At 43.4% G+C, this 258,098-nt stretch overlaps 6 protein-coding genes and 1 long non-coding RNA gene across 8 annotated transcripts; 4 read left to right on the forward strand and 3 right to left on the reverse strand.

Moving 5' to 3' along the window:
* Positions 1–1,232: 1,232 nt before the first annotated feature.
* SLC37A1 (solute carrier family 37 member 1) lies at positions 1,233–35,799 on the reverse strand. Its single transcript, XM_066314123.1, has 20 exons — positions 35,708–35,799; positions 32,081–32,356; positions 30,319–30,400; positions 29,370–29,490; positions 27,489–27,567; positions 26,532–26,667; positions 24,963–25,039; positions 22,999–23,165; positions 21,967–22,004; positions 17,388–17,471; positions 13,433–13,555; positions 11,790–11,880; positions 10,804–10,866; positions 9,879–9,964; positions 9,229–9,277; positions 8,317–8,390; positions 7,407–7,485; positions 6,113–6,210; positions 4,213–4,265; positions 1,233–3,589 (listed from the first exon to the last, which is right to left on the reverse strand). Exons 2-20 carry the CDS (start codon positions 32,134–32,136, stop codon positions 3,574–3,576), a joined length of 1,572 nt encoding a protein of 523 aa, XP_066170220.1. The 5' UTR covers positions 32,137–32,356; positions 35,708–35,799; the 3' UTR covers positions 1,233–3,573.
* Positions 35,800–46,572: 10,773 nt separating this feature from the next.
* RSPH1 (radial spoke head component 1) lies at positions 46,573–51,358 on the forward strand (the record flags this gene model as incomplete). Its single annotated transcript, XM_066338282.1, has 8 exons — positions 46,573–46,632; positions 46,969–47,106; positions 47,224–47,329; positions 48,324–48,414; positions 48,655–48,790; positions 49,097–49,168; positions 50,674–50,843; positions 51,199–51,358. Coding segments are annotated over exons 1-8 (933 nt in total), but the record flags the coding sequence as incomplete, so codon positions are not given.
* Positions 51,359–56,527: 5,169 nt separating this feature from the next.
* On the reverse strand, positions 56,528–81,343 carry UBASH3A (ubiquitin associated and SH3 domain containing A). The gene is made up of 14 exons (XM_066314118.1): positions 81,106–81,343; positions 77,339–77,392; positions 75,663–75,849; positions 73,446–73,644; positions 72,593–72,762; positions 70,905–71,113; positions 69,976–70,093; positions 67,786–67,885; positions 66,158–66,280; positions 64,742–64,834; positions 63,602–63,746; positions 61,545–61,651; positions 60,937–61,043; positions 56,528–60,250 (listed from the first exon to the last, which is right to left on the reverse strand). The coding sequence occupies exons 1-14, from the start codon at positions 81,210–81,212 to the stop codon at positions 60,113–60,115; spliced, it is 1,857 nt and encodes a 618-aa protein (XP_066170215.1). The 5' UTR covers positions 81,213–81,343; the 3' UTR covers positions 56,528–60,112.
* A 2,343-nt stretch (positions 81,344–83,686) lies between these two features.
* TMPRSS3 (transmembrane serine protease 3) lies at positions 83,687–105,506 on the forward strand. Of its 2 annotated transcripts, XM_066340139.1 has the most exons (13): positions 83,687–83,704; positions 85,096–85,240; positions 86,795–86,905; positions 87,802–87,918; positions 89,326–89,449; positions 90,435–90,560; positions 91,250–91,293; positions 92,975–93,140; positions 96,921–97,090; positions 98,410–98,505; positions 99,644–99,786; positions 100,942–101,094; positions 103,859–105,506. In XM_066340139.1, the coding sequence occupies exons 1-13, from the start codon at positions 83,687–83,689 to the stop codon at positions 103,877–103,879; spliced, it is 1,434 nt and encodes a 477-aa protein (XP_066196236.1). In that variant the 3' UTR covers positions 103,880–105,506. The 2 variants fall into 2 exon arrangements, with proteins under 2 accessions (XP_066196236.1, XP_066196229.1); XM_066340132.1 differs by lacking the exon at positions 103,859–105,506 and having other exon boundaries at positions 100,942–101,195.
* A 7,648-nt stretch (positions 105,507–113,154) lies between these two features.
* Positions 113,155–114,517, forward strand: LOC136374751 (uncharacterized). The gene is made up of 2 exons (XR_010745969.1): positions 113,155–113,235; positions 113,949–114,517. It is a non-coding gene; the product is annotated as an uncharacterized lncRNA (long non-coding RNA).
* A 15,437-nt stretch (positions 114,518–129,954) lies between these two features.
* On the forward strand, positions 129,955–133,717 carry LOC136358186 (trefoil factor 1-like). Its single transcript, XM_066314119.1, has 4 exons — positions 129,955–130,073; positions 131,008–131,154; positions 132,490–132,639; positions 133,464–133,717. The coding sequence occupies exons 1-4, from the start codon at positions 129,992–129,994 to the stop codon at positions 133,469–133,471; spliced, it is 387 nt and encodes a 128-aa protein (XP_066170216.1). The 5' UTR covers positions 129,955–129,991; the 3' UTR covers positions 133,472–133,717.
* Positions 133,718–144,625: 10,908 nt separating this feature from the next.
* ABCG1 (ATP binding cassette subfamily G member 1) lies at positions 144,626–197,683 on the reverse strand. Its single transcript, XM_066314120.1, has 15 exons — positions 197,599–197,683; positions 194,476–194,719; positions 162,720–162,837; positions 161,845–161,977; positions 160,402–160,452; positions 158,210–158,355; positions 156,846–156,969; positions 155,623–155,737; positions 154,714–154,862; positions 154,442–154,543; positions 153,176–153,344; positions 152,343–152,443; positions 151,747–151,905; positions 150,346–150,464; positions 144,626–148,951 (listed from the first exon to the last, which is right to left on the reverse strand). The coding sequence occupies exons 1-15, from the start codon at positions 197,638–197,640 to the stop codon at positions 148,723–148,725; spliced, it is 2,001 nt and encodes a 666-aa protein (XP_066170217.1). The 5' UTR covers positions 197,641–197,683; the 3' UTR covers positions 144,626–148,722.
* Between the last annotated feature and the right edge of the window lie 60,415 nt (positions 197,684–258,098).

A 258,098-nucleotide genomic window follows, 5' to 3' on the forward strand; every position in this document is an offset into this window, starting at 1 on the left:
CAGCAGCTCCAAACACCCTCTGATTTAATTTACACCATCTTACACCTGCCTCATCCTGAGCACAGACAACCCCAGGCCTCATCACTGCAGAAACATCCCAGCATCAACCAAAGAACTCTGGGCCTAAACATGACGAGTTCAGCCAGAGTCTGAGGCAGCACAGCTTTGGCACAAACACATGTGGAGGATTCCCACTGTTATTCTAAGGATGTTATGCCAGAAGCACATGCAACGATCTCCTTAAAGGAATGGCAGAATCCCTTCTGGAATCTCCCCTACTAGCAAAACACACAGGATTAAGTCTTGGTGCACGGAGTGGGTTCACAGAACTTACAGGCAGGAGGAGTCTCAAAGCAGCTTGGGGACACCACACTGCTGTCCCTGCTACTTATTTACCTTCTTCCCATCTTATAAATCCTTCCCACACAGAGACAAACCCCCCCCTGCAGCCTGTCCAGCAACAGCAGCAAATTCACAAAGATTTTCTCAAGGGAAGCTCCTTCTCCCCATCAGGCAAAACAGAAACTGGGTTTTGAGACCCTCTTCTTTTATAAGACAGCCCAGCAATTATTTGCCTGTTCCTAGGAGGCACCTTGGGCACAATTTGCTCAGAAATTCTGTAACCAGAAGTTGTTTTCCTTTCCAATCAGTTTTTCTCCAGACCATCTGCGGTTTGGACATTGTCAGGAAGAGGCACAAAAACCCCCTCAAACATTTTTAGTGAATTAAGTCAGTAAATGTTGGAGATGATCAGAGCTAGAGAGAAAGGATGAAGCTTTTCTATGCCAATTATATATATACACTGAAGAGCAAGCAAAGCAGACAACAAAAATGTCACCTTGAAAGTCACCATAGGAGCCACACTCAGCCCCTGACTCAGGCAAATGTCCCAGCAGGAATGTGTGTCCTTCCAACCAATAAATGGAGCATTTCTTCATGGAGATGTAAGAGAGAAAGTACTCAACACTGCTCTGTTTAGAACAGAATCTATTTTTATTCAGCACAAGATGGTGAATGGATAAAGTTCACAATAATCAGCATTAAAAAAACCAACAAACCAACCCTGCAGTTGCATAAAATTTGGCTGTACCTACTGGTCACTCACATTTTTACATACAAAATCTTGTCAGCCTTGCCCATTTCCAGATTAATGGATACAGACACCTGATACTAACAAAACACACAGTTTATTCACTATTTGGGGGACCTTCAGGGTTGTTTTTTTTTTAAAAAAAGGAAACCAAATCTTTATCTTTTTGTCCACCAAATTTGTAGCTTGGAGGGACTGAAATGTAATCTGTCATTACCCCAAGTCACTGCAGTGCAAAAGCTATTCAAATAAATAAATAAATAACAGCAGCAGCCCCAACGAGTAAAACCCAAAACACATTTAAATATCTTCAGAAATACAACCAAAAGCTTTTAAACCTCAGACTTCAGCCCACAGGGAACAGCTTCTCAAAATCTGAGTGCAGCAGAGTTTGAACTGTTTCAGTAAACTGGTATAAAGCTCTACACATATTTTTGGGGAAAGGGATTGGAACACCCAGCTCAAGTGGTTCTCCATCCACCTCTCCCTCCTCACACAGGCACTGAAGTTGTGCCAGGACAGCTGTTTTGGGGTTGCCATGTTATTTTTGCCCCATCAGAGGCTGTTGCAGCAGTGCCCCAGGTTCAGCCTGGTTGAGCTAGGAGCAGTCTGACATTCCAGGAGCAGCTTCCCATCCCAGGAGGATGGAAGTCCCTTCAAGTAACACAGTTACTGCACAGTGCTGTCACATTGTTGAGTTCACATGTTGAGTATCCCCCCTGGTTTACTCAAAATGTGTGAGGTCAACCTTCCATCCAAGTAAGTGCAGGGACAGGACCCTCCTAGAGCTCCCTGCAAGGACCTGGCACCTTCCCTAAGTCCCTGTGGGTCTGAGGTCATTCCTGCACCTCTGCCCAGCAAAACAATAAAAATGAGCCCATTCTGACACTGTTCAGGTCAAGCATGAAGCACTTTCACTCCAAAAGTGCTGGATCAAACCACTGAAGCAACTCAAAGACTGAGCAGGTACAAAACAGCCCTGGAAACTAAGTGTTACCAGTAGCTGATGAGACATTCCTGAATATTTTTTGCAGGGCTTTTAAATTGTTTTGCTAATCAAGTGGAAAAGCCTCTTGCACTGTCTCACAAACCTTAAGAGCATAGAGCAAGACAAAGGCCTAGAGCTTTAATAAATACAGTTAAAGACAACACACAGTTTAAATTACCAAATCTTTGTGAGATAAGTATAAACATCCCGTACAAAAAAAAAGATTGCTTTTCACAAAATGATTTCATACCCCAAAAAAATATAAAAAAAAAAAATCACAGAAACATTCTGTTTGCAAAGCAGACAGCTGTACAAAGAAATAATATGTACTGAAGACATTAAACCATCTATTTTCTGGGTAGCACTAGCTACTCAAATGTTCTGTTATCTTACAAACTACCACCCACACAGGTAATTTTTCTTTTCTGGTGTTTTGGCTCCAAATCTGAAACCTGGAGCCACTTGAGAGAGAGTTCTGGATATTAAGGCCCAGATGTGACAGTGACTTCCATGTGCACACACCAGCACTGAAAGCCAACAGACAGCCCTGTGCCAGTGGGCACCAAAGCAGCTCCACTGCTCAGTCCTATGCTGCTGAAGCACAGGGCAGTTCACAGCTCTCTGCCACCCCAAAGAAACCTCTCTCCTCTCAGCCCAGCAGAGCAGCACAATTCTGTGACGTTTGCACAACCAGTTTATAATGCCCTGAAAAATCATTAGAGCCCTCACTGGAAATTTCTGACTCATAAACTGCTTTTTGTTGCTTAGGACTCCTGGTTTTTTGCATAACCCTAATGGAGGACTAACATCCATCCAGAGGATCTGTGAAAACTGCTAACTGCAGTACGCAGCCAAGAGTAAATTCTATTTTGTAACTTACCAAAAAGCTGGATGCTGTCCTTGGGAAGTAGTACTGTAGCTAAAAACTAATAATACAGCAGGGTGGTTATTGTCTGAGCAGCTTCAAACACTAATAGCAGCACATCTTAATAACCAGCTGATATTGTCCTCTATAAAGTGATGCTCTCAGTGTACACAAGATGACATAAGAGACACATACTTTGCTCACTGACATTGGCACAGTCACTCAGAGACTGTTAAAATTTCGACTTCCTCCTGTGCTCTAGCTTTGCCTTGATTTTTGGCAAATACACAGTCCATAGTTTCAATTAAAAACATCCTATCAAAAGAAATAAAAAAGGCACTTGGTACTTCTCTTTGGCTCAGTTGAGGCCTGCTGCTGAAACCTTCCCAAAGTCCCCATCTCTTCATCTGATGAACAGTTGCCATCCTGAGGTACTTATTCATGTGCAAAAATCAGAGCTTCAGGGATTTTCCAGCTGCTCCCACAAAACCTGCAAGGCTCTTCACTACACAGAGACTCTTCAAACACAGAATAAAGTGCCCCTCTTGAAATACAGAATAAGGTGTTTGGTTTTTCAGGGAAGAGCTCCATCCACTGGCACACTGCTTATCCCAGCTCCGGTCTCGTAGCTCAGTGCTCTTTGAACCTGGGGAAGAACAGGCAGCAAAAGCTGAGGTGTGAGGCAGAACAGACACCAGAAGGCAGCATCCAGCTCCTGCTGTGCAGTTTTCTATTCTCTCCATTTTACTTCTCCAAAATTCTTCGATCACAGGGCTCCATTTAGATTTTGTGTATTAATTCAGTGGATTTTTTTTTTTCCTTTTCTCAATGCAAAACACTGTAAATTCAGACTCACCCTTTTCTTTAAGGAGAACTTTTGCAGAAAGTTACATTTCAAACTATTATTAAACACAGGGCAAGCAATTCCCCACCAGCACAATGAAACCCATGGAGGATTAAACATTTGGATTAAAAATCCCACAGACAAAAAGCTGTGACAGAGTTCTCAGATATTTTTTAAAAGAAGATGTTCTAAAGGAGAACATTTATGATTTGAAAACATCAAACTGAGGTTACTCTTTGGAAGCAGAATTAAAACAGACAGAAATGGATTTAAAATCTTAACATGTCCAGTCTACTTTTAGGTATTATGGGACAAAGGTTGGAGTTCTCTTCCAACCTCAATGATAATTTATGACCACGTATGGAAGACTTAGAAATGTGCTTTCAAAGTGTTATTAAATAGCAGCAGCCCTATAAAACACTTACAGGGTGTGATCTGCATGACACTGAAGTTCCTTCTGGATAAGACGGAGTAAGAGCTGCAAAAACAATCACAAAATTTCCTTTAGTATCATCCAGATAAACAAGAAGCAGAATTATTCATTGTTATTTGGAGAGCTTCTCACTTGAAACATTACCCTGTAATGCTGAACTTTTTTTAAAAAAAATATTTACACATACTCAGTAATGTTTGGAAGAGGAGTTTCACAATAAGCAGGCAAGAGGAAAACAATTTCCTTTTTGTGTCTGAGAGGAACAAATTCTTCACAAAAACCACAATGGTTTTCTGGTTACTTTACCAGCAAATGGGTAAAGAAACCAGCAGAGGGACCCCGAGGCCTCAAGAAAACGTGTCAGAAAGAAATTTTGGCGCATGGAAGTATTCTAGCTGCTATTCCCAAAAACAACTCTGTGTGTGAAAAGCTTTAATCCCACAATAAGTCAGGGTGGGTACAGATAGTCACATTTGCTTGTCAGTGCAGCATCAGGGCTTTCAAGTGCACTTTAAAAGGATTGTTGAGATAATAGTAGCAGCAAAGTGATTTTACAAATACAATTTGGAGCTTCTCATGTACATTAAAGACAGAATTGGAGCTTTCAGGGTTCCTCACTATTTCACTGAGGTTATGCTATCCTCTGAATCTTACTATTATAAATTTGCTCACTGTTGTAAATATGAGTGTTTTAAGAAGTTAAACATTTTCAGAGGCACAGAATTGGCCAAGAATGACAGAACTGAATGTCACATAAGAGGCTAAATGTCCCTCCAGGTATCCTTGGAGAAATAACATTTGAACACAGGTATCCATATGGTGCACTGCAAACACCAGGAAAAGCAGAACAGTTATGCAAAAAAGGATTTATTACAACTGCAGAGTCAAACCTCTCAAAACCAGAGCTTTACAAAGGCATTTTAATTGATTCTGCAAAAAAAATGTGGCATTTTTTTTATTTTAATCAATAACTGTAAGAGAAAAACCAATGAGAACTTTATCTAGGGAAAATATGACAACCTCCCAAGCCTCACTCTGCAGCATGAAATACCAAATACTAAAACCAGCACAAACCAGGATTTGCTGCTGTGGATAAAGCTGCTGACTATCAGTAGCAACACACTTCAGCTATTAGCTTATCCAATTTATTGATTTAATTTCCAGAGAATTACTCCTGAACATGAAAAAAATTTACTTTTAAAGTTGGGGTTTAATTTGAATTTTGGGAAAAAAAAAAAGCCTCAGTTGTAACTCAAAGGCTTTCTGATTTTCTTGTGTCAGGAAGGGAATGTTCTGACACTCTCAGCTCCTCAGCAGGAGCCCAGAGCTTTGGACCAAGCCACCACCCCTGTGTTCTTTTTTTCCCCAAACATCTGCTCCTGGTTACTGTGAAAAGCCAGGATTGCCAGTTCTTCTTCTCCTCACTTAGTACAGCTGTTTCAGGGCCCATCTGGAATATGTGATGTATTAACATTCAACAGCTTCATTATCAGGGTGATTTGGGTGATACAGCAATGTAGGAAAACAATTTTTATGGCTTTGATAAATTTGCTTTAAAGAACACAGAAATGATTCTTCCATGAGTGGAATTGAGGCAACTTCTAGGTTTAAATATGAAGGTTTACTTGCAATTATGCCTGCTCTAAGCTGCTCAGCCAGCAATTAACAGCTGGGTATTTGCTCAGGAATTGAAGTGCATCAGAACTGATCTGCACTTTTCATTAAAATTAGATGAGAATTTCAAAACGAGCAAATTTGCCGTTAGACTGAAAATCTCCTACACCCCTGGAAGTCTAATACACCACAGAATATTGAAATGGCAAAAGGAAAATTTGCATTTTGAGGTAGTTTAGCACAAAAGAAATACACATAATGTGAATTTTTAGACTTACTAGCAAGGCACATGCATCTGCCACCATGAGCATGTAAAACACGTTGTTCCAACCAGAAGGGGAAATAAGGCCAGCCAGGAGAGGCCCCAAAGCTGCACCTAAAATAAAATATTGTCATTATATTTTGGTATTTTATATTAAATACTGACAGAACTGTGCAATATAAGATTTATTGTACTGAAATGCAGTTATTCTCAATTAGAGTATTCATTTTTCCACCTAGCTAACACACTATTACCTGATGTATTAAAAAGTCCCAGGAAGTGCAAAACATTACTGGTACAGATGGGAAGCTGGAAGACTTAGATGTGTGATAAACATCTGCCTTTGGCTCAACAAAATGCTCATCCAGTACTGAGCTGAATTTTACTGTTTCCCCTTCCTCGTGGCGGGCAAAAATAAAATATCCCTGATCCCAGGACAGCCCAGGGCCATCTCCTTTTTCTGTCTGTGTCCAGTACCAGTGACACGTCCCCTTCCTCACACCCTGAGGTGTGGCACCACTGGAGGTTTCAGGTAAAGTTTGTGCTACTCCCCACTGTCTTGGGCTACAATGCAGGATGTAACCAAAAGTGTGTATTCTATTGCCAGCTGTTAAAACCAGCTGGGGCAGTGTTCTTTGTCTCTTCCAGGACCTATCCTCCCTCAGGGGATATCTCCTGTTAATGGGCCATCCAGGCTCACTGCAGGGCTGATACAATTCCATCATCCCATTGGGAGAGGCTCCACCCAGGGGGAGGAGCCAAACATTCCTACCTGGATAAATCCTGAGATTCAGAACACCAGGACAGCCTGTTTGCACTGGATTCCCAGAGGAAAACTAGACTCATCTCACCACCACTTCAGAGAAAGCTACACCCTTCTACAGGATCATCTCTGCTCCAACAGAACCACATCTGTCACTGCAGGAGGACTTGATTGGACTGCTGCCAACATCCTGACCAACAGGGTGTCAGGTTGTGTTCTGACTCTGTCAGGAGTTTCCTTTTTGTTTGTTTCCTCTTTTTGTACTACTACATTTTTTTTTAATAATTCCTAGTAAAGAATTGTTATTCCTATTCCTTTGCCTGAGAGCCCCTTAATTTCAAAATTATAATAATTTAGAGGGAGGGGGTTTACATCCTCCATTCCAAGGGAAACTCCAGCTTTCTCTGGCAGACACCTGTCCTTCCAAACTAAGACACCCATTCTCAAAACTGCCCTGAGTCCTGGCAAAATGTGACCTGAAGAGCCCAGTTTCTCAAAAATGCTTTGTTTTAACCTGTCCCAGCTGGGGCAGGTGGTCCTGACTTACCCACAGATCCTGTCCCGTCGATGATCGCTGTCACAGTGGACAAGGCTCTTGCATTCCCTTTCAGGCTTTTGTGGGTACCCTGGAGGGACAGAGATGGCTTGGACCCATCCTAAGCTGAGCTCTGAGAAAGCCCTGGTTAACACCATCCATCTCCCACCCCTCCACACGGCATCGGCATCGGTGCTATGGAGTTGCCTCAAGCACCTTGCAGTGTCAGCCCCCAGGCCAAGGCTAGAATGCTTGGAGATTTCTGCCCTGCTCCTTTTGCTGTATTTAAAACATTCCTGCATTTCAGACAATAAGAGGACTTTTGCCTCTTGCTTGGTGCCCTGAAGAACCAACACATTACAAAACAAACTTCCAAAGTCTCCCTACAATGTTTAGGTTAAGTCTCCCTGAGCAATGTTAAGGTTTTCACATGGCATTTGGGACTTGGCTGACCTGATGCTGCTCCAAGTGCTGGCAGCTTAAGTACCCTGGACTTCTTATTTTCGTACCTTTACTTCTGTAAAGGTCTGTGCCAGATATAGCTTTCTGATGGGAAATAAATCACCAGCTCATGTCTCACACAGGTACAGCTCCTCCAATCATTTAAAAATGCAAAATACAAAAGGGTACAAGGCACCTGTACAGAGAGGCCGGGCTTTGCAGGCAACCTTCAGGTTCAATGTGGGCGGTCACCCACAGTCTTGTGAGTGGTCAGGAATAATTTAGAGGCCTTTCACAAGCATGGCACTCATTTATACTAAAGCACAAACTAAAACAGATCTCAGTGGCTGAGTTCAGCACTGTCTTTCCTTCTGACTCCCTTGCTTTGGGACAATGGTGGCATTGTCCCTTCCCTGGTGACCCTGCAGAAGTCAAAGGACTTTCACTGGAGGCCAAATATCACAGGAGAAGCTAAACTCACCAAGTCAGCAGAGACAGCAGTGGTGATCAGGGCATAAGGGCCATTCACCAGGGCACCACTGATAAGCAGCATCACTGTTCCCCAGGTAAAAACAAAACAAAACAAAACAACAAACAAACAAACAAAAAAGAAAATGTGAGTTGCATGAAAAACTGTTCACCACAACAACAGGAGCCATCACAGCCTATGGTTTAATCCTTCCTTGGCTCCCCTGACCCAAAACAGCATTGGGAAAGGAGGAAGACCAACATCCATTCCTCTATGTCTTCAACGCTTACTCTACAATGTAAATTCTCAAACATATCAAAAGATGAGGCTGAGACAAAAAAGCACTTCCCAGGGCGCTTTTTCATCTTTACTGATCCTGGGAGGTCACAGAAAGGGGAATATTTGACCAAACTGACCATGAGGGCAGTGGCTGCACACAGGATACACCCACAAGTCCCTTCTCTCCTTGTACAGCACCTCTGGCCTTTAGGTGAGACACCACTGCCAGCACTTGGGCTTTCATTTCTGGTTTGAGGTAACAGATAGAAAGGCCAGAGGTGAATTCAGCCTATTAAGAAAAGTTACTGCTGTTGTCAAAAGTACTACAGGCAATATTTAAACATCTCTGACATTTGGCACAAGGGATATAAAAAAGCCTGTGCTGACACAACAACAAGCTCCAGAAAGACTAATGATATCAACTAAATCTGTTCTCTAGCCACCCCTTATTCATTCCCTACCTTCCCAGTTCAACCTGTAAAAAGCCCGCAAGACCAAATCTAAGGAATTTTATCCCATACCTCCTGCCCTAAGGAAAAAATAAAATAGATAACATAGATAAAATAAAGACAAAAGGAAAGAGAATCAAAGGTCACAAATGCAAGGTTCACAGAAAACTAGGCAGAATAATTTAAGAATACTCACCTACAGTAGCCTCAAGGCCCATTTTACTGACTGCAGAGAACATGTATAGCTGGAAAGACAATGAGTAAGCACTCAGAATACCAACATATGGACTAATCCTGGGTTCCCCAGTTGCCCCATGTTAACTACAAGATATCTTAGTTGGCATTACATGAAAGTTCCAGGTTTTACTAAACCCTTTTAGGCCACAGCAGAATGATTGTTTGACTGGACACAGAAGGGAGATAAGGGGTAGGATTCTCTATGTCCTTTCAGAAGGAAGGGCTGTGCTATGAAACCACTCAATTTTGAATTCTCCAAATGCAGCTTCAGCATAGCACAGAATAGAATAATGAAAAATCAAATAAAAATGTCTCTCATGTCCATCTGCTGGTTTTCCAACAGTTACAGCTCAGAAATTTTAGCCTTTGAGCAGGTAAAATGAACATCAAACTTTACAAGAGAGTGAAACTTCCCATATATTCTGTAACAAAAAAAAAAAAAATACATCAGACTAGTTTGCTTGTTAACTTGTTTAGCCCAAATATCTATACAGTTTTTAATCTGGTCTGGACTCTTTACATCCAGGCTGGGAGGTGCTGCCTGCAGAAATGTCCAGGGCACAGTGTCACAGCCTCAAGCACAGCTGTGAGAGAGGGGCAGGCTCTTACTGTGGGTGCTGCAAGCAGTAACATCATCCCGCAGGTGGACGCCCTCTTCTCCAGCCTGTCTGAAATCAGACCTGCCAAAATCCCACCTAAAAGAACACACAGGGTGTGAGGAAAACATTCAGAGAGTTGTCACAAAAGACAGCAGTTTAATGCAACAGAACCCAGTGGCTTTTACTGCATAGTTACACAATTCACACAGCTACATCCTCATTAACCAAACAAGTTTGAGTTGAAGAGAGCAGAAACAGACACTTGTTCCTCATTATTCCAAATATCCAAGGCAAAAAGCCTTTTACCAGGTGCCACATGGACCTACTGCTGGAGTTCTGGTATTCCACTCACTGATCTCTTAATTCCTCACATGCAATAGCCAACCTGCTTCTCTGTCCAAGTCCCACTGCAACCAGGGAAAGGAATTAAACTGTCTTGCACTGGGGCATTAGAATTTATTCAGTGGTCACCTTGAAAATTATAAAGGAATAGCCTAGTCTTTATTATTATGATGATCTCTCAATTTTATCACATACTGTTATGTAAGGCATCAAAAAAAAACCCAAAACCAAACCAGAACACCTGTGGCCATTAAACTTTGTGGCCACAAAATCCACACCACTGAGCAAACAGGGACAGCTCTCTTAAGTCAGACTGACAAAAGGAAGTATTTTGATGGGTAGTGACCAAGACTCATGGGCCAGAGCAACCAGAGAGAAAAGATTCCATAATTTGACTATTCCAATCTGTACTGGACAGCATCACTGGCTGTGAAAGAATTTTACTAGATTTTTCACTTTTCAACATGACTCACAGCTACTGCTACTCTTCTTCAGGAGAAATAATGCATATGAACTATAAAATATGTAAGCTGTGTATTCCAGAGCCTTTCCTAAACTGGTGTGATCAAGAGTGAAGCAACATTAAAACTTACCAAAGATCCCACCCACATCAAACAGTGTAGAAAGGTCTCCAGCTCTTTTGGCATCAAGATGCTCTAGTGAGAGAAGCAAAGCATTTGTCTCATTCCTGGGCTATAAAACATGGAAATCTCAGCAGTCTTGTAAAGCCAGGGCAAAGGCATCTTACAGCAAAAAATTTTTTTTTCAGAATAAGCCACAAGAAGTTGATGTTGTGTAAAAGAAGTAAGAACAAAATAGGTATTCAGCAATACAGACTTTTGAATGCAATTACTGGAAGAGGCATTTTGCCACTTTTATCATCACAGAATTACAGGATGGTCTGGGTTGAAAGGGATCTTTAAAGGTCACTCAATCCAACCTCTCTGTCATGAGCAGGGACATCTTCAATTAGATCAGGCTGCTCAGAGCCCCATCCAGCCTGAGCTTGAATGTTGCCAGGGATGGGGCATCCACAGGTTCTATGGGCAGCCTTCTGCAGCATTTCACCACCCTCACTGCAAAAAAATTCTTCTTTATATCAAGTCTAAACCTACCCTCTTTCAGTCTAAAATCATTACCCCCTTCTCCTATCACAACAGACCTTGCTAAAAAGTTACACGTGGTCCACCTTACACTCTAAAAGTATAAAAACATCAGAACATCAATACTTAACAGATACAGAAATTAATTTGCATTATTTTGTATACGTTTTAATAGGACACTTCAATAATGAAAAATATTGATAGAAAGCAAAACTTTTTGATTTGTTTGCAAGAGCCAAAGACACAGCATTTATGCCTGGAATTACTGAAGATAAGCCAGCTACTTTTGTTTGCTTTGAAAATGCCCTCTCATACACTGAATTCATAAACCTACTTGGTGACTTACAGCTCCCCTGCTACTGCAGCAGAGAAAGCCTCATTCAGAGGCAGTAACATTTATTTTCTTATTTATTCCAAGCTCATATCTGCAGAGACTTTGTAGTTGTAATTCTGTACCCTTTTCCTGTAATACTCACCTACATTTGTGATGTAGAGGGGAAGCCAGAAGAGGAATGTGTAGCTCACCAGCTTTGCAAACAGGAGACAAAGGGAGAACTCCACAACTCCCTGAGAGAATAATGAAAATAGGAAGTTAATATCTTGACAGAGCTATTTGCTTTCACAGACCATTATGAAAATGGTTTCTAGGAAGCATTTAGGCTTTTCTTTTTCTCTCATGAATTCCCAAGAAGCATTCTTCCCCTGAGAGCACAAAGCTTGCACTCTGAGCAGATTGTGGTATTTTACTTAGATGTTTCAATTGTACTGAACTGCCTGAAGAGAGAACACTAAAATGATACTGAATAATCTGAGCAGAGAACACAGAAATGAATGTGAAAGATTTTATACTGTTTGGAACACTTGCACCCCTTATTTCCCTTAAATAAAGTTGTTATACAGCATTATAGCAGGTTTGGAGTGAGCAGGTTTCCAGAGAAACTGGCATCTTTTTGTGCTCTTCTAACTCTTTCCTTCAGATGGGTTCAAGATTTCTTCCTAATTGTTCAGCTCTCTAAAAAGCCAGTAAAGCAGTCTGACACAGTTCAGATCACAGACTGAGCAGTGACCTGCTTAAAGCTCTAACTTGCTCACTCTTTCCTGCTGAGCACATAAAAGTGCATTTACTGCACAGAGCTGCACCAAACTGCCAAATTATCCCATCTTCGTTCCCTTCACCATCTGATAGCTTCTTGTTTGAAACCAGATTTCTTAAATCCCTGGTATGGAGGGCTGTAGTTATCCTGAGGAGCAGCACACACACTCCACATGCAGCTGTGACCCTTCCCACCAACAGGCAGGACAAATATCACAGGGTTTCAGAGATTCCAGGTGGCAGCAGCAATTTTTTCACCCACTAATTCCACTTTGCCACAGGAAAAACAGTTAAGGACTAGACAGAACACGAAAAAAATATGCAGGAATACAGAGGTTGGGTGCAGGATTTTTTCTATACTCTACATGTGGTCCAAATCAATCTGCAAATAATCCCACTTCTGCATTCAGGCTTCAGGTTGAGAGGACAATCAAAAATGACAGGTTCTGACCTGGAGGAAGCTTCCTTTCCTTTACCAGCACTCCAAATGTTTGGGCTGCCTGAAACTTCTCAGGAAAGAGGTGTTAAGACTGAAGCTTTTTAAAACAATGTAAAAAGGGGAGTCATAGGAGGAAGTTCTGACACACAGAAGTCCTTATGGACTCAGTTTGCTATTCCACCCTTAACAACTATGTGTCATTAGGTTCAGCCAACTTTGAGAACAGACTTTAGGACAGAATAAACTATTTCAGCCAGAAGGGACCGACAGCAACCACCCTGTCCAGCTGCTGAACTCCTTCAGGGCTGACACAAGCTGAAGCATCTTGATAAAGCCATTATCCAAATGCCTCGATCATCAGACAGAGATCAGCAGCTCTTTCTCCACCTTCCCTCCCCAGGAAGCTGCAGGGAGCAATGAGGTCCCCCCTCAGCCTCCTTTCCTCCAAATGAATCAAGCCCAAAGTCCCCCACATTTCAAGACTCTGATGCAGAGTTAATATCCACTTCCACTCCATCCAGAACTTCACAGAAATATGAATTCTGAGGCAAAACTTCATTCTTAAGAGGAGCAGCACAGGCACTCACAGGTATCTTCAGGGCCCCAAGGAAGCTGATGGCTGATGTCCCATGCCTTCCTTCCCCAGTGCTGGAGCTCAGTGACACGCTGCAGTTCTCACTGTCAGTGAGTAAATGCTGCATCTCTGCATCCTGCAATGTCCCCCAGCAACAGATGAGAGAGAGAGAGAAAAACAAAGAAACAAAGTATGCATCAAGAAACCAAACAGTTCCAAAGTAATTTTTAAAAACAAGCACCTACTTTATCACAGACAGTTACAGCTTCTAAAAACGTCTTGGTGTGGATACCCAGAGTATACAGAGAGAGCAGAGGCTATATTCAGAATATCAGGTGATATCTGGTTGCTTCTGTCTGAGAGTATACAGTCCATAATAGAATCAAGTTTCTGTTCTACTGAAGAACAGCTTCAAGTTTCAAAACCCCTACATATTAAGAGTATGTTCATACGTGGGATAAAAGAGTTTCCAATCTTTCCTCACCCCATTACATAAATGTGGTCAAATTAAAGCTGACAAGCTACTGAGTCCTACAACATTGTGTACAAGAAATTTCTACAAGGATACATTTCTGTATAAAACCATCTATTATCTTTTTTTCTGGACCAATATTGGTCCTGTTTTTCAGACTCTGTAACATCATCTCACTGACTGATCCAAGTACAGGCCATCTTCCCACATTAATTATGGACAGTGAGTGCTTTCATGTTAAGCAATCACGTTTTTTTCGAATCTGTTCCATTTGAGCATTACAACCCCCAAATTATAAAAGCCTGGAGATCACCAGTACTGCCTAAGTTGTGAATTCTGAGTTCTTTTCTAGTACTAGGAAGGATTTTATTCCAAGAATTCCATTGGATGCTAAGAATACTTGTGGAGCAAGTTACCACTCTGCAAGAACAAGCCATCCCAGTGTAGCCAGGAGGGTTTATGTTATTTTTAATCCTCTACCAGACTGAAGTGAACTCTCAGAATAGAACTGGAAATTTACATCTTACAGCTGTACACAGAAAAAAAAATCAGGTATAAATAGACATCAATATTTCTTTTCCAGCTTAGAAAAAGAATGGGATGTAGCTATCCTCACTTTCACCTGCTTGCTGACAGGCTTTACCAAGCTGTGTACTTTTCCTAGTTATGTATTCTACACACTGTCTTCTTTCTCCTAATTCTTCAGCATCTGAACAAAGCCTCAGTGAAGAATTAAGCCTCCAATATATATTTGACTGTAGGCTAGAAAGGCTATAGCAGCAGACTGTTCCATTTGCAGTGCTTATTGCAAAGATGAAAACTTTGATTAATATTTGCTAAGCTGATGGAAAAAAGGAAAAAAAGTAAGTGCTGGAAAAATTCAATTCTGCTATTTTACACTCAATGATTCTAAATAAATTCCATTTTTAAAGAACATCATTTAGGAGAGAGCACCAGGGAACCATCTGGACACCTGAAGTCAGACATTCAGCACAGCTGAATGCCGTGCAGCATCTGAAATTCTAGATGTGAGTGTTAGATGGGGATGCAGACTTACAGAAGGCCAGTGTCTGGGCTCAGGTGATAAAGCGTTAACCAGAAGACAGAAAAAAGACCTAGGGACCTTTGGCCCTGTAAACCTGTGTCATGGCCCAGGAATACCTCCATCATCAAAAAAAACTATTTGTCTTCTGAATTACTGGAGCATCTTCAAAATTTAACAGCACCAATTCCAACCATAAGCTATTAAAATTTTTTAAAAAATGAGAGAGAGAGAGAGGGGAAAAAGAGGGAAAAAGAGGGAAAAAGGGAGGATTTAAGCAGTAAAGCTCCCCACTGGATTCTAGATGGTGCTGACTATCTCGTGCACAATCAGCACAGCTAACTCATCCAGGACTGTCTGAGGCAACACTGCTCATTTCTCAGACAAGCAGCCCTAAAACTGTTCTAGGAGAGTGGGTAAATATTGCACTAGAGGTGACCCAAGTCCAAATAACTTATTTAAACTCATGCTGGAAACTTTTGTCAATGATTTGGGGGGGTTTGATGCCGCACACAGCTAAAGGATAAATAAACCCAGCAGCTTGTGCTTGGCAGAGGTGATATTGTACAGCCTTGCCAGCTTGTCTCAGAGCATGATTAGGCATATGGCACACTCTTGATCTCTGGGGAAGGATTTATTTATCCCACAATTTTATGTCACTTTTAAGAGGCCAACCTAACATAAGCAACAATGAAGGCACAGAGGTATTCAGGTCACGCAGCCAAAACCACGTTCTGCTTTCAATCACTGCAGATCCTGAGTATTTGCTTCCTTTTTACAGTAATTGCAGAGGTCAATGAAAACCCAGTAAAAGCTGCCATCCCAGTGTGCTTGGAGACCAACCCATAAATGCAAAACATCTGCTGTTTGTACAGGCTCAAAAGCTGACTGTGAAAATCAGCTCCAAATAACTGCAACACAACCGCTGTAAAAACGGGGAGATGTTCAGCTTGGCTCTAAGAGGAAAAAAGATGTTCTTCTATCAGTGGCAGAAAATCAGGAAGCCCCAAAGAGTGACAAAGAAAGGATTTTAATGATTTTATTAGTTTCTTTTTAAACCTTGTTAAGACTCTGTATTACAAACACACCCCAGCTGGCGGGGTGGGATATTCCCAGGATTGCCAACAATTCCCCCAGGATCATTGTCCCTGTTGTCCCTGTGTCCTGCTCCCAAGAGACACCAGTCAGTGGGACAGGGGGACATTTTCCTCACTCTTTTCTAGGGAGACCCTTCACAGGGTGGCAGCAGAGGCAGCAGCAGAGTTAATCAGGAAATCTCTGCCTGCTGATTTGGTGATTTACGTGTGGTTTTTTAGCTTTGTCATGATGATTTAGAATCACAGATTGGTTGGGGTTGGAAGGGAGTTGAAGATCATCCAATTCCAACCCCTTTCCACTATCCCAGATTGCTCCAAACCTTATCTAGCCTGGCCTTGGACACTTCCAGGGATGGGACAGCCACAGCTTCTCTGGGCCACTTGTTCAAGTGCCTCACCACCCTTTCTTCTATAAATTTAAAAGTGTTTCTTCCATAAATTCCATCTTATCTAAAGGCACCTGCTGATATTCTTACATCTCCCATTACCTTCCAGCTGGTTGTGAAATACCACTGACAAATGGTTTCTGGGCTGGAGATTGTTGTTGGGCAGCTCAAAACAAAAATAATAAACTCAGAACAGAGGGGGTTTAAGCTATATTAAAGTGTTTCCCTAGGAAAAATTTCAAAACTTCTTTACCAACACTGATTATTCCACTCTGTGAATGCTCATTATTATTCTATGAGCAAAGGATAAAGAGAACAGGAAGTTTCTATTTTCCTGGAAAAGTCTGAAAGAAGTTGAAAAAAAAAAAAAAGTTATCCTCTCAGGATACAACATGCCAAGTGTACTGAATACAAACACAAAATCTCAAATGGAAAATTTCAGCTCATGTCCATCACAAGATAAAATGGTTTTCTGCCCACAAAATGGGCAAGTCCAGAATTCATTTTCTAGTGAGAAATAGCAACCCTTATGGTTACAAGTTTTTAAGCAAGATTTCTGCAAATAATTGAGTATATTTAGAACTCTCCATCTCCACATACAATCTTGTAAGTACAGAGAGCTTTTGAAAGGAAAAGGGAGAGAAGTGAGACTGCAAGGACAGGACACAATATACATAATTTAAATATTTCAAGTGGGCTGTCTTTAAAGTATTTTGCAGTGCATTACTTTTGATGGAATTGTGTCAAGATCACCAAAAAATAAAAAAGATCAATTGAGCAAGCACTGCCATCTCCTATAGCTCAGTTTGAATTATTTATGGCAGGTAATGCTTTGTTCCCCCATCTGAAGTTACATTTGTGTGTGAAGATGAAGCAGATTTCTGCATCATAAAAAGAGGAGCAATCTTTGCAAACAGAAATGGTTTCATGTGAGCCATAAGAATGTTTTACAGCAGCATTTCATATTTTACCTGAGGTTTGCCATTTTCCTTAGCATTTAAGGTCGGCATCTGGATTCTGCACCGAGAGGCGCCATTCAGGAAGGTTTTAGAACTCTAAAAAAAGGAAAACAAATAAACTTTATATTTTTGCTGCCTTTTTTTTTTTTTTTTTCCTTAAGGATGACATTAGTGTCAATCATCTCTCTGGCAAAATTTTTTTGTGCACTGTAACATAAAGATAACCCCAACTGGAGCATCTTTAATTTGGTGACCGTGCGGTTTGAGATTTTCAAGTTCTTACACAGACCTGTGGCAATGGACATAACATGCACTCACAAACTGATCTGAAGGTTTATTTCACACTGGTTTTTATACAGAAGAAGCTGAATTCAGAGCATACTCATGCCCCTCTCAACATCTTTAGCAGCTTTTTTCTCTACTGAACTTACTGACATTGCAAACTAATTTTTCTCTTAAGCAGATGATTGCAGCAGCAACTACAGAAGTTGATTTGTTTCATGAAAACCTTGATTTTTTTCACTTTCCTAATGCCTTTAAGAGAAAAGTTCATCCCTTTAGTTTATGTTCTGTAACACTATATTCTTTTAGCCCATAAATGCACTGTGTTCTTGTGGTCAGGAGTACTGATGAGCAGTCTGAGCACCTCCAACGAGTTCCAGAAGAAAAAATGAGACAAAAAGCTCCATTTTAGAGACCAGGTGGACTTGCTTTTTATCCTTATTTATTAACAAGTACATTCCTGTGTCAGCTCACACCAAACTGCATTCACTGGAAAACACCATTCTGAGATCTTTAGTCTAAAAAGATTTACCAGGGACATTCAGATTTGTCTGCTGCACTGAATATACAGCCCTAAAGGAGGTTTGCAGTCAGGTGTGGAAATCCTATTGCTAAGTCCAAAAGAAGCACTGTGTATTCCTCAGGGATGAGATGCTGAAGTGTCTAATCACACAGTGGATGTCATATTGAAAAAAACCCAACAAGACAGAACAATAAACTCCCCACAAACTGCCCCAAATAACCCCCTCCTCAAGCTCACCACCACAAATAAAAAAAGAACGTGAATCCTCACTGAACAATCCAGCTCAAAATCAATCACAGGGTAATTCTTCCCCCCTTCAAAAAATCCAGAGTATGTATTTCAACATCTTTTAGACAAACTGCCCTTCATCAATCAAATCCTTCTAAGAAAAAAAAAAAATACTTTTGAGGATGAACTGTGGTATTTCTGCAGATCAGTATAGAGATGAGGCAAAAGCAGTCTTGGACACGCATTCCTCAAAATAAACCAACAACACTTGAGCCCCCAGGGTCTGATAAAACAGATTTTTAAGTTTTATCTTACAGAAAATCTGTCTCTTGTCAAAAATGTGATTTACAAGAATCCAGGGGGAAGAAAAGCCATCACCTAGAGACAAGTCATCTACATTTTTCAGCAGCAGCTCAGCAGAGAAAAAAATGAATGATTTTTTCATTTGACTGCCAAAAAATAAGGTCTACTGTAGTAAGGAGAAAATGTATAGGGAAAAGGACTAGACTGAGAGGCTGCACATTTAATACTTAAGACTTCTTCCTCCTTTGCAGGAGATAAAAATTGTAGCATGGTAATTTTTAAATGCACAAGCACTTTGGAAGCAGAGTTTAAGGGAGGGAAGTTTTCTGGGAATGCAAAGACAAAGGAAGTTCCTAGAGTACAAAGGCAGGTTTGTATGAACATGATTTAACCATGGGGAAAAAAAAGACAGAGGGAGAAAAGATGAGAAGTAATAAAACCAGTTCTAAATCACATTTCCCAAAGAGGGGGGAAAAAAAATTTAAATCCTCTTTTTAACTTTCATAAAGAAAGTGCAGCAATTCTGAATAAAGCCCATTGACTTCTCACTTCCATTTGTCATAAGTACAGCCCTTCAAAAAGTCAAGATTAAGCCTCCAATGCCAGCATTTAAAAGCACTTTATTGTCCTCAAGTATTTATTTGAAAACAAATTTCAGACGGGTAAATCAGAGCCAAGATGAATTCAGGCAAATGAAGCAGAGCCCAGGAAACCAGAGAATAAAGAGAAAGAACCACACGCTCAAGGCTCTGTGCCTGACTCTCCATCTGTGGTTTTGGAGAACTCAATGAAATCAGATTACTCACCACTGCAAACTCTGTGGAAATATTGGGCTCACGACCATGCTGCAAATAAACAGTAGACTAAATTCATCCAAGACAGTGACATCACACAGAGAGGACCCTGATCTCTGAATCTTAATATAAACCTTAAGTCCTTCCCTCGTGCTGAGCATTTATTTTAGTGGTGCTTAAATTTAACTGGCCTCATTCTTGCACAATGAGATTTAGTTTTTAGCAGCAGCCAGCAGAGCTGCCTGCACCTACCCAGGACATCTGGCCAAAATTACCTGCCATAGCCTTATGAGAAAAGCAAGGGTGTACTTTAAATGCTGCAATAAAAAAGATTTCTAACTATCTGCAAGAGCACACAAGGTTGTTCAGGTTGTTACCGGAATGACTGAATGAAAAAAAAAAAGGATGGAAAGTATTTTACAGGCGCCAAATTCTATCCCTTGTATGAAATATCCACAGACAAAATATTTGGTCTTATTTTACTACACAAACCTCTCTTCAATTCCACTCACTTTTCTTTACAGACAGAAACTGTCATCACCATACCTACACCTGGACATCTTGAACTCTTACCTAATGAATTTCTCTAATTTCTAAGGCCACATTTCTGTGGTGAACAGAAGCAGTGAGCCCCTTCCACAAGGGCTTAGAACCCTCACAGACCACTCAGGACTGAAGTACCTGAGCAATTCCAATGACATAAAGCTCTTCCCAGGACAAGGCAAATCTCAGCCTGAGAAGGGTCCAAGGCAAGTGGGGAAGCTCTGTCAGAAACTCCTCCCAGATTTCCAGATGTGAAATGGGAATAGGGAAGGAAGAAATTATGTCTTTTGCTCTTCAGAGAGAGGTTTCCAGGGAAACAGAAGATGAAATGCATCTCACACAGAGAGAGTGAGCCTGAAGCAGTGACCCTGCTGCTGTACTAGTGAAGACTGAGTCAAATGCTCCTCCTTTTCTGCAACCGGGGGAAATAGCTCCTAAAATACTAAATTTTTGTTAAAAAATATCATGGTAAATTGATATTCCATGTCAGAATTCTCCACACCAGCTTACTGAGAGATATGAGCAACATACTGTGCAGAGCCCTTTAGTTATGCTTTCCAGTTAAAGTGTACTTGAAACAAATAAATATTTATTTCCATAAGGTTAACTGGATATTCTGTAAAAACAACACTCTGAACTGCATAAAAGCTAAGGAAAATGGGACTCTTAAGAGCAGGCAATGAGAGTCACTTAAAACCCTCTCACACTTTTACAGAAGTTACTTCTAAGAAATGAAAGAGAAATAAATGAAGAATACAGAGCACAGTGTGAGCCCACCTTTGTCTCACAGGAATAAACTAAGAATAGCAGTTTCACAGACCATCAGAAGCATTCAGAAGCTTTATCAGAAGTGCTTCATATGAAGACAAAAAAAACCATTAAAGTAAAGAAGAGAGGACAGAGACTAGAAAAGTTGCCTTCAGTACCTATTCAACAGCATTTAAAATGTAAAACTCCACCAATCTGAAAATATTAGGTGGTAAAAAAGAGCAACCAACCCTGTACAATCTACCTTTGAGACTGGCAAAGAAAATGCACGTGTACAGACAATTTCCACATGGGATTCCCTTGGGAACTGTCACCAACAGCTCTGATTTGCCCTCAGACATGAGAAACCTCATGGCCTGCTCTGGCAATCCCCTCTACTATTCCAAAAAAATACTTGGAAATGTGGCAGACCTGATTGCCCAAGAGCTCCTGGGAGCCTGGAGCAAGAACTGCCCCAGATTTTGGCTGCTGTAGAGACAAACACAGAGCAGAGTCTCAGGGAACATGAAACAAGATCAACCTGTGACCACAATCCTGAACAAAACTGGGCCAGGAATGACATTCTGTTATGAGAAGTTAAACACAGCTGGTCTTCTTAATGCTCTCTTTGTTGTCTTTCCTTGCTTTTTACTTTTCTCCAATTCCATTTGGATTGCCTTCCTCTTCTTGGGTTCACAGCTTCACAAGGCAGAAAATCTCACACAGTAACTCGGGATTTCCTAGGGAAATCTTTCCATCACTGACACAACTTTCCAAAATACTTAATTCTGAGCAAACAAAACACTCTACAAAGATACTGAGGAAGACTGATGAAAAGTAAAAAAACTCAAGAAAAAAAAAAACACAACCAAAAACAAACAAACAGAAAAAGAAGAGATGAACAGTTTCTACTTGGTTTACTGTAAGATCAACTGTTCCAAAACTTTAGTTAGAACAAATTAATTCACCTCCCTCTTGATTCATTAGCTTTGAGAGAAAATAAGCTTCTGGTTTACCAGTGAAGCACAGAAGACCAACCATTGCCTCAAGCACAGGAAGAGATACAACAGCCTGGCACAAAGAGCCACACAGACAATCTGATTTACAGAACCATCTTAATAAATGGGTTTATTAGGAGGCAAAAATAAAAAAAAAAAATGCATTTACTTACAGTGGATGGTGTGCAGGAGCAACTGACATCTTTAGGATCTGAAATAAAATACCACACACAGCTAATAGTGAAAACAAGCCTTAGAAAGATCTCTTAAAACACTTTTAAATAGTGTAACCTACTGAGAATAAAGAATAAACTGACAGTACAGATAAAAAGTGCTAGTCTGGCAGTCCAGCTAGTTACAGAATAATGGTTCTGTCAAAATTTACTTCCTAAAACAGGACAGTTCCAGTAAAACAAGCATTTGCATCTCTGAGTCTGTAGAGGGACAGGATGGGGCATTCCTCTTTAATTTCTAATCTAAAATGTCAAAACCTGCTCCATCAGCTGCCTCCTGTAATTCACAGCACAGAGGATGGATGGCAGCACAGAATATGCCCTGCAGCCAGGTGGGTCCTTCTGCTAAGGTACACTTAAACCATTTATCAACACAGGGAGCTAAGGACAGGACAGTGAGCTAAATTCTGAAGTGTCACTCTGTCAGGGGAGCTGGGGAGGGGTCTGGGGCACAAACCAGATGAGGAACAGCTGAGGGGGCTCAGCCTGGAGAAAAGGAGGGTCAGGAGTGTTTTACTTCTCTCTATAATTCCCTGAACAGGAGAGGACAGCCAGGGGGGTCGGGCTCTGCTCCCAAGGCACAGGGACAGGAGGAGAGGGAACAGCCTCAAGCTGGGCCAGGGGAGGCTCAGCTTGGCCAGCAGCAGGAATTTCTCCACTGAAAGGATTGTTAAATACTAGAAGAGGCTACCCCAGGGATGTGGTGGAGTGCCCATCCCTGGAGGTGTCCAAGGAAGGCCTGGAGATGGCACTCAGAGCTCTGGGCTGGGGACAAGGTGGGTGTCAGCCAAAGTTGGACTTTATGACCTTGGAGGGCTTTTCCAACATCCAAGAGTCTGTGACTCTGACTGGAAAAGCTCTCTGAAGGCACACAGGCTCCTTCCACCAAAGGAAAGTAAAACAAAATTCTAAGTACAGGCACAGCTTGAGGAACAGGAGCCCTCCATGGCTGTATCCCACTGAAACACTCACGTTCAATGAGGAACAGGAAACAAACAACCCCCATGAGAGCCACGATGACCCCAGGCACCACAAAGGAGAGACCCCAGCACGTGGACACCCAGTAAGCAGCAATCAAGGATCCCAAGATATTCCCCACGGAAGTGTGTGAATTCCAGACTCCCATGATCAAACCTCTCCTGCATTAATAAAAAACAAAACACACAAACGTTCAGTGTGAGCATTAATTTGATACACTTTTGTATCAAAATGGCTGTGCATCTGTGGTGTCAGTGAAAGCTATCTTCTGGTTCTTTATCTGATCTTTTTTTCATGTTACAATCTCCATTTGGTAATTTTAAGGCACCTAAATATTAATAAATGTTGTGAATACCCTGTGCATGACAGAATTTATCCTGCACTTACTGGCATTTAAGAACACCACTAGGGCTGGCATATTTCTGGATATTTTCTTTGATTAAAACAAATATGATGATGCTGTGCAGCTTGTGGACACCGAGTTTGATGCTTTTGGGAATAAAAATCCTCCTGCAAAGACACTGCACTGATAATCTAAAGCTTGCAGGATGGGGCATTCCTCTTTCATTTTTAATCTAAAATGTCAAAACCTGCTCCATCAGCTCCATCAGACTTGTCATGCAGAAGGAAACTGTACAGGATATGTGGAGCAAAATCAGTATTTTCTGATGCCATTCTGGACTTGCTGGGCTCTGGTAGAAGATGACACCTGCACAAGCTTGGCTAAAACACACATCAGGGTCCTGCCTGCCTGGAAATCCCAGATTAGAGCTCCTGCACATCAGCTCCATCTGAGCTAAGGTAAAGCACAAAAATCCCACTGAAGTCATGACAGCAGGGATTTTTTTTTCCCGTTTTAAGTTATGGGAAAACTGCCTTGCCCTCAGCAGGACTTCACCTGGAGCAGCCTAACCTGAACAAACCTGAATCTTTTCCACAGCCTGAAGACAAGATCTAAGTCTGCTCATGCTCCATGGAATTACAGCAGAATGAAAACAAGTCATTGACATTTAAACCAGAGCCCTACTCACCACCCCACTGTGTGGCATCCTAAAAGTAAAGGATGCTCCTTTTGCACAAAGCAAAGCCTGAATAAATGTATTTATTTTTGTGCAGACTCCTCAGTCTTGTTCAGTAATATATGACAGCTACCATTCTCTGCGTTTCCTAATGGAAAACTAATTTGAGGCTAGACATTTTTAACTATGCTGTGGTTTATATAGAAATCAAATACTGAATTCTTCTCTGGAACTGATTAACAATAATGCTCTACAGATACAAAGCATGATACCACAGTAGCATTATTATATGCTACATGCATCAACCATTATCAGAGCCAGAGCTTTAGCATGCAGCTCTTGCAAAATGTATGGAAAATTACTGTATGTGACAAAATAAACGTCATGAGTAATCTCTGTGCAGGATTAAGATTTAAAAAAAAGAAAATCAAGCAGATGATTTAAGGAAGGTGATAAAAGGTTAAATCAGTTGCCATACGTATCTTAGCTTCTAAATTTTCAAGTTTATGCAAGTGTGTTAGAAAAAAAGACATTAAACAAATGCATTTTTTACAGTTCTGCCCTGACAACTGTTTTGAAACACAAATGAAAACACAGGAAAATTCACATTCAAATGGCATAATAACAGCCTTTACTAAGAGCAGTTTTAGACTGTTTATATTTGCAAGAATTATTCTAATACAATTCTGAAATAATTCATCTGAAAAAGAGCTACCACAGAACACTGTTTTGACATGAGGGAGACAGTTTCAAACCCATATATGAATTAAGCAGCATAAGAAAGGAAGCTCCTCTCAAAATTCTAACTGCTTTGTTTCCTCTCATAAAAACCCCAACAAACCCACAGAAGCCTAAGAAAGAAATTTAAATAAACTATAATATCACAGCCCAGAATGTATTGATCTGTACTTCCAAACCTTTGGGTTATGTATCATTTACCTTCCTTTTCCAAACCAGTTGCCAATACATGTCACGACACTTGGCCAGCCAGTGGTCTGCACCAACCCATTAGCTATCTGAAAATAAATAACAAAATAATAAATAAACATGTCCTGTCATTAACCAGGCTCCTGCACAATTCCTGCACTGGGAAAAGGAAGTCTACACAAATGCTTTGAATTCAGAAAATTCGTTTGGGGGGGTTTTGAAAGCATTTTTTCCCCCCAGGAATAAACAAGGTACAAAGTTTTTTGTAGAGATTCTTCCCTCTACCTACATCTCTATAATTAATTTCTGATTTAAGTCACAGAATAGTGTCATTCAGTCACATGTTTACCAAAAATCACATTGCTCTGAGCTGAACAGAGAAGTGAATTCCTCACACTCAAGCAGCAGCATAACACTTATCTCAACTTGAGCATATGGCAAAGCATGTTTGCAATCAAATAAAGCAGAAAAAAAAGACAACTTTAGAGGGGATTGGATAACTTTAAAATGCTTAACAGACATCTGTAAATAAATTGAGAGGAGGAATTTATTATATTCAGGGTGAAGTAAGAAGTATTTCAGCCTCCACATTGCACAGAACTTTAACTCATCTCAACTCCTAAGAAGCTCCCCCTCTCCAATTGCACCATAACACAAATATCACAATACAAAATCTCACCTGTACAACGAGCATTTGAACATGCAACAAAAACCAACCTCACTCCACCCAACAAAAACCAGTGGGGCTGGTGGTGTGAGACCATCCTTGGAGTTACAGGGCTCACTGACCACATCCCACAGGACAGATCACCCCTGAAGGAGGTATTTCTGTCCTGGGAAACACCTGATCCCAGAGGGCTGGGGCAGTGACAGACTGGTGACAGGGTGACAGAAGTGCTGTGCCCAGGTTAGTACCTCTGCATGTCACCTTGCTCACTGCCATGCAGAGGTACCAGAGGTGACAGTGTTATTGCAACAACACAAAAAGCAGCAGCACAAGGTGCAAACCCATCCAAAATGGCCCCAGTGCCAACCCCTACCCTGGTCCTGACCTAAATTCCATTTCAGGCCAACGGTAAAAATTCTTGTGACACCTGATCAGAGCTCTGAAAAATCCCCCACTGTGAATCTTGTTACATAAGCTGCCTGTTCCCAGCCACACCAGTGTGGGAGATTGTTCATCATTAGCAGTGTAAATGGAATTTTCCTGCAGAGAAAGCCAGGATGTGTCACTCAGGTCTTGGCAGACTGACAGAAGTAAACACATTTGTTTTAAAACTCACTCAACATTTAAGCTTGCAAAGATTTGATTACTGATTTGACACAGAGTGAAACACATTAATCTGCTTTCAAAGAGTTCTTCCACTAAAAAAAAAAAAAACAAAACACCATTTTCCAAAAATAAAGCCTGAGGTTATCCACTCTATCACTTCTGCCTGTCATCAAAAAGATATTCCAGCATTAACATCCTCCCACCCAACCACTCATCACTGTGTGCAAGTGAGCAAGTGAAAAACCCTCAGTATTACCCTAAACAGCACCATGGGAGGAACTCTGTGTCTGAATTAACACTGTGCCTACCTGGGCCATTATGTAAAACCACAGATTATGCACATTATAGAAATAACCCAATCCAAACATTGCAGTGAAGAGTCCACTGGCCAGCATCCCCCCTGTCAGATAGTACCGGATGGGCAGCCGCTCTCCGATGAGTCCACTTGGAACAGGGGAGCAAAAAAAGAGAAAAGCCATCATTAAAAATGAGATCACACCCCCAAAAAGCCTGCACAAATGAAGAAGATTTTCTGTTGTTTAATTCTGGTTGAGGAGAAACTCTACTGGTAACTGCTGGCTGCCTTGGCAGCGGCAAAAGAGCAATTTTTAGCACTTGACAAGGGAAAAAAAAAACCCAACACAAAAACACTTCAAGTTCATTAATTGCTAAATTCTGACATCTGCACAACCATCTTTCAGGGAGATACTCATCTGGAGCACATTCAAAGTCATTTACTTACAGAGTCATTTTCTAAATTATGTGTCTCCAGCCATTTGAAGTGAGACTTGTCTCCGTTGCTAACAATTCAAGTGATGAAGGTTCTGACTTTAGTCAATAAAAAGAATCATCTCCCAACAGCAGCTAAGACTGCACACTTTAAAATGGGTTTGGGATTATTTTTAGGAGGTGTCCGCTCCCATTCTTTGACTAAAGAAAGCCACAACAATCATTTTAACCCAATCAGTACAATTTGGAAACTGGAGATTGATTGATTGATTTACATTCTAGATGAAAAAAAAGACAGGCTAGACATTAATCTGGAAAATATTCCTGCACAAGGCAGTCAAGACTGGTGCAGGTAAAAAGCTTTCTATGTATCAGAGATTGACACCACTGGGGCTCAGAATCATGCTGGGTTTTGTTTTTTTTTCCTCTCAGCAATCAATTTCTCACTCTCCATCAGAAACTCTGCAGTAGGAAAGCACAATATTACAGCAGTCACACAGCCTTATAAATAAACAGTAAAGAGAGTTGAGTTTTACCTTAAATACATTCCAACTGCATATGCACACAAAAATGAGTAATCCAGCGCTCCCAGTAGCTGTTTGTAGTTGCTCTTATCTAAGAATAATTTTCAAAACAAATGATCACTTTAAATGTACTAATTACTTCCCAATCCTTTTTACATATAACAAGTAAAAATGTCAGTGAATGTGAACTGACATTCAATTTTCAATAGGCACATTTAAACTTCAGTAAACATTTTGCCAATGTTTCATTTAACAAAAAAAATACCCTTCTGCCTCTAACATACTAGGAAAATACTGGCAGGCTCACCCTAAACTCTACCTTATTTAAAGCAGCATTTTGGAAGAGAAGAAACATCAGTTGTTAGCAAGGTGCCCTTTTCTTATAAGGCCTTAGGCAAAAGAAAATCCAAAATCCAATTAAACAGACTTGATTCAAAGTGGAGAGATGAGTTGCAAAAGCACAAGGTCCTAACAGTCAAAATGGCTAAAAAACAAAAAAATCCATCATGTTTAAAAGAGAGGCTTTTAAACAAACAGCTTATTTTTTTTTTAATGGGTAAAGCCTTTTGCATTTCATTTGACAAAGCACAGAGGAATTCTTAAAAAAACCCCACAGTTCTGCCCTGAAGAGCAAACAACCATAATCACACAAAAATGGGAACTGCAGACAGGATGGAGGGAGCAAAGGAGCTCCACCCTGATGGAATCAACCGGCTCTCAAGGGACCTGAGCTCATTCCCAGACAATTCATGTATTTATTTGCAATAAATTGCCACAACTGCTATTGACTTTGAGCACAAAGTCACAGACAAAAAAGCAAATTCCTTCCTTCAGGGTTACTCCCAGCTTTGCCAGAAAAACACCTGAAAGAACAAGTCCAGAGTGCCTTTCCAAAGGGGCAGCTTGGCAATAATGTCCATGGAAAAAGGATGACATTTGGGCTGAAAAGCCTCCATTAAAAAAGTCAATCAATATTTCAGACAAACCAACTCAATCCCCCCTTGCTCAAGGGACAAGAAACACTCTCCAGGTTTAAGTGCATCCCACAAGAGGGATTGAATTTTTTTCAGCAGACCCTGCAGCAGGAGTTAATACACTGGATTTTGTCCACAGAAACCCCAGAGCTCAGATCTTTAATTATCTTTGAAGAGAGCAGGACTTTTTTTTTTTTTAATTGCTAATTAAAGACTAATTAGAATGTATGGCTTCACAGACTGGGGTGGACTGGCACATTGACAGAATGGACTAATCTGTTTCACTGATGTTTCTGGTAGCAATAAAAGTGGCATGGAATGATTCAAAGTCTCATTTAAAGTCAAATACGATTAAATTAAGATTTAATTGTTCAGTAGGCAAATATTTTTTCTTATTCAAGTGAAAGGCCAGGTTCATAAACTATCCAGTAAGTTGTCAAGTCTCTCCTGCAATAAAGTCTCCCCTTTTTCTTCATTAAAATGGAGAGAAAAATATTCCTTCAGGCAGACAAGGACTCTGAAAAGTTCCAATTTAGATAAGCACCAAGTAATTTCACTTAAAAGATTGCTTGAATTAAACAAGCAGAAAATGATAATGACTGATTCTATCCTTCATCCTTTTTTCCTAAATAGACATGCTAAAGAAAAAACCCATTTTTCACTGAAAACTGACCTACTGAAACCATCTCTTAGCTATAACAAGGAAAATAATATCATTTGTTTAAGTGATTTTAGTAGCAAAAAATTGTAAGGTAAGTCACAACTTCACTTTCTGTGGAGAAATCAGTGAGGACATGGAAAACAAACTCCTTCCATGCACATGTGAAGAAATAGCTAGAAGCAAATAATCTATTCATTAATATCAGCTCACTACTAGGAAAGAAAAATACAAAACCAAAAAAAAAACCCTGAGCCTTACCAAATGGCTCCCATCCACACTGAGAGGCATTAAATGGCTTTTTGACAGGCTGGATCTGGGCAGCATATTCTTTGTAGGAGTCAAGCTCAACTTGACTTGCACAATGCTTATGCAGCTCTCCCTGAAACAGAAATAAAAATGAAAAAAAAAAAAAAGACGTTTGAAAATGGAAAATTCACTTGCAAGCTGGGGACTGATAACTCTGCTACAACAAGAAATTTAACAATTCCAGATTTATATGTACCTCTGTGAAACCTACCCAAATCAGTAAAACTGCTGGCCCTTATTAAGAGCTTGGCATTTTGCTGGGTGAAGACATCATTACATGAGAGAGTAATGACATGGTTAGAAAAAACATTCTCCAGTGAACTGGTGTTTCTCACAGTGAAAATCTTTGAAATTCTGCAGTAGCCCAGTGTTACTCATCAGTTTTATACAATGCAGCACTGGGGGATTTGGTTTGTGTTTGGCAAGTTATGAACACTAAAGATTAAAGTAACAAACCCAGAATCAGAGAATTTGTGTCATCAGCTTCACTTGAACAGCTACAAGGGTACAGACAACAATGACTATGATGCTCAACAGTACTGGAAACACTCTTGGAAATGCCAGTGGAATGCTCAACTCATCACTCGTGAGCAACTTTTCTCAACCATTAGAATATATACCTCTCAAATATCTCAAATTAAATTAGTTCACATGAATTAAGTGTAGGCACAGCTGTTTCCAGCCCAAACCCCACACTTACATGCAGTATTCTAGGTGTGGTCTCACTACAGTTTATCCAGCAAATATCACTGTGTGCCAGCTTTATCAGTCTTTCATCTTGAAGGCATTTCAAGTTAAAATTTAACCCTGACTTTCACAACAGGATACACTGAAAATGACGATGATGTCCGTGTCTGACACGAGCAGGAGGATGTTTAAACAAGGACACCACCTCTCTTACCTTCACTATACTGATAGGTTTCCTTGATAGATGGAAGCTGGCATACAGCAGGAAAGTGAGAGAGAAAATAAAAGCTCTGTACCTATGATATAAAAGAAAAAAAAAACCCTGAAAATTATTTCATTTTGATTTTCTTTGAGCGCCAAGTTACACAGAATCATTACACAAATCATTGATAATACTGGAATAGTGGAAGAGAATTTTTTTGTGTTGTCCAGCAGCCTGGAGAACCACCCTCCCTGTCACACTGTTTCCCATCTGCTCTGATGGGGCCTTGGGAGGGAGCCTGGTGGCAAATGGGACAAGCAGGAAAATGTGGAAGTGCCCTGAGCCCCAGAGCCGAGCTGCCTGGTGTGCAACCCTCCTTTGGGGGCTATTAAACATCAGCTCAAAATTATTAAACATCAGCTGAACAAACGGATAGTCAGATTCCACATCTCCCTGTCTCATTGGGTTTTGTGGTATTGCTAGGATGTGAGTGATGGCTCTTTTAGTTGTTTGGATAATTCCTTCTTCTCTTACTGTTTTTAGGATTTTACTTTACTTTTGCCCTCCTCTAACAACAGAAATCAGTCATTTCCAGAGATGGACAATGGGACTGACACTGGAACACATGGACAGAATTGAGCAGCTTTGGGATTGGGAAGGAATTCTCCTTTGTGCTTCACTGGGATCCTTGGGTCTTTCTCCTACAGTTCAGCTGAATTTAAAGGGCATCTTTATTACACTGTCACTCCAAGCATTAAATAAAGATAGTAATCTGATCTATCTAGTCTCTAGCTGTAGTTTCAGTTGTTTAAGGAGAGCATTTTGTGGATTTGTGCTTTCCAAAGTACCCAAAGTGTATCTATCTACTGGCTCCTTTTAGCCTTGATCTTAAAATTAACATCTGTAAATCTAAGTATATACATACATACAAATATCATATATACATACAAATATCTGATATCACACTGCCTACTACAGGCCCTGATTTTTAATTAGCCTTTTTCAATAATTTTTTGCCTGATGAACTTTTACATGACCAGGGTCTTGTTTTGTAATTCTGGCATATTCACAGGAAGGAGTCATCCCACAAGCAGCTATTCACCCTCATGACTGAAAACACCCTCACAAGGGATAAAACTGAAATTACTTTGCTTCTGCTGCTCAACTAGCAAAAATGTCATAAAATGGCTCAGATGGAAAGTGCTTGGTCTTTCATTTGTTATTTTTCTATTATTCACAAACAACTGACTCAGTATTTTATCTCAGGAAGCACAGGAACTGATGCCATAAAACTTCCAGGATTAGTTTTCCTAAAGCGAGGAAGATTTGATTTTTGTTTGGTTTTGCTGAGGGGCTTTGCTGGGTTTTATTTTTTTTAATACTGCAGTTGCAAGAACTAAACCCGTAATTGTACAAGTCTGTATCAACCATCAAATTATTGGGGAGAAAATACACTTCTGGCTAAGAAAAGAAAGCTAATCTCGAGCACTCCTCCCACCTAGGATCTTAAAAATGCAATTCATTCTTTTAAATACATACAGAAAAGGACAAAAGCCTTTATTCTCTAGCACACCTGATTAGCAAGTGTTTGTCTGGGTTTCACAGAAAAACATCTCCCTTTTTAAATGTCAGCAATATTTATTTATTATACCACTGGATATATGTTCTTCCTGTATACATTAAGCAATGAAAAAACCAAAAATTCTGAGCAAGGCAACAGACACAAACTCACACTGGCCACAGGAAAGACCACCACCAACCCCTCCAAACTTACCACTGATCTCGTGAGAATGAAGTGATGAAACGAATCCCAGGAGGAAGCTGAGCCATCTACACCACAGCTGGTCCCAGATTTCAGGTGACACAATTCTGTACGTGTGACAGCGTTATTTGTTCTTCTGGAAGTTGGAACAAAGATCCCCCAAACTTTTGGATTCCACAAATGTGGAGTATCTGCTGCTGGGTTGATCTCCTTGCAGGTCTGTTTGGTTTTTTTTCTTCTACCTTCAGTCACTACGTGGCAAATTCTTCCCTCTGCCTTTGTTTACTGCTGGTTTTCAAATAAGAGAAGCTGGTAAGTAAATAGTCTGGTCGAGCTATTGGGATATTTTCTAAACATAACATTTGAATCAGCAATTATCCATTTCAGAGGCAAGTAATTAACATCCCTAATCTTAACATGAAAAACGCAACGGAGATTTTTAAGCCTATATAAATTGCAGCCTTCTCTGATTTTTATAATTCATAATTTATTTTGAGAGCTCGGCATGGTACAAAGCAGTGGAGACACAAAGGAAAGATGCACTCAGAACTTGACCCAAAGCCAGCTTACATCAAAACACTCTGCTTTTGTCTCAGAATGATTACAAATAGGCAACTCCCCAGCTCACAAAGATCTGTTTGAGCACATCAGAAACATTCATGAGCTTGCAATTTGTTCAAAAACGGCTTTAGTGTTTCCAGCCTGGAATGAGAGACTCCTCCAGCTTGAGAGTGGGTGCTGTTAAACAATGCTGCCGGCAAGGCTTGCGACCAGCACTCCCTCTTCCACCCCATTTCCCTGACCCAGTATCAGCACTGCACAAAGCTCCACATGGTCAGAAAGCCTCGGGAAAGGAAAAACCAAGCTTTTTCACCACTGGAGCTCCCTGCAGCAGCACAAGGGAGAAGGCAGGATCACACGCGTGCACAGGGAAGAGGGAGCCTGTGGCAGTTTGGTTTAAACTTGTCACAAAGCCCCTCCTGTTTGTTCCAACATGGGCTGAAGCCCCTTGTCAGTAAAAACCCCCACAATTTATTCCAGGTACTGGAACAGGAACTGGCTGCACTCTTACCTGGCAGCAGCTCAGGCAGCTGCCAAGTCAGGCAAAAGGAGCTTGTAGGCACAAGGTGTGACCACAACCCGTGTGTGCAAACCCAGCCACCCCAGCAGGATGGCAGGGGACACTCCAGGGTCTCCCTCCTGGCAGTCCTGTTCAGTGTCAGCACAAGCTGCTGCCACGCTCCTGACGGGAAGCTGGTAGGATTCAGCATGAGCTCTCCTGGTAAACAACAGGAGGTGAGCCAAAGCAAGAAAGCACAGCTGCCAAATGCACAGCTGGTGTGCACTTGAGAATTTTAGGGGCTGTCACTGGGCAGGCAAAGGTGTGAGACTCTCTCCTCTTGTCTTAACTGCCCCATTTTTCTAACAGAAATCAAAGCTGCTCATCCTCAGCCAGGTAAGTGACCACAAACAGGATCTGCTGTGTCCAAACTGGCAACTTGAAAGCTTCACCACCTGCACAGGCCTTCTCCTGAGGAATAGAGGAACACTACTCCCACTATACATAACTGAGTATCTCACCAAAAGATCAAGGCTCTGCTCCTTTACCCTAACACATTTTTGTCATACCTCTATTTTTTCTACAGTGTCCTGGTGCAGCTTGCCACCTCCCTACCCTAAAAGTGAATTGACTTGCTAATCTCGTTTGGCACGTTCCACCCCCTCCTTGGCCCTGAATCAGATTGTGCAATTAAAAAACCCCATAATCATTCCCACCCAACACGAGTTTCCTACCTCCTCTCTGAGGTTGCAAAGGTTAAAGAAAGTGCAACCCTACCTCCTTCCTCCCCTCTCCCAACTCCAGATAAAGATCCCTGCCTCTCTTGTGTCAGACTCTGTAGCCCTGCAGCCATGGTTCAGCCTGATCCATCAGAAATCCTGCCCTGAAATACAGCTGATCCAACAGAGAATATTAACTCATTCCACGGACACAAAATTGCCACGCAGGATGAATCCATGGCAAGGAGGAGCATAAACACAAGGACTAAAAGCTGGGATTGCCCCTTACAGCCACAGCTGGCTAATAAGGTCAGATATCAAAATCCCAATTTCAAAACAACTATTTCTCATCAGTAATTTGTCTTTGGTTGAAATGAGCTGCAGACAGTTTCAAGTGGGAGAATAAAGGTAAAAACAAAAAGAGGTTGGCACAAGTAGCTCACAGCAGGAGTGAATTTTTCCTCTAGCAGTAATAGACTCATTTCAGGGTTATCCCAAACCCCATTTCCCCTCTCTCCAAACATCAACATTATTTCACCAACCACACCAAATGAGCTGTCACAAATACCTATTGGGAAAAAAAAAGTGAGAAGCCAGCAAAGAACAAACACCTGAGATCAAACACCTCCTTAAACAGCTCTCTTAAAATACAATAGGACAGGGCAATTATCATTATGGCAAAGCAATTGTTTAGCAGGTTACTATTTAACAGCTGGAGTGCAAACAGGAAAGGACTTCACACACCTGACAAAAGGTTTCAGTGGTTAATGGTCACACTAAGTTGCACATTGTGCACCTGCTGCCCAGATCATACTCACACCACCTCCCAGCAGTGTATCCTTAGGATAAATCTCATCACAAGGATCCCAGTCATTTCTCAGCAAAGATTACTGGACTATCAGCAGCACAGACAGAACTGCAGCCTAACTCGACGTGACAGGGGTTGATTTCATGTTATGTACTGCAGGCAGAAACACCTGAGTTCTCATTTACTTGTCAACAACTTGTTTCTGTCTCCACATAATCTCTAAATTCTTCTGATGTTCATACACATTTTATTAACATAAAAATATCCTCTGAATGATGCCTTAAGTTTCAGCTTTCATATTTTCCAGATTCTGTACTTCTTTAGTGTGTAACTCTGAACTTCATACAAAATGTTAGCAAGTTCTCCTCACAGTTTAGTCACACAAAACAATCCTTTTCCAGCCTGAGAACCAAGGATGCCATTGCAGCTTCAGGCCCAAAAAGTCTGATCAGTGAATTGAGGAGAGCAATCTGGGAGGATGGAACTTCATAACCTGAAGCCTTAATCGGACAATTAACCCCAATCTGTAAATTGACCAAAATTTATAAAAGTGTGAAAACTCATGACCCATCATGCATCCTGGGTGTAACCTTGACCAAGCTCTTGTACTGCCCAAGGTGTGTCCTTTGAAGGCCTTTTTAATAAATACCTACTTTATTCCTTTAACTCTGTCTAGCCTCTGTTCTAGGTGGCCTCTCAGGGCATCACACCTAAGCAAAGAAATTTGTGGCAACAAAACTTGCGATAACAGGTTGTAAAGATCACATTTTATTGTACATTAAAGCACATTTTAAATACCAACCTATACTTCAGAAATCACACTAATAGGCTACAACACATAACCAACACTTTACCCATACAATTTTTTTATATTTCAGTTTTACTGATGAAGCCCAAGGACAGCGCCCCATTCAATCACTCAAACCTGTTTTATGTTCTTTCATTTCCAGCAACTATTTCTGCCAAGAGCGAAACCAACCCTCCACTTCCTCCTCCTCCTACAGCAACGTGCAAAGCCACGTTCCCGCATTTACTTTGAAACCGTATTTTACCTTTCAAACTTGGTATTGCTCCTTCGCTGCAGCGGCTGAAGCATTCCTCCCTCCCTATTTCAGGAGAAGAGTCGCTGGTGAGCGGCTTTTTCCCCTGCAAACACGGCAAAGCCTGGCTCAGCTGTGCTGGAGAGGGAAGGTCCCGCCCGGCCTCAGCGCTGCTCCCCCGGGGCTGACATTAATTCCGTGTCTGCAGACACCGGGGAACCAAACCAAACCAAACCCTGCCCGGGGCGTCCTGAAGGGCTCAAAACGCCCTCGCACACACGCGGATCAAATACACATTGTGCTTAACACCCCGGCAGCTCTGCACCTGAGCCACAACCTGCCAAATTCATCATCACTCCGGGGCCTTAAATAGCCGCGTTCCTTCTGTTTAATACAGCGGGGGAAAGGGTTCACCGTGGCTTAGGCACAGAGGAGCACAGCCCCTGTGAGTGAGCTGGTGCCCCGGGACGGGCGGGACCGAGCAGGGCGGCTCCGGCCATCCCAAAGGTCAAGGGCAGCGGGAGCCGAGCCGGGGGAAGGGCAGGCACCGCATTCCCGTAGGACCCACAGGCAGGGCAGGTGTCGGGCTGGGCTCTGTCTCGGATCCCCCCGGGACACCAACCTGCGGTGTCACCCCCGAAACCGAGGAGCGCCTCCCAAACCAGCAGGATGGAGGGGCTCCTGGCAGCGCCCGCCCGTGGAAAAAATAAACGGGAGAAAAGCAGACAAAAGGCGGCGGAGCGGCGGCAGGGTGACAGACCGCCCGGCCGCTCCCCGGCAGCCCCGGCCCCGCCGCTCCCGAGCGGCCCCGCGCCTCAGGGGCCGCCCCCGCTCCGCCCCCGCCGCGGCTCGGCAGGTGCGCGGCCCCGCTCGCACAGCCTACCCTGGGCTGCTGCTCGCCGTGCTGCCGCTGCCTCCTGCCTCCTTCTTCTCCCCTTCCTGCCTGCCAGCCCGCCGAGCCCAGCGGAGCCGAGCCGAGCGGAGCCGAGCGGCCGGGCGCGGCTGCCGATCGCCGCCCGCCGCCGGAGCTGCGCGGCGGGACCCGGCGGCCTCGGCCCCTCCCCGCCGCGGAGGAGGAGCCTGCCAGGGAACCCTTGGCTTCAGGGACGGCAGCGCCGGCAGGTCGGGGAGGTGGGCCCGCTCCTCTGGGGTGCTGTGTGCAGGTCCGGGCTCCTCAGGGCCAGGGGGATGTGGAGCTCCTGGAGCGGGTCTGGTGGAGGCTACGAAGATAAAGGGACTTTCCTCTGTGATGACGAAAGGCTGTGGGAAGGGACTGAAGCATCTCTGTGATGAGGAGAGGCTGTGGGAGCTGAGGCTGTTCAGCCTCGAGAGGAGACAGCTGAGAGGGGACTTCATTAATGTGTATAAATATCTAAAGAAGTGTGCCAAGAGGATGGATCCAGCCTCTGTTTCATTGATGCTCAGCAACAGGATAAGTGGAATGGACAAGAACTGATGCCTAGGAAGTCACCTGAGCAGTGACGGAGCACTAGGACAAACTGTCCAAGAGGGTATGGAGTCGCCCTTAGTGGAGATATTCCTGAACCGTCTGGACACAATCCTGTGCCACATCCACCAGGGAGGTTGGACCTGTGACTCACTGTGGTCCCTTCCAGCCTGACCATTCTGTGACTGTGAACTGCTGCCCCTGGCCTCTGGCAGGACCCCAGCTCACCCCTGTCCTGCGAGAGAGAGAAGGGATGCTCCCTTGTACCTGCTGTCCCCATCTGTCACCCCAGGAGCCTCTCCCACTCCAGGTGCTCCAGAGTGGTGGCTCTGGCTCTGCTCTGCCCAGCATTGCCAGAGGGATCCCCAGGCAGGCAGCCCCAGCCCGGGCAAGTGTGCATAGGTGCTCCCCTGCAGCACTGTCAGGCATACCTGAAGGTATTTCTGGTGCTAAACGTTCACAGATCACACAGCAGATCATCTGAAAGCCCAGGGCTTCATTAAAGAAGAAAGAATGAATTTATTTTAGTTGTCTCCTGGTTTCCTAATCCTGCAGTGTTTCAGAAACCATATATCAAAGGCCAGTTTATTTATGTAAATGCACACTTCATACTGCAGGTTTATTTCTTCATCATGACCACCTCACCAGAGCAAAAATCCCTGTGCTATTTCCTTCATTCAAGACCGAATAGCTGCTAAAATTGCCTGATGGAGATTTATCTGTGTAAGTCTGTGCCTTGTAGAGCACCATGTGCCTGAGAAGCAACTCTCTTAAGGCACTCACTGAAATGTCTAATGTTGTTCTCTTTTCCCTCTTACCTTGCACTGCCTGTGCTGGGAATATCAGTAAAAGAAACTCTGACTCCCAGTGTGATGTTCCTACAGCCCCACATGTCAAACACTTAGACACATGCTCAGCTTTGCTTCATGATCCCAGGGCATCTTTCCTTCACTTTCTCCCAGTCAGTAAAGGAACACTTCACCCTTATTATCACATTTGCAGAATCAGGGTCTCAGAGTTCCATCTGAACCATTGCAAATGCAGGTGGGTGCCGTAAAATCTGCTGCTTTAAAGCTTGTTGGTGGCAGATGTTGGCTCCATCTTTCTTGCTGAGATTTGTAAGTAGTGGATCAGAGATTTTTTAAAAAATAATTTCTCCAAATGCTACAGATGTCCTACTTGGCAAGTTAATGCACTGCTGCTGATTGTCACTCATCTTACCTTCTGAGGAGATGCATGAATTATGTGGCTGCACTTCTGCACCAGCATCAGAAGGAACCTAGGCACTGTCTGTTCAGGCTGGTGCACAGACACACACACAAGAAGAAGATTTGTCTTTTTACAGCAGAAAAGGTCAGACCCATCACAGTGCATCTGTATACATGGTTTGCCGCCCCAAATTATTACAACAACCATTCATCATCATGTAAAATCCTCATTTTAAAAAAAACCTGCTGTTGCCTTGGCCCTTTAAAAATTCCTTAAAGAATTTAACCTTGCTTGAGTATCTTCCTATTCTGTTACAAGCAGCTTGCAAAAAGCACGAGCCAAACAGCCCCAGGAAAACCCCTGATATTTTTCGTGCTTAAAGCATAAACAGCATCTCCCATTCAAATGACTGTCTCCTGTAATCCATTCCCCTGGCATCACTGAAACCTGCTGGCTGCCACACTTGGCACAGCTGCTGTCTCTGCTATGCCAGTGTGGGTCACCAGCAGCTACAATTGCCAGAAGCCATAAAATAAGTAGGAATACAGGGAGAAGCAGCAGCAGGAGCTGGTGCTGCTGGTTGCACAAGAGCCTGCTGGTGTGGAGCATCACAGAGGGGCCAGAGGTCGGGCAGAGATAAAAGGAGATCTGCATGGTTAGAAAAACAGAACACACACATACACAAGGCTTAAAACAACATGTGTAATCTAGAGCCTCACAGGAAAACAAACAGAAAACACGCTTTGCCAGTTGCTTTCCAGAAGGAAACACAAATTAAGGGTTTGGTCCAGGAAATTGTTGTGCTGGGTAAAAAAAAAAAAAAAGCGGTTTGGCTTTTTGAGCCCCTGGCAATGTTCATACCAGAGGAAATAGAAAAGGATGAGTTCTTGTCTGCAAAAGCAAACAGAAGTAAAGATGTATGAGTTGGCAGGTGCTTTCATGTGCATGTGATGGTGCTTCTCTCAGAAGAGATAATCTAATTTCCTGGTTAACAGTGAAATTTTACTTTCACAAGTGGTGCTCTTAACTGCTCAAGTCCAGACAAAGCAAAACACTGAAGTCAGTGGATGTCAGTGTTGTCTTTCCTTCACTGAATAGGTGATGCTGGCTGAGCAGAGGTTGGGATGCCAATTATTGCATCCCTTATCTGATTAAAATATTTATTTTCTTTCCAGCAAATTGCATAAAAATATGTATTTTGTGATTCCTAATTGCACAGATGGAAAAGACCAATATGTTTGGCCAAGGAGTGATCACTTTGTTTTAGGGGAATAAGAAAATTAATAACTTATTTACATAATAATGGGCTATAAAATAGCGTTTGACTATCTAAAAACTAATATTTACTTAGACTTTATTCCCGACAAGTAACAGGATTCTGAGGACTGATGTAATAATTGATTTTGGTTGCCTTTATTCGTTTTACATGTTTTGTTTTCCCAACAGAGCAGCTGGAATATTGTATAAACAATTGACATCAGCACTGGGTGCAATCCAAATACAACCTGCCATTGAGCTTTGGCAGACAAAACCAAAAATATCCAAAGGAGCCAAAAAAAAAAGAGGCTTTGAAGGCTGTGCCTGTATGTTTGGGAGTAGATGGGCACTTGCAGGGGCTGGAGTTAGCACATTATTGAGCTGAGTTAACACATTATGTCCTGCCTGTTCGGAAATTTTAGGGCTGGCTCAGTGCCACACTAACATGACCACAGAATTTCCACACTGGTACTTTCATTGCATGTATCTTGCCAGAAATACAGTGGGAATCACCAGCTTTAGGAAAAGACACCAGCAGACAAGACCACTGGGCCAGCACAGGCTTTTCCTCAGGCAGTACCTGAGTACTAAAGATGACTTATGAAGAAAACACCCTGTAACATGTGGAACATGGACAGGGAGGGGCAGTGACACTGTATAAAGATGCCTACATAAAGATAGATATTGGTCAGACTGGAGGGGACAATTAGAAGTTCCAGCATTTATTTGAAACCTGTGAGTTGTCTATTGGGCTCTGCCTGCTCTGACTCTTCCCAAGGCTTTCCAGGGCGCTGGAGAGTGAGATGGTTAAACCACCTCCTGCTGTCTAAGGAAGGATCTGGTTAAAAAGTGGCTGTAGCAGCAGTGGTGCTTTTTGGGGATCTGCTGAAGGGAGCCCTGGGCAGAGCTGCTGGCCTGTTGCTCTGGGATCAGTGGCTCCTGAAGCAGGGATGGAGCTTCCCTGGAGCAGCTCTCACACCTTCAGCCACCCGCTCACAGCAAAAATGAACAAGAATGTTCTGAGAAAGCAGAATTGAAAAAAAAAACAACCGAAGCCAAAAAGCAACCAAAGCCAAAATACAACCAAGCTGTATTATTATAGATGGAATCTGTGAAACATCATGTAGACCATCATCCGTTACAAAATGCGAATCTATTTTGAGGAACTTATCTTGAAGAATTGAATTCTGCTTCCTGCAGGAAATGGGATAGTTTTTCTTGTTACTTTGCCCTTATTTCTACTCTTAAATTTCCTGGAGAACTGTGTGGAAGTGCAAGATATGGCTACAGAAACAATTGCTGAGGAGTAAACAGAGTGAATTGGGCAGGTATGCTGCTGGCAGATTTCCTTTCTCCTTGCTTGCAGACTTGATCACTGAAGGGTAGTTGTATGAGAAGGGAGCACTGAGGCATATTGTAGCAGAAATCAAATACCATGGTAAAATAGCAGACCAGACAGAGCTTACACTAAAGCAATTGCCTTGAAGTCATGAATAAGAAGAGGAAGTATAAAGCTGACAGGAATGAGGAGATTAAATTAGTCCCATCTACCTCAATCATTTCATTATTGTCTATTGAATTAATTCTGAATTACCTGATTAGGACTTCAGGGGGTATAGACAAAAGGATTGGGATGCCTGAGCTTTATGTCATTACAAGCTCTGCCTGAATAAAGAAGCTTAAGCTTGGGCTTTTATTTAATGAAGAAATCCCCCCCAAAAAAACCAAAAACACCTCCAGAGAAAAATAAAGAAATTTGGAATATTGGTGCTGCTTTATTCCCATATATTCTTATATATACGTAAGATTTTTAAATTTTTTTTTTTTTTTTATCTCATGAATGCCTACTGCTTCCTTGGTATCACCAGTAACATTGACTGTCACCAAAGTATTGAGAAAAGACATTAACAACGATTTCCTAAAAGGAGCCAAAGGGACCTCTGTATGTCCCCACTGCACTTTAGTGGAAAGGGAGATCCCCTTAGGTAAAAGAAAAAACCTGACAATTTTCCCAGATGTCTGAAGAATGGAATGCAATCTGTACTTCAAACTGAGCAGTGAGGTCAGACAAATGGGAGCCAGGATATAAATACAGCAGAACACTTTCCCTTGGATAATCTGCAGGAGGGAAATGAAAGGTCATATTTAGCCGAGAGACAAAAAAAAAAAAAAAAAAAAAAGCATTATCTGTATTTCAAGAATGGCTTTCACACAAACTTAAGTTTTTGAATCGTCCTGCCTTCAGGATATGCAATGTTAATTGTATTTGGAGGAGGCAGTTGTAAACTGAGTGGCTAGAAAGGTCATTTGCTTGTTCCTTTGACTTAGTTATGAGCACAAAAAGAGGCCATCTTTACTTGGCATACACACAGAGTAAGCAGATTTTATTTTGTCAGTAAAGAGCTTAAAAAGAGCTGGGTGGAAAGAAGTTCCCATTTTGCAAAGGATTTTGACATTTCAGAATCTTGCTTAACTCTCAATTGGATGAAAAAAACCCAGTATATGGAAGTTGGTGACAGTAAATTCCATTCGTCCACTCTTTGTTCCCATGATCTCAGAAAATATTGAAAGTGTGCCTGAAGATATTGCAGAATATTAAAAAGACCTGAAATGTATATTCCCGAACAAGAACTCCCCTTAGGATAATATTTCAATTCCCTAATCCCACATTTTTTCCTCCAAAAAGGCTGTTGAAAACAATCTGGTTTATATTTAAGTGTCAAGAGGAACAGATCCGATTTCATTAAGTTTTTCCTGGCAGCTCCTGTTTACACTTTGCTAATATCTGTTACCAGCCATGCATTACACTTTTATAAGGAAAAAAGGTGGAAATTACAGTCTTCTAAGAGAGGAAAAAAAATTTCCTTGCAGATTTCTAGGTGGTTTAAAGGTGTTCTTTAAAGTCTTGTCAAAAGACATAATCTCGCCCAGGTCTGACCTAGCAAAAGCAATGTAGGATCACCTGCATCTCTAATTGAGCCTGGAGCAAAATTCAGACTGACTTGAGTGCCAAGGGCTGGCCCTCCCAGAGTCACCAGCTCTGTCAGGAATGATTGAGTGATGTGCGAAGTGAGGAAACCAACCTGTGAGTCAGGCAAATCATCTCCCCTCGTCCTGGTAATTGTGACGGCAGGAGATGAGAAGGCAGCTCCCTGCTGGCAGAGTGGAGAACCGCTGGCTCTCCAAGGCACTGCCCCTGGAAGAAGGATGCGTGGTAGGACAGGGGCAGAGATCAGTGAGCTCCTGGAGGGCAGGAATTCCAAAGGGCACTGAGTGGGAATTAAGCAGCACTCTGCCTTTACCTCATCAAGAGGCTGTGTGTGCACCCTGCTGGATTTTTATCACCCCTTTGAAGCAAGGCACTGATCGAAATGTAGAGGTCAACAAATAGTCCTGCAGTTGCTAATGTTCATTGTGCAATGTGTGTTTTTAGAACTTGGTCAGGGCTGGAGGGAAGAGTTCAGGTTGTTTCACAGGCCTGGCACAGCAGTATTGGGGTTCCCAACACTTCTGAGGGTCCAGCTTTTGCAGAGAAATGGCTTAAACCAATTAGCGAGACAGCATGATCAGATATGTCTTGAAAAATCAAAAGGGTTTTAATAAAGAAAGAAAATAATACAAACACAAAGAGTAAAGCCAAGCACAGTATAGGGGCAGGTCCCATGCACTTGCTACAACACCCTGAAAATGTGTCAAGCTTCTTTGTTCTCTCTCTGCTTAATAGTTCAAAACTTAATAGTTCAGGTGGACTATTTGGCCCCTGGCCCACTGAACAGGCTTTGAGTTACACTTTCCAAGCCCAATCAATGTCTCTGTGCTGGCACTGACCCAATTACTGTCAGGACAGCAAAGTTTCTGGGTCCTTTACCTTATAGGAAATGCAAGGGGTGAGTCTTAAACTTTTCCCTATATGGAAAATACTTGCTGGGGGGTGTGGGGTGTGTGCCAACACAGCAGCATTTCCCCTGCAAAATCCCTGAACTGCTAAAGTCTCCCCCTCCTAAGAGAGAGTAAAGTCCAAGGAGAAACAGGAGCATAACTGGCCTTGAAAGTGCTTTTTGGCTGTTTTTCTTGCTGCAGAGGATGTGAAAACCAAAGGAGGAGCTGAAAATCAAAGTGAGGACCTGCAAGGTAGGATAAAGGGGATGTCCAGGGCTGTCCTCTCTTCCACAGGAGGCACCTTCTGGCATCTTGGTCCCAGCAGTCTTTTCCATCCCTGTGTTGTTGCCTTTCTCTGTTTTAAGCACCTCTGGCAGACTTTGGGTTTTAGTGGAGCTCTGGCTCCCTATGGGGCTTCTGTCAAACTCAAACCAGCAGCTTCCTCAGGGCCACTCACTGCTGTGACAGCTTCTGCTGTCCCTGCCAGGGTGACTGGCAGTCAGTGCTGGCAGCTGCCAGCTCAGCAGCAAGGGCAGAGCAGGTAATCAGCACAATTTCTCTCAGGAATTTGGACAAATGAAATTTGTATACAAGATCAGCAGGACCTTAAGAATATTGGTGCTTTGACAGAAAAGAGAAAAGAACAGGAAAATAAGGATGATAGCAGACCTCCGTTCAACAGTGACATACCCGAAGCTTAACTTTAATCTGACATTGAAATACATCCAAAATCAGCTGGAGGACAAGAAACTAGAAAATAAATTCTTCATGTCCTTGATTATACATAAGCTGTAGCTGTCCTCACAAGACAGTTTCTAGGCATGGAAAACTTTAAATTATGCCTCCCTGGTTTACATAAAATGATCCTGTGGTAAAGGGATCACATAGATCCAGATTTATTCTATCTGCCACTTCTGGGTGCTGAGCAGTTTAACTTTTATAAAGAAAGAGTTCTTAGCTGCTTCTCAAGAAAACTGAGCTGCTTCAGACCCTTTTCCTTCAGAACTCAGAAACGAGCAAGAGCAGTTAATGATCATTATTAGTGGTCATCCAGGGGAGTGACTGATGTGTTGTCACTGCTTCCTGTTTGTGTCACAGCTGTTCCCTGAGCCACGTCACCTTCCAGGCCAAAAGACACGTCTGGTTATTTTTGTCATCGAATTTAACAGGGAGCACCTCCCTATGCATTCCAAACATTAATTCCCTTTTCACTGAGCCTCAGTGTCTGCTTAGAACAACTTTGCCACACACAGACTAAGTGAGCACTTTTATAATTAGGAACATTATCATAGATAAAAGAATTTAGCCAGTCTTAGGTGCAAAGGAGAAACATAGACATCATCAAGAGCAAGAAGGAAGGAACTGCACAGACTGTGCTTCAGATAATGTGCACTCATGTCAGCTCTGCAGGATGTGAACAGAGCAGTAGTTTGCATATTCTGCAATTGCTTATTAACAGTGCATTATGCAAATTAGGCTTCCCTAGTCAAATGCAGGGAGTGTGCAGGAAAGAGAAATAACCATACAGTTTGGAGTCAATAAATGTATAGCTTCTTAACGTTTTGCCAGGTAACAAAATTTAATTTCAGCATTCTTAACTGCTTCAAAGGCAAAGTGCTCTCAAATGAGCAACTGGACATTAACTCAGAAGCTAGAAGGGTTCCTATGAACATGGAGGTATTTAGCAATAATCTCTTCTATCCTTACCCAACTGAAGACAAAAAGAGACTTGCCACAGAAACAACACCTTATTACTATTCATGCATTATTTAAATACTGGCTGTTTAGATTCCTACCTATGAAAAGGAAGAAACTCACCTGAATATGGTATATCTTTGTGTAGTGATGACCCTGTTTTTCTTCTGGTTTGGGCAGTGAAGCTTTGATTTAGGGCATAAGGTGACCTCCACCACATTTTCCAGCCACTTGCCAATCCTGTCTACCTCAGAAGCTGGAGGCCACCTGCTCTGCCCAGTGCTTGTCTTGCTCACTACTTCTCACCAAGCATATCCTTGCCTGGCTCCTCTTGTGAATCCTTGGCCATTAAATTACTGTGCAAAGTGCTGGTGAGGTGATTTGCCTTACTCCTGTATGAGAGAAAACAAAAAGCGGACTGGTATTTCTGAACATCGATAAACCTGCCAAAAATGAAAGAATCTCGGTGGAGGAATGGGTTTAAAATCTAAAATGTTATTTTCAGGTCAGACCAGCTGAATTACTGGGAACTCTCAGAAGGCTGAAGGGGTCTGAGGTCCCATCCCAGATGTCACCAGTTAAAACACACAAGAGGCACTGGCTGGGAAAAGCAGAGGCAGAGGGTTGGAGAGACCCAGAGCAGTGACACAGAACACATCCAGGTGGGTCTGAATGTCTCCAGAGAGGGAGCTGTTTCTGAACATAAAGAAATTCTTCCCCATGTTGAGGTGGAACTCCTTGTGTTTTATTTCATGGCTTTTGCTCCTGGGCACCACTGAAGAGCTGGGCACTGTTTTAAAAGGAGCCTGTGCAGCAGTGGGGGGAAATGTTGATAAAAGCTCTAATCTGTGAAATAGTTAATAGAAAAAATAGTTAACTGTTAATAATAGTTAACAGTTGACAGGCAAACTCTGGGTGATGTCCCTGTGTTAGAAAAACCAATTAAGAGTTTAGGGCTCAACATACTTTAGTGCCCTCAGACCCAGAGAAGGAAGTCAGCAGAGCCTGGGAAGGAAATTTATTGTTTATAGATTTTATAAACCACATTACAGAAAGCAGAGATGGGAAAAAGATAATAAAAAAGGCTGGAAAAGGTGGACTAATTAGCATGAGAAGCGAGAAATCATTAACGAATAGAAGACAGAATACTAATTATTGAGGAGAACTATGTGAATTGTGAGGCGATGAACACTAACCTCTTTGCCGAAATCCATCAATAGGTAAGAGATTGATGTTGTGGGGAGCCACCCCCACGTTCCTTCAACGCGGAATCATTAATGCCGCCTTTCTAACGCAGAGATTGGTGAATTTATTTCCATTTCCCCGTGTCCGGGTTCCCGCTGAGGGGCCGGGCTCGCTCCGTTGTCACAGCGACGGCGACGCCGCGGCCATGTCGGAGCTGGGCTCTGAGGAGGGCTCCGAGGGCGGGGAGGCTGCCAAAGGCATCGGGGTCCGCGGGAAGGGAACGGGGAATAAAGCGGGGAATAAAACGGGGAATAAAACGGGGAAGGGAACGGGAACATCCCCGGGATGAGGCGCTCAGTGCCCGACCGGCGAGATCTCCCCAGGGGCAGGCCGGACACAGTTCCCCAAGGGCGGCCCCCGGGCACGGCGGGTTCGGGAGTGCGGCTGTGTCATTCCAGCTTTGACCGTGGGTTTGAAACAGCTCATCCACGCTGTTTTCACCTCGGGGTGCCAGGGTGTGACTGAAGCCGAGCTGCAGCAGCTTTCCTCGAAGACCCCTTTCCCTGTGATGAGGTTGGCTGCTGCAGGCCCGGTCCTTTAACCATTTTCCCTCCGCGTTTGTCAGGAGTATGAAGGCGATCGCAATTCCGAAGGGCAGCGGCATGGATTTGGGAAGGCACTGCTCCCCAACGGCGACACTTACGAAGGGGAATACGAGTGTGGTTTGAGGAATGGACCTGTAAGACACCGGCCCTGGTTGTGGTTCTGCTTCTGCAGTTGTAGTATTTGGGCTCTGTATTGAAACAAGGGTGAGAACTCACGGGTATTTATTTCATCTGTACCAAATGTGTTTCAGGGGACCTACAGGTTTAAAAGCGGTGCTCTCTACACTGGGAACTACCTTCAAAACAAAAAGCATGGCAAAGGTGTATTTTTTTATCCAGATGGATCAAAATATGCAGGTAAAGCACTGAACGCAGTTGCAAGGATTTCTGTAGCCAAAAGGACACATTCCCTCCTCATTCCTCCTCCTCCCACAAATGAAAAGAGAGTGAATTTGAAAATGCCTGATTCTAAGAAGATACATTTGCTACAAGATATTTTCCTCTTAATCCCTTTTTAGTAATGGTTCTGAGAAGCTTGGGGGTTTATTTATGGGAATTTATGTTAGGGCCTTTATTATGTCTATCATTAAAAAATAGGCTGCTTGTTAGAGCCCTTATTTAGGGATTGGGACACCTGAAGTTTGAAGTTGAAATTCAGAGTTCCCCTGCTTGCTGGTGTGTATCTGAAACAAGCAGAATCTATCAGTTGTGTTTCAAAGGACAGTATCATTCCCCCTATCATTTCTAAGCTAGGGAAAAAGATGTTCACATTGTCAGGGCTAAAAGCTGAGAGCAAAAAGATCATTCCAATCTTGGCTTACAGGAACATTTGCACTGAGTTGGTCTTTTTTAAAAACGTATTTTAAGTGTGATGAGAAGAATAATTAAGATACAAACCATCTAGCATTCTTCTGAATATATGTGCCCCAATACTGACAGGACAACTTCAGCAAATGAGTCAAATTAAAGTAGCTCCTCTTTAAATTTGTGTGGAAATGTCACATTATCTAACGCAACTGTAGTACATTACTCAATTTTAAGATAGGACTGGGTTGTTATGTGCTCATAATGGTAATAGAGAGGGATAATGGAGACAGGTAATTATGGAAAAATGGAAAGAGAGGTCAGGCAGCAGCATAAATACACATGGAAAGGAACAGACTGATGAAAAAATAGCAAGGGGCTCTACTTTAGAGTAAAGAGGGGTGTAAGCAACAGTGAGAAATCCCAGCAGTGCAATAGCTTTCTTTTCCTTCTCTAATACTTGTATGATAATGTTACAAACTGGCCACTGTATCACACAATGAAATAAACCAGGTCTCACGCTGCTTTTCTCCTTTTATCCTTGAAGGAGACTGGGTGCATGACCAGAGACAGGGCTATGGAGAATATCTGTATGCAAATGGAGACTCCTATACTGGAGAATGGGCTAACAACAAGAGGTTTGTTTCATTCTCACAGGGATGTTTCGAGTCACCCAATGGCATTAAAATGCAAACATTGTTTTCAGAGCATGTCTAACTGCAGCAAATGAAGTCCAGGGGTGACCTTGGCAATTTAGTCCAGCTTGAGTAGTTTCAGCTGCTTAATTAATACCTACAGTTTTAATACCTTAATTATAACAACAGCCTAAATTCTTAATATTCACTGATATAAAACAAAAGTATTTTTTTTCTCCCTAGGCATGGACAAGGCACATATGTCTATAAAGAGACAGGATCTAAGTATGTTGGTTGTTGGGTAAATGGAATCCAGGATGGACCAGCTGAACTTATCCACCGAAACTACAGATTTAAGGGCAGGTTTCTCAATGGAAAGGTAAGTGTGCAGGAACACTTGCTATTCATGTGAACAGTTAGCATGGAATTGCCTTAATATGACCCATTTCCACTTAAAATAAGGAGCTGGGTTTCTGATCTTTCTTGGTATTTCCTGTACCATAAGTGTAACACATGAAACTGAATTATTCTCCGGGACACGGTGCCAAGTTTCTTTGCAACGTTGCTTTCAAGCTGTAGTGTTACTGACTATTGTATTGAACTTGTAGTAAAGGATCTTTTACATTTCTGTGCCTGGAATGGATTCACTGTGCAGTTCTCCTGATGTTTTTGTGGTTTTATGCAGCCTTTAGGTCGTGGCAAATTCATCTTTGATATTGGATGTGAGCAGCATGGTGAATACATACAACCAGTGCAGGTAAAAGAAATAATGCAAGTTGCAGTGAGTATCAGAGGACTCAGTAATCAGATCTATTGCTGAGGAATATATAAAATGCCTTACAGGCAGTGATGTTAAAGTAGATCTTAATGAATCAAAAAGGATAGAAACTCATGCATTCTTAAGAACTAAATGAGGTTTCATTTTTCTTTTCTTTTTTTATGTTCTCGGCTGTGTAAGCTTTGAAAAGTACAAGGTGTGATTTTTGCACTGCTTGCAGACATGAATCCTTTCTTCTTAAAAAGAACCAGGACCTTCCCAAAACATTTGAAAATGTTCTTCGCAGAACATTTCAAATCACAGAGGAATATAGATACATTTGTATGCACATTTAGCCTCTATTGCATTTTTTTCCGAACACCAGAAAACAATGAGCAATATTTTTTTGTATTTCTGAACTGCTTGGTGCTATGCATGTAAATGGTAATTTCCAGCTGAGTCATGTTTGGGAAATATATCCTATTGTTCTGGTCATGTTAGGAGCTTAATATCCACGGCTTCTAATAATTGTGGGGAGTGGCTGGGATCAAAGTCTGTTTTCCCTTCTCTGTGCATGAATGTTTTGTAACATTTCTGATTGATATGGTGCAAAAATAGCTACAGAAGTAAGAAATATATTTTAATATTACTGTTTGATTACAAGAAAAATTGCCACATTTTAGCTTTGAGTTTGCTACCTCTGTTGTCTGACACATTGGTTCCCGTTACACACTCTTTGAAAACTCTGTGATGCAGCAGTCATTACTAAAGGATAAAGTAATAATCATCAAAATCCTGTCAATTGTGATAGAGATTTGCAAAGATTGGAGATTGTTTTGCTTTTTTCCAGCTATTAGCAAGAGATCCTCAAATTAAGTATCCGTTTCATAGGAGTATCTAGAGTAATATGTTTTTCCTTAGTCCATTTGGGAATTCTTAAATAAGTTTTTAAAGCAAGGAACAATGCTTTCACTAAAGTAAGATTAAATTTTGCCCTTTTGCTTTAGTTGAAATAATTACAGAACAAAGCCCATTTTAAAAAAGAGAAGAAATTAGCTAATAATACAGACAATTATTTAATTATTGACTCCTTTGTATTTGTAGAAAAAAACTTTTTTTTTTAATTTAAAAAATATTTTCACATTTCAAAACCATAAGGTCTGTGCACAACCTTACTGCTTCCTAGATCCTTTCAAATGTCCTCTCTAGGCAAAGACTGAGGCAGAAACAACTGTTTTTTCAGTCTATTTCTGTATCAGACACACAGTGCAGCATCTACCAGACAGAGCATCATGTGTCAACCATCAGTAATACCCAACTGACTTGATCAGGGTTCAAAATGTAGTTCTTGTCCAAGATTTGCAGCAGTTGAAGTTTCTCCACGTGTAAATACTTTTAAGGTCATTGCCATTTTGATCCCAGATAAGGAGGTTTCAGTAGACTAACCCATCATCTTAGTTATTGTCTGTAGGATGAGATACTGGATTTCATGAGTTCTCTTCTAGGAAAAAGAGGAGGAAGACGAGGAGGAACCACCACTTCCTCTTGAACCAATCTGGAAAGCATCAGAAATTACCAAATTAACACCCTGGTCTCCCCATTATGAGGATCTACTGGCCTCCAAAGAAGCAGCAGAAGCAGCAGAGGCAGCAGATGCAGTCGCTGAAGAGGAGAAAAATGGTGACCATTATTTTATGGGTTTAATATCAAGTGAAGTGAGAGGGGTTTTGTGTTTTGTTTTTCCTATGATTTTCCATGTATTGATTGTTTGGAACTTCCAAGGACATTCATAAACTGCACAATATGCATGTATCTGTTTTATTTCCCACAGCACGAGATGCAATTGTCTTGGGAAGCCTGTGAGTTAATTTACTCTATATCACAGCTTATTATACAAACCTGATTTGTAAACAGGGAAGATTTTGTGGGATTTCTCATGTGAACAACAACTGCAGCCTTCAGTAGGAGTTAGGAGCTATTACATGAAGGCCAAATGCAAATTTGTAAAGTTGGTTTTCTTTGGTATTTCTGATTTCTTGTATTTCAGTCGCTGAGGAGGGTGGGGGTCATGAGCCCTCCAGTGAAGTTCTGAACCCAGAAAGCGAAGCAGGAGGGGAAGGTGAGGAAAGAAGGGAGGAAGAAGTAAACCAAGGTCAGGAGGAAGAAGTAAACCAAGGTCAGGAGGAAGAAGTAAATCAAGGTCAGGAGGAAGAAGTAAACCAAGGTCAGGAGCATAAAGGTGAGAAATGGAGCATGTGAGAAATGGCTCATTCTTTAATTAGCAGTCAGGGTTTGGAGTTAGGGATGTCAATCAGCTGCAGCCATGCTGCTGCTGGGAGACCATGAGAATTTCTACCTTTCATAAGGAGGGCAGTCCTCTGGAGAGGTAAACTATGAGAAGTTAAATTCATATACTGCAACAGAACAAATTAGAAGTGACACTTCTGTGCGTATACACATGACAGCACTCACAGGGGTGAATTTATAAGAGATTACATTTCCAAAGTGTTTTGGTTTTTTTTAACAAAAATATGAGAAAATATGTCAGATCCTGAGAAGTTCAGGGAGTTTTGAGCCCTTCACTTTTCTCTCGTGAAAGCAACTGTGTATTCTTAATTCTATCAATTGTAGTTCAAAAGCAGGCAAAACAAATATGAAGAAACAAATTTTAGGTGTTGTTATGCATTCTGGTTTGATAGTCTATGGTTGGTTTGTTTCTCCTACAAACCAAGGAGATTTGAAATTTAGGTGCTCAGGTTTTTTCCAGGCAGTTCAGGAGTCTGTTTTAAATACACAATTAAAAGAAGCAACAAGGATGGATCTATGCTTGCTCATATTTATTTTAAAAACCTCCCACCAATTGTGTTAATTGTATTTATTCTTAAAATTTACAAGCTTACCTATCTGATATGAAAATATCAGATAAATTTATCCATTTGTAATCAGTCCATTTTACAATAAATCCAAGCCAACCACCATCTTTAGGGATTAGAAAATCTCTTAAACCATATGAAAATGCCTGGAGGCATACATGAAACATTTAGGTCAGCTCTTGTAGTTTTCACTTTATTTGCTTCTAATTTTCACTTCTAAAGGTGCTCTCCAGTTCCAGGGCAGAACAAGCAGCTGGCTGTCCTGGTGTGTAGGACTGATATCTTACAGGATCCCTGGGCTTGGGTCAAATCCAGCAGAAATCTCAGCAGATTATAGCTCTGCTTTGGATTTGGCAAAAGTGCATTGAGCCTGGTTTGTCTCAAAGACCCTTGGACTCAAATAATCCTTTGGACTGAATATGATTCTAATAAATTCTCTGTTCCACCACAACAAAGCAGTTCTGGTTTTCCCAGTGGCTTTTCTGGGGTGTTTTTGAGAACAAATGAGCCCGAGTATCTGTCAGATATGGCACAGAGGCAGATGCCAATGGCTGGAAACACAGCAAAGTGATAGATCTTCTCAAAGTTCTCTCCAACTCTTTATTGCCAGAATCAAGGAGTTGGATGATTTTAAACATTTTTCAGCATAGGTCTCCATCCGTAATTAATGAGGCAAAATATTGTTCCCCTTGTCTTTATGTTTAGCAAGGTTAAGTTATAGGAAGAGGGAATGATTTGAAGAAAATATGCATCCTGTGAAGAGCAGATATAACAAAATCTGTTTTCTTTGCAGCCTGGTATTCCCTGCCCCTTTACCATCATTCTTTTTTCCACACAGAAATTCCTTCTTTTTGTTCTGCATTCCTTATGGTACCATCTAACCAGGAGACATTTTTTGGCTGTTCAGAGTTACACATAGGCTGGCTGGCAGTCCGTGTGGGTGTACTGAGTCTGTCTGCCAGCTGGCAAACAATGTAAAAAACTTCAATACAAGTATTGGCACTGAAAGGCAGTGGGTGGGGAGGACTGAGGTGGACAGCAGAGTTCTAGAGTTATGTTTTAGATTACTGAGATTACTTTCTAGTGTTTTATAATAAAATGCATCTCTGTGCTCTGTCTTTCCTACTACTTCACAGAAATTACTGAGCCAGGAGAATGAACCAGAGGAAACAGAGGAATTGGGTACAACTAAAGGAAAAAGCCCCAAAAAATGAAATTTCAAAGTAGATGATTTAGTGCGGTAAGCCTGCAAAAATTTTATTTGTAAAAGAGTGTGTTAAGATGCTTTGAATAAACATTTCTGTCAGTGTTCTGTCTGATATGTTTATCTTTGGACCTTTTATAATCTGAGAGTCTCACAGCAACTTCCTTTATTCCATGTAGCAGGTAACGAGGTGTTGAATTCAGTGCAGAATTATTCTGGGTTCATGAAGCCATGTGAAGCCTGTGATTCTGCTTCATTTGTTTGTCCTTCAGTCCTTCCCCAGGGGCTCTCTGGTGCTATCACCAACAGCAGCTCTGGCCATTCCTGCACCTCCAGTACATCCAAAGCTCTCAGCAGTGTCCTGAACACAGCCCTGCACACTGACACACTGTGCCCTTAGGTTTGTGCAGGGACAAATCATGAACTTCAGCAACTTCCCTCAAGGATGTCCTCCTCCACTGCTCCACCCAGCACAACCCCTGACATCCCTCCACCTCAGGCTCTCACCTCTGTGGAGTTGATATTGCATTTTCCCTCCTCTTCCTGCAATTCCTTGGACATGGCACCTGGGGCTTGGACAGGAGCATTCTTTGCTGGGTTAGGAACTGGCTGCATGGCTGGGCCCAGAGAGTGGTGGGGAACGGTGCTGCATCCAGCTGGGGACAGTCCCAGGGTGTCCCCCAGGGGTCTGTGCTGGGGCAGCTCTGTTCAATATTCCCATTGAATACATGGATGATGGTATTGAGCCTTTCATTAGCAAATTTGCAGACACTAAGCTGGGAGTGTGTGTTGATCTGTTGGAAGGTAGGAGGGCTCTGCAGAGAGACCTGGAACGGTTGGATGGGTGGGCAGAGTCTAACAAGATGAAGTTTAATAAAGTCCAAGTGTCAAGTCCTGCACTTTGGCCACAATAACCCCCTGCAGTGTTATAGGCTGTGGACAGTGTGGCTGGACAGTGCCCAGGAGGAAAGGGACTTGGGGGTTCTGGTCAGCAGCCGGCTGAACATGAGGCAGCAGTGTGCCCAGGTGGCCAAGAGGGCCAATGGCATCCTGGCCTGGATCAGGAATGGTGTGGCCAGCAGGAGCAGGGAGGTCATTGTTCCCCTGTACTGGGCACTGGTGAGGCCACACCTCGAGTGTTGTGTCCAGCTCTGGGCCCTCAGATTAGGAAGGATGTTGAGATGCTTGAACACGTCCAGAGGAGGCAACAAAGCTGGTGAAGGGCTTGGAAAACAAACCATATGGAGAACAGCTGAGGGAGCTGGGGTTGTTCAGCCTGGAGAAAAGGAGACTCAGAGGTGACCTTATCACTATCTATAACTTCCTAAAAGGTGGTTGTATCAGGTGGGGTTGGTCTCTTTCTCCAGGCAGCAACTGACAGAACGAGAGGATACAGTCTCAGGCTGAGTCAAGGGAAATACAGGTTGGATATTAGGAAGAAGTTTTTCATGGAAAGAGTGATTAAATACTGGAACAGTCTGCTTGGGAAGGTGGTGGAGTCACCATCCCTGGACATGTTTGAAAAAAGACTGGATGTGGCATTCGGTGCCATGATCTAGTTGAGGTGTTAGGGCTGGGTTGGACTCGATGATTTTGAAGGTCTCTTCTAACCTACACATTCTGTGATTCTGTGATTCCACCTTGTGTGACACCACACACCTTCCCCAGGGAAGGAGCCCATTGCTCACAGCCCTGTGAAAGGCTCGGACACAACATCCTCCTGCCCAAATCCTGTCTAGGCTGTCACCAGTGTGGTGCCAAGGGGAATTTCTCCAGGGTGCTGGAGATCAAGCCCAGTGGTCCATCAGCCTTGGTGTAGCACAGTTGCCACTGCTTGGAGGAAAGTTTCTGCCATTGCCCAGCCCCCACACAAACTATTAAAAGCCCTGCTTGCTCTGCTCCAAACCTCCCAGTGAAAGAAGCATCCTTAGAGACCAGACAATCCCAGTCCAGTGGTCTCTATCAGCAGGAAGATAATTACTTAACATGCAGCTAGTCTGAAATCAAAAACTTGTCAATCAGGAAGTGGCTGGCGGGACACAGCAGCTGCAGAACCGTCCTAGAAGCTTCCAGAATCAAATGGAAAGACCTAAATAGTAAATTAAAAGTACAGAGCATGGCAGAGCTGAGCAACGTGTTGATACAAGCACTAAATACCACTGACAGATCATTTTCTCTCTTTCTGCAGGTGAAAAAAACTGCTCTGAAATATTTTTCCCTGATAATTTGTAAGCAATACCTTAATTATCACATGTATCTGTCTGGGTTCAATTTGCTCTCTCATGCTGTGGGAATTTTGGTATGAATATTAATTGGCCTGGAGCCTGAGACAGAGAGTTGCCAGCCAGTAGCAGTTTGCTTTTGAAGTAAAACAACCAGGTTGGGCCCAATTGGGATGAGCTATTGTACTGACATTGCTGAAACAGGACTTACATTTCCTAGTTCTTCCCCTCAGAGCAAGAAATGAATCTTAAATTTTTAGATTAGCAGGAAGAGGAAAAACATTTTAACAATTTTCATTTCTCTTCAACTCTGAATTCCAGCAAAAATGTATCTGAAAATTCCAAAGTTAGTGATAAAAATGGATTAAGAGAAAGTGGAGATAGGGAAACCAATCATATGAAATAAATAGAGTTTATTACTTCTTCCTTGCAATTTTTTTAATTGTCAGAAATATAACAGTGAGAAAATTCCCATGCAATATTTCCTCTCCTATCTTATATTTTGTTTGGATTTTCTTGTCACACTGATGTTACCTCAGTGAGCATTTTTAGATAAATCCTCTTTTCCTATTTTTGCTTTTTGGATGAAGAGCTGTGCTCTTTAATAAGCTGTGCTCTAATAAGTTCCATTATTACTGGAGCTAGAGCAAAGCTAACTTGTCTGCTAATGTTGGGGGTGGGAGGGTTTAGTATTTTTATAAGAAAATTAAGATAATTACTTTACTTGCTACTTTTCTTATAGTCTATTGTAAATTTGAGGAATATCTGCACAACATAATTCCAAACTCGCTTCCATTTTATGTCATCTTCAAGTCAAGCTGAGTTCATTGTTGGATAGTTTAAATTATTTTGTTCCCCTGCAGCACTGTATGTTAGTACATGAGTGACCTCCAGTGGTATCTCTCTCAAAAAAAAAATTAAATAAGAAGCATCCAGCCTGGAATACAATCAAGGAAAGCTGAAAACATCTGGAAATCTCTAATGTGTTACAGGTTGCTTCTGACAACAGGACTTGCTCCTTTTGGAGACCCCCAGTGTTTTTGTTGGACAAGTAAAAAAATCCGCTCAGTTGTTTTATTCCTCACCTGTGACTTAAAATTGTGCAAAGAATAGAAATATATACTTCTCTGAGTCAGCAGAACTATGCATATTCCTTGCACCAGTATTAATGCTGGCACTAGGAAAAAGCTTTAGAAAAATCAGGATCAGAACTTTTATAGCATATTTTATCTCACTTTTCAGAAGAATTTGTCTCAAGTGTTTTTCCAAGCTCCTCTGCCTAAAAGCAGTCCCAAACACTATAATTTTTGATGTTAATATCCTTTCAAAGGGTGTGGAAGAAGCATTATTCTTAAAAAAATTGCTGGTCTTCCTCTTCATCCCTCAACCACACCAGACCTTACTTAGCCATATAAATCTGAGGTTGTTTTCCCACAAGGGGTCACCATAGATTAGCTTCACTGCCAGTCTTCATCAAAAGAATTTATGTTCTCACATTTTAAGCTACAAAGAAAACATTCAGGTTGTCAGGACAGTACTAAAAGCATCTCTTGAAGTATATAACTTTATAATGAAATGGATACAGTTAAATAAAACTACAGTGGAATAAAGCAACAACTAATTTTAGAAGTTGCATTAAAAAACAAAACAAACAAACCCAACCAAAAACCAAACCAACAAAAATCCCAAATATACACCAAGAACCAAGAAAGAATCTCTTATTTCTTTTGCTTACCACAAAAATAACTTGGAAGATTCCAAGGACATTTTCTTCATTTCACCTGTGATTAGTTTCATGCTGTGAACACACCACATTAGGAATTCTCTCTCTCCCCAAACCATCAGATTGCACAGCCAAGAAACTTTGTATGTTAAAGACATAATTTCAGCTCTGATCTTAAAAAGTGTTGAGATTTGAATCTGTGCTCATGGGGTTCCAGGAAAGCCAAAAGCAGCGTCCTTGGAATAGAAAGAAGCACTTCTCCTTGCCCTCCCATTATTAAGACTGAGATAGTTGCAATGGGTTCCTGACTGTGCTGCCTGTTCCTTCTATTCATGTTCTTTCTGTCCAATTGACTCAAACAGCAGACATGGAGAAGTCTTTGTAACTTTAATAAAATATTTTGTGACTAAGCATTTGTCCTCACCTACTTCCCACTGCGGTGTCTGGATTAGAAACCACCATAAAAGAAAACTAAAGTTCCCAAACCCTCTTTTCACCATGCTCTGAAGTTTAATTCATTGCTTTCACTGAACTAAAATTCAATGGTGTGCATATGTATTGAGAAGAAAAGCACAGCACGGTGGGATTTTGGTTTGAGTGTTTTAGGAATCTGCCTGTTAAGTATATTGAGCATGTCAGTAGTGTTGTCCATGCACTGTGGGCATCTGATTAGATGCCAAGATTGGGTGGAGCAGTAAAATCCATCCTCTGTAAGAGACAGACAGACAAACACTTCCTCCAGCCATGTCCTTCTCCCCTCCTGTCACCTGCCTCTAGGGAGCTGCACACACTCATTAAGGATAGGAGCTGGATGGAAAATAACAGGATTAGAATGCCATAAACTGGCTTTCAGCAACATTATTTCTCCAGACCAGAAGGACTGAAAAGCAGAAAGAAATATTTCGTAGTTATGTTATACACAGTGGCAACAGCAAAAGAAAGGTGTTAAAGAAAGGACATGATTCTGTTCTTACAGGTTATTTTTCACAACAGACCCACCCTGACAATACATCTAATGCCATTGGGTGAAGGGAGAGATCTGACTTGGTATTTTATTTTGGTATTTTAAAGGAAGACACAGATTCTTAAACCAAACTGGTGTTTGCAGCCCAATCTAGGATTAATGTATAAAAGCATTATGGAAAAAAACTCCCATGTTATCTCTAGAAAGGTAGAAGAAAATTTGTAATGAAATTTAATGTAACTAATACATTAAAAATAACCAGTTTTTTAAGTGGCTTTGTTGATTTTCTTTTATCATGCAGCCCTTTCTCAGCCAGACCTGTGAGTCACTGTCCTCCCTGCTGACCACAGAGGAACCTGGCCATCATCTTCAGAGCTGAGCAAAATCATCTCTCATCATACCTGCCTCTCTTGGCTGAGAGCAAGTGTGTGCTGGGCTGAGATGTGGAGAAGTAGCCAAGCCACAGTCTTCTCAGCACTTCAGTGGCATCCTGCTTCCCCTGATTAAGAAAAGGTTGTGGTGACATTTGGTGTTTTTTATCTTTTTCTGGCACTGCAGCTGTTGCCACCCATCTCCTGAGCTCAAATCCTGTGCCCTTGCTCATTCAAGAGCTTCTGTCTTGGCCCTGGGACATTTGACTTCCACTGTAAAATTGCAGCACTGTCAGAAAACTGAGAGCTCAAGCGACTGCACCAGAGCTGGAAAGTCAGAATGAATCATTGCAGCTGCACAGCTGAGATAACAAAATCTCTACACCCACAGATAAAGGTGCCTGTCAGACACTTCTGAGCCCCCAAGGTGGAATGTTGGATGGGCTCCTCTGCATGCCCCAATGGCTAATGGCAGGCAGGGAGATGTCACATAGGAGCAGGTAGTAAGGAGTGAAAATGAAAACATTTTTAGTCATGCTCTGAGAGAAACATTTCCATTTTTTCCTTTCATTGAAAGAAACATTGTACTTTGCTGGAGGCAGTTATCTGATTACCAGAAGGGAAAAGCAGGAGAAAAACAGGCAGTGGAAAGACACGTTCCTGTTTGTGCACAAAATTTCAGGCTACATTCCCTTAGTTAAACACATCACCTAGAGAAGAGCTGCAGAAACCTTTCAGGTGACCCACTGGGAAGGTGGGTGGCCATTAATAAATTCAGCACAAACCAGCACAAAGCAAAGCTGTTGTGCTGCAAGTGCCACATTGGGAAGGGTTCAGAGCTAAAGTTGCTCATGTCACAGTTTTGTCACCAGTACAGTAACACGGGGCATCTTTCTTTGTCCCAGAAACAGTAAAGCAATCAGTTCATTTCCCTTCAAAAAGGGATAATTTAGACCCTTTTGCAATATGCTTTGCTTGAGAATTACTGAATGAGGAGCTGGTGTGAGAGAAAATGGACTCCCTTTGTAGAAGAGGTAAATAAAGAGTCAGTGTGGTATTTGCTCTCACAGAACCGATGGAGTGAACAGGAAATACAGTGGCTTTAGCTAGAGATGGTCCCCTCTTTGGGTAGGAGTTGGCTTTTTTCAGTCCCAGTTTTTCTGTTGTCTGAAAATATCCAAGTGACTGAAGAAGGGAAAAAAATGGAATTCTTGCTGGACATAGTTCAGTCTTAACAACACGACATTGTTTACCTCAGTGCCTCTTGGAGTGGAATTTATAATCAGGTAGTTATATCCCTATTTATTAAACATTTGGATGCTCAGCAAAGGTTAAAAAGTACTTTCCTCTTAGCCACCAGAAATGTTATTTCTCACTTGACTGCTGCTTCATAAGTTCATTCTTCTCAGTCACCAAAATAAAAACAAAATCCAGGCATCAAACTCAGAAGTGTTTTTCTGTGCTTTGACAGTTCAGGGAGGGCATTTCCCACCCTCTGTGTGTCTTCTGGATGAGTCACTGGACTGTGATGAGCCATAACCCTGCCTTTGGCTCCTTTTTGACAACTGCAAAGGCAGAGGTGACCATTTACTCTTCCAGGATAGTATTCCTCCAGTCAAATGCTGCGTTTGCTCCATGAGTTAATGTCTTCACTGGTGGGTTGACCATCTGCCATTTGTTCTCCTCTTTCTGTTCTTCGCAGAAACACATTCCCAGGGAAGGGATCTGGGAAGGAAATTACCAGCAGGGTCATTGCTTTGACATGAAGGGAGGCTTTGCTACAGAAAAGAGCAGGCCCTGACATTCTGTCTCTCCTGAAATGAACTAAAACCAGGCTGGAAGCCTGAGGGGTGAAAGCTGAACTTGTGTCACTACTTCACATTCATACCTGGGCAACCTTTTCCCTGCCTCACCCTCTCCCACAGTAAAGAATTTCTTCCTAGTATCCAGTCTAAACCTACTCCCTCTCAGTTTGAAGCCATTGCCCCTCGTCTTATAACTCCAGGCTGTCTCCATCTTTAACTCAGTTTCTCTCCATCTTTCTTGTAGGCTCCCTTCAGGTACTGGAAGGCTATAATTAGCTGACCCCAAAACTTTTTTTGTCCACTTTGAAAGGAAGGAGACTAGCTCCAAGTGGAGAGGTTTCCAGATGTGCCTCATCTGTAGGTGTTACATGGCATTGATTTTCCAGATGAAAATCTTCTCCAAAGACTTAGCTGCCAGTCACATACAAATCCCCCAGAACAAAATTCTTCTCTTTACCTCCAGTGCTTTCCTAAAACTGTGTGAGATTCCCTTTGGAATGAGAGAGCTGATGTCATTGGTGCTACACAAGTCTTGCTGCACAGTCTCCTTATTAAAAACATAATGAAACAACCCAAAAGCTTCCTGATGGAATGAAATCCTCTTACCTTCCTCACCATCTGGGCAAAGTCTCCACTGTCTCTGCTGGGGAGCCCTGCCAGTGCCCGGGTGAGAGATGGCAAGGAGGAGCCATGGCCCACGATGAGGATGACACCTGGCACACCAGGAAAAGCAAAGAGGGGTGGTAAGGGAGCTGCAGCACTGCCACATTCCTCATCAGCACATGGGGATGAGGTGGCTTTGGGGCTGTTCATCTTTGCAGACCTTTTAGATAATGTGGCAGAGCACCAGAAAATATCTGCTGTGCTGAGCATGCCAGCTATTGAGAGAAGGCATTTGCAAGGGAAAAAGAAAAAAGCTTTCCGGGAAAGTGTATTACCTTTTGCTGAGCCTACATCCTGATGTAGAAAGACCAAGAAAAACATATACTTTTTCAATTTTGTACTTCAGTGTCTCAGTTTTATTTTCCTTTTTTCATTTCTATCCCACAAATTGCTTGTATGTTACTTCAGTGCAGCCCAGGACGAGCACTGAGTCTACCTTGGCTCTGTGCAGTGCCAACAGCTCACATTAAATGTGCTTCTGTTGGCAAATCTCTGCCAGTTCCTGTTCCTGCAAGCATCTGACAGAATATACAAAGGCCTGAAACCTTTACCTTTGCTGGGGCAGGCACTGGTGATCTGTTTTATAACTGCAGAGCTTCTGCTGACATAGTCTTCATAACTTTCTGATGGCACCAGAGAGGAGAGTGGGAAGTGGGCCCTGACAATAAAAACACAAATGTATGTTAATCTGGATGAATGCTGGAACACCACTGAATGACTACACCAAAAAAAGGCACTGAGATAAAAGGTTTATCTACTGACTTGGCTGACACCAAGTTACCTCTGCTTTTCTGAAGCATTAGCTTCTCCCTGAGTAATTTCCATTAAATCTCATGGCTAAATCTCATAGCTCATAAAGCATAAATTGCAGGGAAAACCAGTCTTCAATAAAACTTGTAGTTTACAGTGGAGATTATTTAAAGTGGAATTTATGCCTAAGAAAAGCTTTGAGCAATTCTGCCAGCAAGAACCACTGCCCAGACATGAGCTGTAGAGCTGCCTGGGTCTTCCAATCCTGGCTGACTTCAAACAAAGGAGAGACACTAATGATGTGGATGCTTGCAAGATTTGGTACCTCAGCATTAATCTCCTCAATAAACCAAGTCAATAAAAATCTACAATGAACGAGGCTTATCTGTATTGCTGGTCAAATGGTTAGTAAAGACTTCCACTGCTAGAGTTAAAAAAAAAAAAAAAAGTGTTTCCAGGGACCACAGTCACAATGCTTCACTCCAAATTATCTAAGTTCTTATGCTGGGACCAGGGATTCTTCTTTATTTTCTATACCAGGGCTTTTCAGGCACCCCAAAAAAACCCTAAGAGCCAGACCTTCACACTGCTGTGAATCAAGGCAGCCTCAGAGGCCTGGTGGGGTTGTGTGATGGACAACATTTGCAGAGGTTAAATATGGTAAAACCAGACCCTGCTGTCCAATGTAGTAGAGTGAACCTTGCCAGTGAATTTTGTTCTGCTGATGCTTAGTATTATATCTGGTTTTTACTGATGCTCTTTGCTGCTGATTCTTTAAGTGATCTCAAACATTCATTCATTGCACCTGGAAAATCAAAGATTTTTTTAACCCCGCATGTGATGGGAAGAAACTTGCTTTCTATATGCAAGTTCATAGTTCATAGACCCTGTTTTTGCCTGACTTGAGTGAGCTGTGAGGGGCCCAAACACTGTAGTGAACATTGCCCTAGAGATTCCCCTCTGAATCTCCCACTGCTGTGCATTTGCACAGTTTCTTTTAAGACAAGTGATTTTGTCCCAAAAAAACCCTACAGAATAGGGCCTGTTAGTGAAAAACACAGCAGAAAGACCTGTGCTCCAAGAAAAGAAGGATTTTGGAGACTTTATGCAGTCTCAAATAAACATCCATCCTTGGCTGTGAGGAATGTATGAAGACCTGAGATGTTTCCTTTCCCCCTTTCTTGAATATGGGGGAAATCCCAGAGACAGCTGAGTAATTTCCTGGATCTGGCTGTGCACTGCAAACACTGAGCAGTTTGTGAACAAGATGAGGAGCTAGATTGAATTGGAGGTTTATCATTTCCTGCCGGGCTGTGGTTTGCAAGTGCTCAGAAAAGGCATCGACCCTCATCCCACCAAGTTATGAGGGCTCCAAAAAGTCCTTGCTGAGCACAGTATTAATCTCTGAGCAACTCAGAAAGATGCCACAAGCATCAACTCAAGTGAAATGCTCTTATCTTGCCTATCCCCAAAACCTCTTGCTGCTGCCCTGCAGACCTTGAGCCAAGGGCTGACTGACCTTCTATAACGTCACGTTTCTTTGTCACTGAAAATTAGGTTATTCTTCACATTTCTGAAGTGTTTTTCACATGAACCAAAGGTAAAAGTAAAGCTCCTGGCACCTGACATGAATGCCCATAACGTCAAGGCAACACCAGAGGAGGGCTGGTCCCACACACAAGATATTTGCACCCGTGTGCTGGTCACAGCGTATCTTATTTTTATATCCTATTTTGATCTGAATTTGATCATAATCATCCCCTCTTTGCAGTGTTTGTAATGATTTATGACACATAAAAGGACAAGATATCTCAGGGAAAAACCCCACAGCTTTATCAGCCAGACACAGAGCAATTACCTGTAGCTTGTATCTATGTTGTAAGATGCCTCCAGTAGTTCTGCCACAGTCATGAAGTTTGGGATTGCTCTGCTTGCTTCCCACTTGGTCCATTCAAACAGTCCTGGCTCCACCCTGATTCTGACTTTTTGATTTAATTTAAGCCCTGCAAGAACAAGAAATAGATCTTAGGAGAAAGGTACACTCAAAGTGCTACATTCAGACCATACATTCTGCCTTGTTTGCTGCTGTACTTTCACTAATGAAAATTAATTACTTATTGTCAAACAATAGGTTAAATGAAGCCACTGTTATATTCTTGTCTGACTAATGTTAAGAGACTGCAAATTATTATCATCATTATTGTCATAATCATAATTTTTGAAGCTATCCTGTGGTGCTTTTCTAGAAGAAAAAGCCTCAGTAATGTTGCAATCTGAATAAATTTCAGACAGAAAATATTTTTACTATTTTTATATAGCATTTTTCTGTGTCCTCAGTGGGGCAGTAAGTTGTGAAAATCATCCAGTATTAGAAATGGAATTCATCTGTCAAAAGAAACATTATTTTTTGGAGTATTCTCAAGAGAGGTTATCTACTGGCAGTGAATGCATTCTGAAGTAAACACGGTAATGAACTGTGAACCTGCTGAAAGGAACAGGAGATGAAAAAAGAAGAGAGGGAGAGGAAAGGAACAGAAAAATGTTCTGCAGTATGAAGGATTAAAACACACGGGTTTGGCTTGCAAAAGAAAGAGTGGGAGCAGCCTTCCCTGATTCACATTCAGATTCTTCAGAGCTCTGGAAATATTTGGGTCAAAATATTTTCTGGAAGAGACAGCAGTGGTGATTTGATGAACGGCTAATGCTGAATTCGAACAGATATGAAACACCCCTGTTTCATATAACATTAGGTTCCATTTTAACCATCAGGGACTAGTGTTTATGTGCTCACATCCCACAGACTGTACACACAACATCAGGTTTGTTGCTGCCTGCATTACCAGCTAGTCAAAACCACCTCGCCTTCCCTGCCTAAAGAAAACCACAAACAACCACAGAGTCGTACGTCTTCCTAATTGCTCATGTCAGAGGCTTCACACGAGTTTGGTGAAGACGTTTCCAGCGTGGCAGAAGCACCTGGCAGGTTTTGCTGCCTTACCCTGCAGTACGTGCTGAGCTGTCTGCACGCAGCGCAGGGCAGGGGATGAGTACACGTAGCTGACTGTCACCTCCTGGTCCAGCAGAGCTTCCCCTGGATGGCAACAGCAAAGTGTGACAGATGAGAAACGACTACAAAACACTTTCTGAAAAAAACCCCACCAGCTCAGAGCTTTGCAATTTCATCAACATGGGATATACTGACAGTCCCTTTCTGTTCATTTTTCCCCCCCACTGTCTTGCTGATTGAGCTCATTAGAAGGCTCATTCTGGTGGAAACATCAATTCTAAAATGAGTGTTGGAAAGATAATTACAGAAGAGCCACCCCAAACCCTCAAACAAGCAGTCAGGCATTTGGCTGTCTCCATACATCTGAACCATCAGAGACAAGCATTTGCAGCAGACCAGCACTGTCACAGCCATGTATCTTGCTCAAGGAGCACAAACAACTTCAGCTGGTGTGTGTCAGGCTTGCACAAGGGAGACAGGACCACCAAGAGAGGTTTAAAGCATTATTTATTGCCTCAGTCTCATGAAGGAGTGAGAACATCTTCACCACATAAGTTAGAGGCCAGGTGTCCGTGGTCAGTGGTCACAAGATCACAGCTTAAAAGGTCTTTTAAAGGTTAATAAGCCAATGAACTACTGCTACAAAAAGCATTTCCACTTTCACATCTATCCCAAATCAATTTGTATCACACATCTTGCCACGGTGTGGACTTTCTTAACCAATCATATAATGACACACAAACTACTTGCTATACCTCAAAACTTTTTACTGTTTTTGTAACTAGTTCTGTATTTACACTTTTAACCTTAAAAGTTTCCACTACCGAGCTTAATATGTTTCTATCTAAACTGCAAACCTGCATTCTTACTTATGATCTTAAAATTTAGAAGCCTTTTCCAAGGTCTCAAGTTGAACCTTGTATTCATTTACTGTGTTTGGACCTGCATGCACAAAATTTTAAGAATTTTCTGTGCCTGGAATTCCCACGCTGGTGAGTGAATTGAGTCAGCCTAACCCACACCACCCATCCTCCTGCAGGGAGATGACCACACTCTGCTGACCGTGGAGCAGCTTCCTCTGGCCCTTCACTCCTCACTGCCCACTCAGGGACAGCTGCATATGACATTCATCCCTTGAGACAAGCAGCAGGGCACAGAAGTTCTGGCTTCTTCCTTTTGGCTTTCTCTGCCAGGAACTGGCAGAGGGCGTCTCAAAGACAAGTGACCAGCTGTGTTCTCTATTTTATTATTTAAGAAGATCTTGCAGTGGTTGCCCACAGAGAATTATGGCCACAGCAAGTGCTGGTAGGAAATTTTTTCTGCTGCAAAGCCAGCATGAGCTTTGGCAGATGATGACAGCCTGCTTCCCAAACCCTTACATTTGCAGGAGGATAATATCCAGCTTACCTATAAGCCTCGACTGGAAAATACCACAGCAAGATAAAGGAGGATCACATTCAAACAGCTTCATGCTGTCTTTCTGCCTCGGCAGGGAGGAGGGGAAGTTCAGATCTGCTCTGTAGTATTTCCCTGAAACAAGGCAGGACATTTTGCTGTGGAACAAGGGAGGCAGCAGCTGTGTCATGTTTGTTTTACGGAGTCAGTGTCTCAGTGATGAAAAACAGCCAGTGTTATTACCTCAAAGGGGTCACGTTTTAAGGTCACAGCACTGGCTTGGGAAATCATCTGTCCTAGCAGAATAGCCCCTCTTCTTCAAGCTCAGGAGGAGCAAATGGGAAGGGGGAGAGAAAGAACAGGACATCAGGAGAATTTGGCTTTGTGGGACTCAAGAGAAACAGAAATTGACTCCCTATCTACATTCTTTTACAATTGCCAACATGACTAAAACTCCCCCATTTCCACTGAATGAAAATGAAGCCAATGCATTGAGTATGAAGCTATAAGGTACCACTCTCTTTATCTGGTGTGAATTCCATACACTAAACATGGGGTATCTCCAGCATAGCAAGGCAGACTTTCAGCATAAAGCTCTCACTTGTGAACTCCCAACTTCCTGTTCCCCTCCTTCCTCCTGACACAGGTTTGCCTGTTTTGGGTCAGTTTTCTTCACCTGAAAACACATCTTTCTATGTATTTTTTTTTTCTTTGAGAGAGAGAGAGAGGAAATTCAGATTTCAATTTAGGTCAGTGCTGACATTTCATTTTCACCACCGATTGCTCAGGTTGGACTGGTGACACAGTGTGACTGATCAACAGCCCATGGTTCTGACTCAGGCACAGAAAGGTGGAGGGGTCTGACAACCACACCTCATGAAATGAGAGGTGATGAGTGTGCTCCTGTGATTTGTTCATGTACCAGTGAGACACACTTCCATCAGCAGCACAAGAGCTTTGTTTATCTGCAGAATTTAGTGAGCATAGACATGAAGGACTTTAGGACGTTGTGACCTGGTTATGTGCAGGTGGAAGTGATGCCTTAAGTTTTAGCTTTCGTGTTTTTCAGGTTCTATGCTGCCCAAGTGTGTAGGTCTGAGCCTCATTTTAAGTGCTAGTGAGCTCTCTTCACAGAGTAGGGAGACAAAACAAATCCTTTTCCTGCTGAAGACCAAGGACAATGAGTACTACTTTCAGGCCCAAAAGCACAAACAGTGGTGGACTGAAGAGAGGAAACAAGAAGGATGGGAGTTCATAATCTGAAGCTGTAATTGGGCAATTAAACCCCAATATGCAAATGGACCAAAACTTATAAAAATGTAAGACTTTGTGACCAGTCAGCCATTTTGTCACCATTTTGGCTCCACCTTGGGTGTAGCCTTGGCCAGGCTCTTGTCCTGCCCAAGGTGTATCCTAAAGGCCTTTCAATAAATGTCTGCTTTATTCTCTAGTTCTGTCCAGTCTCTGTTCCAGGTCAGCCCTCCCAAGGTATCAGAAGCAGACCTGCGCCTGACTTGCACTGTCATCACTCCTTTGTGCCAGTGTTGACATTTACACAAAGACTGAAACTCTTCTACCCATTACTGGGGTTAGTTTGGTTTGGTCCTGGTTTTTGAAGATCCTCCCGTTACCTTACTCACCATCTGCAGTCAGGCATTGCTGAAGCCAAGATTTGCCAAAGACCTGATCCACTCTTTCCCCATGTCGCATCACCAGCACCGCTCTCCGCAGGGCTGCGCTCTGAGACAGATGGGAACAGGGGTTTTCACAAGGATGTTATCTATAACCTGCAGGAAAAGTCTGGATTCCTGGAGAAGAGACACTATAATAGATGCCTGTCCTTAGGACAGTGATAACCCTGACTGGTTCTCCACTAAAGGCAAATGAATCATAAAATCATTAAGGTTGGAAAAGACCTTTGGGATTATTGAGTCCAACCTTTGGCTGATCAGCACGTTGTCAACTCAACCATAGCACTGAGTGCCACATCCAGTTGTTTCTTGTACACTTCTAGGTTTGGTGACTTGACACCGCCCTGGGAAGTCTGTTCAATGGTTGACCATCCTTTCAGTGGAAAAACTCTTCCTAATACCCAGCCTGAACCTGCCCTGGTGTGGCTTAAGGCCACTTCCTCTTGTCCTGTCAAAGGTCACATCCCTGACCCTCATGGGTTGCAGGTTCCTAATTCTGTGTTTGCTCTAGTGGAAGCCAGTACTGGTAACAGATCTTTTAACCTCAGTGTGGGAAGGAATCATAAGTTTAATTTATATCATATGGCTGATGTAAACAAAACCCAGAAAATTAGCTAAGATCTGCCCTTTTCTACACCAGGACTAACATCAAGCTTCTCCTTTTTTTTCCTTATGAAAATACTACTTCTACATTTTCATAACTGTATGGCCAAATCAACAGTGAACCCAGATCTTGGCTGCAAGGCCATTTTTTTACTTAGATTGCATGGAATTACAAATAAGTCTGAAGTTGTTTGGGGTTAGTATACAATGCACATTATATACAAACGAGAAGAAGGTAAGGAGAAACAGGTCAAAGGTTTTAAAACTTTAAAGCAGCATTACTGCTGCAGCACTGAGTTAAGTTCTCTGCATCTTCAGAAACAGAGAAAGGGACTCTTAAGAAGTGGTTTCAGGCTGATATCCATTATCTGTGTTAAATACTTGCACTTCTGCCATGAAACACCCATCAACTTCTACAAGATCATAGTATAAACCCAAGGTTTTGTGGTTTTTCTTTTTCTGCATGCTAGGAACCCAGAGGCCAGGGAAACTCCAGACTGGAGATGTCCCCATCTGCAAAACACATTTCTCAGGCCAAGCCTTGGCTCTGCCACAGATCTGATGTGGATAAGAGAGGCCAAGAGACAGAGGAAGGACGTGTGACTTGTTCAGAAAGTTCTTACAGTCATGGTGCCCTGGAGGCCCCAGGATAGAAGTTCCCTCAAGGTGCCTTCAGTTCCCTGATATCAGCACAAACCAGCCCAGGGTTATTCCTGCCCAGCACAGCAGGAGCAGAGGCTGTGGGCAAGCAAGGTAAGGGGGTTGCTGATGCACATCTGTACTGAAAATGAATTTTGGCATCTCTGACAGAGCCAAAAAGGCAATTCAGGTGCAAATGTGCTGTAGGAAAAAAAGAATCAGAGTCCTTATTTGTTTTGTTCTTCCTACTAGAAGACCAGTGGACACAGGAAAAATTGATACCTGTTGATTTTGAGCAAAAAATGTGATCCTACCAGTGCTGTTAACCACCCCATCTACCTGTTCTGTGTGGTTACCTGCACTAGCTACATATCTAAAAATAAAGAAAACTGAACTTTTAAATGTGATCTGGGGACATAGAAACCTCTAGGATGACATCCATTGAATCTAGACATAAGAGCAGCCATGAACAGTGAGCCTAATTTTGATTTAGTGAGCCTAATTCTGCTTTAGTTACTCTGCCTGGAGCCATGTAGAAGTCAGGGGAGGTTGTGTCAGACTTGTCTCCATACCCACTGAGGCTGTGCTCAGAGAAACCTGAGCAGAGAACTCATGTGTTGTGCTATTATCACAGGAATAGGGAGAGATTTATGATAGACAAGTGTGATATACAGCATATACATTACAAAACCCCCTGTATTATACAATACAGTATGAGTGTGTATGTATATATAAATGTACAACATAAAAAATAAAATGGTGCGTGTAAATGTACAACAAAACATGAAAATATGAGGGAGGGAAAGGAAAAATACTACTAAATTTACTAAATGCCATTAATTAATAACATATCTGTTAAAGCATGTGGCAAAGATAATAAATGGAAAAAACAATTACCTGAAGAGAAAGAACATTGGTGACACTCCTTGACATACTGAGATTATGGGCTTCCCCATTCAGCTTTACATTGGGTTCCTTGGGGAAGGATCTTGAAGCTGTGTCAAAAACATATTCCCTGTAGAAAAAGCAAAAGCAACACGCACACAAACAGAGAGACACACACACAAACAGAGAGACACACACACAAACAAATAGAAGAGACTTTTGAGTCATGATGTTTGCAGGATCAGCAAGTCAGGATTCATGTTCTATTCAATACTTTTTCCACACTTGCAATCCACCTCATCACTTTGCTGTTCATTTAGAATACACCCCCGTAAAAATGAGGTTAAAATATTAGGAACTGATGGTGTATATTTGGTGTAACCCTGCTAAAATGGGACCTTCAAGCAGGAAATACTACCTGGTGGCCTCCTCCCTTTCTCTGAGACATCAACAAGTGCACCAAAACTTCCCAGCTTAGAAAAATCAGCTCTAATCTACAAGTAGCATCAGCTGCGCTGCAGAATGTCAGCTGCAGAATGAAGTGCAGGAAGCCAGACAGGTGCCTTCTGATGCAGGGCACATCAACAAGATAAAGGGTGGTGCCAAGGTGGTGGAGCAACCTTGGTGTGGTTTCATTTCAAGCTAACTTTACATGCCCTTGAAATAAAATAAAAAAAAAGAGAAGAGAGCAGAGAGCCAGGCTGAAGGCTGAGCCTGCCTTGGCAGAATGTGCTCTTTCAAAATTCATCAGGGCGTTCAGGTTCTTCAAGAGCAAACAGGGGTCATCCCTCCAGCAGCTGAACTTATGAACCCTGGGTGTCTGCAGGCATGTCTCTTCTCTCAGTAGACACCCCAGCAACACACCCAGACCCCCAAATTCCCTCTGAAGCAAGGAGGAGCTTCTTAGCGGGACAAGAAACAGCCATGGAAGGCCAAGGTACCTGTGCTTGACCCAGGTGTCAGCCTCGTGGGCCCTCTCGGTGTAGTTCTCGGGGAGGAAGCCGCGGCAGCCGGTGCGGTGCGAGGTGCCGATCACCCAGCCCTCGCTCACGTCGCGCTGCTGCGCCGGGTCCACGTAGATCAGATCCCCAGCATTGATCAGCAGCTCGTCAATGTTCTGGGGCTTGTACTGGAAAAGAGCCCTCAGCCTCTGGGGGGGACACACAGCAGGGTCAGGATGGTCCCCGTGCTGCGGCTGCTCAGGGGGTGGCTGTTTGTTGGGGCGCTGAGAATTTCAGGCTTTCTGTGCTGACAGGCACTGACCCCCAAGAAAACACTGCATTGACCTGAGGCCATGGAAAAGGCTCCCAAAATTGAGTGACAGCACTGGGATAATGGGTGCATAGTTTGAATAGAAGTGTGTAACATCACATGGTGGAAAGCTTAGAGTTTAAGGTTTTAGAACATAATTTTATATATATATATATATTTTATATATATTATATATAAAATTATATATATATATATATATATATATATATAAGTAACAAGATGGAGGATTTAGGACATAGGTTAAGCTCTTCCTTTTCACCTTCTTCTTCATGGGTCTGGGTGGTATTTTGTAATTGGGAAGAAAAATCTGCATTGCAGGCCACGAGTGTTTGGTTATTGGGTTAAAAGTAAAAATAATTGAGGTGTCATTTCATAATTGGACAGTTTGTGCTTAAAAGACTTGTAGAGATAGAGATGGAGCCACTTTTCACTTTGTTAGCCAGAACTCACAACTTGTGAGACTGTAACAGAGATAAGAATTAATAAACACCTGAGTCCAAACATGAAATCCGTCTCTTGTGCAATTAATCCCATCTCTAACAAGAAAAAAAAGATAAAATGCCACAGTTGTTCATGTCTCCTGGACACAGAAGTAGTTCTGTTTTCCACTCTACAATCTGCTCCTTAGTGGCACTTTGGCAGAGGAAAAGGAGGACACTACCACACTTACAGTATGCGTAAAAACAGGCACTTGGTTTTCACAAAAAATACTTTCTCCCCCTCTGCAGTTGTTACAGATTTATTTGAAAGCAAACATAGATCTGACCTATTTTTGTGATTGCTTGCAGCTCTCCTGAGTGTGACTAAAATCCAGTAAGGGACTTGTGACTAAGTGATTTACTGATCTGACAGAAAGCTGTTGAACAATCCATAATTTAAATTTGGAAATGAGAACTGGAAAAAAGTTTACTAGTATCAACTAAGACTCTGTTAAGCAGAAAATCATCAGCAAGAACTGACCCCTGCTCACTGCTGCAGTTTTCATCATGGCTGGAACAATCAAGAAAACTAATTTTGCTGATGGGAAGTTTGGCTGCTGCAAAACTGTAAACTGACAAATCCTAGAAAATAGTAAAGGATCATGATTTCCTGTCTCTTATTTTCTCATGTCATGGTAAGGTTATTTGGGGTTGGAATTAGATTTTGAGAGATGCAGGTCAAGCAACCTACCAAAATATGGATATTATCTACTGATTCCGGAGCCCAGTTTTTCAGCCCAAAATGGCACTGGAAACAAGCATGCTCTTTGAAACACTGTACTGAGCAGGCAGAAATTTTCTTAAGTATGGAAAAGGCAAGATGACTGTAGCAAAGAAAATTAAAGGGTCAGGAAATGAAATCAATCTGATTCCAGTACCTGGTAATACACAAAACGCATGTCCCGTGAATAGAGAGCAGCCACCCACTGGCAGGGCTCCCCTGGGTTAATGCATTTGGCCAATTCTTCCAAAGTCTTCTGATGGTGAGGATAAAACCTGTGAGCCAAGGTGAGGTGGAACTGCTTCAAGGAAGGCTTCACGTGGCAGTCTAGGGATGAAACAATCACATCACAAGATAGAAACAAAGGTCGTGTAAAGCTCCTCTTGTTTTATCCTGCACAATTTGCATGATGCAGGAAATATCATAGTAACTAGTGGTAGAGTAGATCTACTGAATAATGGTTTTGAAGGGTGTCATGGTTTTAATCACGCCAAAATCATTCACAAATGTGGACTGGATTTTCTTCCTGGCTTTTTCTGTGAAGAAAAGAAATGATCATGGTTTGATTTTCACTTCAGCCTGAGATGTGTTGAACTCTTTTCTCCCAGACAAATCAGTGGTGGAGCTGTGCCCCTTCTGTCTTCACTGGTGATGCAGTTTCCCTTGGAAAAGGTATTAGGCCCTGTTCCTAGGGATGAACCCAGGCTGGGCCCCAGCACCGTGAGGGTGGAGATCTGGGAAGTGTTTTGTCCCTGCCCATCTTGGATATCCTGCTTAATCACCCACCAATCACCCACCCATCATTTTAGCTTCTAGGCAGAAGTGCTGTGTCTTCAAAGACTAAAACATGCTCCTCTGGCTACTCTGCTTGCAAATCTCTAGGAGAAAATCCTGTTTGCTGTCAGGAAAACATCATCTAAGCCCCCCTGAGGACACAGGGAATGTTTTCAGTACTGTGGTTGTACATTTGTGCTACAACCCACCAATTTTCCCTCTGCTGTTGGTCCTACCTGCCAGGGCTGAAGCCTCTGATGAGAATGCTGCAGCAAACCTTTTGAGGACATTTGCCTGGCTGTCATCAATGAAGAAGCCAAGGTAGCTGGGAGATGCATGTAGTGTTAAGGAAATGGATGGTGGAAAGCTCTGGGAAAAGCTGTCACCAACTCGCTTTAGGACATCATATAGTAATTCCACTTTCTGGTCTTCACACTGAAAGAAAACAGAGGAGGAGCAGGCTTTACTCACCAGCTCACAGCCAGTGTTGTAGTCTCTGTCATACAGCACTGCCACAAAACTGTGCCAGAAAACTTCCTGAGAAACACAAAACACCTAGGATTATGCCTGAAATTCCTGGCATTAAACCCAGCAGTATTTGGCAGTTGGATCAGCACAGTACCCTGGTTCTATAACAGGAGATGTTACAGAATATCAGTCCAAGGTGTATCTAGCCTGGGTAGGGAAAAGCCAAAATATTTTACCATCTGTCAGGTGTGCAGTAATCAGTCTGAAATTAGACAGGGATCATGATTTCCGTCTTCAATTCCGAGTAGGAATTTGTGTTATTGTTATCCTACAGTCCTTTACTGAGATGTGCAAGGTGAGAGTTGCAATACCATTATCTTTTCCAGGCAGGCCTTTAAACTTGATGCCTCCCAAGATCATGGCATTCATTTTTAATTAATGATTTTTGTTCTGTATAATTGTGTTTAATGGTCACCATTCAGTATTTTGCAACAAAGTACTCTTGTTTTCACTGTCTCTGCTTTTTGGCTTGGCTGTAGTGACCCACCCTTAGGGGAAAGGAAGCATGGTTTAACACAGAATTATGATGAACAAAGTAATTTTTGTCCATCTGCTCTAGTCCAGGTGTGTTTCAGCACATCTCAGATACAGCTGATGTTCATGTGTTGCGCCATTAATGTCCTAAAACTGGATTCCAGGAGGCTCCAGAGTTTTTCCACACCAGTGCAGTGCTGGACTTCACAAAAGATTTCACTAAATCTTCAGCTTAAATAAAAAGAGTAAACTCCAGGACATGCCACTGTAGCAGTGACCTGTTGATGGGGCTCTCTAGGAAAAGCAGTGCTTTTCCTGAGATTCCCAGAGCTTGTACCAAAGCTGTCTGTATGCTGTGATAACACTGTCCCTGCTGCACAGCTGGCTGAGGGCACCACTGCTGCCCTGGCTGGGAAGGTTTACCCTAAACCCATGCAGCAATGGACACGTGGAAACCTGACAGCAGCTGGACTGCACAGGGCTGCTCTAGATGGATCAGCTACCTTGAAACATCCCACTCAAACATTGACTGTCACTCAGACATTAAACTTCACTCAGGCATTAAGCATTGCTGGTTGAGACTGTCTTGGGTTGCAATGCAGGATTGCAGTGCAGCTTGGAACCAGGGGTGTGCATTCTGTTAGCATCTGCTAAAACCTGGTGGGGAGGTGTTACTGGGCCAGCTGTTAAACCAGGTGGGGCAGTGTTCTTTGTCTCTTCCAGGACCCATCCTTCCTCAGGGGTATCTGCTGTTAATGGGCCATCGAGGCTCACTGCAGGGCTGATACAATTACATCATCCCACTGGGAGATGCTCCACCCAGGGGGAGGAGTCCAGCATTCCTACCTGGATGAAATCTGAGATTCAGAACAGCAGGACAGCCTTTTTGCAATGGATTCCCAGAGGAAAACTGGACCCATCTCACCACTGGACCCTTCTACGGAATCATCTCTGCTCCAACAGAACCACATCTGTCAATCCAGGAGGACTTATTTGGACTGCTCCCAACACCCTGACCAACAGGGCGTCAGGCTGTATTCTGACTCTGTCAGTTGGTTTTTTTTTGTTTGATTGTTTGTTTTTGGTTTTTTTGTACTACTACATTTATATATTTAATATTTCTAGTAAAGAACTGTTATTCCTATTCCCATATCTTTGCCTGAAGGCCCTTAATTACAAAATTATAATAATTTGGAGGGAGGGGGGTTTGCATTCTCCATCCCAAGGGAAGCTGCAGCTTTCCCTTGGCAGACACCTGTCTTTCCAAACCAAGGCACAGACTTTAAGCATCACTCAGACTTTAAGCATCACTCAGCCATTAAGCAACATGCCTGGACCTGGGTCATGTCGTTTGATCACCAACAAGTTCTGGTGCCAGACAACAGCAGGGGGCCCAGTGTCACCAAATATCACCCAGCTGAAATCCAGCCCTTGCACTCCCCTGGCCTCACCGTGAAGAAGTCGCAGAGGGTGATGTGTGGGAAAACCTCGTGGGCTCTGTTCTTCCCACACTGGCGTTTGCTCTCCTTCCAGAAGTCCTGCAGGCGGCTGTGCAGGCGGCCCGTGGGGCACAGGTAAAGGGCATATTCCTGTGGGATTGGGTCATCCAAAGAGGGGTCATTGCAGTGGGAATGCAACCTGGAATCAAGAGCAGAACACCGAGAGTGAGTGTGTTTCCTGTGAAGAGGAGATCAGAAAAAAATGCACCAAAATTGCAAAAAAATGCAATTTTATTATTTTCTTAAGAATGAAAAGCTGAAATAAAAATCTTCTTTTTTCTCTCTGAAGCACTAAATGATGGAGAAATTATTTTTCTGCTTGTGTTTTGAGTACTTTACATTTTATTATGTGCTTTCACTTCTATCAGTATCTGAAAATGAGAGAGAAAAAAAACCTTTTTAGGGTGTGTTGGGGTTTTTTGGGGGGTTTTTGTGTGGGGGGATTTTTTTTGTTCGTTTGTTTGGGATTTTTTTGATCAGGTTTTTTTTTGTTTGGTTTTGATTTTGTTGTGGGTTTTTTTGGTTTTGTTTTTTTACTTTGTTTTTCTATTTTGTTTCCCCCCATTTTCCATAACTGGAAACAAAGAACTGGAGGAAGAAAAAGGCAATGGGTGGAACTTGCTGGAGAACGACAAAATTAAAACTAGCTGAAGATTAAAAAAACACTCAGAAAGAGCTTTTTTTATTCAGCCCTAGGAAAAGCAAGACAAGTCAGAAATGCACAAGGAAAGGTCAGAAGCTCATGTGCCATGTGATGATATCGTTCACCATGTCTTTCACATGCTGCATATTTGTCTTTGCAGTGGTTGGGTTGGGAATGGTTGTTGAGAGGTGTGGCAGCATCCCTGAAAAAAAATTGTTTGGAAAGAACATGCCATTCTCAAATGCCTCCTCTGGCTTTTCACAAAAGAAATGAAGATAGAAGAAAAAAAAAAAAAAAGAAAAAACTCCAACTGAACCAAGGGGAAAAAAAAAAAAAAACAACAAAAAAAGAAAGTGCAAGGAAAGATTGTATTTAGTGTGAAGGTGAATTGAAACAACAACAAAAAAAATCAGTTGTCAGTACATGAATGACATATAAATACTCTGTGAGAGTCTTGGTAGAAAGGAAAAACTTTGTGGTGTTCAAAACTGAGAAGTGTTTTTAATTGTAATGATAACCCTCTGACCATCACCTTTTCAGCTTACTTGGTGGTGGGCCATCATATTCCCCTTCAGCTGTTGTTTCTGCACGTATTAGTAGGTGCAGTCATAGGTTTACAAAATTTTTCCCTGTTTCCTTGTTCCTTTCTCTCAGGAGACTTAAAGCTGAGGAGGATTTTCTGACCAGACCAGCTGGTCCCATGAATTGACTCATCAGTGAAAGTAAAAGTAACTGTGTTTTTAAAATTTGCCTGGACCTCCTGCAAGTAACCTCGTGTCCCAAAATAAGTACAAATACAAATATTTCCCTTTCTGAGTGAAATAAATGAAAAAAAAAAAAAAAAAGGGTAAATCTCAAATTCAGTATTTTTTTTTTTTTTTTTAATAGCAGCTAACTTCAAATTCAGTGACAGGATGAGCACATTAACAAGGATTTTTAGGCAGGTTTAATGTGAAGGCACACCTTAGAAATCACAGGTACTTACCATTTTACTGCATCTTCTATTGTCTTTTGTCCAGTTGCAACCAAGGCTTTTTGCCTAGAAAAGGCACAAAATTAGTTCCTCGGAATACCAGAAAGAAAACTTTTATAAAGTAAAGGCATTAAGTGACTATGGTAATCAAATCTATTTTCCAGCACAGGCAGGACATTTAGCAAGGTTTTTCCTAGCGGATGTTATTGTTCTTGAAGCCTTCCAGATAGCTTTTTTCTCCCTACAAGTCCTTAATTCCTTGAAGACTGGTAATCTGTCCTCCCCATAAGATGCCTTCCTTTGTGTTCTGGAGGTGTTTCTTTAGCAGCCATAGTGACTGCATGAATTTCCTTTGGGTTAGATAAACCATCTCTCCAAGCACTGTAAGAACAGGGTTTTCTTGGTTCATAGCAAAAAAGCGTCTGATTCACAGCACCAAGGCCAAGCCCATCCATTAAAACTAAGCAAAACATGCTTATATTTGGGCTTGAAATCTGGGTTGAGGATCCCCCACAGCCAGCAGAGAGCCAGATCTAAGGCATCAGCTCAGTCCAAGATGAGGGACAAAATCTCTAGTTTCTCTCTGTTAACACGACTTCAGTTCTCTGGGGTGGGATTTGATTCACATTTTCTTTTCTGACTAGAACTTTCAGAAAGCCAGCTATGTGTTTCACACAAGCAAATCTTTGTGCCTAAATACTGGGTGATAGGTGAAGGATTCCAGTGTTCAAGCAGCAGCTGCACTGATGAGCCCCATTTCCGCCCCTGAAATGCGCCTACAAACTTCTCAGAAGGAACACGAAGGGGAAGAAGAGACAGAGGACACTGGAAAAAAGCTACTGAATTTCTTGGCATCTGCTGATGTCTTTCCTTGTCTTTTGACCCTTTCTAGCCACTGGCTCCTGAGGGCATTGAGTTGTGTTGTCTCCTCCCAGTTTTGTTCTTCAACCATCCCCATGATGCCTGACCACGCATCAGCCGTGTGTGCATTGAGCTGCAGGACTCAGGCTCATCCTTATGTTCCCTCCCAGCCTTCTGTCTTCTCTTCAGAGTAAAAACTACATTTGGGCTTGTTAATAATGTTTATATGCAACCATTGCTGGCTCTTTACTGGGGCTCAGCAGAGATAAGGACAAACGTGAGACTTTCCACTCAAAATTTACCTTCTTCCTCTCTCTACAAAGTAAATCAACTCCTGTGGCCAAGTCAATGCACGACCATGAGGTCTAAAGCCCTCTGGGACTGAAAACTGCACATTTCCTTTCTGTGCCTGTGCTGAGCCCTCCTTCTCCACCACACCAAGCACAAACAGCCACGTTTCTGTCCCTCTCCCCACGCAGCCTTTCCTGCTGTGCCTTGTGGAAGTGTCAGCGGCAACCATGCCAGGGTTCATCCTTCTCTCTATCTGAGAGAAATCGGTACACGCAGAACTTATTGTATTATTTTTCAGTTTTCACTTGGAATGGAATAAAATGGAATAAAAGCCTTTAAGTGCACCCCCAAGTCTTTAATTTCACCTCCAAGTGAGTGTTTTAGCACCTCATGCCGTGCTGCTCCTCCCACCTGGGACAAGCTCTGCACAAACAGCTCTGAAGCTTGGCTTCACCTCTTCTTTACCATGGGGCCTTCAAAATTAAATGCAATAAGAGTGAGATCTGAGGCCAGGAACTGCCATCCTGCTCAGTCCCATCTCGTTGCTCTCTTGTGCTCCTCTCCATACCTGTCCCCACCTTTTGTCTCATCACATATGCTGGCTGTAGGATGATTTCCAGCGAGGTTTATGGACCCCTTAGCACTAGGGGTGCAATTAGGTTGTGACTAATCCTACACTTCCAAGATGAGAAGTGGAAATTTAAAAATAATGCAATAAGCTCTGCATGTACCAATTTCTCTCAGATAGAGAGAAGGATAAAACATTGAGAATCTATAATGAAAGTAGATTAAAAATAAATCTACAGCGAGAATAAGTGGGCTCTTCCCTAAAACAGAAACTGCTGGCACAGTTTCTTGTGGAAATCTTTTGATCTTAGGCTAGACTTGACCCTCAAATATTTGAATTTTGTTCATTGGGGAAATGCTGCTTTGGCCTGTTGGTTCTATGTAATGGAAGAATTTGTAATACTTCCACCCCACCTCGTATTTCTCAGGCCAGGATATGTCAAAAGAAACTTTTCAGTACTTTCATTCATGGTTTGTTTAAGGGACAATAGAGACAGCTAAAGAGTTTTTTTTAAAAACACAATCTAAATTTTGAAAGTCTTAGGGTCTATAATAGGAAATAAAGTTTTTTAAAATTGCTTTTTGATATTTTGTTATCTTACATCAATTTGCGCAGTATTCCTGCTGCTGCTTCTTGATTTTGAACTGGGAAGCACAAAATCATCTCAGCACTTACATAGCACTTAGAAATGGAACCTCCTCCACTGGCTTAATTTTCAGTCAAAAGGTAGTGACATATTGCTCTTATTTTTTAAAATATTTTTAATGAGAGAATTTTTGATATTTAAATAATGAGATTTATATTTTTAACAGTTTGAACCTAAATGTCCCTACTTGCCATCCAGAAATTGGAAAACCTTCTCCAAGACTTGCCTGTCCAAGAGGAGAGATGTCTGGGGGAGGAGTGGCTGGCACTTTTCTTTTGCATTAACTTGTTTACCTGCCACCAGTTACTCTCTGATCCATTGGAGTGGCCAAGAATAATGCCTAATTGTTTACTGTGATATTTTCTAGGCAGGACATGATTTTTGGAACAAGATCCTGATTCAAGACAGGAAGAAAAATTGACAGACTTAGGGAGCCTCTTAAAGAATAAAAAAGTTTCCAGTGACACCATCCAGCAGGAGATTTTCTCCAGGCCTGTAAAAAGCTTTGTCTAGAAATAACATCTATGTTTAATTCCTTTATAATAAGAGCAATAAGCAGAAAAAAAAATGAAAGAAGATGTATCCCAAGAACAAACTATGGTCAAATTCTCAACTCATTGAGAAGCCTCTCAAAAGTCAGGATGAGGAAGGGTGTGTGTCTTTAGATTTACACAGTATTTTAAAATATTGGATATTGAGTAGGTTGGTTTTGCTATGTTCTAGGAAACAGATTTGTAGAGAATTCTCAAAGCCTGACAGAAGGCTCACATGGTCTTGTGCATCTGTATGCAAACTCAGAGATAAGATATGCTGACTTAGAAATGCCATGGAATAGGACAGACATTGCTGAGAGAGAAATGGAACTAAAAGCAAGTTTCAAATGATGGCCTTGCAAATAGACTAGATGTTTTGGAGAAATAGAACGATGAAAAATGTATTGTACCAAACCCTCGTGGGGTATTTTAATAGATGACTGGCTTAGAAGCATTAGCACCATTGTGGCAAAAGCTGATAGGCCAAAAAACACTTAAAATGCATTGTAATTAAGAAATAGTTTGGCTTCTGATTGTGATGGTGTGAATTGTAACATCTGTACTGTCTCACATTTCAGATGAGACTGAAAATGGAATTAAAGTCTTTAAAACACCTCTCAGGAGCCCCATCTCTGGGTCAGAAAAAGGCTTTTTCCAACACCATGTGAGCAATACACACTGCTCTGTATGAAATTCAGAGCAAGACAAGTCTGATCCCTGCATGGGAATGTCACCCCCGGGAGCAACACAATCTCTTGATCAAAGAAAAAAAATGCCCCAAAAAACGAGACTACCTTTATGGGGATTTTATGGCAAACACCTCATATCTTAAATATCTGAAATAAATCTCAGTGCAAAGGCAGCTGAGCACAGTACTCACGCGATATGAGCTGGGAATCCTTTGGCCAGGAGAGGCTCCAGGAGGGCAGAGGTGCTCCTGGCCCGGTGCTTGTTGGACACCTTTGCATACAGCTGTGCCTCTGCCATCTCCTCCGTGTCCTGCCCTCCCTGTGTGCTCAGCACTGACAGAAAACAGGGGGTGGGAGGAGGCTCTGAAGGAGTGAGGGAGTCAAAAAATGAAACAGAGGGAGGGAAAGAGGCAGATAAAATAAAAAAAAACAAAAAACAAAAAACAACCCAAACCAAACCTCACATCCCTTGTGATCTTCTTCTGACAAAAGCTGACATCCTGTTTTCATAGAATCTGCGCCTCTGAATTTTTTGTCGTAGGGTGGCTGAAAGAGCAAAAGCTCTTCCTATCCACCCTGGCAGAACATGATGAGGAGCCTTAAGGAAACCACCACAGCCAGAGTGGTCTTGCTGAAGGGCCTGAGGTAGAATCTTTAGGCTTTTCACCTTAAACTGTCTCCTGGAAGCCAAGAAATCCACCTGAGCTGCAACTGCACCAGGGGGAACAAGTGGGACTGTCCTGCAGTGTGTAGGGAGTTAGTCTGGAGGCCAAAACTTTCCTTTTGGGTTCAGTTTTCAAGTCCTCCTGCCCATATCATGTGTGGCTCCTGCTTTGATTTTCTCAGCCAAAGGCAATGAGCAACCAAACTGTGGGAGATCAAACCCAATGTCCCATCTAGACTTCATACCCTGAGGCTGAGCTTGGAGCAGCTCAGGGTGGAAGCAGGGAGAAGAACTTTTCCTTGCCAGTGGGAGGCTTTGCAGAGCTGCCCTGGCTGGTCCCCAGCCTTTCCAGCATGGCCAGAGTGGGTGAATTGGTTGGAGAAAGTTTTTTCTGTCCTTATTGCAGGTATCAGTGTTCCCTCTGCAGGACAGGACACCTCACCCCGTGGACTGAAAGGATCACCTGAGCTGCTGGTCATCTGAAATGAGCCCTCATGTTTCCACACTTTGGCTGAAGCTCCCCTGGGGACACCTGGCCGGCTTGAGCTGGTTCTTCAGCCATTTGGAGAACCATCAGAACAATCTGAAGCCTGGTGGGGAGAGTGTCCCCATTTCCAGGCAAAGCTGCTGAAAGAGTGACACAGGAGATGATGAAGGATTCTTGATGTCATTCATGGCTTAACAGGATCATGATGTGGTGTCTTCTCCTCAGGAAATGCCAGTCTCTATCCTGCACAGAAATGGGGCTGAAGAGCTTCTCTCATCTCAGCCATATTCCAGACACAAGGGTTTTATAATGGAAAGGGTTTTATAATGGAAAATCTTCATTTCCTCCCTGTCTTCTCAGAAGCCTTGTTCCCCTTACACTCCTGTGACTTTTTGCATCACCTTTCCTTCTCCTTCTTCGCTCCACCTTTCCCTCTGTCAGGAACCTCTCTTCTAAATGAAAACAACTACCCAAATTATTACTACTCTTGAGCATTTCTTGCAGCTGAATGTACATTTCCATTTCCTAAATCCCAGAGTACATCTGAGTTGATCCTTCAGCAGCATCTCATGCTGCTTTTTCAAAAACCCTGTGCAAGGACACGGTGAAGGTCAAACCAAGCAAAGGAGGAGCAAGGTGAGTCTGTGAGCTCTGTGTGCTGAAGAGATGGAGCCCTGGGGCTGCTGCTCTCTGCCACCCACAGCTCCTGGTGTTCAGAGCCCTTGGTTTTGATAGAGGATGGGTAAGTGCTCACTTGGCCTTTGTGGGGTGCTGCTTTTATCTTCTTTTTGCCAGAGCTGGGATTAAATGCACCAGATGGTATTTCTTGTTCAGACTCAGATGTTTATTAATTCTTAAATACATTACAGTCTCACAACTATGAGTTCTACAGCACTTCTAGCTGACAAACTAAAAATGTCCCCCTATCTCTCTCTCTCTACAAGGTCTTTTAAGGATAAACTGTCCAATTGAGAAATGACACCTAAATTATTTTTACTTTTAACCCAATAACCAAACACTCATGGCCTGCAATGTGAACTTTTCTATCCAATCACAAAATACCACCCAGACCCATGATGAAGGTGAAAAAGGACTTAGCCAAAAACGCCCTAAAACCTCCATCTTGTTTTATATATATATATATATATATTACTATATTCTAAAACATTAAGCTCCAATTTTTCCACCATGTGATATTACACACTTCTATTCAAACTTCACACCCACAATCCCAGTGCTGTCACTCAATTTTGGAAGCCTTTTCCAAGGGCTCAGGTCAAATGAAGTGTTTTCTTGGGGGGGGTCAGCACAGAGAGTCTAAAATCCTCAGTGACCAAGGTTGCAACAGTGGGGCTCCTTTGCTAGAGGGGTTACCGGAAGGTTTTACAAATCCCACAGTGTTGCCTGGTTCTTCTTAGGCTAATTAAAGAGCGTGGTGAATTTTTATCTCCCCCTCTCTGTAGCCATGCCATCCGAGGCCACCCGATACCCGTGTCCAGGTTGGGTTACAACGGGCGGCTGGAAACGGCCACAACGGCCCCGAGCAGAGGGCTCAGCAAACTCCGGGATTCCTCTGGGCTGCTGTTGATGATGAAGAGGGAAAACAGTTTTGCTTTTAGCTATGACTTCTCAGGAAGAGGTGAGTGAAGGTTTGGGAGAGTGTGATAGCGCCCTGAATGAGCGAAATGTGTTCGGTGTTTGGCTTGCATGTAATTTAGTTCACAACGTTGTTTTGTTCCATGATGGGGGAATTATGCATCAGCTGGAAGGCTTTGTGGTTTTTAATATTTAACAATCGTGCTGGCAGATTCTCTACAAAGTTTAATTCATGTTCATTGAAAGGCAAGTGAAATTTTACCAAATGAAAGAGCATAAGCCTTGTGGTTATAAGGGAAACCTTATAACCATATTCCATAACCATATTCCATTCCACCTATAACTATTCCGCCTTATGGAAAGGTGATAAAATACTCCAGGGTATATTCCCTTATAGATAGAATAAGGTAAAACACAGGTAAAACATGCATTCTTTGCCTAAAATGTGTCACTGTAAGCATTTTCTGGGACTGAGTCTGCAAACATGCTGCTTTTACAGCTTAGCAGCTCCACTGTCTTTAACAAACCTGGACCTATTTCACCCCACTCTGAGTTCAAAAATCTGATTCCTTTTGCCATTGTGCAGAACCAGAATCAGAAATTAGCATTTCAAATCTATTTTCCCCAAATTCTAGTGTAGCTAACTTTAGTTTTTTTTTCCCTGTAGTAAGTCATCAAAAGTTTACTGGAGTAAAATTCCCCTGAATGAGGATCCTGTCAGGTGCTGTGCTGCTGTCCTGTGCCTTTTAGTCTTTCTCTTCTTTCCTATTGCAATTATAGAGCAAGGGATGGATTCACACTCCCAGTGCGAGTTATTAAAAGTAGCTCTGGTGCTTAGACAAATCTGAACAAAAATTAACCTCAGTAGTTTGCTGGTAAATTAATTATAAGTGCTTCTCTCATGAAAATTAAGTACGTAACAATGTACTGTGTCCAGCTCTGAGGTGCCCAGGACAGGAAGGACATGGAGCTCGCTGGAGTGAACCCAGAGGAGGCCAAAAAGATGCTCAGAGGGCTGGAGCACCTCTGCTGTGAGGAAAGGCTGAGAGGGTTGGTGTTGTTCATCCTGGAGAAGGCTCCAAAGAGACCTTGTTGCGGCCTGCTAGTACCCACAGGGGGCTACAAGAATGTTTAGATGAGATGTTCGGAAGAAATTCTTCACTGTGAGAGTGTGAGGCTCTGACACAGGGTGCCCAGAGAAGATGTGGATGCCCCTGGATCCCTGGCAGTGTCTAAGGCCAGGTTGGACTCTGGGGCTTGGAGCAGCTTGGGGTGCAGGTGTCCCTGCCAGTGGCAGGGGGTGGAACAGGATGATCTTTAGGATCCCTTCCAACCCAAACCATTCTGTGACTCTAGGACAACATTCTAATGATTATTTTCTTTCTTTTCTTCTTTTTTTTTTTTTTTTTCAATTTTCCTCTGCTGTTGAGTCAGGTTCAAGAGACAAATCCCACGACTGGAAGTCTTGAAATCATCTCCGTCACAGAAGATGAACCGCCAGTACCACAAATTCAGTTTACCTTCAAAAGGTTTTTCTTCATACCACAAGCAAGGGTGGACCCGAGTGCAGATGGATCTGGTAGGGACAACCCACAGCCCTTTGAATTTTGCAATCCCAGTGGCCACTGTGGGCCAGACTGTGCTTGCCCACCCAAAGCAAGCAATCCCAGGCAGGAGGAGGAAACACGACCTCCCTGCCCCAGGTGTGAGCTTTGTCAGCTCAGGGATGTGATGACATCTTGTGTCGACTTGCACGCTCGAGCATTTTTCACAGTCAGATTATTCACACACAAGCAAATGTTTCCCTCACACACACTTTTCAGACACATTTTTGAATGGTTTGTTTGAAATTTTGCCAGCCTGGAAATTGGTCCATTAAAAAACCTGAACAGACAATGCAGCAGCCTTGGAGGATTAGCGTGCCTGTTTGCTGCTTCCCACAGGTTTCAAAATAACCACGGGTTCCAACAGAGACAAGGCTGAGCTTCCAGAGTGAAAATAGAGCAATTTAATTTTCTAGTCCATTAGCTGCTGCAGCTATCTAAGATTTTTTGGCATACCACACACCATCTCCATTGCCAAAACCAGTTATTCAGCTGCTTCTGAGAGTCTGAGGAAGCTGGGATTTACTAGGGAGTTTATAAACCCTTGAAGACACTCCTTATTATCCTTGACTAATTGTATCTGCCAATCTCAATCATAAAGCCTGAGCAATGGGGAAGTGAAGAGCTGTATGAACTAAAATGAAAGACAAGGTCCTGCCAGTTCCTGTGTGCAGCTGTGACCCAGCTGTGTTTGCTATTTCCCCACAGCTTGCCTTTTGTATATCAGAATACATTTGAGACAAGTGAACCACTCATTATTTTCAGCAGGATCTCTTGTTGTTTTCCAGACTGGCAATACCACTAAGCAGAGGTCAGCTCTGGAGTTCAGTGGTTGGTAAACAAGTCCAGCTCATGAAATTTATTTAGCAATAACTGCTAATGTATATTTTCACTTTAGATGCATCTTTTTGTACTTGAAATCTCAAGACTCAGCCTCTAGCTATCGCTCAGTTCTCTTCTCGCCTTTATAGCAAAACTTTGAACAGATTTCTTTTTCATAGCTTTTGAGACTCATTAGAGGATCCTGCTTTTTTTTGCAAATTTAACTTTCAATAATTTTCAGTTAACCTTGATTCCAAGTCCAAAGGGACCAGTGACTTTCCTCCTTCTTGTCTTGAACTTCTATTTATGAGCTGCACACAGGTTTAATTGCACAGACAGAACAGGTCTGAAGTTCATTTTTATCCCAGGACTCAAGTTTTCAGTGGAGGTACTCATATGCTTGAGAAGCTCCTAGTGTGACGTAGCCCATGGAAATGAAAATTTGGAGCTGACATTGCTCTGAAGGGGCACAATTCAGATCCCCCCAAGGCAAATGCTCAAGGAATTTGTCTGAGAGCATCAGCAGCCCCAAAGCACTTGGAACTTTCTCATTCCCTGAAAGAGCAAACCCAAATCCCTTCAGGTGAGGTCAGCCCATAAAGTATATCCAGGAGTTATTGATGACATCTAGTTAAATATTAGATAAATATTTTTCATTGCTAACTCAGCTGGTTTAACCTCACAGAAGCTTTCTCTCTGTTTTCCAGGAGATATTGAACCACCTTCAATGTGCCATGCTCTTGCCTCCCTGAAATACTTCCCATATATCTGTGGTTTATTCCTTGCAGTAATCCTAGCAGTTGCCATTGGCCTGGGTGGTGAGTACCCTTAGTTATTCATTAAGTTCTCACTTAACCATTCAAATCCTTAATTTTTCATGAGCCTTTTACTGAGAATGGAATTGAACTGCTACCGTGGCTTGTTTGGGGTAGTAAAAAATCTTGTTGATGTGATGGCTTTACATTTTATTTACATGTAGGGATGAAATAGGTCTGGCACTCCTGGGAGGACTGGTGTAATATTTACAACAATGGGGAACTTGCAGCTTCAGGGAACCTTTCTCTGGTAAAATTTTGTCAACTCCCCTCAAGCAATGATCTGAGTTTAGAAACTGGAGGCAAAAACAAAACCCCTGTGGGCTGCCCACACCATATTTTTGTCTTGTAATTCAATTCTCTAAGTTTGCTTTCAAAGAATTAAAGAACTTTCGCCTATCAAAAACAACTTCTATGAAGGAAAAAGAAATGCAGAATGAGTTTAGTTGTGGCTGGGAAGTGTGACCTGCCTGGGTCCAGGAGTCAAATATGTTGATGTGTCTCCACACTTGGAATAGGGATCAGCTTGTGGGAGGTTGAGAAATCCCCTTGGGAAGAGGAAGCACTGGATGTGTTTTCCAGGGGTCTCCCTAATTTGCTGCTCGGGGTCTGAGGGACCAGGCAGGAACTCACTCTGGAGTGAAACTTAAACTGTGTAGAGGGAGCAGGGAAGGAGTCAGCACACACAGCAAGGCTGACTCCTCCCACGAGTCATTACTAATAAATGACTTTTGGCAGCACCATGTAGCACCCTCCAGGCTGTATTTCAAAGGTTCCTGGAGGACAAGAGGTGTCTTTTCCTCGGCAAGACTGAAATCTGGACAGATAATGGAATGCAGAAGTGTTAAATTGAAATCCAAGTGTGTCTTCATTGCCCTATGTTCTTTCATTCCTTCTAGTTCAGTACAACTGCATTGGGAAGTTTCGCTGCCGATCATCCTTTAAGTGTATCCAGAAATCAGCCAGGTGCAATGGTGTCTTCAACTGTAAAGAAGGGGAAGATGAGTACAGATGTGGTAATTTAATTTTGGTTATAAATCTCTCCTGCCCTCTCCTGTAGAATTGGCAAGTTATCAAGGAGTGCTTGTTGTAAAGAGTTTGGGTGAGACAGGAAAGGCAGAGACCAATGGAATATCTAAATCACCACTTCAGAGGAACGATCTCTCTGAGGTACTGATTTACAGTTTATGAAATATCCAACTGCTTTTTAGGTAATTGTGATGATTGCTGAATTTTGTTACTGCCATTTTTGATAATATTTTCCATTAGAAGCCCAGATGCTTTTTAACTGCTCACATTTCCTCTGCCTGCAAGGTGTAACCCCACTGCCTTATGGTGTGTAAATAAGAGCTCTGTATTCACTGGCACACTGTTGTGTTGTGTCAGTTTTGAAGACTGCAAAAGCTTGGTATTATCTTAGGAGAATAAGGATTGCAAAGGATGTGGGAATGAGAGAAATCAGCCTTTTGTTCATTCAGTGCTGCAGTTTGCTGCTTCATGTGTGAAATATATAACTTCTTCCTGAATTTCTCTCTGTGGTAGTTTTTGGGAATCACAAGGATGTTTTAAATGGTGCTCCCCTGTCCTGTGCTCTGGAAGGTGGTGTTCACAGCCACTGGAGGGAAAAGATTTTAGTATTAATAAACAGAATAACTGGGTTTCAGCTCAGTGCACGTGCAATCCTGGCTCCTGTACCTACAGGTAAGGAGGCAGCACAGCTTTCCGTCTGTGCAATAGGAGGAATGACAAGAGCCACGAGCTTTTGGCCCCAGCAAACCCTGCACAACTTGGAGAGTTCAGCATTTGGAGAGTTTTCCCCAGGGAGGCTTGAGGCCTCTGTGGAGCCAGTGGCAGTACCTCTGCTTTTCCTGTCTTCCTTTGCAATTCCATAAAGCTGGACTTGGGGGAAAGCCCTGTTCAGCAGTGACCACGTGCATGGCCTCTCTTCTCTCTGGAAACACCACACAGATGTGCTCTTTCTCAGGTCCAGGAGAGCAGGGCACAAGTGCATCCACCTCTCTGACACAGGAGGTGCCCACCACCTTCCATCCCTTCCCCTGGCCACGGCTTTCCTCAGGGCAAAGCATCTGCAGCTCCAACTCACTGCCATCAGCAAGATTTGCCTAAAGCTCACTGAAGGGCCAGGCAGCCTCCACCAGCTGTATTACAGCTGACATTCCCATGAGCAAAGATTTTTTTTTTTTGTCCTAGCTCAGAGTACCTTAGTCCACTTCTTCAATGGGAAGGAGAAAAAAATTATAAAGCACAGAAAAATTCCGTCAAAGAATCCAAAAGATGAAAAAGACAAAAAAGTCAGTGAGCCAGAAAACACAGACACCACAGGGGTGCCCAGGTGTGCCTGTTGTGTGCCTGATGTTCATCCTCACAGCTCACTGAGGCTTTTCTTGTCCTCAATCTCAAAGTCAGGCTGAGTGGGAAGAGGGCAGTGCTGCAAGTGTTCACCTTTGGGTCCTGGAGAACAGTCTGCTCCGACGACTGGAGGGCAGAGTATGGGAACACAACCTGCAAACACCTGGGCTTCTCAAGGTATGGACACCAACTGCCAGCAACTTCTTCATTTGCTGTTTTGAACAAACTCTGAGGCTTTCAGTCTTGCTAATGAAACCTTGTGTTAGTTTGTGCCTTAAAAATGACTTAACGATCCACGTTTGTGAGGGATATGATTAAGGAGATTTGAGATGATTACTTGTACATGGAAAATACCTTTATTACTGCTATAAATCCTGCATGATGGCTAAATATAAGGGCTTGGATAAATCTTCTCTGTATTATGCAGGTGCCCAAATCCTATTTGTTGCACTAAAAACATATGAGCATTTTCCACTTCTTTTACTTCCCCTATAGATAAATTGTATACACAATTGATGTCATGAAATCTGATAGGATTTAAGGCCCACCTCATAATTAGAGAAGAACATGCCTAGGAAATTCTTGCTGGATTGATCCCATTCCTGGAAAAGCACTATTTCCTTCACAAACTTTCACAAAATTGAGAAAGATTTGAAGTTGTGATTTGGCATGATGCTCTGTTATTTCTAACCATGACATCATTCTGATTTCTGTTATAGTTAGCAGTAAAAAGCTTCTTTGAATAAATTCTTGTTGCCTTTAGGATAAAATACGTCTCAATTTTTCAACAAAGAAGAGAAGAAAAAAAATAAAAAATTATTCATCCTCCCTGCTGTAAAACGTAACTCTAGAAAAAGGAGACAATGAGCTTATTAGTGTCTCAGGAAATGTGCCAACTGCTTACAATGAAAAGCTTCATTGTAATATTACAATTAAATTTTACTTTCTCTGCCAGTTAAATGCATCCCAGCATGTGTGGCTTCCACACATAATTATGTAAAAAAATACATGCACGTGGCAAGGAGCATAGGGGAAGGATAGAATTACTTTTATCGAATGCCAGAATCTGATTATTGTGGTTCTCATGAGCAGATCTGGTGAATTATTTAAGCAAACTGCTGCAGTGCTGTCTGAGGAAGCTGTGTTTATGATTTATTTGCAGTTACGTCAGTTCGGGTTACCTGCCCGTGGCTGCAGTCGAAAAACAGTTCCAAAGACATTTCGTGTCCCTCAGCCACTGGTTCTCAGCTGATCAAGTGACATCCCTGCACAATGCCACCAACCTCAGGTACGCCTCAGCTGCTTCAGAAAGAGAGCAATCAATAGGAGGGGAATTATTGATAGTTTGGGATTCTTGCTGTTTTCTCAGGCATGTAGTACTTTGTGTTTGGTGTTACATGTGCTAGACTGAGGTTCAGCAGCAGTCTTGCTGGAATATGAACTAAGAGTCTGTTCCAAGACCCATTAAAATCAACAAAGGCTTTCAAATGACCTGTTTGAAATGACTGTTTGTCCCATGATGCCATTTTTGCAAATGGATAGGCACCAGGCACTTCTGTTTTTCCATTATGAAGCAGTTTGTTTCAGTTTGCAGATCCTTACACATTTCCCAGTGGGTTTATGAACCCTTTATGGTCCATTTATTCCTCCTTGACGAATGCTGGTTTTTCTTAGTTACTTTCCAATGAGAAGGGAGCAATGGATCCAAGGAGACTTCAGACCTGCTGATGAGCCTTCCCTCATGGAAGACTGAATCCCTCTTCAGCAGGGCAGCAGATGGTCTGCAGCCTCCTGATGGTGGCCAAGCTCCTGGCTTCCGTGTCTCACTGATTAGATTGGATGAGTTCATTCCTTTGTACCTCTTTCAATATATGAGTTACTTATATTTATGTGCACAGGGAAATGATATAATATTGAAAAAAAAAACCCAAGGCATTTGTGAATTGGGACTAATGCTGCACTGTCTTCTCATCTCAGGGAGGAGTGCACGTCTGGCAATGTGATCATCTTAAAGTGTTTGGGTAAGAATCAGACAAAGTGAAAACAAAACAGAAACTATCCTTCTTTATCCACTGCATGGCAAGAGTTGGGAGCAATGGTGAACTCGGGTCATATTATATTATCAGTTTATCACACCAGAGACAAATTAAGTTTTTTAGGAAAAATTTGAGAGTATTTCAGAAAGTGAAAATAGGCTGAGGGCAGATTGGGAGCATCAGATAGCAGGAGCATTTCAGTGAGAATCCCAGTAGGAAGTGTATATTTAAGGACCACGTGTTGAGTCCATGGACTCACACTGTAATTCCAAGTCCTTGGCATCTTGGCAGGAAAAGGGAAATTCTGCCTTAATTGAATTTTCATCTGACACCTCTCCATGCCACCTGGTTTTCAGACTGGGATATGAAAAATCAAAATACAAAAGCAAAATCCCCACAAGGAGAAAGGAGATGCTGGAGGCTGCCTGTGTGGGACCCTGAGGATGAAGGAGGGAAGAGCAGGGGGATTTTACAGCTCAGCTGAGCGCTGCACCTGCAGGGAAGGGAGAGACACAGACCCCACAGCCCCCAGGCCATGAGTGACCTGCAGGGATGGGAAGGAGGAGGAGAAACCTCTGGGATGTGGCCATGGGGGTGGGGTGGGGATGCTCCAGCTGCAGAGACCTCCCGCCTTCAGCAAGGCTGGGAGAAGAGGGGCTGAATGTGATCCAAACCAGGAGTGTGTTTCCTCTCCAGAAACACACCCCAATTGTGTCCATGATCCATATGCAGCTTGGGAAAAGCTGCCAATGGGAGGCACTTCACAAAAGCAGGTTCCTGGGTGGCTGGTTTTTTGTGAGAATTAAAACCCACAAGAAAACTGTTCTGTGTTGTCAGCGGGAAAATTCCATGGCAGACTAAAAGACATCTCTTGTTGTATTTCTCTGGGGAATGGTTTTTTCCCCAGAGCCCCTGGAGCTTGCAACCCTGTAGTTTGACCCTTCCTTCCTTTCTGGACCTAATTGGCTGAGTTCCAGCCATCCCCCTTGGCAGGAGCCTTGATAAGGTCCTGCTCTTCCTCTTCTCGCTCTCTTACTTCCTGGGGTCCCCTCTTGCCTCCTGGGTCCCCTCTTGCCTCCTGGGGCCCTGCCTCCTACCCTCTGGGCCCTTGCCTCTTGGCCCTCCTGCCTTCGCCTCCCCGCATGGAATAAACGTCTTGGATCAACCCTGGGGGTAAGAGCCTCTTTTGGAATCTTTTGCCCTGGTCCCCTCGAAGCATTTCCCCCAAAGCCTCCCAAGAAACAGAGCTAGCCCCGGGGGGCTGCGGGGGAGTGCTTCAATTTCTCTCTCTAAACGAACTGATGAAAAACTATTTTATGGGGGGTAAACTGACTGAGAATTCCAGGATTTTGTCTCTTTATGTTGTTAGTGAGAAAACAAACAGTTTGTGGGGAGGGAGAAGTGTTTTGAAGGTTTCCTTTTGATTTTCATGCTCTTCTTTTAGTGTTTGTTAATAAACAAATTATCGTTATAGATTTTAAGTTTGAGCCTGCTTTGCTTTTCTCCTAATCCTATCGCGCAGCGGGAAAAAATGAGTTAGGCAATTCTAGGAGACGCTCAAACCACTGCACTCAAACTGGGAGGCAGGAATTGGCAGATGGGAAAGCGCTACATGAACTGGTTACAACTAAAACCATCACAAACTGTAACCTTTTCTTCCCGGCAGCGTGTGGGACCCGGGCCAGCTACAGGCCGCGGATCGTGGGCGGCAACGCGTCGTCACCCCAGCAGTGGCCCTGGCAGGTCAGCCTGCAGTTCCAGGGACACCACCTGTGTGGGGGATCCGTCATCACCCCCAGCTGGATCCTCACGGCAGCCCACTGCGTCTACGAGTGAGTGCCCAAATCCCCCCGTGGTTTTTAGGAGTGGAGCTGGGGGCTAGATCCCAATAGACCTCTCCGGTGGGAACGCAGCTTGGGGAAACTTCTCGGGTTTTGTTTCCTCACCCAAGGTGGTTTAGAGTCTTTTACCCTCTGAAGGCCCTGAGCCAGACGTGGGAATGAAACTGAGTCTTCGAGGTCTTGTTTTTTCTTGGTTTCTCATATTGTTTATTAATTCTTATCTTACAATGTTCTCTGTGCCTGGCTGAGTTCTGTTCTGCTGCTCAGACACAGGACGACTCCCCTCTTAATGAGAGGTCCCAGCCTCTTTATACAGATAATTAAGTGTATGTTATTTACAGTTATGTGCCAATGCCTATCACCTGTACTAACAGAGTGTTGTGGTTTGACATTTGTCAAATTTTGTTTATCAGCTGGGAGATAGGATTTTGGGAGAAAAAGGTAAAACAGGCATAACTTAAAAGTAAGAAGAGATAGATTTTATTAATATACATTAAAGAAAAAGAGAGGAGAAAAAAATATTGAGATATTCAAATACTTCTACCCCCCCACTCTTCTTAATTGTTTATTTTTTTATATACTACAGAGAAAAAATGATGATTTTTAGTTAGTTGCCACCATTTAAACACGATTTTACAGTACCTTATTTGTCAGCCAACCTGTCAATCATAATCTATTTAAAACCACTGCACAGGGTCATCTCTACTCTGACCCAATCCCCTTAAACTACTTTGTGCCACCATCACATCAGGAGATGGAGGTCGGGGGAGAAGAAGAAGAAGCCAGGGCACCACCCTAAATCCTCCATCTTGTTGCCCATTCACCTCCACACTAAGAACCCTAAAACTACACAATTTTTCACCCTGTGATACACTGCACTACTGCCTTCACACCTTTGTGACTTGTAATTCTTCTCTCAGTGTTAGAAGCTTTTTTCACAGACTGAGATCAAAGACTCTGTCCTCCTGGGCTCCATGCCAGGCAACCCGCCTTGGACTGGCTCCAGACACCCCTGGCCAGGATTCAAACCCTCTTGCTCGGGTCCCAGTCCTCTTTGCTGAGGTCTGTGACCTTCCATGGTGCCCAGAGGAATGCCCTGGACTCCAACAAAACTCAGGCAGAGCAGTCAAGCTCACACATCCACACACACCATGTGGCTACCTCAGCTAGGAGAGACAGAAGGCCTTGGCACCAGATCAGTTCCAACCAGGTTTATTTCCAGGAGCCAAAGGGAAATCCAGAGCAAAAAGGGATGAACATGTGCCAGTCTGTTGCTGTAGGACATGAAAGAAAGTTGAAAGACTCCAAATATTTCAGAAGGCAAAGAGCATAACAAAAAGGCTTTTATTGTCTAATTTTTATTTACAAATTTTCATTTACTAATTTTATTGTCTCATTTTTTGTTGTACTAATTTTTATTGTACTTAATTTTTATTGTACTAATTTTTACTTCTAATTGTCTAATTTTTACTTTTATGAGGTGTTCCAATACAGACTTAACATGATTGATGAATAGGAACAACACCTCTCTAATCCCATTGGTTAAACTAGAGAAACAGCAAAACATCACCTGGAGAAGGATTTTTTGAGAAAGGATGGTTGTTTGCCAGGATTGTTTTGAGAAGCAGCTTTCTTGAGAAATTTTTCCTCAGAAAAAAAGTTAGCAGCTGCTAGCAGGCTAAAATCTCTCAGATCCAGAAATATCAGGCCCACACCACTCTCAGGCTTAAATATGAGGTTCAGCAGGCAATGACCTTGAGGTGTGGGGGCAGAACAAAGGGCAGGAAAGGTCAGTGTCCCATAGGGAAAACAGGGCTGGTCACTGGGTTCCACAACCAGTGGAGACACAGAAGAAAGAGAAACCAAAGGGCCAGGGGCATTAGGAAGGGGAGAAACAGGGACAAACCGTGTGTACAGAGCATCACTGGGAAGTTCTCTCTCTCAGGCTGGGCAGGTGACCCTATGGTGTGTCCTGCCAGGGCCAGCCCCTGGGTGTTATGTCAAGGGGCTGCAGGACTCCACACACCCACTCTTAGCAATGCCCTGCAGGGCATGCTGCCTTGGCCAAGACTGGAGCCCTGGGGTCTCAGCTTTTACTTTATTTCATAGATTTGTAATCCCACAATTCTTTTGTGTATAGCTCTAAACTCCATACTCCGTTCCCATTTCGGTCAGACAACACAATTCCTCACCAGGCTTAGGAATCAAGGACACCTCACTGTCCCAGCCCTTGAGAAATGAAAACAAAAGTAAGTTGGGGAGGAGCAAACATGAGGTAAATGACTTCATTACCTGAAACTGTAATTGGAAGATTAACCTCCAATATGCAAATGCACCAAACTTATAAAAGTATGAAAATCCGTGACCCATTGTCCATTTTGGGTGTAGCCCCTGGGGAGCTTCGTCTGCCTGAAATATATCTGAAGGCCCTTCAATAAATATCACTGCTTTTTATTGCCTTTAATTTTGTCTGGCCTCTGTTTTTAGGTAGTCCACAAAAGGCATGATAACATTTAAGCCATTCCTCTCTCTTTCTGCATGAGTCTTTATTGAAAAAAGCTTCCCCAAGAAGTGGCCCAAACCTAGGGCCCCAGTTTCCAGATCTTTTGGCCACTCCCAGCTCCCTGGGAAAACATCTTATAACAAAATTTAAGTGCTAGATTTTAGGTATCGCAACCTGCAATTCCTGCAAATTGCATGTACAGAATTTGTATTTGGCTTCTCTGATCCACTGGAGCTCCAAAATAAATTACAGGGTTCTTTTCAAATTGACAGGATCATCAGTGATTGTTAGTCACTTGTACTGTGCTTTGTGCCCTTTGCCATTTACTCAGTGCTGCTTTTTATGCAGTTGAAGAGGTCTTTGAGCTGTAAATAAATGCTAAATAGTTATTTTATCTCTTCTCCTTTGTGTAATTACAAACAAATTCATAATAATGAGCCGTATGGTTTTGCAGTCTTGTTTGATGCTAGTAGTGCACAAGCACTTCTTGCTCTTACGAACTCCATACCACTTTCACCAAAGACATTTAGACAGCTAAAATTGGACTTGTCTGACCACTTTTAAGCACCTTCAACCTTCTTCTGAGTAAGTTCTTGTAGGATGCTTTTTATACCCAGTAGAGAGAAGAGATGGGACAGACAAACCTCAGTCTTATTTAGAGCCCTGTGTTGCCATAAAAATAATAATTTAGGAATTCAGCAATTAGAACCTTTGTCCTTGACTTTGTCCCCTCCAACCCAGGTGGTTGTGGTATGTTTGAAGGGTGATGGGGATGAGAGCTGGCAACACAACCCACATCCCTGGAGCCTTTTCCCAGAGGAATGAGGCAAAAAGGAGCTGCTTTTGTGCCAGCTCATGAACTGGGGCAGAAACACTTCCCAGAAGGGAAGCTTCTTGGTGAAGATGTCTTGCCACAAGTGCTGCTGGGGCCTGGCTGGGTGCAGGTGTGCCAGGCAGCAGCTGTGGGATCTCACAGGAGCACAGACACATGGGCTGATGAAAAACCCTCACACATTTGTTGTAAGATAGGTATAGTTACACTGAAAATGTACCAGTGACCCAGCGTCTTACTAAGATTAGTCACCTCTTTTACATTTTTAAAAAGCAGATGCAAAACATAGCCATTATTAACAGAGAAGTGACCCAGTGCAGCAGACTGGAGTTATTTGCCTGCAGAGCTTTTGGAGGTCCAGAAGCTCGGGGGACAATTGGAAAAACCTGAGGGTTTTCCTGGAGGTTTGACCCTCTCTTCTACCTCTTTGTTCCAGCCTGTACTTGCCAAGCTCATGGAGTGTTCAGGTCGGTTTTGTGACTAAGCAGGACACCCAAGTTCACCCTCACTCCGTGGAAAAAATCATTTACCATCGGAATTACAAACCCAAGACCATGGGGAATGACATAGCACTGATGAAACTGGCAGCACCTCTTGCTCTCAATGGTAATTTATCTCTGTGAGCTTTCACTTGACTTTCTCACCTTCCCAGCTGGAACACCCCTGTGCACACAACATCAGCAGAAACCCCCCAGCCTCAGTGTGAGCACCTCTTCTGTATTCCATATCCAGGCATGGACAGCAACAACGTGCTGCAAAATGTTCCCAGTTCCACTCTGGTATTGATTTACTGCAGGCCTTTATTAATAGGCAAACATTAACTTTATTCTTTCTAAATATTCTTCCTATCTAAAATAAACACCCTGCCTCATTCTGCTTGGAGGTCACAGAGATTTTTATCATGTCCTTTCTGTGAGTAATGGGGGATCCAGAAGTGTCCAAAGCTGAAAATCAACTTGAATTTCAAAGAGAAGAGAAGGGAATTTCAATATAATGATGATTTAAATTAAAACTGCATTTATTTTCTGGGTAGGATGTTACCTGCAATTGATACAATGAGTGGAAATAATATGTAATAATATTGTATGAATTGAAATGCTCACCTGCCAATACCTCTAATCACAGTGAGCCAACTGCAAAGAGGAGCTGGTGCTCTTTGACATATCTAGGCAGTCATTTCTAAATCAGTTGCCTTGTAATGGTTTAACACTTCACTTTTAATGAAAATTGAGCTTGATTTTATTCTGGTCTTGTCTCTTAACTACTATTGATTTCTTCTGCTCATGAATAGCTTTGGGAAGCTATAAGGAACAGCAGTGGCTCTGCACCTGAGCACAATCCCACTGTGCTCCATGCTGGGGGCTTGATGCCTTGAGCTGGGATCACTGCACTGTGGAGGACAGAACCAGTGGGAAATGCCCAGTTATATTTTGTATTTTCCCTCCCTTTTCTCAGCACCTATTTGTCCCTGCAAGCATCAAGCTCGGATTTAATCCCATGAAATCCCATGTCCCAGAGCACAGAGGCACTGAAACTCTGTGAGCTGATGGGAGGGAAGCAAAGAACCCTCCAAGAATCTTTTTGCTCTCTCAGTGATGTGCACACCCAGCTCCTTGTCTCACCCCAGCAGCCCTGGGGCCTCCGATCTGCCCTTCAGCTGCATGTCTTGTTTCATTCTTGAATTTATTGACCTGCTGACACCTCCTTGTGTTGCTTCATACCCAAAACTCATTGGGGCTGCCGTGGGTGTTGTCTCAAAACCCTCAGTGTTTCCCACAAGACAAAAATCCTGCAGAAAACTGCCAGGCTATTTATGTGGGGAGTGGGTGGTGTTCATCACAAGTTCACTGCAAGGCAAATCTTCAAGTTTTTCTGAGGCATATGAACTTTTTTTGCTAAAATTTGATTTATTTTTTTTTTAATAGGTCACATTGAACCAATCTGTCTGCCCAATTTTGGCGAACATTTCCCAGCAGGGAAAATGTGTTGGGTATCAGGATGGGGAGCAACTGTGGAAGGAGGTATTTAAAATTGCCTGCTGATGATTTCACTACATGCACACATTTTACATACAGTAAATACAGGATTTGGTCAGGGCACTGTTTAAATTTTCTGGATTATCTGGAAGGGTAAAAAAGACATATTACTAAATTTTATGCCCAAACTGAACTGCGAAAGCGCTGTGCAAACTCTTATCACAAGGAATGGATGTGTATATTCCAAAACAATTGAAAATTTACACATACAAAATGTCCCCAGTGTTGTACTCAGCCTCAGGAAACAGGCTGTGCCTTTTAGAAGCCCAAGCATAGGAAGCACAGGATGAATGCAAGGATTAACCATCCAGATTTTTTAGACAAAGCATATGTGTATTTTAAGGCAGGTTGTGTGATGTAGAAATTGGATAAAACAACATCAAAGAGAAAAGGGAGTTTCTTCTTTTTTTACCATGACTCATGGCTGATGTTAATCAATAATATAAACTGAACCACCTTCACATGAAAATGGGTGAATTGTCAGGCAATTGTTATTTATCACTCTTCATTCATGTCCCTGAATGTGCTCCTGTTGTTCAGAGAACAAGAACAGAACGTTACCTGACCCACAGATAACAGCCGAAGGTGGGGAGAAAATGAAAGCAAGGTTTGCCACATTAAAAAAAAAAAAAAAAAAAAAAAGAAAGCAACCCTAAACTGACAATAGGCAGTGTGCAAATACTCTCTTTTGTAGAAAGGATCCATTCAGGCTCTGAATGAAATAAAATAAATATTTATAAAGTAAATCAGATGATTTGTTGACTAACAGAGCAAGCGATAAGTTCAGAACAGGTTTTGGCACTAGTATTGAACACAATGTTCAACAAGATTTTTAGTTCATTAGTGTCATTAATTGCCTAGTTTGAAGTGGAAACACACAATGTCCAGATTTTATTGTTATTTTAAACACTGTGATAATCCACATCTCTACAGAGTGGACAACTGCTCTGTTCTGAAAGTGATGAGACCCCAAGTTGCCTTACTTTTATCTCATCATTGAACCTCATTTCTTTCATTCTTCCTTGCCAATTCTTTATACATAAAATATTCTCTGTTTATAAATGAGTTTATTTTCAAGAACAGGCAGGTTTTTTTCTGGTTTTTTTTTCTGTTTTTTCAACAGGTGACACATCTGAAACCATGAATTATGCAGGTGTCCCTCTGATTTCCAATGCCATTTGCAATCACAGGGATGTCTACGGTGGGATCATAACTTCTTCAATGCTTTGTGCTGGTTTCCTAAAGGGAGGGGTGGACACCTGCCAGGTATGGAAGTTTCCAAGCTGCAACTGTGCTCATTGGAAATGGAAAAACATGAGTGATAAGTTATCAGAAGGCACTCCCAGGCTTTTCTTGGGCAAACACTTGGGTTTGTGCCATTTATTCTGCTTACCACGATTATCAACCACTGACCATGTGCGTTCACACGTTACAATTTCCTTTTTATACTTCTTCTCTGGACCTTATCTGATCCTTCTGAAGCCAAAATTGCTGAAGACATATTTTACTGCGCGTGCTGCAGCACAGTGCCATCTTTTCTCTGCCTTGGCTGTGATCTCTGCACTGCACTGAACTGCACTTCCTTGCACTGTGAGCAGCTCCAGAGCCCTGCAAGGTGCACAAAGCCCATGCTGAAAAGCAGCAGGGGAGGAATTCCTAGGGGCAGGTGTGTCCTTGTTCCAAACAGGGGGCTTGGATCTACAGGGACTTCAATGTCCCTTCTAACCCAAACCTCCCTATGATTCTGTGAACTTCACGTCTCCAGATTTGCTCCATCCCAACCACACCTGAGACAAAAAGAAGCAAAGGCAGTGGGTGCCTAGATCTGCATTTCATCCGCTTTTTGCACACAACACCCCCCAAAAAGGACCTTGGCATCAGCTCTGCCTTGGAGACCTGCCCAAAGGCAGTGTGCTCAGCACAGCTCCACGTGACAAGAGGTGACCTGCTCACCAGTGGGACAGGCTTGCTCCAAATTCCCTTTTTTCCAGCTGTTGTGATGGCTCTGATTCTTGTAGGGCAGATAATTGCCCCAGCAAAAAAGAACTGGGGAGGTTTCAGTACTTAGATGTGAGTCTATTGAGTTGAATCTGCATAGCAAAGTGTCTGGGAAAGGCTGGAAAAGCAGGCAGGAGCAGGCAGGAGCAGGCAGGGAGGAAGGTCAGATGTGAGCTTGGTGTTGCAACCTTAGGCTCAGCTCAGCTCAATAGCCAGGAGCCAGGGAAAGAAAAATATGGTCTCATTCCATGTCTCAAAAGTCTCCAAGTCCTGCTGCAATGTGCTTTTCCCAGGACCAAAACATGGCAGAAACAAGAGATTTTGAATTACTGCACTATGTCTCTTCCCCTGCCTCCCCAAACAGACATTTCTCTCCATTTCTGGGGCACTGACATTTGTTTTAATTCTTTTTTTTTCCCTCAGGGAGATAGTGGGGGGCCTTTAGCATGTGAAGATATGAGCATCTGGAAACTGGTGGGAACCACCAGCTTTGGAGTGGGCTGTGCAGAGAAGAACAAGCCGGGTGTCTACAGCCGAACCACTTCCTTCCTGGACTGGATCCACGAGCAGATGGAGGTCTGGGTTTGCCCTGTTCCTGCACCTCTGGTTGTCCCTTTGCTCCTCCTGGTTTAGCCCATATTTGTCAGAGCTGAGCTGTGTTGTCTGGACACGTGAAATTCCAGGGGGTGTTTGGAGATTGGGGCTGGCCCCTGGGAAGAGAAAGGTGCAGGGGTTTAGTGAAGGATTTAGTGAGGGGTTTAGTGAGGGGTTTAGTGAGGGGTTTGGGGCACCCCACAGGGGCAGAGAGGAGAGAACAGCACATCCATAGGGGTGGGAATCACAGGAGAGGGGGCTTGGAGCAGGACAGGCAGCAGGGAGGTGAGGAAGGGCTGAGTCAGGGGATGGGGATCAAGGAAAGAGATCCTGTGTCCAGGTCTGGTGCCCCCAACACAGGAAGGACATGGGAGTGTTGGAGCAAGTCCAGAGAAGGGACACAGAGCTGACAAGGAGGACTGGAGCACCTCCCCTTTGAAGAAAGGCTGGGAAAGTTGTGGCTGTTCAGGCTGAAGGAGAGAAAGTTGTGTGGAGAGCTCAGAGCACCTTCCAGTGTCTGAAGGGGCTACAGGGAAGATGGAGAAGGGCTCTATCAGGAACTGTACTGACAGGACAAGGAGTGCTGGGTACAAACTGAAAGAGGGGGAATTTAGGTTAGACAGGAAGAAATTCTTCATTGTGAGAGTGGTGAGACCCTGGCACAGGCTGTCCAAGAAGATTGTGGACACCCCATCCCTGGCAGGGCTCAAAGCAAGGCTGGATAAGCCTGGAGCAGTCTGGGATGTCCCTGCCCATGGCAGGAGAGGTTGGGATGAGTTGATCTTAGAGCTGCCTTCCAGCCCTTAACATTCTGTGATTCTGTGACTTGATTTGGAGCCTGGGGCTGCTACAGAGAAGCCTGGGGAGGGGAAACTGAGCAGGCCAATGAAACTGCAGAGGGAACACGGTGTTGGCTGGAAAGAGAGGAGAGGTGAGCAGAGACAGGGAAGTGAGGGGACCCTGCAGACACCTTCACCTGACCCAAGGGTGGCCCATCACAGGAGACCTCTCCAGTGCTGGCACTGAGGTGTGACTGCCACTGCCACCCAGAGAGGTGCTGGGTTCAGCCAGCTGAGCACAGACAGGCACTCTGCTCCAGCTGGGACTCCCAGCTGGGCTCCACTGCCTAAGCAGGGTCACCCAGAGCCATTTCAGAGATCTCAGGTTGTCCTGCCTGGCTCACAGGTGTTCCTGCACAAGGCAAGGATCTGCAGCTCGCCCTGCCTTGCATCCCCCATCCATCCCCAGGGGATGGCTCAGATACCCGGCAAAGGCTCAGGTGGGGACAAGTGCACTAAGACACCTCAAGTGGCACTAGAAAGGGCAAGTGCAAGGCATGAGAACCTTCCTGCACTGCCCTTGGAGAATTCTGGATGTGCAGACACAGGTAGAGAGCTGTGCACAGGCTTTTAATTGTGATTTTTTTGTCTCTGTGGCAAGGCCAATCTAAGCCCTGCTCTGCTCCAGCCTTGCCCTCTCAGACAGAGCTGCTGTTCCAACACCCAACTTGCTGGAATGAGAAAATGCATGGATTGAAATGCTGCCATTTCAGCACCAGCCATGCAGCCATTTCAGCACGTGCTGAAACCACCCCTGTCACCATCTCACTTATGAAATATGTGAGACTTCCTCCTCAAACCAAACCGCCAATATCAAACACTCACAGACTAGCAAATGCCCAAAATAAGGTGATGTGTGCAATTTCAGCTCAGCCCACGTCTGGATGCTGGATGACACACACTGTTTTCACAACTTATATTGCACATGAAGATTTAAGCTATAACAAGCCTATCTGTCACCCAAAGAAAACAGGATATTTCTGAAACTTCAAGACCTGTAATATTACTTGATTTCAAGTAATGTGACTTGATTTTCTCCCCCCTGAATATATAATTGTGATTTATTTGCATATACAAACATTTCAGATGAAGAGCTCGTATCACATGAGATCACAGGTATCCATTATAAAGTGATCAAGGGACAAAAAAAGCACAGCAAAATCTTTGTTGAGCCAAATGTTAAAATACTGGAATTTTTCAGAGGGAAATCCTTCAGATGTAAACATTAATTCCTCACTTTATCCCCTTAGAAAGGATTTTCAGGTGCAGCATGAAAAAATGAACACTTTTTAATGGGCTCTGAAGCAAACCTGAAGAAAGTAGAACTAGTGTGCCTTTGGAAGTGGGGCCAAGGGAATGGCATGTACCTGGCAGAGCTGTACTGGGACACAGCCCACACCAAACTGGAGCAGAGAAGCTTTGGGGTGACCTAATTGCAGCTTTCCAGTGCCTGAGGGAACCTGCAGGGAAGATGGAGAGAATCAATTGACAAGGGTCTGGAGTGACAGGACGAGGGGGAATGGCTTCAAACCAACAGAAAGGAGATTTAAATCAGATGTTAGGAAGAAATTCTTCCCTGTGAGAGTGGTGAGGCCCTGGAATAGAATTCCCAGATTTGCTGTGGCTGCCCCTGGATCCCTGGCAGTGCCCAAGGCCAGGCTGGACACTGGGGTTGGAGCAGCCTGGGACAGTGGGAGGTTTCCCTGCCCACAGCACGAATGAGATGATCCTTGAGGTCTTTTCCAACCCAAGCCATTCCAGCAGCCCCTCAGTTCCCTTGGTGACCTGAGGGCAGTGGGAAAACCATTTCAGAGTGCAGCAGATGCATAAATGTGTTGGGTGTTTTTTTGTTTGTTTTCTTTTTTTTTTTTTTTTTTTTTTTTTTTATTTTTTTTTTTTTTCCCCAGAGAGAAGAACTGCAGACCTGAGGAGACTGGCCTTGCTCCGGGCTCCTGAAAACCCACATCACACTCCAGCCCTGCAGAAGGACCCAGCCCATTCTTCTGGTCGCTGCTCTGAGCTCTGGACCTTCACAGAATACCTTTTACTGTTTCCTTTTGCTACTGGCAACTGCACTTGCTGCAAACTGTTGCACATTCAGCCTGTTTTGGGTGGAAGAAGCAGATGGGTGATGGATGATCACCATGTGTGTTTACTGTCAGCTACAAATTCTACATGGAGAACAAAAGCTAACACTGGTAACCCTGAATGCTGTCACCATGAAGTTTTGCAGAAAAAGACTAGGACAACTTGAGATCAGGTTGCTCACTGTTATTTTAGTACTTACCTTCCAAGAACCAGGCTACAAAAATACCTTTTTTTCCTGAAAGTATTCATATAGGTCCACAAGAGATCCATGGTCTGTTGCATAGGCAGCAGCTTACTTTGAATCCAAAAGCAAGCAGGAAACAGAAGGTTGGCACTTTTGACAAGAATGTTCAACTCTTGGAAAAAAATAATCTCTGAGTTCAAATATATTATCATGTCACTGTGAACAAGGTTCCTAAAAATCCAATTCTTCGGTGTTTTCCTGCAGTAGATTTCTCTGCAATGAGCAACAGGTTGTAACTTGGCTGGAAAATTCTGAGATTACTGAACTTAAATGGAAGAGGAGCTTCTTTACGCCCTGCTTTCCCTCCTTTTCTCTGCTAATGGGACAATACAAATCCCACATTCTTTGTGCCTCTTGGTGACATCAGTGTGTGGATGGACTGATGCCAGCCAGACAAAGGACAAAATATCTGAAATGCTGCTGTGGTTTCCTGATTTCCATTTTACTACGACAGTCTCAGCTGTTTTTAGGCTGAAAAATGCCTGATTGTTTAACACTTGGCCTCTGTAAAAACCCCGAGGTGAAAGTTGTCAGTTTTAGAATTGATTTCTGGGGATGGCGTGGGCTGAATGATGGATAATATTGTCAGAGCTTTCCAATATCAGCCAAAATTGATCCTGTCATCTGATCAGGTGCTGGTGATCTGCTTGAGATGTGGTTTTGGATGCAGTCTGTGTGCTTCTTAATCAGTATTTGCATCACCACTGCTGCAAGAAAGCGCCGGCAGAATCAGAACTTAATTTTTACTGCAACTTACCAGGGCAAATTCGAGAGAAAACAGCAAACCCACATGAACTGTCAACCTCCACTTTCTTCTGTGGATACAAACCTTGATATCACAGGACAGTGCACCAAAACTTTTCACCCTGACTAAAGAAACTGCAGTGCAATAGAAACAGCACTTCCCAAACCTGGATGTTGTTAAAAAGAAGAGGAAATCATTATTGTAAACTGGAATTAATTTCAACTGACAGAAGCATGACAGAAGTACAACAAAGTATGTTGAACCCTTGGGTAGCTGAGACATTTTCAGAAGAGTTTTAATGTTCACTGCTTGTTATCATGACATTTTCACAGCCCAACATGGCTGATATTTTGTATTATCAGCAGTCTGGAGACAAGGGTGCTGCTCCTGGAGCTGACAGTGTTGTTATTTCACATTTCTGAAAGGACTCCTGAAAATTCCTTTTGAACTCCTCTGTTTCTGTAAAAAGACTGTATGATAAGTATCCACTGTGGTCTGCTTTTGTATTAAAGAGAAATCCAGTGTAAAATGTGGGAAGCCACTGAGATCTTCCCAACCAAAAGCCACAATGATCCCCAGATCAATGACAGTCACTTATGGGTAGACCCAGCCCAGTGAACCTGCAAATCTTCCTTCAATCTTCCTTCTGATTTCTGTTAGACCCTTTGCTGTGCTGTCTTAATAGTGCACAGGCAGGATATAGAATCACAGAACCATGGAGTGGTTTGGTTTGTAAGGGACCTTATATCATCCAGCTGCAACCCCCTTGCCTCATAAAAGAGCCACTCTCTACAGCTGGATTTTCCTCCCCCAGAACATCCCATTAACATTCATGCCAGAGGCTTTAAAATAAAAATAATCACAATATTAACATATTTCTTTATATTAAGCCAAGTGAGTATAGCTGGGGGTTTAGGACATTTGCTGTGGGAGGTGTTTTGTACAGATGTGGGCAGAGTGTTTTATTCAGAGATGTGGGACTGATGGACTGGTCATCACTATTACAGCTGGAACGAGCTGGTGCACAGAAGAGCAACTTTTCAAAGCGTTTTTAAGGCAGGTTACAAAACCTTTCCATTTCCTTGAGATTTCTTCTCTTTATTAAAAAAGAAATAATAATTTTCAACACCCCCTGTGCAGGTACAGAGGGCTGCCAAAGCAGGTGGGGCTGAAGGCAGCTCTGGTTTAACTAATCCTGATTAGGGGTTTCATGGCAAACACCTTGGGAGTGTTTAAGACCTTTATATTAGGGGAGTGTATATTTGCCACGTTATTAAAGAGGCTGATGAAAAAAGCCTCTGGTTTGTGAACTCAGATCACTGGTGTGACACAGGGTTAAATTACAACCACAGTTTCCCTTAGAAACACAACCTGCCTTGCACAGCAACATGTCAGGAATTAATCCAACGTTCTTCACACGCTGGACTTTGCAAGAAACGTCCAGCACGTGAAGAAAAACTCCTTTGCCATTCATCATCTGTTCCTGTGGCCCTGACAGTTCAGTCAGGAAACTGAGACAAAGCTGGTAAGTTTGGATGAACCACGAGTGATTTTATTCAATATTCAGTAGTTTCCCCAGACATTCTAAGAAATAGCACATGGATGAACTCCCCTTTGGCCAATCCAAAACAATTTTTTTCCACCTGTGATGTACAAATAAGCAGGAAATTTCTCTAAAGAGGCAGAGATAAGCATAAAACAGGAACCTAAGATTGGTGTCTGAGGAAGCCAAAGTGCCTTCTAAGAGTTGACATGCATTTAACTTGCTTTTGACACGCTTTTAGCACATCCTGCACCAGGTACATCCCAGCACTGAGGTGGGGAACTGCCCAGCTCTGCTCTTAGGACAGGATTCCAGTAAGTCTGTAAATGCAAATTTAAGACCTGTACATTAGGCTTAAAAAAAAAAAAAAAAATTAGAACTGGTTCTTCACTTTTTAGAGTGTCTCCAATATCCAAACAAAACAGGTTGCAAGCTTGCATTCTAAGTGCTGCACCGTGCATCCTGCTGGTTCTGGTCCCAGCCTGGTTTGATCCATGAAAGGTGCACACACCCCAGCATCTCTGTGAGTGTAGCACTGCTGTAAGATCTGCGGGCCAAATTTATTTCCTCCAAAAAAAAAAAAAAAAAACCAAACACCAAAAAAAACCAAAAACAAAAAAAAACCAAACCAAAAAAAACAAAAAAACAAACAAAAAAAAAAAAAAAAAAAAAAAAACAACCCAAAAAAACAAACCTGTGAGAAGCAGTATCAGAGCTGTGGGCACCGAGAGCCCCAGATTACATAAAGCACAGTAAGAAAGGAGCTTACCTGGTGTGTTTGACTTTAGGGAGGGTACAAGGAAGTGTTCCTTATCTGGACTGAAAGAGCACACTCGATCATTGCCCCTAATCTCTCTTTTGATGTGTTTAACACGAGCAGAGGCTTCCAAGTTTGTTTTGTTGCTTTTGTCACACGTGTTCTTGCTGGTGGAGCTCCAGCCCCAGTAGAGGACAGCAGGTTGTGGCCTCAGTATTGACACCGGGTATATGAGTAAGTTTTTGAACAGTTTGCATCATTTTTGCCAAGAGAGAGGTAAAAAAAAAAAAAAAAAAAAAAAAAGCCTCAATCTTATGGGTTGTCAAAATACAACCAGACCAGTTTTTTACTGATCAAAGAAAAACTGACCCCCATCACCAATTTATTTCCCTGAAGAGAGCTTTGATAGCTGCCAGTCTGAGCAATGCAACTGTAAAATGCAACGAGCAAGAGGGAAAAAGATTATAGATTTCCCCAGCTCCCGCTGCTGGGGTGTATTTACCCAAGGGAAATGCAGGCACAGGGCTGGCAGCTGAGACAGGAGCCTGCCCTTGCCTCAGGCACACACGTCAGAGCTCTGCCCTGAGGCTGCCAGCCATAAATGTGGTTCCCCTGGAGCTCTCAGGTGGGAGAGGGAAGGCAGGGAGGGAAAAATGGGAATGGGAGAGAAAAGAACAAGAATGCATCGAAGCACCACAGCATGAAGCATTTAGGGGAAATGATTTGCCCTTAAAATCACCAGTAAATCATAATTCCTTCCTACTGGTTTCCCCCTTTTTGAAGGACATTTTGCATAGAGAGTCAAGTGGTAGTTTTAGATCTTTCTCATACACGTGTCATTTATTTAGTCACCTTTATGCAGCATTATCTCTGTCAGAAACAAATTTGAGATGCTCATCATCACGTGAAGCCCACAGCAGATGGCAGCATACAGCAAAATTTTGCCTCCATCCTCTGATAAAAAATGAATAAATCAACAAACACTGAACAGTTCGTGCCTCAGCCACCAGCAGTGGATAATGCAAATGCAGTTACAGCACTTGTCACATTCTGTTTGAGGAGAGGTTACTGAGGAGATGCAGATGCCCCAGCAGAGGAGGGGACTCTCAGGCACCTGGGAGTGTGGTCAGAGCATCCACACACTTCTCCAAGTCTCCTCTGGTGGGTGCTGGCCCCAGCTCCCAAAATTTTGGGACTGTTGTGTGCTACTGCTGCTGGCTTCTCACACTGTGGGGCGCCCTGGACGTTACAGCCTCAGGGTTTCTCGTGCTTTAATATATTTTTATTTTCAAAATATTAAAAAGGTTACAGTGGTATAGCAGTAAGATGTCACTGCAGAGCTGGCTTTGATCCAGAGAGATCTGTTGAGAAGTTTATTATCCACATCTCCAAATACCTGCCTATTCCCACTGGAGGCTGAATTTATAATTGGACATTAACAGTGAAAAAGAACCTTTTCCTTAGAAATTATTTTGTCACTCACCGATGACAGAAAGAAAAAAGTTTATTTAGAGGTTGAGCAACCTTCCTTTTTATTAGCATTTTTACTAGGACTAGGATGGGATCACAACTTACAGGCCTCAGGCCAAAATTAAGAGCATCACATAAAAATATTTCTGCACAGGTACCCAGTGCTAGACACTTACAGCCATGCACAGATAACTGAATTTTAGGAAACCTTTAAAGCTGGTAGGGAAGTGGAAGCTAAACTTCTCCAGAAAAAAAATACTTCACTGCACCATGGCTGCAATGAAGAGGGAAGAGAAAGGTGACACCTATTCAAGGTTTCCTTCACCTCCTCCTCCTGCTTTTCCCTGCAGAAGGAGGAAAACGTGTCCATGGCAGCTGGAGAGCTCTGTGTCCCTGCCCCTCCATGGCTCTGCATCCGCACATCCACCCACCCCACAATAATCCCTGATTTCTATAGTTCCTCCTCTGCAATGCCCCAGATCCTCTCTGCCTCTCAGAGACCTTCTTGCCTCACAAGTCCTCTGCTTTCTGCACAGCTCTGTGTCCCTAAATGCCACCCCTCCCTCTGCTGGCTGTCCCTCATGTGCCCTGCCCCTGGAATTGGCTGGGCAGGAGGCAGGGCAGGCACCAGACCATCAGCCCAGCAGCTGATGCCATATCCTGCAATAATCCTGATTATCCCTCAGTGGGAACAGTCACAAGTTTGCACAAAACCTGTCAGATGTTGGTGTCACTGGTTCAGTAGTTTCTCCTGCAGTTTCTCTCTCAAGTTCTGCCCAACAGGTTCAGGAGTGTTGAGTGACTCCAGTCCCACGCAGCTGCTTCATTCCCTCCCTGCCACAGTGGGGAGGTGAATCAGAAAGGAAAGGTGAACCTTGGGGGTTGAGATAAGAACAATTTAAGAGCTGAAAATAATAATATTAACAACAACAACAACAATGAAAAGGAGAGAGGGAGAGAAATAAAACCAAGAGAAACAAGTGATGCCCAGTGCTCACTGACCATTGCCCAGCCCCTCACAGAAAACTGACCCCAGTTTATACATTGAGTATGAGGTTCCACAGCATGGAATATCCCTTTGGCTACTTCAGATCACCTGTCCTGTCCCTCGTGGACTCTTGTGCAGCTCCTCACTGGCAGAGCATGGCAGACTGAGAAAGTCCTCGGTTTAAGGTGATCATTACTTAGCAACAGCCCAAACATCCGTGTGTTATCAACATTATTCCCCTGCTAAATCCAAAACACAGCACTGTACCAGCTCCTGAGCAGAGAATTAACTCTATCCCAGCCAAAAGCAGGGAATGGAGTGACTGGGGGAAGCCCAGAAGGAGGAGGGCAGGTGTGCTCCTCTCTTGCAAGAAACAGGCAGAACCCCAAGGTATAAGATAACTTCCAGCCTTTATTCCCTTCCAAAGGCACCCTCTTCTCCTTCTCAACTCCTCACCCCTCTGGGGTGGAGCCTCTTGTCACACTGCCCTGTGCCCCTGTCACAGCCCCAGTCAGTCCTGGAGCAGCCTGGCCATTGTCCTGCTGTCCCTGCACAGGGGTCACTGGCAGCAGGTCCTGGTCCCCTGCTCCAGGGATGTCTGGGCACCAAGCACTGCTCCTTGCCAAGGGAACCACAGCCCCAGTGGCCACCTCATCCTTCATTCTTGTGGAGCTGAGCCTCCTGGCTGTTTGCAGAGAAGGGAGGAAGGCAGAGAAAGGAATGAAGCCTCAAACTGCAGACAGGCTTGATAGGAAACATAAGCCAGAGAACCAAAACCAGAAAAAATGCCTTGGAAAAGTTAAAGAACTTTACGTTTGTGGTGTGCATCCAGGACCTTCTGCTCCACCCTTTCACAGCCCAGGAGCACCCAAAAGGGTGTGTGTTTGGTGGAGATTGGGCTCCAGAGAGAAACTGAAGGCCAGGTGAGGGGCTGCAGAGGCAGAGCACACCTCACTGCCTTGGGGGGCTGTGAGGACTCAGAGCTCTTGCCCTCCCTGCCAGCAGCAGATGGAGCAAACCGGGAGCATCCCACTTTATTTTAAATTCCAGCTCTTTCCCCCTGCCAGCCCTGCCTGCTGTGCTGTGCCAGATGTGCTGCACTGAGGTCAGCCATTCCCAGCTTTCTCAGCCCAGGAGCCACAGTCATTTTAAACAAAGTCAGGATCATCTTGGACCATTCAGCCAAATGATTTTTTATTTATAAGTAGAGATGTTTCTTTATTTATGTGACTTCCCTTTTCCTGTTCACCCACTTATATGCTTGGGCATGTGTTCATACTTATAGGGTTCTTTTATTTTTGTTTTTGGCAGCTGCTGTGCTGACCAGCAACAGCTCTGGTCACTGACAAATTGGGACTGGAAATTCAGAAATGCTGTTTCAGGTAATTAATTAATTCCTTTCCCATTGCAAATGCTGATTCTGGGACCCAAAAATCCTGGTCCTTGCCTGAGATACGGATTTGCTGGAGAGGACGGTGATGACTGCTGTTCCTGACAGCCCTCTGAGTGTCACTGAGAGTGTCACTGAGAGACCCATCCTCACAGGGACCTGCATGGCACAGGGGGATTTGTCACTCATGAGAATCACACAAATATCACACACAACTCAAGTGTGAGAATTGCAAAGGGGCAGGGGCAGGGGCAGAGCCATCCCAGGGATAGGGGAGATTCTGGGGAGACCTCCCAGCCCACAGGGCATCCTTACCCCAGGAAGGACTGCTGCAGTCTTGCAAGGGCTGCTCTTTCTTAAGGGCTGTGTGTTCCCCAAAGCTGCCTTTTCCCAAAAGCTGCCTGTTCCCAAGGGCTGCCTGTTCCCAAGGGCTGCCTGCACCCAGCTGGTGCCTGCCTGGGGTAACCCCTCCACCCCAAATCTTGGCAGGCAGCAGTGTCACCTTTTGTGCCCCACTGACGTCACCAGCTCTGCAATGTTGACTGAGCCCTAATCAGTCCTTATGGATAGTAATTACTGCAATGAGTGTGACATTTAATGACCTCTCTTTAGGCCCTGTGGAAGTTCCTGGGAAGCAGCAGAAACCAGCACACACGTTGAATGAGGCTTCTTCCAGACTTTTTTGGCAATGATGGGTTTTCAGCAGGAAGAGCTGCAGTTCCACCAGACCCATAATCCCAATTTCCCCAGTGCTGTGACCTCTGCACATTATCCAGCAAGGCAGGGAGAGCCTGGAGTGGAAGGACTGCAGCACTGCTCTGCCTTTTACCTGAAAGCACAGGTACCAACTCCGGTAAAAGAGAGGAGGAACTGGAAATTCAGCCTGAGAAGGTGGAGGAAGGACCTCCTGACAAGCAGTGAATCCCCTGCAATTCCTGTGTTTTACAAAATATAAAAGGTCAACATGTCCTGCTGTTACAGCCCTGTTTGGAGAGAAGGAAACCAAGGAAAAGGCCCAGTTATTAAAATTAAGGTTGTGTCAGACCCACTGGAGAACTTCTGTGTAATTATGTGAAGGACAGACACCGTTTAATGTTCTCCAGGCACTGACTTCCATGACCATTATTTACCCAAAAGGACAGAAGAAACTGTTCTGATGCATTACTGCAAGGCTTGCACATCATCTAGCTGCTCTGGGGCACAAACCACAACTTAATTTTAACTCATTCATTAAACAACAGCTCAGGATACCCTGGAAAGCCCAGTACTTAAAATAGAGTGAATAATCTGTGCCTATGTATGTTTATGTCTTTAACACAGAAAATCCCCTGCTGCCTCCTATTCTGAACTTAAAAAAACCCCTTTATCAAATCTGGTAAAAAGATGAGGAATAGTAACAACCCCCTCTGAAAATCCTATCTCATTTGGGTCTGCACATATTTGCCTCACTAAAGAAAAACAAGTTTCTTCCTTTTTTCCCCCATCACTTGCAGCCCTTGTTCATTTTGTCCCTTGGACTGAGCACTGCCTGAAGGGTCCCCATCACTTGCACAATTTAAGAAGCCAATAGAGAATATTGCTGCACACGCATATAAAAGCATTGATCTGGTGATTCACCTATTGCAGATAACTCATTTAGCAACTGGCAGAACACACATCCAGTGATAAACGAGAGCCAGCCTGGTGAGAATGCCCAACTTGATGGTTGAACTTCTCTTTGCCCAGGATCAGCCACTAGCCTGCTTTAAATGCTAAAAACATGTGAATCAAAAGCGACTAAAGGATTTAAAACAATAAAAAACTCCACAATTAAAATGAGTGTGTTTGTGTAAACACAACCAATGTGAAATGAAAGCCTCAAAAGGAATTGTTTCCTTGGGATACACATCCTGCCTAAAACATGCAGATGGACGTTATCCTGAATCCCAACTTCCTCCCTGGCTGTGGTGCAGCGGTGACCCAAAGCTCAGGAGTTTTGGGTCTCGATGCTCTATCAGCATCCAGGAACTGTAAAATTGACACCTTAAATTAGCCTGGGCTACTACATAACACTTCATAGGTGTTGGGGAGGATGAATCAGGGAAACCTTATAAATATGACTGCTTAGCAAGAGATTCTGAACATATGAAACCTATAATCGGGATAGAAATGAAAGCTGACTTTGAGTTGTAGGATACTAAGTTTTAGTTACTATATAACCTGAAAACAATGGTCTAGCTAGCTGAAGGAGAATCCCTTCTGATTCAGCAGAACCCTTTCTGCTGGCTAAGGGATCCAAAGGTCAATGTAGCAAAACAGAAGTTTAAAGAGTAGTTTTTAGAGTTTAAAATATAACACAGTATGGTAATGTAGTAGTTCTTATAGGCTGTATGTAGATTCTATAGGATTTTGTGTCTTGTGTTGGTTGGTCACTGAAAATTAGAATATTCATCACAAAAGGAGATATGATGTATTGTAACAAGGACCTCACTCTCTTACCTCTTCCTCCTCTCCTTCCCACTGCTCTTAGCTCGCTCTTACCCCTCCTCTTCCCCCTACTCTTGCTCTCTCTTGCTCTCTTCCCCATGCCACTTTGCTCTCTTGCTCCCTTCTCACTTAGCCCATATCCTCCTGCTCTTTCTCCCTCTCTCTTTGGGACTTCCCTTCAGCTGAGGCTGGTGGCTGAAGGCAAGTCCCTTTTACCCACGACCCTTGCAATAAACCCACGTGTTCTAGAATAAACAGGTTGGCAGAATTCTTTGTCCCAGCCATCCACGGACTCGCCTACAATAGGGAGCTTCCTTCACTATCAAGAGATACTAAACATTAAGTGAATACTCTGCTCATAGCTGTTAAGTTATGTGCAGAGGTAAAGTGTAGCTCAGTATAGGATCATGATGGATACAGCAAAGGAAGACAATTTGAGCACAGTTCCTCAGAAAAGAAGGGAGGGTAAAAGCTGGGATACCAATGATTTGTGTTCCTCTGAGCTGTGGTAGCACAGTTACACGCAGATCTGCTTTCCCAGCAGTGCTGCTTCTTGAACAGATCAAAAATAACATTTGTCTGAATCAGATCAGGAATTATTGCAGCCTCTTTCTTTCTTGAGTTGGTGAAAAGCTGGTTTAATTTTGGACTGAAACCATTTAGCAGCTCAAAGGGAGCAGCTCTATTTTACCAGCAGAGCATCAGGGAGTGAAGCTGTGTTGCTGCTTTCAAATTCTGTATGAGTGCCTCTCACTCTGTTGTGTATGTGACATCAGGAAAAAATAAAGTGGCATTGAGAACACACCTCAAGGACTGGGCTACAAAAGATCTAATTAATTTTCATTCTCCAAGATAAATGAACTCAAAAAAAATAAGCCAATATTCAGAAGGGAAAAGAGATTTTCTAAATGTTTAGTTGATCTGCTAATAGTGTCAGATTTATTTAAATAAGTTTCTGTGGCATCACCCTGTATAATCTGTGCTGTACACAGCTCAGAAAGGTTCCTTGTGGAGGTACCTTAAAATGCCCTGGAAAAGGAGGAGCAGGAGAGGCACAGGGTCAGCCAGAGTCTCTCAGGTGTTGTTTGAGCAATACTCTGTGAAATAAGATAAAAAGATTTGTGGGAGGAGCTGTGATGGCTCTCAGAGCTTCTGGCTGGACCTCTGGCCCCTGGGGCACCCTTGGGGAGGTGGCTTGTTACAGTTCTGGGTTCTTTTCCTCTGCCAAGGTCAGGAGTAACACACAGGAACACAGATGTCAAGGTCGGACTTGGACGTTTATTAATTCTTATCTATATTACAATCTCACAAACTGTGAGTTCTGCAGTACCTCTAGTTAACAAGGTGCAAAATGGGGCATTTAAGGCATTGTCTAAGACCTTCATCCTTCTTCTTCCCCTTTTTCTTCCTTCTTCTTCATGGGTTTGGGTGGTTTTCTGTAATCAGGTGAAAAAGATCCACATTGCAGGCCTTGGGTGGTCATTATTGGGTCAGAAATATAAATAATATAGGTGTCACCTCGTTATTGGGTAATTAGCACTTAACCTTGGAAAGAGTCAGAGGTACTCCATTTTACCCCATTTCTCTAACTTGCTAGATTAAGCCCATGGCTTGTGAGCGTGTAAATAGATAAGAAATAATAAACATCCAAGTCCGAGCTCAACATCTACGTTTCCCATGTGTTAATCCTGACCTTGGCAGAGAAAAAGAAACCAGAACTGCAGCAGTGGCTGTAGCAGAGCATTCCCAAGGGATGGAGGGAAAAGGCTGGTTCTGCCTCAGAGCAGGCCAAAAGCAGCCACCTGCTGACCAAACCCATCCTCAGTGACACTCTGGAGCTGAGGGGGTTTGCTGGAGCCTTTTGCTTGTCTCATGGAGCATCCTTTGTCACATGGGCCATCCTTTGCCACATGGACCATCTTTTGTCACATGAGCCATCCTTTGTCACATGGGCCATCTTTTGTCACATGGACCATATTTTGTCACATGGGCCATCTTCCTTTGTCACATGGGGCCATCTTTTGTCACAGAGACTGTCCCTGGCACTGTCCAGAGTCTCATGCCATCACTCTCATACCACACTGTAGCAATATGGGATTTAGGTGGTAGATACCTAATTCCCAATAAACATCTCTTTTGGAAAGGCCTCTTGGGTGAGCACCCAGGAAAAGCACTCAAGCCCACACACACCACAGCCAGCTCAGCCAAGAGAGGCAAGAAGGGCCTTTTGTGTGATAAATTCCAACGAAAGTTTGCTGGAAAGTTTAAATTCCAACACGCTGATGAGAATCAGGGACAAAAGACCAGGGCCATGTGGTGCTCAGTGGTTAAGTGTGGGGTCAGCAAGCAATGGTCTGAGGGCACAGGGGCTCTACAAAGGGTAGTGCCCTACAGAGGACATGGGACAGGCCACCAGGAATACCACAACTGATGGGGAAACAGGGAGAGGAGAAACCACGATGTTATGAGTAAAATTGATGTTCAAACTGCATACGAATTCACCCCTTTTTATGTGCTTACCCGTTCTTGTTCCAACTGCGTTACCTGTGCTTGTTCCAACCCCAGCTCAAACTCCTAGTTAATGTACTTACCCTTTTCAACTCTAAGAATTCACTGTTAAAAAATTCTCACCTGTTTTATGTGTTTCATTACCTTACCTTTAGTAGTTTGTACCCCTCATCCCCTTTTAACTCGTTGGGTAACCCAGCCGCTGCTCCCCAGAATGGACTTCTGCATTTCCCATGAGGCCTTGAGCACACACGCATATTAAATCATATTGCTGCCTGAAAATAAAACAACCCTAGATGACGAGCCACTTTAAAAAGACACAAGAAACCCCACACTATGAAATAGCAAAAAACCTAATGAAGCTAAATACACTGACTTCAGCCCAACAAGTGAGTCACCACAACTTGAACAGCACCCAAGCACGAAGACCCCTCCGAATTTCTAAGCCAAAGGAGAGTCTCTGGATGATCTTTGCTAGGGTAGAGGCTCCAGTCCTGCTGGTGATGACAGGCCTGCGTGAGCCCTCCTCCTGGACGTCGACCATCGGGAGCAGCAGCGGTGGTGTGCACTCCGAGCCCCCACCTCTAGGCCCTTCTCTAATAAAGGCATAACCAAGGAGCAGAAGGTCTCCTGGCCCTTTCTTTTTTTACGAGAATTAGGGACATATGGGGAGAGCAAAACTGGGGTGGATCACATAATGTTACAAGGCACACCATAGGGGAGGTCTTTTCCTTCAGCCTAGGGGGAGACTTTATGGTATATTCTTCCAGGGCAAGGCCCTGGGGATTCTCCGGAGGGGTCCAAAGGCTTCCACACCACACCAAAGCCATCCCCTGAGTTTACACCTTTGAACAGCTGATATTTCCAGCTTCCAGCACTGCCTGTTTCCACTGGGAAAGCCAGTGACAGCCCCTCAGAAGTTCCTCAGGGTGGTGTTCAGGGGCACACCAGCCTGCACAGGAATATTTTGACTGTAGGCATATAGAGGAACTGGTATAAAAAAAAAAAAAAAATAAAAAAAAAAAAAATTAAAGAAGCCACATTAAAGTGTGAAAATAGACATGTTCTGCTTCTGACAGCTGCCCAGGACCATCACATACTTCTCTAAGCAGCCCTTTGCTTAGAGGATTGACCTGTGGGAAGCCTATTTATAGTGGAAGCCCTGAGGCAGGCAGCCCTGAGCTTTCTGTGGCACCAAGGGCAGCTGTGGCCCTGACATGAGTAGAGGGACCAAGGAGAAGCTGACACATGACACCTGACACAGGACCCTGGGACACAGCAGGAGGTTGGAACCAGCTGATCTTTAAGGTCCTTTCCAACCCAAACCAGTCTATGAGTCTGTGATATGCAGCTTTTAGGTGCTGCGTGTGATGTGGTGTCTGTTCCTCCAGGGCTGTGACATGGGAGGAGGCACTTGGGGATACTGGGGGGGCAAATGGCACTGTGTGCTGGTAGCAGAGATCTCCTGAGCATGACTGGGGACCAGGAACAAGGGCTAGGAGGAGCTCAGGGCAATCATGGTGCTGCCCCGAGCCAAAGCAAAACAACTCTATCTCGAGGTCATTAAGTACACAAATTAACCAGAAAGAAAATCGATTCTTTTCTCCTGCAGCAGGCTCAGGCAAGGATGTGCTCAGATGCTGGTAGAGGAAGGGGAAAGGGGAAACACAACCCTTCATAACCCCTGGATTAGGGGAATCTTTTAAACAAGCAGCATCAGCCCATCTGTGCACAGGAACCACGACAGGGAAGAGGCTGAGGGATGGATTGGGATGCTCCCAGTGGTGTGTTGGGTGCCCCACAGCAAATTCCCCAGGTCCTGTGTGGTGCTGCCCAGCTCCCAGGAGTGCTGCAGATGCCATGGGGCTATTGAAGCTGGCACTAAGAGTGCAGACAACCAAACAGAGGGACTTGGGCATACCCAAACGTGCTCAATTTGTAGAGAAAAAATAAAGACCTCTATCTCTGGTAATTAGTCCCTTCATATTTTCGGTCTCAATATTGCTGAGGAAGAGACAAGCTGGAGGAAAAGATGGAGTTTGCAATTATCAGCCCTCAGGACTGGCTGCAGAGGTGCAGCTCCTTCAGGACAGGGATATCCCCAGAGCCAGGGACAGGCAGGGTCCAGCCATGGCTGGTGCAGCTCCTGCCCTCCCTGTGGCCCAGCTAAAGCTGAACTCCTGCTGTTTTACCCCTGGACACTTGTGGTTGCAAGAAAAATTGGGCAAAAAGTGCTGGGCTGTGACTTCATCCCTCCCCACCTCCTGCAGGGATCTTGCATTTCAGATGGGTTTTACTCCAGTGACTTCATCTCTGAATAATTAACCACACCCCACAGCACTTGGAAGAGAGTTTTTTGGACTTCGTGATCTCAGAGGTCTCTTCCAGCCTAATTAATTTGTGATTTCAAAACCAGTTTTGCTAACTTGTAGGTCCAGGATGTTTGTTATGGAGGATTGGAGAGGAAAGACACCATCTAAGTTTAGCTGGATGGCAAGAGGGTGAAGCAGAGAACCTGCTGAAATCTGCTTTCATCCTGCTGCTTTCTTGAGGAGAGGGATTGATGGCTGTCCTGTGAATAAAACAAGGTAGGCAAGACCTTGAAGCAAAAGGCTGGCTCCCAAAACCTGGAAAAGAGGCTGATCCAGCAATTGCAGCCTTGTTCCTGCAGGAGCAAACACTGACCCAGCTCAAGTGGAGGGGTTCAGAGAACCCTGCTGCCTCCCAGGGCGTGGAGGCAGGAGAGAAAGGGACTGGCCACCTCAGTCCAGGCTTGGTGCAGCATTGTCCTGGAATCAGGCTGAAATCCACCAGCCCAAGCTGGAACATTGGGACCCATGAGATGATAATAGTGGGCTGTTTCCCCTGGTGACCATGAACAGTCACATCAAGCCATCTGAAGCCATCAGTGCCCCACACTGAGCTTCAGGTGACTTGTAGTCAGAGGGGTAACCTGCAGTGCAAGCAGGAGCCCTGAAGATGTTAAAGCAAGTATTCACTATGGAATGAGGGGTTTCTTTTAATTTTAAGATGACTAAAAAGGTGAAAAGATGCTAAGAGAGAATTATTTCCTTCTCCTAAATCTCACCCTCCTTAGAGCTGTGTCGTGAGAGAGGGATGAGTTCAAGACAGGAAAGGCCCAAACTTTTGTGAAGCACAGGATTTAAGGCACATCTGCTTTGTAGAGGTCTCTATGCACAAAGCCTGTTTGATTTAACCCACTGAAAAGAGGAAGAAAGGGATTATTTAAGGCTTCATTTTCTCTCCATCAGTCCCACGGACAGATGAGTCACATCTCTTTATATCCTAGAGGAACATAAAGATGACAGATGAGTACACAAAGCCACTTGTCCCCATCCTGTCCCCATTCACCCATTTTGCTGTGACCATGGCACAGGAGCTGGTCTCTCCAAAGATACAAGTAAACTTGTTTTCTTCCTTTCTTTCTAGTAAAAGGTGAATAGAATGAGGTCAGGACAGTCCCAGAAAGTCCTGTTGGCACTAGGATGACCCACCTAATGTGAATGTTCATGCCAGGCTGAAGCCTTGACCCTGGTAACATCTAAAGCAAATTAATTTCACCTTCTCACAAAAAAAAGGGAGAAAGCCTCTTTAAATAACTATTTAAAATCCGTTAAATAACTGCCCAGCTGTCCTCTCACCTAAAATCTGTCTGGGAGCTATTTTTCAGGAGCATTTCAGCTGAGAGAATCTCATCATTTCACAACCTCTGCAGGTCTGTGTTTCTCAGAGGCCAGGAATAGGGATCACTTGCTTTGAACATTGCAAATCTCTGAGAGCAATGTAACACAAAAAAATTCACCAAATTAGGCCTTGCAGTAGCAATCATTTTATTACATCATGCAGTTACAATGGCCAAGTTTAGTTCTAGCATGGGGAGAAAACCTCTGACTAAAAATTCCAGACCAGTGTGTTCACTCCCATAACTGGTAGAGAACGTTCTAATCAAAGTTTGTATAAAACTACTCTTAGGAATAGCAAACAAAGCATTTACTAAATAACAATTACTCTGAATAGATCCCAGCACAAACAGCAGGGCTTGTAGAGGTGGCAACAAATAATTTAAATTATTGGCAGGACATTTTCCTTACTCCTAATGCAATTTCATCAAGTTAAAAGTATCTTAAAGGGGTGAAGGGATTGAGCCAGGGATTTACCTCCAGTCCAGGCTAGAGGGAAAAAGCCCCAATCCTGAAACCCTCAGGTGAGAGCAACTGGCTGGGGCTCCCAATTTTCAAGGCTTCCTTCTGACTCACATAATTCCCCCCTCAGCTTCTCCCCTTGCATGCAGGTGGCTTTTCTTAATGCAAACAATTAAATGGGCATTAGGTGAAAGTGGCTGCTGCTGTTGCTGAGTGAGGGGGACATTTGGCAGCCAGGGAAGGGCTCCTGGGTTCTTCAGAAACCAGTCCCCCTTTTTCACAGGGGCCTCATGTTCTCCACATTTCTAAACTTCTCCTTTGTTATCGAGGAGGTGAGTAAAGAGGTTTTGAAGCACTCCAAACAAAGTCCAGCCAGGCTGGGTCTAAAACCCAGAAAGAGCATTTGCAGAACAGAAGAACAGTGGGTTCCAACAACCAGAAACTCCCAGTTCAGTTTATAAGCAATTAAACCCCACTGGCCTCCTGTCAGCAGTGGGTGCTGCCACTGCAAAGCCCTTCACAGGGTGGGTTAGGCTGGGAGGGATCCTCCTCCCTTCCTAAGCAGAAGCATCCCAGAGCATAGAATTGTGTCCAGATGGTTCTGGGATAACTCCAGTGAGAGACCTTTGGCTGCAAAGTGTGTGTCCCCATGCTCTGCACAGCTCAGAATTTATCACAGTGGCTCTCTCAAGCTGCAGGAGGGGGACATTTGCCACCAGTTAAGCATTTTCAGTGGGGCAGGGCTGCTGAAAGAGCTGGGCTGCTTTCCTTTATTTACCTGCCTGGCACGAACGTGCCTGTAATGCTGGGCAAGAGCCTGTTCCAGCTTTGGGCAAACTGGTTTTACCTGGGGAGAAAAGCAGTGTTTGTTCTGTGGCTGGTGGAATGAGAAATGCTGTGAACTCCCCCTGAATCCATCAGGTTTGCATGAAGTTCATCAGTGGCAAAGGCTGCTCTCAGCACGTGTGTTTTCCCTCCAAGATGCTGGTGCTCTTGCCCTTCCAGAAGCTTCAGTGGCTTCTACCACAGTCACTGGATCTCACCAGCACGTTTTTAGGGCTGACACCAGCTTGTCCCTTCCCCAGCCTCCCTGCACACCACCACAGCTGCCTGAAACAATTCCCAGCCTGCTGCCCAGTTCTTTTTTCCCCTCCCAGTTCCTTCTCCTCTCCATTCTCACTCGCAGTCCCTTCACCATTAGCTCCCACAGGACTATCAGTGGCATATCTGTCTGACACAGGCACTTTCACTGCTATAAATTCTCCACAGCCCATTGAATAGAGACCTTTTAATTAGGTTTTAAGAATTTTCCCATTAGCAGAGACACATTGAGAATTCAGGTCTCATTAACGAGAAGCAAAATGTGTTACAGAGGGAAGCTGCTTGGTTTACTGCAGTATTAGCATTTCTCCCCCCGTATTTATGGCATGGATTAATTGCTGTTTTGCTACTGTGGGCAGAAATATGTTTGACAATTCCTTTTATTGTGCTACAAATGACAGATTTAAACCAGTGATCCAGCGTGAGAGCCCTCTTGGGCCACTGCATTGTCTGTGTGACATAGAGAGGAAATGTGAACAAAATCTTTCATCATCAAAATTTGATTGCTCTGCTATTTGCACCAACCTAGCTTTGTGTTCTCACTGACAAAGGGGTTATCTGAAGATCTGAGACAGGTCTTCATATGAGAGTGGGGAAGATTGTGCCAGTGCCATGTCCTTGGCAAGTGTGGAAGGGCAAAGCTCTGCTGCCTTGGGCCCTGGACACACTTGGCCACAACAAGAGGGCAAATGTCTTCTTCACATGTCCTCCTAGCTGCTGGGTATTCCACACACAGGGAATTCACAAACCAGTTGTGATGTTTTTGGCGTTTTTAAAAGCCCAGGTGGATTTTCCCTTCCAGGAACTGTTTCAAATGGCTTTTTGTTGAGGTGACAAGGACCCCTCTTGCTTGCTGCCTGCCCTATCCCAAAACACCTTCAGATCAGAAGAGCTGTCACAGCGCTGTTTTGCCTTCAAGGCATCAAGTTTCTGCTTCAATCTACTCATCCTGGCCAAACTTGATGTTGGAGAGATCCCAGGCAGCTCCAAGAGCTGTGTTTTGATCCTGCTGGGTGCATTTGATCCAGGTCTTGCCCCTCAGCTATAGATCAGTGAGTGGTTGCATCACTTTCCGTGGGTCACTCCAGGTAAGCAGGACACAGCAAGGGCAGCCTCAGGTGCCATTTCCTCTGCCCTGGCATCCTTCATCCCAGCTGGAAACCTCCAGTGTGCTCCTCTAGGCTGAGCTCTGGCTTCTGCAGTGCTCTCACCTCCAGTAACTTTTGATAAAAAAAAAAAAACATGGTAAAAATAAGACGTTCTTGTTAAGGTTTCCCATCCTGAGAGAATTCTTTTTCTTTTCTGATTCTTGCCAGAACTTTACAGTACACTTTGTATGCCCAATCTCTTTAAAATTTTTAAAGTGAAGATTTCAAAGGAATTTCATAGCTAGCCTCTTTTTTTTTTTTTCTGTTGAAATTTCTACTTCCTTTCTTTCTACTTTTTTTTCCTATCATTATTTCATTAAATCCCTTGAAGAATTGAACTGAATCGAGACACAGTTTTCCCCTGAAGTAGCTCTCCCAGTAATCATCATAAATCAACTCTTGCTAACATTGGACCTTAATATTTCTCCCTCTATTTTTAACCACATTTAATTGGGGCAGAAGAAACACTTCCTGGCCAATATTTCCTCCCTTCACAGCCATCAATGAAAAGAGCAATATGTGAAACTTGCTAAAAACAGCAATAATCTTGACTCCACTCTGCCAGCTCTGTAGGTAATTTTTGCTGTCAGCTCAGCTGAGCCAGCCCAGGTCACTTTCTAACCTCAATTCTTTCACAGACCCTGTCACACTGTACATCCCTCTGAGCCTTCTCAGTCCTCACCATCAGCTGGAGACAGCAGTTTAGGCACTGTATTTTCATTCCCAATTTTAAAACCACTAAGGCAAAACTCCTCTGAAATGACCTTTTCCTCCCACACGGGGTCTTAGGCTCACTTATTATTTCCCAGGTCTCCTGCTTCTCCTATTTCAGGCATTTCTCATTTGTATTTATCTCTTTAGCTATTTGTGTCAGAAATAACCTTGCAGCCCTTTGCCTGCCTTGCCTGGTTTTCTAAGTTTTGATCACTGTTCCCATAGTAGCTAATGAGAGCCATGGATTTCTTTAATTTTTTTTTTTTTTGTATTATTATCTCATGTGTCCCAAATAATATTCAGTCCTTGACATGTGAGGTGAAACCCAGAGCTCTCAATCTGCCCTAAGAAACTGCCAGAAAACTGAAGGGGTGACATTTCCCTTATTTCCTTTTAGCTTGTGGAGTGAATGGCTCCTGGCCCCTGCCTGCTCCTATTTACACTGCTAATTGCTCTGACATTAATGAATGAATTATGCCCAAGTGATGCAATATGGGCAATATATATCAGCTGTTCCATGCCATTGCCCTGAGAACATCAGTGTTTGGAGCTGTTGGGTGATCTCAGTGACTCTCTGTCCCTGTGTGCAGGTGAGAGGTGTTGCCTTGTGCCCCTTGCAGGTGATGCTCTTTCACTGCACCTGCATGAATCCCTCCCTCCCACCAGTCACTGTGGAAGGGAACACACCCAAAAACCTTCTCCACGTCACTAGAGGTGCTGGATTTGGGTATTTCTCCTGGCAATCACAACCATTCCAACAGGAGTGGGTTTGCTTCAGGTTTTGGTGAGTTTTGGAGGGCTCTGGGAAGCTCCACCCATCACAGTGTTTTCCATTCTCCAAACGGGGACATTTTCATCACATTCCATATTAAACGCACACTGGATTATCTTGGTTTTGAGCTTGAAGCTTTCTCTGGACGATTTTAAAAGACGTCCCTGAGAAATGATGAAAATCAAAAGATGCAATGATAAAATCATGGGATGGGCCAGAATAAATTAATCCCTCCCTAGCCCAGTTCCCTGAGCCAGTTACAGGTCCTCATAGGAAAACTTCACAAGGAGCAAAGATAATCCAGCCCTACATCACATTATTCTCATTTCCCACTCCTGCTCCATCATTTTATTGAATGCTTTCTGGTTGCTTTATTCTGAGAAATGATGAAAAACATTTGCTCAAGTCCAGCCTGCCACAAGCACTGATCCTTTCACAAAAATACCCTTCCAACCTCCAAGGATCTGCAGCTTAGACATTTCCTGAGACAGATGTGCAGTCTGAGGATTCAATAGCCCCAAGCAGTTTTTCTTCAACGAGTTCATCCAGTTGCTTTTCAGACTTGTGGGAAGTTTTAGCATCCACAGCTGAATTGCATCATATCCCTGTGCTAGGTGGTGAACCATCTTTCTTCATGTGCTTCTAACTCACCGCTGAGATTTTCATGTTAGATGAGACCATGAGCTACATGAGCTGTGCCTTATGTGATCTTTATGGATCTGGAGAGACGTGGTGTACCTAAATATTCCTGGTGTGGATGGTGTCCCACACCTCCATCCCCACCACGGGACCTTTAACAGGCTGGGGGTTGGGAACACAGCACGAAAAAGTAAACACAGAGTGGGTTTATAAAACAGAAAAACTTGGTAAATCTGTGATTCTCTATTCCTTGCCTAAGAATTGTGAATCTGTCATTTGCTTTCCCCAGGGTTGCTAAGCACTGGGCTGGTGTTTTCACAAAGCTGTTTTCCTGCAGATGCTCCTGTCATCCTCACGCTGCACTGGCAGTAACCTGAGTGATCACAGTCAGCTCAGGGCCCTTTGTTGTAACTGAGAAGGTGGGATTGCTCCTCTCCCAGGTGTGCATCACTCCACATTTCCAGACGTGCTGCCTCCCATGCCATCCAATCGTGCAGCCAGTCATTCCATCTTGCACAATTCCTCGGAGCAACTGCCTCGGAAATTCCGTGTCACTGACAGATTCCACCCTCTCACCTCCTCTTTCAGATGGTTTGTGAGCCTGCTAAGCTGCAAAGGTGCCAGCACAACTCTCTGCAGGAGCCCTCTCATGACCTCTCCCCACAGTGAAAACCATCCTGACCTCTGCTTGTTGCCCTGTTTTTATCCAGGAGAAAATTTCCCCATCAGTCCTGTGACAACTTGGTTTCTGAGATCCCTACACTCTTCAAAACATTTTTCCATAGCTCATTGCTCTCATGAGCCAGAGGGCTTTTCTCAGCATCTCTTCTAATTACAGTGTCACCTTTTTAACTCAGGGCAACCAGAATGTCCCAAAGGGACTGGGACAGTACCAGAATTATGTTTTCTCCTTTCTACTCCTTTCCTAATAACTGTGGAAAGCAATTTGCCTTTTTGTCACTTGGAATATTCAGCTGGCACATCCACAGTGATGGGAAGCTGTGTGAGTGACAGTAGCTAATTTGCAGCCCATCTTGGTGATTATATACTTAGGTTGCTCTTCCTCTTTACTTTTGATTTCATTTACCATTTATCACCCAGTCAGTCTTGTAAGATATTTCCACCACTGTTCAGCTAGCTGCACTTTTTAAAAAATATGAAAGATAATTCTGAATCATCAGCATATTCATCACTTCATTATTCACCAAGCTTTCCTTATAATTTACGAGTATGTTGAGCAAAAATCCTCTCTTCTCCCCTGTGATTGCTTGACCTTTGTCTCCTATCTGAAAAGAAGTTATTTGTTTACCTCTTTGTGAATTTACTTTCCTGCAGTATTTTTTTCTCTATTTTCTTTATCTTATTTTGAAAAAAAAAAGGTGGGTTTTTTTTTTGTTTGTTTTTGTTTTTTGTTTTTGTTTTTGTTTCCTAGTAGCTTTCTTTACTCTCTCATTCAATAATTCTGGGTCTTTGTGTGTGCCTGAGGACATCTTTTTCATATCTTTTGTTCAGTGGTAAATATTTACTGAGTTTTTCATATTGTGTCTTTCAATAGCACCCTGCTGTTTGCCAACACTTCACACGTTTTACTCTTCCTTTAAGCTCAATTTAATAAGTCTTCTTGATTTATTTTTCCCTTTTTAGACTGTAATAGTCAGGATTTGGACTCTCTCATCGCCTGTGGCGTGGTAAACTGGAATGCATCACAACCATTATCATAACAAGATCTTTCAGTGGCCACATTTTGAATCAGATCTGCATTTCTCAGGAGTTTCTTCCCTTCTCTGGGTCACTACAAATCTGCTGGGGTCTAGAAAAGAGTCAAAATGCATATTATTTCTCTGCTTTTCTGGCTCCAGCCTGTGTGTCCTCTTCTCCACAGGCTGGTCCCCACCTCATTTCAGGAATGATAAGGTTTTTCTGGGGTTATTTCGGTGCTCACAAAAAATGATGGCAATGCTAAGATCATGGGCTGCTTGGAGATCCCAGAAGCATTAAGGAAAATTACTGGCTCAGATGTGTATTTCTAAACTGGGCTTTGCAGTCACAATCAAACCTTTTTGTAGTGTATTGGATGCTGAAATTCAGTCTTTTAGATCTGACTCAGCTCTGAGTTACACATTTGATTAAGTTCAGTAATTAAATCTTTCTTTTCACCTTGGGCAAGGATGTTTGCCACAGAAATGCGACAGAAGTCCTCTTCCAGCACTGTCTGTGGTTTGTAGAAATGACATATTCTTCCATAAATTTCCCCTGAAGGAGTTTGAACTCACAAAGTTGAGGCTGATTTTGAAAACTGCATTAATACATCTGTGGTGGAGATCTTTATCAAAGCCATGGATATTTGATATTTCGAACTTTGATATTTTTAACTTCTCATTTTCAAAATTAAGATGTAGGCTTTTCTGTATTTGTTTTTTGACCCCCTCAGTGTTATCTGGCAGACAGATAGATATCGTTCTGGTTTGAGGCATTTCATGTGCCAACTCATACTTTTCTGTGCCTCTCACAGCTGGAAGGAGCAAATTGCAGACACCCCACTCCTTTGCCACTGATTTTTTTTTTCTCTCTTATGATGATTTATTTTAGAGAACACTTAAAACTTGGGATTTACTTTGTGGACTCATAAGAAGTGATGTTGGCCCAGTGACAGATTTCTTCATGTCAGCATTCAAACTAACAGCTACCACAAAAGGAAATTCCCTTTAGGACAAAACACTCCCTTTAGGATGAAAAATCAAAGTCGTACTGTTTGCTGGTTATTTTAAGTGAAAAGAGATAGGAAAAAATTACCCTTTATCCTTCAAAAGGATAGGAAATTCAAATGGATTAGGAGAATAAAGAATTGCAAGCTGTCACCAATCCACAGCAAGACCCAGTACTAGCCATGGTGATTTCTCCAAGTCCTTGCTGGTAAGGAAATGAAAGCACCAAAGTGCAGCTAAAAGGGACCAGGGGAGGATGATGATGGAGGACACAGAGCCTGGAGAGGAGGAAGGAGCCCTCCAAACCCCTTCTGACCACTTGCAGAGCCTGAGGTCCTCCACAGAGTCACCAAAAAGTCTTCAGTAGGCGCCGGCCTCCCAGAAGGAAACACATTTACAGGGAAACCCCAGATAATTTTCAAGGCTTTGCTGTATAAACATATTAAAGATCTTTAAGTAATCCCCTGGCAGAGAGGAGGCAGCTCATTCCTGGCCGTGTGTTTGCCTTGAGATGCCAATCAAACGCTCTTTCCGCAGCGAGAGCTCGGCCGGGAGATTTGCCTTTGTGCCCGCAGCTGGGATGGGGCCCAAGGGGCGACAGCCAGCAGATAAGGGCTTAATTAATGCCCAGAAAGGAGCAGGAGTGACAAACCTTATCTGCAGTTTCAGCTGACTCACACGGTGGGTTGATAATCCCAGAATTCCGCGGAGGTCCGAAGGCAGCGCGGTCCCCATGGGGATCTTGGCTTTCCTCTGGTGTTTCAGCCAACCTCACTGCCCATCTCCCAGGCTGGTGGGAAAAACTACCCCTGACTCTGGACAGGCATCCTGGTGGACCTTTGCACTTGGATTTTAAAGTTTTTAGTTTTCTTTAAATGATGGAGGTGAAAAGTGTGGTAGGAGCTGCTGAGGGATGGAGCACAGCCCTCTCCTGCCTCGTGTCCTCTGGCATGGAGGATACACAAAATATCTCATTTATGGATTGTGACTGTCAGTGAGAAACGCCACCCACGTCTTAAAGAGTGATGGATATAAATAGGGCCCATAAAGCACTGAATAAGTTTACCTTTAGGAAAAAGAACCCTATTATTTTGTTCCCTCGTAGAACAAAATCCCTCCCACTCTGTTGGAAATTATTTTGGATAAATAAACTTCCTCCAAAACACAACCGTAGAAGCTGAAAGTTCTCACTTTGAGCTTTGTCATGGAAAAATGCCCCAAACAAATTCATATGTAATATTGAAAAGCAAGAAGGCACAATTCTGCCAAAGATCAAGAAAGTGCATTGATTCTCTTTGTTTTGGTGATGAACAGGAAGGGTTCCCTGGTGGCTTTCCCATAGGAGAAGGGATGCTGCAGGGCACCCAAGGGGCTGTAGCCTGCCCTGCCTGCTCTGCAGGTGCCTCCTGTGCAGAGGGTGCAGAGATGGTTCCACCATGCCACTGCTTCTGCCCCCTCCCTGGCACTGCTCTGATTGTCTTTTAGAGTTGACAAGTAGCTAGAAGTTAAGAAATGTTGCAGTAAATGGCAGAAATTTGTCCAAAACAAAGAGTAAAGCTTTCAGCAGTCCAAGTCCCGAGGTCTGTTGTCCCAAAACAACCCAAAGGCTGCCTGAGGGGCCACCTTTGAAACCAGGAAAAAAGCAATCAGGAAATTATTAGGTCAGACATGGTGCTTCAGAAGTTTGCTTTTGGCAAAACCCATCCAGGGGGTTGGGAAGTGCTGCTCTGCTTTGGGGATCAGGCAGAGGGGGTGGGGACAGCCCCTGCTGTGGCACCTCTGGAACAGGACCTTGCCCAGGGCAGAAACTCCAAAATAAAACTGGGACACTCAGGACTGATGCCTGGATGAGCACAGCACCCGTGGGGCAGGCTGAGATGAAACTCTAATTTCTTCTCTTGTATCTCTACGCTGGTGGACCTCTTGAGCTTTCGGGGGGTTTGGTTTTTTTCCCTGATCTCACCTTCTTTTCCCAAACCCCCTGGTGTGGAAACCAGCAGTGGCCTTATGTGCTCAGTACTTCTCAGTCACACCTTCCACTTTCTGTGTTTATGTATATTTTCAGGTGCACAGTGGTGTCCTGAAGCTTGGAGGTATCACAGCTCCAGCCCTCCTCCCTCACCTGTTTCAGAGTGAGCATAACCAAAAACCTTAAGGGCATGGAAAAATTGAGGCAGAAAAAATACCCTGGGTAGAAAATATATGTACATATTTTTCAGTAGTGAATGGAAAATAAAACTGTCCAGAGACCTAAAATACTCTAAAGGCAATGAAATCAGAGCACAGTGAAGTCTGGCATTTAAAGCCAGAGCTTCTGGCACCCAGCAGCATCTATTTAATAGATTATGGGATCATGTAATAAATAGGTATCTATAGCTATGTAATAGATACGTGATCAATAGCTCATGGGAGCCCAGAAATTTATCTCTGGGATATCAAAATATGCATGGCAACACTTCCTAAGCAAACAAAAGAGAACCCAGCCTCCTGGGTGAAGCTTCAGATGGAACAATGTTATCAGACCTCGCTGGGCAAACACGAGGAGTGCATAAAACCCGTGGCTTCCAGGGAAAGCAGCAGCTCTCCTCTTGCAAGAGCCATGGATCTCAAGGTGGTCTGTGTGCTCTCCATCACCCTGGTCATAGCCCTCAGCACCCTGGCAGAGGGAATTGCACCTCCAAGTAAGTACATCCATGTGCTGTTGCCTTCCAGGTACGTGTGGGACCCTCGTTGCACCGACTGCAGGCAGAGCCCGGCAGCTTTAACAGACCAGACAGAAAATGGGCTCTCTGTGCTGCTGTTTATTCCCCAAGTGGAGCCTGCTTTTTTAATTTTTATCAGAGAGATCTATAGCAAAATGTGAAAGACTGCAGCTGAACTCTTGTGCTGTTGGAATAACCAGGAACCCACTGCAAAGGCAGAGGAGGTCGCTAGAACAGGACCAGGGCTGGAACAGGAGCCAGCTTTGTCCTAACTTTTTTTCTGGCATTTGGTTTATGCTGCTTTGCCACGTGAATATGGTTTTAAAGGAGCCTATCTGCCTCTTCATTTAAAGGCAAGTCATTGAGACAGCTCCAGAAGTGGAATGTAACTCAATGACATCTGGAGGACAGCTCCAGAATTTCTTGATTGTGGCTGACTCTGCAAATGACTTAAAATGTTCAAATCATAGCTGCAGCTATTTGCACATCATCCTGTGTTTTATAATCACCTGTCAAGGCTGCAAAGATTTTTGTATCTTTACACCTCTTTGAATATCCACTGGGCTCTTAAGTCTTTTCCTCTTTGCATGAGATGGGCAAAGCAGCAAACATTTAATAGCATAATATTCGAAGTTCTTGGGATTTCCCATTTGGTGGGGTCGATTCCCCACTGTGCTGGGCTGGCTTGGCTGTAAGTGAGACCACAGACTCTCAAAGTGTGATGTGCAGCCCTGACCAAGACAGGTAGAGGTTTAAAAGCAACTTTTAACCCACTCAGGTTGTGGTCTTGGCAGGGAAAAGATGGAAAGCATCTAGGGAAAGAGCATTTTTCCCAGTGAGCGTTTGATAAACACCCCTCCACAACAAGTGTGCAAACTGACAGCCTGTAACCTGCTCCTTGTGTCCTGAACAGCAAAATGCCAGTGTAAAGTGGTTCCCAAGCAGAGGACAAACTGTGGCTACCCAGGGATCTCAGCAGCAGAGTGCAAGAGAATTGGGTGCTGCTTCAACGCTTCAGTCCCCAGCGTCCCCTGGTGCTACAATCCTAAACAAAAGAAAGGTAAAATCTCTGCCAGAAACACTGATTTACCTCGTGTTTGATTGTCCAGAAATGTGTGCAACCAGGGAGCAGTTCTGCTTTTCTCCTTAGGCAAGAAAAGTGGGTACAAACCTCTGTTTAGGAGACCAGTGGCAGTAAAATGCAAAGGCAAGTCTTGCTTACCCATCAGACTTCTGCCTCATCCTCTTCACACAACATATTTCCTCCTCCTTCAGGCTTCTGCTTATCAAACAGCCTGTGTTGATAATTTAGAGACATTTCAGTGTCATTTGTGGTCCTGTCCATGGGCAGAGCAAAGGATACTCAGCACTTATTGAAGTGGGTTTGCCGTGTGGCTGCTTGTTTGACATCTGTCAGCATCCTGCTTCTATTTTTTACCATTAGTTTCTCAGAGAGGGTAACAGCTGCTCTCCCAGCCTTTCTAGGATTAGCTGTGTATTTTACATATCTGTGTTAGGCAATGAAGTGTAATTAGCTGTGTCAGTTATCTCAGTGGAAGCTACATTTGCTGAGCTGACAGCACAACTTCTTAGGAGAACTTCAGGGCAGTCTCAGCAGCTGCACAGGTGACATGAGAGGAAATGAGGGTGCAAAGGCAATGTTGGCCAACAGAAGAATCTGATATAAATTGAGATTAGTCAACAGGGATCAGAATTACAGTAGGGAAAAAATACTTTTGCTTTTGAGCACTGTTTGTAATTCTAGTAAACCTTGAAAAACGAGCTGCAACAACTAATGGTGCCATTTTCATAGAATTACTTTTCTGAGCAGAACTGCTCCATGAGAGGAAAACTGAATTGTTCAAGCTGGGTGGTATAATCTCTTTATTTGGGATTTTAGTTGTAAGTGCCTGGAAGAACTGTGATTTCCTTCTAAAATACTTGTTTCCTTTCTGAAGCTGGAAAGCAGAGAGGGCTGGGTGGTCCTTTGGTTGTATTAGCCAGGCTGCTCTGGGTTAGGTCATGGACATACCCTGATCTGAGGCCAGTGCATGTGTTACCACTACAGGAGTCACAGGACTTTTCACCTCTTTGCTGGATTTAGGAAAGTGAAAGCCAGGCACTTCCAGGGGTGAATTTTGCCTCCTCTTATCCCTGGGGCACAGCAGCAATTCATCACCAAATGGGATTTAGTTTAGCCTGGGAGGCTGGGTGAGGATTTGGGTGAATCTGCTGGGTGACATTGGCTCAGAGAATGTCATCATGGCCATCACATCTGCCCAGTGACCTCACCTTTGTGCCCTGCCTTTTCCTTGTGAGTTACATCACCAGCCCACACGGAGCACGGACTAACACGTTGTCCTTCCTTTGTTTTTAATCTTTTGGCTTCACGCAGTGAGGAAAGTGTGTCCCAACGATCCCTACACCAGGATAAACTGTGGCCACCCTGGCATCAAGCCCAGGGAATGCATAAGGAAGGGCTGCTGCTTCAGGGCACACCCCGCCGGTGTCCCCTGGTGCTTCTACCACCGCACCGTGGAGGAAGGTAATGTCCCCCAGGAGATGTCCCCCGTGTCCCCATGGGTGCTCCAGGGCTCCTGGCACTGTCCCTGCTCTGCCCAGGCTTGGTGTGCTGTGCCAGCCAGAGAATCAGAGTCAAAATCAGAATCATTAGGTTGGAAGAGACCTCTGAGATCATCAAATCCAACCCAACCCTCACCTCAATTAAACCATGGCACCAAGTGCTACATCCAGTGTTTTCTTCAACACATCCAGAGATGGTGAATCCTAAGGGTGTGAGCAGAAAAAGGTGGCTAAACCCTGAAAAAAAGCAGCTTCTTGTACAGAGAGTAGGGTGTTGCTGGTGCCTCTGAGGCAGGGATTTGTGGGCAGGGTGACAGTCTGGGCTCAGGTGGGAGCTCAAGACCCCAGCTAATGCCACAGTGGAGGTGCAGCCACCCAGCTCACATCCATCTTACCAGCATGAGAGACAAAAGGCTTTGCTCTGGAAATGCGGAATGAAACTCACAGAAATTTCTGATCCCCAGCTAACTTTGTTTTAGTTAGGATTGACCTTTTTAATGACCAATAACATTTAATTATATTATAATTATTATATAATAACCAATAATACTTCAATAACCAATAGCCTCAGCAACACCTTGTTCTGTACTGCATATAATCCATCAGAATTTGGTTTTACTGATCTGGGTCATAACTGGGAAACACATCTACATACAGAGGTTGGTGGTGATGGCTAAAAAATTGCCTTTTGGATGTCCTACACTGAGGCAAAACACTTCCTAGCATCTTGTGTGATTTATGAAGAAAACGTGTCCCTTAATCTGCTTCTCCTCTTTTCCTCCCCAGCTTGTTAAAGGAGAAACTTCCACAGAGAACTTTGCAATCTTTGGATCTACTCCAACGGAACGACAGACGGAGGTCCCAACTCAGACTTTATATTTTGCTCAACAGCCACGATTTCTAGGCTGTGTTTTTGTTGTTTGTTTTTTTTTTTTATCTGGGATTGACTCCTTTCTGATGAAAAGTTACTGGTAGTTTTTATTCTCTCAGTAGGGTAGCACCGTGCAGGTTTTCACTGTAATAAAAGAAGTACGACACAACTTGTGAGAGTTATTTTTTTTGCTGTCTTTATTTTAAAGCTGTCTGTTTCTCCGTTTCCCAGGAAATTTGGCATATCAGCAACCTGCTGATGAGGGAGCAGGCAGCAGTGCTTCCAAAAGGAACGTGGCACTTGGCTTTTTTGTGTTAGTTACACTTCACACTTGCAAGTGACTGCCTGAATTTGTTAGCTGACATCACACGGGCCACCCGTCCTTCTGAATGCTACAAATATTCAGAGCTTGCCTTTATATAGGTTTAGCTGTAGGTTTGGGATTATTTTTTTTTTTCCCTTAAGACATAGGGAAGGGTATCTCAGCTGATCATGGAGCTGGTGTGACCCAAACACCTCCTGCTCTCTGCCTCTCCCAGTCTCTGGTGTCACCACAAGCAGGTCCCACGGGCCACACTCAGGAAATGTCTCTGCAACACTAAAAGCAGCACAAAGACTCTCCCAAACCTGGCCTAAACCTGAAATGGAGCTGCTGTGTCTTGCCAGACACAGGAGAAGCTCCAAGTGTCCTGTGGCTGCTTTGTCCTGGGAGTCTTTAATGCTTCCCTGCCTCAGGTGGGTGAGAGCTCAGTAAAGAGCCTCTAAGAGCTGTTTTGGGAATAAAATAGGCAACCTAAGACTGCTGCTGCAGCAGGAAACTGTGCTCAGGGCTCAGCAGGGGAGAGCAATTGTACAGGGCTGTGCTGCGAGGAGAGAGAAAAAGATGGAGACACAGAATCATAGAGTGGTTTATTTGGAGGGACCTTAAAAGGTCATCTAATCCAACACCCCTGCGGTGAGCAAGGACATCTTCAACTTGATCAAGTTGCTCCTAGCCCTATCCAATCCGTCCTTGAACTTTTCCAGGGATTTTTTCACTTCTCTGAGCAACCTGTTGCAGCCTTTCACCACCTCCACTGTAAAAACCTTCCTCCATGACAGGCCTCCTTGGAGGTTTGTTTTATCCCATACACTCTAGTGATGAGTAAGTCTATCCAGGCAAGTAAAAAAATAGTGATTCACAAACCACTTCCAACAGACTCAATAATTTGATTTGAATATTATTATATATAGTTGTAATAGGAGCAATAAACTGAGCAGTGTACTGAAGGTCTTAGGAGGTGTTTCAAAGAATCACAGAAAATGCTGAGATGGGAGGGGCACACAAAAATCAAATCCAATTTCTGGCCCTACACAGTCATAATAATCCCTAAAATCCCTAAAATCCCAAATAATCCTAATACATATATATATATATATATAAAAAATCCCTAATAATTCCTAGTAACTCATATACTTTAGTGATGAGTAGGTTTATCCAGGCAGGTAGAAAAATTAGTCATTCGTAAACCACTTCCAACAGACTCAGTAATAGGATTTGGATATGGTTGGATGCCATATATGAGCAATATCTGTGATATATGAGCAGTAAACTGAGCAGTGTGCTGAAAGTCCTTGGAGTTGCTTCAAGGAATCACAGAAAATGCTGAGATGGGAGTGACCCAGAGAAATCAAATCCAACTCCTGGCCCTGCACAGCCCTAATAATCCCTGTGCCTGAGAGTGTTGTTCAAACACTCCTTGAGCTCTGCCAGGCTGGTGCTGTGACCACAGCCCTGGGGACCCTGCTCAGTGCCCAACCACCCTCTGGGGGAAGAACATTTTCCTGTTATCCAACCTAAACCTGCTCTGCCACATCTTCAGGCCATTCCCTCGGGTCCTGTCACTGTCACCATAGAGCAGAGATCAGTGTCTGCCCTCCTCTTCCCCTCACAAGGAAATTGTGACTGCAGTGAGGTCTGCCCTCAGTCTCCTCTTCTTCAACCTGAGCAGACCAAAGTGTCCTCAGCATCATCCCTGGGCATGATGTCACCTCCAAACACCATGAACTGCTGTGCTGGGACAAAGCCTTCCCAAGAGCTAAGCCACCACTAGGTCATGCAGCTGCTCCAGACATTTGGGGTCATAAATCAGAGTTGGTTGCTCATAGCACTAATAATTATTACCAAAAGATATGACATCATCATTAAGTCCAAAGGGTTGATGTCTTTTCTGGGAATTTACATTCAGGGAGGTCTCTCTAGGTAGACTGTTATCAACACCCACACACAAATGAACCTGAAAACACTGCCTGGAATTCTAAAAAAATAACCTTTTTGGTGAGAAAATAAAGCTGGTAGAAATAGAATGGAAGCTGCAGCCGCTGAGGATTTAAAGGCAATGGGCAGAGCCAAGGCAGAGCAAAGTGAGATCCCAAAACAGGAGTGCACACCAAAGAGAAGAGTGCAGGACCTGCAGAGATGTGGCTACAACAGGAGGCACCTTCCTCTCCTCCTCTTCAGCATCTCTCTGAGAGTTTCGCTCACCTGAGTCAGTGTCCACGGGCCTCATCTACAGCCTCAGAGGGAAAAAGCCTTGGATGAACACTCACTTGTTATAAGCACATATTATGCTATTTTACTGGCTTTTTGCAAATATTAAAAATGAATGCTATATGTATAATGTCAGAAAACTTTGCTGTATGAATATGGTTTATTTTATTAACAAGACTTAGAAATAGTAGTGTGATTTATGTGTATTTCTTGGAGTTTAGAACAGTCCTTTCATAGAATGCCTTTTGTTCATGTAGAACACCTTTTGTTCATGCAGCTAACTCCCAAGAATGGTAAAGATAATCAGGAAATTCCCCATATTCTCGCATTATCTGGATGAAGATAATGGTGAAAGACCCAACAACTCCATAAAGAAGGTAAAGAAAATCAGGAAATTCCCCATATTCTTGGATTATCTGGATGAAGATAATGGTGACAGACCCAACAACTCCAAAAAGAAGAATTTATTAATCCTCTGCTATCAGGGAGTGGGAGGACAGGAGCCACAAGGAGATTTCATCTACAGAACGAAGCCACAAGGTGTAATAAAATGTTGAATGGATCTGTAAGATGGAATGGGGAGAGTTAAAACCAAGAGAACACCTAAACTCAAAGGATGTTTGGATAATGCATCAGGATCTATGAATATGCAACATGCATTTAAAGAAGTGTATCCAAGAGGGTTAAGTGTGTTCTTGGCCAAATGCCAGTCACCCTGCCATTTAACTATTTACTGTATTGTCTCCTAATTGCCTCAGTTTTTATTTTATTAAAACTTTTACATTTTTACCAAGACAGTGAACTTGGTTTTTCACACACCTTTTGTATGTGCAGCTCTGCACACCCTCATCACCATGCAGGGATGGTGATGCTTAAATAAGTAAACAAAGTTCTGAATATTTTTCCTGGTGGAGAAATGAAGTGGGTCAGTGATTTTCGTCAGCAAAGGTGCTGCAGGAACCCATTTGTGTCAATTTGTGACACAAAGGCTTTGTGCTGACGGGATCATTACGCAGTGAATGACGTTTCAAACCCCAAATACCCAATAGTCCTAAAGTGGAACCATGGCAGCTGAGTGCCACCAGAGCTCCAGCTGCTAATACAGGCTGAATGGAACGTGTTTGACATCGCAGATTGATTGCAATGGTGCCTCGGTGAGTGAAGATGTTGTTCTGGCTTTTAAAGCAATTGTCGCCCAGGGAAAAGTCTCTGAAATGGTTCATTTTGAGGTAATCAGGAAAGCTGTGTTGGGCTGACAGGAGAACTTACAGGGGGGAAAACTGGGACAGAGAAGGAGCTCAGAGCAGATGGGTGCTAGCAACAAAGAACAAACCTGTAGCCATGTGAACAAGGGATTTAACTGCAAACACCTCCCCAAAAAAAGTGTTTTTTTAAAAAATGTGCCATTTCCTTCAGGTGCTGCTCCCAAATGACTGCGGGTAGGGCACGGATCCTGCTACAGTCACACACCTCCTCTGGCAAAGCTCCTGTTCAAAAGAAAGATTTCAGACAAGGTGCTAAACTGAAGTGACAAAGAATGTGGAAACCGAAATCTTCCTCTGCTGAGAGCAGCCGAGTCACGCGGTGCTGCCACAGGTCCCCGTGAGAGTTCTTGGCTTTACTAAACCTTGAAAACTCCACCAGGATGCCATTAAACAGCTTGGAGAACAGAAAATAAAACACAAGAACCAAGCCTGGCTCCCTGTGCTAAATAAAACCCAGATTCATGATGAATGATGATGATGATGATCTCCAGATTCCGTTTCCAAGAGGATGATCTCCAGATCCAGATTCAATTTCCAAGAGGATGATCTCCAGATCCAGATTCAGTTTCCAAGAGGTTGCCCCCATGGTCAGACTGAGTCTAAAAAGGAAAATTCACTATTCTGGGATGATGGCTGCTAAACCTTCCTGAGGAGCAAAGTTCAGGTGAGAGTTTCAGAAGCTCTCAGATGGATTTTTCAAGCAGCACTCTGCCAGAAGCAATAGTCCTTTAGGGGCAGAAGAGTCCATTATTACTCTGGAGGCTTTTTATTCCCTCATCTGAGCTGCCTTCTAAAGCATTTGAAAGTTGCCAGTGTTGGTGTATGAACCTGAGCTGCCCAAATCCCTCAGAGAGCTGGATGGTCCCTGTCCCAGCACACTTCAGGTACACAGTGGGGCTACAAATGTGTCCTCAGTACTAGAATAATACCAGCCAGACAAACAGACTTTGCTTTTCAATATTTGTGCTGCAAAACAATGCATTAACGTTTTAGAACCAGCTGGGTGGCATTTAGGTGATGCAGAAGAGGATGCTCCTTTTCCCAGTGCTTGCCATCCTTGGGTGCTCCTTCTATTGCCAGTGAATGGTAAATTTTCCATTTTTCATTTCATAAACTTTCATTTAATATAATTGCCACGCACCAGATGTGGGCAGGGTAAGAAAACAAAGTGCTTTTCTGCTGCTGAGCAGTGTTTCTATTCCCCTAGCTGTGATAACTTCTTGTGCTTTGCATACCCACTGTAGCACTCAAAAATCCCCCTCAGAGGAGCCACCAAAGGCAGGTCTTTGTATGTTGGAACCCTGGAGGCTTAAAAATTACAGGCTTTCTGTGCTAAAAGGCACTGACCCTCAAGCAAGCACTACAGCTGACCTGAGGCCGTGGAACAGGCTTCCAAAATTGAGTGATAGCACTGCGGTTGTGGGTGTGTAGTTTGAATACTGTTGTGTGACCTCACAGGGTGAAAAACTTAATATTTAAGGTTTTAGTACATAGTTATAGATGTGAAGACATATGGAGGATTTAAGGCATTGTCTAAGTCCTTCTTCTTCACTTTCTTCTTCTTGGTTTCGGGTGCTTTTTTCTAATTGGGTGAAAAAGGCCCACATTGCAGACCTTGTGTGGTCAATTATTGGTTAAAAGTATAAATAATACAGGTGTCATCTCATTATTGAATAGTTTATGCTTAAATAACCTTAGAAAGAGTTAGAGACTCCTTCATTTTCTACCTTGTTAGTTAGAGCTCACAGCTTGTTTGACTGTAATAAAGATAAGAATTAATAAACAGTGAGTCCAAACAAAAAAACTGCAACTCCCATGTATTTATCCCGGCTCTAACATAAAGAAAAGAAGATAAAAACCTTACACCTGTAGGGTCCTGTTCCCACCTGAGTCTCTGGGTCTCAGGCTTTCTTCAACACATGCTCCTGTCTCAGAGCATAGCAGAAGGTTGTTCTGGTAAACAGCAATTTTGAGGGATTCAGCACTAGAACACCACAACTGAAATGAGAATCTGGATGCCTTGAATTAAAATACTTCACTGCAGCTGAGCCAAATACCATAATTGCTGGACTTGTTGCAAAAATTCTAGGATATTCCCAGGGGTCTGACTTGCCACCAGTGTGGACTGACACTCCAGTCTGTGGGGTTTTCAGAAAGCTTCATGAGGAGTCAATTTGGTAAAGCAAAATGCAGCTCCTTCCTGCTACAAAATGAGATTTCCCCTGCTTCTTATCCTTTTTGAGACTTGGCATTATGCCCCATCCAAGGAATGCTTCACCAAGACACGGAATATGAGTTTCAATGAACAGAAGGAGCAAAATCAAAAGGTTTACTGTCACTTTTGTTCCTTCTTTAAGTACTTTGGGGTTACTGTCTGATTCTAACACTTGAGAAAGACAAAAAGCACCTGTAAGACTCTTGATGAAGCCACAAAATCTACTCCATATTTGATTCTACAAATACCACTGGGATAAGAAAAAAGGCCTTAGGAACAGGTGGAGCCGTATTTTGTGTGTCCAGCAGAGCAAACCAAGCAGTGGGACAAGAGAATGACTCTGCTAGAAAGAATTGGGGGAAACAATGCAACTCTGAGGGGTATTTTTGCTGTCAGAGGCTGACAATGGATCAGCTTCATGTTTCGATAATGTTTTCTGTCTGTGGAAAACAATAGCATTGACTTTTTTTTCTCAGCCTTCCCATGTGTGTGCAGGCACAGGCTTGGAACAGGAATGTCAGGAATGCAGAAAAGCCATCACACAGAGTTAACAGTGCATAATAAAACCCACAAATCTTGAAAAAAATCTACGAGGCACAGCAAAAAAAAAAAAAAAAAAAAAAAAGATGCAGAACCAAACGAAGTTATGAAATTTAAAATGCACTGAACAACAGAAATGGATTCAATTAGTGTCAGTTTGACTTACCCAGCCCTTGACAGCTTTTCTGCCCCTAAATGGAGCTGGCAGCACTTCCCACCAAGCCCCTGATGAAGGCTGTCCCATGGGAAGATGCCAGTGCTGGTGGCTGACAGCACAGCACCTGGGCAGGTCCCTGCACCCTCCCATGCTCAACCAGCCCCTCTCTTCCTCCTTGGCTTCCCATGCCTTTCAACCTGCATTCCAAAGGAGACTTTAGATGGATAACTGTGGAAAATGAAGTTCCTTTTATTTTCATATGCTCTTTGTTTTATGAATCCATTTGGAGTGGATGGGAATTGCATGTGAGGTGTATTAATTTTTGCAAGTGTCGCTAATGAGAAGTTTATGGTTGGGTTATTTAATAGCATTAACTGCCATATAAAATGATTAATTTATTTTGCCACTCAGGCTATGAAGGATTCCCATTCCTCCTCTTCCCTCCCTGATCTGTGGACAACAGTTGGCATTTAGTTTTTGGCAACAGAGAAGCATTTAAGTTTTGGGAACATAATTCCTTCAATCTAGCATTACTTCCAGGGCTATAAAACATAACATAAAGTATGATCTCTGACATAATGAGAAAACTGTCTTGAAAATGTAATCCTATTTCATCCTTAGGGCATCCCATGCTTTAAACATCAGTGCTCATGTTATTTATGAGTGGGTACTTAATTTGTAAAAATTAGGGATGTTTTCTTGGGACTGTGGTGAGCAGGGCAGGTAATTTGGTTGCTGTGGTGGCACAAAGACAGTGATGTTGTCCAGGAACGGCCTTAAGTCCTACACAAAAACACCATGAAACAGCCTTAAAAATGCACAAAAAACCACCCAGGGAAAGTGAGTATTTGGCAAAGAAAGGACACAAACACTGGACCCTCCTCCTGGCACAGACATTGTTCATGGGCCCTTTCACTGGATTCTGCCCAGGAGCTCCCCTGCCAGTGCAGTAGGAAGCAGCAGAAACCATGTCACTTCTTGGCCAATGCAGATCTTCAGGAGGAACACGAGAAATGAAAAAAATACTGACTTTCTAAACCAGCTGAGCACTTTCCTGGTGACAGAAATGCCCAGAGGGCTGCAGAACATCACACAGGTGCTGTGGCAGAACGAGGGAGAACGGTGCTTGTTAAAATGGGAAATGGACAGGTGAGACTGGCAGGATAAAACAGAGTTTTTCTTCATCTGGGGAGGAGGGAGGAAGAAACCCACCCACCCCAGAGTGCCAGGCAGGAGGCAAAGAGAGAATGATCCTTTCCTGCATCTTGTATGGAAACAGCACAGGGAACATCTGCCACGTGCAGGTAACAAGGACAAGATGAACACAAGATTAGTCCTTGGAAGAGAAATCCACCAAAATCAGGCAATACAGAAAATATAAAGGTAATTATTTCCACTGGTTTAGCAAGTCTTTCAATTGTGCAGGACCAGAGAAGCAGGCACTGATGCTTGCCCTGTTTGGGTTGGAAGGGACCTCAAATATCATCTGGTTCCAACTGCCAGTGTGACTGCAGTTCATGCTTTTAAGGATTTTTACTGGATGTTTCTGTGACCCATCTGTACTGGGAGTTACCTGAAACCACCACAATTGGAAACAGGCAATTCCATGTCCTTGCTGGCTGCCAGGATCAAGGAGCAGGCAGTGAAAATCTACCACTACCAACACATCTTCCCTCAGAGTGAGAACAAGAACAAAAGCATCTCTCTGAAAATAATAACACTTTATTTGATTTTTTGTGTGTGTGTGTTTGTGTGTGTGTTTGTGTTACATTATCATAAATGTTCTCTAGTCTCAGAAAACAAAGCCCTAAGTTTGGAAAATAATGCACATACAAATCTCTTCTTACAGGTATTAAGTATACAGAAATATACAAAGATTTCTCTATTACTGTAATATATCATCAGAATGCCCCACATCCCACATTTTTTACTCAGGTCCACTGTACCAGGAAGCGTAAACTACAAAGGTAACAAGCAACCTGAAAAAGACATGGTTTGTATAATATAATTACATTATATGTCTGTATATATATATATCTACAACAGTGCAAATATATCACAGCGTGCAGGCAGCAATAGTCTCTAGAGAAGCAGAATAAAATTGATTCATAGTAATGCAAATGCATTACAGAAACAAGAGACAACAATGACATATTAGATATTCAGAAATATGCACACTTTAGCACGCTGATTTAAAATCATACCTTGCATTGACTCTTGCTTTGAAAAAAAACAAAAGAACCGAATGTTAAATAATTCAGTGACAGGTTCAAGGGCAGAATCACACAATAAGGTCAGCTGACTCAGATAAGGTATTTGATAAATCTTTACTGACACAGGTAAAGGCTTGGCTCCACTGCAGGATTTGTTATCTTCTTCTTTTAAGATACATCAGTGCAATCGTCTCAATTTTAATTTTCTTTTGCCATAATTTAAGAGATTTTTTTCCCATATATTTTTTTTTAATCGATCAACAACTAATTCACCTTTGGAAAGGTTGGTGTAATTATCTCAGAGGCCAGGAAAGCTGGTTTCTGGAAGTAACAGAGAGGAGTTTGTGTAATGATTACCCTAAACGGGCCACTAAAATAAGTTACAAAAGGGTCAGAAGAAAAGACATCACAGATGCCATTGAAATAGAAAACCCCATCAACCTTTAAAAGTAAAACTTGTTGGCTTGCAATCTGCTTAAAAAGACATTTTTGAATTATCTTTCTTCTTGAAAGAGTAAAGCACAACCAGAGATCCAGCACACTGGGGTTTTGGTAGCTCCAAGGAGTCTCTAAGTCCCTCCTCCACCTTTAACCATCCTGCACTCTTCCCAAGCAGCTCATTTTCCCACCCCACGTGGACAACAGCCATGAATATCCAGAAAAAAAGGGGCACAAGCAGTTGAGAGGCATGGGCTGAGCTGCATGGAAACCCCCAGAAAAAAAAAATAAAATAAAAGAACCAGCAAAATCTGGATGTGTCTTGAAGGCACAGCCAGTGCAGAGAATGCAGGCTGAGCCATGGCTGTGTTTTGTGCCAAAGGAGACACATCCTGACTGGTCACCCTTTATTTTACAGTGCTGGCAACAGGTCTCAACAGAAATCTAAATCTCTTAAAGAAAGGTTTTACAGCTGACAACTGCATAAAATTATCATTTGTCGTAAGATTTCAAAATAACACAAAGCCTGAAGCTAAATTTTGTGCTCTACAGTACAATTACTCCTTCAGAAACTCCACTTGAGATACGTACAGAAACAGAAATAAAGCATTAAACAGAATTAAAATGAAACTTGCCTTGTTTGCAGGCTCAGCCTGAAACTTTTAGACATGTAATGGGAAGAGTGATATGAGGGCTGATAAAAATCACTCAGTGGGACACACCACAACCATTTCTTTATGTATTGTGGGAACAGGCATTTAAGAGGAGGGCAGTAGGAGTCGATCCCTGAAAATGCCACTGCTCCTGTTCACTAATGGCAGAGCTCCTGATTAACTCCAGTGGCACTCAGCACTTAATTTATGCACTCACCAGTGCTGTGTGGCACAGCAGTGATCAGCCTGTGACAGCCTGTCACAGAGGACATGACACGGTGTCATTTTCTGCCTACTTCTGGTTCCCAACAGCTTTTCACATGATCATATCTTATAAATGGATCTCCACACAGAAATTCCTGAGCACTTGCACCCTGTGGGGTTGTTCTGGCAGGAAACAAAGGATGGCATCCAATGAAGGATGGAGACTCTCCTTAGTGCTGTGTTTAAAGAGTGTATTTTATTGTCTTTTGCAATGAAATGTCATTTACAGCAGTAACCAGATTAAGTTCTAGCTGGGCTTTGGCCCTTCTAATTTCTCCTTGCATAACCTCACAACATCCCTGTAGTCCTGCTGGGTTTCCTGCCCCTTCTTCCAAAGGTCATACACCCTGGTTTATTCCCTGAGTTCCAGCCAAAGCTCTGCTCAGCCAGGCCAGTCCTTCTCCCCCTCTGGCTCATCCTTTGGCACATGGGGATGGATGGCCTGTGCCTTTAGGATTTCCTGCTTAAGGATCTCTGTGTCTTCCTGGACCTCTTTGACCTTCAGGGCTGCCTCCTGAGGGACTCTGTCCACCAGACTCCTAAAGAGACCAGAGCCTGTCCTCTGGAAATCCAAAGTGGCAGTTCTGCTGCCACCCCTCCATCTCCCCAGGAGCCAAACCCTCTCATTTCATGTTCACTGTGCCCAAGAGGATCTCCAACCATCACATCCCCCACCAGCCCTTCTCTGCTCACAAACAGGTCCAGTGGGGCATCACCACTGCTTGGTTCCCTCCCCAGCTGTGTCAGGAATTCTCCCCCACACACTCCAGGGACCTCCAGGGCTCTTTCCTCTCTGTGTGTTGTATTTCCAGCAGACATCTGCCAAGTTGAAGTCTCCCACAGGAGAAAGGGGCATTGGTCACAACACTTCCTATGGAACATTTCATCTGCCTCTTCATCCTGGTTGGGTGGTTTGCACCAGACCCCCACCAGGATTATCTGCTTTGTTGGCCTTCCTCCTGATTCTCAGCATCCCAAAATCCACCCAGCATTGTGTAAATAGGTCAGGTAGGATCTGCTCTGTGAGGATCACTGGGGTGGCACAGGTCAGTGTGTACCACACCTCCCTGCAGGAACAAGTGTTGAATAAAACATTCCTTTGTGCTGAGAACACAGGAGTTTGACACAAAAGTGTGGATGGAACTGTCAGTCACCTGAGACATCCAGTTCCTGGACTCCAATTCATTATCTCCCACTTACATAACCAGCTCTCCCTGCTTCATGTGCACACATTCCTCTCTTTTAATGAAAATAGGGACTTTGTGCTCTAAATTCTAAGAGCTGGAGAGGATTTTGGCACCAGTCTTCTCCCACTCCCTGTGACCTGTAACAGTGGAATCTTCTCAATTTCTGAAGAGTAGAATCTGCTTTCCAGATCTTTTATTTAATTGTAAATAATAATGCTTCAAGTTATTCTTTTAAAACCCTTCAGGGTTTTTCAGACTATATGCAAGTTTCCATGAAGAAAAATAACAAAAGAATTATGAAGGACTTAAAGTCTTAACTAATGCACACAGCCACCAAAGCAATGCCTCAAAACAAGTCAAAACAGAACAAGGAGGCCAACAGGACACTAAAGTCTTCCTGCAATCCCAACAAAAATCATACATTCAGTTTTCAAGTGACCTTCAGAAACCTTTAGCCTCTTACACAACTTCTAGCCAGGCTGTGACTGGTTAAATGATAACAGTGGCATTGATTTCAAAGGGTTTATGGCTCTTTATATATGGCTATAAAATCGAGGATTTGAAAATTGAGGATTTGAAGCCTCCAGAATCTTGCTGGCCTTGTTATTCTTCCAAGTGAAGCCTCCAGAGCTTCACAAAGTGCTGCTCAACACAACAGCACCTGCATGCTCAGCCCATTAACCTGGGAATGTGTTTTATACCAGCCTCTTAGAATTTATCTCCACATAAAGAGAAAAAAAGCCAACCTGAGACTACATTAAAAATCTTCGCAATAGATGAAAACATAATTGGGATGGAATTTAAATGCTTCTGTCCCACAGCAGCGACAAAAGAGAGATCATTAGTTAATTTGTGAGCTTGGGAGGGAAAATAATTATTATCTCATCTATGTGTATCACTGAGTTTCCAGAGAATCACTTTTCTGGGATACTACAGTCTGAGACAATTCCTTAAAATAGTAACCTCCAGCTAAATGCTGCCAGTAGAAGGCTGGAAAAAGTGTATCTAACAAAAAAAAAAAAAAAAGGTGACAAAAATTTATTCCCAGAACGGGAATTTTCTCAGGAACACCCATGGAGGACCAGATTTTTGGCTACCATAACACAATACAAAGTTCCAGTGCAGGAGGACATGCTGGAGGCTAAAAACATAAAACAAGAGAGTCTAAAAACAGAGGAACAGGCACAGAAAACAAGACAGTATCCAAGGAATTCATACAGCTAAACTGGTCTAGATGGGAGAGAACAGCATCCTGCAAGATTCCAGCATGGAAATGGCAGCAAACCTAATTCATTTGCAACACTGCAATGAATTGTCAGGGTGGTATTTGGTAAATGCTGTTGGTAAAGACAAAATATGAACCCTGAAGGTATTCAGTGCCAGGGATGTCACACTCTTTGACCTCAGCTTGGACCAGAAGCCTCCAACTCAAGAGTAATTTGGCAAATGTGGTCCTTTGTCTGCTTGCAAAAAGTGCTGGAACTGCCTGTAATACTCAAAGATACTTTGAGAGTCATGAAATAATCAAGGCACGTTGTGCTAAAGGGATTTCAGCTTGTGCCTTGTTTAAGAACTGTTCACAGCTATGAGTATTATTTAGAATAGCTCAAACTCTTAATTTCTCAAATCTGACAGCCATATATTATGCCTGGAAAACCTGCAGAGCTGTACAAAAGCTTTCTGAGAAAAAAACAGCAACAAAAATTATGCAAAGAGGCTGTGCAAGGAGTTTGCTTTTTCTTCAACAGCGAAGATTGATTTTGCTTTCACAGGTAAACCTTATTTCCAGGGAAAGTTCAGCTAACTTTCCTAAAATATGTGACTTGATTTAAAGCTTTCCAGAGCATAGGCTTAGTGCAGATGTCCTGAGTTTTACAGATACACGCAGTCTGTGTCTGTATTGGTAAATCAAACAGAGCCTGGGCACGAGCCAGCAAAACTGGGAAACAATTTTCTTCCCTGCTAAATGGCAGAGCTGCAGCCCAGCACAGCCAGAGCTTTTCCAGACAGTGTTTGGGTTGTGGGAAAGTCAGTTCAGGGGCCATTCCTATTATCCCCAGCTGTCTGAGGACTAACAGAGCTGGCCCTGGCACTATTTATTTCCCTGGAATAGACATAGCCACGGAGACTTGGAAAAGTTTGTGGATTTTTGACTGCTGGGGGCTGGAAGATGCACCAGGTGCCTCTTACCTTCCCTGCTGCCATGAGCTGTTGGGCTCCTCAAGGGTTTGCTGACACTGAGCTACCTCCAGCCTGCAAGACTTCAGCATCCTGATGGGAATAATGCATTTACAGAAGGTGCGGGGGCTCTGGGACACCAAGATAAATTCACAGTCGGGGCAGAAGGCCGTGGTGCAGTTTGCACCAAAGCTCACCAAGGTGTCCCAGGTGAGTATGGTGGGTTTACTTGGGGTTGAAAATCCAAACCCATGAGAATCGGTGACAAAATTCCCATTTCAGCTTGGAACCAGAAATTCCCCCTGCCAAATGTACAGAGGGTAGATGGCCCAAAATAACAGTTTCGTTGGTGTTCGGATCAACTGATTCTCACGTTGTGCACGGGATGAGAACAAAACTGCCTGGCATAATTAGACCTGCGGCATGACAAGGTCATTTGTGTGTTTTTTGGAGAGTCCTACAGAGAGTGTGTTGCAGATATAATGAACACCTCTGGACAAGGCAGTCACAGGTGTTTTAACACAGTAGCCCAAGCTTTGATCTGTGGACAGCTCTTGCACTCCTTTAACAATCACTTTAGGGACAGATCCCGCTTGCACAATTTAATTAAAAATGAGCCTTGGGAGTGCTTTGATTTTTTTCACTTGTAGGAGGTAGATCAAACAATTAATGAACAGAGTTAGTATCCCAAAATATCACAAATACTAAGGATTTAAAGACACTGCAAAAGAATATTTTTTTTCAACCATTCAGCGACAGCTTGACCATGTCTAACTGCATGTGCTATCCAGTGCTGCTTCCATATGGGACCACAGGTTTAGTGCAGATTCAGAATCTGCCTTTTTCCTCCTGTTATTACAGTTTTCAGATATGAGACCAGCTCGACAAGTAAAGCACCAGAATTCTAAATTCAGACAGAAACAAAAATAATTATACTTGAATCACTTTAGGCTTCTTTTAAAAAAGTATCTGTGTTAAAAAGATATCTTTACCTTATTAATACATTTACAGACTTTTAGCCAGAAGGGGTAATTCCGTGGAAAAGAATTTCAAAATAATACATAGAAAACTGCAAAGATGAAATTTAAAAAGATGAGAGAATCCTATTTTCTTTGCATTCCTTTGCATCTCACTACCTTGTCAGCTAGAGATGACATGACACTATTCTGGCCACCAGGACTGGTATCCTGGTGACCTTATCCCAAAACTAGTTTTCATAAGGAAAGCTCCTGCAGCCAGGTGGCTTATTACAGTTACACTGCCTCGGCATTGATATCCTGTGGTGTAAAAATTCCCTTCTAGTTCTTCTTCCTAGTTAAAGCTAGAAAGTGTAATGAAAACATGACCCAACCCAACTGGACTGATTGGTTTAACACTGTATGTCCACTATCCCATTGTGGCTCTCCATGGGCTCGGTCAGGACAGCATCTGGCTGGGCACTGGGGACCAGCCTGCCACAGTGAGACAATGTCAAGTGCCCTCTAGATTGCATCTCTAAAAGTTCTCCTACTGCATTGGTTCAGCTGCTTCTCCTTTACCTCTCTGCTCGGATTTTGTATCTGAGGACAAAATAGGCAATCAGGCGCAGAGAGAAGAAGAAAATCCCAAGGACGATGAAGTCCAGGTAAAGTTTGGCATTTTCTACGTCCAGTTCTTTCAGGATGGCCTCTGATTTTTGAAAATGGCAGGTGTCATCTTTGTCACAATGCAGGTCTTCTCGGTCCAGGCCGTAGATGGAGAGGATGACTCCTTCGAACCCGTATCTGGAAAGGAGAAGGAGGGATTACAATGAAAATCCTGGTGATCTGGTTAGATGTGCAGCACAATCTCTGTGAGAGCTCAGCTGAAACGCTGAGGGGTTCAATATTGTTCTGACACATCTGTCTTGGGGCACAGTTCTATCCCTGCTGCAATCAGGCACATCACATGTCATGGGTGTTTTATGTAAGAGGCAACACGGGCAGGAGTTTTGTGTTCACTGATTCCAGCTAGTGCACAGTGCAATTTCTCCAAGAGAAAAATGTTAAATCAGAAAGCAGCATAATTTCAGCTCACATTCAGAAATCCCCCATTTAAAAGTGACATATTTTTATTTATTTTTTTTTAAACAAGGAACAGGGAAACAATTATGGCTTGAAGTCAGAAATCTGTTAAAACCAGCATCAATCTAGAATAACCCTTCTCCCTCCCTCTGTGCACTAACAGTTTCACTGATAATGTTCCCAGGATCTGCTTTTGCAAGGAGATAAACCATCATGGATCTCATGCATATGAAAGCTCCCTCTGGCTCCAGGAGACCCCACACAAGCCAGGCAATGGTTGAAGGCCTCACCTCGAATTGTAAGTATTAATTCAGCAGGTGCAGTCTCATGACCTTTGACAGGAATCTGTGTAGGACCTCACTTAGCAACAGAGGATTTTTTTTTTTTTTGCCTGGGATTTTTCAGTAAGAGTGCAGCTTGGGCAGGGTGGGGAAATGAGGAATGGGAAAATTCCCCTCTCCAAATCTCAGCTATAAACATTTCAGTGTCTAGTCTAAACTATCCTTCCACAGGTCTCCTCCTGGTGGGAATTGTCCCATCCTAAGACAGCTGTGTCAGACACAGACAGCATATAAGGTGCCTATAGATCTTAAAGCAGCAGTTTAAATGAGAGGTGACACAAATCCTGTGCTTCTTGTGGCAGTGCTACTGCAAGACTTAAAACCAGGCCTTTAGCCAACAAACCTATCTAGGATACAGCAGTGAATTATACAACATTTTCTTCCAAAATGAGGTGCTGGCATCAATTTCTCAGCTGGTGATGTCCCTATTATTTCATAAATCCACTTTATTATTATAATATTATTATTATTATTATACTATTACTGCAAAATCCAGTAAAGTTTTCATGCTGTGCAATCCCACTGAATTCAAAGGGACTGACAGGGACTTGGCACCAGTAGCCAGTTCCTATTTATTTCACAACATTACAACTTAAAATGCAGTGAGATAATGTGTTTTACATCACATGTATGAGTATTTTAGAGTATGTTTATACTCTAAAAGAACACGCTGTGAACAGTCTCTTTGGCACCCAAAATAACCAAGCAACTGAGCAGGCAAAGGCAAATAAACAGCATTTCCAGATGGGAGGGTGAAGGCCTCCCCAGCAGTACCTGACATAGGAAATGTAGGACATCCACTGGAGGTATGTTGGGATGGTATCAAAGCTGACAAAAAACCCAGAGAACAGAAGGACTGGGATGGCAGTAACTGGGCCCACAAAAGTTGCCACCTGTGAAGAGAAGGAATGGAGTGTCTCTTGTAAAAAAAAGACAGAGAGGTAAAAATTAACTTGCTCTTCTATTACTCTTCGGAATAATTCTACTTCCCCAAATTATCACAGTTTGAAAGGTTAGGAAATTGCTGTTTTTTCTTTTTTTTTCTTGTGAGGGGAAGAGCAGAAGCACAGGGATCATGCAGTAAGGCTGTGCTGGTCTCCACAGAGTGGGAATCCAGTGTTCTACTGCACAAATCTTGACAGCATCAATGCATATTGGTCGAGCATCAATGCATATTGAGGTCAGAACCATCTGTTCTGCTGTGGAATGGTCACCTCAGCACATCTCCTGCCAGGAGTTACATGGCCAGCTTCCAGTCATGCCAACAGCTGTCACTCTCCCTCCCTTTCCAGAAATTTGGGGTTTGGGCAAATCTTTTCCTCCCTATCCTTCTACAGTTTTTTTGGGGTTTTTTTTGGATGTGTATGGAAGAACCTTCTCCTGAGCTACTGTGGAAAATTTCCAGTTTGTGGGGACGCAGAAACACATCAGTCCTGCAGTTTCCAGGTCCTGCTCAGTCTAGGATGAGCAGCAAGTGAGAGTCTACCCATGCAGGAGCAGGCACAGCCCCTTCAGGTGGGGCAGGAACTGCAGAGCCTCACACCCAGGGCATGTCTGTGCTCTGATATGAGTGGGGAACATCAAAAGCTCTACTACAGCAAGAAACTTTCCTCCTGTCATGATGCCTTGGGAAGTTTGTCCAGGAACAGAGACTGGACAGAACTAGAGAATAAAGTAGACATTTATTGAAAGGCCTCCAGAACACATCTTGGGCAGGACAAGAGCCTGGCCAGGGCTACACCCAAGGTGGACCCAAAATGGTCATAAAATGGATGACTGGTCACAAGGTCTCACACTTTTATAAGTTTTGGTCCACTTGCATATTGGGGTTTAATTGTCCAATTACACCTCCAGGTTGTGAAGTTTCATCCTTCTCATTTTCTCTCTTCAATCCACTGTGGTTTGTGCTTTTGGCCTAAAAGCTATTTCTTGTCCTTGGTCTCCAGCAGGAAAAGGATTTGTTTTGTCTCCTTACTCTGTGAAGAGAACTGACTAACACTTAACATGGGGCTCAGATCTACACCCCTGGCCAGCACAGAACCTGAAAAACACCAAACCTAAAACTGACGGCATCAGTCACCTCTCCACAAACATCTTGGGGACACAGCAGCGGTGACAGGGAGCAGAGTTAGGAGGCAGCAGAGCTCCTGTGAGACCAAGAAACACCACCAGTACCTGGAGGGATGTGGAGGCTGCCCCGATGAGCAGGCCCAGGGACTGAGCCACCAGGGATGTCATGGTGCCCAGGGCAGCGAAGAGGACGAAGCGGAGCGCGTCCGAGGGCTGGGAAGTCATCCAGTACACGATGCTGCAGTAAGCCACAGGGAACATGATCTGCAAGGACAGGCACTGGGAGTCAGCCCCTGGCAGCCAAGGGCTGTCCCCCTGTTCCTCTAAGACAGAAGCATGGGGGGTTCTAATCAATCCACAGCTCTCAGCCTTCCCGTTACACGACAGGTGTGTGATACCTTTCTCTGTGCTTTCTACATTTGAGAACACATTCCACTCCCACCCCTTCATCATTCCCCTCCTGCAAATAAGCAAAGCTGGTCACGTGTTTATTAAAAGAATGTTGGGTCAGGTCTCAGCTTTTGTGTAGCCCTGCACTCTCAGGGTGCTCCTGATTCATCCCTGAAGCTTCTCCAGATACAGATGGACATATTCCCCCACCATTCCAATGGATAAAATACCAGTACCAAACTTCTTGGCGAGTGGGCTTTGTCAAGCATGGACTTAAATGGTTATATTTTATTGAAGAGTAGAGCATGTACCTGAAAAGGAACATCAGCCATGGTTTTGGCGAGGTAATATGCTTTCAGGCTGTACCAGTAGTTCAGATGCTCTCTGAGAAACACTCCCATCTCAAGGGGAACTGCAGAGAACACAGATTATTCAGTCAGACTGGCAGGGCTCAGTACTGCTGCACATAAAAACAACACAGTTCATCCATATCTAATCCTGCACTGCTGCAGTCCCAGGGTGGGACTGGAACTCTCAGGTCTTTGACAGAGCAGCAAAAGCCTCAGTGATTTGTAATGAAATCTTAGGGATCAGCCCCTAGAGCTGCTCACTGTTGAGACTAAGGACCAGTCTACTCAGGTGAGCCGAACCTCCCTGAAAGAGGATTTTTCAATTAAAAGTGGTATCAAAACTTAAAGAACTTGGTTATTCCCTTTGGTCCAACGGGGAACCCAAAGTAACAGCACTCCAAAAGCAGGTATGAAACAGTCCATTCTGCAGACTTTTCTTCTGACACCACACAAATATGCTGATTTTAAGCAGGAGTCACAACTTGGAAGCCCCAGAGGAATTATTCCATCCTCCCTAAGTCCAACCATGAGCTCAAGGGCATGGCTGAGAATCACTGGGATGAGGAGAAATTCCAGTCCAGGACTGTAGCACTGAACAGCACTGGGAAAACTGGGGAGGGAGAAGTGCCACTGGCCAAACCTTTTTCTGCTTGCACAGCAGTGCTGCTGAGGGTGCAAGATTTATCCCCCCACCTGTCTCAGAAGCAGAAGCACAAGCCAAATGCTATCTCACACAAAACCAGACACATTCCAAGAACCTCACAGCCCCCTGCAGTCCCCTCCCCTGTGCTCACAGGTGAGGACGGTCGGCATGAGCGCAGCAAACATGAGGAACAGCATGGAAAAAAAGAGGAATCCCGAGTTGCTGAGGACCTTCTTGGCTTCATTGCCAATGCCCAAGTAGAGCAGCCCAATGAGCAGCCCAATGCCAATGTGTGAGGTGATCCGCAGGTGGGTCAGGACCTGTGAGAAGCAAGGAGTGGTGTTTATCAGGAAGTCTCAAAAAACAGAATGGTTGCAGGAAAGGAGCACTTACATCCAGAAAAATCTTATCTAGAAATCATTGAATGGTTTGGGTTGCCAAAGGCCTCAAAGATCATCGAGTTGCAATGCCCTGCCATGAGAAATGTTAATTTCCTGCTGGGTAAGACAAATCATGAGCTTCCCATGGAAATTTCTTTCAGGTAATACAGGCAGGAGCTGCAAATGCTGCAACCTGAAATCTCAGTGTCTGACAATATCATGGAGCCAATGGCTCTTATTCACCAGGGGAACAAGACTTTCTGACTAAAAGATAAATTTCCCCAGAGCAGAAGAGAAGCAGAAAAGGCATTTCAGGCTTGTATAGACCAAAGTAACTTCATCAGGAATAAATTAGCTTTCTGCGCCTTCTCTGTAACATGCTATTCCCACAAGAGGCTTGGAAGAACAAAAGAAATAATAACATTGGGAACAAATGCAAGCCTTTAGAGCCAAGCAGGAAAAAATAATATTAACAACAACATTGTCCTTCAATCTGTGCATCAGCAAATCAGTCACAGTTTCTCCTGATCTTAACTCACTAACTTAATTAATCCTTGTTGACAAATGCACTTATAAAAAGCAGGAAGGGAGAACAAGTTATGGCAAAGAAGCAAACTTTTTATCTACAGATTTTCTATTTCCAAAAATGAAGACTTTAAGTAGTAACTTCACATTACACTGAAATTATTATCTCTGCTATCCTGAATTTTCTGGAAAACCTAATTTTGTGACACAGCCCTACAACTTCCTACTCACTTTTCAGCAGGGTTAATAACTGTATGAAGGATCTGCCAGCACAGAGGGTATTTAAACTTTGGGTTTTTAGGCCAGTTCTGAGTGCTGTGTTGAAAGCTGTCATTCACAATGAAGGTGGTAGGGTTAAAAGCAAGACTCAAAGATCAGCCTCTTCCCTTTGAAATTGTGTGATAATTCATGGGTGGGCTGCTGGACAGGACCTTTGAGGTGTATTCCACTCAGCCTCACACCCAGCTGAACAGAGCTTTAGGCTACAAAAGTTATTACAAAGCCATTCTTACCGAGTCCCTCATGATGGTGAGGAAAGTCCTTTTGAAGAGGATGCAGAACTGGGTTAGGCAGCTGGCAGAGAAGCTGTGGCAGCCTTCTGTGGAGGAGGAGTCCTGCAAAAACACACCACAGAATAAACTCCTTCCTCTGCAGTATCTGGCTTGGTTTTCATTCACAAAACCCACTCACATCAGCTGAGTGTGCCCGGAGCCTCCTCCACTGACCCAGGATTTAAATCCCCTGCCTCCCCCTGCAGCCCTGTGAGCTGAGATCCACAAAATACCTCTTCAGAGGGCCGGTGCCACAGGAAGGGGTTCAGCTCGTTCTCCCCACCCACGTCTCTCTTGTAGTCTGTGTCACAAATCCTCTCCCTCACAGCCCTGACCAGGCGGCTGTTCTGGTCCCCGTATTCACCAGAGGCCACTTCCATCACTACAAAAAATAGAAGGCTTTTTCAGTCACTGCTTTGCAAAGGTCTTAGTCACTGCGCTTTTTTTGTGTTTTTTTTTAAATATATATATATATAATATATATAATATATATATATATATAATATATATATATATAATATATATTATACATATATATATTATATATATATATAGGCTTTGAAATGCCACGTGTAAATTCGTGTCTATACAAACAACATTTAAATGCATCTTCCCATAAATCTTCGGAGAGGTCTCTTCATCTTGGAAGTTAAATGGACCACTTCAGAGGAAAGGCAGTGAATACAGATAACAAAAAATGACTAGAGTCTATTTTTGTGGCATTTCCCTTTTCATTTTGAATCAGGAAACAACACTGAAAACCCCCCAGTGTTCTAACCTGTACAATACCACAGTGGTACTGCTCAAGATAAAAAGAAAACAAGCAGAATTCTGGAGCCACTTAAAAAAGCCACTAATATTAGTTACTATGAAACACTAAAAAATATGATTTATCTTTCATTTCCTGAATCTGCACTTCTAACAGAGAGAAATATTCACTAAATTGTACCACTAGATGGCATTCAAATGACTCAGGAAAAAAAAATCTGATTAATTTTATTTTGAATTTTGGTTCACATATGGATAAAGCACTTAAGAATATATGTACTGAAGCATAAATCACACCTTGGTGTGATCCCTTTACCCAGAAGGTGATGATAAAACACAAAATAAATGAAATTAACTATTCAAGCTGTCCTTACCAAAATCTGCTGGGTTGTGGTAGGTTGGACAATTCAGCCCCAAATCTCTCAAGTAAGGGACCAGATTTGTTACCTTCCCACGGTAAATGCACTGACCTTGACTTAGAACGTAAAGCTGGAAAACAAGAAGGGGGAAAAAAAAGAAAATAGAAGAAAAATAAATAAGAAAAAAAGTGAAATAGTATCAAACTATTTGAACCTGTTGCCTAATAACATCTCCTTGTCCCTGTGGAAGGAACACCTTGGGAAGATCTGTCACCACTTGGAATTAACTTCGCATGGAATTACAACTAACGGAAAATTTAAAGCCTGGAGTTTGAATTCTGCACTCACTGCCTGCAGGACTCCAAATAGATTAACACAGAAACACACTAATTCCAGCCTTTGGCACATGCTGAAAATAGGCAAGGAGCTGGAGAGCCAAGCCATCTAATTTCCACACAGTATGGATATTTTGGGCTGGGAGACGAGGCTGGTGCGTGCAGGGATGGAAGGAGAGCTGGGGCAGCACAGCAAACAGCAAACAGCTCCATCACTCTCACTTTTAGCCACAATATTGACTTTAAATAAACCTCCCTGCCAGACTGGCAATCTGCAAGAGTTTGTTCACCTGTGGTGGTGGAGGTTTTCTCTCAGCTCTCACAGCACTAATCTAAATCCTCTAACAAGACTAAAATACATTTTTATCTAATCTAAACACACATGGTCCACATGCCATTGTTAGCTTGGAGAAAAGCTCTCCAACTGACTTAATTTCAATTAACTCTCAATACTAAATTTGATTATTATTATTATTATTACATGTGAATTAACTCTTCTCAATCTACACCTGTGTATCTAGGATGAGAAGATATGCTTGCAACATTGCAGACATTGACACTGCAGCTCTCCTGCTTTTTATATTGCTCTGATTTACTTCAGTGACAGCCCTGTGCACAGGAGCAGTGCTGGGTGAAGGAATGAAAACCACCAGTGCAATAATCATGATTTCACAAACCTAACAGCAAAATTCTTCACAAACATTACACATAAATGAAGGAAACAGGCAGAGAAGAAGGAAAAAAAAAGACACTTAAAAAGATATATTTTGCTGTTCTTCATTTAATTTCTTTATATGATTTGCAGCCATCAACTAGATGGCTCAATCATGTTTTTAAAGAGTGTAGCCTTGAAAGCATAACCACCCTAAACTACACATGCAGAGGAAGTCTGAGAGCAAATACCTGGTCAAAGAGCTCAAACAGTTTTGCACTGGGCTGATGAATTGTGCAGATGATGGACCTGCCACCCTGGGCCAAAGCCTTCATCAGTGAGACCACCTGAAAACATGATGCACTATCCAAGCCACTGGGGAAAAAAAACAACAAGTTTGTTATCCACAGGCACCACTCAAAACCAGCACATGCATTTGCTACTTGGTCTCCCATTATTATCCTTTTACAGTTTTTCTCTGTAGCAGTTTCATTTTATCATATGCCAACCTTATGCTTGTATTTCTCCATCAGGCTTTTAATTAAGTTGGAAGCATGCCTGAGAATGAAAAAAAAAATATTCTCAAAGCTGCCTTAAGGGACTTTTACATTTGAGGGCTGCAGATTTAAATGCTCCCAACTTTAATGAATAGATACATATTCATAGCTTTCCCAGCCTCCTCCCAGACTGATCACACTCATTACCAAAAGTCACATTTTAAAATGTTTATATTCAAGCTGTCTTTGCTTGAAAAAGAAAATCCGTGCCACAATATTTTCCTCTCTCTTTTCCTTCCTCTTGCAGTTTGTGTCTGCTTTAAATATTATTTACAGCCCCACAGTCCAGCAGTTGCAGCAGTGGCCCAAGGCACCAAGAACCCAGATCAAGTAATTTCTTGGCCTTACTTGGTGTGTGCAGGCAACACAAAATGAGCCTTTTTCCAAGGATTTAGAGGTGAATAACTTTTCTGTAGCCCTGTTCTGTTGGTACCTTGGGCACTGAGATTTTCAGCCTTTCTGTGCTGACAGGCACTGACCCCCCAGCAAACACTGCATTTGATATGAGGTCATGGAACAGGCTCCAAAATTGAGTGACAGCACTGGGATTGTGGGTGTGGAGTTTGAATAGAAGTGTGTGATATCACACTTTAAAAACTTAAGAGTTTTAGGGTTTAGGATATAATAATATATATATAAAGCAAGATGGAGGTTTTAGAGCAGAGGCTAAGTCCTTATTTTGCACCTTCTTCTTCATGGGTTTGGTGGTATTTTGTAATTGGATATTCTATCCAAGTGTATTGCAGGCCATGGGTGTTTGATTATTGGGTTAAAAGTAAAAATAATTCATGTGTCATCTCGCAACTGGGCAATTTGTGCTTAAAAGACCTTGGAAAGAGTTAAAAACACAGCCACTTTTCACTCTGTTAGCTAGAACTCACAATTTTGTGAGACTGTGCTCTTGATAAGAATTAATAAACATCTGAATCCGAACACAAAATCTGCAGCTCCCGACCATTAATCCCACCTCTAAGAGAAGAAAAGAAGATAAAAAACCCACACTGCTCTACTATGCAAAATCATAGTTGCCTGTCTTAAAATTTTTGGCCTAGAAGTACCTGGTTGGTTCATCGAAGAACATGACAGGAGGGTTGTTCACCAGCTCCAAAGCAATGGCAAGACGCTTCCTCTGGCCTCCAGAGAGGCTCCCAGTCCTGGTGTTGGCACACGTCAGCAAACCCAGGGCTGTCAGGATCTCCTTCACCTGGAGGGAACAGGACATTCCACATTGTTGGGATATGGAAAAAAAAAACCACTCTCCAGCCTCTTCACTGATTTTCAGGGAGGTTGTGAGCCAGCTCACGGCTTTGTTTCATCACACTTAAGATCTTTTTCCATCTAATGAGGCTAAATTTATTACACTCAGCATTAACAGGCTACCACTCACTGCTTTGACCCAAATTCTGCTTGTTTGTCCCACACGACCTCACTCAGTAAAGAGGTGAAAAAAGGAGTGGAAATCAGTTCTTCTGTAGCTGTGTATTTATGGATGTGGCACTGACATCAGAAGAGCTCTGCAGCGTGTGAGGGGCTCTTACACAGAGAAACCAAGAGGTTTCTTTCAATAGAACTCTGGGGTTGTCTCTGCAAGGGACTCTGTGAAAAAACCCCGTGGTTTCTGTGGAGCAGTGACCTGCTTTATCTCCTCTGTTCTCCACAGTCTCCTCTTTCAAGTGCAGCCATTGATTTCAAGTGTTTTCATCCCACTCAGAGTCAATTCAGCTGTCACAGGTACTCTCAGATGTTTGGGATTTCCTCAAGGCACGGCCTCAGGAAGGGCACAGCTCGTCCCAGGGGTTTTGAAGCCAAAGGAGAACAACCCCAGGCACTATGATTTTTTCTGGTTCAGTGACTGCAGACCTGGTCTGGTACCCCTTTGTAAAAGAAGTGGCTCTTTGGCCTCAGTAACAGCACAGGCACAAAAATGAGTGAAGCCATGAGCTACATTGCTTTATGCAATTAACAAACTCCACCATTCCAAAGGTAGAAAGCAGCCCAGACATTTAGTAGTTCACTGAAGTTCAGGAAACCGAGCCCACCATTGTCCCAAAGTATCAACGGCTTGGATGGAGAGAATTTCCTAGAAAGAGTGCCTGACCTGGTGAAAATTTGTGACACCAGCCAGGGCCTGACCTTTTGCTTGTCCTGATTTGGATTTCCAGGAGTTCCCTCTCCCAGGAAGAGGGAGTGAAAAAAAAAATAAGAAACCACCTAAGCCTTGTTCCTCAGAGAAAAAAGACCAACTGCCTCATTCCCTTTATCTCTGGGAAAGGTAAACAGGACTCAGAAGCACAAATAAGGACAACTAGGAACATAAACCATGGTTCACCGGAGGATCTTCACTTGTCCCTGCTTTTAACAGGAGTCTGCAATCCTGCTAGCACAAGTGTATAAATTTGTAACATTCATCTGTGATAAACATTTACACTCCAATTTACAACAATAAAATGAATTATCTTTTCCTGCACAGGCCAGTTAACAATAACCAGAAAATTCTTCTAATGTGTGTTGAATAATCACAGCACAATTTTTAACTCAAAGAGCTCCTTGTAATTACAGTGACAGTGTGAACAAGTGAATTAACTTGCTTGGCCTAACTTCACTAAAGTGTAAATGAACTAAGGTTTCCAAAGTACAGCTCAGTTAACAGCTGTTTCTATATACATTTATTTTCCAAATAAAAAAAAAACAACCTGTGTTTACCAAACATAAGCTGATTACTGTGAGTTTCCCCTTCTGATTTTCAAAGATTCTTTTGAGTCTGAAGAAACTCCAATTGCTCCAATTTGGAAAGAAACACAGGCAAAGGACAGTCACAAAACCAGCTGCTCTACCTAGGCAGCTGCCACAGTTTTCCCATTTCATGAAAAGTTGTGCTTTTCCCCAAGGATGGGTTAGAGGAGCACAGCTCCTGGTGCAGGTCCAGCTGGGTGATTTATCTCACCCCACACGAGATGCCTGAGCCCTCAGACATGCACACAGGAGAATCCAAGGTGCATTAACAGGAATCCTGCAAAACCTGTGAATTTGTTTAGGTAAATCTTTTACAATTTTCCAGTCTCCTACTGAAAGTAGCTTTCGTGGAGGCTGCAGTGAACACTTCCTCCTAATGACACATGTCAACCCAGAGATAATGATTTATTCTGTCATTACAAGTCCAGTGCAGTTCAGTATTAGATAAAAACGTCTGCCTTACAGAGCTCACTGCTTGGCACCCTCCAAACTCTGCTTTGATGGGCAGTGTACATACCATTTCTCTCCTCCCTTCATCTTTCTCTTGAAGTTTCAGATGAGCAGACACCTGGAATGCAAAATAAAGGAACTGGATTTCGAGCTGCTCTGAAGCACAACCACCACTTAGAGCAGGCACAACACTCCCAGGTACCACTTAAACAACTCCTTTCAACCCAGTCAGAAAATCTGAACTTGAACTGAAATGTTCCAGTCACGAGCATCACATTTTTCTGTGCAGTAAATAACAGAGCCTAATCTGACCTTTGCAAAGCGCCTGACAAGAAGAGTATTAGAAATAAAAGGGCCACTCTGCAAGTCAAAGAGCTTTACAGGAAGATGAGGGAGTGACATATTTTGCACATCCAAAAACTTCCCAGGAAATGCTAGAGACACAGTTTATTTGTGCTTCATTCACACTGCAAGGATAACTGAGCTCTGCCATTCTCCAGGATGCAAACAAGTGAGCACAGAAATAAACAACCTTCTGAAAGATGTCATCTGCTGTCCTGAGAGGCAGCTCCACAAAACATCATGATTAACCTTTATTAAAAGCAATTAAACTGTTAAGTAATTATTTTTTGTCAGAGCCTTGATTGATTAATTTTAGACAGCAACTATAATCTGGGCCTAATTCTGCAAAAGTGATCCCGTGGGATTCTGATGAAAACACTCAAGTAAACAAAAGAGAAGAAAAACTTCTCCGCAGAAAAGAGCCTTTGCAGAAAATTAGCCACATAAAAACAGGAGAGATTTCCTCTGGCCTTAAAATTTGTGAATTGAGTTGGCACAGTGTGAGCAACCTAAGCATTATTTTGATAATAATTTCTGAGAAAAACAGGTTCATTTCTCAAGCTGAGCTACAGACATTTCCAGACTACACTGGTCAAGTTGGCAATTCATAAACTTCCTGATGCAATGCAGAACAATGAGAAGAATTTACATTGCCTGTGCATCTTGGACTTATTCTGTGCCTGGTTTTTTCTCCCCATGAAGAAATGAAAGCGATTTCATGAAATGCCTTTATTTTTAAAAAGGCACAAAAGAGTAGAAGAGGCAGATCACACTGAAGTGTAAATAACAATTTTCAGTCAGAACATGAAAGATGGGGAGACAGAGAGAGAGAGATGAGGTTACTCATCCACCACCCAAGCAAACAGATGGTCCCTACAAAGCCTCATTTGTGAAGAATTTCAGGTTCTATTCTCTAGGAGCAGACACTCAGCTCTCCTTCCAAATCATAATTCTGAGCACAAACTGGAAATTATAAAGCCAAAGAACCCCTAGAAGGATGAGCCTGAGTTGGAATTCAAGGCACCATCAAATTCCAGGAACTTTTACCAAGCGGGAACAGACAGGGACAAAACCTTGTGCCACTGCCAGGAGTAAAACCAAGAGCACAACAAGAACCACTTTCCATCTTCTCCTACTCAGATAAATTAGAGCAAGAAACAGCTCTCACCATCATAGCTTCCTGGACGGTGAGGTGAGGAAGGAGCATGTCATCCTGCATGATGTAGCAGGAGACTTTGCGGAAGGAGCGCAGGTCGCGGGGCTGCCCGTTGATGAGGATTTCTCCTTTCATTCCCGTCTCTCTGAAACCAAACAACAAAACAACCAGAGGTCAGCCTTGCCTTCACTTGTGCTGCCTCGTGGCTGAGCACGTGGCAAGTCTCAGGCAGTTATTGCCACGGTGAAAGAAATTTGATAGGCTGGATAGAAATTAAATTATTTCCTGATTGCGCTTTCTTTTGTATAAAGCTTCGTGCCATGATGACAAAAATTTTACTCAAAATGTGTGCTGATGTATATAAATATCTGAAAAAATACCAAGGAGTTAAAGTTGGGGTTTTTTTAGGTTTCTGTATCCTGTTCTTTATGCCCCAAACGACAACAAGACAGAGACACTCTGTATACATAAGAAAAGATGAAGCACTGTCACTGCATTTTGGTGAAGAAGACATCAACATTATGAAGCAGTGACTAAAAAGAGTAGATTTTCAAAGTGTTTATGTGATTTCAAAAGCATCACAAACATAAGACACTGAGTCAGATTTGTTACACAGCCAAAAAAGGAGTTTTTCTTCATATGTGTGGTTTTTTTGGATTTTAAATTGCTTCTTATTTTTGGATCAGACCTGTTAAGACATAAATCCCAAGTGACCAAAACAGGACATAGAGAAAAAAAAAAAGAAAAGCAACAATAATCTAATTCAAAAATCTTTGAAGTGCCTGTTTTTTGACAAACTCTAGGCTAAAATTTCTTCTGCTGTTGTCTCCAAGGTGCCCTCAGGCTCAGTGATCTTATCTTAACTTGGGATTTTCATTGGTACTGACCTGTATCCTGCCAGAATATTCATAAGCGTTGACTTCCCAGCTCCTGAAGGTCCCATAATTGCAACGAGCTCTCCACTGCTGAACTTCCCTGAAATTCCTTTCAAAAGGGTCTTATAACCTGGAAGAAGAAAGGAAAGTTCACTGAACCCTCAATCACATCTGGGGAGCAAAAAAAATTCATTTCTCCTGAATATTGATGACAAACAGGGGTTGTTAACCACCACCTCCTGAGAGGTTGATGCCACCACCAGGATGCTGCAATAAGTATCAAAAATAACCATCAAAAAGCCAAATTGTGAGTGGGAGCAGCAGCTTCCTGCCACGACAGGAATGGGATTACAGAGTCTCACACTCTCGGCTCACTGCAGGATGATTTTTGAACAGAAGCCTTGCTGCCATTCTCTAAGTGTCCTCTCAGGGTATTTTATCAGGATGCTGTTAGAACATCCAATACTCCACAGCTAACAGTCTAGGAGCAGGCTGCTCTCCAACCACTTCAGTTTCAGTGCCAAAATTCTGCCCTCTCATTAAAACAACAACTTCTTAGAGAGAGCAATAGCCGAGATCTCAAAGACCTTTGCCTTTTTTCCATAAAAGAAGTGGAAAAAATGCTTTGTATGACAAGAGACTCAGCAAAAGGAGATACACAAACTTCTTCATTCTCTTGCCACAAGAACTCTCTTACCAGAGGAAGTCTAAAGGCTTTTCTAGACAGGGAGATTGACCACAACAACTGTAAAAACAACTTCCAGGGGAACATTTATTCTGGATTAAGAACATGCAGAGTTTTTTTTTCTCATTTAGATTAATCCATTTCAAAACTTCATGCCACTATAATTGCATCCTCAGGCAAGGATGTTCTAGAGTGACAACACCACCTCCTTCAAGCATTTCAACTTATTTCTGGGTTAATAATTTTCCCAGTAAAAATTTATTAAAAGCCTTAACTCCATGTTACTCTAAGTGTAAGCAAACTGTGCTCCAGTGAGAATTCCAGATTTGGACCAGTTGCATCCACCTTGCCCCGCAGGATTTCCATGTAAAGGCATAAAAACTGTGTAAGGAAGGTGGAGAGAGCCCTGACCAGCATTTAAATTTAAGTTTTTCAGGATCTCTTTCCTTCTTTTTTTCTTTTATTTTTTTGCTTGTTTACTTTATTTTAATTACCAGTGCTTCTAGCTAAAGCTTTTAATAATAAAAAAATGCTAAGTAAGGTGTCAAAACCCAATTTCATATGTTGATAATGTTTATGTGGTTCAATTAAAACCAAAATAGAAGGGTGGAAAATCCATTTATATGCAAAGTCAGGATTTGGCAATCCATTTTGCCACACTGGTGGATAGGCAGGCAGAATGTACATTCCACATGTAAACTATCCTAGACCTCTGATCATCAGCACAGGCTGTAGCTGGAACATGGGAATGGTGTAAAATAAAATTCACATGTTATTGGGATTTTTTTGGGTTTTTTTTGAGCATTGGCAAGCTCCTTGAAAAAAGAATTGTGGGTTACATTTTGATTTCTCTTTCTTCCTAACTTCATTATTTGCTTTCATCTCCACTTAATCTCTTTAAATTTTCTTCTTGTCACCAATCTTCTTGATTCACACTCCTCCTATGCCACAGGAGAGCAAACTTTGCAACAAAAACTTTGTCCTGCTGCTGTGGGGTCTCCCAAATCCACAGCAAATCTTCTTCCCTGAGCACAGCCCAGGGGGAATGGAGTAGTCACAAAACCTCTCTAGAAATACCTGACCCCACTGTTTTTACGGCAGATGTCCTAGAAAATATAACTGACTAAATGGATCAAAATAACCATTTTCTTGAGTGTCTTCTTTTTTAAACAGGCCAGTTATTTTTCACTATAAATCCTGCCCTGGACATAAAGCAAACAACTTGTTTGGAAGCCACGAGGTAGCAAGGGAATGAAAACAGCAGAGTATCCAGGTTGGCTGCTCATGGCACAAGCCCTGAAAAGGAAAGCAATGACAATCTATCAAAAGGAACGGTGATTTTGGAGAGAGAAATCCATGGCACCCCCACAAGGTCAACCAGCTTGTCCTTCACTCCAATGCCACCACCCACAGCAGCATCTGAAGGGAAAGTGCAAGGAACAATCAGGCCTTTCAGACATGGCAATATTTAATAAACAGGGACAAAGTCCTTCAATCTGCCTCTTCAGTGGAATGAGAACCAGCTCCCTCCCAGACCTGTTAAACCTGCAAGGACTCCAATGTTAGAGTGTAGCTCCAATTGTCTGCATCATGCACCAGGCAGAAAATATTGCACAAACTCACAAGGGAGCATAAAAAATGTATACTGCCATCAACGAGGGACATGCAGCCTAAAATGCAGACTCAGCAGCTGCAAATGTGGTAACAGAGATATCATTACCTAAAACTGAAACGTTTCCTCTCCCTACCTACAAATGTGATTTAACATTACACGCATTAAAGTAACTTTTCCAGAGTTTCACAAATGATGATTGGTTCACCTTTAACTGCAGTATCTTCCCCATCATGACCTGCAGATATTTCTGTCCCTCTGATGGAGTTTTCCAATTTAAGAATCCTGCACACGAGGTTAAATCAGAGCAGGACTCATCACAGAGACACAGAACCAGCTTGAAAAAGACCTCCAAGACTATCAAGTCCAAGCTTTGACTGATCACCACCCTGTCAAGCAGCACAGAGCACTGAGTGCCACATCCAGTCATTCCTTCTACACCTCCAGGGATGGGGGGCTCCACCACCTTCCTGGGCAGCCCTTTCCAATGCTTGACCACTCCTTCCATGAAGAAATTCTTCCTGAAATTCTCAGCAAGTCATTTGCAATACAGTAGAGAAATACGCTTTAAGAAGAAATAAAAGAAAAGCCCCAAAACTATGAATATTAGATTAGGATCCTAATCACTGGCATTTTAATTTGCTACAAACTCAAACCCTGTCTCTTCCTTTGACTGGAAGAGCATAATAAGCTTTTCCATCACAAAGGTTAATTTAGCAAACCCACAAAAAGATTTGACACTGTGGCAGTAGTGTGGTGCCCCAGAATAATCCTTTATGAGGAATTAAAAATCCCCTAAGTAACCACAGCCTTTCCTTTCAGAATATCGAGGCTAATCTTCAACTGAATCAGTTGACCTAAAACTTCTATACCAGGCCACACGTCTTTCACAAGAAACAGATTATGCATTTGTTGGGGATTGTGTTCTCACAGTGCAGGGCCTGTTTTACATCCATCTGCCATATATCAGCAATTCCTCACTGCTGGAATTCTGGAAACCTGGATTTTGGGATTTTAGTATACAGAAATGTGTGTGAGTCAAGATGGAGTATTTTGGGTGCTGTCTAAGTCCTTCTCCTTCACCTTTTTCTTCCTTTTTCATGGGTTTGGGTGGTTTTCTGTAACTGGGTGAAAAACCAGAACTGTAACACCTCACTACCTTCAGCCCCAGCCCAGCTGGTTCTCCTCCATCCCTGCAGCAAGGAGTTGGGATATGGCCAAAAAGAGTTTAATGGAAGGCTGAGCCTCAAAGCCAACTCACCCCGGGGTGGATGCACATCATGGGCCACCCATTTCCAGCACCACAGCACCTCTTCTCTTGGTTTTCTTATCTTCTTTTCTTTTTTGTTTTAGAGGCAGGATTAATACACAGGAGTCATGGTTTCCTCTGTTCAGACTCAGTGTTTATTATTTCTTATCTGTATTACAGCCTCACAGGTCGTGAGCTCTGACTAGCAAGTTAGAAAATGGAGGTAAAATGGAGTACCTCTCTATCTTTTCTTTAAAGGTCTTTTCAAGGACAATCTGTCCAGTTGTGAAATACTACTTAGATTATTTTTACTTTAAATGCAATAACTAACTACTTGAAGTCTGCAATGTGGACTTTACCAACCAATTACAGAAAACCACCCAAACCCATGAAGAAGAAGGAAGAAGAAGGTGAAGAGGAAAGACTTAGACAGTCTTTCTTAGACACCCCGAATCCTCCATCTTGCCCTATGTGGTGGTTTAGCACGAATGTGAAAAGTTTTTTTCTTAAGGAAATTCTAGCATGGATTGTGACTGACAGCTTGGCTGATGAATGGGAGAGTTTATGTTTCTGGAAACACAGTCTGTGTGTATTAATATACATGGGTTTTAATTGAGAATTTTAAATAGAATATGTCCCCGGCTCCTGGAAAAGAACAAGGAGGTCTCTATTTCTTTTGAGATAGAGGCGATTTTAGAGATAGAAGACAATCCCTGTTTTGTGCTAAAAAAGCATTCTTAAAATGATACCCCAAACATGTGGAAGCCCATAAACAGCGTGGAAAACTGTTATACGGGTGAGACTGCACAGAATCTGCAAAAATTCCGGGTGGTTGCAGATCTGTGAAAGCCACCAGACCTTTTCTTGTGGTGTGTTCTCCATAACCCTAGAGAGGCTCCTCTCCCAAGGTGATGTAGGATCATGTTTAAATTGTGGTGACTGACTGAAAATCATTGTTTTATCTCTGTGGTTCAGTGGAAAAGTGAACAGTTTGGGGGGGGGCGGGGGGAGCAAGGTGTTTGAATGTCTCTCTTTTTTTTTTTTTTTTTTTTTTTTTTTTTTTTCTTTTTTCTTTTTTCTTTTTCTCTTTTTCTTCAGTGTATATTAATAAAATCTATCTGTTTTTAAGTTGTGCCTGTTTTGCCTTTTTCTCCCAAATTCCTATCTCCCAGTTGATAAATAAAATTTAACAAATGTAAAACCACGACACCCTATTTATCACTATATACTAAAATCCCAAATCTAAGTTTTTCACCCTGTGAAATCACACAATACTATTCAAACTCCACACCCACAGCCTCAGTGCCATCACTCAGCTTTGGATGTTTGTTCCATGGCCTCAGATCAAATGCAGTGCTTGCTTGAGGGTCAGTGTCTTTTAGAACAGAAAGCCTGAAATTTTCAGCCTCCAGAGTTCCAACACTCCTCCTTTGGATTCGACTTACATCAAGAACAAGTTTAGCATTGAGACTTTCTCATTCTTCACTCCTCCTAAAACTGTTTCAATTTCCAATGGAAATCAGCGTGGATCTTTCAGTTTTCCTATGTCCCCTCCCAAAGTTACTGTGACCCAACCTTTAAAAATATATATTTAGGGGCTGATGCCCATGGGAATTTTAATACCAGTTTTCAAGAACTACTTAAAATATGGATTTGACATTAACACGCCATCACGAACCAGAACAACCCCTCAGCAAACTTCTCAGCCCAAGCCCCTACAAATAGAACACAGCAGAAACAAACCAAAACTGAAACAGAAAATTCTAGTGATACCAAACTTTTTGGTCCTAATCTCACCCCGCATTACATTCTGGAGTCCAAATGCTTCTCCTGAGAAGCAGAATGTGTTTTGCTTTCCCATGTTAGGATTTCCCATGAAATCAGACATGAGGCACAGTTTGACCAGATTTTGATAGTATTTGTCCAGATTCACAGCTGAACCACCTGCCTGGCCTGACCAGAGCCCCATTCCAGAGGTGGGATTCCCTCCCTGCCTGGCAGCAGCACAGAGCCCACAAAAGCCCCTTTTTCAATGAAAGGACAGAGGTGACCTCGTGTCTCTGATGAAGATACTAAGGGAGATCTCCTTGTTCAAGTCAACAAAATTTTTACTGCCGAAATCAGCAAGGGAGAAACATTATTTGATGGTTGTATCTGTTTCCTCATGGATTTTACAGAGATTTATGGGGAGATCTAGTTAGACCATTCCCACAGAAATTATTATTAACCTGGAAAGAAGCAAACCATCCCCCTCCTCATCCTCAGGGTAGGGGAAATGTGTCTGAATCAGCACCAATTAAAACATAACCAAAACCCACTCCTGCTCCACAGTGAATTTCCTCAGGTAAACACCACCTCTAGGTTTTTGACTGGAATGCTTCTTTCATTTGCATTCCATCATCAGTAACCCTCATTTGTTACTCAGAGGAATGTCTCACAGACTCGTGGAAGGTTCCAGGTGTTGTAACCTATTTCTGCCTCCACCTGTAGGCACCCAGACCCTGTCTCAGGTGATCCCAGCAGGCTTTCCCTGCTCGCTGCAATTAGAGCAGGGTTTGCTCTTCCCAATGTATTTGAGCTCCTCTGGAGGCAGGAAATCACTGCTGCTGCCCTGCAAGTGCCACTGGCCTGAAACTGCTCAAAGGTTTCTCAGAGCATTTACTGAACTAAAAGGTAACACAGGAAATTTCAACTCCAGCGGCGCGAGTTTGGCAAAGCTACAAACAACTGGAAACTGAGCCACAAAGAAATCAGAGTTTGGCACTTAAAAATCAAAACCAGAGGCATCATAACCTGCTCTTTCCACACTGCCTGCCAGGCAGAAAGAAAGCATTCCTTTATTAAAAATTAAATAATTGCACAAGGACTGTATTTTCACATCTTTTTGTGGTGCTTTTTTTTAGATAGGATGTATTCCTGCTGAGAAATATCCAGCTGGAAATATAGAAGGCATCTCTGTATTTCCTATGCCTTTATTCCTGTATTCACCTCCTGTACTCCTTACCTGCCTTACTTTAATGCTTTTAACAAGAAACATACTTTTTAAACAGGAGTTTAAATTTCATTCCACAAATTTTTTCTCTTACTATACTAGCAGCCAAACTGTTTCTTAAATCATGACAAGAAACCACAGCAGTTTCTCAGCACTGTATACTGACCCATTAAAGAATCCATAAATAAGGAAAATTGTATTTTCCTATTCTAAAGTTTATAGGGTCAGCCCTCACCTCACCTCCTTTTACATCAATTTAAAAATCCCCAAACTTATGTAGGGAATTCTCCAGGACAAAACTGAAATCAGGGGACTGAGCTGTGACATGTTTCCCCTTGAGGCAAGAGTAAGGAATCCTCCTTCAAAGGAAAAACGCTCCTAGAAAATTCATTACTTTGCTGCTGCCCCTGAGATCCACCAGAGTCACACCTCAATAGCCAAAGGCCATTCCCTGGATTATGAACTGGACAACAACTGCACAAGTAAGGGAAAACCAGGACAACTTGGTCCTGTGTCACACTGATAGGAGAGTTAGTGACTTATGGCTCGGAGAAGGACCTTGCAGAGCCCACCCAGATGTCAGAAACATCCTCAGGTGACCTGTCAGGCATTTCATTTGTACACTCTTTAGATTTCCATCAGAAGACTGAACAGCTGGGAAATACTGGCAGAAACTCGACAGAGAAGCCCAAGATGAGGAACTCATTTACAGGTAACAGCTCAAGGCCAGATTTACATTTGCAGATGTAATAAAACATTAGCTAGGATTTTTCCTTATCATTTTTATCATCCTTTTCCACACACGCAGGTGTGAATGTGCCAGAATGAAACTCTCTTGCCTGCTCCTTCTCAGTCTATTACTCACCTTCTGCATCTCAGCCCTTTTCTCACTCCTGAGAAGCCACTCTCACAGAAAAACATCTTGGTGTTTACTAGAAGGGACTACACCAATCTGCTTCATCCAGTGATAAGATGAAGTTAACTTGGGGCTTTCTAACTAAACCAATATCAGATCAAAGGCAGGGTGTTTCCCTAAGCTGGAATATAGTCAGGGAGGGGTTTGCCATATATTTCTAATTCTGCTTTAACCAGCCAGGGCACTGTGTTCCCCACCCACTACTTGAGTACAGAACATGCTCCTCTCCCTGCTATCAACAGGGTTTGTAGATGTTTCAGTTTGTAAATTCTCAGTTGAAAGAGATTATCTGTATCAGCTGATGATTATTTAAATAATTTGGATTTTAAAAGCCCTCTTGATGGGGATTATTTAAATGAAGGTTTCTTTCCCAAGCTCCACACTGAGTTCAAGCAAGCTTAAGTTAAAGTGAATTATAGGTACAGATACTTGGGAAGAAAAAAAGGCATCTTTTAATTCCCAGAAAATCTGGGAGGCAGAAACAGCTTTCCTGACAAACAGAGTGAAAAAAAAATATATTGCTTTAATAACAGGCACCTTCCTAATTTTATACTGGTTTGAACTGTACCTCTACAGAGCCTGGAGGGGCAAAGTGACACTAGAAATAATGAACATGTTTAAGCCTACCATATAAAACTCTCGTGAACTCATGCCACTGGTTCATAATTTCTGCCATCCATTGTGCATCAAAAGTGAATAAACCTTTTTCACCGATCATTTTCTCCCTCTAGTCTCAGGATCAACACATCCACATATTTCTGTTGTGTTCACACAGTCTCTCAGGGACACTGGGAACAATAGGATTTTCCATTGTCTAAGCTCTGAGCCCTGCTTTAGGACAATTAAGGGAATTTGCAATTGTAATGTATCCTTGTACCTTGCCTCAGAGAAACGACCTTCGTTATGTAAATGTCTATAAAACAGCATGCCAGCCACCAAAACATCCGCACAGAAAGGGCAGAAGAGCCAAGTGAGTGCTTGAAGCAACCAAATCAAGTTCCTCTGCCTCACAGCTCGTTCCAACTCAGAAATGAGGAATTTGTTCCTCGCAACCTAAAATAATAAGTCTTTCAAGCTTTAAAAAAAGAAAAGAAATCCCCCTGTGGGCAGCAAAGCTCTTTCTTTGTAGTCCACTAAACTGCATTTCTTAATATAGCCCAGAGCCAGGCCTTCTCAAACATATTGCTCTTGATCCACAGCCGATTTCCCACTTAGTGGTCATGAGGTGGATTAGTCGTAACTCAGATGCAGGGCTTAGCCCGAGCTCACAGAGAGGCTTGCAGTGCTCAATCTACCTAATTTGACACATCAAAATGTTTGATGCTTAACCTAAATTCATTTCCAGGGCCCATAAATTATCGGTGGATAGGAGCTGGCACGCCGAACTGGTGATTAATTCTACTTATTTTGCATTCCTGCTCTGGGGAGGGATAAATAACTCTGTGGAAGTGCCTCTCACCCCACTACAGTGGGAGTTTAGGACTATTAGCTTAGGTGAGACACCAAACCTCTTGATGCTGTGAGAAATCCCATCCACTGCCAAGAAAATTATGGCTGACTTTAGTACTTTTTTTGTGGGTTTAAATGTCATTTTGATCGTGGTCCCTCATTTGCTTGCACCATCACAGCAGCAATTGCACACTCCCAATCTTCAGGCTGGATTGGAGCTCCACATCTCCAGATGCTCCCTGGGAGCTGATCAAGAAGAGCAGCCTGGCCATGTTCAGGATGCACAAAGGTACCAGATGCTGTGTTTTCATTCTGTCTTTAATATCTGGCACTTTGCACTCTGATAACTGGGGACAGTTCACGTATTTTTTTTTTCTTCAAGCTATCCACTAGCTTGAGCACACAGCCCTGTGCTGGTAAGCACTGGGTTCAAACTTAACCAGAATATCTCAGAACCTGAAAAAACCCAAACGAGCTTTGGAAGACGTTAATCAAAAGCTGAACGTTCGAGGACAAACTTAAAAGCAGGTTTTGAATTTTTGTTTGTATGAGCGCCTAACGTTTGACACCACTGCACTTCCTCTGTGCTGAACAGCAGCTTCCTTCTGTGGCTAGTCAGAAAAACAATAAATTGGAGCCTGAAGGGTGATTGTGAGCCCCCCAAGCCAAGATTTACCACACAAAATCCCCAGGAACTGTAGGTCATGTTGTATAATAAAAGAGAATGATGAGAAGACGGCCAATCAGGCAAGAAACCAAGTTCTAGCACAGGGACAATCTTAAACCAAGCTGCAGATTATGAAGAATCTGAAAAGTCCTTTAATTTCATTGTTCTCTCAGATCCATGGACTAGATATTAAACTTATGCAAGACACTGGATGTGCCAGTTCACATTGTGCAGTCAAACAAAAAAAGCCCTGACTAAGTAGAGATTCCACTCCTTTGAAACTCTGAAATAAGAGTTATGTGCACCATGCTCTTTCCCTGTTATCCTGGCTGCTCATCACATTATTTTAATATCTGAATGCTGCTCTTCCTCAGAATAACTAATTAGATATGACATTCTGTTAGGCTTGCAAGCTCTGCAGCCCCCTAATTTTGATTTTGAGGGTTTAATTGACTATACAACCCCTCTACCCTTATTTGGAGAACCTACACCTCCAAGGGACAAAAAACCCCAAGGTGTTTGCAGGTCGACACAGAATTCAGGATTTATAGAGTAGTGTTCCACCAACAGAAGAGAGGAAGAGTAAATGTCACCAATATTGTGGCAAACCTCCTTGCCCCTGCTACTGCTGGTTACAGCTCCCCACTGTGCTGGGAGATGGATGGGTTTGTGCCAGCCCCCACAATTTAATTCTATGATTTTTATGGTTATGACCAGAGCAGAAGCATCTAAGTAACCTGTGTTTCACCTTTTCTGTCTCCCTTTATTTGGTCCTGCAGCCTCCTACTAACGTTTACATGTTGATTACTATTGCACGTGGGTCCAGGGGTCTTATTCTTATTCTTATTCTTATTCTTATTCTTATTCTTATTCTTATTCTTATTCTTATTCTTATTCTCATTCATATTCTCATTCATATTCTCATTCATATTCTCATTCATATTCATATTCATATTATTTTGTTGCTAATATTTTTATTATTGTTATTATTGATTTTTAATTTTTTTATTATTATTACTACCACGTTACGTCCATGTTAAAATTAATTTCTTGGGTGTTTTTCTGTGGAGCGTTTCTGCCTGAGAGAGTTAAAGCTGCTCCTCTTCCCTCCACAGGCACATGGAGCCATATGCCTGCAGCAGGGGACAGAGCACGACAATTAAATAGGTCAATGAACGAGAGTAACCTTCAAACACGAATGCAAATAAATCTCTACTTGCAGCAGGACCTGATGGCTCCAGAAGCAGTATTTACATGTTGAAGCATTTTGGAGATCTGGGGCATAGCTTGTTCTTTGCCTGCACAGAAAATAGCTACCCTAATTTATCTCCAACCCTTAGGAAATATGAAAGGAGAAAAGAGAAAAAAAAAAAAAAAAGTATGAATGACGCACAGCTTCATCTTTCTTCTGAATCTAGTAGAATTGTCTTTTCCAGGCAATAACCACAGCCTAATCTTTGTTTGATAATTGCTTTTTGCTGCCCTTTTTCTTTTTTTTTTTTAATTGCCTTTGTTTCTATTACTTCAGCACAGAGAAAAGGTCTTTCCTGACAAAAGAAAAGCCAACCCAGTTTGAAATGAAAAGCTGACACATTCCCTCGAATGACAAACCAGAGTCACGAGCCTGATACAGTGTGAGATGAAAGCTGTTTACCTGTGACAATCAGGCAGAAAGCAATTTCTCATAATTGCAGTACCTTCACACATCAAGGTACAAATAGCGTTATTCACAGTCTTATAAACAAATAAAACCAAAACCCTTCACAGCAGCCCCTTCTTTAAAAAAATAAAAATAAAAAAAATCTTCAAGTGGGAGATATTGTGAAATATCTCTCTGAACTGAACTGCCCCATCTGCCTTCCCTGCCAAGTGTGGATCCAGCTGGGTCACCCAGCAGACAGGAGGAACCCTCCCCACCTCTGAGAACACTGCTCTGGCTCTCCTGTACTGATGTTTAGAGTCTCCTTTCCCTGTGACTCTCTCCCAGCCTGCCTACTCCTGTGTACGCAGAGCAAGGAGGGAAGGGGAAAAGCAAAAGTAAAAATTTGGCTCTTTCCTCCTCTGTAAGGGTTAGAGGGGAGCCCTGGGGTTTTCTAGAGTTACAGCAGAAGCAGCTGAAGTTATTTAGCATGTCTTTCCTCCACACTGGGCCTCGTGGCAATATCTGATCCAAAGAGCTTGGTGCACAAAGGAAAGCCTTCTGTGATCTTCATCACAAACTCTAGGTTAAACTGGAACGTGATGAAATGTCTCCTGTAAACTGCAGAGGGAAAAAGCCCTTTTCTCAGACTTTTAGAAACAGAGTGCTGTCTAAAACAGACTTCTTCATTTGTTCACATGCTCACCAGACAACGCTTCGTCCCCAGCCCTTAGAGACATGAGAGAGACATTTCTTGGATTTTGAAAAATGTTTTCAGCCGTAGTCATTGCAATTTAAAAGCTGCCAGAGACTCTGATACCAAGGAAAAAAAATCACAGCCCATTAGTCAGCTTTGAAAACTCAAAATGTTACATTTGGCTCCACACAAATTCCATTTTCTTTCAGATCAGTCTAGCTCAGCTGCACGAGTGGTGGATGTCAGGAACTTTCTCTGAAGAACAGGCGACCTCGGCCACCCTCTGAACAAGTCCTGCACATCCTTGCCCTGCCTCTCCCCACCCTCTCACCCCAACCCTGCCCTGCAAACTGCAAATGCACTTCCATCCCCTCATTCCCACTGCTCCTGGCCTGTTCTCTCCCACAAGGAGGTGAGGAATGCTTAGGAACACAAATATCAGACGTGTTTTAAAAAGTAAAATTTAAGACCATGCACCAAGTCTTTAACCCTGCTGTACACAGCCAGGAGCAGAGGCAAGGATGGAAACTCCCTGATGGACCTCCAGACCTGGAAAAGCTCTGTCAGGAGTCGTGTTTGGGAGAGCTGCTGAGGCTGAAGCAGCTCTGACAGCAGCAGGACATCCCTGCTCCCTGCCATATGGACAGCTGCAGCACGTGTCCTGCCAGGCGTCTATTTTCAGAAATAGCCACACTGGTTCTGCTCACTTCTCCTCCAAACACTCAAGACTTTATGGGACACATACACAGGGTAATGTACCCACTTTATTTCAGCATTAATCTAGTTAAAGATACAACCTATGAACCTGAATGTAAAAACATTCTTAAGGAAAACCTGAAGTGTGTGCAGAAATAAACCCTGGATCACCTCCACTTCTCACATTTTGCTTACAACAATGGTGTGTTTACCTCTCTCTTCTAGACTATTTAACTAATGAAGCTGCCCAAATTGATACTTTTCACTGTCAGCAAACTAAGTATTAAACCCTCTAAACACCTCAGAAGTAATTATCATCTTCTGTAGCATGTCAGTGCTGAATATGTTACAAACAGAAGCCACTGCACAGGGCATTGCTGGTTCTGGAATGGACATGAGGTAGGATGAGCATCTTTCAGGACTGATTTCTGCTTTTCTTTTGCATTTGGAGAAGCTGGCAGCCTCACAGGGCCATAGATCCATTGTACTACCATAAACTCCTGAATTTCCATCTGTTTTTAAAAGCTCCAGCTGACCTACATTTTATGTTATGGATTAGTTGAAGCTTATAGAGTAGCACGAGCAAAGCAGGAGTCTTGTTCACCACACATCCTAAGCAATTAAACATTTCATCAATAGGATGTCCCATGGGAAAATCAAGAGTTGTTAAGAGAAAAACTCTTCACACACAAAATGGAAAAAAATAATTTGATATACACACTTTAATCGTAGTATAAATATCATCCATTTGATTAACTTTGATGTTACAGACAAAAAAAAATCAAATCTACATGTTAAAGTTATTTTAAGTTTAAAAAAAAATATGAACTTTGATTCAAATGTTCAGGATATACTAAAATAAGGCATCAAAGTCATTCAGCATTCTGGGAATCTTGTCTTTTTGGAATTATCTACAGAATTATTATTGAAGCAAGGTGGGAAGCAGGAACTCATATCAAAAAAGCATGACTTCCACTGCAGGATTTCTACCTCATTCTGAGGCAGAGAGAAAATTCAACTTTGAGTTTTGGAGGTGGATTTTTTTTTTCCTTGGTCATGCTCGTGGCAGACCAGCAACAAGTCATTCCAGAGGCCAGTGGCACTCACTGAGGTGAGGATGATCCAAGCCTAAGTCCTTCAGTTGGATCAGGGACTTCACCTCGGGTCTTGTAGAGTTTTGAAAGCCCTGGTCATCCATTTAGCTGAGTTCTCCCCCTTCCTATAAACTATAAACTCCTCCACCTAACAAATCTCCTGCATGAAAATGTAGCCAGAAGAAAATACTGTGAACAAACAACAAGTTTCTACTCTGATGCACTGTCATTTTCCAACAAAGAGAGGATATTGAGAATTTCCAGAGGGGTTTTCATTACAGGCTCATCAGGAGGCCCTCTGTGTTAACAGCCTTGTATTTTTTACTCTGCACTGGTTCATTTCCCAGTAACAACTGTAACTTCTTTTGACATTTTCTGTCCTTCTTTACAATTAGGTTATTCAGCTCTTCAGTGAAGAGGCAAAGGGTAAGCTATGGGCTGATTTAAGCTGGCTGACTCAACTGGTCTAATTAGACAGGAGAAATTTGGTAGTAAAAGCAGCTGCTTTCTCCACAAACTGGAAGTCCATCAAAAGAAATGAGCTGTTTTAATGGCCTGAAGACTCATGTAGATCATTAGTAAGAGAGACACACTTAAAAAAAATGCCACTCTTCTCATATCCTTCTAATTAGATGTCTCTGCAAACCATATTCCAATACACAACTTTTCTCCCAAAGTCAAGGAAACATGCTTCCATTTTTTCCTGACCACCAACTAAACTGACAAGGACATTTCAAAATTCAGCTTGACTTGTCACTTGAGGTTTCTTTGTTCCCTTATGATATGACTTTGTACCACCTGTCTACCTACACTTTACTTCTTCTGTAAGTCATTTATCTCTGCCACCTATTAAACACATCAGTACACACAGGAAACAAAGAGGAGATGAAGAGTCCAGGGTGTTCACAAAGTTTCCCCCACAAATACTGTCATTTTAGATGAAATCATGAAGAGACACAGTTAGAATATCAGTGTCACCTCAAAACATGCTTTGATCCTAAAAATCACAGGCGCTCTCCACGCTCAGCTCCTGCCAAACAGCACAGCACCACTGAAATCAACACAGTGGCACAGGTTTGTGTTGGTTCAGAAGCTGCCACAGGCTCAGGGATCAAAAGCAGGGATTCATGACAACCTAGACACAAGGCCAATGCAATTGGCAATGCCAATATTGCACCACTCAAAGGAGTGGAAGATGGAAACCTTCCACGTAGTAACACCAATGTGTAGGGGGTTTATTTTAACCAGCGGCCAACATCTATGATGTAAACGTGAAATGTGAGCTGTTCAGCTGGGTCTGGCTGGGCAAGAGTGAATTTCTGCAGGGCAGCCCCCATGGAGCAGTCCTGGAGCAGTATTGATAACACACTGTGGTTTTTGGCTATTGCTGGGCAGGCTGGCTTGCACAAAGTCAAGGCTTTCTTGTTTTAGAGTAGCCTGGGGTGTGCCAGAAGCTGGGAGGGGACACAGGCAGCTTGGCTTCACTAATTCAGCTGCCCTAATCTAATCTTCATCCATAAATTTTCAGCTTTTGTTCTGGGGGTGTGGAGGAGACACTGAGGGAGTGGCTGTGTGGATGCTCAGCCACCCCACCACAGCTATTTCCCCTAGGAAATTGGCTTCAAATTAAAATAGATTTGATTTAGATTAGCTATTAGGAAGAAATTCTCCCTTGTGAGGGTGGTGAGGCCCTGGAACAGGTTTCCCAGAGAAGCTGTGGCTGCTCCATCCCTGGAAATGTCCAAGGCCAGGTTGAATGGGGCTTGGAGCAGCCTGGGATAGTGGGTGTCTCTGCCCATGGCAGGGGATTGGAACAAGATGATCTCTCAGTTCCCTTCCAAGCCAAACCCTTCCATGATTCTAGGAATGCATCCAGCCCTGTTCCTCACTGCTGTGAGACACCTGAGGACAAATTTTCTCTACTGCCTATTAGGTACACCAGCTCACGCAATCCATGTTTTTTAAAAATACCTTAAAAACAAATGATACCTTAAAATAATTAAAAATATCGTTGCCCCATGAATTACACACAGTGATAAGGCAATTGTGGTCTGCCAGGCTACAGACAATTCTCAGGACAGCATGTTCAGTGCCATATGGGCAGTGCACAGGTTCGGAATTTCAAAGCAATTTTACTCTGAGTGTATGTGACAGAACAAGGTACAGTAATAACAGCTGTAGCCTGTGTGCAAATGGAAAAATAAGCACCTCTAATATTGTTGGTTTTCATTTCAATGCTGGCTAAATGCTTTTGATCTTTATGTGCAAGCGATGAAGGCACCACCTGTGTCTTTTTGTGTCCTTGTGCCAACAGGTGAGATTACCTTATTCTGACAGGGGCTGCAGCAATCTGAGTAATGGCACAAGTACAGAACATTGCTCCGTTACCAGATCACAACATTTTCAAAATATTGCCATGTTTCTAAATTCCTGTGTGTATGTGTTGAAACTGAGTCACTGCTCCACTTCCAATGAAGACCTGAGTGGAACCCAACTCGCTGCTTTTTAAGCTGTGCTATCTTCCCTCAGTGGATGAGCTTCTACTTCTCTACTTGTAATATTTGTAACAATTCTTGTGTGTTTACAGCTGATATTACTGTTAGCACAGCAGCCTCCACATGCCCTGGTCCCACGTTCTTAGTCTACTGACATCAAATATTGAGCTCAAGATCTTAGAGCAGGGACAGGATCCTACCCACTCAGTTCCTGTCTCCCACACTCTCCATTTATTTGCTGATGATAAATTGTCCTCACACAACTGAAGAGTTTGCTGCAGTTCCCACAGCACTGCTCTTAAGACCCTCATATGTCAGAAAAAGCAAAGGTCACACAGAGCGGTTTATTCAAGACATAATAAAAATTAAAATTTGGCTTTGCCCACAGAAATCCCACCATCTGTTACGTTAGAATAATGCCTGGGGAAACTGCATAAAGCATGCAGTGCCTGTGGAGGGGTGGTTTGCTGAACTTAAACCAGAAAGTACTTTCAGAACTGATACAGAAGGGCAGAGAAGAAGACATGAGTCCCAAAGTACATAAACCTCAAGAACGGGACCTGGTCTGGTGGAAACTGCATGGATGGCTCAAAGCCAGACCTTGTCCTCATGAATTCCAGCAGAGCTGTTGTGTTTCTGTCTCAGCAGACCAGGGACAGCAGAGGCTGGGGTCACCCCCAGAGATGGCCCATGAGTTGGTGGTGCAGAGGGGCAGAAGTGTCTGGAGGCAATGCACACGAGGAGAACATGCTACTGCCTCTGGGGAGGTTTGCAGCTGTCACTTTTTCCATCTTGCAAAGCCACAAAGAAAATGGTGTAGGTGGACGGCTCAGGATTGCTCTTCTCAAAGGCTTCCTCCTGAAATGGGTGCCCACGCTCTAATACTGACTAAGCTGCTGGGCTTTGCCTCTGATCTCATTAGATAATGATACTGCAATACAAAAGGAGAGGTTAATCTTGACTATACCCCCAATCTCCTTTCCTTGTGTACAGCTGTAAACACCCTGGAAGCGTTTGGAGCCACCTCTTTCTGTGTGGTTTTAGTGTCAGCACTTGCACAGGATGGCTGCTACTGTGGATAGGGGAGCTGGAGCAGGGACAGGTGGGACCATCTTCTAAAAGACACTGGGAATTCACACAAATCCAGAGGAGTGGGAGTGCCAGTATGGCCAGCAAAAACACCAATACAGCTCTTGTCATCCCTATCCCACTCTCCTCACCCCAGGGATGAAGTGACCCCAGGATGAAGTGATCACAATTCTGAGATGTGTGAGGGGTGCACAGTGAGGATCCTCTCCAGGCTGACCAGAAGCAGGCAATATCCTCCCCAGCCCATCCCCTTTCCCACATCAGAGATGCTCAGGGAAGGCAAATGCAGCCAACAAGGGAATGTGGACCCCCACCATGTACAGAGAGCTCTTCCTGGGAAGTGCCCTCCAGCTGTGGATCTGCAGTGCTGTTATTTGCCTTCCTGGTGCACTTAAGGAATGTTTCTAGTCCCCAGAAAAATCAGCCAGAGGAACATCTCTACCATGTCCCTGTTCTCTGCACCACTCTCTTGGCAGCTCTTCCAAATTGAAGCACATTATTCTACTTAAAACCTCATATTTTCCTCCTGCACTCCAAGGTACACAACTCCCCCCAGCTTTCACCAGCAAACCACTGTTCAAACAAACAGAAGTAGCAGCCATTTACCTGGCACATAAACATACCCTCCTTTACACCCAGCAGGAAAGCAAGCTCCAAAAAACGCTCAGCTAATGAGGAAATTCAGACAATGATGTCGGCAGCTCTGAAGAGGCATAATTGCCCAAACAGGTCTGAATCGGACCCACCACTGCTACACATGAGAGCTCCAACCAATTCTTACAACTTCTAAAGGAAACAAGAACAAAGCACAAACAATCTGATTACGAGAGAAATTACTGGGAGCAGAAAATTACTCAACTTATGTAATGTAATAAGCCCCCTATTGAAAAGCATCTGCAAAATGCTGCCATTTCTTCATGCCATTCTTTTCACCACTGACACTCAGATAAAACAGCTTCCATTTCACATTCATTTTTTCCTGCTATTTTAGCCTGTTATGCTGTTAATCCAGTAGCAACAGACCTGAACCACTTCTAAGCAACTGATGCTCTCTTGCTTTTCATTAAAAAAAAACCAGGTTGCTGCTGCTTTTCCATAATTACATCATCTTGTCACTACAAAGGAGGAGGAGGAATATACACCTCGATTAAAATGTTATCTTCAAAGTATTTGTTGCAGTGATATGCAGCCAGCTTTTGTACATAAATAAATATACCTGAGTGTATGTGCATACATACATCTAAATATGAATACAGAGATAACCTATGAATATCTATATATAACCTAGATATAGATATATAAATATATCCCTGTGTGTGTATATATATATACTCACTCATATTTACAGGTATCCATATAAATTAAATGTACATGTATTGAACATATTTATATCTATAAAGACAATGCACACACAATATACTTGTAGTATATTACTTTTAGTTCTCTGAAAGAGGGGTCCTCTGATGCTTTCAGACTATATGGGATGGTGTCTGCTGACACATTCCACCACCATATAAACATGCCTTGGATATTGGTGACATTCAGCACTGACATCTAAAATGAATTTCATTGGCTTCTGTATTTTTTAGAATGCAGTTTTAGCAGTGAAACACACAAATAAGTGAAAAAGTTCCTTCTGGGTATTAGGCCATACCCTTCCTTCATCGAACTTTATTAATTTTTGTTAATTTGGTCCAAAATGTTCTATCATAAGACAACAGCCCTGGCAGAATGCTGATACGTGTTCCTTGGCTAAATCATTGCAGTTGATTCAAACATTCATTTGGGCCTGTACTTTTAGAGCAGCACTGTATGAACACCCAAGAAGAATTGTAGGTTGGCTTTGAAGTTATTTTTATTTGCTGTAAAACGCGTGTCACCTTTTGTCCCAATTCACTTTGCTGGAGGAACTTATTTTTACTGCCTGTCAATAAGAATCAAAAGATGAGTACTAAATTGTCACAGCCACACCCTGTATGGGAAGGGCATATTATATTTGGGGTTTTATTTTAGTTTTTATTTGTTTGGTTGATTTTCTAATAGGAGTAGAATGTATGGGATTCAGGAGACTGATGCCCATACTTCTGCTTGGAGACTAAAGAGTAAATCTGTTAAGCATTATCATGTATTCTGAGAAGTTTCATCTTTCTTTTGGTGTCCCCAGATGTCAGACTGCTGCACAAGGCACAATCATTCCCCATGAACACCAGGCACACAGTGACCCCAGGGTTCATGGACTGGTGAATACTTCATGGGCTGGTGAATGTATTTCTCCTTCAGGTTTACATCATCGTTCTCCCAGGCAATAAAATCAGTCAACCTCCTTCAGGGATATCTGTCAAGACTGTTTGTGATATAGCAGCTCACAGACATTGTCATAACTCAGCCTGTAAGACAGCAGAACCTGATTTATTATAATCATAAGTGCAGCAGCTCCATTCCCTATTTGCAGGCACTCATAACTTTCCTGAAACTTTCACTTGAGAGGGTAAAAATGTGCCCATAATGTGAGTTCCACTTCAGTGGTGATCTACACCACAGGAAAACTTTCCACGGGCTTAAACAAACCCCTGGCCAGCCACATTATTTCATTTATTTTTAAATTCAAAGCTTAGAAAAGTCAAATCAGGCAAGAAGGTCTAGAAATGGTCTTTGCTCAGTTCAGTCTCAGCACAGAGACTGAACTGAGACTCAGAGGACACAGCCCTCTGAATTGGCCGCTCTGAAGATGCTAAAATGAAAAGGACAGGACTCCTGTTCCTGGAGGAAAACCCACCAAGATGTGTCCATAGGGAAAATCTCTCCTTGGAATGCTGTACTTTACCATGTCATGCAGGGGGAACAGAAGTTTGGGATGGTGCAAAACCAGCCATAGGATGGGTGTGGGAATTAGAGTGAGAAATACCCATCACAGGACACTTAGAGGAATTGCCAAAGGCAGGGAAAGGGATGGATCAAGGACTGAGGAGCAACAGGCCTAAGAAAATAGATGGAAATGAGGATTCAAGGGGCCAGATGCATGTCAGGAGGCAGCTACACCTGTCTGACAGAGCTCCTCATCACTGCAGTCCAACCTGCACTCCTGCTGAACACTGCTCCCAGCTTTCTCACGTGGGAATGCCTCACCACTGAGTTCCTGTGCAGGAGACACCACCATGGACCCAGTGGGCAGCAGCAGAAATGTCCACACACCAACTGCTGGAGCAAGAGGTTGCAAATATGAGGGGTTCCTGTAGGTCCAGGTGCCAAGAGCTGAAGGAGACCAGAGTCTGAAGGACTGACTGGATGGGCAGTGTGCCCAAAACCCACTGGTGGAGAGACCTTTTGTGTGTGTTTGTGTGTGCAACTCACCCTCAGCCAGGGAGGGGGAATGGCAGTGACACACTGGGGCTGCTCAGGTTTGCCCAAGTGTCATCTGTGTTTAGGAGGGTCCTGGAAAAAAATCCCTCTGTCCTCCTGCTGCTCCATGCAGCTGGCTGGGTGTCCTGCCTCACCACCAGCTGGGCTTGGAATTACAGAACCAAGGCTGCCACACACCAGGGCAGGAGGAACCTCCTCGTGTCTCAAAGCCCCAGCAGCTCCAGCTGCTATTGACAGTCTCATTTTCACTGTCATTGTCACCGGACACTCCTTGTGAAGAACACAGCAGTTCTGGTGACAAAACAGACTGACCCAAGTCGCTTTCCAAAAGGTCTCCCATTGATCATCTTTGTGCTCATGTACTGTCAATTTGTTCCTCGGGGGAAAATTTCTCTTCAAGGAATTCTGCAAGACTCAGGGTCAAAATGAAAACCCAGGGGAGGAACTTTTCACTGCCAGCTGTGCACAGATGTGCCCCTCTGCACTCTCCTTGGCTTTCTGACTCACATCTCTCTGGTGACAGCCTAAGACCTTCACCTCTCCAAGGGGAGAAGGAAATGGAACTCCAGCCCAGACACCCACAGGCTTCAGCTTTGTGAGCCTCAAACAGCATTTCAGTCAGTCAGGCCTTGATATTCATACGCAATAAGCTGGCTGCAGTTTGTGGCTTTTTGACCCAGAAAAAGAAAATGCTCTTTCTCTTAATAGCAAATATTTAGTTTCAATCCCCTTTCTTTCAATTGGGTAGTCATTTACCCATTCTAGCTCTACCATGCTGATGTTATTAGAGTGTTTCATTTCCAAAGCACTTGAGGTAATAACTGCATTGTGACTAATAAAAAATTATACTGGCCAGGCTCTGCTAGTGCAGCCCCATCCACTTGACTGCTTCAAAAGCACAAAACTGATGCAACAGGGCAGAATTTAACTCCACTGCTTAACAAGAGTATTAAAAGCTTCAGCTTGTGGTGTTTTGTTTTTGTTTTTGTTTTTTTCTTTAAATTTCATATTAACCAGGTGCATCACTTCATCTGAAATTTCTTTCTTCTTCTTGGCATAAAAGCCTACCCTCTAAAGCTCAGCAAGAGACAGAGCACAGGTCCATTCTCATTTGCTCAGGACCCTGACCACTGCACATTCTATCTTCTCCTCTCTTTTGTGGCAGATGCACCACAATTATAAACAACATTTGTCATTACCCTAAACATGTGAAGCTGGGAGAAATATGATTCTCACACAAAAGATGCAGGCTGTACGTACTAGATGAGAGGCAGATGGTAAATTAGCTTGTAAAGCCAAGGTCTCTGCCATTTATTTTTGTTTGGAACAGAAACCATACCAGAAAAAAAAACCCCCGAATAAACAGCGGTTATCTCTTCGGCTATTATGTAATTCCACATAGTTCTGCCTGGTAAGAATCTGGACGGCTTTATCCCTGTACCTTCTGAAGAAAATTAAGTCTGCAGAGTGCATCTGTTTCCCCACACAAATCAGCCAAGTCTGAACGAGCTGTAAATGGGGACAGAAGCCCAGCAGGGACAGGAAGGTCCGATTAGGACCCGCGGTGTGACTCGAGCCACATCGCAGCACAGGTCTCCAGCCACACCATTCCCTAGACAGAATTGTTCTGTCCTCATTCCAGAGACACTCACACAGGACTAGTCCTGCTGTGTTTTATGCCACCACTCACATTCAGAGCAAATATTCTCTCCGAAATCTTCTTTTCAAAAGCGACCAAGTGTCCGAAGGCCAAATTAAAACTCAAACATCTGCACCAAAGCACAGAATTCACAAGGGAACCGCTTTCAAAATAATCATTAATTATTTCTACTAACTATTTCAATTTCAGCAGGTCTCCTTACAGTTATTTGTAGGAAGTCACTGAAAACAACCAAAACTGTTTGGCTTTCTCTGTCTGTGCTGTCACCCTTCTCCATCATATTTGGGGATAAGTGACTTAAAAGAATTGGTTGAAAAGGGCAGTAATTCTTCCATGTGTGTTATGTATTCTTCTGATGAAGTTGGTGAAAAAAGTGACTACATTTGGACAATTTGGGGACCCTCAGTTTTTCCATTTCCTAATAGACTTTGATATCAAGAAGATATTAAAGCTTGGTCCTGGGCTTGATAAAGAACACTGCCAGTCCTAGGGACTAGAGCTCTGCTTGTAAATTATTTTCACGGTAGAAAATTAAATTTTCAGCATGGTACAGTCTAAATAAGGGCTGGTGGGTTTGTTGTCCTCTGTACCAGTGGTGTCAACCAAAAATTGCTGGGTTCAAAGCTGGCACAGTGGGCAGGCAATCTGAGCCACCAGCATCTCAGCTTCTTACTGTCCCAAGGCTTTTGGTAAGAGATAAAAGGCTTTGTGCAGAAACTTCTGATACAAGATTTGGCAATATTAATTTCATTAATATTTCCTTTGGAAGGAATACCTAAAAAAACGGGGGGCATGTTGTCATCTGACATGGGTGTCATGTTTCAACAAGGTATTTTATTAAAGAACTTAAATGAATTAATCCCACAAGAGGTAGGTGGCCAGTTCTGTCAGATGCCTGCAGCAAAAGAAGGGACTCTGGGCACGATGACCCAAACTCCCAATTCATTTTTGACAAAAATCCAGTCTCATCTAAGACAGATGTCCTTCTGCACCTCACCAGATGCAAGTCACAGAGGTTCTGGGGTTAAAGCATCTCTAGTTGATTTAGGTTTTGCCTCAAGGACTTTAATTTTGAGAATGAACACCCACCTTTCAGTTTGCAACTCTTTAATTATAAATCCAAATCAGTTCATTCCCACATGCTAAGCTACCATGTAAATTTTGGTGGGGTTCTCCTGGCATGTTGCTTCTTGTAAGTCTTGACTTGTTACTTTAATAATTAGACTAAACACTGCTTTCTGATTGAAGACAAAGTTATCCATCCAAAGTTTAAAGGGTGCAGATGTGGATTATAAAGCAGTTGAGTGAGGGCCTGCCTCATTGTGAGTAGTATCATGTTCTGACTGTCTCCACAGTTTACCTTACAAGAGCAATGCTACAGGGAAGTGTGAAGCAAATAATTTCTCAGAGGATATAGACTTGAACTCTCAGATATTAAATCTCCATAGAGCAAAAATGTGCCCTAGAGAGCTGGTAAGCTCAGACCCCAAGGACTTCCAAAAGGCACTTTGCAAAATGGCATCAAAGTGCACAACAAAAAATGAATTTTAACAGCATTTTTACCCGGGTTAGCTTCTACTTTTGTCCGCTCTTGTGATCTCTCTTTCCTTTTAGTGAGGTTGTGGAAAACCCTGATCAACCATGTGATGTCTGAAGCCCCCAATTGCAAAATGCCTCTTGCTTCATCTTCCCTCAGCCTTCAGATGGATCTCCAGACTACGGAAACCAAAGTCTGCTTTGAAATGTGACAAAAGTACACCCAGATGTTGGTGTGTGCTGTCTCTACCTCCTCAACACCTCTGGCAGGGCGTGACCACCTACGGGCAGAGGATAGATCACTCCATCAAATGCCACTCAGCACAGAGAAAGTTGTAGTGGAAGGGTGTCAGGGTGAGTTACAGCCAGCCCCCAACATGTTTTCTGAGAGATAGAAACAGCAAAGACCAGAGCTCAGACTCCCAACAACTCACTGTGACCACTTCCTGGCATTTAACTTCCAGAATGCTTTAATTGGTGTCTCTCTAAAATCTCTCTAAAACCTCCTTCCTCAGCCACAAGTTTTCACAGCAGCAGTTAATAAAATTGATTGTATCAAAACACTAGCTAGGACGAAAAATGGTGGGGTCATTGTAATGTTTAGGTTTAACAAACAACACAGCAAAGAGAGAGAAGATGTTCTGCTTTAAGATTCAGCGACCAAAACTCACTGAGTCAAACTCAAGGCACATTTCTAAAAAAGCTGCGGGTCCCAAAAAACTCCAAAAAAACGAACAAAACAAAAACCAACCCGAAGAAGAACTTAAAAACAAACCCAGAAAAACAATGGATTCTGCTAGAAGGAAAACAAGGAATGCTGAAGTAAGGTCACACTCAGCTGGGAAATAGTAGAAGGATCAGACCAAGGGGCTGACCAAAACTTGTTCCAAATAACCTCTATTTTACAGAACACATACAAGAGGACACTGGGAAGAGTTATTTATGACATAATAAAACATTGAACTATTTCAGTAACAGCCACTACTCTGTATATTTTTACCATCTTGACACAGCTTAAAGTGTTAAAAGAAAAACTGCACGGATTTTATCAAGGTTAAAACACGTGCTTAGAAACCCTCTGCTAAAAAAATCATGCCTCATTTTAATTAATTTTGCCAACATTTCAAACCACTAAGAAAGGAACCTACAGACTGTTTGCCTAAAAAGAGCCTTTTCCCAGCACCACAGTTGGTTCCAACCGGCCTAACTTGTTTATTCTTCCTAACATATGGATCTTAATTTGCACACATCCTCCTCCCCGAGATGAAAACACAGCCTCAGACAAAGCAGGGGAAAAAAAACACATGGTCGACCACAATAGAACCCATCTGTCAGAGAAAGGCGAGGGGAAGAAAAAAAAAAAAAAAAGGAAGAAAGAAAAAAGAAGTGGGAAAAAAAAGAAAGGAAAAAAAAAAGAAAGAAAAAAGAAAGAAAAAAGAGAAAAAAGAAAGAAAAAAGAAAAAAGAAAGAGAAAAGAAAGAGAAAAGAAAGAGAAAAGAAAAAAAGAAAGGGGAAAAGAATGGGGAAAAAAGAAAAAATGAAAGAGAAAAAAGAAAAAAAAAGAGAGGAAAAAAGAAAGGAAAAAAGAAAGGAAAAAAGAAAGGAAAAAAGAAAGGAAAAAGAAAAAAGAAAGGAAAAAAGAAAAAAGAAAGGAAAAAAAGAAAAAAGGAAAAAAGAATGGAAAAAAGAAAAAATGAAAGAGAAAGAGAAAAAAGAAAGAAAAAAGAAAGGAAAAAAGAAAGAAAAAAGAAAGGAAAAAAAAAAAGGAAAAAGAAAAAACAAAAAAGAGAGAAAAAAGGAAAAAAGAAAAAAAGAAAAAAAGAAAAAAGAAAGAAGAAAAAAGAAAAATAAAAAAAGAAAGAAAAAAAAGGCAAAGGGAAAAAAATGGAAAAAGAAAAAACAAACCAAAAAAAAAAAAAAAAAAAAAAAAAAAAAAAAAAAAGGAAAAAAAATAATAAAAACCCCTCTCTGAAAAGTAGTGTTTTTTTTTTTTTGCCCGTTCCCGTTCTGCATCTTTCCCTCCTTCCTTCCCATCTTAGCAACAGCGCCTGGAGCAGCCAACCAGGCTGGAGCGCATCCCGCCGGGTTACTGCAGTGCATCGGCCGCCAGTAACCGCGCCGGGCGCGCCCGGGCGGGCATGCGGCACCTCCACCGCACTGCACCTGCCCTGCCGCCTCCCCTCTCCCCCGGCTCGGATTAACACAGCACTGAGGCCAAATCCTCCCCTCCAGCCCCCCCGGCTCGCCTCCGTCTCGTTTGGGTATCTCCGGAGGGGATGGGAGATGGGGGAGGAAGGGGGAGATCTTTTAGATGTAGTCGTAGAGAGGATGCTGCAAAGAAAAAAAAAATTAGGAATAAATAAAAGCGGCCAACTAAATAAAAGGAAAAGGGTCTGTCCGAGTGTGTGTACCAGAACTAATTCTTAAGACAGCACAGAAGCGAATCAGCAAAGCCCAGCCTGTTTAAATCTCTGCTGATGGTTTGACAGCGGCTGAAGTTTCCATCTTATGCAGAGAGCGGTGTTAACACAAATACACAGCGCTCGGAGCTGGAAGGCAGGGATCGAGCCGTTCTGATGGCACTATCTCGGGCTGTGACGGCCACTTTTCGCCTGCCATGAATACCAAACAACCTGCCAAAGGCTCCGTGTTCCCCCATCGGACACCTCGGAGCCATCCAGGTCCTTCATCCCTCTCCTGCCGCTCAAAGCTGCGGAACAACAACAACAACAACCTTGACAGCAAAGACAGCAGCACCTCTCCGCTTCGTTCCCACAACGGGGGCCCGAGCCACCAGAACAAACCAAAAATAACGAGAAACGTCGCGGGTTTTTTTCTGCTGAGCACGAATTTTCTGTGCCGCTCCACGAAAATCCCCGGCCGCATTCCGCCCGGCCGGAGCTCCTTCCCTCCGAGGTTACTCCAGACCAAATCCTACCAGAACTCGCACTCCAGCGCAGCTCAAGTGACTCATTACACAGCCCTAAAAATAACAACGGAGAAATTTCCAACTAAAACGTTGCCTAATTAACCGTGAGTGCTGAGAAGTGTGAGAGGGAGAAAAAAAAGAAAAGAAAAAAAGAAAAAAATAGAAAAAAAAAAGCAATCCTTGAGTTGTTGTGGTGTTTGGCAGGCAAATTTATTACTCCTTTCTTCTTGGATGCACACTCAATTATATAGGCAGACTATTTCCATTTCCATCCTGTATTATAGCAAACTCACCTAGGAACGATAGAGCAATTGTCCTTTCATGGATGTATAGAATGCATGTATCTTTTTAAAGCAAAGCTGAATGACTTTGACCCGGACAGAAAGCTCCAAAGTACTTTTCATGCCCTCTTTGTATAGAGGACTATACATAATTCATCCCCCGACCACAATTCACATTATTTCATGGTGCTTTTAACAAAAATGACAGAAACCTGAGGCACTGACTTCTCTACCAAATCCTCTTGCAAGCAGTTTTCAGGCAGTCCTGGCATAAAAACCTACACATCTGTAATTTTTCTGTGAACTGGTAAAACCAATCTCTGTGTTCCTGTGATTCACATTTCAAGCTGCAGTTGAAACCCACAGCTCAGAAGCCAAGACCCACTTTTATCCCTTTCTCGACCCTTAGATAAATGGCTTTGTGGCAGGACAGTGAAACCTCAGCCACGTTTTGTTCCAAAACTCTGCAGATCTTGCTTTTCACATTTAAGGATCCACACTGGACCTAACACAGGACTCTTTCTTTTCCCCTCCAAGCCAGCTGGGTCCCTCATCCTAAAACAAAGGAGAAGTATCCTGGGACTAAGCAGCCCTATTATTTATAATAAATGTGGTGAAGTTCCTTTTTTCTGGCTTTGCCAGTGCATCTTGGCCTCACAACAGTTCCTCCAGGAGTCCTGGGGCTTTCTGAGAATGTGAACCACGCTGACCCACAGGAAACCCCCAGGACAGGCTTGAACACAGCCTGGATTGAAAGACTGAGACACATTTTCCGTTCTGGAAGATCCTTAATCCCTCAAGTCACTCAAAAATCTCTTTCCTTCAAAACCAAAGGAATAGTTGTTTCTACCTGTTGACCAATTCCCTAAAAGCTTTACTGGGAAAATGCCAGAGTCAACCGAGACCTTCTGAAACTTTTACCCCATTAACCTCTTCCAAATTCCCACGTTGGCAACAGCTCCTACTGAAGGGAATGGGTCAGATACAGCTGCTTTGATCAAGGACTGACCTGCCATATTCCTTCCCTGTTAATCCCACTGATCTCAGGGGAAATTACACCAGGAATTAATCAGCTCCAGAGTCACACCAATCTCTGCTATGAGTTTGACAAGACCTCATAAAGAGAGCAGCATTTATCATAAAAACCTTAGAATCAAGATGCCTCGTTTATATTTAAAGAGAAAACAATATTTAGTAGTTTACCTAAGCCATTTAAGGCTGAGACAAAAATCTATGAAAAATTCCAATTTGAACTCTACTCTTGCTTATTTAGCTTCTTTGTTGTTGACAAGCAATGCAAATTCACCTTTCTTTGGGCTTTTAATAAAAAGTCAAAGACATGACATACCATGAGTTGCATTGTCTGAACAATCAAGCTAAGTACAGAACACAATGGCAGCACTACTAATTATTCCTCCTTCTGCTAATTTAGAGCCTAACCTTAACATTACTTTGCAATGCCATTTTTACTGAAGGGAATTGCTCTTCAGCTGAATTCCTCTCCAGCATGCTGGCACAAATTGTCTTAGCAAGGAAACTGTACTTCTGCCTTTGTGATCCAACACTCTTGAAAGGTTTTAACTAATTCATTAAAGTCATAGAGAACGATGTAGAAATAGTAGATTTTCCTTTCCAAGCTCCATTTCAGAATAGAAACACCATTAATTAAAAGACATTTTTGAAACAGCATCCCTTATCTCTTCTTACCACAACCAGCACCCAAGAACAATGTGAACTGAGAGACATCTCCTTTCTTTTTTTTTTTCCCCAGAATGCTTTCTGCTGCTCTTCTCATAAAAAGTGAATTCAAGTATCTCACATTACAGCAATGAGAGGGACTTTTAGCACAGAGAGTCCACAAGAAGTGCTGAACTGCAGCAACCACCAGTGTTTGGAGGCACAATATTGCCCTTCTCTTGGGCACTGCAAAGTCCCAGTTTCCCACTTGAACAGAAACCAGTATAAGATATTCAGAACAGTTTTATATGTAATGCACTCAGCTACAGATCCATCAGGTTTGAACAGAGATATCCCAAATTACACACAAAAAACCTTCTACTTGCAGAACCACTAAAGCAATTCAAAGGATCTGAACTGTTTGGAGTCCTACCTCCATTGGAGACTATTTAGGCAAGTTGGTTTTCTATTCCTCTCATGGAAAACCTTTTCTGTTAAAACCAATATATTGAGCCAGTCCCTGGAGGAGGGAGCGTGGCTGGGAGGAAAGGTTGGTTCTAGAAGGTTTCCATAATCTAATCAATTCATTGAAACACTGAAGGAGAAGACCCTTGGAGGTCACCTGGCCCAGCCTTCCACCCAAAGCAAGACCATCACCAGCTCCAGATCAGATCAGCTGCTCAGCCACGTGTCCCACACTCCCCTGTGGTGGAGAAAGCCCCACTGTCCCTGGGTGACACATCCCAATGCTGCACCTGGGGAACAGGAATTTATTTCCTGGTGTCCACCCTGAGCCATCCAAACTGCAATCTGTGGGCTCTTGTTATTGATCAGCTGGCAATGCTGGCAGGAGCAGCCCAGACTCCTCAGCTGCTCTTTGCAGATCCTCTGAACCATTTTTTACCCCTTTGACAGACCCTTTCCAGCTTCCCAGTATCTTTGTTGGTAGGAAGCACCCAAAATCGATGCAGTATTCCAGCTGTGCCCTCACTGATGAGGAGAAGGGTGAGGGCTTGCCTCCAGCTGGGAATGGCCTCAGTCACACAATGTGATTCACCTTCCTGGCTGTGAGAGCACTCCTTGGCTCACAGGCACTTGGCACTGAGTGCAGACCTCCCCAGCCTGTTCCAGGTCCTTGGCAAGCAGAGGAGAGCCAAGCCCTGCTGTCAGACAGCAGCTCAGCCCCTCTGGGGTTGTCCTTGGTGGTCCCAGGAATGACACCAGGTGTGAGGCCAGGTGAGGAGGATCTGAGCCCCTGCACACAGACAGCCAGAAAGGTTCAATCTCCTCTCTCAAATCCAGAGGTGGTGACACAGCCACAGCCATATCACTGAGCTAAATACCTCCACAGGTCATTTTCAGCAGCAGGATGTTTTGCCAGGACATGGTTTTGTCCAAGCCAAGTCACCCAGGCATGTCAGAAAATCTGAACAGAGGTTTTGGGTATAGAATGCCTCAATCACTTCTGACCAGTGAGAAAGAGATCCAGTGAGAAATCTCAAGCTTTTAAATCTTAAATGAGACATTTTGGCATGGCTCCATTTCTTGGAGGACAAAAAAACCTTCAATGTTTTGTGTTCGTTCTGATAAGATAAAGAATAATTTTGAATGTACCAAAGTTGCTGCCAAACCAAGTTGTTCTGCTACGGACAATGCGGCTCCATGCAATTTTAGCAAATAATTAAAACAAGGCCAGTGGGTCTACAAACAGTTTTGATGTTGGAAAGCCCATTAAAGCATGAAATCTGCAGATCTTTCAACAAATGGATAATTGTATGCACAGACTGTCCACATACAGTAGCACTTTCATGGCAACAGCTCCACTGCTTTTCATACCACACATATTTAGACTACTGAAGCCTTGGTTTTGTGATAATGACACAGTTTATAGAGGGCAGCCAAGTACTTTGTGAAATAATTTCAAGTGGAACCTTTAAGCCAGTGGATTTATAGTTTCAGAGCCAGTGCAGGTGTCAAGTATGGCTCAGGTGAGGGCTGCACTGGCAGGGCCTTATCTCTTAAAAGACTAAAGCACACAACCATACCGATTTACATAACTGGGAGAGAATTCCTCAAGGAAGGGCAATTATGTCGTTTAGTACACAAAATTCTCCTGAAGATTTCAATATTTACTCTTGGGCATACTTCTTTTCGCTGGCAGAAATCTACTGCACGACCTAGTTTTCCTTTCAGAGAGGACTAGTCACACACAGCAACAACAACAGCAAAACCACAAAAACAAAACAAGAAAGAAACAACAACAACAAAAAACCCAAAAGCAAAACAAACAAACAAAACCCAGACCAAAATCTCTAGGAAATACATGGTTACACAAAGCAAATGAAGGCATGGAAGGAATTGATGCCAAGCAGAGGAAAAAGGACAGAATCACCTTTTAGAACTGGAATCAACCAAGGACCTATAAAGAAGAGAGCTGAATAATCCCTTCTTACTCCCAACACTTTTCTTCCTTGAGAAGTGCCCAATATCTATCATTTTTGGTACGCCCTGTGTTGCAGGCTGTGAACTCTTTGCAGCGTGCATCAGCAAAGGAGCCACCCAAAGAGCATCCTGGTCCTTGACTGAACCTCAGGATTCAGTCCCAGCAGGAGGCAGTGATTTCTTCAAAGGAATTATAAGCCTTGAGAGACCCATCTAAGCTGTAGAGAAACCTACAGCTCACAGCACTGCTTTCCAAACACAGCCTTTAAAGAAAGCAGTTTTTATCCTGGTGTCTAATGCCTTCTGAAATTCTGAGATACTCACTGTTCTGAAAGAGTGGAGAAAAAAACAACCATTTCACCAAACAGCCAACTGCAGGAGTAAAAAACAAAGCCTCCTCATTTCCCCCACCCCCATCTTTAAACTCCTGCTTGCTCTACCCACCCTCAACAATAAATTGTAGACAGGCAAGATCACAGGACAGATATTTGGCAGCACAGCAATACTATATTTACACCAAATACTGAAGAATTGAAGAAACAAGCAGTTGTATGAACTGCTGCATCTACAGCCTTCTCGTGGATGAAACCTTGTTTTCCTCACCTTTCTTTCTCCACCACGGCCCTTCCTGGATGGAGTAGGACAGTTCTTTAAACTCGATGTTCACAGCTGGCCTGCGGGGCAGGTAGGAGAACCTGTGAGCTTCTGTCAGAGCATTGTCCACCTTCTTTAAGTGTCCATTCATGAGTCGAATGTCCTGGGGGTCTGTGCCATTGGAGACCACCTCGTCCACAGAAACACACACGGATTTTGGCTCGGCCATGGTGCAGCCAGAGCTGCTGCCACCCTGTAGGGAAAGGGGAAAAAAGTTCATGGGCTTTTGTTTAGGAACACGTTCCAAAACCTTCTGCATCAGAGGAATTATTCCTTAAATAGCGCAAAAATGCGGCACTGTAAGGTGAAAGAGGAGTAAAATAAAGCAATCTTTTGTTTGTTCTTTTGCCTGAGCCTTGACAGAGCACTTGCAGCACACACAGTTCCTTTAGCACTACTTTTCCTTTCAGATCTCACACCAGATTAATACATTTATAAGTTCAGGCCCCATTGTATTTGGTTTCTCATGCACTCAAGGAATTCGGTTCTAGTTACTCTGATTCCAGAGCTCAGGACAGAGCTGAAAGGGGAAGGGAGCTGAACAATTATTTGTGCAGACATTTCAAAAGACAGCCACTCAAAATGTCTAAGAGCTCTCATTCCTCTGGATCAGCCTATGCTTCTGTAAAGGTGAAATCATCTTTATGAGGATTTTCAAATGTTCTGTTTCATGCCTTATTTTCTCCTACACTGAGTTCTGGAGCCAATGCAGCCTGGGATGACAGCACAAGTTCTTTTCCGGAGGTCTTTTAGGAAAGCACAATGCTTTGCACAAGAAATCCTTGAGTGCTTTCCATGCTTGATAGTGATAACTAATGGAAATCTTATCAGCTACATAAACACACAAACCCTGCTCCAGTTCTTGACACTGACACTCTAAGGTCAATGTCCTGTGCTCACAGCCATCCCTCTTGTTACACTTTGCCTATAGCAGCACTCAGTCCAATTCCACTTGGCACTTTTTTGATTAAATCTCCTTCCTCTCCTCTCTTGACCATGACAACAGCCTCCTACCCACCTTTCTCTTCTTCTTTTTTTTTTTTTTATTTTTTATTATGCATACAAACTCTGGATTTTTTCCCATTCTTTTCACCAGCACCAATGTGAGCAGGATGTGTGTAAGCTCAAAAGAGAAAGGGTAATGAATTTTCTTCAGCTAAACAGAATTTTGAACAGTGGATGTCATAAGCAGAGCCAAACATCTGCAGAGTTGTCTGTTAGGAAATTGAGTATTTTTAATGCAGATTTGTATTGGAAAGGACTTCTGTAGATGGCTTATGTGCCAGGCTTTCCATGCTGACACATCTACAAAGTTATCTCTTGGAAAGCAGATGTTCTGCACTACTTTTCATTACATGAACACAAACAGAACACAAACAGGTCCTGCCACTGTTTCCCTCTATTCCTCTAATTCAACTAAGAAGTGACATTGTCTCCTCTTCCCTGTGACACTTCCATTTCCCTCTAATGATTCCTGGTTTCCCCATCTTTGCTGTAACAGCAGCCCAGCTCAGATCAGTCACTTGTCATGAATGCTGACAAAAACATTAAAAAAACCTCCAGTCCTACATAATCACTGATGAAAAAAAAAAAAAAAAAAAAAAAAAAAAGTACTCCTGCATAACCACTCCAGAGCTGGCATCTTCACATTCACAAGCCCCAAGTTCTAGATGAAAAAAATCAGCTCTGCTCACCACATTTTCTCAAGAAAGAGATTTTAATCGTGCTCTTAACTTACTTAGAGGTCAGGTATCCAGTAACACTTACTGTCAAATTCTTAAATAGTTGACTGCCATGGTATGTAATTTGAACATAACAAGAGTAATGTGAAACATCTTAGAGCTCAACAATTAAGGCAGGGGAACTTCCCTAAAAACTCAGAGAAGCTGAGTTAGCAATATTCTTCCCTGAATGTTTTCAAGGCTGACTTTGGCACTCATGATCTGTTTTGTTCCAAGGAACCACTGAGCACCCTCACACAATCAGAGGGAATATCCAAAAAGGAACTCTCAATGAGCAGGTCACCTTGACTATTCAGGTGACAGAGCTCCTCCAGTTTAGATCGATTCAAAAAGAAATATCCTTTGGGCAAGACCCTTGCCTCTGACTACTCAATCACCCCAGAGTATGAAGCCAAAGAATTTTGTGACTGAGACATTAAACGGTTTCAGTCACTCTGCTGACCGAACTGCCTGTTCACACACCCGCCTCCTCCAGGGACCACCCGCTACGGGTGAGGATGCTCCCGAGCGACCGGGATGGTCCAAACTCCTCCCGGCCTTGAGATCACCTTCGCTTGGAAAAAGTCGGGCAATCCCGTGGCTACGACAGCCACAGACTTACCCAAGCCTTGGTGTAAGGCACGGACACCCCTTGAACCTTCTCCGTGCGCTCCAACACCTGCAGCAGCGCTCTCTTGTCCGCCGTCACCCCGCAGCGATGCCCCAGCCCCGCATCCCCGACCTGTGCCCGCACCAAGCCCTGCGCTCCGGGGCACCGCTCCTTAGGACCGCGCTCACCTCTCAGCTGCTTTTGCACAGTTTGGGGTTTTTCCCATGTAGTTCGGCGGAGCCGGTGAGGAGCCGGGCCGCTCCCGGCGGGGACGGCAGCGCCCGCCCGGTGCCAGCGGCAGGAGGGTCCCGCGGGCTGTGCCCGCTCCGTCCCCCGCCGGCCCCCGCTGTTATGCAAAGGTTACGGTCCCTCCGCAAATCCGCTGGGAAGCCGGCGGGGCGCAGCGGCGCAGGGAGCATGCTCGGCGATAATCCCCCCGCCTTAGCTACAGACAGAGGTAACCAGCGGTCAAGTCCCGCCGTGCGCCGCTCGCACACTCGCATCCTTCATCCCGCATCCTTCATCCCGCATCCTTCATCCCGCATCCTTCATCCCGCATCCTTCATCCTGCACCCCTCAGCCCCTCATCCTGCACCCCGCAGCCCCGGGTGCATCCTCAGACCCTGCTTTTCCCTCGGGAAGCGTCTCGGGAGCTGCCCGCGGAGCTTTCGCTCCATCTCCATCCCCCAGCCGCGCACCTCGCCGCCCGGCCCCGCGGAGAGAAGGCGGGGTGCGCCTTACCAAAGCGCTGCCCAGGGAGAAAGCCGCCATCAGACATGCCATGTGCACCGCTGCCCGCCCGGCTGCTGGCGGAGGAGCCCTCCAGTGCCGCCTCTCCGCCCCGACTGGCTGCGGGAGGCGGGCGGGCAGGGATGGAGCTGGGGCCGCCCCCGCCCCGGCCCGCCCCCGCCGGGGATGGGGAGAGCGGCGGGGTCGGGGCACCCCCCGGCTCTGGGAAAGGTGGGCAGCGTGTCCCCAACCCGCTGGTGGCCGTGGTTGTCGCCCTGCCCATACACGCCGCTTGTGCCGGGGACTGGGGCACCGAAAGTCGCTCGCCGGGACAAAATGAGCAGGACAGCCAGCATTGTCCCCACGCCCCGGGCAGGGACCTGATGGGCTCCCGGAGGCATTCCTTGAGGAAATGTGGAGTAAAAACACCATCCAGTATTGCTGGATGTGCCATCCCGTCTTCATGAGGACGAGAGAGGTCTTCTGGCCCTGGGGCTCCTACCCACTGATTTATGAGCAAGCCATTGCAGTTCAGGAATGGAGAGGAAGGAAAGTTGTCACTGAGTTACATTCTCCTTTTGTTTACTCCTCACACCAAAGAGCTGTATTTCAGCGAGGTCACACAATCACTGAATCACAGGATGGTCAGGATGGAAGGGACCACAGTGGGTCACCACACCCAACCCTCCTGCTCCAGTAGGGTCATCCCAGGGCACACAGCACAGGATTGTGTCCACACGGTTCTGGAACGTCTCCAGTGAGGGACACTCCACATCCTCTCTGGACAATCTGTCCAGTGCTCAGTCACTAAAGGATGAAAGTTCCTCATGTCCAGGTGGAATGTCCTGGATGTTCATTCCATACCCTGGAATGGCTTCTGCCTGCTCCTCTGGTTCCATTGCTGGGCACCACTGGGCAGGGCGTGGTTCATCCTCAGACACCTCCCTTCAGGCACTGAGGTCGTGCACATGAAGGGCAGTGGGTGGTGTTCCCATGGCATTAGGGCTGTGTTGGCACTGCTGGATTGAATCTGGATCTGTGACTGGGCTTGGAGTTGAGTTCATTGGCTGTGCTACCTGGGGACAGAAAGCTCTGCCCAACCAGTTTGCCAAGAAGGCAGATGAAAAGCCCCCAGCCATCTGAGTGTTCCCATTCTAGCTGGGACTGGTTTAGGTGTGTGCTGAGGTTCCCTCTCAATTCCTCTGGAAGCAGCAGAAAGTGGGGATAAAATACAGCAGGGGTCAAAGCAAGCACCAAACATGACATACAGGAGCTCATAATCTGAGAGGAATCTTCTAGTCAGGGAGCTTCCCAGAGTGGTCAGAACCTGTGTAGCATTGTACAGACACGGGATAAGCCTCACAAAGCCCCTGGGAGGCAGGTAAGTATTTTTTATCCCTGCAGAGCTGTGGATGGGTATTTACCACAGGCAGCACGGTGCTGCAGGGAGGGAACTGCTGCCCAGAACATCTGTGCCAGGTCAGATGGGGTCCCTGCCCTGCAGTGTCCTCCCTCCTGACAATGCCTGCGAGATGGATGTGCAAACAGGCGCTTCAGCACGGAGTTGGCTTCTACCAAATGTCTCCCTGATGCTCTGCAAGCCCACAGATGTTCTCGGCTCAAGGATTTCCTGATGTGATTGTCTCTCCAGAATGGGCTGATAACCCTCAGTGGGAGTCTCTGTCGTGAGGGAAGACTCCATCCAGATTTACCATCCACTGCAACCCATTGGCAAGGAATAGGGCGGAGACTCTGAGCTCACTATTGGGTTCCATCCTTAGACGTTGCAGAAAGTTATTTACTTATAATATTAAAGTTATTTACTTATAACTCATTATTCGGTGAAGAAATATCTACCTGCTGTGGAATACCACTCGAACATAGATGGGCCCATCCAGAAGTCCTCATTAAAGGTTTAAACTGTGTTTGACTAGACATTTTAAAGACAATTATCACCTAATATTAAGAATAAAGGGCATTTATAACACATTCTTCCAGTGAGGATCCCAGAGTTTTAGTTAACTGGATTTGGAACATGTGTCCACAGCACCCACAATTCATTCAAGCCCGTCTCTTATGTTTTCCCTTAGAACATTGCAAAAGCTGTATTATATCCATACAGGAACTGAAGCGGGGTATGAAATGCTGATGTGTATGTTTAAGGCAGTTACAGGGTAAAAAAAATATTTTATAACATAATTATTTTAACTTTTAGGTGGAACTAGAGAGAGAGGAAGCCATACCCTGATCCTAATGAATGTGTGATACAAACCCAGCACGGTTTGCTGGGTTTAACCTTTTAACTTCCTAAAGGCTGAGAGAGAAGCAAGGAAAGCAACATAAAACTTGAAGCAGAACTGAAATGTACAGTCCTGAAATCTGCTGCACAAACCAAGTTTCAGCTCTGTCCATAAGAAGTTTGTGGTACCATGGTGCTGCCATCCACGAGAGTTTTTCCTGAGCAAGTGTACACAACCAGATCCCCAGGATTTATTTTTATCATGGTGGCTGCAGTATCAGTATCTACAGGGGCTTCTTGTAAAACACTGAGACATAAAACAGGTTTATCAGAAACCAAGTTCTATTTGGTATTTTGGTATCTATTTTGATACCACACAGGAAAAAAAAAAAAAAAAAGATTACATAAGATGAAGCTTGCTAAAAATAGCAGTCTCCTGCATTCCTACATTCCCTCATTAACTCTTCCATTAACTTTACAGGTGATCCCCTGGTCCCTGCTGACAAAAAAGATCAAGAAGACAACTCTGTGTGAAGGGAAAAAAAAAGAAAGAAAAAAAAAGAAAAAAAAAAAGAAAAAAAAAAAGAAAAAGAAAAAAAAAAAAGGAGATAAAACTGTGTTTAAAAAATCCAGGAAAAAAAATTAAAAAAAAAATTTAAAAAAAAAAAAAAAAAGAGAGAGTGAGAGAGAAAGGAAGTTACAAATGAAGGTGAGGGCAGGCAGACAGGGACAAAACCCTGACTCCTAAAATAGATGAGGAAATAGTAGTAGCTTCCAGGCTTTACAGCAGGATAAGCATTACAGACAAGAGACTGGTGCAGCCCACAGGAAAGAAAAAGAACATCGCAAGCAGAAGTGCACTGGGAAGGGCAGGGAAAAGTGGAAATGCAACAGCGGCAAGAGAGGTCAGATGTTCAGCAGAGCCACGGGAGGCATTTCAGTGCAGCACCGATAGCTCAGGTGTCTGTGCAAGAACCAGTTGATGTGGAGAAGTACCAAAGCCTCGGAAAAATACAAAGGCCACCAGGGCTTCACTGCTGGGATACAACACGTGGGAAAAGTCCAGTGAGAAGTGTGGAGGAGAGATGGGAAAATGAAAATTTGAACAGCAAAAGGCAAAATATGTTAGCTGGGAATGTCAATAGAACTGTACCCCAGCTTTCCCAATTTTCAATGTGCTCTTCTTTCAAGCTGCTCTGGGCAGAGTTGAAGGAGTTTTCTGGCAAATAGTTGAGGATAAATCTTCCTGAAGAGTGAAGCTGAGAGCAAAATCAAAGTGCCCACTTTGAAATGCTGATGCAATAATTTGCTGGAACAAAAGGGCAAGAGCAAGATGTTTTTGTGTGCAGAGGATCATTTTGCCCTGTGAAAACCCACAGTGGCTTTGGATCAGTTCTGGAATGTTTCCTGTCTTCTTGTGTCCTAAGGCAATTATTTCTGTAGGGTTTTTTTATCATATAGGGAAATAAAAAGTGTGTGTGGGGGAAAAAGCATCTCAAGAGGTCTTGTTGCTCTTGCCAATTGTTCTTATCGGGAAGTAAAAGTGAAAATAACACAGGTGTGAACAGCCAAAAGATGAGGCTGTAGGGAAGAAAAAAAAAAAAAATCTGTTTAGATTGTGCGCCGCTGTGTTTGTGGCTTGTGTGAGCGTGCAGTGGAGAAAATGGGCCAAGAGGAAAGGAAAGGCGAGGGAGGGGAGGAATAAATGAGCGGGTAAGTGCGAGAGAGGAATGAAGTAATGAAAAGGGAGATTTTCTCTCCCCGTACGGCAAGTTATCCAAGGCAGGAGCTGACTGACTCCCGCTTGGGCAGAACACTCAGATCCTTTGCAGTCTTGCGTTGCTGGGCTTGTTTCTGGAATTCCGGCGCTAATTCTAATTCTACAGCAGCAGATCCGAGAGCTTCTCACACCGTACCAGGAATTCGCTCACACTGATACTGCTTCATAGTCCTCGTCGTCCACATCCTGCAACCGTAACACATACCCAAGTCGCTCTGACGGGCGATCATCGAACGCCGACCCGGCGGAATGGCCGCTGATGCTCCCAGCACTCGGTTCGCTTCCCGGGCCAAACTCGGCTGCCCTACTCCGGCGGTGCCCGAGCCGGCCGCGCCCTCGGTGGACACGGCTCCGCAGCGCCCGTGCCCAGATACACTGCTTCTGCTTCGGCCTCCGCGGGGACGGGTGCTCGAACCCGCGCGCTCCGGATTCCCGGAGCAACGCCGCTCACGCTGAGCCAAACGCTCGGTGCCGGTCCGCCCGCCGCGCCTCGCCGCCTCATCCCTGCGCCGCCCCGATGCCCGGCCCCCGCCCTCGCTGTCCCGCTCCCCGCTCCCCGCTCTCGGAGCCCGCACGCCGCCCCTTCCTCTCCGCCCGCCGAGGCCCGCACGGCCCGCCCGCCCTTCGCCTCACGGCGCCGACAGCCCCGCGCCGCCCTCACACGGCCCCGCACACCGCGCACACCGGCCCCGCACACCCCGGCGCAGCCCGCACCGCCTCGCCTGCTGCCGCCGCACACACCCGCGGCGGAGCCGCCGCCCGCCAGCCTGCCCCGCGCCCGCTGCAGCCCGCACAACGCGGGCCCGCGCTGCAGCGCTCCGGCCGCGGCTCCTGCCCCGCGGATGGACGGAGTCACGCCGCAGGAGCTCCTGGACACGTCTCCCGGGCCGTGCGCTCGTGGGGCAGGACTTCACGCGGAGCCACGGCCCCTGGGGGGAGCCCAGGCTGGGCCAGGGGCAGGACTCCCCGCCCTGAGCACGGGCAGCTGCGGCCGGGGATGGACGGAGCACATCCCCCATTCCCGTCTCCCGACAGCACCGCGGGAGGAGGCACAGCCGGCATGGACGGCTGGCAGCAAGGCGCTTGGAACTCCTGCTTTTATTGCTGCTTTTCCTGCCCGGATTGTGTTGGCAAGAAGTGCAATTCCTCTCCGCAGGTTGAGTGTGTTTCCCCCGTGACTGTGTTGAGTGAGTGCTCTCTCTGTGCCCTTAACTGCTGGGCACTGTATTTTGTGTCCCCTGCGAGGGGAGAGTGACAGAGTGGCTTTGGTGGGTGCCTGGCATCCAGACAGGGTCCTGGCAGCAGGTGACCCCACGGAGGGGCAGGGCCCCTGTTGTATCTGCTCAGAGCCGCCTGGATGGTGTTTGACCTCAGCCACTAGAGCTGAAATGATCTTGGGCTTTGTGGGGAAAGAAGCTGCAACCGGGGCAAAGTCATATTGGAGACCGAAGTACAAGGAGAGGCATCATTTTTTCCTTCCTTACTTCATAATCATCATCTGAGTAACTGTCAATGGTGTAATTTGGGGTATGGCTCTTGTGGGTCTTTCTAAAGCTGAGTTTGGCCAAATTACAAATTTGTAGGGTGTAGAAGGGAGGGGAGAAAAGGTATAATTGCATATCTTTTTAAACAAGTCTTGTAATGGTTAAATGATACAGAACCCCCTGGATATGGTTTGGTTCTGACTTCAAAGTTACCACTCCAAGAAGATTTGACTTCACAGCTGTGGTCCTTCCTGTTGTTCCCCTTCCCTATTTATTGGAACAACAGTCAGAACCCCTCTGAATTTTGTCATGTCTTTCTGTACATGCCATTAATACTTCCCTAACCGTATTGGAAATATTCACATAATGCTATTTGAGAAGAATGTGATCAGTCAATTTAAACAGATCTGCCTTTGAATCTCTTTAATCTTGAAGAACACAATCAGTCATTCCTTTCAGGTTATGCATACTCTCTGTAATGGGTGGGCTTCATCTCTAATTTTAGCTGCCAACACAATCCGGGCAGGAAAAGCAGCAATAAAAGCAGGAGTTCCAAGCGCCTTGCTGCCAGCCGTCCATGCCGGCTGTGCCTCCTCCCGCGGTGCTGTCGGGAGACGGGAATGGGGGATGTGCTCCGTCCATCCCCGGCCGCAGCTGCCCGTGCTCAGGGCGGGGAGTCCTGCCCCTGGCCCAGCCTGGGCTCCCCCCAGGGGCCGTGGCTCCGCGTGAAGTTCTGCCCCACGAGCGCACGGCCCGGGAGACGTGTCCAGGAGCTCCTGCGGCGTGACTCCGTCCATCCGCGGGGCAGGAGCCGCGGCCGGAGCGCTGCAGCGCGGGCCCGCGTTGTGCGGGCTGCAGCGGGCGCGGGGCAGGCTGGCGGGCGGCGGCTCCGCCGCGGGTGTGTGCGGCGGCAGCAGGCGAGGCGGTGCGGGCTGCGCCGGGGTGTGCGGGGCCGGTGTGCGCGGTGTGCGGGGCCGTGTGAGGGCAGCGCGGGGCTGTCGGCGCCGTGAGGCGAAGGGCGGGCGGGCCGTGCGGGCCTCGGCGGGCGGAGAGGAAGGGGCGGCGTGCGGGCTCCGAGAGCGGGGAGCGGGGAGCGGGACAGCGAGGGCGGGGGCCGGGCATCGGGGCGGCGCAGGGATGAGGCGGCGAGGCGCGGCGGGCGGAGCGGCACCGAGCCTTTGGCTCAGCGTGAGCGGCGTTGCACCGGCTGTCGAGGAGGTCAGCGAGTTCGATTCCCGCTCAGCCGCCTCTGGCACAGCGGCGGCTCCATCAAGAGTCAGTGGGGTTGTCCCAATCGCAGCGTCCCCGGCGCTGGGGACGGTTCTTGGCCAGCCCCGTGTGCACGCGTGAAAGTGGAGGCAGCGACGACTCGCAAAGCGGCCGCTTCTCCCAGTGGCATGATGTTAGTGGTCGGCTGCCCACTGTCCGAGGGTGATGGAGTCAATGGATGGATCCTTCCCCGTAGAGTAGAACCAAACTTGCCGTTACAATTCTACCGACAGCGAGCTACACAAGACTGCAAAGGATCTGACCTTTCAAGGCCCGAGCGGGAGTCATTCAGCTCCTGCCTTGGTTGCCATCTCTAACCTGCCATATCGGGAAACCAAATCTCCCTTTTCATTCATTCTTCTCCTGCACTAACCTACTCATTTGTTCCTCCCACATCCTGAGCTTTCCTTTCCTCTTGGTCCTTCTTCTCCACTGCCACAAACACAAGCAGCTCAACACGAACCATCTTTTTTTTCCCCTCAATCTCATGTTTCGGCTGTTCAGACCTATGTTCTTTCCACTTTTATAATGCAATATTATAAATATAATATACTTCTCCAATAATAAAAATTGGCAAGAGCCACGAGACCTCTTGAGCTGCCTTTTTTCTTTCCCCCTCCCCACTTTTGTAACTCAGGCAAAAAAGAAACCCTCAAATTGGTTGGCGTTCTGCCCTTGAATTTCGTGCCTGTGCATCTCTGGAGGGGGATGCTCCAGCACCCAGATGTAAAAATACAAATAAAATCTGGAGTGAAATGAACATGTGAAACCTCTTGTGTTACGCTGGAAGCGTCAGCTGAAGACAAACGTGGGGTAAGACACAGCTCAGGTGGCATCTGTCTCTGTACCACTGGCCATGGCAGTTCCAGGTGACAGGGAAGCCAAGATGGACCCAGAATCCAACCCAAATCAAGGTCCACGTTTAAGAAGGAAAGCCTGAATTTTCTTTTAGGGATGCCCATTTCTTTCCCATGTCTTCAAGATTCTCACTCTTCTGAAAGACAATCCACATGACAAACTTAGATAGCAATTTTCCAGGCAGCTAAAATTAGAGATGAAGCCCACCCATTACACAGAGTATACCTAACCTGAAAGGAATGACTAATTATGTTCTTCAGGATTAAAGAGATCCAAAGGCAGATCTGTTTAAATTGACTGATCACATTCTTCTCAAATAGCATTATGTGAATATTTCCAATACGGTTAGGGAAGTATTAATGGCATGTACAGAAAGACATGACAAAATTCAGAGGGGTTCTGACTGTTGTTCCAATAAATAGGGAAGGGGAACAACAGGAAGGACCACAGCTGTGAAGTCAAATCTTCTGGGAGGGGTAACTTTGAAGTCAGAACCTAAGCATACCCAGGGGATTCTGTATCTTTTAACCATTACAAGACCCCCTCCAGCCTGTAACGTTGCAGGGAGTTATTGTGGCCAAAGTGCAGGACTCGACACTTGGACTTTATTAAACTTCATCTTCTTAGACTCTGCCCACCCATCCAACCGTTCCAGGTCTCTCTGCAGAGCCCTCCTACCTTCCAACAGATCAACACACGCTCCCAGCTTAGTGTCTGCAAATTTGCTAATGAAAGGCTCAATACCATCATCCATGTATTCAATGAAAATATTGAACAGAGCTGCCCCAGCACAGACCCCAGAGGGACACCACTGGGACTGTCCCCAGCTGGATGCAGCACCGTTCCCCACCACTCTCTGGGCCCGGTCATGCAGCCAGTTCTCAACCCAGCAAAGAGTGCTCCTGTCCAAACTGTGGGCTGCCAGCTTTTCCAGGAGTGTGCTGTGGGAGACAGTGTCAAAGGTCTTGCTGAAGTCCAGGTACACAACATCCACAGCCCTTCCTGCATCCACCAGGTGAGTCACTTGGTCATAAAGGAGACCAGGTTGGTCAAACACAACTTGCCCCTCCTAAACCCATGCTGGCTGGGCCTGAGACCCTGGCCATCCTGTAGGTGCTGTGTGATGACACTCAGGATAAACTGCTCCATTATCTTACCTGGTACTGAGGTCAGGCTAACTGGCCTGCAATTACCAGGATCCTCCTTCCCATCCTTTTTGTGAATGGGAATCCCATTGGCCAGCTTCCAGTCCTCTGGAACCTCACCAGTGAACCAGGACTGCTGGTAAATTATGGAGAGCGGCTTCACAATTTCATCTGTCAGCTTCCTCATCACCCTGGGATGGATCCCATCTGGGCCCATGGATTTATGGACATTCAAGTAGCTCAACACTTCTCTGACTGCCTCCTCCTGGATAACAGGAGGACCACTCTGTTCCCTGACACCATCTACCAACCCAGTATGACAGTTATCCTGAGGACAAGCCATCTTTCCACTAAAGACTGAAGCAAAAAAGGTGTTAAGCACTGCTGCCTTGTCCTCATCTGCAGTTACTAAAGTTCCCTCCTGCATCCAATAGGTAAGAAAGGTTGCTCTCATCCTTCCTTTTTATCATTAACATATTTGTAAAAAGATATTTTATTATCCTTTACAGAAATTGCCAAATTAAGTTCAAAGTGAGCTTTGGTCTCCCTAATGTTCTTCCTACATGCCCTAGCAACCACCCTAAGTGCTTCCTGAGAGACCTGACCCTCCTTCCAGAGATGATACATACTTTTTTATTCCTAAGTTCTTTCAAAGTCTCGTTACCCATCCAGGCTGGATGTTTGCCTCATTGGCTCATCTTTCAGCACACAGGCACAGTCTGTTCATCTGCCCTCAAGATCTGTTTTGAAGCACACTCACCTTTCCTGGACTCCTTTGTTTTTATAAACCACTGCCCAAGGAACTCTCTGGATGATCCTCCTGAATAGGTCAAAGTATGCCCTCCGAAAGTCCGATATAAAAGTCTCGTTGATGCTCCTCCTAACTTCACCAAATATTGAAAACTCTACAATTTCATGATCACTATGCCCCAAGTGGCCTCCAACCACCACATCTCCTACCAGCCTATCTCTATTTGTAAAAAATAGGTCCAACATTGTCCCTCCCCTAGTGGGCTCACTCACCAGCTGCAACAAGAAGTTGTCCTCAATACATTTTTAAAACTTCCTGGACTGCCTCCTTTCTGCTATATTAAGCTCCCAGCAGATGTCTGGCAGGTTGAAGTCACCTACAAGAACAAGAGCTGGTGCTCCTGAAACATTCTCCAGCTGCTTCTGGAATAAATTGTCCACCTCTTCTTCCTGGCTGGGGGGACAATAACAGACTGCCAATAGGATGTCAGCCTTATTGGCCTTCCCCTTAATTCTTACCCATAAGTATTCAACTTCATCATTACTAGTTATAGTATCTATGGCACCCAAAGCCTCCCTAATACAAAGGGCCACCCTTCCACCCCTTCTCCCTTTCCTGTCTCATCTGAAGAGCTTGTAGCCATCCAGTGCAGTGCTCCAGCCATGTGAGTCATCCCACCACATTTCTGTGATAGTGTCTACATCTTAGTTCTGCTGTTGCACCAAGGCTTCAAGCTCTTCCTGCTTGTTACCCACTATTACATGCTTGTTCCCCATGCTGGGTGCATTAGTGCACATGCACCTCACTTGGTTTAGTGACTTCACCCCTAACTTGGGTACATCACCCTTGGGCCTGCTCCAGACAGCCCAGCTGCATCCCCTTCCCCCTTCAAACCTAGTTTAAAGCCCTCTCAGTTCATCCTTTAGCTCAGTCCCCCCTGGGCAGTGCCAAGGGATGGAGTCAAGCACCTGAGAAAGGGGGAGACACAGACACCACACCAGGAAAAGTTAGGCAGAATGAAATGCCAGGGAAAGATTCCTGCCTGCAGGATTTGACTTGCACTTAGTACCTGAAAGCTGTTTCCAAAGGGAATGTTCAGCCATGACCCAAACTCTTGCTTTTCTCACTGAAAGCTGCAAGCAGCACCTTGTCGCTGTAGGACACGAAAGAAGGATGTAAGCCTCCAAATATTTCAGAAGGCAAAGAGCATAGAAAAAAGGCTTTTATTGTCTAATTCTTACTGCCTTTTATGAGATGTTCCGATACAGACTTAACATGATTGGTGAATAGGAACGACACCTCTCTAATCCCAATGGCTAAACTAGAGAAACAGCAAAACACCACCTGGAGAAGGATTGTTTTGAGAAAGGATGGTTGTTTGCCAAGATTGTTTTGAGAAGAAACTTTCTTGAGAAATTTTATCCTTGGGAAAAAGTTAGCAGCTGCTAGCAGGCTAAAATCTCTCAGACCCAGAAATATCAGGCCCACAGCACCCAACAACCTTGCCCTGGAGCACTCATGCTGGAGATGAAAAGAGTAAATTTCAAATTCTGTCACTGCTCTGTTTCCAGAACATGCCTGATGGGACAGGACAAGGCCCGAGTCCCTGCTGTTAAGTTTTCTGTGGGGAAAGGTTTGTGTGTCTTTCCCCTCACAGTTCTGCTTTGAAAACGCAACTAAACACCGGCTGGGGAAAGGGTGTGAATACCACCTTCCTCTTTTTTTCCTGAGTGAAGTGGAACAGCTCCATGAAATCCAGTCTCACCTCAAGGTATGCAGCTCTTCTACAAAGGGCAGGAGACTGAATAAACCCACCTGCTGCAGGCTGCGGGGAGCAGTGACTGTGCCTGCCAGATGGGCACTGACCATCCACATCAGGAGAAGAAAAGAGTCCTTTTCCCAGCCTGGCAGCCTCAGGTGGTTTTGGACATGACTGGCAGCAGAAGCACAGGAGATGGGGATTTTAGAGTGTGGTGCACTCTGCACAAGGTGCCTGGTCACCCGGGAGGCTGCCAAGGAGACAGAGCTGTCATCACCCAGGAGGGAGCCAAACTGCAGGCCCTGCACTACCCTCAGATTTGTCCTGGTTGTGAGAGTGACAGTCTGTCACTTTGGAGAGACGAGCTCCTGGGAGTCCCTGGGACAGCTGAAAAAAGACTTGAGAGTGATGAGCTTGGAATCCTGCAAATGCTTTGGCACAGTCACAAAGGTCAGAGCCAGAATTCAGTCGGTGTCTTTCTTCCTTGGTCAGTGCACAGGCCTGCGATGAAAGCCTTTGGCCATGAGCTGTTCCTAATTCATGCCCATTGGGCCACTGAAGGACTGGCACATGTCACTGACATGTCATACCTGGTGACATCTGCTCATCTGGTCCCTGGAATCCCAGCAGTCCTTCAGGCATGCAGCTCCTCTCTGTGGGAGTCAGCAAGGTTCAGCTCTCCTCTCCGTGCTGGCTTTATTTGAAGTGTATTTCAGTGCAGCACCGATAGCTCAGGTGTCTGTGCAAGAACCAGTTGATGTGGAGAAGTGCTGCAGCCTCGGAAAAATGCAAAGGCCACCGTGGGCTTCAATGCTGGGATACAACACGTGGGAAAAGTCCAGTGAGAAGTGTGGAGGAGACAGATGGGGAAAAGAAAATTTGAACAGCAAAAGGCAAAATATTTTAGCTGGGAATGTCAATAGAACTGTACCCCAGATTTCCGAATTTTCAACTTGCTGTTCATTTAAGCTGCTCTGGGCAGAGCTGAAGGAGTTTTCTGATAAATAGTTCAGCATAAATCTTCATGAAGAGTGAAGCTGAGAACGAAATCAAAGTGCTCACTTTGAAATGCTGATGCAATAATTTGCTGGAACAAAAGGGCAAGAGCAAGAGGTTTTTGTGTGCAGCGGATCATTTTGCCATGTGAAAAAACATAGTGGTTTTGGATGGCTTGTGGAGTATGTTTCCTGTCTTCTTATGCCCTGCCTGAGTTATTTTTGTAGGGTTTTTTTAATCATATAGGGAAATAAAAAGTGGGGGGAAAAAAAGCAACAAGGCAGCTCAAGAGGTCTTGCTGCTCTTGCCGATTGTTCTTATAGGGAAATAAATGCGGAAAGAGCAGAGATGTGAAGAGCTGAAAGATGAGGTGGTTGGGGGAAAAAAAAAGAAAAAAAAAGCTGTTTTGATTGTGGGCAGGTGTGAGTGTGCAGTGGAGAAAATGGGTCAAGAGGAAAGTAAAGGCGAGGGAGGGGAGGAATAAATGAGCGGGTTAGTGCAAGAGAAGAATAAATTTTAAGGAAAAGGGAGAACAATCTCCCACGTTAGAGACAGACAACCAAGGCAGGAGCTGACCGACTCCCCCTTGGCCTCGGAGACTCGGATCCTTTGCAGTCTTGCAACGCTACTTCTACTTCTGCTCTACAGCGGCGATCCCATCCACTGACCCCAACACACTCGGAGTGCGGCCACCGTCCCCTGACATCATGGGCGGCGCAGTCCGCGCTGTCCACAGCCCCATACACGGTTGACGTGACTGCTTCTTCTGGCCGATGCCGCAGCTACACGCTGTCCCGCGCCACGCGGTTGAGTTCAGGAACTGTCCCTAGCGCCGGGCGAGAGGGAAACGCGCTGCCTCCGGATGGAGCCGCCGCTGTTCCAGAGGCGGCTGAGCGGGAATCGAACTCGCTGACCTCCGCGACAGCCGGTGCAACGCCGCTCACGCTGAGCCAAACGCTCGGTGCCGCTCCGCCCGCCGCGCCTCGCCGCCTCATCCCTGCGCCGCCCCGATGCCCGGCCCCCGCCCTCGCTGTCCCGCTCCCCGCTCCCCGCTCTCGGAGCCCGCACGCCGCCCCTTCCTCTCCGCCCGCCGAGGCCCGCACGGCCCGCCCGCCCTTCGCCTCACGGCGCCGACAGCCCCGCGCTGCCCTCACACGGCCCCGCACACCGCGCACACCGGCCCCGCACACCCCGGCGCAGCCCGCGCCGCCTCGCCTGCTGCCGCCGCACACACCCGCGGCGGAGCCGCCGCCCGCCAGCCTGCCCCGCGCCCACTGCGGCCCGCACAACGCGGGCCCGCGCTGCAGCGCTCCGGCCGCGGCTCCTGCCCCGCGGATGGACGGAGTCACGCCGCAGGAGCTCCTGGACACGTCTCCCGGGCCGTGCGCTCGTGGGGCAGAACTTCACGCGGAGCCACGGCCCCTGGGGGGAGCCCAGGCTGGGCCAGGGGCAGGACTCCCCGCCCTGAGCACGGGCAGCTGCGGCCGGGGATGGACGGAGCACATCCCCCATTCCCGTCTCCCGCCAGCACCGCGGGAGGAGGCACAGCCGGCATGGACGGCTGGCAGCAAGGCGCTTGGAACTCCTGCTTTTATTGCTGCTTTTCCTGCCCGGATTGTGTTGGCAAGAAGTGCAATTCCTCTCCGCAGGTTGAGTGTGTTTCCCCCGTGACTGTGTTTAGTGAGTGCTCTCTCTGTGCCCTTAACTGCTGGGCACTGTATTTTGTGTCCCCTGCGAGGGGAGAGTGACAGAGTGGCTTTGGTGGGTGCCTGGCATCCAGACAGGGTCCTGGCAGCAGGTGACCCCACGGAGGGGCAGGGCCCCTGTTGTATCTGCTCAGAACCGCCTGGATGGTGTTTGACTTCAGCCACTAGAGCTGAAATGATCTTGGGCTTTGTGGGGAAAGAAGCTGCAACCGGGGCAAAGTCATATTGGAGACCGAAGTACAAGGAGAGGCATCATTTTTTCCTCCTGTATTTCATAATCATCATTTGAGTAACTGTCAATGGTGTAATTTGGGGTATGGCTCTTGTGGATCTTGTTAAAGCTAAATTTGGCGCAATTAAAAATTTGTAGGATGTAAAAAAAAAGGAGGAAAGGTATAATTGCATATCTTTTTAAGCAAGTCTTGTAATGGTTAAAAGATACTGAATCCCCTGAGTATATTTTGGTTCCGAGATCCAAGTTACCCTTTCCAGAAGATGTGATTTCACAGCTGTGGTCCTTTCTGTTGTTCCCCTTCCCTGTTTATTGGAACAACAGTCAGAACCCCTCTGAATTTTGTCATGTCTTTCTGTACATGACATTAATACTTCCCTACCCATACTGGAAATATTCACATAATGGTGTTTGAGAAAAATGGGATCAGCAAAGACATAATAAAATTGTGTCCAATTTTTTTTTAATGAACTAAATGCACTGAACCCTTTAGGGCTCTCTGTGGCAATTTCTCCTGCCATCCAATCATTCGTGGCTCCTTTTTTGTACCTTCCCAGCCTTTCTTTAGAGCAGTCGATGCCAAAACCTGATGTAGCATTTCAGTGTTGATCCCACTAATGCCATGTTCAGAGTTAACATCACCCTGCTCCTGCCCTGATTGTGCACTGTTAATCCGAGCATCCCATTAACCTTTTTTGGCCACGATGTAACTGTGGGAGCTCAGGCCGACCTGCTTATCCTTCTACTGCCAAATCCTTTGCTGAATCCATTCCTGCTGGGTGATACAGCCTCCTGTTCTGGAGACATGGCCTTCATTCCTGATTCCTAAAAGTGCATTTGGGCAGTCAGCTGCTTAAATACTTTTCACTTAAGTGAGTCAAGCTTATCAAGAAGTCAAGATCGTTCCATTGCAGCTGTTCTTGCCTCTTTGTTTACCATCCTGCAGAAGTCACACACCTTAATCAGCAAAGGAGTTATATTTACTTCCAAATCACTGATTTAAATATTTAATCTCTTCAGGCCTAACACTGCCTCCAATGCAATCTTAATCAAAACATGCCCATTAGAAGCTTTGCCAGTGATAAACGCCTTTGATGGATGTTAGTTTACCTGTTGCTAAACTATTTCTGTTATTTTATGATACTGTACAGTGTTGGACAGATTAGGACAGGATGCTAAGTCAAACCTCACAGGAATGTAGCTGAATCACATGTAAAGTTGTGCAAGTCCCATCCCTCAAAGTGTTCAAGGCCAGGTTGGATGGGGATATGAGCAACCTGGTCTAGAGGAAGGTGTCCCTGCCCATGGAAGGGGGTTGGAACTGGATGATCTTTAAGGTCTCTTTCAATCTATTCTATTCTATTCTATTCTATTCTATTCTATTCTATTCTATTCTATTCTATTCTATTCTATTCTATTCTATTCCATTCCATTCCATTCCATTCCATTCCATTCTATTCCATTCCATTCCACTCCACTCCACTCCACTCCACTCCACTCCATCCCATCCCATCTATATAGAAGAGAAATATGAAATAATTAGAATATGAATATAAATAGAATTCTATTCTCTTTTTCCCTGAACAGAACTGGCATCAGTGGTGCCTCCACAGCCACTAGCTTCTGATCCAGTGAGAGAGAAGATACACAGCTACCCTATGTTGAGCACAACACTTTTAAAAGTTACCAAATCAATACTTCTTAAAGATTCCGGCATTGGCTCAGCACTGACAGCTGCAGAATGCATCTAAAATCTTTCTGCTTTTATTTCCACTAAGGTGCACTCTGCACAGCGTGTGGACAGCAAACATCTCTGTTTCCTTTTCCTGTTTTGAACCATTTAGATCGACTTTCCACCTCACTCTGTGGACATCTGGAGTTTCCAGATGTAGCACCTGTGGTGAGAAGCTCCTTGCAAGCAGTCATGTACGTGCTGGTGGTGTAACAAATGTTCTGTGGCAGCAGGGTGTGTTGTTAAGGGCAGGAGCACACACTGGGCATCCCAAATTATCACAGCAGTTCCTCAGACTTGGCTCAGATAACCTTTTTAAGTAGAAGAGGGCAGGCCAGATGACTAGGACTAACCCCCAGACTGATGAAAACATCTCCAGCATCATTTTATTCAGGATATTCTTCCAGTTTTGTAGAGCCTTTTGGTGGGAAAGGAAGGGGAAGAGGAGAAGATGGTTAGAGAAGGAAGGAGCCCTCGGGGAAGTTTTCACTGATGAGCTCCCCACCATCCTATTTGAAGCAGAGTGAAGGTTGGCACCTGCAGCCTCCCTGGCCAGTCTGAGCTGACAGGAAATCAAGCAGGATCCTACAGAGCCATTTGAATTTGGCAGTTTTCCAATGTAATGTTTTTGGAATGGGAAAAAAATGACAGCTAGTTTTGTACTCTTGAGTCTGTGTCAGAGGTAATTCCAAAACTGAATAACCATTTCACTCTCTTTTAAGCCCTTCAACTCCCTCATCTCTTTTCAGAGCTGAGTAGTCCACCAAATACATAAATCAATCATGATATGTGGTGATCATAACCTTAATGTAAGAAAGATTAATTAAAGCCATAATGAAATAATTACAGGCTGTATTGTGCAGTGTAGAGGATGAAAAGGGCCACTGTTCCTGGCTACCCTTGGAGAGATCATTTAATAAAAGAGAATGAGACAGAGACAGTTGCAATACAAGCTGCAGGACAAAGCAGAAAACTCTGTTTCCTCATATTTAGGATATCAGTCACTTCTGACCATTGCACAAGCTGAACAAAATCAGATTCCTCTTTACAGTGACCCAAGAGCTTCCTTTGCTAGGGGTTTTTTTGTTGTTGATTTTTTTTTTTTTTTTTGGCAGTGGCAGCCTCGAGCATATTTTCCTGTGAGAGAACTGTAAATGCCTCACATGCCTTTGCACCCTCGTGTTGCAAAAGGCATTAAGGACAACCCGAGTACAGAGCTGTTACAGCAAAGCAGGAACCAGTTCCTGGCATGAGACTGAACAACTCAAAAGAAAAGGGCATTTTCAAGCATGGCATAAAACAGCAGATCCGTTCTCTTTTCTAACTGGGTTTTTCAGCACTTTTTGCTAGAAGTGAGGACACTTTTTCTCAGAGCAGCATGAACCCCGCTCATTGTTAGCAACAGGCCAACCGCAAACCTTTGTGCCTAGACAAAATAAATTGAAGAAAAAAAAAAAAAAAAGAGAGAGAGAGGAGGGGTTTATCTGGTTTCCATCTCAGTATCAGCTGAGCCACCTGCTGCTGCCAGCTGCTTGTGTGAGGCAGGCAGGTTGCTGGCAGTGAGAATCAGAGCAGGTGTCTCCTGTGAGGCTCTCACAGCCAGAACACATCCCTGTTCCCTTGCTGCTCCCAGGGTTCCGTGCAGGAGCTTGGTCAGTGACCTGCCATGAAGAGAGAGGCAGTCACAACCCATTCTTAGTTTTCTTAGCTCAACCAGAATGCGCTAACTTGACATTAAAGAGTTTTGGTTTTTTTCAGCTCATCATTGCTTCAATCCTTTTTTTTTATATTTTTTTTCCTGTTTTCCCCTCTCTTTCTGAGTCACTCAGTCTTTGCCAAAACACAAGATCAGGCTGCAACTCTGCATGCAGGGGGGATGAGGGCATGTGCAATAGTGCATTTTCTGTAATGTGTGTGTGTTGAGGTCAAGATGCATCCCACAGGCATGGTGAGAGGGAGATGGGATGGAAAGACATGAGGGATCTATGTCCTGTCCCACACAGGACCAAAATCTTGTTAGTGAGAGCTTTGCCATGTATGCATTTAGATCTGAAGAAAGTTGCTAGAGCTAGGGCTCAAGCTGGCCCAGGGGAGGTTTAGGCTGCTCACCAGGAGGAATTTCTTCATGGAAAGAGTTGTTAAGCATTTGAAAGGGCTGCCCAAGGAAGTGGTAGAGTCACTATCCCTGGAGGTGTTCAAGGAACAACTAGATGTGGCACTCAATGCTCTGGGCTTGTTGACAAGGTGGGATTGGGCACAGGTTGGACTCAAAGACCTTAGAGATCTTTTCCAATCTAAATTATTCTGTGATACTCAAAGCAAAGAGGGGAGGAAAAACACCAGTCATGAGAGGACGTGTGGCAAACAGACCCTTTGGGCAAAAATCCTAGAAAACAGAGAAAAATTCTAGTGCCAGCTGTGTGCCTGCAGAGCCACAGCCTCCCAGACTGCTGCTGCTGAACTCCCCATGCTTGCAAAAGCTCCTGCTCTTTCTTTATGACCCAAAATTATGCTCTACCCAGGCCTGTAATGCCACAGATCTGCTGACCCACCTCACCAGACAAAGCTGGTACCTTCTTCCAAGCTGTGGAATTTGGGAATGGAACCTTTTTCTGAGCCCCTGCAGCTGTGTTCTGATGGAGGTGTTGGTGTTGCTGTGTGCTCCCTACAGATACAGGGGAGAGAAACAGCCATTTATGGGAGATTTCATCTCATCTGGAGTAGACAGACAACACAGGGCCCATGAATCATGTCCTGGAGGTGCTCATTTTTCTCTGTTGACAGCAGAGACCAGCCCGAGGCGAGACAGATGCCTCATCCCTGTCACACATCACACAGCAAACACAGCTGCATCCCCAGGAGGACACAAAGCTGTGCTTCCTGCAAGGGCTCCTTCCTCCTGGGCAGCCCGCAGGCCAAGGATGAGCTGCTCTTCCCAAGTCCATTTCTTCTGGAAAGGGAAAGCAGAGATGAGAGATCGCTCTGCTCACCCCTGTGGCACTTTAGGGCTGTTCACTGGCCCGTGTAGGGTTATGGCACATCACGTGCCCTGTGAGCTGAGCACCACAGCAGCTGATGCCTTGGGAAGGCTGGCCTGAAACAGAGACTGGACAGAGCTGGTGAATAAAGTAGGTATTTATTAGAAGGATACACCTTGGGCAGGACAGAGCCTGGCCAGGGCTACACCCAAGGTGGACCCAAAATGGTCACAAAATGGCTGAGCAGTCACGAGGTCTCACACTTTTATAAGTTTTGGTCCATTTGCATATTGGGGTTTAATTGTCCAGTTACAGCTTCAGGTTGTGAGGTATCATCCCTCTTGTTTTCTCCCTTCAGCCCACCCTTGTTTGTGCTTTTGGGGCTGAAAGTTGTCCTTGGTCTCCAGCAGGAAAAGGATTTGTTTTGTCTCCCTACCCTGTGAAGAGCTGACTGACACTGAATCAGGCTCAGAACTGCACCCCTGGGCAGCACAGAATCTGAAAAACGTGAAAGCTAAAACCGAAGGCATCACAGTGACCCTCCTGATGGCCTCCTGTTGCCATCTATTGCCAATTCATGCTCTTATTTCCTTGTTCCAGGCAAGAATTCATGGAGGACCAGGCATGGGTTTAGGCACTGTCCAGCAGAAGGGAAGAAAAAAGTGGTTTATTTAAACACTAATTGGGGTTTAATAACTAATGGCACAATATTCAGGCTCTTGTATGTGATACTCAGGCTGCTGTCTGCAGCTATCCCTGTCCTTAGACAAGGGGAATGATTAGACATGGGAAATGACCTCGCTGACAGTGAAGAAAAGTGACAGTTGGAATATCTCATTTTTTCAATTAGCCAAAAGCTAATATTTTAATTACGTTTTTAATTCATGGGGGGGTTGGTTTTTTCACAGATAATTTGGCCATGCTCATGAAATTATGTCTTTCTTTGATATTAATTTATTTAAATTGCTGATTCCCTGAATCCAGTGTGAAAATCTCCACAAGGAGCAACAGAAAAAATAAAGAGCTCACATGCTGCTTAAGCTTTCTGATTATGAGAAGAGAAATCAAATAAAGATTTCAGATTTATTTAATGCACAGTTAACCTTTTAGTGAGTTGAATAGTTTATTGTAGCAATGAGACAAATAAAAGCTTAGGAGCTGCTGTCGGTATGTGACCACAGTGACAACGAGGTGGCTTTGGTAATGTCCAACAACCACACCAGTGCCTGAGGGAGAGGCAGGTCACTGCTCCTGCCTCCCTGACTCCTTGAGTTGTGATGTCCTCACTTCACCTTGCACGACCCAGAATGTAGAGAAAAAACAAGTGGAGGAGGAGTTTGTGGAGCAAAAAAACCCCCCTTTTTCCTCGAGTATTTTCTGAGGGTTCAGGGCTGTGCTTTAAGCTGCTGTTGAGGTGCTCAGAGACAGGTAGGATCATGCTGAGATTCCCAGAGACACCTTTATCCCTTCCTTTTTTTGCCTGTAATTCCCCCAGGAGATTAAGTGCAACCAGAGAGCTCCTCATGCCTGGGACAACACAACCCCAGAGCTGCTGCCAGGGCACAGCAGGGTGACCTGCAGCATGTCCAGCTCCCCTTGTTGTGTCCAGCCTCTCTTTGCTCCGTGTCACCTCTCCAGAGCAATAAAACTTATTAAACTATAATAAAAATAAAACTTATTAATGTTCCCAACTCTCAGGTCATAGGGGAAAAGGCACGGCTTGAAGAGAGAGAACTGAAGTGCACTTAAGGCCATTGGAAGGAAGTGAGTTTCTAGGCTGAGCCAAAAATTGGTGAATTACTGAAGGTTTTGGTGCAAACAGGTCTTGGAGCAGCTGGTGCCGGTACAGGGAGCGCTATCTGGTGGCTCCTGCTGCACAGTGCAAGCACTTTCTGATCCCACACCTTCCTGGATGCAGACTTTTCCATGTCTAATCCAGGTGTTGACAAGATTTATGGAGGCTCAGATGTGGTGTTATATTCGCTCAGCCTCACATTTAAAAAAAAAAAGTTTCTTTATTTAACTGGAAGTTGAGGAGAAGGAATAACTGGCAGTGAAATAGCTTTGAAGTCAGCCCACTCACACATATCTCCTTTTCTAATTAATCCATTAAATATTTTTTGGTCGACTGTGCACATCGGCTGTGGGATCTCACAGCTGCAGCGGCTCAGCCAAACTGGAAGAGCACAGAAGTGCAGAAAACGAAGCTGAACTTGTCTTCTGTGAGTCGAGGATTGGTGTAGGAAATGCCTCAAAGACCTGACAGCACCAAGCCATCCTAAAATCATTTCTAATCCTGCCTAACTTGTGTTGCGTTGCTGCCAGAACAGGTTCATTATGAGATTAGAGGAGGGCACGTAGAAAACCAGCAACAACAGCTTGTGTATGTCCCTGAATTAAAACATCAATTATTGCTACAGATTCTGGCCCCATTTCACAAATATTCAACCTTGCTAAAGATCAGGTGTCCCCCAGAGCAAGAGGAATGGAGACAGATTTGACCTAGAGCTCAAAAGACCTTCAGTTTCTCAGGACAAACTTTTAAGTGAGGTCATGGGACAGCGAAGTAGATGTGAGCTGGACAAATCCCAGTTTTCCACTGCAAGCTTTCTAACCAGAAGTTGAGCACAGCCCTAATTTTTTTGGCTATGCAGAAACTGAGTCCTTAAAAGAACCAATTAACGCTGGAAACAATTGGCAGATGGATGTGTTTATACATAAAAAAATGTTTAAATCCAACTCCTTTTCAGCAGCAGGCCAGGCTGGATCTGCTCAGAAAGGGAAAATTGGTTTTCCAGCAGGCAGAGACACCAGCTTGGTCCATTTAATGGTAGCTAAACAGGGATGTCATTGATTTAGGTCCCCAGAAGGCAATCTCCTTGCACAACCCACCTCCCATAAAAGTGACTAAAATGACACAGGTCTGCTTGGACTACCAACAGTAATATTTCTGTCCCTGCATTTTTTTTCCCCACTAGTACACCTAGAAGCTGATGCCAGCAGGTTTTTATTCCAAAGTCCATCATGAGGTCCAACCGCAGCCAGTGGTAAAGCCCTGCAATATCCTGTGAAGGGAATGAGGAGGGGGCTGGCTGATGTCCCAGCAGGTCATGCCTGTGTCCTGGCACCAGCTGCCAGCCCCAAATCCCCCAGTTCCTTTTTCCAGCCTGTGCTGAGGGCTCTAATTCACTCCTTTGGCTGTAGGTCAGTATGTGCTTGGATACCCTGAGCTCCTGTAGCACTTTCTTGCTGCTTGAGAAGAGGAAAGCAAGCAGCTAAGTTTGGGGAAGTTTGGGAACACATTGCTGTGCTCTTTATGACTTTGACCCCTTTTGTTGCTGATTTGTGTAACTTGAGTGTCTTTAGACCCTTTAGTGTCTCGCTCCAGTCTTTCTTCGAGCACATGGAAGATCCAGCTCCCTGCAGAGGGAACTTCTGGCCCTGTGGTTTCCCTGTGTTAATCCCCAGTTCCTTCTGTTCCTCTGGCACCTGGATTGTCACAGGCTGGGGGACAGCAGGGCAGACATGGCATTCCCAGTGACCTGCTGGTTTCTCCTCCCTTTCAAGGTGTTGTTCCATCATGAATCTAAAATGACAAAAGCACTAATGGAAATTCCTACCACAGCCTAATTAATCTCAGTTGGATAGAAGATGACAACTCCCCAGCCTAAATAATCTCAGTTATTAGATAGATAGACTCTATAGAATCTACAGAATCTATAGATCAGATAGAAGATGACAAGTGCAGAGCCTGGTCTTGATAAAGGCTTGGCTTTATCCAGTCCCAAACTGTGCCCTTGGGAATGCAGTGCAACAACTGGATATGGTCCTGGTTCCAGCGCACCATGATTTTCTCATACTTGTGAAGCAAAAGCTTTTGGTTATTGACAGCAGCTGGAATAATAAATTGTGGAAGAGTGAAATTGTTAAAAAAAGTCAGCTGAAGACTTGAGTCTCATCTCATCAGCTCTGACAGGAACAGAACACAGTATTCCTGAGACCTTGGCCTTGATCTCAGCATGCAGGGAGGGATTGGTAGGTAGCTCAGGTTTTTCTGGATCATAGTGTCAGTCAGTTCCAGGGGGGAAAAAAAGCAAGTCTGAAACAGGCAAAATGCCTTTTCTCAGTCACAGACATCCTGACACACAAAAATGAAAAAATTGCTTAAATCCCACTGATATCAACAGCGGCCAGCTGCCTCTCTGAGACTCAAAAGACATTTTGAGTGTCTTATCCTCAGCCATTTATTTCTCTGTCCCATTTTCTGCCTCTCTCTGAGAAGGGAATATGCATGAGGAGCCCATCTGAATGCTGTTTGGGAGGGAGGAGGTGCTCCTCTGTGGAAAGGGGAAGTCTGGCTTCTCCTGCTCTCATTTTCAGAGAGTTCACAGAGTCTGGACTCCACACTGTGGTGGGAGGGGGATTTTTATTAAAGTAGAAGGTAAAAAAGGATAGATTCAGTAGATCTTCTCACTTGTTTGATTTAGCTCAAAGAGATCATCTTCTGTGTAATCATACCAAGGTTATCTCTGTTGTTGGCTGCACTGGCCACCTTCCCCCTCTAGGCAGGTAGAAGAGACTCCAAATTACATGACAAAACAAGAACAGCAGATTCCTTCAAAATGCACAATTGTAAAAATAAAGGATTTTATTTTTAATGCATCTTTGAGAAAATTGTTTAAAATACCACTTTTTTTTTTCCTGAAGACATTAAATACATTTTGCACGAACAGTCCCAGTTCAAGCCTGCTGTACATCTATTTAACACTATTTACAAGGGCATCAAAAAGGTTTACTGACAATGAGGATTTGCTATTCAAAGTAGGTTCCTCAAAAAAGAAACAAAAAGAGTATTAACAGAAGCGAGAGCACTCATTTGTATTTTCAGCAGAGCTCCCTGGAGAACTTTTACTTACTGACAAAATACATTGTTAGTGACTACTCAGTGAGTAGAACACCAAAGATAGATATATTTAAAAGCCACAAAATATAAGTTTAACAAATACTAGTCACTCTCTTTCCATCAGTGAGGTGTCTGTGACTCCACACCCCAGACCTAATCAGGATAGACAAGTTGACACTACATGGAAGGAAAGGGAGAGCAAGGCATGCAATACCCTGTTTCATAAGTCCCTGCTATTAAAAATAATATTCCAGGCAGGGTCCTCAGCAGGGCTCTCCCAAGAGCTGTGTTTTAGCACAGGGAAGGAGGGATGGAAAAGCTGACTGCACGTGGAGCAGAGCAGAGCCTGTGCACCACCACTCTGCTGAGCTCCCACCTTGTGCTGCAGTTCTGGCACCAGTTTACTCTCACCTGTGCCAAATAACCATAACCTAATCCCCCAAAAACAGGGGTGTTCAGGGGCTGTGAGCCAGGGCCTCAACACCACGGGATGCTCAGTGCCTCTACAGGAATCCCAAGCATAGTCAGACTGACAAAATATTCAGATACAGGGAGAGCTGCTTTGAAAGGAAACACATGAATCCTGCTGGAAATACGAACAGCAGCAAACTGCCCCTTTATCTTCTGTGCAGCTCATTCCAAGCAGGAAAAGCTGCACCGTGGTAGAAACAGACTGTAACTTCACCAGGACTGCAGTGAAGAGTGCTGGGAAGAGGTAAAGGTCATTTCTTCTAATTGCTTATAAGCATTTCAAAGAAATTTGAGGCAAGGTCTGCTCCAATGCCACAGAATTGCTTCTATTGGACTCTACTTTGGGATTATGAAGAGCAGGACGAAATTGCACCATATGGCATGTCCTTGCTCATCCAACCGTTTTTGACAGGCAAAAATAGGTGAGTAAAATAACTTTTGGCTCAAATTAACCTAATGTTTGCCTTCCCCATCTAGTATATATACTGAGACTATCCTGTAAAACCACACCTGTGTTTAGCATGCTATACATTTGACATATATAAGCTGTTATTTCTTCATAGCCCAGCAATTAAAGAAACCTTGAATTCAGAAGCCTTCAAATCAAATTTCTGGTCCACCAGATTTCTATAGCAAGTACAGCAAGAGATGTATCCCATTTTTCTCTATACTCCTAATCAAGCTGCATATGCTAGAATGCTAATTATCGTGGGCTCATTCTGCAGTCACAGGAGAGACAAAAGCATCCTTATGAGGTGATAAAAGTCTCAGAAGAGGTGAATCACCCTTGGCCAAGTGCATAAAACCCAACAGGATGACTCTGGACTCAGCTTAGCATTCAGGTCACCTGCCACAGCAACCAGGTTCAGTCACCCTGTTTTCAGTGTCACTTAAATACAGTATTGAGTAGTTTGGCTCCTGTCTCTCTAGATTGCCAGTGTTAGGAGTCATTGCAGTACCTATAGGGGATAGGCTGAAGAGAAGTCCCTCTGTTCCTCACTCTACCACGTGTACAATGTGGAAAATCCCATACCTGTTTGAAGGAAGATACATTAGGTGCTGTTAAAAGCTCAGGAGTTTGCCAATGGACGTTGGGAAGGAAAGGGTGGAATTATCCTAAGTTAATATGCACAATTAACATGGAATTGTAAGAGAAATATATTACTTTTCTTCCTCGCCCGAAATATTTAAGTGAAACTGATGGTTTATCTTATAAGTGCTTGTAGACAAACATTCCGATGAGTCCTGAGGGTTCAACCAAGTATTTACCTGATCTTCTCCTCACATAGATGAAAGATATTATTGCCAGGAGAATCAGCACTAAAACAACTCCAAGTAAAACTCCAAGGACAATCACTGCTACTCTCCAGGAGGAACTGTTGTCAGTTGAGGACTGAACAGACAGAGCTGGAAATTTAAAACACATTTTGGAAATGTTAGCTAGAGGCAGTAAAGAAGTGGGTGTAAGAAATCCTGGAGCCCTAAGTGACAGCTGTGTTTTACTGCTTGGCAGCTTTGAAACTTTTGAATAATATCGAAAATGTTTTTGTATGTGGTGAGGATTTGTTAACTAGAAATCTTTTCTGAGGGTCCTTGTGATCTCTTGGTGACACCCATAACAGCTGCTCTGAGGATTTGCTGGATCCTTGGTGTAACTTGAGAATCTTTAGATCCTTTAGTGTGAAGAAAACCCATCCCTCGAGTCTGGAACTGGGTATGTGTAATGACTCTTTAAAATAGGTCCATGACCTGTATGAAATCACTATATGTTTAATGAATGTTTAAATAGGTTACTTGAACTATTTGAATCTCTTAAAAGAGAGAAGTTAATTTATCATCCTGATTTAACAGCAGTAGACCTGACCCTTTAATCCCCACACCCTGCAGGGAAGGGGTTTCAGCATCACTTACTCCGCACTTCAGTTTCGTTCCCAAACTTGTTCCTGACCACTTCACTCAAGTAGGACTGTACATCGTTCACATCTGTGGCTTCTTCTTTTAGCAGCACAAAGAGAAGATCAGCCACCACACTGCCAGGTCTGAACCCCAGGATGACAATGTAGAATTGGTCGTTCCCCAGTTTCTCCTGCATTCCTTCAGCAACCTGTGTGAGGTGAAATTGAGATTTATTCCACTTGCCAGCCAGCTGAGGCAGAGCAGGAGCACACACACATCCTGCATGCATCAGGATATTACATTTTCTTCACTTACTGCTCATAAAGGTAATCACTTCGGGATGACAAATAAAAAAACTTTTTGAAAGAATATTCCTGAGCCACGCATTGTCTCTGATTGAAAATTGAGATCTGAGTTTGACTTCCAAAGCTCCAATCTGTTCAGCTAGTTATCAATGAATAATGCATTAAAGCAACTTGTCCTCCTCCACAAACCCATATGGGACCCCGACTGTACAAAATTTGGAATTTACAAAGAGCACCCAATATTTCTAAAGTTATGTCCAGTGTCCCCTAACTTTTTTTAACATGTGCAACTAAACTTCAGGCATGGTCCTGCACGCACCACCAGAACAGAACTTGATGTGAGGGGTTTAAAACTTATTTTTGTCACCAGATTTTCAAAGTCATGACGTTACAAATTACCTTTGCAAAGAGAGACAAGGGTGTGATTTGCCTCTCAATCATTCTGGCATAAACCAAGTGTATTCCCATGGCACCAATCAAAATCAAACCAATTGCACTGATATCTCCAAAAGTAGAGTCTTGCTTAGTACTTTCATTTGGATTCAAAGCAAGAACAAGCAGTCCCCCTTTTTAAGTAAGTCTGGTTGAAATGTTTTTGTCAGGACTGATCTTTTCAGAAAATTAGGTGTTTGATTCAACCCACTAAGAGAAGTTATCTTCTCAGTGTGGATAAATATGGTATTTTACCTGAAAAGTCGGGAAGATTACTATTTTTTATGGATGATAACAAGCCTTGTTCTGAGTCACTGCTCAGTTTTCTGCCTCCATCTTTTCTGTGGGATAAACCCCCACCCAAAACTTTACATCCCTTTAAGTTCTTTGGCCAGAGGATCCAAAACTGCTTTTCTTTTCCTCACCTTGATGAGCAGTCTAGATAGGAAACCTGATTTATGCAGGGAAAACTGTAAAATTTCAAAGCTACAACTACAGAGCAGTAGTACTGTGGAATATAAAAGCAATAGTTCAACATTCAAATTGAAAAGAAAAAAATCCAATGCAGAAATTGTCTATACTTTCAATCATGTTAGTACAGCCTCTCTTTGATTTTGCCATTTTTTGAAGAAAAGCTGACACTTTGCATGAGTTAAAAGCTTATTAAAAGCCAGAAAAGGGATTCCTGTTGCATTCAGTCAGGTCGGAGGAAACCTTTTACATCCACTAAAATAAATTTTCTATCCGTGAAGTGGAGACGTTAGCAGTCATAAGACAAGGTTACCTCCGAGTTGGCGTGGTGAGAACAAATTAATTACTGCTTTTGAAATCTGTGGAGTTTCTTAGCTGAAGGGTGTGATCATCACACTAAAAATAGCTGTGTTAGTTATTTAAAGCAGTCTACCCCAACCTCACAGCAGATTTACCTTTCCAGCAGGCTTATATATACATCAGGATTCCTGAGAGGTATTGAAATTATTAGGTTTGGTTTTTTTAACATGCTGCTAAAGACAGTTGAGTGGCAGGCTGATGCTGTTGCCTGTCAGCATGCCTAGCTCCAAACTTTCACTTTCTCTCCTCATTTTCCCCCTGAGATGGACCTTGATACTTTGTCCAATCCTGCAGCCACTTCCATGAAGTGAATCGCCAATGACCTGGACTCAGGGCACACACTTGCAGAGTTTTCATGTTTCCAAGTCTGTGCTGAAATGCTGGTTTTGAGTGACATCCCTTTTTTGCCTCCACAGGCACCAGTTTAGTGAAGTGGGAGAAAATAAGCAGAACGGGATGTTCCTTACAGAACTGGAATTTTAAAGGGCCTTTTACTAAATAATTCATGTTTGAGGATGGTTCAGGGAATGTAGCCCTCCTCACTGGACAGCAAGCTGTCTGTTCTTGGCAGATTTTGCGTTTCCTATATTGTTTTTTTTCTTTTTCACCTCTCAGAGTCTTGATTTAACAATGAATGTAGGAGACTAAGTTTGCTAACCACACAAGCCTTTCTGCAGTTCATTCATGTTGACAAAGGAGATTTGCATCAACTTACATCTTTTTTGATCTTTTCAGATGCTGTTTTGTAGTCTTCACTATCAGAGTTATAAAGTGTAATATTAAATGTCTGGCTTTTAAGCCGAATGTTGCAGGCAAATGCTTGGTCTGGAGAAAAAAAAAAGAAAAAAAAAAAAAAAAAAAAAAACAGAGGGAACAATTAGGTGAATCCTAGGATTACCTCCACGATTGGTCTTTGGACTTTATTATCTCATGTATTTATAATATGAATTGATGAAACCAGAAAATAATAATAATAATAATAATAATAATAATAATAATAATAATAATAATAATAAGTGTATCCTGTGTGTCTAATGCATTGGGTTTGGAACTTTCAGAGCTGAATCTCTCCAGGTTTGTCAGCCATCACAATCCTCACGACTTGTTCACCATTCCTGTATTATTTAGGGTGCATCCCACTCCCTAATTCAACAGCCACTCTCCCATTGATTCCAGCAGAAGCAGCACCAGTCTGTTAGACTCTGCAAGGCTCTGAGTGAGTTTAAATCCTCCTGAGTAGGTGGATGAGCCCTGAGCCAAAAGAAGAAAGCTTTACATAGAAAAGTCCAGACTAAAATAGAGCTGGAAGCTGACACTGAAGTTTGATGGAGGCAGTTTCTCCACCAAAGGAGTGTGAACTTCAAGATGCTGTGTGAACTGGCATCATAGAGCAGATGGCAAAATACTCATGGTAGATACTATATTGTGAAATAATACCCCGTAGTTAAGGATAAACAAATGTTGAGGTTCTATAAACTTACTGGAGCAGACAATGCCTTTTAAGTCAGTACAGCCAGTACTTTGTGCTGAACAAAAATCACTTCCTTCGAAACAGAGAGTAGGATCTGCAAAATAAATGTAAAACTCAAGATAATCACTTCAGTGCGTGCATTATTAATGCTAATAAGAAAATTATGGAATAGGTGAAAGTATTTAATTATGGCCAAGGAGTCACCTAAGCAGCAGTTCCTTTGACCCAGTGAGAACTTAGAATTGCAGATTATAAAATTGGAGCATATCAAAAGAGAGGCAGGTGGTGGGTGGGTAGGTGGTATTTGAGAATTCACTGAAATAGAGAACTCTGATTTCTTATGAGGGCTAAAGATACAAGTTGTGCTATTATGTGCTTGTACAGCTCAGGTAAGCTGGATGGAGTTTTCAGGAGTAAAAGTCACCTGCCATTTCTTTTGGAAAAAAATATGCATCATGGAGTCTCAGAATCTCAGTGTGCTTGTCTGGACTTGCTAATCTGAATTATTTATGAAGGGTCAAAACCCATTAAAGGCTGATATAGCAGGTTTTATGTGGTCAGCTCATTGGATTATATCTCCAGTTCTCACAGAACTGAACATCATCTTTAATTTCACATGAAATAGAGATGTCTTGGTCTTTATCGCTCTTTTTAAGTGGCTTACAAACAGTTTTCTGGTAGGGCTGATGGCTCCAGATTACAAAAGGAGACCATGCTTTTATTTTTCTTCAGTAGAGAAACTAATAAATGAAAGCCAGTGGACTGAAGAATTGAAAGATTTCAGTGGAAATAATGATGAGAATTCTTTGGCTTTGTGATCCTGAAGACTAAGAGAGAGGGTAAGTCAGTCAGAAGGAACCCCCACAGTCAAGTGACAAAGTAATTGCCCTAGAAGTGTTTTGAAAATAATCAGACAATCCACTAGAGAACTTAAAAAAGATTGCAACAAGGACATTTATGTTTTAGAGGTCAAGAAATGCTGGAAGAAAGTAACAATTGTCAAAAGTCAAGTTAGATCTTTCAAGTTATATAAAAAGAAATGGTGAGCACTTTCTCAGCCACTGGGAAAGCATGATAAATTGCAACACAGTTTTATCAAAGGTGGATCATGCCTAAATAACCCAGTGGCTTCCTTTGACACGCTGACTTTTAGATCTCTTCCAGTGGTGGAAAAGCAAAAGTATACAGTGCCAAGTGGGAATTTTGTTAGTGGAAAAAGTTTTGTCTAAAGGAATTGGCTAAAAGGGAGATGGCAATGGGGAGTTTTAAAAGGAGAAACCTTGATTTAGAGGGATATTATATGTCATGTTCCTTCAGAATCAGTTTTAGTACAGAGACACAAACTGTTTGCCTTAATATCTATAACTTAGGATGAAATTAAGAAGGTAACAACGACAATTAAGGACTGCCTGCATTCACAAGGGCATGCAGAACCTAAACTTCACAATATTCACTAATATTCACGCTAGAATATTTTCTGGTGTAATTACCACCAAAATATCCTGACTTCTGTGCAGAATTATCTGGCTCAATAAAACAATATGATCAGAAATTTTATAGAGCAAGCTCTTACTCCTGCAAACTCCTGTTTAGTTCAAGCAGTCCTATGCAAATAAGGGGATGAATCAAATAAATAAAAACGACTTGCAGGGAATAAGACTCTGTGAGATCAAGTCCAGATCAAATGGCAACAAGATGCTGTGAGCTTATATTAATTAAAAAGAAAATCCAGGGTGATGGAGGAGGTACCTGTTCGGACAGTGACTGAAGCAGGTTTATTCTCAGCACAAGATGACACGGCCACAGAAATGGTGTACACATGGCCAGGAAGCAGGTTTTTAAACACAGCTTTTGTCTCATTTGTAGTTTTTGTGTTTATCTCCTTTCCATCCATGATAGAGATGTTGTAGAGGCTGCCCTTGCTGCTGCTGGTCCAGCTGAGCTGTATTTCTTCTTCAGTCACGTTCTGAACTTCGACAGACACTGTCACTGGAAAGTGTGAAAGTTTCATACAGCTGAGAGCAGTTCATTTCACTTCTGCAATTCTACACATTTATTATTGAAGAAAAGATACAAATTAAATCATCATAAACTCTTCTGTGTTTTTTGGAGCTGATTTCAGTTTTCCACCTCATTCTCCCAAAAAAAGCAGAAGTGAACCATTTGCTCTATAGACAGAAATCATATATTAATGTACTTTGATGGCTCCAAAGCACAAATGGGTGATATTCTGCTTCCTTCTAGCCTTTGTAACTGCAGGCAAAGTGTGGCAAATGGTCAGAATTGTACAATGTTGCTTTAAGATAATAGAGAATTGATGAGGCTGGTTGAGAAAAACGTGAGCACTCTGAATTCGACTGATACTTGACTCATCCTGACATCCTCAGGAGGATGGATTTATTAAATACCACTAGAAAAACCTAAGTTCAGAGCAGTAGAGAGGCATTTATTAAATGTGCTTCATAATAGAGTTAAGAAAACTCACCTATCACAGTGGACTATGCCTCCAAGCAGGCACCCAGTGAATATTTACTGGATCCAGGAGAGCTTTACAGAGGTACAGAAACTACCTTGATTGGTATTTGCATAATTATGTATTTTCAGTGATTTCATCAGGCTTCCCTTTCTGAAATTACATCCAGGGATTTTACCTCACAGCTGATATGACAAATGAACAAGAATATTGTGTCTAATTGGATCATTTTCATTCTACTATTCAGTACCAAATATTTACTTACTGCAAGGTGCTGACGTAAATGTGGCAGTGGAAACGGAACTAGATGTAGATCCTGTAAATCCAGTTGTATTGGTGTTTGGAGTGACTGGATTTGTTGGTCCTGTCCCAGTGGTACTGGTGGTGTTGGTGTTTGGAGGAACTGCAGTTGTTGGTCCTGTCCCAGTTGTGTTGGTGTTTGGAGAAACTGGAGTTGTGGATCCTGTTCCAGTTGTACTGGTCATGTTGGTGTCTGGAGTGACTGGACTTGTTGGTCTTGGCCCAGTTGTATTGGTGGTGTTGGTGTCTGGAGTGACTGGAGTTGTTAATCCTGTCCCAGTTGTACTGGTGGTGTTGGTGTTTGGAGTGACTGGAGTTGTTAATCCTGTCCCGGTTGTGTTGGGGGTGTTGGTGTCTGGAGAAACTGGAGTTGTGGATCCTGTCCCAGTTGTACTGGTGGTGTTGGTGTCTGGAGTGACTGGAGTTGTTGGTCCTGTCCCAGTGGTATTGGGGGTGTTGGTGTTTGGAGTGACTAGAGTTGTTAATCCTGTCCCAGTTGTACTGGTGGTGTTGGTGTTTGGAGTGACTGGAGTTGTTAATCCTGTCCCAGTTGTACTGGTCATGTTGGTCTCTGGAGTGACTGGAGTTGTTGATCCTGTCCCAGTTGTACTGGTGGTGTTGGCATTTGGAGTGACTGGAGTTGTTAATCCTGTCCCGGTTGTGTTGGGGTGTTGGTGTTTGGAAAAACTGGAGTTGTGGATCCTGTCCCAGTTGTACTGGTGGTGTTGGTGTTTGGAGTGACTGGAGTTGTTAATCCTGTCCCAGTTGTGTTGGGGGTGTTGGTGTTTGGAGAAACTGGAGTTGTGGATCCTGTTCCAGTGGTATTGGGGGTGTTGGTGTTTGGAGTGACTGGAGTTGTTAATCCTGTCCCAGTTGTGTTGGGGGTGTTGGTGTTTGGAGAAACTGGAGTTGTGGATCCTGTCCCAGTTGTACTGGTGGTGTTGGTGTTTGGAGAAACTGGAGTTGTGGATCCTGTTCCAGTTGTACTGGTCATGTTGGTGTCTGGAGTGACTGGAGTTGTTGGTTCCTGTCCCAGCTGTACTGGTGATGTTGGCGTTTGGAGTGACTGCAGTTGTGGATTCCTGTCCCAGTTGTACTGGTGGTGTTGGTGTTTGGAGTGACTGGATTTGTTGACCCTGTCCAGTCGTACTGGTGGTGTTGGCGTTTGGAGTGACTGGAGTTGTTGGTCCTGTCCCAGTTGTACTGGTGGTGTTGGTGTTTGGAGGAACTGGAGTTGTCTGATCTGTGGAAACAAAAATTTGGAGGCAGTGAGTACAATTTATCTTGAAGTTGACCAAGTTTATGCTTCTTATTTCATGAAATTCACAGGGAGCCACCTCTGAAGCCTGTCCAGGTCCCTCTGGATGCCATCCCTTCCCTCCACAGTGTCAGCTGCACCACACAGTGGTGGTCACCTGCAGATTTACTGGGGGTGCCTCAATCCTGCTGTCAGTGTCACCCACCAAGGACATTAAACAGTGCCAGTAGTGACTCCTGAGGAACCACTTGTCACTGGCGTGTCCTTGGCCACTGTGCCCACTGTCAAAGTTGTACCTTACTCTGTGTGTCCATATCCCCACTGCATTCCATGGGCACTGTGACTCCAGATCAGGAAAGCATAAACCCTTTGGACTAATGGATCTTGAGAGAATACCACGATGCACTAAAAATAGAAATCCTGCTGCCTTTGGTTTTTTGGGTGCAAAGTACAAAAAAGCTGCATTTTCCCCTTTTCCATCTTTGCTCTACTTTTATCCATTGAAAAATGATGAGAGGTTCATTACTGCATATTGTTTGAATACGGGCAGATAGCCCTTTTGGCAAAAACAATTAAAGAAACACTAGAAAAGAATTAGTATTAAAAAAAAAAAAAAAAAAAAAAAAAAGTTCAACTGGATTCTCCCAATGGAGGAACTGCCTCTAGTATTCCATAAAAGGAATTTCAAGACCAAAATCAACAAAACCAGTAAAAACCAATAAAAAACTGGAAAAAAAAAAAAAAAAAAAAAAAAAAAAAAAAAAAAAAAAAAAAAAAAAAACCAAAAACAATAAAACCTCCCCATTGACATAACTTCAGGCCTATGCAGTATGGCATTTTATACTACATGGCATTTTACCCCTGTGACACTGCCTAACACAAGGTGTTCCATTTCAAAAACACTCCAGACAGAAACTGCAGCTTTTTCACAAAACAGCTAGATGCAGGGATTCACATGCCTGGATTAAATTCCCAACTTAAAAAGGGGGCATTTGCAAAAAGTCAAATTCCAACCAAAATAACAATAATGAAAGAAAATTATACTCAATCCTTCCAGAAATAGAGCGAACTAAATTTAGTATCATGTGTTAAAATACTCACAGCAAGCTCCCAGTCAAAGGAGGATTAACACATGTTGATTTTACTGAGGCTGGTTGTGGACGGATTGCCAAGGATGTGAGAAGGGAGTGAATGGAGGTGCTGGCAGCTGTCCTGATGCCCTGGTTCGTGGTGGAGCTCTCCCCTTCTCCAGGAGGGATGGTGGCAGTGCTGCCTGCAGAGGCTGTGGCAGGCGAGGGGCTCCCGTGGGAGGTGAAGTGGCAGTCACCTCTGTCACCTCCACCGGGGGCTGTCCCTGTGTCAGGGTGTGTTGAGGTGCTGGTGTCTCCGTGCTGCTGCCTGCAGTGGATGAAGGGCTGGAGGCAGTGCTGTGTGAGGCAGGAGAGGTGATGGAGGCAGAAGGCCCTGGATTACTGCTGGCTGTGCCAGGAGCCGGGCTGGCTGTCGTGGTGTTTCCTCCCTCCAGTGCTGTTACAGTACCTGTCAGAATTTCAGAAATGGGGATTATGGATTGCTGCCTGTAATTCTGTGAAGTGCTTTAATAGTCTACCAAGTGTGACTGTGTTCTTGTGCAAAAAAAAAAAAAATCACTTAATGTTCTCATCTTCATTGTTATTCCTTTCTTTCCTCATTTCCATTTTCATATTCTTGCTATTCCTCAAATACCATGAAATTTCTGTTAACTTCCTTTTCCATTTGCATAAATTCGAGGAGATCTTACCAATTTCCTGGTAATGCTTTTTTTCTGTATAAATGTAGAGATTACCCTTCTATTCCTAGTCTACATATCTTTTTAATTTCCTATGTACTTTTCTCCTTGTAAATATTGTTCATTTAAAGTAAGGAAGTGGTTTAGTGGTGGACCTCATCAGTGTTAGCTTTAAGGTTGGACTAAGTCCTAAAGGTCTTTCCATCTTTAATGATTCTATGATCCTGTAATTGCTCTAAAGTAAAATTCCTTGAGAATTAACAGGAAAATTAAAAAATTAAAGGAATGCATTTTTCAGCATAAGTTTTCATCCTTACCTGTTTGTGTATATTTTATTCCTTCAGGTTTTTTTAATTTTGCAAGGCATTATATAGGTGTTTTGTAATTACTTTCTGTAAGGCAGGAGAGAACAATTTTTCTGAGGATATCTGTTCATGTTTGAAGTTATATTAATCCTGGGTTAAAATTCATTGCCTTCCTGTGTTTACCTCTATTTACAACTCCAAATAAATTGCAGCTCCTGTAGTTTGCAAGTGTGAAGGTGACAACATTTCTTTTAAACGAAGTTTTTGTTTAAAAGGAAAATTAAACCCTTTTTCCATTGTGATTAAATATTAAGGCTAATTTGGGCTTATTTAATGTACTTGATCTGGTAATTTAACTTTGATTTTGAAGAGTGGCTTTATTCCTATTAAAAACCAAGATATATCCTTCCGCCTTTTTGCAATTTTACTCCTTACCAACACTTAATTAATTACCAGGTAATTAATTACCCTGGATCTTTGGGTTTGGCTGAATGAAACTGAGGGGATTCTCAGGCAGAGTGTACTGGAGCACCTCTATCAAATTCTTAAGAGCCACATTAATTACCTGCTTTTGACTCTATTCACCTGGTAAAATGAAGGTGGTGTTTTCATATTGTTTGATGTCTACATAGAAACTTGTAATGTAAAAAACCATATTTTTCAAGATTCTTCCTACAGACTGGTCTCTTTTTTAGACCCCAATACAGTTTGAATTGTAAGGTCCTGTGCTTGTATCTCTCAGATTTTGAACAGCAGGTATTGATCGGTCAAGAAACTTGTGTGCATCTGCACTAAATTACATGAAATCAGATATTAAGAATAAGATATGTAGCCCTCTGAATTTCTAGATTTTTTAAAATCTCTTGCAGTGCAATGAGAACACAGCAGAGTTATTACAACCTAATCCATGTTTTATTGTGGTTTTTTCCTAAAGAGTCTTTCAGAGAAAAACTGGCAAAATGCATCATTCATAACTAAGATTAGGGTAAGAAAGTTATAAAATCTGTCAGACACTGCATGTTTGATCTTTAGATGAGTTTCCTGAATACTTTGATCTCATTATCTCATTCTTTACCTACTTACAGCTTTATCAGCTTATATCCCTCCTAAATAATCTGCTGAAATCCAAAAAAAAAAAAAAAAAAACCACCGACCACAATCCTGTAAATATTACATGTTATTGAGTTTCATATTGTTTTTAGCAGCCACTCTTCCCTGATAATCACTTTTGAATGTTTCTCAAGGACATCCTCTAGAAGGACAGCGACGATAAATAATCAATAGATTCTTTTACTTACAGAGGGAAAGAGAGAGGATGAAAAGCCAGAGGCAGTCCCGAGTGCCCATGTCGAGTCTTTCCCTCCTCGCAGCGCTAGTCCTGTGCCTGGGAGTGACATTGTGAATGGAACACTTTGGTAATTAAACAGGGGCGAGGCTGCAGCTGTTACGTCCCAACCCCTGCAGATCCCTCACGCACGTCGGACCGTGGCCAAGGCAACGTGAAACCTCACACCTGACCTCCTCTGCAATAAATCCCAACGTTTCTGCTGTAACATGCTGGCTTTTCCTTCATGGAGCCAGGTCTGAGTGTGAGCCAAAGACAGGGAGAATTTAGTGAGTCAGCGCAGCACGTCTGAAGACCTTTTGGTCAAGGTGTTCATAAGTCAAATATTCCAACAGCCTTGGGTCTGGGCAATGCATGACTAAGATCCAGAAGTGAGGAGCCTTGGGTTCAAAAGTCTTGCCCTAATTTGTAGATCTACATTTTTTTTTCCTTCATGTTTTCCTGTATTTTTAGTATTTAGGAGAAAATGTCTAAACATTCAGTTCTAACTTGCATGTTTATTGTATTAGAACAACGAAGGGCTAGAGATGCACCAAACAGATGCCAGTGGTTGGTCTGCAGTACTGTAAAGAGACTGGAGTGGTTGTAAATCTCCATTAATTCACTTCCCTGAGCATGGTGGAAATACTGGATGACCAGGCTTCTCATTCTTAGCTGAGCTTTTCCCCATTTTCCTTAGCAGGTAAACTCCTCCTAACTACAGGCAGCTGCCATGGACAGGCCCTGCTGGTCACCAAATCTGGGTCACAACTTTAACTCAGTGATGTCAAACCTGCCTCTCTGTGTTGCCTGGGGCTCACCAATGGCTTAAACATTACATTTTGTCATGTTTTTAATACTACTAACCCTGCCTGAGGTTATACTGGTAAAAAAGTCTCATTAAATCATTTGCAGTGAGGTTTTTTTTTCCAGTCACACGATGTGAGAGGAATGTTTTAGTAGGGTGGGATGGAGTGGAGTGGGGCAGAGTGAGGCCTGAAGAAGGAAGATCATTATTTACTAATTCTTTTTCAGGTTTTTTATAGACCCTGCAAGACTTGGCACACCTGTAACTGCATAATCCCAGATTTTGCTTCAGCAGCTGTTTCCTAAAATTGGTTTCATTTCGGTTTTTAGTCTGACGGGGAAGTAAGACCAATATCCTTGAAGTGAGCTTAAGGCTATTGTTCTCTGGCGTGAGGCAGCAATTTCAGCTTTTTGCCTTGTTTGATGTAGAACTCCTGACTCAGTCAGATCTTTTCTTAGCAACCACTTGTTTACAGATCTAACTGAAGTTCTTCAGAATAAATACAGCTATTTCCGCTTGCATAAGTAATTGGAAATCACATTTTCCTTCTGCTTAGGAGATCAATGTTGTCAGACCTTTCTCTCTTGGACTTCATATAAGATCAAGCCCAGTCTCTAATTCATGCTACTGAGGTAGTAATTTCACACTTTGGGTGGGGTTTTGACCCTAAACCTCTTCCCTGACATCTCAGGTCCTACTCACGGTGCAAAGTAACCTATAATGAGCTTGCCAGCTTTGGAGGAAATTCCCACAGGATGGGAATGCCATCCCTACTTTCTTAACCAGATTTTCTACAAAATGAAAGCCATGGAAACTTGGCTGCAGAGTTTATTTAGGTCAATTGTTAGTAGCTTACAAGCACACTGGTTTGTAGTGACACTGAAACTGGTATAGAGAAATCTTATGGATCAGAAAGAAGAACCATTCAGATTTGGCAGCATAAAGCCTGTTTTATAGGACATACAGTAAATGATATATAGCATTAAAGAGAAACCCAAAAAAATCTCCCTTCCTTCCCTTCCTTCCCTTCCCTCCCTTCCCTTCCCGTCCTTCCTTCCTTCCCTTCCTTCCCTTCCCTTCCCTTCCCTTCCCTTCCCTTCCCTTCCCTTCCCTTCCCTTCCCTTCCCTTCCATTCCCTTCCCTTCCCTTCTCCTATCCTATATTCCTATCCTATCCTTTTTTCAGAAAATAGACACAGCAGAGGGGCTGGATGTTGCAATTAGAGCCTCTCAGCAGGGCTGAGGTTCAGGCAAGAATCCCACAGTTTCTCTTCCTTCACCTTGACAGTGCCCCAAACCAAAACCAACTTTTAAACCAGCTTGTCATGCACTTTACAGTAAAAGTTGCTTCTGGTAAACATAGAACAAGTTTTGCCACATGCCTCACAGGTAAGAGACCTCCCAGTGTGAAACTGGTGACCTTTCTCAAATATTTAAGTTCCTTGTGACTCATCTCACCAGCCTATAAAATGAAGTTTTAAATGATCACTTAATTCTTGCATTTATTTTTGAAGATGCTGCGGAAACTCAGGTTTGCCTAGAGCTGGAAGGTGAAGATACACGAGGAAATAACAAGATTAAATGACACATATTTCAACTTGCCAAAAACCTTGGCATTCCTTTGGGGTGATCAAAGACACAGGACTTTGAAAAAGAAACTCTATTTAGATACTAATTTCCATCTGCTGAAAAACACGTTGTTAAAAGCTTGTGTTTACCAAGGGTTTAACTTCTCAAACAACAAAAAAAAAAGAAGGATGAAGCTAAAAGAAATACAGAGAGCAGCTGAATTGGTGAGGGCAGTATCTTTATAAATCAGAGAATACAATGTGGAGAAAAACAAAATTCTTGTGGGCTTCTAAGCCCACCTCAGCCAATTTGAATTAGAAGCAGCAGTGTTGGGGAGAAATGCTAGTGACAGCTGAAAGATAAAGAACCTATTCTGAGCCACTGGGTTTTCTAATTTTCCCTCCTGAGAGCCATCCACAAACACTTCCAGGCTCTCACTTGTTATTTTGTAAGTCAGAGATGGAAATTTTCTTGTGGAAATCACAATTGGGGGAAGAGGATATTACTGGTTTTATCTTCTATCTTGCTGCAGCACCCAAACTCACATATCCAAGAACTTCCAAAACATGTCCAGTGCTGTCGTGCATTGGTCTTGGGGTTAGGAGTGAAGGAAAATGGGATTTTTAGGTAAGAAAAATCCCTGATACTTTCCATGTGCGTGTAAAAATGTCTGTAGTTCACCATAACTGTCATTGGTAAAATTCAAAATGGGTTTCATCACCTGGAATGACACGAACTGGGCGCTGTGAGCCAACCTGTTCCCACAAGGAAATGCTGGGGATGGAACAGGCCTGAGAAGCAGGATGGACCCCTCTGCACTGTCACAGAGCTGTGGTCACATCAAATTTGGATTTCAGACATTCACACCCTCCTGTCTTCTACAATCACCTCAAGATCATTATTAATGTTTACTGTGTTGTTTTAATTGTCTTTATTTTTCACTGTATATTAGTTATTTAATATTGATATCTTAATTTTAAACACTAGCTCTGGGTAGTGACATTTCCAGCACCATCCTGCATTATTTACAATCACACTTGTGTCAGAAGTGCCCCACCACTGAATTTTCACTTCAATTCCTCAGTGTGCGATGGTGATTCCAGAGGGCTCAGCCCCCCTGAGCACCTGCATTATCCAGAGGAAACCACTGGGTTGTGTCTGTGTCAGCCTATTACATATTAACTCTGTCCCTTAGGTCTTTATTTTATGTTTACACGCTCATTAATCATAAATCACGAGATTCTTCCATGTATAATAAAGCTTCCAGAAAAGCTACCTTTTTTTAATCTCCGTGCCAGAGAGAAGGTGTTTTTTTTCCTCTTTTTTCTTTTTTTCTTTTTTTTTTCACAACTCACTTATTTTTAACTTATTTGTGCATTTCTAATTTGGGGTGATTTCAAACAGCACAGATATGATAAATCTCAAAAGCCCCCAAAGATTCAAAGTGTTTGGCTTTAAACGTGCACTCAAAACTTACAGGCCATGAGGGTTTAAAGTTTTACAGGGTAAAAGAAATATTTCTGAGAAGCATTCAAAAATTGAATCAGATGCAAGGAAATTAAATGGTATTAGCACTGGGTATTCAAAGAGTATAAATTGTCTTGGCCTGAGACCTTAACAAAACATCTGTTTCCAGGAGTGTCCTTCTCCCACATCAATCACACTGAAGATTTCCTTGAATCAAGATCCAAAGCTCAGCCCACCAGGCTAAGAAAAGTCATGATTTTTTTGGGAAAAATGGGGAGAAAAATAGGAAAAAAATTAGAGAAAAATGAAATAAACAAGAGCCAAAGGTACCTCTATTTTCCTCCTGGATTTAGGGAATTGAAGTGCCTGTTGAGATACTTTTTAATGCAATTATGAAATGGCTGTTCTACAGCTGGAAAGCAGAGTTCCTTTGTGGAGGATGGCAAGGCAAGACGCTCTTCACAAAGGTTATGAGTGGGCTCTAACTAGCTCTGACCAAATCAAACCCACATTTTCCTTCCCTGTCTTTGCACTGGATTATCCTGAAAAGATGCAAATGGAAGAGGAAATCAGCTACAAAGAGAACAGATAAAGACTCAGAGATGCAGCTGAAAACAAATCGGATGCCCACAGGTCACAGAACAGCTTGGAATCCCTGAGGCTTCCAAAATGTGATTTGTCAAAATGCTCTGGAAATAAGAGTAGCAAAACAGAGGGAGAAGCTTTCTGTGCAGGAGACGAGGTTGGAGAGAGAGGGAAGTGCTCTGCATTTGGGCAGGGCACAAAACCAAAAGCACAGCATCATCAGGGATGTGCTGCCTTCCTTCCCAGCCGCACTGCACAGGGAGAGCTCAGAGAAAGAGCAGCCAAGGTGGCTCTAGAAGCAGAATTAGAAAAACTCTGATGATCTGGATGTATACTAATGACCCCATGCTGTTCTCTGTGGCTTCATTTCTCTCCTTCTTTCTTCTGTGCTGTGCATTTCCATCACTTTGCTCTGTCAGGGAATCTATGCAGTCCCCATAATTCTGGGCAGGAAAGGAAAATGAAAGAAAATTATTCCACAGAAAAATTCCAGTTCTCCACGACAACTCACCAACACAGCATCTGCTGGAGGAACATTAAAATACCTCACTGTCAGAGAACAAATACCCATGTTAATCACAGACCATAGAGGAAAATAAAGACATTTTCTGTGGGTTCCAGAGTGGAATCCAAGAGCACTGAGGCAGATTGTTGTCAACAGTAGCAAAATAACTTCAATAGCCACACCTCTGATGCTCTGTATCAACCCTTGTGATCAATTATTTTGTTTCACCTGTGGATATTGGAACAAAGAATTCGTTCAACAAGCACCTTTTTGCCACAGTGTTTTTAAGAGAGGTCTTTCATAAATCACTTTTTTTCTCCTTCCCAGCCTTAGTCCACAGAAGTGAGCCACAACATTTTGAAAATTATTTGGGCTCAGCATTGACAAAAGTAGCAGAGGGTGTGAGAGCCACAGGAATCACTGTGTTGTTTCAAGACTCTGAACCTAAACCTCAAGACTCAAAATGTCACCACTCTCCAAGAACTACAAGGGGCTGTGAAAACAAAATTCAGTCTGAAGAAAAGCTTTGGCTGCATTAGGCTGAACAGTTTGGTTATTGACTCCTCTCTGAATATCAACACTTCGATTTCCCGACTCTATGAAATGGACAACGTTGTCCAAAATGCACAGATATAAGGCAAAGTCAAACTCCGGGAATTTTGACAGAATTTTGAGAAGAAATGTTGTGATAAGTTTTCCATGATAATTCCATTGAAAACCAGTCTGCTTCTTAGGGAGATTTTTCTTTTCGTAATAAAACAGTTTTGTTTGTTCAGTAGTCTGTTCTCTATGGGGAAAAATAAAACATAATTAAAGACCTTTCAGTGGAGGGTATTTTTGGGGGGTTTATTTTTGGTTTTTTTGAGTTTGTTTGGGTTTTTTTTAATTTGGTTTGGTTGGTTGGTTGGGTGGGTTTTTTTTTTTTTTGTTTTTTTTTTTTTTTTTTTTTTTTTTTTGTTGTTGTTGTTGTTTTTTTTTTTTTTTTGCCAGTGACTCCTCTATGTTGATCATTTTGTTTGATATGCTTTAGGTAATGACAGTGAAAGAAAACTTTGCTCCACCTTAGGCTGCTGTATTTCATACCTACACCCTTCTCACTGTAAATCATTACTTTTGCTTCAACACAATGTGAAAAATACCAACACAGACAGGACCAGGATTCCAGAATTCCACCACCATTTCCAAAGTGCTGAGGTTCAAAAAAAACAAAACAAAACGAAACAAACAAAACAAACAAACAAAAAAATCTGCTTTTTTCTAGAAATGGGAAGTGAAAAAGAAAAGGAGCTGCCAAAATATCACCCTCAATATAATTATCACTATGTAGGAGCTATGGACTGCACTTGGGCCCCAAGGCCAGAGATAAAAATTGGCTAAAATTTCATTGCTTAGAGCTCCTCCCTCTAAAGCAGGTTTGTCTTGGGAGAACCAGGCGTGTTAAGAGTTAAACACTGTGAGAGACCAGAAGTTCAATGCATCAACTCTTTCCCTGGCCCAACATTTTTAGAAGCATAGATGTCACTAGAAGAATGTGTCACCTCTTTTTGTTACCTCTTTTTGTCAGAGAAGGCATTTGTGCAAGCTTTCTCTGTTTTGTTTTTGGGTGGTTTTTTTTTGTTTTGGTTGGTTGGGGTTTTTGTGGGGTTTTTTTTCAAGGAAAGGCTCCAATCATGTTTTTCCATTGTCTCAGTGACAGGTGCAAGATCTAAAAGATTCAGGACCAATTTAGAAGATGAGACCATCATAAAGAAAATGTACTTGTGCTAAGGGTACGTGGGAATCTCTTTTGGCTGATCATTAATTGGTTGCTGTGCTAAATAAGTGATTTCCTTCCAAGAATTCACTCATTTGAGTTAACCAACTGTGTGCAGCAGCCAAATATTCCATGTTTGGAATCCAGTCTGGGTCTGCACAAACTGCACAGGGGCAATGGAGCTGCTCCCTGCCAAACATCCAGGCAGAGGGGCTGACCACTGAGGTTCTGACCAGCTGCAGAGGAACACACATGGAAGATAGTTCAAATTTTCTTCCACTAGTTTCAATCTTTCTTCAACAAGGAATTAAGAGTTTTGCTCACTAGCTAGCAAGGCAGTTACAACCTGTTTTTCTAGACAGGTATGCCTTCTATAAAATCATCCCAGTAAAAATCTGGGATTTATCCTTAAATAGCCTTAAACCCTGGTATTTATCATTAAAAAACAGTAAATTAATAAATTGTGAATCAGGTAGAATGACAATATAATGAACTTCTTCAAAGAGTGAGCAAATATAAAACGAGATAATAGGTGACTCACGTAATTATAGAAATACAAATATTGGCTGCATTGTAACACACATTACCCTGAAGGTTGTGGAACAACACGGAATAACAGACTGATTTGTTTTGGGAGGGACCTTAAAGATCACCTCAATTCCCACCCCCTGCCATGGGCAGAGACCATTTCCACTACAACAGGTTTCTCCAAAACCCATCCAGCCTGGACAAAGAGTTACAGAAACTCCATCTGAAAACACACCGACTCTCCCACTCTCTGCCTATCCTCAGCACCACAACAGAACGTCAGTGCCAATTACTACAATTAGTGACAAAGTTAATTCCATGAGTGTGTGGATTATTGAATGCTCCTAGCTGCTTTTTTTTCCCCTCACAATAAAAAAACAGCCTCAACCTTTGTGCACTTTGAGAAAAAAAAAAGAGATAATTACCTCTAATGAGTTCTCAGTACCAGGCACAGCATCACAATCCCTTTTTGTGCTCCAAAGCCTCACCAAAAAGTCCCTACACAACACAGGTGTGGGAACAAAAATTCGGTGACATTTGTGAATAAGGAGTTTAAACAGCCTCGTTTGCACCCACCCCGTCAATTTGTGAAAGATGTTTCAGCTTAAGATGATTTTGGCTTTTCCTGTGATGCTGCTCTGGAGCAGCTCAAAGACATCAAGCCCCTTTCTAGGTTAATACAAGCCTCAGGTGGGCTCAGCTCTGTGCCTCGTCCAGCTGATTTCTGAGAAACCATTTTGCAAGTCAGGTAAGAAAAACAACAAGAGCTTAGCTGGAATGCCAAATTATCTTTTTTGGGGCTGCCAGCATTAATGGGGGGAGGATGGGACCCCTGTTCTGGTTTTGTTTCATTGCAGGATCTGAATATAATGGAAAGGCTCTGTTAGTGTCTTCCTTCGAGGGAGATCAGTGACTTAGACTTGTCCTCTGCTGTTATTCTCTTTCTGTCTCAGTTCCTTAGAATGCTCGTTTCTTCCTCACTGTAATTTGGTCTGATTTGCTCTCCAGAGGGACGGTAATCAATAATTTTCTAGTCTTTTCTGGCTTTGGAGACTCTTGTCCTCACCAGCCTGAGCCCAGTCACTGGCTTTCAAAACACACGTATGATAAAGTGGCGCATTTATCCAGCAAGAATACTCCAGAAACAAAGGGTATCTTATCGCCAGCAATTAAGCTAATGTCCTTCTCTAAAGCACTCGTTCTTTAAAAGGAATTGCCGCAAAACAAACCTCTAGATTCCTGCACAGGAAATGTGAGTGTGAGAAAGTGCAAATGCAGCAGGTCTCTGCTCTCTGTGGACAGGGCTGGAGGGAATGGCAGGGAGCCGATGTCAGGAGAAGTTTGGGATGGATTTTAGGAGAAGGTTTCTCCCTCCAGAGGGTGGTTGGGCACTATGAACAGGGGATGGGCACGGCCCCAAGGCTGCCAGAGCCCCGGGAGTCTGGACAACCCTCTCAGGAACAGGGTCAGATGCTTGGGGTTCTGGGCAGGGCTCTGATCCTTGTGGGTCCCTTTCAAATCAGGGCATCCTGTGGATTCTGCATTTCAAGTGTAGATTCTGTATTTCAAGGTGTAGAGTGCATAGGATAGCAAGAGGACTATTAATCGCTAGAAAATAAAACAATATTGAATAATTATTAATTATATTAACTGTAAATTATAAATATAGTAATGTTATAATATAAAATATGATATTTTTATATGGATTATTATGAGTATAATATGAGTATTATATGATAATGTAGTCGGTTAATTTATATTATAAATATAATATATTTTATATATATTTATAGTAGTATTATTTAATATTATAATGCTGTTACTGTCCAATATCTTAATTATTTTAGTTATATTAATAATGTAATTATTATCATATATAAAATATGATATTACTTTTGTTATATTATATTTTATATCGCTATATTATAATATTATAAACTATATTGTATTAATTATAAATATATTCTGTAGCTATTAATAATTAAAATAATTAAAAATCTTTTTAAAATATCCACTCAAGTCCTGCAAGCTGGTGTTGACATTGGCAGTCATTTGATTTCAGTGCCTAAGGATTATGAAACAACCTCAAAGTTTGCAGCTCTACAGCAAAGATTCTGAGATTTTCAGACCGTTTCTGGAAACATGATTTGGCTGCATTCACAATTCACCTGCCCTAAGGGTTTTGATGAGATGGAATCCTTTGTTTTCTCAACAGAGAAATTTAGTGGTCAGGTATCTCTCTGACCAGTACTTCCACAAAGATTTCCTGTTGACCAGGGGTACCACTCCTTAAAGAAATTAAAAATCTGCCCACACCTGGAGTGGAAAGTTTTTCACCTGAATTAGTGCAGCAGATCAATTAGTGCCACAAGACTTGAAGACAGAACGATGTGTGGAAATTCCAAGCAATTTCCATTTCAATTTTCAAATTTCAAAACTTTCTATTTCCACGAAAGAAAACTTAAACCCAGATAAAAGCAAGTGATTGAACCACATGAGGATCTGTGTCTATTTATTTATCTTGGATGAAAGCAATGTGAGTTGTGGAGAGATGCATGGTGGACAGAAATAGAGGAGCTTTAGGATTATAAATGTATTCCTCAAGAAGGAGGAGGAAATGGTCACCTACTGCTGATCTGGAGTACCTTGAGATACAGTTGCACATTTATTGCTAGTTTTTCAGCATTGTGTCTCTCTGATGAGCAGGTTTCTGAGGGTGATGAGACCAGTGTGTGAATGGAATGGTTTGGAGGGTGGGTAAAGTGTCCCTGTGTTGGGACACCAGGGGATGGTGGCTCCACGGTGTCACTGAAATGAAAACAGCCCTCAGTGCTGAGGTCCTCGTGACCTGTGTGTCCTCACAGCGCAGAGAAAATGCAGAAATGTATGCACACGTGAAATACAAATCACAAAGGCTGTTGGGGAGTAACCTCCTTTTCTGTGATGTGACCATATATTACTGCATGGCTGATGTGTTACTGCATGGCACTAGGAAAAAAAAATAAATATTTCTTACATCAGTGGCAGGGTATTTTGCACAGTCTTATTTCTCCACTGTCATTTATTGCACTGTGATCTCCTTGGGAAAGGAATAACCATGTCCTACCAAGGACAAAGCACAGTGGCTCTCACTGCTCCCCTCTGCTCTGCTTGGACACAATTTATTAAACCCACTTGCTTGGCATTTCTGCTGCCTTTGTCTCCCAAAGTTACTGCTGGAGACACAAAAGGAGCTGTGAATTCAGCCTCAAAAAGTGAAAACTGGCTACAAGTTCTGAATTAGTCTTGTAAGAAGCTGCTGAGAGTTCAGCTTACAACAAAGATAGAGAGACTATTTATGAGGGCAGGTGGTGGCAGGGCAAGGGGGAACGGCTTCAAATTGGAAGAGAGTAGGTTTAGATTAGATATTTAAAAGAAATTTTGAGTTTTGAGGGTGGTGAGGTGCTGACACAAGGTGTCCAGAGAAGCTGTGGCTGCCCCATCCCTAGAAGTGTCCAAGGCCAGGTAGTGTGATGTGGGTTTTTGTCTTCTTTTCTGTTGTTAGAGCTGGGATTAAATGCTCGTGAGACACAGTTTGTGTTCGGACTCAGATGTTTATTAACTCTTATCTGTGTTACAGTCTCATAAGCTGTGAGTTCTGCCTAACAAAGTGAAAAATGGCTCTATCTCTAACTCTTTCCAAGGTCTTTTAAGCACAAATTGTCCAATTATGAAAGGACACCTAAATTATTTTCATTTTTAACCCAATAACCAACCACCCGTGGCCCCCAATGCAGATTTTTCTACCCAATTACAAGAAACTACCCAAAACCATGAAGGTGAAAAAGAAGGACTGAGCTCACACCCTAAAAACCTCCATCTTGCTTTATATATATATTACTATATTCTAAACCCTTAAACTCTAAATTTTCCACCATATGATATCACACACACTTCGGTCAAACTCCACATCCATAATCCCAGTGCTGTCACTCAATTTGGAAGCCTTTTCCATGGCCTCAGGTCAATGCAGTGTTTTCTTGGGGGTCAGTGCCTGTGAGCACAGAGAGTCTAAAATTCTCAGTGCCCAGGGTTCCAACAGGAAGAGGCTCTGAGAGCAGCCTGGGATAGTGGAAGGTGTCCCTGCCCATGGCAGAGGTTGGAACTGGATTTTTAAGGTCCTTTCCAGCTCAAACCACCCAGTGATTCTCTGATTCTGTGCCAACTTTCTGTTCAGCTCTGCTACGTAACAAGGAAGGAGAAAATTCCACTGATGGATGAGGTGAAAGGGAAGAGGGAAACAAGCCAAGGAAGGAGCCTCTCCTTTATTTGGCAACCCTGAATCCACACATTGCAATGTTAATAGTCAGGTGAAAACTGCCTTCTAACCTGAGTGACTCAAACAGCAGGTGAATAAAATTTATGGGGAAAGATTCATGTGAAAGTGTAAAAGAAAAGTGAATGCCCTTGATGCTTAAAAAGCAATAATTCAAATACTTTTGAAATGTATTTCCCTATAGATTTCATCTTTGACTGTGGGATTTGTTGGCTGAGTGGAGTATTTTCATAAATCTGACTCCAATTTACACTACAGGTGCTGTCCAAACAAGCAAATCAACCCTGAAAGCAGAAGCCAAGTCTCTAAAATTAACCCACAAAGGTCAGAACCCTCATTCACTTGAGCAGAACAAAAAAAACACCGTTGCCATTTCTGATCTTATCACCGCAGATCTCTGTTTGCTTTTTCTTCAGCACATCTTTTCTCCTTGTTCCTGGGTGTAAAAAATCATGGCCCAGCCTGAGAGCAGGTCAAGGACCTTCCCGTGTCCATTTCCCGCTGGTGGCATTGTGGCTGACTGCCCTGGGGTAAGGAAAACGTGAGGGATGAGGGAGGGGACCAGGATTGCACTACCTGAGAGGAAGTTTGGGAAGAAAACCATGGCTTGGCCACAGCCCAACTCCTCCAACACCAAAAAGGCAGATCCAACTAGAAGCAGAGCACATCCTACTGGCGTGTTCAGGTGATGTGCTAAAATTGTCTCGCTCTAGTCACTTTGGTTTGTCTGGGATGTGGCAGACACTTAAAAGCATCTTTCCCCTGTCCCAAATGTGGTTTTATAAAACCCCTGCCCGCACTGCTGCATGTGCAGTTTTGGGTCACCTGGGGACAGGTGAACAGAGCAGCTCCCAGGAGTGGCAGATTCTTGGTGAGCAGGACAAAACAATCTCCAGGCTAAAGTCCCAGCACAGCAAGTCTCATGAGGCCAGAACTGGAAGGGAGAGTCATTATATGTTTATAACTATGACATATATGTAGTTTGTGGGTTTGGCTAAGTTCCTGCATAATAGCACTGGAAAGCAACACTTCCCCAAAACTCATGCCACTTGAAATCAAAAGTTTTTGTTATTTCTGCCAGTACAGAAATAGAGGGGTCTGGAGGGAGGAGCACTTAGAGGTTCATTATCTGACTGGAGACACATAATTTTCTATCTGAGGCTGGTCTTCTCTCCACTAAGTGATTCAGCCAAAGATATTCCTGCAGGATTCCAGAAATGATCCACTCTTATCCCATGAAGCCTGAGATTTGACTCATTGTGGTTGGCTCTCCAAACTCCCTCAATATCCCAAAGCTTTCCCTCCTTTCTCCAAGTAAACATATCTTGCTTTTCTGCGTATAAAAAATAAAACCAAGGAGTGTTCTGGTTTTTGTTGAGATTTACCACCCACACTTTGGTTTCTTGACACCACGAGTAGGTTACTCTTGTTGGTGTAGTGAATTTACCAGATACACTCCAGCCTTGCAAGAATTCAGTTTTATAGTCTTTCAAAGTATTTTCAGCCAAACTATTTTGGGCAGAAGAGGGAGAGGACTCTAGCCCAGGTGAAAGGGGGAAGGAGGAGACAGAGGAGTTTTGAATGAGCAGCAATGAAAAAGCAGTTTTCAGTAATGATGCAATCACACAGCAAGACACCTCAAAAAAGCCCACAACAAGGTGCCTCAGAAAAGCACACCTATACTGCACTTTTAATTAAGAAGTCTCTGTACACCTTCTAGCTGGTCAAAACTGGTAAAATAAGGAGGGGAAGGACAGAAACAATGACACACCTCACTTCTGGCTGTCCTTGACTTGTCCCTCGAGGCTGGGGAAATTCCCTGCAGCAATGTGAGCAGAGAGTCAACAGCTTCACCAGATCCTTATCAACAGAAACAGGAACTATAAAAAGCAATTACATCATCTCTAAGGATCAGTTGTAAATGAATCCGTCATTGCATTAAATATGGGAATGTACAAATGTGAGCTCATCCACCTCTGTGAGTGCAGCAGTTGGAAGAGCTGAAATATTGCCCACGTGCATCAGGTCTCAAATCCTCCTTAGGCCATGGGATGCCTTCCAGAGAGATGGGCTGGAATGTCTCCTGAGGGTGTATTCGGTTTATTTCTGAGAGCAGATTCAAGTGCACAGCGAAAGAAAAGCCATAGGAAGGAAGACTTGTACTACCCTCCTCTCCAATCTTTGGACCTTCACTTCTAGCAGAGGCCATCCTGAGGGCTGCCTTTCCTCTTTGAGTTCAGCCCACCTGGCCACGAATTTTAAATTGTGCCACTGGCTGCAATAAGAGATGAATTATTTCATGGAATGGTTTGGGTTGGAAGGGGCCTTAAAGTTCCAAAACCCTGCCATGAGCAGGGACACCTTCCACTATCCCAAGCTGCTCAGAGCCTTTTCCAGCCTCATCTTGGACACTTCCAGGGATCCAGGGGCATCCACAGCTTCTTCTGGGCAACCTGTTCCAGTGCCTCACCACCCTCACAGGGGAAAATTCCTTTCTATCATCTGACCTAAACCTACTGTCCTTCCCTTTGGAGGCCAGTAGGTTTAGATTCCCATTCCCCCTTGTCCCATCACTGCATGCTCTTGTATAATTTCCATTATTCAGTTTGAGTGATTCAAGCCCCAGAACAGGATCTGTAGTACAGAGCTGTTTGCACTTGAAGAAGCTTAGAAATTAACTGAGCTTCCAGTTCTGTAAAGAAAGGGATATGTCCTTTGATTCTATGAGAATGTGTTATTTGCCTCAGGGCAATGAAAAGAGAAATCCACAGGCAATGTGTATTTATCAGATTAAAGTACACAGTTGCAACAAACTGTGAACAAGTGAATTGTTGTATCTGTTGCTGTTTTAAAAGGGACAACTTGAGAAAGGTGTGGAGAAATGAGTAAAAGAATTCTGTCCTGTGGTCAGAACCACCTGCACCAGACTTAAGAGTAGTCAGAGGTCAGGCATCTAGGGGAAAACGCTCTTTATATGTTTTGTGTAGTCTTTATCACACAAGGATTGCTTCTGCAGAGCTCTGCAAATCCCTTTGTCAGCTAAAACCACAAATGGAGAATTTACAATATGTCTGTGGTACAAAAGAGTATGATATGTAGAGAGCAGTAATAAATGTACCCTGCCAAGACATGCATCAAGCTTAAAATATGGCAGAAATTGTAAAATACTTGAAGAAGTTAAACTTGACAATCATAAGTACAGTCACAACAGGAAAAAAAAAATAAACAACCCCCAAAACTACCAGAGCCCAAAAACCAATTTATTGTTTGTTGGGAAATATGTGACATAACCTGTGCTCTTCTTGGTACATGCTTTCAAACTATGTTTTGAACAGTTATTTATATGTCTTCTCTCTGCTGGTAGATAAACAGAATAATTGCCAGATTGCTGAAGGGTTCTCACTGCAGAATGGAACATTTCACTGAGGACAAACCAGCAGTTTTGTTTCTGGTCCTGACCAGCTTCCACCTTCTGCTGGGAAAGGAAAATCCATCAGTGCCAAACATGTGACAAGGAAGCAACATGACAAAGGCACTTTGTCCACATGTAACTCGCTGCTGGCTTCACCTTGGCACATGTAGTGCCTGCCCCTGGTTTGGTGATTATGAAATCTGTGAAAGAAAAGGAGGGAACTGACTTTGCAGTGTGACAGAACAGGGCAGGAATTAAACACAGGAGATGAGTTTTAGGACTTAGAATCATAGATTCATTCAATGGTGTGGGTTGGAAGGGAATTTGAAGATCAGGTCTTTCCAACCCTTTGCTGTGGGTAGGGACACCTCAGCCAGAAGTGTTTCTGAGAGTCCCATTCAGCTGGCCTTGGACAACTTCCAGGGATGGGGAAGCCCACAGCTCCTCTGGGCACCCTGTGCCACATCCTCCACCACCCTCACAGCGTCCTCTGCCTGTCCACTGCCACCAGCACATGGCAAAGCCACGGCAGGATTAGCCAAAAAGATAAAACCCAAACCCTGTAGGCAGGAGGGCAGACAGTCTCTCTGTGAAAAGGCAGAGGGAGGGTTGCTCTATCCCTTCAGCTGGAGGAGCCACTGCTGCCAGCCCAGGGGGCAGGGACTGGATGGCTGATCCTCAACAGGGCACCTCCAGGAGGAAGGTGTGTTTGGTCAGGTGTGACCTCAGAGGATGATGTCCTTATCAGCTGCCAGATTCCTGTTCTCTGCCAGTTCAATTCCTCTGTGTATCTCTTCACAACAGCTGCTTGCCAGCTGTCCAGCTGTGAGGGGCTGCTTCTGGTCACTGCAGATCCTCTCCCAGCAAAGCGAGGCCAAAGGCACCACTGTGAGCTCCCAGGAGAGAGCTCAGAAAACTGGGAAGCAGAACATGAACTCACCTGGTTGTTGCTGAGTGAATCAGTCCAAGCTGCCTTGGCAGGGAAAATGGAATAAAGCTTTCCATGAGATTTTCCTTGGGCAGGTTAATAATGCAAGGTTGGTTTGCAAGGGCACCACGAAGCACTTATTGACTCCAGCAGCTGTAATTGCAGATTTTGTGTGTAACTAGACAGAAAACCTGAGAAAACCTGTGTCAGTAAATGTGCAGAGCGTGGCTAAGGGTATTCTGTCAGACGTAGGTTAGCAGGGTCCACCTGACTCCCCGAGGAAGTGTTAATATAGAGACAGATTTGTTTGCATCTTTATGGAGTCTGGGAAAGAAAACAAGCTCCAACCGGTGTCTTTAGAGCACGGATACAGTGTGTTCACCTGACAGTCCACTAATACCTGCTCCTAAACAAACAAAAGCTGCACAAATCACAGAAACGATTTAAGGCCTTGTTTCATCCTTTTTTTCTATCCCCTGCTTCATCCATCATCTGTCAAATGCAGCAGGAATTCCAGCAAGAAGCTTCCATGAAGGCTTACCTCAAATACCAGCAACTTGCCACGAAGGGAGGTTGTATTTTCACTCAGCACCCCACTTTCAGAAGCTCAGGCATCATCACATTAACTTCAAACTGCATCTCTTACCCTTAATTTTGAATTCCTTGAAAAAGCTGAGCAGATGCCTGCACAGGCTCGAATAGAGGCTGCTGTGAGGCAAAGGTGTGTCACATCTTGCTCTCAGTGACAAGTGCCAGAGGCAGTGACAGCAGCTGAATGGATCTGAGTGGCGCTGGGGGACCCAAAGCAGGAGGAAGAGATGCAGAGCACCAAGACATGGCACAAATATCAGCTGCTCACATGGATGGGAAGACACTTCCACCTGTGGTTACAGCAAAGGAAGGCACTGAGTCAACAGCACAGGCCACCCCAGGGGCTCCTTTCTCTGCTCTGCATGGCTTTACCCATGAAAAATCCCAGTATCAGTTTAAGAAATTAAATCTTGGGGGAAGTGCTAGAAACAACAAACCTGGAGGATGCCAAACATGTATTTTCTCCGGGAGGGCACACGGCCTCCAGTCAGTACAGGGTAGCAGAAGAGGTACCAAAGAACATAAGAAGTGTGTCCTCTTTGGGAGAACTGTCTCACAAGAGAAGGGCAGGATACAGGACATCCAAGATATAGGACAAAGGCACAGGGTGGACATCCTGGCATGCTGACTTTGGCTTTCTTAGGACTCAGGTGAGAGTTAGATGTCCTTTCAGGGAAGAGATTAAACTTCACAAGGTCATGCTTCTCACAGACCTTTCAGAAAAAGAGATGACTTTCTCCTGTTCAAGGATTTGATGTCACATCTGTGGCAATCAAGTGAAAAGGAGGAAGACAGTCAAATATATACTAACAGGTAATCAAATAAATGCCGGGAAACTCAGGAAATCAGGAAATTTGCAGCAGTACCTGCCATCTCCCATGACTAAGCCAGTTGATTTTGTACATTTTGTACAAAATGTAGTTTCAAACAACTTTTCAGCAGAAAATCTTTCTGGGACAACAAAACATGCCCAGAAGTAAACAGCATCTTGTTCAGCTGTAACTCCTGACAGACACTCTGTATTCCTTACAGACACACACAGAGCTGGGGCCCCAGAGCTGTTCTATAAGATTTAAAGTTGGATTCTATAAGATTTAAAGTAAACGTGACATTCCGAATTCCAGTTCCTCCATATTTTCACTTTTTTTGGCTGAGTAACCCAGTGGACAAATTTGCTCACTGGTCAGGTATGACATACATATTATTGAGCACAATTAAATGTGCTGGAATAACCCTGAGAACACTGTTCATATGTAACACTCAGTAATTAACCTCTCAAGGCTGGCACAAGAACAAACACACAACCCTTCTGTCTCCATGTACCAATAATGGCTGTATTTGTTCAAAATATTCCTGTAAATCCCTTCCTTCATCTTTCTAATTGCCAGATGCCAAAGGCAGCTAATAAACAAGAGCATTGTTTGTGGCCAACATTCCATATCAAAGCTTCCAGACACTCTGAGAGGCAAAGCCAGACATTTCCTGAGTGGATTTGCAGAGTTTCGGTATTACCAAGCATAAGCCATGAAGAATCCACACTGTCAGTGGTGTTATTAGCTGCCAGCACATTCCCAATGTAGTGATATTGTTTGCTGGAATAATAATACCTAAATGAAAATTCTACCTAAATGTCTGTGTCAGGAAGCAGCCTCTTCCTGGAATTCAGAGTCACCCCACAGTCCTGGAGGGAGGAAGGTTTTTTGGGATGGATTCGTGTCAGCCTGCTGAGAATGCAGCTCCTCATATCCCACTGAACCATGTCTGATCTGCCTCCAAACAGCAGTGAAAGTAACTCCATAATGCCACCAAACCTGGAGGTCCCAAGTACTCCTCAATGCTTATATCAACTTTTTCCTTGGATTTTCCCAAAGGCTTGATCCAGGAGGAAAAAGTAAAAGTCCCATGCAGCAATTTGCCAAATATTCACTGCATCAGCAATAAAGTAACCAAAGCTTATTTTCTTTTTTCATTTTCCTGAGGTTTGGGCCTCCTCAGAGTTACCTGTAGCAAAACCAGACACCAAATAACCCAGAGAAAAGCAGTTTTTGTTCTTTATGGCTTAAATGATTGTGTTCATCATGGCTTAAACTAGAAATACTGTAGAAGAGAAATTCCTTTTGAAACTGATTACTTCTGTGGTAAAGCAGGAAAAGAAGAAAACTGCTGTTTAAATAAGATTTATTACTTCATCTGTTCCTACAATACTTGCAATTTTCCAGAAGGTATTAAGTATTTTTATAAGTGAGAAAATTACTTAGGGAAAAGTACTTTTACTAATATTTCCTCTGTAAGGACAGGGAGAGGAAAAGGAGGGAAAGGTGAGCTTAAATTCATCTCTCTGCACTGCGAAATTGCATATTCCTTAATGTGCTTAACTCTCTGTAACACACACCTAACACACAAAAAGATAGTTGCATAAGACTAATATTTCGTTTCATTCCTTACATTTATTATTTCACCAAATCCAGTTTCTAGGCAGAAACATTCATTTACCCCGACCATCCTTAATTGTTTTAGCCTTCATCTTGAGAGGATTGAACATCAGCTGATTTAAAGAGAATATTGTGAGTGGATGTTTTGAGATCCATTGCAAGCACTACCCCAGTGTTTTATCAGTGAAACTTCCATAGAGAATTTGGGACTTCATTGCTCTGATCTTTTCCTTGTATCTCCAAACGTTCTGGCTTTCTCTCGATTCTTTTTTCACACTTGCACTGTGATTGTTTTTAGTGTGCAAATATTTGTGTTAGTTCTCTGTAGCTCTTCCTTCAATGTGGATTCAGATGAAAACCATTGGGGAAAGGAGGGGCAGGAGAGGCAGGGAAGGGTAATGTTCTGCCTGTGGATCAGGGAGCCATTAGGAGGCTCTCTGCTCTAGGCTTTTGACTAAATCATGGTCAACATGTGGTTTTAGATCACTTGCAGCCAAACCTTCTCAGTTCCTTTGTTTCCTTCCGCACCTGCAAGAACATTTTGCCAAACAGGCATTAAAACTTTCCAAACAGGCAATTAAAACTTTCCAAACAGGCATTAAAAGCCTGTCTTGTTTCTTTTTGAATGGATGAGGAAATTTCCAATATCTCAGCCTTTTCCCAATCCCTCTGGGAAGAGAATTTGGCAGAATGATAATATGGGGGAAAGGAACAGTGATGAGTGTTTTGCATCAGGTGTCAGCAGTGCTGTGTTCTCAGTGAACAATGGGACATGCACACCACTGGCCTGAAGTGGTCCTTAGGAAACAGTGTGAGAAGTCAAAACTACACCTTCATTTCTACGTATTTTTTGCCCATTTTAAAAAAATAATTATTTAGAGCCAGTGCTTCATTGAAAGAACAAAATATGGGCAATGCCAAATTGGAAAGGGGGAAAAAGCAGCACAGGGATCTGAAAGCAATCCATGAGGCTCTTGGACACAATGAGGGGATTTCTTAATCCAGGTGATAATACAAAAAGAGAGGAAGCATCATTACACCTATTGCTTACCAGTACAGATAAAATAAATGTTGGGAGGGGGTTGTTTTTATTTATTTACATATTTATTGTATTTACATTGATGTCAATATTGGCAGCAGCCAGGGCTGCAGTGACCGTGCCCTGGTGGATTTCACAAGCCTGACACACATAGGCAAGAGTCAGAACACTGCAATTTTAGAAAAGCAAATTTCAGTTGCTTAGAAATCAGTGGATGGGACGCCTGGACAACTTCAGGGATAAAGGAGCTGTGCAGAGCTGGATACTCTTTAAGAAGCTATTTATTCAAGCAAAAGAGCACTCAATTCCTCCTTTTGGAGCAGCTGTCAGAACTGTGCAAATTCAACACCTGGGGAGGATGGTGATTGTTGACAGTAAGTTTCAGATAACTCACCTATGTATGTTGCAATAAATTCTGGAATGGAATGTAGACTGCTCTTTTGGTTGTCTTGCTGAACAGAGTTGAAACCAAGCATTGTTTTACACCCTTGCAAGAAATGAAGGAAAGAGCACCCTTTTAAGGAGTTACAGGTCCCACTGCAAGTCCAACTGGGGTTTGGATAGGTTCTGTGTCATCGTTCAGTGATTTCTGAACGTTATACTTGATCCTGGAACAGTTTCAAGAAGCTGCCACATCCACCAAGAGCACATCTTTAATACCTGTGAGTTAATCACACAGGAGAACATAATCGAACAGAAGCAATAAGTTACAGGATTGCTTTTATTAAGATACCAAAATTCCTATAAACGACTCAGTCACAAATAACAGGTTTCTGCTGAGCATGCAAGGTGTCAAACAAAGCTACTGTTCACATTTCACCCCTGAGTGCTCAGCTTGTGAAATGGCACAGCTCCACCAAATCAACGGGCAGATCTCTATTCCTGTCACCTCCAAGAAGTTCAAGAATGTAACAAAACTAGAAAAATTTTATACTAGAATAGTAAAATAGCTGGTCCTGCCACTGGAACGCAGAAGACAAACACATTTCTCATTTGACAGCAAACTGAGCAAAATCAAATCTCTTACACAACAAGAACTAATGGTATGCTGTTGTCCAAAGAAGTTGTGGACTCCTCATCCCTGGAAGTGTCCAAGGCCAGGTTTGATGGGGCTCTGAGCAACCTGGGATAGTGGAAAGTGTCCCAGCCCATGGCAGGACTTGGAACTGAGTGGTCTTTAAGGGTCCCTTCCAACCCAAACCATTCTATGATTCCCTGTTCGTCGGACTAAGACTGCAAAGATAATTTAGAGTTTCACCACTTCCAACTAAATGGATTTTTATTTATTTTTTAGATCAGGATCTGGTAACTCTTATTTCATAAGGAAAAGACAAGTCAAAATGTCTTACTCTTTATAGAGTCACTTGAATCTAAGCAGAATGCAAATGATTACTCTGAAATGTATTGGTATATTTTAAGGTAAATATAAAAGCTCTAAAATCAATCAGTACAACCTTTGCAAGATGTGGAAGTCTTTTACTCAGTAGCCTTACTACTAATAGAAATTGGACTGGGAGGGTAGAAAAGACACTTTCCTATGCTATTCTGTTCCCAAAAACCAGCATCTCAGTGCCATGGCTACTAGAAATATTCATGATTTGAAGCTAAGGACCAATTTCCACTAGGAGTTATTTATAATGGTGTATTACTGAGCTTAAGGAGGAATTATTTTGTTTATAAATTACTAAACTAGATGTGACCCAGGCACAGCAGATTATCACTGTGTAAGAGGAGTGACTGCAGCAAACAGAGCCAAGGGCTGGTGGGGACGAGTTCCTGACACCTCTTCACCTCCCCATCTTCCAACACACTCACTGAGGTGGAGATTCGGGGCAGCAGAGAAGAGCAGCCCAGGAAAGAGCCCTGCAGGAGATGCTGGCTGGATGGAAGGGATTTTTTTGCCTCAGTTTAATCCAGTTGGACAGACTGTTGTTGTACCCAATGGACCATGTAAACTGAGCCTTTGCTGCTGCACCGATGGTCTTGCAGCCTGGCAAAATTCAGGTCAAATTTATAACTCTTCATTTGCAATGAGAGCTCTCAATTAGGTGGGAATACTGTGTGGCTTGACTGCACAATCATTAGGGTCTAATTAAGCAGAATACACAGGTACCTGTGTATTCTGCTTTATTATTCCAATATAATATAAAATATTCTAATTTATCTGGAAAAACATGGGCTGCCAGCAGCAACAAAATAGTTTGTTGGGTTTTTTCCTTTCTTTCCACTGAATCCTTGTCGATTATAGAATGAATCAAATTTTAAAAACTCGTGCTGAAGAATACCCTGAGTGTGTTAAGCCCCTGATCCACAGTGGCTTTTCCTTTCTTGGTGGCAAATCCAATGCTCGTTCCCCAGCCTCTGTGTACTTAAGGTGTTGCACAATTAGATCTTCAAAGCTGGTTGCAGCTTCAAGTTCAACCTCACCCTGAGTAAACAGCGAACCACAACTGAAAAGAAGATCTTTCTGAGGGTTTGCTGATTTACTTCTTTGAATATCAATGAAAACATGCAGCTTGTCAATATTAATGGCACAAGTGATGCTAAGATGAGCACACAGTGATATGTCACAGTGAGAAAACCAGATCTTGGAACTTGAAGAGGGAGCCAGATGTCTTTGTTTTCTTCTCTTCTATTTTATCAATGGAAAACTACCAAAATTCTCTTCAACCTGGAGCTGTTGTCACAAAGAGTTCCTAGGACACCAGAGAAGAACCAGATTGCTAAGAAAAAAGAGGTGGAGGGGAGAAAGAGGGTATAGAAGCTTTTTATATATTACATTCGTTGAAAGAGACAGTGTTGTGTAGAGCAAGGAAAACCAAATGTTGAGTGAAGATAAACTCAGTTCTCCATGTGATGAGATATGATCCCACTAGAAAAAAAAATATAAATCAAATTAATCAGTACTGAGACAACTCAACTCCCTTCCAAAGACAGTAAATACATAGGAAAGAAGAGCTGAGTAGTTCCAGCTCCACAAAGGAACCATTAACTGTGACTCCATCATGATGTAGAAGTGTTATGAGCCTGACAATGATGCCTTAAGTTTCAGCTTTCATGTTTTTCAGATTCTGTGCTGCCCAGGGGTGCAGTTCTGAGCCTCATATTCAGTGTCAGTCAGCTCTTCACAGAGCAGGGAGACAAAACAAGTCTTTCCTGCTGAAGACCAAGGAAAACAAGGACAACTTTCAGGCTCAAAAGCACAAACAATGGTGGACTGAAGAGAGAAAACAGAAAGGATGGAACTTCATAAACTGCAATTGGACAATTAAGCCCCAATATGCAAATGGACCAAAACTTATAAGAGTGTCAGACCTTGTGACCAGTCGTCCATTTTGTGACCATTTTGGATCCACCTTGGGTGTAGCCCTGGCCAGGTTCTCGTCCTGCCCAAGGTGTATCCTTAAAGGCCTTTAACAAATATCTACTTTATTCTCCAGCTCTGTCCAGTCTCTGTTCCAGGTCAGCCTTCCCAAGGCATTGACAACATCATTTATGATACAACCTCTTTGCACAACTCCAGAATTCCCATTGCTATGAGGTATTACTCAGGTGAGCAGAATGCAAGAGAAGTCATTCTTTCTCTGTGGGGAGGCTCAGAGATTTCATCTGTAGGTTTTAATCCAATGAACCTCGACATGCTCTTTATGTGGGTTTTGGCTCCGTGGTGGGATTTGTATCCCTGCAGCTGCTGGAGTTGTACCAAGGAGTCCCAGGTACCTCCCCTTGGGATTCCTGACACATCCAGCCCTTGGGAAGCCAGCAGAGCATCACCCTCACCTACAGGCATCTCCCAGAGATGTGTAAGAGGGTGGCCTGTGGGATGAAAGACAGGGAAAATACAGCTAAATGTGACCACTCAAGACTCACAAGCAGGAAGACTTGTAACACTCTCATAGTGTTGCCTGCCCTTTG

The sequence above is a fragment of the Sylvia atricapilla genome, chromosome 2, assembly GCF_009819655.1.
Source record: "Sylvia atricapilla isolate bSylAtr1 chromosome 2, bSylAtr1.pri, whole genome shotgun sequence".
NCBI lineage: Eukaryota > Metazoa > Chordata > Aves > Passeriformes > Sylviidae > Sylvia > Sylvia atricapilla.

Bases quoted from the DNA above. Each gene is read 5' to 3' on its own strand.
- SLC37A1 (XM_066314123.1), bottom strand. From the start codon at position 32,136: ATGGCTCAGCTTCCTCCTGGGATTCGTTTCATCACTTCATTCTCACGA. The intron at 30,401-32,080 runs GTAAGTTTGGAG...TTTATATCATAG, and splicing joins TCATTCTCACGAGATCAGTG to GTACAGAGCTTTTATTTTCT. The intron at 17,472-21,966 runs GTAAGTAAATGC...TCCTTTTTTTAG, and splicing joins GCTCCTGCACACCATCCACT to AGTTCTAAAACCTTCCTGAA.
- UBASH3A (XM_066314118.1), bottom strand. From the start codon at position 81,212: ATGGCAGAGGCACAGCTGTATGCAAAGGTGTCCAACAAGCACCGGGCC. The intron at 61,652-63,601 runs GTAATTGCTCTG...TTTTATTGTCAG, and splicing joins AACATAGATACAAGCTACAG to GGCCCACTTCCCACTCTCCT. The intron at 61,044-61,544 runs GTAAAGGTTTCA...CTGGTGTGCCAG, and splicing joins CAGTGCCTGCCCCAGCAAAG to GTGTCATCCTCATCGTGGGC.
- TMPRSS3 (XM_066340132.1), top strand. The intron at 86,906-87,801 runs GTGAGTACCCTT...CATTCCTTCTAG, and splicing joins AGTTGCCATTGGCCTGGGTG to TTCAGTACAACTGCATTGGG. The intron at 91,294-92,974 runs GTAAGAATCAGA...TCTTCCCGGCAG, and splicing joins GATCATCTTAAAGTGTTTGG to CGTGTGGGACCCGGGCCAGC.
- LOC136358186 (XM_066314119.1), top strand. From the start codon at position 129,992: ATGGATCTCAAGGTGGTCTGTGTGCTCTCCATCACCCTGGTCATAGCC. The intron at 130,074-131,007 runs GTAAGTACATCC...TGTCCTGAACAG, and splicing joins AGAGGGAATTGCACCTCCAA to CAAAATGCCAGTGTAAAGTG. The intron at 131,155-132,489 runs GTAAAATCTCTG...GGCTTCACGCAG, and splicing joins CAATCCTAAACAAAAGAAAG to TGAGGAAAGTGTGTCCCAAC.
- ABCG1 (XM_066314120.1), bottom strand. From the start codon at position 197,640: ATGGCATGTCTGATGGCGGCTTTCTCCCTGGGCAGCGCTTTG. The intron at 155,738-156,845 runs GTATTTGCTCTC...CTTGTTTTCCAG, and splicing joins TGTTTGAGCTCTTTGACCAG to CTTTACGTTCTAAGTCAAGG. The intron at 152,444-153,175 runs GTGAGCACAGGG...TGTTCTCTGCAG, and splicing joins CATGCCGACCGTCCTCACCT to TTCCCCTTGAGATGGGAGTG.